Source organism: Podarcis cretensis (genome assembly GCF_951804945.1).
Source record: "Podarcis cretensis genome assembly, chromosome: 1".
Classification (NCBI taxonomy): Eukaryota; Metazoa; Chordata; class Lepidosauria; order Squamata; family Lacertidae; genus Podarcis; species Podarcis cretensis.
In genome coordinates this window covers 7,904,228-8,128,171 of record NC_137170.1, presented here as the reverse complement: position 1 = coordinate 8,128,171, position 223,944 = coordinate 7,904,228, and the positions used below count along the sequence as shown (strand labels likewise).

Sequence of the window (223,944 nt, the reverse complement as noted above, 5' to 3'; positions counted from 1 at the left end):
AACCCACCTGAGATGAAGGGCAGGATAAAAATCTTTTAAACAAGGTTTCTGCCCAATACCTTCTCACTCCAACTTAGACTTTTAACTGCAGACTTGGAGGCCTTAATATGATATCCAGTGTTTTTCCCCTCCTCTATTTTATTTAACACTGATCCTGAAGAGCAGTTTTAAATGATTTTGTAGCATACTATGGTTTTGGGCTATTCAGCTAGTTTTTCTTAAAAAGCCAGTTTCAGAAGCACAAAAATACAGCATTTTAAAAATATATCTATATAGCTACCCTGCTTTATCTAGTCCCACAACCGGAGCTTTGTTCAACGTCTAATTGTTTTGAGAAGCAAATTTTTGTAAAGTAGTACCATCCTATTAAAGCTGTTCACCCAGCTTTGGATAAACTACACACATTAGTAGCAATCCCCAGAGAGGATAAACTTTTTCAGCCTTTTTAGTTGGACTACAACTGTTCAGTTTTACCCAACTTCATGTTCATAATATTTTCACAACAGGTAAGGTCAATCTCTTGTTGCGTGTTCTAATGAAGTGCTATAATCCAGTGTTCGTCAGCACTTTAAAATATTTTGGCAATTTAAATGCATCTAGCTTGCTCAAGGTATCCGATAAAGGATAAATATTTGAGAACGTGTCTATGTTTCTTGGCCACTGAAGAACAGGGTATTAATTTTACAACAAAGTAAAATGGTTTTAGGCTCAGATTAATAGTTGCTGAAAGCAATATTAAGCATGATTACATCTGACCAAGTTTTTATCATAATGATAACTTCTTTTATTATTAAAATATATGATCCAAGTTTGCTTTGAAGAATCTTTACAGCACATTATGAAGCCATTATCTATTGTTTGGACATGATGGCAGTTTTACAAAATCAGTTAAAAATAAAATAAAGCCTATGTTTAAAAACATAACCTTTATTAATGCTCTTCATCGAGCTTCATTTGTATCATACATTGAAATAGCTCTGCTTAAGAAAAAGACAGAAAAAGTGCATTTTTACAAGAGTACTTTTTCCTTTAGATCTCTGTGAAAATGGAAGGAACTGGAATCATAAGTTGAGAAACTGATAAAATGGTACTGCAAGAGACACCAGGCTTTAGCTACATGACCATTTCACTGGAGTCTCTCACTCAAGACCTTCAGGTTTTGTGAACCTTTAATATCCTGACAGTCTAGAGAATCTGAGTTATAACTCTACAGTATATTAACATGGAAAAGGCAGAAAACCCCTTTTCAATGTACAAAGGTGAATTTAAAAAATTGATTAAAAAATCACTTTATACACAATGTATATGCAAACTGTCTTAAATACATGATTTTGGGAAAGTTATTTACAAACTGTTTTCAGTCTGTGGGACAATCCACAGCCGAAGCAGTCATTTTAACTCTTCTCAATTATGCTCATCAACTTTGGCAGATAGAAAACTGATTTCAACAGTACAGCAAATAAGAAAGTGTGACAAAAGCATTGTAAGGGTAACCAAAGATTTGTTCCTCAAAAGCAACAGAAGTACTAGGATTGCCAAAGTTTTCAAGACAGGATAGAGTTTAATCCAGATGCCAGATTATAGTTTTACACTGTGGAAGATTGAACAGACAAAACCACTTCACATACAGGTATGGTACATGAAGCCACCTGTATATGATTTTAAGTGACAGGTATATTTTATTGAAAGAGTGAACCTAACTTAGACTTTTTCTCCCCGATTTTATTAATATTTTTTTAAAAATACATAAAAATACAACATCCAATGTCTGAATAAATATATTTAACAAGTTGCAAGATACCTTATTTTACACAAAAAAATTCAGCTTTAGAAATCTTGTTAAATAACTTCATTGTTATATATTTTATTTTTTGCCTTTTTGTAACAAAATAAAAACTCTGAAATTACATAGAAAAAAAGACAAAATACTTTTGTCAAGGGATAAGATAGTCCACTGAAAACCTATTCACGATTCCACTGTAAACATTAAACATTAAAATATTTGCATAATCGTGTGCTCAAAAATCCTATAAAAAGTGGAAGACTCATTACAACGGTAGTTTCCAGTCAACTACGCTTCCTTTCACAATTTATTTTGTCCAATTTACACCATTAAAATTGGGAACATTGCTGAATACACACTTTGGCAGGTCTGTATAGCAAGTGCTTCTCCAAAAAGAAAAGAAGGGGGGGGGGGAAGGGACTCTCACTCAGGATTAAGATACAGCTTGGTGAAAAAAGTGCAGCAATAATTCCATTTTCTGATTAACCTATTTTGATGAGTGTTTGGTGCACTTGCTCCTTTAAAAAAAAAAAGAATTTCCTAATAGCACTCAAATGCTTCATTGGCTATCCAAGTTTCCAAATTTGATTAAGTGCCCTTTTCTGTTTTAACCAAAACAAAAAAACAAAAAATAAGCACAAAGACAGGTGTCCAAGTGCACCCACAAACCTTCAGTTGCCAATTAGCTTAATTAATATCCACAATAAAGTAAAAAATAAAAATAAAAATCCACAATGACAAGATGGAGGGAGGGGTATGAGGAGAAGAGACAGACACAGTCCAGCAGTGGAAGAGTATACAGAATATACTTGGCAATGTCAAACCAGTTGAGTGCTTTCTATGGTATTTCGGGATTTCTGTCCATGACAGCGACTTGCTGCACAAGGCAGAGGAGACCAGTATCACCTGCATTCAACAGCAAGCACGTTCTGTGGAGGAGAGGAGGACGAAGGGCTCATTCCAGTGTCCGAAGAGGCAGAGGACATGGAAGCTCCTGTGTGAGACACTGTTAAAAAAAATACAAAAAGCATTAATGCACCCTTTTACCAATATATGTAGGTGATCACTGTGCCTTTGGTGAACTATTAGGATCATAGAATCGTCAAGTTGGAAGAGATCCCCAGGGTCATAGAATCATAGAATCTTAGAGTTGGAAGAGACCACAAGGGCCATCGAGTCCAACCCCCTGCCAAGCAGGAAACACCATCAGAGCACTCCTGACATATGGTTGTCAAGCCTCTGCTTAAAGACCTCCAAAGAAGGAGACTCCACCACACTCCTGGGCAGCAAATTCCACTGTCGAACAGCTCTTACTGTCAGGAAGTTCTTCCTAATGTTTAGGTGGAATCTTCTTTCTTGTAGTTTGGAGCCATTGCTCCGTGTCCGCTTCTCTGGAGCAGCAGAAAACAACCTTTCTCCCTCCTCTAATAATCTTGTGTCGTACATCATTGTTCGAAATTCACCAGCTGCTGGGCGCATTTTGCACTTGGCTACCGGCCACTTGCTACCAAGTGAAAACGCCATGATGGCACCTGATTTCTACATAGCTGTCAACTTTTCCCATTTCTTGCGAGGAATCCTATTCAGAATAAGGGACTTTCCCTTTAAAAAAGAGAAAAGTAGACAGCTATGTTTCTGCAGCATCTGGAGGCGCATACCTGGGGATTCTTTGACCTTACCTGTTTTCACACACTAACAACATAGCCTTCAGAATTCTATGTGACATCCTTTTATATATTTGAACATGACTATCATATCACCCCTTAACCTCCTCTTCTCCAGGCTAAACATGCCCAGCTCCCTCAGCCGTTCCTCATAAGGCATCGTTTCCAGGCCTTTGACCATTTTGGTTGCCCTCCTGTGGACACGTTCCAGTTTGTCAGTGTCCTCCTTGAACTGTGGTGCCCAGAACTGGACATCCAGCCCAACCCTCTGCAATGCAGGAATCTCAGCTAAAGCATCCATGACAGATGGCCATCCAACCTCTGCTTAAAAACCTCCAAGGAAGGGGAGTTCAACACCTTCCAAGGGAGACCGTTCCACTGTCAAACAGCTTGGACTGTCAGAGAGTTCTTCCTGATGTTTAGTCGGAATCTCCTTTTGTGTAACCTGAAGCCATTATTTCAAGTCCTACTTTCCAGAGCAGGAGAAAACAAGCTATCCCCCCAAAGTCACTCATTTGAATACTGCCAGGTACTGCCAACTCTTGAACCAGCTTTTCCCACTGTTAATTGGAATCTAGGCCTGTTAATGCCTAACGGAGATGTGGGAACCTGCTTGGCCTTCCAGCTGTGTACTCCAAACTCCCATCAGCCCCAACCAGTATCGCCAACGGACAGCAGTGGATGCTGTTTTCCAGCAACGTCTGGAAGACTGCAGGACCCTCTGCTCTAAAGCATGCCCTCAAACTATGACAAACTATGTTGTGCCAAATGGGGCACACATGCAGAGCAGGGGCTGGAAAGAACCTTGTGGGCAAAAAAGTCAAAAAATATCCAAAACTGAAGAAGAAACATGGAAGAAAAAGTTGAGAGGGTACAAATATGCTGTGCTACAAGAGGTGGGGGGTGCCACCTGCACATTTTGGCTTTTTAGCCCCAACTTTCCCAGAGCAGCCACCAATATCACCCAAAAAGCAGCTCCTGTGAGGTGCTGCCAGTCTCTTTGTGCTCAGATCTTAAGAGCACATCCAGTTCAGCCCCTTCACACATTTCAGTTTCATCCCTCCTTGTTGCAGATGGTATGCCCTTTTTAAAAAACTGACAATGGCCTTGGTCACAATTCCACAATTAAAATGTTATATAAACACTCCAAACATGGAGAGCACGCATGACAATGTCTGGAAAGAGAAACTGCACAGGCCTTCTGACACCACCACTCACCCAAAAGCTTGTATGTCTGACAAAGACTGAACTTGCCTTCTCTGTCTTTCTTTTTTAATCGTTTTCTTCTCCTGTCTATGGTGGCTACTTCAGACTTCAGAGACATGTAGTATTTTCTGATTTCCTGCAGTTTTTCTTGTAGGAAAGAGATCCTCTCTGCACTGCTCATGTTGTCCAATTCATCTTTGGGAAAAAAATAATTGAAAAGGCTTTGACGATCCAGAAGGAACATCCATGTACTGTTGTAACCCTATTTCCCACCCAAATTATCTACTGTACAAAAGCGGGGGGGGGGGGGGGAGCACTTACTGAGTTGGACACTCCACTTATACACCCTTGGAGAAATGTTTTGATGGTTCTTGTCCCTCTGCTTGTCCTTATCCCCATCTTTGATATTTGGGGATAATACTCTAGCAGGCGACCTAGTGAGCTTCTGCGGCTTGGAGAGACCAATGTGTTTTACTGGAGTACATTTGCTTGAGCTATCCAGTGCAGGAAGATCTTCGCTATCACTGCTTTGTCCTGCAACAACATGACACAGTATATTGGGTTGTCCCATTCCTACACAGTACTCTTTTAGACAACAGTATGCATTCAATATTAAAAAAAACTATGCATTCAATAGCATCTATATACCACATTTTAATAGTTCAAAAGTGCTTCAATACATTATTTCAATAATCTTTACAACGGCTCTGCAGAAAGGGGGTGGGGAGGCGAACACAAGAGAGGTCTACCTATGACACACAAGCAACACAGCCAGATAGGCAGGGTATAAATAATAAAACTATTATTATTATTATTAATTATTATTATTAAGTAGGGCAAACATGGTTGTGCCCAAGTCTTTTACAGGCTTTTCACAGGTATCTGGGTGCCCACTGTGAGAACATGATGTTGGACTAAGTGGGCTTTTGGCTTGATCCAGCAGAGCTCTTGTGATGTTCTTAGAATGCAGCAATGTGGGACGCCCTTCTCTGCACGTCTAAGCAACCTCAGTTTTCCCCTCCCTGCCCGGCTTTTTTGCAGACACTCAACATATGCACGACTGCAAAAGGCAAGTTGTCTTTAAGGACATAAAGTTACTACACAATTCAGTTGAGTAGAGAACATTTCCATCTGATTATTAAAACTCATACGGCACACAAATACTACCATTTTAACCATATTTCCAAGTTGGAATTCTTACATTTCCTTCTCTAGAGGGAAAATAGCCCTCCACAGGATGTCTTACAAAGTGATGACATGTTTAAGATTAAATTTTTGAAGCCTATGTTAGCAAAACAACAGGCCTTCGTATTTCTAGCTCTCATTCTACTGGAAGGTAATCAAGTGGGAAAAGTATTTCATAGAATCAGAGTGTTGGCAGGGACCACGGGGGTCATCTAGCCCAACCCCCTGCGATGCAGGAATCTCAACTAAAGCATCCCTAACAGGTGGCCATCCAACCACTGCTTTAAAACCTCCACGGAAGGAGAGTCCACCACCTCTTGAGGGAGACCGTTCCACTGCAGAAAAGCTCTTTTACCACCAGAAAGTTCTTCCTAATGTTTAGTTAGAATCTCCGTTCTTGTAATTTGAATCCATTGGTTCAGGTTTGCCCTCTGGAGCAGCAGAAAACAAGCATGCTCCATCTTCCATGTGACAACCCTTCAGGTATTTAAAGTTCACCTTTACAATTAGATGAGCTGCTTTGAATTTTATTAAGTCTTTTGCCAGCATGTCTAGCCATACTGTGGAAGAGCAGCCACATCTAGACTCTCTACTTAGTACACTGGAAACCAATGCAGGGAATGCATTCTGTGCTGACAACATTTCCACTACTGCTAGGGAAAGGTTTTCACTCCACTTTCTGAGTGGAGATCTTTACCCTGGGCCTGCATATATATTAGAACCATTTTAACTAATTTGAATATGTGGGACTGTATTTAATATTTTTTACACTTCACTTGTTTTCTGGCTGTAAATTTCATTTGTTTTGTAACTATGTATTTTATCATTCTAACCCATCCTGGTAAGGGACTGTAAGAAATCTAATAAACAAAGGTTGCAACTTATCATGTTCTGGGTTCAAAAGTAGCTCCTTCTGGGAAAAATAGGCAGCCCAGCTCTCCCTAAATCATCTCCCTAACCACAGCGTAAGCAAGAAGGCTGGACTAAGCAAACAGAGCAAAATCCCTTCCAGAGAAATTATGAAATGTACCTGTCCCATTCTTCTCATTTTTGGCTACAGTGCTTGCTCGTTTTGGAGTACGCTTTTGCTTTTTGGCCAGTGAGCTGCTGCTGTTGTCACCAGGCCTTTTTTGACCTGAAAATAAAATGAAAGGTACATTTTCATTTTATAGTCTTTAATGGTACAACTGAACTGCCACCAAGCTCTTTGAAGTCACAGGACTGGAAGGATCGACCATCCCCACACCACCCATAATGACAAGCCAGACCATCAGGGATGACAAAACAGTGTGCCGCAAACAGAAACAAAACATGCCCAGTATATTCTTGGGAAGGAATGGAAGTGAGAATGGTATGGAGAGAAAACAACCAGGAAGAGACCAGAAACAATAAGCAGCCAATGAGAATATTAACGCTACTGCTAATTTATATCCTGCCCTTCCTCTCAAAGAAGCCCAGGGTGCCAAACATGTCACTGGTAAAATACAATTAAAACATACAACTGCAGTAAAAGAAGCAGAATTCTAGTTCTTTCTTTGTGGCCTTCCTGCCTGAGGAGGTTTAATGGCTCTTCACTACACTAGTAACCTCCAAGGATGCATTTCTGTAAAAAACGGTAGATTTCTATAGATCTTTTTGGGCACTCCAAGTCCAACCACCTTTAAATAAATAACAACAACAACAACAAATAGCAATAAATTATTCTGACTTGCAACTCATCAGGCTAAACGAGAGGGAGCAGCAACTGTCATTTTGGCAATCGTGGTGCTACAGAAGTCATGATTTGACTAGCTCCTCTCCCCGATACATTTCACCCCTCAAATACAGAATTCTGGCCCTCTGATGTGCATGCCTTAGCAGCCTTTTTAATAACCTCCAGCTGCATGCTTCACAGACTGTGGCTGCACTACTCCCACAAGGGAGTGAGGCTGCAGTTCTAAAGAAGCACGTCCACACAACTCTTGAAATGTACTTGCGTCATATGTGAATTCAGGGGCAAACAAGCTTGGCAACGAAGCCTCGGCTTCATCTATGTGGACCAGCTTAGCATAATCTGCTTATTTTTCACAAACATAACAGATTGAGACCCACACATTTTGGCCAGCCTTTGCGGCTGCCCAGGAAGCCGCTCCTCCCCCCACCCAGAAGGTCTTGTCCCTGACCTTGAACCCGGGGCTCCAAAATTTGGTGCAAGGACACCCCCCTGCTTCCCCCTCTCTGGCTTCTGGGGACTGGCACAGGGACAGAGATGAGTGCTGCCACAATAGCACTATGGAGATGACACAAGCCTGGTGCAACTGGGGTGATGATCCCCATGGGCTAGGGATAGATTTTTTTTATTATTATTTTTTGCAATGCACCTCTAAGGAACTGCATGAAAAGGACAGGCCCTTGCTCCCTTCTCCAGCTTGGAATTGGGGAGTCATCTCCTCAAGTTGCGTTGAACTTCCAGTTGCTCTGAGCATCACTGAAAAGCAGGCTGGGCAAAGGGGAACACTTGCCATGGCTAGCAGAATTGGGGGCTCCAGATGGTGGATATCGACGTGCTGCTAGTTTACAAGCAGCAGCCAATTTCGATACTTCTGCTCCCAAACCCCTATTTTATTGTTAGCTGCCTCGATGGGATAAAAATAAACGACTAAACAACAAAAACGGAATGGCAGGATAAATTACTAAATTATATCGAATTGGCTAGATTAACAAGAGGTAATTAGGGGACTCCCCAGACAAGAATTCCAAAAAGAATGTAAAGAATACTTGTAAATGTAAAGAATACTTTACAAAACAGTGCCCTAAAATACACACCTGCACTTGTTTCAAAAGTCATAATTTGAAAAAAAATCATAATAATAATTCATAAAGGAAACAGTTTATAAGAAGTAAATAAGGAGGCCATGTACAGGATAAAGGAAGATTTTTATTTTGTCATTTGTTTTATTTTATTTTATGTTTATCTTATGTTATGTTCATGTCTAATGTTGGTGGATTTGTGTATTTGAGTTGTGGATTTGTGTTGTAAATAAAATTAGAATAATAATGAATGAATGACTAAGCAAAATGTGACTCCTTGCTTCTAATCCTTCAGTGTTTTTGCAAGTTATGCTTTCCCTCTCTTCGTAGAGAGGGAATTTTACTTTAACAAAATTTATATTCTGCTTGATTGTAAGCAAACCTCCATGTGGATTACAAAAACCACTTTATGGAAGCATCAAAATGAAGTTTCCAATTAGAAGCTGGCACTTACCCCTCTCCCCGATCTCCCTTTCTGGGATGGCGATGCTACAATTGCTTGAAGTAGTAGTGAAAGCCTCAAACCCATTGGCAGACTCGCTCTCACAGAGACCTTCCTGAGACTCTTCAGCCACGCTGTCCACTTCAATGGTGATGTCACTTTCACTCTTGATGCTCCGTGATTCATCCTGACTTAAGGTGAGAGGAGAGGCCACAGAGAAGTTCGGCTGGACCACGGGAGGTAAGGCAGGCGGGTTTGAAGTGGGGTGGCTGGAGTCGGGTTTCTCTGCTATGAACTTTTCAGGCCCGATCTTGTCCTTTTCGTCCACGTCATCCAAGTCTACTTCGTGGCAGAGGAGTGTTTCGGGCCCAATCTGAGGCATGGAATCATCCTCGTCTTTCAGCACGGGGTTGCGGTTTTCCTCGGAACAATTGAAGTGTTCACCTCCCCGACCCTGAAGACGCTGATCGGATTCTGCCACCAGTGATGGCATTTCTTCGTTCTCGTTTCTGAGCGAGTCATCTGCACCAAAGTCCTTACATTCTTCTGTCCCAGAACATTCATTTGTCCTCCCCTCGGACACGATATTTGGCACTTCCATCTCGCCCACCAGCCGGACCCGTTTGTCGGGGGATGGCTGTTCCGTAGTCTTCCTTTTCGAAAGCTTCTTATCTTTTGCACAAGGATCTGTTTCATTCTCAGTAGGGGTGCTCAATCCTTTACTGTCCAATGACGACGTGTCTAATCTTTCAGAATCCGAGAGATGTTCGCTTGCTGCCTCTTCCTGGTTTAGTGGCGTGCTCTTTACATTCTCCAGGGAGGAGTCTCTTGTTCTGTTCCGCCGTCCTTTCGCTCTAGGTGATTTTTCCATCTCTCTCTTGATATCTTCTACTTGGTCACTTTTGTTTCCAAAAATCTGAACCACTTGTTCGTTTTCTTCAACTTCGAGTTTCAAAGGTTCCAAAGGGTGGATCTGATTCCTGTCATTCTCTTTCAGCACAAGTGAGATCTTTGGGATTTCTTCATCAGGTTTTTCAACTGTTCGTTTCTCATCTTTTTCTGGGTCAGAATTGGCTGGAGAAAACTCTTCATTCGCATTCTTTTCAGAAGCTTCATCCGCATCACTGTCAGATGAAATCGAGTCTACAAAAAAAATACATGCACAGAACAAGTAGTTAAGGCATAACTTCATATGAAAGTTGGTACCAGCACTTAAGTCATTCAAAGCCCATTGATTTCAATCATTCTGTTCTTGAGTATGACTGAGGCCAATTCCCAGAGTAGTTTAGCAATCCCTCTTTTACAGGGAACGCTGGAAAATGTAGCTCTGTGAAGGGAATATGTCTCCACTCAGAACTCTGGCTCCCAGAATGGCTGCTTAAATTGGTATCATAGTGCTTTAAACATATTGTGTGAGTGTCACCCCCCCCCCCAATACGGTAAAGAGAAATATTATTTTAATAAAGCTACAAAGAAAGTAGGCTAGAGCAAAGGTATAGTTTGAAAGTGTCTATAAATAAAGTACAGCTCCTCTCTCATTGCTAATGATGACTGGGGAGATGGGAGCATTCAGAAGGTTAAACATCTGTAAAGTGTAAGTATTTCATACCTAATGACGCAACTGCATTTCACCCTCTGCTCTCTGTCTCAAGAGTACAATAGATCTCATTAGAAGCATGAAGAATCTGTTTATGAGATTCACATTGTTTTACACCATGAAAGGCTGTAATCAAGAGCCAATGGAAGCAATAGATATTGCTCCTCTACCCAACTGCAGGTGGAGTCTTGTCTCAGTCCTCTTTCTGTACATCCCCCCTCCCCAGATTTCATAATAAATCTTCCCACAACATATGAAAAAAAAACCTACTCACCATTTGACCCTCTGTCAGAATCCAACATTCCTGAGCTACGTCTTGTTTGCCTGCGAGACATTCCTAAAAATTAAAGGAAGAGGGTGTATCAGTGATTGGAAGCAAGAACACTACAAAGAAAATGTTTTATTTATTCTCCAAGAGTGTGTGTGTGCCCATTACTTAGCACATTATGCTTTACACCTCATGCCTTTTAAATCAGCAGAAAAGATTTGCCATCCTAAAGAGCATCATTAGCTGCTTGTTCAAGAGCCTTTGTAAAAAACCATGCACCAAAAATCCCAGTCCTGAACTGGAAATACCTTCAGTCCCATTAGGCAAGGGTGAGCAATCCGGCAGGCTGCCGCGCGAGTTTCGGGCTCCTGGTTTACTTTCGCTATTAGGAGTTTTGGGCAGACCACACGACAGGTTTGAAAGAAGAGTCGATTTCAGAGGAGGGCGCCCCCGTTTCACCTTTTGCTTCTCCTCTTCTCTCTTTTCATCTTTTTCACTCTCTTCTTTACTCTGAACACAGATACATACAAATGGTCCTTTTACTACTGTGCAACATATCTTAGGATTTACAGAAAGAAAGGGGAATCAGAAAGGGGAAAATCCCATTTTTTAAAATAGAAAGGTTGTTTGAAAAAATAAGGTTTATGAATAATGCTACATACTTTTGCTTTTTTCTTTTGCTTCTTCTTTGAGCCTCCCTTCTCCAAAGGCCAAATAATCCTATCAGCTTTCACCCATTCATCGTATCTACGGAAAACATGCAGAATTATTACTCCTGTTAAAAATGGCTTTAGAGCAAAGGCTAATTGTAAAAAGAACCTCACCCAAAAAAGCATCCCCACCCCTAGATTTCAAGCCTACAAAGGAAGTCCTGCACCATATCCCCCCAAATGTTTTTAATTTTAAAAGGTTAGTAGGTGAACTATAAACAGCACATCCCAACATTTCCAGTAAGTCACTAGTCATTTCAGATATTGAATCCTTCTAGGTGTAAAATAAATTTCTTTTTTTCCAAAATGAAGGAACTGTCCAATGACTTATTTGTTTTTTGTTTTTTTTAATGTATCTCGACTTATTTCTTGCTTTACAGTTTTTCCCTCTCTCTGTGCCTCATACCTCCCCAAATCTGCTCCAGAGGGTTGGAGAACACTCCAGAACAGTGGGTGTGTGGCAGAAAGAGAGGGGGAGTTCCACTGTGCAAGCGGAAACCCTTGCACTGATAAAAGAATAATAGAATTGTACAGTATAGATAACCCCAAGGGTTTTCTAGTCCAACCCCCTGAAATGCAGGAAATTCTGCCACAGCTATTCCTAGGTGGGCTCAAACCACCAACCTTCTGGTTAACAACCAGACCCACTGACCCACTGTGTCACCTGCTCCTGGATATTGCCCTTAGTGTTCAAGTGTCCATAAAGAAAATGGAAACCATCAAAGGTTTGCCATATCTTCATTTAACATTGCTGAGTAAACAAGAGGCTGTCCATCAAATCTTACCATGTGTGGGCACTCCTGACAGTATCATTTTCCTAAGCGAACCTTTTGGTGGCACATTGACTCATCCTAAGTTGACTTAAAAATGGCTGCATGAAGCAGCTCCTAATACAGCCCAGGCAAAACACTTGACAATGCTCACGCCTGATCAAAGCACACCAGGATAAAAGAGGAGGGACAGGACTGAAGGCACCTGTCTGCAGGGCCTCAGGTAGTCCACCTGAACGTTTATTTGCCACTACAATATGACTGCAAAGCAAGATTACAAGGTTGACTTTCTTCTTTCCTCACCTTACATTCCAGCCATAATAATGCACCAAATACAAAACCTCTCCGTCATCATTCTCTGTACTTTTAATACTGGCTTCGTAAATTTTCTGAGTTTTGCCACGACCGTATTTTACTTTCACTTTGGTTCCCGTTAGGCAAGGCTCTGTGTCTTCGTCGCCCTCCTCTCCTTCCGATTCTCCTCGGTTTTCAAGTTCTTCCCTGCAGCAAGACAGGTAAGGTAAAGGTAAAGGTACCCCTGCCCGTACGGGCCAGTCTTGACAGACTCTGGGGTTGTGCGCCCATCTCACTTAAGAGGCCAGGGGCCAGCGCTGTCCGGAGACACTTCCGGGTCATGTGGCCAGCGTGACATCGCTGCTCTGGCGAGCCAGAGCCGCACACGGAAACGCCGTTTACCTTCCCGCTGGTAAGCGGTCCCTATTTATCTACTTGCACCCGGAGGTGCTTTCGAACTGCTAGGTTGGCAGGCGCTGGGACCGAGCAGCGGGAGCGCACCCCGCCGCAGGGATTCGAACCGCCGACCTTTCGATCGGCAAGCCCTAGGCGCTGAGGCTTTAACCCACAGCGCCACCTGCGTCCCCTAGCAAGACAGGTAACAGGATGCAAACTAATTAGAGGCCAGACGTGGGCAGCAGCTGTGATCCTCCTCACTTACAGTATGCTTGCATGGCGGCAATGCAGCACTGCCAACCTCTGCCTTGAGTGAAAGTGACTCAGCAACTGAATCCAGGCAAAAGTGCACTTTTCCAAGTAATGAATCTTGTGCAAGCACCTAATCAACCCCACAGAGCCACAGTGGAGCTGATGGAAAGCTCTCAAGTCAATCCCAATGCAAGTCGCCATTAGCCTTTCATGACATTCATTTTAATTTGTTACTGCCGAGTACTTTTCTCAAGTGACTGCGTACTAGTTAAAGAAAGGCCTTTCACAAACAAGTGCACAACTGCATGGTGTTCTAATGCCACCTTGAATTTGTACCCAAACAATTATCTGAGAAGCCAAAGGATGCATAGGAATTAGAGCAGCGACCCCCTTAAATCAAATCATCATGAGTTTTAGTCACTCAATTAAAACCTGAATATAGGTAAAACAGTGTTTCTGAAGCAAGAAGTATAAATGGCTCATTAGGTGGTGCTTGCTACCTTCAGTTTTTATTACGTATTTTGTAAATAAATAAATCCCAATAAAACCAGGCGTACCTTTTTATCAACTCAAAGTTTTAAAAATAAAATAAATCTAACTGGATTAAACAGGGCAATCCTAATAGCTACATCAACTTGAATATTACATCTTATAGAACCCTGCACACAAATATATTACTGTTATACAAGAAGCTCTTTGAAAGTGCCTTGTGTAAATGCCTAGTACAGCCCAGCACCACAACAGCACTTCTTATCCATATTCTTAAAAAAGTTCCCTTCTGATGGAACTCATGAATAAGCTGTGCTCAAGCACAGATTATGCTGTCGGAAGTCACCTTAGATAGGGATTTTTTTTTGCTAAAGCTGAACACCCCAGGATTTTGCTTTAAGGCAGCCTAGATTCATGCTTTTGAATCATGGTGCTGGAGGAGACTATTGAGAGTCCCATGGACTGCAAGAAGATCCAGCCTCTCCATTCTGAAGGAAATCAGCCCTGAGTGCTCACTGGAAGGACAGATCCTGAAGCTGAGGCTCCAAGACTCTGGCCAACTCATGAGAAGAGAAGACTTCCTGGAAAAGACACTGATGTTGGGAAAGATGGAGGGCCCAAGGAGAAGGGGACAACAGAGGATGAGATGGTGGGACAGTGTTCTCGAAGCTACCAACATGAATTTGACCAAGCTGCAGGAGGCAGTGGAAGACAGGAGTGCCTGGCATGCTCTAGTCCATGGGGTCATGAAGAGTCGGACATGACTAAACAACAAGGATTCATAGGCTACGGGTAATGGGAAACTATGGAAATTGGCATATATTTATTTCGCCAAAGAAAAGGCAGGAATTTTTTGTAGAGCTACTGCAGGAACTTGTGGCCCCTTCAGGTATTGCTGGAATCCAACTCCCACTGGTCCCAGTTGGCATGGCCAATATTCAGGGAGGATGGGAGTTGTAGTCCAACATCTTGAGGTGCACAGATTCCTCAACCCTGGCACTGAAGCCTCCTATAACCTTCTTCCTCTTGGAGCCATCATACTACCAAGCTCTTTGTTAGCCTCAAGCTTTTTAAAAAGGATGAAGACTTTGTCCATTTACGTTCTTATACTGAGCCTGCCCTATAGAACGACACCTTTTGAGATGCAATTTAACATGGAGTAAGGGTCATTTTCACTGGGTGTCCAATTTCAAGCATCAGACAAAAAGTAGAAGAAGTAAAGACATATTTCTTGCCTCCTGTCCTCCTCTTCATCTGACTCCTTGTCAGATTCCTCTTCCTTTTTTGTTTTCTTTTCCTTTTGCTTTGGTGTGGTCTTTCTGCTTCCAAGTGGCAGCTCATTTTCCCTTTTTTCTGCATTACTGGACATGTCTTCTACATCTTTGTTCTCCTTGTTGCTGTCTCTTAGTTTGTCCGGCATTTTATCATCTTCGCCTTCCTTTTTAGCGACAGTGACATCACGAACAAGTCTCCTTCGTCCCTATAATAGTTGGGTTTTGGGGGGTGGGGGAGAAGAAAGCATGCTGTTTAAACTGCATTGCTGCCTTCAAGGTAGGTTAGGATTACACAATACATTGCTGCAGTATTAAGTTAAAGCTTTTTTCCTTGACTAGCGGTGCATCAGGGAATTCACGGACAAGCAAAATATATAACTGAAAGCCACCATCGCAGCTTTATGAATAGGTATCTAAAAACATGGATTCTGTTACCACGTAAGCCGTGTGAACAGCAACAGATACAACCATGAGGAAAACAGGACTGAGAAAACGCAGGAGGAAATGAGCTGCCAGCTTTTTCCAGAATAAACATTAGCTTACTCTCATTGGCCTATAGCTGGTTAATTAAACCCCTGCTGGGAAAGCAAGAGTAGGAACCTTCTTTTTTACTGCACTTTTTCTTTCTTTCCATTTATTTATAACCAAGCAAGGTATAACAGATGTCAGATAAAATAAAAGTAGAAAGAGATATCTAGAACTAATCATATAGGAATACATTTCCATTCCAAAGTCGAACATAACAAATTAATATCACAAGGTTGTAAGTGATGGAGCTTACCCTAGGAGACCTCTGCTCAATTTCTTCTTTTTCACTTTCACTGCTGCAATCGTTTTCATCCTCCTCATTGCGAACCTCTATGGGGAACATCTCTGGCTCTTCTTTTACACTTTCCTCCATTGGCTCTTCTGGTTTCTGTACTGTTTCTATTATTTTTGGTTCATTGTGGTGGATGGTTCTAAACTGAATGTTCGCAGACCGGCAGTACTCTTCGAAACCATAAAGATACCTACAGGTTTCGGAAAAGGAATTTATTGGCAATGTAAAAATAAAATAAAATAAGGCTTTTTCCATCACCTAGGCAGCACAGAGGGAGAACGCGCACTCCTTTAACACCCTCAAGTTCTGCTCTAACTCAAGAGGAGGTTCTGATCTACAGAATAATTCTCCCAACAATAGCAACGCTATCGTTCCCCCATGCCACCCTCTTCTTTTAATCCTCAGTCATAGTGGGAAGGATGTTTCTCTCTGTCTTCCTGGTGTCCTGACATATGGCTGCTCAGTGCACAGAGGACTCTTGGAAATGTGATTTTTATTAGGCTGGCTCGGGTGGCCGTATCTTAGGGTAATAAGCAGAGATATGAATGAACCTTGTGGTCGCGCATGCAGCTCCTTCGCTTGAGATGACAAATAAGGACTGCCTCTCCCAGTACGAACCGACCCAGACCCTGTGCTTGTCACCTGAGGCCCTTCTGTGTCTGTCCCCCCTCTCTGAAAGGTACAGAGGGTGACAACAAGAAAAAGGGCTTTTTTCTGAGGTGGCTCCCAGACTGTGGGATGCTCTCTCCAGAGAGGTCAGCCTGGCACCATCCTTACATGACTTTAGGTGCTAGGCAAAAACATTCCTCTTTACACAATCTATGGCATTTTAAATGAGAGGAGAATTGTTGATACACTTTTTTCTACAACTGTTTTAAAGGTTTTTTAATTGTTATTAAGCTATGTATATATTTTTTTAATGTTGTACACTGCCCTGGGATCGGATAAAGGGTGGTTTATGAATAAATAAGTCAAGAGGAAGTCTTCAGTTAGCTATAATTTCCCCATGTCATTCGTACTGACTTCCTTATTTCGACAATCTATATACCACTTAATTACAATAGTTTCTAAGCAGGGTACAAGAATCTCAACACTTAAAAAAAGAAAAAAAGGTCAAACTATAAAATTTCAAACCATGGCTTAATATCCTGTTTTATCCTGAAGCCATTTAATCACCATTTCCCAGTATGGACGAAATGCAAAACTCTAAGTTAACTTGAAGTCTCTCTCCTAGTTTGCTTGCTCACTTCTGTAAAGGGAGGAGCAAAGGGATTATAGGAGGAGATGCAAGACTTGTTTGTACTTAGGGCTTAACTAAGCAGAAATATGATTGCCCAAATGAGGCCAAAAATTCTAGCTGCCGCCGACTTACCATTTTGCTTTTAAATGTAATATTACATTTGGAAGTTTAAGTTGTTAGCCACAGCAGACGGCAGTTGGGACTGCTGAGTTAGCAAGACAGAAAAATGTACAGTAGCTAAAAACCTGTACAGGACCATGAAGTTATTGTTAGTGCTATACCCCCTTGCTATTGTCTATTTTGCCTCCTCCCCCTGCGAAATCCTGCTTATGATTTCCTTCGGGTCTAAGTAAGTATCTTAAATAAAAATAAAAAGAGAGACTACTTACTTTCTATAAGCAGTTTTTACATTGTATGAAGCAGCGGAGTTCAAAATAGGAATGCCAAGGTCCATATAAATTTGCTTCCATACGGCTCCACTATCAATCTGTGCGGGAGGTAGAGAATTGCACACATATAAATTGAATAGAAAACTAAAACAATGTTAGCTTGAAATTAAAGGCTAGCTTTAAGAAATGCCATACTTACATTGTCACACCCACCCTGCTGATATACCAGTCTGAAAAGTTTGAAGAGGTTAAGATCCTTATAGCCCAGAACAGGTGGCTTATTGATAGGAGTTCCTAATTAATATAAAAGAGATACCAAAAGAAGCATTTATTACACAGGCTTTGTACTTTTACTCTAAAGCACGTATCTACACTTTACAGCTTATAAATAGCCACTTGCCTGATGTCATCTCTAGGCACCCAAGCTGGTCCCATTATTCCCTTCCAGCCTATTAGACCACAATCAATCAACCAATATTGGCAAGCGAATTATTATTTGACTGGTAAGTTATTTGCATGGCTACATTATAGGCTTCTTCTTCTAACTGTTTGGCTGCGAGCATCTCAAAGCCGAAGTTGATACCTGGTGCCTGCTTTGGTAAAACAGATTCTTCTAAATAGGATACAGACTGGCTTTAAGATAATGATGTGTCAAGTTAAATGTCACCTTTAAAGGTAATGGAAATTCCACCCTCTTCTCCCTTCCAGAGTGGGGCATAAATAGACTCAACAATCAATTAGTAATTTGACAGAGTTGAGGATACAAGCAGCAAAAAATGGAGGGTGAAATGACCATTAAGAGCTTAAAAGCACAATCTTAACAGTCTACTCAGAACCAAATCCTCCTGAACTCAATGGGGCTTACTTCTAGGAAAGTGGAATCAGGATTGCAGCCTAGTATTTTATTAGGTTCAATTAGGACCAAGGCTCAACTATAGAAAACCACTCAAATTGGTGGAAAACACTGTGGATGGTAGATTGGGACAGGCAATCCCCAGCACTGAGTCCTTCAGGACTCAGAAGGTCACACTGGTTGCCCATTTGATCCTGGGCCAGGTTCAAAGTCTTGTAATAATTTACAAGGCCCTAAATAAGGCCCTTGTATCTCTGCTTGATCACCAAAGTCTGCAGTGGAGTCACTGTTGGTGGTCAGAGAATTGTACAGTAAGGTGGGACCCAAAGGGTCATCTGGGGTCCAATCTCCTGCAATGCAGGAATCTCAGCATGGTCCCCCATGGCTCATATCCATAAGGATCTGCATGCCCAGTATTTTGTGGAACTCTCTATTAGCTGGTGTCAGACAGACCTTCTTCCTAATGAACTTCCAGAACTTCTTTTAAAAAAGAATTTTAGAAGGCATTTTCATTCAGTTCTTATTTTATGTTTTAACTCATTTTTAGTCTCATTGCATTGTGTCTCCTGTATGCTGCTTAGAGACAACTGCAATTAGCAGTATACAAACTGAAAAAATAAATACAGGTCCCGTCCCCCCCCCCCACTGCAAAAATATAATCTGCAATCCAGGATTTATTATAGAAAATGAAAATATGCAGTGGCCCTATGAAGTCGACCACCTTTAAATATGTGCATGCTGTTATTATGGATGGTTACTGGTAATTGAGATTTTAAGATTTTCAGAGCATAATGCCAGGAAATTAAATGTCAAATCCAAATGAGAAATCTCCAGAAGTCATTTTCATTTCCATCATTTACCAGCAGAGAGCATCCAAAGCAAGCATTCCTAGACATATCCTGTTCTGTAGCAGGGATCTCTCTAGGCAGTTGATCTATATGCTACCCACAGCAAGACATTAATATATGAGCATACAGGAAGTAGCCTTACACACAGAGCACAGATTCATCTAGTCCAGCACTGTGTTACCAGAAATCTTTTTAACAGAAGCTGCTACGCATTGAACCAGGAACCTCCCACAAACAAAAATGAACTGGGGCTTCTCCTCCCATGAGGTACAGTGGTGCCTCGCAAGACAAAATTAATTCGTTCTGCGAGCTTTTTGGTCTTGCGATTTTTTCGTCTTGCGAAGCACGGACTTTGGAAAAGCTTCAAAAATCACCAAAGTCTTCAAAAACCTCAAAAAGGCATGCTATGAGTTGCTACTCGAAGTCAAGTCGCAACTGCACCCCCTGAATGCACGGTTTTAAGACAAAGGAAACAAACTTGCAAGACGTTTTCGTCTTCCGAAGCAAGCCCATAGGGAAATTTGTCTTGCGAAACAACTCAAAAAACGAAAAACTCTTTCGTCTTGCGAGTTTTTCGTCTTACGAGGCATTCGTCTTGCGAGATACCACTGTATTAGATTAGTTCAGCAACAGTAATTAGTTGCCCAGTATTTTACACTGTATTGGAGAGAGATGTTACATGAGACAGCAACATCAGCCAAGCACTGTTGCCAAGGATTAAAAATGATCAATTTTATGCATTTCAGAATTTGTAGCTGTGCAAGGCAAGAGATTTTTGAAGCCTTGGTTAACGCTAATAAGCTAACTTCTACCAGCCTGGAAATACAAGCAAGCTTCTCTTCATCATCCTGGTGATGAACAGACAACAATTTGCACTGAGGAAGGCAATGTCTTGTCTGTCCTTTTCAACCAACCTTAAGATGGTTTAGCTGCAAACCAACCAACCAACCTCAGAATCCCAGGCAAACTGAAACACTAATATTGTAAACCGCCCAGTGATCCTCAGACGAAGGGCAGTAGAAATTTAAATACAAACAATTTTAATAATAATAAAAAAATGATAATAATATCCCCTTTTCAATGTGGGAACATTCATGCGAATTAAACCCCTTGACCTTGGATCAGCTCAACGCAAACATATGACAACAGGTTTAAATTGGCTAACAACATGATTGCAAACAATCATGCTCACTTGCTGCTTTCACAGCATATAGCGCTTCAGTTTGCTATCACTCTGCCGGGCACTTCAAGTTGAGTGAATATACAGTGGTGCCCTGCAAGACGAACGCCTCGCAAGACGGAAAACCCGCTAGACGAAAGGGTTTTCCGTTTTGGAGGCGCTTCGCAAAACGAATTTCCCTATGGGCTTGCTTCGCAAGACGAAAATGTCTTGCGAGTTCCTGCGGGGTTTTTTCCCCTTTCCCCCCTTTTCCTAAGCCCTAAGCCGCTTATCAGCTGATCCGCTAAAAGCCGCTAAACCGCTAATAGCGCTAATCTGCTAAGCTGTCAATGGGCTTGCTTCGCAAGACGAAAAAACCGCTATACGAAGAGCCTCACGGAACAGATTAATTTCGTCTTGCGAGGCACCACTGTAAGGAGTATTTCATTGATACTGTAATGGATTTGGACCTGACAAGCCAGCTTTTAATATTTTGTATTCTTGAACCTAGACTACCCACAGCAAACATGATGGAAGCCTGGCCCTTGAAAAGGTGCAGGCTACAACATGCACCAAGCACAGTGGATCAAGTTTTGAAAAATTGGTCACTGGGAGCACATTACAGCGTGTGTGTTTTTTTGTTTTAATCCAAATCCAAATAATTTGTATTGGTTTTCATGTAAATACAAGAACAACATATAACTACAGTATCAACACGTTTCTATACTTGGCTTTCTATAACCTTCTGGGTATACTTCAAGATGTTGGTGCACACATATAGGGGGTTTTCAGATGCTTGCTATTATCAGGTGGGACTCGTGTCAGATAACGGCAAATTCAGGTTGTGCAACTATAGTTGGTTGAGAGAACCTGCACAACAAACCCACTTCCCCCCAAAGATTGAAATTTTGCAGTAAGGAAAGACACGGGAAAATGTGGGATAAGACTTGCTTTGATGTAATGTCTTGTAACCTCCCCGCAAACAAGTCAGGATGAATGCTCAATAAATTGGTCATCTGGCAGTGCCCATATTCCACCCAAAAAAGGGTCCCACATACCTGCAGATCCCTATGCCTCGCTTCTCTCGCATGCTGCTGCAAACTCATTACTGCAGCAAGATTGCTTAAGAGGATTCGTTTTAGGTGATGGTGATGCTTAACGTTTGTAAACACCAGCCCAAATGCCTTGCACATTTACTCCGAGTTCAATGGGACTTCCCCTTGAATGCACAGGAATGTGGTCTCAACAGCATTCAGAGCACATCACAAGCATTCGGCACAATCAGCAAATATAGCACTGTTAAAATGCACTTCCACACTAGGTTCAGAGCTTCCATCATTCTAAAAGGCAGTCAAGTCTTACCTCTGTCTTCCATAAACTTGTAAAGCTGTTGGAGGAAATTGTCCCTCTCTTCAGGATCAAGCTCTTCCTCAGGCTGCCAAAAGAAAAGAAAAAAAGGAGACACTTAAAAAAAAATAAAAATAAAGTATATGTGTTTGCCTTAATGGCAGCATCATAAGCATTTGCATACGGAGAGCCGAGTTCGACAAATTTCAGATCTGCAAAAAAACAGTATTATAAAATTGGCAAGAGGGAACTATTCACCAAAATACGTTATATGGTATCCAAGCAACTTGATAGAAAGTGTCTTGCATGTTGACGTCTGATGGAGATTTGACAGGCTCTGGAGCTCCCGTTAAATGCAAGTGGTCAGTCTTCATTTTGAAGGGACCCTGATGCCTGGCCTCATCCCCAAGAGACCACTGCCCCTGAAAATATACAGGGATTGGCTTATTAACCTGAAAAGCAGCTGAAGGTAGGTGCTCTATTAGAATCACTAATCTCTGTTCAGTTTCAGCTGGAAAGTCGTGGAACCACAAGCAGCATTACTTCAAATCTGAACTCACAAAGTATACCCTTCTCTCTTAGCAGAAGTGCTCTGGGTTCAGGGTTCTTTCCAGCCAACTGCGCCCTTCTGCAGGATTCTGTGAGCTGTCAGGCAGCAGCAGGGAGCCCTTTGCACAACAAGGGCCACATTTCCTTCCAGACAATCTTCTGAGGGCCACAGGCCAGCGGATGGAGGGGCCAGAATAAAAGTAAACAGAGCAAAGAATGTGAATTTTACCTTTGCACAGCAGACTGGTTTCTTCACACACACCCATCTCTCCTCTATCCAGACAAGGAAGAGGAATGAGCAAAGTTCAAGTGAAACAGGGCCAATAAGGGATGTGGCCTGGGAAGTGTTCCAAGGGCCAGATAAAAGGCCTGGAGGGCCACTTCCTCACCCCTGCTTTAAGAGGCCCCAGCAGGACCACTGCCTCCTTCTCCCACCCCCAGGTTTCAACTGACAAGACATTCTCTGGCTACTGAACATGCTCAGTCCCCGCTGGGCTCTTCGGCCTCTGCATAGTTTAAAGGTGCTTGTACTCCTGAAAACCTTGGGGTTCCCCCAAGAATGCCAATACCTCTCTCATGTTTCCCCTCAATTTCTGGTGGATGAGTTCCCTATTAAGTGATCTATGCCAAGAATGAAGCTTTCACTCCTGCAGCACGTTTGCCGACGGATTTTTAAATCTCATCCAAGCACGGGAGACACATGACTCTGCTGCAGCTACCAATCCCAGTCTCCCTCCAAGGAACACAGGGCCAGAATACACCGTTCCCACCCCGCTGTGTCCTTATAGCTACCCTGCAGTAGCAGGCGACGTTGAAGAGGGCTGTTGGCCCAAGGTCACCAAGCAGGCTTCTAGGCTGAATGGGAACTTAGTCTGGTCTCCCTGTTCCTAGCCCGGGATTCCAAAAACTACAACTCACTCTCAAGCAGGTGGCTGCATTCAGCAGAATGCAACTACTAGTCTGAAGTGGACATTGTGATCAGCTACCACATCCTGGGACAGCTGCATCCGAGATACATAGGTAACTCCTCTCCATAAGTGACTTTTGCATCTATCTACATACCAATGGGGGGGGGGGAGAGAATGGACGGCAGAGAATCCCAGATCACATCATTAGTGACAGAAATATTCCTGGAAAGGAGATTATTTCCATGAGGGAGTTATTCTCCCTTCTAGACACCCTACAAACCATGATCTCGCAAACAAACATTTCTACTGACAATCATAATTATTCTTGAGTATTTATTGTGGTACTCTTTCACTAAAGGAACTTTTCGTTCTGAACAAAAAATTAAGTTGCTTATTTGGGGGCTGACATTATTAGAGTCAGTTAGTGTTCATATTCTTTCACTCTTTGTGGTAGGAGAGAGAAGGAAAGCTAAATATATCTATTCCACAGTGCTGCAGGGGCCATTCTGTTCAATGTTTATTTCTCAGACAGGCTCCAGTAGCATCACGTGAATCCTTAAGACTTTGTAATTTCTTGTTTTCTGACAGACTGTGTGCACCAGCCTTTATGTTAAATTTTACAGCATCACAATAAAATGCTTCAGAAGTACTTCAGGAGTTTAACGCATGTGTGTCAGGTGTAACTGAGCAAAATGTTAAATATTACACCAAGGTGATCCTGTAACAGCAAAGTGCTGAATGGAGTTCTGAATATGTACCATTTGATTTAACCTGCTTCACATAAATGGGGATTGGACTGGAAAGGGTGGATGATGTTTGGTGTCAAATCATATGCTTTATACATATAGGGACAGAAGTTCAATCCCAAAATCCCTCAGGAGCACTGGGAAAACACCTCAGCCTTAAACCTACTAATCTGTAAACAAAGCTATAAGCTTTCTCTTTGGAAGCAGGACTCTTATTTTTTCATATTTGATGATTGCCAAATTCATTCAGTGATGCTATGGGATATTGCTTTAAATAAAATGAGAGAGCTGTTTTCCCCAAACTCATGAGCTTGACTTGCACTTTTGTGCTTCTTAATGTCAGCTTGGAAAAAGAAATAAAATGAAAGTTCATCTCAGTTTTCTTAATTTATTTAGTATTGTGGGCCATGCTTTGCATAGAATAAAAGACTGAAACCTCAAATGCATAAGGCAATCTTATGCATGTCTACTCAAGGTTTGAGCCCCACTGTGTAGATTGGGTGTTACTTCCAAGTAACTTGAACTAAACTGAAGGCACTGTGTGCTACTAAGGAACTTGTGGAATATTAAGGGCTCTCTTGAGTAACTACAATCTTTTAAAATGGTTTTATCAGTGATAAAGGAAGTATAGCAAGTGACCCAAGTTTGATTTGTTGCCAGAGAAGTAAACAGGAGCCCTTGTTCAGGCTGGTGAGGAGTGATTTCTGCTCCACACATATAGCTGGCACCTGCAGAAATCAACAGACAAAACAACAGTGTTGGTTGGTGCTGACCTTTAAAGCCCTAAATGGCCTTGGTCCAGTATACCTGAAGGAGCGTCTCCACCCCCATCGTTCTACCCGGACACTGAGATCCAGCACCGAGGGCCTTCTGGTGGTTCCCTCACTGCAAGAAGTCAAGTTACAGGGAACCAGGCAGAGGGACTTCTCAGTAGTGGCTTCTGCCCTGTGGAACGCCCTCCCACCAGATGTCAAAGAGAAAAACAACTACCAGACTTTTAGAAGACATTCTGAAGGCAGCCCTCTTTAGGGATGCTTTTGATGTTTAATAGACTATTGTATTTTAATATTTTGTTGGAAGCCGCCCAGAGTGGCTAGGGAAACTCAGCCAGATGGGCGGGGTATAAATAACAAATTATTATTACTATAAATACTAAGGAAATGTTAATGGCACTGGGGAAGACCTCTCATTCCTAGTTCTGCCTTAAATATTAAAAGGGTTTTAAATTGCAAGAAAATTTAATAGAGTTTGTTATTCTTCAAAAGGAGATAAACAGAATTTGCCTCTGATGTGCAGTTTCTAGAACCTCCCAACCATCTTTTTTAGAGCCTCAGAGGAATGTCTATATATAGTGAGAATTCTAAATATGAGTATAGAGCATTTATGCAAAACGTTTATAATGGTAGCTGAAGTTACCACACTTTGTCAGTATCAAGGTGTTGAAACATGCTGCAAAGGTTTTAATTAGGTTTTTGCATTCCAAATAAACAAGAGCGCCACAAATGTCTATTTTCTTTTACTGCATTATTTTATCAAAGTACTACGAAATTGCTGGAAAGAGAGTCAAGTCCATTCTGCGCAGGAAACGTTATGCGCCTTCCAACAAGGACACAGGAGTCAAATGGCTATTGTAATTATTATGCTGCAGTAGGTATAGATGTTGTCAGTCACACGGGCGCTGAATACGTTCAGCCGAAAGGAAATTTATGTTTACAAGGTTAAGGAATTTCAGAACATGAAAGTCCTACACACTTATGAAAGTTATCATTAAACAAACGTGTATTTTTTTGCAGAAGCAGTTGTCTCCAAGCTTTGGGGAACAATTTGATCTCCCAATAAAATTCTGTAATAATATGAATAAAGAACAGCTACCAATCGTCTACAGGAACCCTGGTTTCAATCTCAATCTAGGGGTTTCATCATATTCTATGATCACCTCCACCACACTTTCCAAACTCTTTGAACCGAATGCATGTAGAGTGTGTAAGCCCAGCTTCATAACTGAATTTAGCATGGAGACCGGGGTAATCCATATGGTGTCCCCTCTGGGTGTTGGGACTCCCAACTCCCACCAGATCATGGTCAATGGTCAGGGATTCTGGGAGCTGGTCCAACAACACTTGGAGAACCAAAGGTTAGCCAACCCTGTTCTAGACTCTTGACTAAGGCAGATCTCCAATAACTATAAAAAGCAACAAAAAGAGAAATCTGAAGTCAAAATGGCTGCTTTTGGTGTTTCTGCCTCCTCTGAGATAAACCCTCTGAACCTCTGTAGAGGTCCTTCAAGATCACAAAGGCCAGAGGACATGGTCCCCATTTTTGGACACACCAGAGGATCCAAGAGGTACAATGTCTGAGGAAAGAAAGTGCCTTCTGCTATTTTACTGAGTTGCATACGGATTTGGCCTTTTTGGCCAAATCTGAAATCAGCTCCTCAACTGCTGGGGAATGGGATAGGTATGGATCTGAGCTAAGTGAAAAAGAGCAAGAGAATAATAACTGGAATAGCTTTCAACCTGATAAAATCTCAATACTAAAGCTTTCAATTGTAACTCAAGAGCAACTCATTAAAGCTCAGGATTAACAAGCAGTATTTGGGGACAACTGCAAAAAAGAAAAGAAAAAAAGAACCTAATCACCTGGATAATGGTACCTTGATGCACCATTGCACATGGCGGTAATAACAAAGCCAGAAACTAGGCTTTGGGAAGAAGAATGACAAAGCCACATCACACCCACCATTTCTACAAGTCGCTTCAGATAAATTGCCAACTTGCTACAAGGGCTAGGAAGACATTTTCTGGGTCGAAACCCAGTACTTGAATGGTTCAAGGGACTTATAGAGCATAAATTAAGAATAGCCGACCTATTGACATATCCATGTGGGAAAGGGGTAGGTACAGGGGTAGGCAACCTAAGGCCCATGGGCCACAAGCAGCCCACGGGGGTCGTTTAACCAACCCATGAGCCGTCCCCAAACAGAGCTGCCCGCTCGGCGAGTCCCCGCGTGCTGTGCTAAACCAGCGCAGCGCGGTGCAGGGACTCGCTTCCCTGATGTCGGAAATCGCGTCTGCGCATGCTCAGATGCAGAAAATCGCATCTGCGCAGGTGCAGGAAATCATGATCCGCGCGATCCGACCCACAGAGGGATCTCTGCTGGAGTTACGCAGCCCAGGCGAGGTAAACCTTGCTGACCCCTTGGGTAGTATGTTGCAATGGGGGAACTGGTTTCTTTTCACTGACCGAGTTCTGGGTTCAAATTCCTACACAGGTACAGTGAAAACTGCATGTAGAAAAGGGGAGGCACAACAATAAGCAGCACACCAAGCACTGCTGTGGTTACACAGGCACCATGCATTTCAATAGGACATGGGTTTGAGCCTCAAACAATCTCCACTGGAGCAAGTGAAGCCGTGATTGGTGGATTGGACCCAGCGTGTCCTTTATCCTGAGGTGGCTTACCAGTCCCGAGGCCCATTCCACTGCCAGAACTGCAAGAAAAACCACCAGGTGACAAAATCTCAGCACAAAAGCAGGTTTATAAAAAACCGCAGCCTGTTTCGAACAGAACTCCACCCCAGTTATAATATTACATTATTTTAAATGTAAAAGATTTTACATAGCAGGAAGAGAAGCCAGATGAAGTGCCCCTTCTTAGGACTGCATTTTACTTCTGAATCAAACCACTAAAGAAAAGAAAAAACCTGACACAATAACATAATATGCTTGAATATTTCCTTGTGGGGGGACTGGGGGGGAGGAGGAGGAGGAAAGGACTGGACTAGGTTTTAAGGAGATACGTATATAACACTTTTGACTTAATGATCCAGTAAGAATGATTTCTGCTGACAATATAAAAAGCAAATGCCAGTGTTCCACCAGCCAGATTGATCTCCATATCTTCACTTTTATATAAAGGTTCTCTCCTGCCACATGAAACAATAGATTCTGCATTTCCCCCCTATGCTAATCTCTCTTTCTGGTGTACTTTACCTTCCAGTCTCTACCAACATTTTAATTCCAAGTTAGGTCTAAAAAGAAATGCACAGGAATGCAGTTTTTATTTAAAAAAAGAAAAAACAAAGCTCCCCCCTCCCTCCTCTTTTGTTTGAAAGGCAGAAGCTCTTTAGGAGCCAAGTATCAGTTGTAAGCAACCACATATAAAAATATTACCCAGGGGTTAAAAGAAGGGGGATCGCCCTTCATTCACTTACCTGCGACAACGGGTGTATTTACAAATGCTAACACAGAGACACACACACACAAAAACCCCTAGCGCAGATTGCAACAGTTCACACCCTGCAAAATGTGGCCTATTCACTCTGTATAACAACATGAGGGAGGGGGAGGGGGGAGGAGGAGAGGGAATCCACATTCCACAAACGATCAAGCCCTTACACTTTGCTCAGTATTAAAGCATGTTTGCATGGAAAGTGACTCCATTTTGTTTAAAAAGCCATTCTTTTTTCTGGCACAGGAACAAAAAATATCTATACATGCATTTTTTAATTTATTTTATTTTGCAAGGGGGGAGAGGGGGAAAAAAGAGAGGATTACATGCATTGCCATATGCATTGCTGGAAAGATCAGAAAACTTAAAAAAAGAAAAAAGTAAACCCCACCCCTCACCAAAAAAAAAAAGAAAAGAAAAAGAAAAAGCCACCCCCACCCACAGGGGCCGAAATGGATTAATGCTACACCTACTGAACGCGCGAGGAGTCCTTACCCGGGTGCTGCGTTTTCCTCCCAAGTGCAAACTGGGTTTTTTTTTTAAATATATATATATTTCTTTGCTTTTTCTACCTAATCTGCTCGCGGTGCCTCGCTGTACTTCAGCCTAACTTGCAAATATTTGCGTCCCTTTCTCTCGCTGCACCGAAGCCGCCGCTCTGCAGCATTGCTCCTCCTCACATCCTCTCCCCCGGTCCGTTCAAATAAATAGGTAAATAAATAGATAAATAGGTAAATGCAAGGAAAGGGAGGAATCGGACATTACATGAGAGGAGGAGGAGGAGGAGAAGAAAGAAGGAGACAGCCCATTTCAAAGCATCTGGTAAGCCTCCCCGGGCAGCCTGCCAAAAGCCTCGGCTCAGTCGTCCCCTCGCCCCCGAGCATGCGCACTCGCAGCCAACAGTGCGTCGCCATGGCAACCCCGCAGGCAGCCTCGAAGCATGAACAGCCATTCTGTTTGCAGCCTCGCAAGGCCGCAGACGACGAGGGGGAAGCCAAAGGGAAACACGGCCGCGTCGCCGCGCTTTCAGCCCGGCCAAGTTTCCTCCTCGTCCAACAGGCTCAAGAGCCGGCCGACCTCCCCCCCCCCTCCGTGTTAGGGAGCAAGAGGGGGGGGGAATTCGCAAAGTCCACATTGTCTATCCTAAATAAAAAAAAACCCCTCACAAAGAACGAGCCATTAAAAAGCAAACAAACCCCCCCACCCCGTGCTTGGATTTAAAACAAACGCACACCCAAAAACATGTAACTGCAGGATTTGGGCCAGGCGAAGTAAAACAAGCTCTTCCTCAGGGGCGGTGCAATGCTTTGCCGCTGCTTCCCTCGGAAAAAAAAAGATGCACTGAGGGCTCTGGACGTTTCCTAACTTATTTTAAAGAAAAGAACTTAAATCCAGAAATTAAGAAGCACCTGCGAGTTTTCTTACGTACACCCAATGAACATCTGGGGCTCCTCTTGCGTTAAACAAAGACAAATGGGGTTAGGCCCCTAAAGGGCGCGACAATGCTTGCCTGCCATGTGCTTTTAAAAAGGCCCACGGAGAATGGGGTATGGAAGAACGCCGTGAAGAACGGGTCTCACAAACCATTGTTTCCTCTGAAATACAGTGGGACCTCGGGTTACTGACGCCGCTAACCCAGAAATAGTACCTTGGGTTAAGAACTTTGCTTCAGGGTGAGAACAGAAATCGTGCAGCGGCAGTGGGAAGCCCCATTAGCTAAAGTGGTGTTTCAGGTTAAGAACAGTTTCAGGTTACGAAACGAATTAAGTACTTAACCCGCGGTACCCCTGTAGTCCCCACTCCCCCATCGACAAAAGGCAGTCAGGCCAGGGATTCGGGCTGCTAACCTTCTGTGTTTATAAACTGGGTCCACTCCTATGCCAGATGTGCCCATTTGTAGCAGGTGACGCCACCCACGCTGCTCACTCTCCAAACTGCCTTCTCAGAAATCCTGCTTCAGGCTTGAAGCCCTAAAAGCAGGACCCACAAGCTACAGAAAAAGACTAGAGAATGAATAGGTTGCTCTCCAGATGCAGCTGGACCTCCATCTCCCATCAACCTCAATAAGCATGGCCGACGGTTAGGGTCCAAGAATGTCTGGGGTCACAGGTTCCCCATCACTGTTAGAGGAGGAGACCCAAGAGAGCAGCAGAACGGTCAAGAGAGACACTTGATTGGCAAGCTGAATGAAGCCTTCCAGTTGGTCTTCCAGTTTTTATTAAAATCACTTAATGCCCTTGAAGGGTGGACTTTGTGAAGGGAGGCCAAACATTGCTACTTATTTCTAAGGAAATAAAAAAATTCCTTCCAGTAGCACCTTAGAGACCAACCAAATTTGTTATTGGTATGAGCTTTTGTGTGTATGCACACTTCTTCAGATACCATGCACACGAAAGCTCATACCAAGAACAAACTTAGTTGGTCTCTAAGGTGCTACTGGAAGGATTTTTTTTAGTTTCGACTACAGCAGACCAACACGGCTACCTATCTGTAACTATTTCTAAGGAGTGTGCAATGAGGTTGCAAGAGGAATAAAAGTTAAGATTAACCAAGGAGCCAGGAAAGCTTAAATAAAGAAATAATCGCTCATAGGGGGAGGAAGAAGAGCAGGCCTGTTTGACTTCATCCAGGAGTGAATTTCACAGAAGGGGAAACCAGCGTGCTAAAGGCTCTCTTCATGAACTCACAGGTAACACTGAACCTGCTGAGATGCACGAAATTGGTCTTTTCAAAGTGAAAAACCAACATGGCTACATTAGTAGGCAGTCCCCTCTTTCAGTATTTACGTTCTCTGATAAAGTAGACGGTGCCCCACAAACGAAAGGCGTTAATACAGCAGAAGCATGAATGGTTCGTTTTCCCACAAGGCCTGGCCTCTGGTACCCTGCCAGGGAGATCCAATATGGCAAATGCTGCTCCTGTTTTCAGATGAACTTCAGATCCTGTTGAATCCCAACCCTCGTTGACTTGAGTCATCATGGCCAACAGTTGGAGGTGATGGGAGTTGAGGTCCAGCAACATTTGGAGGGCCACAAAATCCCCATCCGTTCTAGGACTTTGCAGCTGGTTAACATCCAGTTTAGACTATTCACAACTCGGTGTGCATGCGTGCTACCTTTAAAGACACCCCAGAAACTGCAGTTGGTTCAGAACAGAGGCATTAGGGTTCTTGGCAGATAATTTGATCATTTTATGCCAGTGCTTTAGAAGTAACTTACATAGTCTTGGAACATTAAAAAAATTATTTAAAAAATTCGCATTTTACATTCCAGGAATGAAGCTTCTATTAAGCCAGAAAGTGTTGTTTTGTAAAGAAGGGAGAAGATTGCATAGCATTACAGGAATGTGAATAAGTTATGAGGTGTTTCATCTCTTGCTTTATCCTGCAAAAAACAAATAAGGCTCACCTCTCAATAAGTTTATTTTCATGATTGTAATATATAGTGTTCCTTTTGTAAACTAATTTTATCATCAGGATGGTCTCCCAGGTTTTTCTCACACATTCTATCAGTGTTGGAAGATTTTTATTTTCCCCAGTTAAGCTATACAAAGCTTTGCTGCTATCAGAACAGTTATTTACCAATTAGAGATTGCTGTTTATAACTTCAGACCAAGGCATGCATATGAGAGCAGTTTTTGAATTCCTTGAAAGTGTATAATCAATGCTTTCATGTATTATTTTCAAAATTGTTGCCCCCAGCTTCTGTTTTTATGCAGTTCCAAAAAAATTCTGTCTTTATATTTTTACAACTCCCACAATGTGTATTTTGACTATATTTTGCTCAGGCTATAAGGAGTAAGATACTGTTGAATGAGTGTCTTGAAATAGTTTTCTTTCAGATTAACACTTAGTAGTGTTGTTGGGATATTTTAGACCATCCAGACCCATTCTGCTTGTGACTAAGTTAACAAGTTCATCGACCACTTTCTTTTATACATATAATGGGTGCAATTGTTCTCTCTTTTAAAAGTAATTTTTATTAAAGATTTTCTTTGATTACAAAAGCACATGCATTGCCTTTATTTAATTGTTTTCTTATAAACTGGGAAAGTGTTAAATATATTTTGTAATTTCCTTATTTTTACCAGATTGTAACAGAATTCCATACATTATCCGTAAATGTCCCACTGTATATCTTAGCTGAAAGTGGTCATCTTTGAATTAAGGCTGTTGGCACCTGTTCATAGGAGAAAATATGCTCTTGTTCAAGGCAACAACTAAGGTTTAACAGGTTATTCCACATAGGTCAATAGTTTGCTATACTTGGTTACTGGTCATTTTTAAAAATTGTGGTTAACCGAGACGGAGTTTGAGTAACTTTTTGCAAACAATTGCTCTAAAACAAGATTGCAAACAAGCAAGGTGATAACGGGCAAACTTAATGTACTCCTTGCTACACATAAATATTGATAAACACTTTGACAGTAGGTCTTTGGTATAATAAATCTATCCAAGTTTTGAACTTTCCTCCCATTTTAGTTTACTGTAAAACTCTTCGTAGGAAAGGGCAGTCTACCCTATCAAAAGCCTTTTTTGTGCCTAAAAAACCATGGAATATTGTTTGTTGATGTTTGTGATTGCATGGTCAATTTGCTTTTTGACATTATGCTGTAATTGCCTGTTTTATTAACCTGTTTGATCCTATTTTACATATTTGTAGAGTATGTTGTTTATTCACTTTTGCAATTAGGAAGGACCCTATTTTAACAACTTGATTTAGCAGAGAAATCAGTCTGCATGGCTGAGGTACCATAGGATCTTTGTCATGTTTTGGTATAACTTTCACTATTTTAATGTTCCATTATTTTAATGTTGTATTTTATTTTTGTTTTTAAGTTGTAATCATTCATCTTATTTTTATTTTGCTTGTAAGCCGCTCTGAGCCCAGCCTTGGCTGGGGAGGGCGGGGTATAAATAAAAAATTATTATTATTATTATTATTATTATTGCTTCAGACCATGACCTTGGTAGTAATTGTTAACTGCAAATATCACTTTTCTATAGTGCTATATGATTTAAACAAACAATTTGTATAAATATGTTTACATCTGTGTTCTTAATTTTGGCTGTGTGCTAATATTTGTTCTTGTTGTATTTATGCAGCTATTTTGTGTCTTTTATTGTATATTTACATTGTTTTTTGTTTACTGTAAACCACTGAGAGACCTTTGTTCTGGGACAGCATACAAATGACAGAAACCAGCAACTAATAAATCACCTGTTGCACTGCAGCCCTATAGCTAGGAGGAGGCAAACAGGTGTATTGTTGCCCTCCACCCTCAAAAAAGAGTGAGACAATTCAACAGATTAAACTTAATTTATACCCAAAGAACAGTGAGGGCCATAATTTCCGACAAGAATGGTTCCAGAAATATGAATGGTTATGGAGTATTATCTATCAGCTAATGTATGGTATAGCTTTCTGCTATGCTTGATGAAAACTCCAACCAAATATGTTAAAACAATATGTCTTAATTTAAGAGGTCTGAGGGACTGGAAGGAAGCACTTGGAAGTATTTTAGCAATGTCTATGCAGCACGAAAAAGAACACTTTGGTATCCTCCTGTTAACTGCATCCTTAACATTTTTTTCTTTCTGAAACAAAAATACGCCGTCAAAATAATAGATAATAATAATAATAATAAGTCCGGTAGCACCTTACAGACCAACTAAGTTTGTTCTGGTATAAGCTTTCGTGTCTGTATGCTGCTACTAGACAAATTTTTTATTATTATTTTGACTGCGTCAGGCCAACACACCTACCTACCTGAATCTAAAAATATGCCGGTCATTTAATTCCTGGTGTTCATACTAAATTTCATTTTAACCTAACCTCCGGGCACATTCCGGGCCCAGCCCTCCCATACTTTCCAACAGTGAGCACGGGGACTGTCTAGCACTATGCCCCTGCTCTCAAACTCCCCATTTAGAAATATGGCTGCCCAAGTTAACAAAGGTTGACTACAGGGCTGCTGCACAGGCCCGGCTTCAGGGCCCAATTCTGTAGCGCTGGGTTTAATCTAAACAGCATGGGGCCAGGTTACCTGAAAAATCACCTCCTCTCACATATATCTCTCCAAACCTTAAGATCCTCCTCCATATGCCTCTGCCAAGTGAAGAGAGGGAGGTGGCTGCAAAGGAGCAGACCTTCTCAGTACTGGTACCGTTATGAAATCGCTTTCCAAGGGAAGCTCACCTGCCATCTTCTTATACCCACAGAGGCCTTCCTTGGCACCTGCAGAGTGTCCTCCCTGCTTAAATTAGACTTGAAAGAAGCATTTATTGTTGCCCATAGAAAAGGTTGTTGACCCCCGTGGTAACTATCCCATTTACTCCACCAGTCAGCTCCTCCACTGCACTTTTCAAAAAATCAGAGGGGGTGTGAGGAGAGATCTCTCAATGAAAACTTTTTTTTTTGCTTGCATCTTTCTATCTCATTCATCCCGAATTGCTGTGTGCTGCTGTTTTGTTACTCTGATATTGGTTGTCTTGTAGTTTTATTTTAGGATCTAAACATTGTGCATTGTACTCCTTTTAATTGTAATATTTTTTGTAACCCACCCTGGGACCATCTGGGGAAGAGTGGGTTAAAAATATGTACAAAAAATAAGCAAATCTTATTGGAGAGAAATAAACAAAATCTGTGAAAGGAGATCAGGAACACAGTGGTAGATTTAAGTTGCATAGACACAATAAATTTAAAGTATTCCCCTTCCATCTAAGAACCATCACTCTTAAAATATAGTTCCCATAATTCTTTTTTTTTTGGGGGGGGTGTCAGAGGAGAATGTGCTTTAAATGTAGTGTGTGGATGCAGCCTTAAAGAGCTCTTCTTAGCCATGGTATAAGAGCAACATTATGATTTCCTGGGGGGCGGGGGGGACGGGGACCCAAGCATCTTTATTTGAAGATCCACTCTGCATGGATTCAGAAAGAAAGAGTTAGAGGAACTCAAGTTTACCCTGAAGTTTATACCTTCAGTATACCGGGAAAATTGATTCCTTCACTGACGGAGAGAGTACTGAGAGAAACCACAATTGCTTGGAGTGCTGAGGCTTCATCACTGAACAATAGCTATAACTGGTGAAGTGGGGGATAGCTGATTCTAGGGAGTAAGGTTGGAGAATGAACATGTGATCTGAACCTTGGGAACTTGAGTATGGAAATGCCTGCCTCCTTCTTGAAGCACAATGACTCTTGAGCATATCAGGATAGAAATTCTGCCTCAGTTGTCTGCAATATTTGTATTTTAGCTCTTCAGACTACACGTATTTTACATTAATGTGAAAATAATCTGCATCTCGTCTGCAGTAACTTCAGTGATGCGCAGCTGAGAGTTAGTTAAGTAGCCTTCAAGTGTTCTAATGCTGTCCCAAACTAAAATGAGGTTCAACTAAAAAGCCACAGACATCTCCTAGGACTCCACCCGGTTGAAAGATTCAGGAAAGACAAACAAAGCACATTGTACATTGAAAAACAAGATGTAGTGATGGCCAACTTTCATGGTTTTAAAAGATTAGACAAATTCATGGGTCAGGCTACCAAAGACTACTTGCTCTGTAGCTGGGGATCATGAGAGACTGCTGTATCACTCAGGTCCTGCTTTCAGACTTCACATGGGGATCAAGGTGGCCACTGTGAGAAAAGGATGCTAGACTAGATGAACCATTGGCCTGATCCATTATTACATGCAGAAGAAACATTTTAAAAAGTCTATCTCCACCCCACCCCCAATCCTGTTGCCATTGTCTACTACCTATAACACAGGGGTGACCAACTCCCAAGATCTACTGCGATCTACTCACAGAGTTAAAAACTGGGGATTGAGGTCAAAGTTGTTGAGCTTTTTTAGGGAGCCAAAGGGAGCCAGTGATCTACAGATGTCCAATGATCTACCTGTTGGAAGTGCCTGCTATAACACACACATGCATTTTCCACCTGGTTCTGCATCCGAGGAGCACAAAATAATGCAACTATTAAGAAAATTATGTGCAGTATAATAATATGTCACAGGAAAAACCATGCTTCAGTGTTGCTCACTCAAAATGGCCTTCAGTGTTTTTTAAAAGGATTTTTGATTTCCTGAAATAGTAGCTCTCTGAAATTAAGATTTTCAAGCCTAGTATTTATCAAAATGTGCCCTCATCTAACCTACATTAATGTTCCTGTGGAAAGTAACCTGGAAAGAAATTGCTCAAAGTAACAAATGGAATCCTCTTTCACACATGTGAAAAAAGCTAAGAACATTCCTCTTGTGTTCAGTATCTGTTAGGTCAGTTTCTACAGTCTCCAGTTGCAGTGGGGACACCATCCAAAGATGGACTGAAATCTTCCCCTGCTACTCTCTATGCATCTCTCGCACATGATCAAATAGGGTATTTTTTGCTTTTTATTCCTGCTAGCTAGGCAGCACTTACTCCCCAAAACAATTTTGGGACAGGGAGAAGTCATACACCTCACAGCTCTTAAGACAGAAACAGCAACCACCAGAAGGAGACATGCTTCTTAGAGTGGGGGCATAGGAATGTGGAGCTTTCACTGTATCCTTCCACTGTGTCACCAGCCATCCTGTAGCTCCGTCTAGGAGCAAACACAGCAGAAAATGTTGGTATTTGCTTCCATTTAAGTATCTATAGCTGGAATAGGAAACTTGTGGTCCTCCAGGTGTTGCTAGACTGTAAATCCCTTATCCCTGACAACCGACCATGCTAGCTGTCACATCTGGAGGACCACAAGATCAATCTGTAGGATCAAGCTATTTTTTTTCTTGAAATTATTTTCAAACATGACTGTTACATGTGGAGCATATTAAGTTACACGTGTACAAAGGAAAGCCAACCCACTCACCACTACTTCTTCCTCCTTATGTTCTCTTTTGTCTTCCTCTTCATCACTCCCAGGCTCACCGCCATCTTCTTCATCACTGCTGGAGGATTCCAAGATTTCCCGCATATCCATCTTCCAATTCGAAGGTATAACTTTCAGACTGAAGAAGGAGCTCGCCTCTTGTAACCCTTCGGAGGAAAACGTCCCGTGCTTACTCATTCAAGGTACTAAGAATCAAAACTGCATTATTACCAATTGGCGCTATCCTTGCTCCTTTTTCAGCCATACGTTAAGGTCACAAATTCAATATTGGGTTATCAAGAGGAAGGTGAGAAACTAATGCCAAAATAAAATAATAAAATAAAGGGGCACTTCCAAGGGGCATATACCAAATCAATCTGAAGAAATGATTACCTTTCTAACATCTACTAGTAGCATAGAATTCACAACCTTCATTTATGTGTAAATTCTTCAGTTCCTACAATGTGGAATGCTTAACCCTCAGCATTCCTTTAAGCATCTTGATGTTTACAAGGCTTAGTGAAAACACAACCAAAGCTTTCATACCATAATGCGGGTTTATGCTTATTCCAGGACTAGAAGAACATATTCCACACCATATAAAGCTGCCTCAAATGAAGATCGACTATTGGTTCAGTAATGCCGATTTTGAATGGCAGCATTCCTTCCTTTTTTGGGGTACAGATCTTTTCAAGGCCCAAAATAAAGATTCTTTCAACTGGAGATACTAGAGATTGAAATTAGGACTTTCCACATGCAACAAGTGAGCTCTGCCACTAAACTACAGTCTTCCTAATCAGATGGAATCAACTCTCCACTGACTCCCCCCCCCCCCGCCAAAGAGCAGGATTTGTCCTCCCCGCATCACACATCAACTAAAATGTAGGAATAGTTACACCAACTAAGTAGCCCTGGACCTCAAAGCTAATACTAGAATAAATATTAGTCCTTGGAGTTCCAAAAGCCTGTCATGTTCTCAAGAGCATCCTATTAATTGTGTCACTGTACAAACTTGGCTCGCATGCATATAGATACATACATCTCTGCCCTATAAGCCCCTACAGTATTTTTACACTTCTGATTTCACTCATAACTTGCCGCTTTCAATATATGACATCCAAGATGTCAATACACCCTAAACCTAGGCATTTGTTACCAGGGTATCTACTGGTAATACTAGCATAACATCTTAAATAATGCTCACCTTCTGCAAAGAGTCAAACTATTAGTATCCCACTATAACATTCATTATCCTAGAAGTATAATGCTCTGAAATTGCAAATCAAATATCCGTGATAACCAGAAAATTGTACAGTGGTACCTCGGTTCTCGAACACAATCCGTTCTGGAAGACCATTCAAGTTTTTGAAAACCGAGGTGCAAATTCAGCTGAGAAAATTGAAAAACAGACAGTGGAAGCTGTTCGACTTATGAGCTGAGTTCGAAAACGGAAGCATTTAATTCTGTGTTCGGGTTCTGAAATGTTCATCAACAGAGATGTTCAAGAACCAAGGTACCACTGTATATTGCTTGACAGGGAAGATTCCTTTAGAAAATCTACTGCAAGAATGGCCACATTCCTGCATTTTTCTTTCCAACTGTTTCAATGTGGGCTGGAAACAGAAATATATGCAGCCTAACTTTTGTGGTCTGATTTATGGGCTCTACTGCTCACACCCAGGTGTGCCACAAATCCTTGATTCTTGGGACACTTCTGCTGCACACTAACCACCAAATAGCCACATGGACATTTCCATTCTTTTAGGAATTCTACTCCTTGCAATCTATATGAACTACCTACAACACTTATGTGCTTCATTATCCTGAATAGAACCTAACTACAGATTAGATGCAAACACTTTTAATAAAACAGACATGGCCCATTATCAAGAAAAGCAGGTGTGAGTGGGGACAGATAAGCAGGGTCAGGTGGGAGGAGCTTTTTACTGGATATCATTTTTCAGCTGCAACTATCCTTTTTGTTCTCACAACACCCATGCTTCCTGACATCCGTTTCCCCCTTGCCAACACACCAGAGAAAGGCTGCTGGGCAAGGGGAATCAAAAGGGGAAAGTAGCAAATGGAGAAAGTATTAAGCACCTGCCCCTCACTGCTTCAACCCTTCAGATGTCTCCCTACCCAGGCTGCTTTTCATGTCAGAAATTGTCCGTTAGGGTACACACATTTGTATGTCATTAAACCCATAGGGACGTGGGTAGCGCTGTGGTGTAAACCACTGAGCCTTGGGCTTGCCGAGCGGAAGGTCGGCGGTTCAAATCCCCGCAATGGGGTGAGCTCCTGTTGCTCGGTCCCTGCTCCTGCCAACCTAACAGTTCGAAAGCGCAAGTAGATCAATAGGAAAGTAAGGCGTTTCCGTGCGCTGCTCTGGTTTCGCCAGAAGCGGCTTAGTCATGCTGGCCACATGACCTGGAAACTGTCTGCGGACAAACACCGGGTCCCTCGGCCTATAGAGCGAGATGAGCGCTGCAACCCCAGAGTTGTTCGTGACTGGACTTAACTGTCAGGGGTCCTTTACCTTTACCTTTAAACCCATAATCAATAACCTGTACTTTGTGGACAGGCCTGCCGACTGGTCTCTGCCTCCTTCTGCAAGTGCATTACCAGTTGATGTTCCATTTCTATGCTTGTACAAGACTACTGTCCACGTAACGTTGGATAGACCTGCCCAGGTGTTGAATGGTTTCTTTAAATGTAAAGGTTCATCATTGTTCCACTCGATGTGTATGTCTTTAAGGGGCCAGAGCAAGGGCCAGAGCAAGATAACGAGACCCAGCTTTACAGCTGTGAAACATAGCAGGTGCTGCTGAGTTGTACTGATTAAGGTGTGTCAGCATTTGGTTGTAGTATATAAGGAGCAGCACCTAGCTCTCCCATTACCCTGGGGGTTGGGTTGGTGGTTGGGTCTGGTTTGTTGATGTATTTAGTGTAAATGGAGTTTTTGTTTTTTTCGTAATTAAAACCTTAAGTTATTTTTGAGTCCCTTTCTTTTTAATGCATGATCTCCCCAGCAAGCTCTCTGCAGCGCTACCATACTGCAAATAGCCAACACCAGGACCATGTGGATTCCATCTCTATGACTAGTTGCATAACTATAATTGCATAACTAATTTGCTTTTATACAGTAACTTTTGAAATTTACCTTTTCTAGAAGACAACTCGGATTTTGTAACGTTTAGGATGTCTAATTCCTCAATGTCCTTTCTTGCTACTGAATAACTGCAAAAGAATTGTTTAATTGGATTAAATATGCCACATTCATTTTCCCGAAGCTTCTCATTTTAAAAAAGTATACCTCTGTGTATACTCTGTCTTTGATACCATGCATTTGCACTAATCTTCATTTTTAAACAGCTGAACAGGTTATCTCAATACTTAAATTTACTAAAGTTAACCTATGGGAAGGAACCATCCATCTATATGAAGTTGTTTCTGCATGAATTAATGTAGGTGATGCAGTGCTTCTGTCTGAATAATCTGAAATACATGCCATACTCCTGTATGGCTCTCTCGCACCACTAATTAATGAGTTATAGGGATACATATTATAGTTGCAAGCCTTTATCAGTAAAGGAACTAGAACTAGGTGATCAGTCCATGAGGTTGCAAGTTAAGAACACTGTATTTTCCAATGCAATCTTGTATCTGGTATGCAATAATTAAATACAGAAAGTAAAATATTATTCATTTTGTTTTCATTTGTGCCCCTTTTTCTGCCAAAAGGAAATCCAAAGCAGCAGACAGTAAGTGCAAAGCAATCATTGGAAAAACTTTGATACAGATACAAAAATGTCAATTATAATCTGGTATCTGAAGAAGTGTGCATGCACACGAAAGCTCATACCAAGAACTAACTTAGTTGGTCTTTAAGGTGCTACTGGAAGGAATTTTTTTTGTTTTGACTATGGCAGACCAACACGGCTACCTATCTGTAACTTTTATTGAACTGTAACTTATCTTCACTGATGAACTCAAAGGGCAGCTGTATTTAACTTTTGGTGACATGCATTTTTTCAAATTAAAAACAAAAAGAAATATTTTGATAAAAAGCCAAATAAGTACTGAAACAAAATTTTTACATGTGCCTCTATAAAGGACAGCATCCTCCAATGTATTTCCTTTCTTTACTTGCAGTCTCACAGTACGGAAGAGTTCAGATGTTCAGGCCAGAGAAATAACTGTTCACCTGAAGGCAGCTTCACCAAGCTAAGTACCCAAATACCAACAAGGAATTAATAAGGTGCTCTGAGCATGGAAGTCAGCATCAATGTAACTTAATCTGACATAGCTAATCATCATCATCTTCTTCATCAGCATAGTTCTTAAATTTTTTGTTGTTTTAAAAATAAGGCAAAGAGACAAATGTGAAATATCTTGTAACTGTATTGGTAAGCCTGTACCCTTAATTGGTTCTTTTCCAATGGGAAACCTTTCTGAACGAGGGGTTGGGGCAAGAAGTCTTGTGAAAATTCCATCGCATATTGTATGAAGTAGGAAAAATGTAAGTAGGAAATGGATTGTGAGTTTTAAACACACTTCCAAAATGATTTTGGTAGCTCCACAGCTAATAGCTTACAGCTGAAAATTTGCATGCCACAAAGGCAAGATAGTGTTTTATTTTAAACTTCAACACAAAATTGATCATCCTAGTGAAGAATGAAAGTCTTCCACAAGATTCATGCTTACCTTTTGGAATACCCTAATTAAGAATATCCTGTTAAATTCCACAATCACTGGTGGATCGTAGTCTGCTGCCTTAATTATGTCCTTCCTGCATTAACAATAGGATTATGTAGAAAAGGTTCTGACTTTGGAGGAGGGCTAAGTTAAACCATTGAACTTTATGTATTTATTTTGCAACACACCATACCTGAGAGATAGAGAGATGTGTAGAAAAACTACTCACAATTTGGAATCTGCAAAAGATCTCACTAAACACTGGTCCTTTTTCACTGCAATGTCATCGCTGCAGCTGGGAGATAAGACCTGAAGTTTCAAAAAGAACACATGGCATTGGGGATTTTTAAAAATTCCTCCTACTAAGGGGGTGGGGGGAAAGGTTTCATACATCATGTTTCAGCTCTGTTATGGCAACTCCTAATAGCAGCATTTTATTTTCCAGAACAAATCCATTAGGTAATGACACTGCGGGGAGGTAATTTTTTCTTCCATCTCTCATAATGCTGGAGATCTCCCAGTTAAATTAGCAGTACGCTCAGGACAGAAAAAGCATTTCACACCATGAGCCATAAAGATACAAGAGGAAATAACAGCCTCAATATTATTTCTTTAAAAATTAGCAAATTCCTGGAGGACAGATGCCACACTGGTTATAAGCTATGATGGCTAAATATAATCAGAGACCATATGCAATATATCAGATGCTGCCAACAAACTTGAGGAAAGGCCACCAGATGTACAGTTTATGTGGCATTTCGTTAGATACTGTCAGAAAGGCAGTGAGACCAAAAGGAGCTTGATCTGATCCCTAAAGGCAATTATTATGTTTTTAAAGTATTGCGAACTCCCCACAAAACAAGACAGACAATCCAGTAAGTTTCCATCATTAAAATCATGTGTATATAACAACTGCAGCCAAAATCTCTACCCTTCCACCCGCACAACAAGCTCAACTATGAGATTACATATGCGTATGTACTCCCAAGATCAAACTTGCTCAGGTTCACAGTTAAAAGAAGTTTGATTGGGGAAGGGTCATAGCTCAGTGGCAGAGGACCTGCTCTGCATGCATCAGGTCTAATCCCAGCACTTCCAGGTAGAGCTCAGAAAGACTGGCTGCATTAAACCCTGATGAGTCACTGCCAGTCAGTGTTGAAAATACAGGGCTAGATAGGACAGCAGTATAAAGCAACTTTCTATACTCTTGCTTATCCTGATCTACTTCTTCAGTGCCAAGCTCTTCATCAGAAATAATTTGTTAACCTTAATGTGCACCAGGAGATTCAAGCCTGTAAGTCTGAAAAGTGAAGCTTATCATAGAGTAAAATCTTCCTACTTTATTGAGGGTGTTGTCGTTTGCCAGTCATGCATCCTAAATGCACACCAGCACCACATGATCGGGCAGCTCATTCCCACTGTTTTGAGAGGCTGAAAGGACTGTACTAAGTAAACCCTCGTCTCAGAAGAGGGGATGCATGCATGTTAAACAACACCGGGGGCTATGGGAACTACTAAATATAGCTGCTTCCTGTGACAATGCCACAGAACCCTACTGCTTTTAAATCTTTAACTTCCTCCGATTTTGCACACATTATACATGCTCCTCCTCCTGCAACCATCTTGAGGAAGTCCATGCATTCCAGCGCATTTTCCCAATTAGGAAAGTTATACCAGTAAGAAAAATTTCACTGCCATAAAGGCAGGAGCTCCAGGGATTAGCGATGCGCTATTGACAGTGATCCCTAAATCCTCACGCTTGTCTATTCATATACATATTTATATACAAATCCAGATATTTAACTAAAAGAAGCCTGACTCCCATTTGGCTCCCCTTCTCCTCACGTATCATCAAGCTGCAGCAGTAGGAGAGATAGAGAGTGGGTCCATTCCATCAGACTGCTCTAGTTCCTGAACTATTTCTACTCAAACTGAGCACTTTAATAACAACTCTGTTGGCTTGTTTTCCCTCCCCATCCCTTTCTTGCCTATTGTTTTGTGGCTTGCAAGCCTCCTGGTAGGGCTTTTAATAAAGCATTTATATCCTGCTCTTCAGCTAAATAGGTTCTGTCCTGTTTTTAATCTGTTGCAAGTGACATAAATCAGGATGGTGATTAAAAAACCCAGTCCAAATGACTGCATAGTGAGCTCTGCAAATGCAAAAAAGGGAAATCCTAGAGCATGCACACGTATTTTACATGTACCTAAAAGAGGAATCATAGTAAATCTAAATAAAAAGGCTGCTTTCACACAAAAAAACCACCTATGAAAAGAATGACCTTGGCAAATCAAATAACACGGTAAGATTTCATCTAAAGCTACATTTTCTCCAACTTAATCATGAGTCCGAAGTCTCAACCTAAACAGGTATATCTTCCTTCTGAAACATGCTAAGAAATGAAAGCGTTTAAGTGCCCACAGTGCATGCTTGTTTTAGCTAAAAATAATTTATACAGTGGTGCCTCGCAAGACGAAAAGAATCCGTTCCGCGATTCTCTTCGTCTAGCGGTTTTTTCGTCTTGTGAAGCAAGCCCATTGACGGCTTAGCGGATTAGCGCCTTTTAGCGGCTTATCGGCTTAGAAAAAGGGGGGGGAGGGGGAAAAACCCGCAGGAACTCGCAAGACATTTTCGTCTTGCGAAGCAAGCCCATAGGAAATTCATTTTGCGAAGCATCTCCAAAACGGAAAACCCTTTCATCTAGCGGGTTTTCCGTCTTGCGAGGCATTCATCTTGCGGGGCACCACTGTATGTCTAATTGCATTTGACGCGAACAGCATTCAAACCACATGGGCATGCACACACAGAAACCACAATTGGGTTTCATCATGCTGAACTTTGTAGCAGGCAGGAGGAGCAATAGCTACAGAATTTTCCTTCAGAAGATGTATCTCCCACTGGGTTGAGTAGGGTCCCCGCCAGCCAAGTAGGATTTCAGAGACTTCTATTCAAAGTACTTAAATTATGATAATGGGCAAAGTGGGAACTAGAGGAGCCAGCCATGATGGGAACTAGAGGAAGCAGCCATGAACTTATAGCAGGATCTCAGTGAAGATGCAGATGTCATAGAAACAAGTTCCATAGGAAACAACATTTCCCCCACCAAACGTATTTACCAGGAAGGTTTATATTCTATGTAGTCAGTTAGCAGAACCTGCCTTTGTGCAGGAACTGGCTGAGCAAGAGTTGCACTACCAAGAATGTAAAAAAACATTTTCAATATGGACAATGCATTAATTTTTCTCCCACCCCCCTCAAAAAAAGAAGCATTTCCTTAAACTTGGGAGACCCAGGAGCATTATTTATTTATTGCTTTATTTATTGTCACCTTTCTCAGAACAAGATCTCAAAGCCGTTTTACACTCAAATCTAGTTTCAAAAGGCGTTTTGCCCCGTTGAAGTTCCTCCCCTTTGAAAAGCACCTGACTTTTGTGCCCTATTATAAAAGCCCCTAAAGATTTCTCACTCACCAAAGCTGGATACCACCCCGCCTCCTCAGAGCTGGGAGTCACGCTGACAACTTTACCAAGCAATTCATCGTTAAGACGCCTCTTATCATCATCATCCTCTTCACTACTTTCTTCCTCTTTTTCATCTTCATTACTAGAGGGTTAAACATACAGCGATTTTAGACAGCCCGAATGTGGAGATTATGAGGAGCACATAACCTCACCGCAGCCTTGATACCTCAACAGCTCTTTTCTTCCTTTTTGAGGGAAATGGCTTAAGACAAAGCAGAATGCAGTAGGCTAAAGATTCGTCCTGTGCTGACATATGTGCATTGTGCTGTCGAGAGGCGCTGGGGCTAGAATCAAGAACTCTTGCATGTGTGGTGCTGCCATGGCTGCAAGCCAGAGGGCTCATGGGGCTGGGCTCTGCTGTTATTCTCAAAAGTGTCACAACCAACCCACGTAGCCTAGCAGTCCCCTTACACCCGGAAGGATTCCAAGTCAGCATGGGCTTTACTTGGTCCAGCAAAGACAGCTTCTCTGTGTCCACAGTTAGTTCTGAAATTCAGCACTTCCAAGAATAAACCACCAATATTTATTGTTGCCAGGGAAGCTAGAATCAAGGCTTGAATGGAGCTCCTTAAAACACTAGTCCTTCTTTTAAAGCACTTATGTGCTTCAACCTTATCTCCTCCTTGTCCTCTCTTATGCCCTAATTCTTGTTCTTTCCACTTAAGCTTATATTCTGCCAATTTTTGTCTTTTTCTACCACTCTCATACCCATGCCTTTTCTATTCTCGAAACAGCCTCCTCCCCTCTAACAAGCAAGCTAAAACAAGGCATGCATCTATCTAATTTTAATAAGGAAGATTTAAATGCAGCTTGGCTTCCATTGTCTGTTACTTTAGGCATGTTTCTTCACATACATACTTCTATATACTTCAGAATATTTTTATGTTGTTATTTTAGGCTTTGTACTGAAATACAGTGTGTGTGTGTGTGTGTGTGTGTGTGTGTGTATACACATTTTAAAATTTAAAAACTGAAAGCCCTGTGTACCAAAAATAGTCCAAGTCCTACACCAAGACAAGCCAGTATGCATACAAATTATTAAAAAGTGTGAAATAGTTTTGTATAATTAATTCAGCTTCTGTTAGTCCCTGAATGGCAAGGAGCTTTTGCAGGGTCCTGTCCTCTGATAACTCCAGCACATTTTCAAGTCTGACTTCACAGCAACAGAAGGAAGAAAGTTAAAGAAGAAAAGGCTTCCAGGATGCAGAATTCCATGCAGCACCACACTTCTGCAGAATCCTAAAACCCAAGTTCCAGATGCTTCCTGTCACTGCGTTTCTCAGCCACTTCTGCAACTCCACCAAACAGTGAGGTCTCCAAGGATATTTCAATGGGAAGTGTGCTTTCCATTTCAGAAGAGACTTGACGCAAGAAGGGAGACAGGAAGCCCAAGACACTTCCTCCACCTCAGAAGCCATTTATGCACTTTGTCCAAAGGCTGTCACCTTCTGGACTGCATCAGAAGAAATGGGTAGCCTATCCTTCTGAGGAAACGTTGTCCTCTGAGTGGGGCATTTTTTGTGATTTGTATGGTGAAAGGCAAATCTCTTGAAAATTAGGGGATTTCAGGAAACAGTGTGGTATGATTGTGGGTGGAAAGAAGGAAAGTAAACTGTAATTGCACAATATTATGCTCCTTGCAAAGGAGGCACACTTCTTCTAAGCTCATCACTGAAGACCAAACCTGCCTTCCTCGTTCCAATGTCTGAGAAAAGCCCAGTAATACTATTAGAAGCAAGGCATTACAAAACACACTCACACAGGAAGAGAGGATCTCCTTCCTCTGTTGGATTTCTTCCCAATCACCGGCGTTCCAAAGTGCTCTGGGTTTGTTAGTGGCAGTTGGTCAAGTGTCTGGGAGAGGAAGGGGAAAATATGACAACTTGACAACTTGCTAATTTTCCAGTTAAAAGAAGAGTGTTAAGTTTACAGCTTCAGAGTGAAACAGCCTTACCTCACTTTCTGCAAAGTGCCTCTCTCCCTTCAGACACAACGATGTCCGTCTCAAAGTCCTTTCATCACCGTCATCAAAAACTAAACAAAGCCAAACCAATAAAATTACATAAAAGGAAAAACCACTTTATTTGCAAAGGCAAGTAAATGGAAACTGCAAATTATTCTTGTTATGTGAATATATTTAGTGCCCCCAATACTGTGGTGCCCCGCAAGACGAATGCCTCGCAAGACGAAAAACCCGCTAGACAAAAGGGTTTTCCATTTTTTGAGGCGCTTCGCAAGACGAAAACGTCTTGCGAGTTTTTTCCCTCCCCCCTTTTTCTAAGCCGCTAATAGCCGCTTAGCCGCTAATAGCGCTAAGCCGCTAAGAGGGATGCTTTGCAAGACGAAAAAACCGCTAGACGAAGAGACTCGCGGAACGGATTATTTTCGTCTTGTGAGGCACCACTGTAGTCTCATTTTTGAGCTGCTGTTACACCATTGTTTGCATTCCATCATACACATTTTCTGCTCATTTTTTCTTATGGAATATTCCAACTAGTGATGAAAGCTTTCTTGTAGTGGAACAGCATGTGAAGGACATATGCTTAGATGTTGTAAAGCCAGAGAGAAAGCACGCATGTACAAACTGAAGATCAATATGCAACGATCACCTCAAGCAGCCTATTGGAAACAATGCTTCACCATTCCAGCATAGCGCGACAGATCAAAGCATTATAAATTTACAGCCAGCCAGTGTGGTATAGTGGTTAGAGTGTAGACTAGGACCTGGAAGACCAGGATTCAAACCCCCACTTCCCCATGACATTCACTGTGTGGCCTTGGGTCAGTCACTGACTTTCAGCCTAACCTACCTCATAGGGTTGTTGTGGCATTAAATGAGGAGGGGGAGAACTGTGTATGAGGTTCTTGGAGGAAACAGTGAAATATAAAAACTATAAATAAATAAACATTAATTCTCCCAAGTATGCTGGGGTCAAAAATCATCTAAGCCGCAATGTATAATCATTCTTTTTTAATGTTGCCGGCATAAAAATGCTTGAAGCATTTTTTATACAACCACTCAGGGTGGGCCTACTGAAAATAACTGACATTACTAAATTAGGCCCATTAATTTCAATGGGCCTACTCTGAGGAGAACTTGTTTGGATAAACTGCGTATCTTGAGCTGAGCCAAGTGCGGCATCTCATACATAATTGTACATAGGGAATACAGGAGAGTGAATGTCAACTATCCAACTGTTGGAATCGCCTTTCCATCTTGACAGCCCCTAGAACAAGCATTTCAACTCCTAACTGAGCCCCTAACCAAAGTCTACAACCTAAATGTTGCACTTTAAAACACACAGGCACCTCCTTTCAAAGCACAGGAATGCTCTTTACCAGAAAACCAGCAACATGAACAAATCTACCACAGCCTAGGCTGCAATTTCCAGCTGCCGGAGGTGGGGGAAGAGGAGAATGGGAACTGCAAGCAGCAAAGAATGTCCACAATAAGGACAGCAGGGGAAAAAAGAATGGGGTAGGTGCTGAGGGCAACTTGGTTATGATCCAGTGGAAGAAACAGTGAAAAAACTGAGCCCTCTGGGCATTTCCTCAGTATTGCTGCACATTTGTTCAGGACTGAACAGAAACCACTTCCAGTTTCTAAGTTGTAGCAGCCAAGGCAATTGGCTTAAAGGTTAAGCAAGGATGGAAAATCTCTCTTCAGCAGCCACATGGGATTTTTTTTTTCTGCCTAGGGGCAGAGGAAATACACCACTGATCTTGGAATTGCATGATCGCTTCATTTAATCAAAGTCCCGATTTTTGACACGTGAAGAGCTGCTGGGGTGAAGTGTTATGTCACTGATGTTCCGAGCTGGTGCAGGGCTAAGTCTTCAAATCAGAAAGATTAGTTAAATGAAAGATAAGCCAAACAATGTGTTAAATCTGCTTTGATCCTGCCTTGAAGGAGCTGCAGCCTACTTTTGGATCTCAAGGCTACTTCACACACTGAAATTGGAATCCGCACTATGAGTAAGCTGTGTGTTGCCAGGTAAATAACTTTCTCCCTGTGCAGGTGCGACTCTTGGGAATGCCTCATAAGATGGAAGTGTTTTGCTAGTGACCCTCCTGCAGCAGCACCCCAAACAAACAACTCCCTGCTGCCACAAACTAACTTTCTAAGCAGAATTGGGTGTATCAAAAACCAATGATGTTTCTAAGGGCACAGGAAAGGATAATGGTGCATTATGAACAAGTCATAGAATCACAAAACTGTATAGAGTTGGAAAGGGACACTGAGGGTTATCAAGTCTAACTCGCTCTAGACTAGAATGTTTCCTTACAAACAAGAAAGTAAAAGGTAAAGGTAAAGGTACCCCTGCCCATACGGGCCAGTCTTGACAGACTCTGGGGTTGTGCGCCCATCTCACTTAAGAGGCCAGGGGCCAGCGCTGTCCGGAGACACTTCCGGGTCACGTGGCCAGCGTGACATCGCTGCTCTGGCCAGAGCCAGAGCCAGAGCCAGAGCCGCACACGGAAACGCCGTTTACCTTCCCGCTGGTAAGCGGTCCCTATTTATCTACTTGCACCCGGAGGTGCTTTCGAACTGCTAGGTTGGCAGGCGCTGGGACCGAGCAGCGGGAGCGCACCCCGCCGCAGGGATTCGAACCGCCGACCTTTCGATCGGCAAGCCCTAGGCGCTGAGGCTTTAACCCACAGCGCCACCTGCGTCCCTACAAACAAGAAAGTATGTCGCTGCAAATTCAACTTAAAAAAAAAAAAAAAAGAATTAAAGTTGTTGGACTCCCAACTCCCATCATCCTTGACCACTGGCTGTGCCGACTGCAGCCGACAGGACTTGGAGATCAACAACATCTGGAGAGCCACTGGATCCCCTCCCCTGGTGCAGGTTATGAGGGCAAGGAGCCAAAAGGTAACCAAGCACCACCACTATATTTGAGCTAACATTTATTCAAATACTGGCTCTCATTTCGCCTGAAAGCTTGGTCCCAGCCTGTTTCCCTCGTCTCAGCTGACAGCACAACACACCATACTAAACAAAAATAAAAATAAAAATACAGAATTGGAACACTTAGTTCTTCGAATATATGACTTTTAGATTTTTTAAAAAATTTAAGGTTTGGTTCTTTTTATGAATTGGAATAATAAAGGATGAATTATGAGAAATACTGCCATTTCCTGAGTCAGACGTATAAGGAAAAAGCAACAGATCTAATCCTTTATCAGAAAGGATTTGAAATGGGGAGAGACATCCCTTTGATCATGGCTCCCATTGCTGGCTGTTTCTTTATGTGGGGTCCACACTGAGCAATGAGGAAAGGAAGAGGTGCTGGACCACTGGCTATCTCAATATGTGAATCTGGAGTCACTTCACACTTGGTCCCTCTATGTGCAGTTTATGGGCGACAGTGTTCCATGCCACACACACAACACAACATGCAGGGCCTGTTCCCTTGATCTGCCCATTACTACTGGAGGCAGGTCACATGCCTGGGCTATTTTCAAATGTTACGCTTGGAGGAGAGGCAAGGACCGCACATATACAGCAGGGGTCATGTGTGTAGTAAAAACTGCTTCCGCACAGCCCTCCTGCTGCTGCAAGGAACTACAGGGTAGGAACCCATCACTCTTCTACTGCATCAGTTTTCCCTATTCCAGCCAGCACTCCAGAGACACTGCAGTAGAGAAAAGCTGTGCTTTCCAATGGTATTTAATCCACCTGTTTTAAAAAGGAAGTTCTACTTCTATCTGACATAGTGAAATCAAGCAACAGTAATTTAGTAATTTAGCATTATGTCACAGATATAGTATCTTCCATCCAATTTCTACCAGTCTCACTGGTACTACGAAGAGGGTGTTCAAGCATCTGGTTCAAGCATTTTATTTTAAAAAACCACACTTCCATTGTATCACCACCCACTCTTTCCTCCCAGCTAAGTATTCCTTGCTGTTCTAAATCTCCTTTCTTTTTAATCTACTTCACATGCAGCCTACTTCAAATTAAAGCCTCCCTGAGCATGACCTTTTCAATACACTTAACTGTTCTTAAAAGAGTACATTGACAAGGAGCCATGAAAATTAAAGATTCCTAGAAGAACAACTGACAAGAGCTCAGTGCCACTGTTTTGCTCTCTTATTAACTGCTCATGCAGATCCAGCAGAATCCGGCCATATTTTTCCCACCAAAACACACACATCAAAGATAGTAAATGCTACTCTGCTTCCAGGCTGCATCTTTAAAATTTGCAAAGCACTTCATACCTATACACCTGAAAGTTAGCTCAGTAGCATCACCACTACAACATTTCCCTTACTGAAACATACAAAATGCAAAGTGCAACAAAACACAGGAGAACAAGAAATAAGAGAACCGAATAAGCATTCTTATTAAACTTAGTTAGTCCCCTTGTTTGGAAGTTTTATGATTAGAGCAAGAGTGGACAACGTAGTCCTCAACTACAATTCCCATCATCCCTGACCACTGACCATGCTGGCTAAGGCTAATAATAATAATAATAATAATTTATACCCCAGCCACTCTGGGCGGCTTCCAACCGAATATTAAAAACAATACAGCGTCAGACATTTAAAACTTCCCTAAACAGAGCCGCCTTCAGTTGTCTTTTAAAAGTAAAATAGTTGTTTATTGCCTTGACATCTGCTGGGAGGGCGTTCCACGGGACAGGTGCCACTACCGAGAAGGCCCTCTGCCTGGTTCCCCATAACCTTACTTCTCGCAGCGAGGGAACCGCCAGAAGGCCCTTGGCGCTGGGCCTCAGTGATGGGAGCTATTGCCCAAGGACACCTGGAGGGCACCAAGTTGGCAAGCCCTGAGATCTCAAAAGGACATTTTATTCTTATCACCATTTCTATACTGTACCACCAAGGGGCTCAAGGCTGTGTAAAAGCCCCATGGCACAAAAACACACACAAAACCAAACAAACCCTCACACAATGACACACAAAATCCCCGCAGCAATGCTTTAAAGTAAGCTAGTCTAAGAGACAGCAACTGGATCATAGTTAACACATTGAGCTTTACGGTTAAGCAGGGTTTTAAACACAAACCTCCCTATTCCCAATTCAGCATTCTAACTACTACAACACTCTGATTTATGTGTGACAATTAGGGGACATGGGTACACATTTCAGAAAAATTTCAAGTACACTCCTGACTACAACTATCAGTCCCATATAACAGATGATGGGACTGAGAGACTTAGGGGACACCTTTCATGTTCATGGTTGAGGGAAGAACTGAACTCAATCTCCTAGAGTCTGAATCTGTTGCCTTCCAGAGATTGTTGGGCTCCATCCAGCTCCCCACTTTCCTGACCGTTGGCCATTCTGGCTGGTGCTGATGCAAGTTGGTAGTCACCAAATCAGGTGGGGGGGGGCAACAGCTCCCCCCCCTCCTCTCCCATAGCACTCACGTCAGATAAGCATGCAGCTGTAGCCAGTTATGCCTCCTAACAATCAGCAACGATTTCCCCCCAAAGTTGGATACGGCAAATTCATGCTGGAGAGAGAGGAGAGCTCCCAAATTGAAGCCCACTAACACAACCTACCTCCTTAACAAGGAAGAAACAATCCAATTGCCACACAGAGTCTGAGGGCCAGTCTCTGGCAAAATTAAAAGACGTTTATCAGTTTATGATAACACTGGTGCCCTGCTAACAACAGCTGGCTTAAATGCTGGCTCCAGCTACCTGCAGTTAACAAATGAAGGTTTGTTCTTAGTAAGGAACAAGCATTGCCTTCGCACCGGTCCGTGTGAGGCAGGCCCAGAGGAGTTAATAGGGAAGGCCTAAGATTTTCTTTTCCTTTAACACTGTTTGCAGACTGAGAAAAAAGCAATTGACACAAATCTACAACATTGAGTTAAAGGTGCTTAGGGTGTCAATAACTCACTCCATATTTTGTAGCTTTCCCCCATCCCTAACCGTATGTAGTTCGACTGATTTATACTATGCAGCAGTTGCATCTGGTCAATACACTAACCCATGTTTTAAGGAAGGGTAAGCAAGATGGAGCCATGTGGGTGTTGTATGACTCCTAACTCCTCTTAGCCGCAGGCAGCGTGGCTAAAGGTTAGGGATTATGGGAGCTGTACCATCACATCTGGAAGGCACTATGTTGGCTACCCGTACTTTGAGAGATAGCAGCTTAGATTTCCATTCAGTTACTGTATAGAACTGCTTTCTGTCTGTCAGCAATCAGGAGCCCTGTCAAATCTTTGACCAGTGGTCCTTATGGCTTTTATTCTCTCTTTCAATAATAAAGAACTATGAACTGCTTGCCTCCCTATCTGTCTTCCATTTCGGAGATTTTGCCACCCAAGTGCTCACAAGCAGGGCATGAAGATGATCAATCACCCCTTATTTGGTATTTAAAGGTATATTGCTGCTGTCCATCTTGTGGTCATGAATTCCATTTGAACTATGTAAACGTTACTCCAAGTCAAGTGAGAGTGACCCAAATGTCAGCATCTCTTGCAGTGTGGAGGCTGGGCTGCGGCTAAAATAGAAAATTTAAGTTCCACAGATCTTGCAGCATTCATCTTTGGGCCACGGCCAATATTTTTTAGAACTTGCTTACCAGAAGGAATGATTCTGGCTTGGATCCTAAGTTAGCCTTTTCTCAACCTTCTGGGAAGGTTTTCGGAGAGTGCAAGAAATTGCAGGCAGAAATCGAGGAAGTTCTCCTCCCACTTCTGCCTGCAGAAGCATCACCTGAGCAGAACTCCACTCGGGGGAAGATCCCACCAGCCACAACAAACTCTGAGACACTGATTTCCCCTTGCATACGTGTCACCACAAAAAGTGTGCATTCATTCCTCAATGCTTTCCTTAGCATTTTCTTACTCTCACCACAACCAAACCACCTTTGTTCAAGTGAAGACAATTATTCATTGAGGCTACAATTCTATCCACATGTATTCCAGTTTAGGACAAGAACCTAGGTATCCACCTGGAAACCAGAGACCAGCTGTTAAATAGAGAAAATGCTGGTCTATCCAAGAAGCTGCTGGCCCTGCTCAATATGACAGTAAACATGGACCAGAGTGAAATTAACCAAACCAGAACCTTCATATTCCACATAAAGCAGTGTCAGTATCTGCTTAAAGGCACACACACAAGCTATTTCCAGAGGCAGGTAATATTTTAACACATATCCCTGCAGCCAGGCAAAGTACAGATACACTTTCCTGGAGCTTTTGTAAAGGGGGACAAAAGCCAAACAATTTAACACATGAAACCCTGTGAAGTTTAGTTAATACATTAAGGCTTACCAAAACACACTTTCCAGTTTTAAGTCAATTTTCAATTCTCAGTGCAGTGCAGGAAGCCAAAATTTGACTGCCACTACATTCTTGTCCTTGACACTTGCATGAAACAGCCCTAGAACACTTTTAAGCCATTCTTCCAGAGAATAATATTTACTCAAGAATTAAGTATGCAAAGGACTTGCAGAACTTCTTGAAAGAAGCAACTTACAAATAAGCCTTTGTTCAAATGGGATAAAGTTTATTTAAAATCCATGCCGTTATCTCAACAACAATATGTTGGGCATTCTAAACTTGCAAATCCTCTTTATTAAAAATAACAGCATTACAACTTAATTTAAAGTCCAGTGACAAATATTTAAAATACTGTTATGTTTTCTTTTACAAGACACTGTTAACAATTCTCAGGTGGCAGAGGGCAATATGAATAAGCAAAGTTATCCATTACCAGATCAGACCGCGAATCCATCTAACTCAAAATGATCTACCATAACTGGCAGCAGTTCTCCAAAATCCAGGTCTCTCCTTCATCTCCCAATTATGCTGAAAATGCTAGAAGAAATGCTAGAAAAGGTATTTAGGGTCCCTGAAACAATTTCTAAGTTCCTGGGCCACAATTGTCAGTCCAAAGGCACAGAAATGCAAAACATGCCAAAACCAATTCTGCAATTTCTTTAAACTTTAGGAGTGATGCTCAGGGCAGCCAAAGGAATTATGTTCTCCAATATTTTGTTGCTATGTAAACACAATTACACTTGAAAAACAATGTCATTCAGCAAACTGTTCTCAGCTTGTTAACTTATTTTAACACAGAAGTTAAAAGAAAATCCACTGCCTTGGCCTTTATCCCTTCCAGAAGCCTTGCTAGTGCCACGCAAATTACTGGTCTCTCTGCTCATACATACGTATGTTTATTATTTGTGACCTACAAGGGGGAATCCCAAAAGCAATCCTTAGCCCCAATGACAAGAAGGCAAATGCCTGTTTCTGAGGCTAAGTACAGCCATATCAGAAAAGACAAAACTCACAACAATCCATTGCTTCTCTTGTCTCTCCTATTCAAAAGTATCTCCTACAGTATGAAGGTACAGCCATTAAGCATGACACTTATGGAGGTGCTTAGTGTAGCTGGTAAAGATGAGCCCTAGGGAAGTAGTTTACACTTAACTTTTCTAAACTTTATACACACAGAGGCTGAGCTCCTAACTCAAAGCCTGGCATCCTCAGGCCAGAGGTGGGGAACCTGTAGCCCTCCAGATGGTGTTGGACAAACTCCCAACAACCCCAGCCAGCACAGCCAATTGTCAGGAATGATGGGAATAGTACTCTAGCAACATCTGGAGGACCAGAGGTTCTCCATCCCTTACAAAACAGAGCAGCTCCACATGAAGCACCTGTTGCTTAACCACACCATTTCAGTCTGCAGGCAGGAGAAATCTAAAAGTTGATAGTCTGGTACGTTTTGGGGAGCTGTTTTCAGCATAATTGGGCATTTGTACAACGGACCCACAAGCCCTATCTGAAGTAGTACAGTCCATCTACTGATCATGGATTAACTCAACAACCCAGCAGACACATTTGATGTACTGCTTTTTAATGCTGAAGAGACCACTATGTAAGCAGCCTGGACCTTTTTTAGCCCAAGGGTCACATTCCCCTCTGGGCAACCTTATGGGAGCCACACGGCAGTGACAGGCAGAGCAGAGGCAATACTAGGTGCAGAAATAAATGTGTTTTTTTGCTACTGCAGAGTTGGTTAGTGTCTTCACACTCACACATCCCTCTCTATCCAAGAAAGCAAGTATTACTATCACCATTAGAGTTCAAGGACACATTACAGCCAGGCAAAAGGATTCATGCAGGTATTTTAGTTGGCTCCATGTCCCCCCCCCCCAAGTTCTAAGTCATTGTTAAACATTTGGCAATATTCCTTCTATACAGACTCCATATTTTATTGGGAAGTTTAAAAAGTCATAAGAGATCTGCTCAAAAACCGCTGTGCATCTGGGACAGAGAAGAAATCATGTATATCTTAGTGCCTGTGAAATCTAGTGTGGCACAGAAATCTACTTACCTACAGTATACCAGCTTGCATCTGTCAGTTTACTGACAGTGGCCTCTTGAAACGATCCATCAGACATCTTGGTTTCAACAGTTGCACCAACCTATAATGTTAGAAATCACATTCAGTTCCTCGTACAGATCAACACCCTAATTTTAAGCCCAACAGTCCCTAAGTGTTCCTCAACCTTTTGACAACTAAGGCACTAGTTTTGCTCCCCTAGATTTGAATTTGGGGCATGCTTACATGTACTTCTTTTTGATTTGCTTTCAGAACGACAAGTCAGCATCCTGCATTTAAGTGTGGGATAGCCGCCTGTATACTTGCTTCCTTTGCCCATTCAGCCACAGTTAAGGGTGTGGCTCTTGCTGTGTGGGATTATCAGCTGCTGTGCAGTTTGTGCCTCCTTATGCCCTCCATCAGGATGACACCACTGCTCATCGAGCAGCAGAGGGAATAATAGTTGTTTGGGAACTTCCCACTTCACACAGAGCAATGCATGCATCCAACACACTTTTTTCTTAGCAGACATTGACTCTCCTCTCAGCAGTAAAGAAGCTAATGCCCTTGGATGTTGCACTTAAAGGCTTTTTATTTCAATGGCACTTAAGTGTGTAATGACTGTCCTCTGAAGTGGGACCTGGATGTGTTTCATTGTCAGCTGCATAGTCTGTACTATCACGGAACCAAGACTGAAAATTATCCCTGAAAATTATCCCATGGAAGGCCAAGCCTTTGGACCCAGAAACTTTGTATCAAGTTTCTGAAGTGAGGAATGGTTACATAAACATTGCACTGAAATATTCTACTTTATGCAGTTTTCATTTCGTAGATAATTTCTTCCTCCGTTTTTTGACTGAACTATTTTTAGATCTTCACTTTAATCTTTCAGCGAAAAAATATATGTGCATGAATGTGAGAACTAAAGTCAAACAGGAATGCTGCTGTCATTTGGCTTACTCTGAATCAGGCATTTAAATGCACAGGTTTTTGAATTTACTGATAACTTTTGAAGAAAACATGCATACATACCCTTAAAGGTCCTTTCACTTGGTCATCTTGCACCAACTGTGTTGAATTATCCTGTTTTAAGATCACCTGCATATTTTGAGAGGGATTTTAAAGAAAACAATTTTACTTGCAAAGAGGTTGAAAAATGCATGTCATTTACTGTGAGATTCAACATCAGCCCACTTGAGCAATGGACTTTCATGTGTGCACACAAGACTTTTATGCGCCAGTAGGTTGCTCCCTAAAGTATGCCCCAGCAGCTATGGGGACTTTCCAGATCCGACTGGGGGTGGGGACAGAAGAGGAGGAAATCCCAACATGCACATTGTTGTGACATCAGATCTCACCCTATATGCCAGCATGCAGAGTAGAACATTATTCTAAGTAAGATTTTTCAAACATGGAAGTTTGCTTTTATTAAAAGCATTCAAATAAAACGGCAGCACAACTATGGAAGAAATTGCAAGAAATTTAATTTCACGCTATCAATTGAGTATATGGTATTTATAATAATAATAATAATAATAATAATAAGAAGAAGAAGAAGAAGAAGAATAAGAATAATTTATTATTTGTACCCTGCCCATCTGGCTGGGTTTCCCCAGCCACTCTGGGCGGCTTCCATAAAAACCAAAAATACACTAAAATATCACAGATTAAAAACTTCCCTGAACAGGGCTGCCTTAAGATGTCTTCTGAATGTCAGGTAGTTATTTATCTGGTTGCCAAGTCAGGTCAATAAATGATCTGGGGACGGGGGACTCCAGTGATGTTTCCTTAGTAAATCCATTTTTTACATACAGTGCAGTACATTGAAACTCTTGACACGAATCAAAGAAGAACACATTTTAGCTGACTGAGGTTTATGCCACAATAACAGGACAATCATACACAGGATGTCCCATTATGGTCACAGGGACTTGAAAGTGGGCACAAGACTGCAGTCTAAATCTGTGAGTCTTTTGAAAGGTGCCATGAGACTATTAATTGTGAGGCAAAATACCAACATGATCATGGCTTCACATGCAACTGATCCATTAACTCAGATCCATTAGAGATTTGCTTTCTCTTGATCAATGACTAAGCAAATCACAATTCCTGCTACACCAGCAACTTAGCCATAAGTCTGTCTCTTTGATAACACAGCAGATTACACCAATTAGAAAGCTCTCTTAACGATCCAGTGACTGTAGACCCGTGCACTCCATTGCTAGAAGATACCCTTAATGGAAACACTTCAGAAATGAATGTATTTTTAAAGCTGAATTTCTAGATACCATACAGGTGAAGCCTATGAAGGGCTCGTCTTAATCCTTACCCATTTCAGCACTTACAAAAAAAGCCCCATCAAATTTATAGTAAGCACAAATTGTTATTGATTTTTCTTTTTTCAAGCAAAAGCAAAAACCCTGCTCTTCAGCAAAGATAGAATCCTAAAATGAAGCTGCACACATCCAAGGAGAAATACAGGGTTTTCCTGATTCTCTCCCCAACCCCAATGCCGTAACACTTATTTGGACCAGAAGAGAGAAAATAAGTGGGGTTTCTTACTGCTGGAAAATAAATGATGCTACCTTACATTTTGGCTTTTTATTTCCTCAGGGTGCCCTATTGGGCTGGGCTTCCTTAGCAGCAGGATGCATGCACTTTCATGCAGAAGGTCCCCGGGTCTCTAGATAAAAGTATCTAATGAAATAGGTGATGTGAAAGACCTGTGGCTAATGCACTGGCATTAGTGCTCTCTCTTACCTTGACTTTCACCAGCCTTTTTACTGTCTTAATTTTTGCCTCGCAGAAGGCACCCCGGTATTTGGCACTGACATCAGTCCCAACTGTCAGGTAGGCAGGCTCATCTGCTGCCTGAAGAGAAAGAAAAAATGGTCAAAGGGTGGAAGCATTCAAGGACACTTCTCAAGGTTCAGATCCCTTGGCACAATTTTAAGGTTAATCGTAACGAAACCACGATGAAAAACTTTTAAGCCTACAGGAAGTAACTGACAGACTAAGACCTGCCACTGGCAATTAGTGGAGTTGCATATACACACAGGTTTACTCTGACCCAACAAGTCTTTAGAATCTATTGTGATTTATTTAGTTTATCCATTCAGAAAAAAACTCTAGTCACCAAAAAGAGAAAGGACCTGGTTCTTGTGTTTTGCTTTTACTAAGATAGCATATAGATGAATCCAAATCTTTATACCATTTGTCATCTACTATTTGGACAGCAGCTTACAGTGACCAATACTTAACAGTACACGCTGGAAAGACTAAAAATAATCCTACAAGAATGTGTATTTCTGCAAGATGGATTATACGCTCTGAAGTCTTTGGAGAAGTGCATGGTACTCAAACACTGCAGTTGTAAACAAAAAATTTGACAGCTGCTGCTTCAGCCAATGGATTTTAAGTCTTACTGGCCACAAGTGGTTTCTCAGGCAGACATACCAACAGTCAAACTTTTTGTTTTGGAATACATTTCTCATATACAGTTGAAAGAAAAAGAAACAAGCCCAATTGTTGTTTAATGAGGATAGAATGCAACACTAATTTTCCTTAGTTTCTTGTTCACTTTTTCCAAAAGCTGCACCCCCCAAAAAAACAAGCACCTGGATACAGAACAGCAGAGGTTAACAAAGTTTTAACTGCTGATACAACACTGGATCATTTGCCAGCTTAACAGCCCATTTATTAGAAAATACTTTAACAGCACATTTCAACAGGGTAATTCCCAGGTAAGTGTGCATTAGATTGCAGCATTAGTCTAACAATTAGGACTTAATTCATTAGAAAATAAGTATAAGGCAGTGTCTTATGTACTTTCACTTTGATCAACTTTGACCATACTTCTGTTCAATGAATTAGCATCATTGAATAGTGACCTTTTTAATGACAAGTAATAACTAACGAACAAGTAGCACTGAATGCCTCATTTCTTTCCAGAGCTGGAAAGTAGCTTCCCAGTGAGTACACATAAGTAAAACAAAATTCTTGCCACCATTTTGGAATTGCAAAGCTTATGTAAGTTATAAACATTTTCTTCCATGCTTTGCATGCAGAAGGTCCCAACTTCAATTTCCAGTATCAGGTAGCATGAAACAGAAATGACCTCTGCCTGAGATAGTGGAGAGCCAGTACTAGCCTAGATGAATCAATAATTTGACCTGGTGTGAGGCAGCATCCTATTTTATGCTATTGTATTTCTATACTGTAATATTAAATTGTTCACTGGGTTTGCAGACATATGTGGCTGTTTAGCAAAAGGCAAGCTTCCTTAGCAGTGGCATATGAACCATATTTGACTAAATATGTATTCAACAGGATGATGTACTTTTAACACTGAAGGAAAATAATACACAATCATTGACAGGATAGAGAACTGAAGAGAAGGGAAAACTGAGAAGTTGAGAAACAGATTTACCTTCATCTTTGAAGGTTATTTGAGGGATTCCAGCTCAAAAGTTTTCTTTTTACCACAGTTGAAGAAAAATCTAGAAAACAAGGAGAAAATGGTAATATTCATACATGTAATTATAAAAAAGTGACAGAACTGAAGAGCAAGAAATTAAACTATGAAGTCAGTGGTCAATTATGAAAACACAACCCTCTCCTTAGTGTACACAACGCAGAACTTCTGCATCTGTAGAACACTCACTCCAGGCCTCATACTGGCAAGGAGAAGGAAAGTGCTGAAAAGTAGTAAGTGGGCAATTTGGAGTTCTGGTTGAGAAGCAGCTGATGCTGCTACCTTCTCTCTATTTCAGCTCCCTCTTGCTCATCTCTGCGTCCCCCGTCAGTAACTGTCATCCAGCCTTTTCTCTTCAGCCTGTCAAGAAAAGAAACTCTAAGGCCACGGAGAAGACATTCACTTAAAGGAAGCAAGAGGATGATCAAGAAACAGGAGCAATCCCAAGAAGCCAGGATCTTCAGCCCCCCTCTTAGCTTCCTCAAATCTGAAAAGACAGACAAGAATATATCTGAAGGTAAAAATGCTGCCTGGCAAAGGGGAGGCTGACAGGCCAGTCAAATGCAGACACACCCTCCATTTACGACTTCCAGCTTGATCCTCTGTATGTTTACTCAAAAGTATGTACTCAGGTGGGACTTGCACCCAAGGGTGCACAGGGCTGCAGCAAGTTGTCGGCAACATCCCCTCGACCGCTTAGCAAAATCACTCTTTTGCCTTTCCTGGCTGAAAAGCACCTCGGACCTTCTTTCCCCACCCCTTGCACTTAGTTCCCACTCCGATTCACATCCAGGCCTCGCTCCAAACAAGCCCCATTCCTTTTCAGCGCACTTCCCCATATGCCGAAGCCCTCCTCCTTCCGCCCCCAAGGGCGAAAACAAAATTCGTGCTGTGTTTTGGGAAACCTTCTCTTTCCCCTAAAGACTCCGAAAGGCAACACATTCCCAACCCCCCCCCATTAAAAAACTCAGCCCTCTTCTAGGCCTTGGCCTCTGTGAACCCCCCTCGCCTCCCGGCCCACCCCGACTGCCCCCCAACACACAAGCCCCTCAGACCCCCAACCAAGGCGATGGCAAGGGGGGGGAGGACCCCTCCAACCCCCCCCCCCGAGGCAACTGACGAAGGGCTTTCTTTCTGAGGGGGGGGGGAGAAGGGGAAAGAGAAGTCATGGGAAGGAGGCCCGCCCCGAGCTGAAGGGGGCCTCGTCCAGATGTGGCGGGGAAAGAGAGCCTGCTCCAAGTGTGCGGCAAGAGGAAGGAGGACTTGGCCGGGGTGTTGGGGCTCCTCCGTGAGGGGAAGGAGGCAGAAGGCAGCGCTCGAGAAGCAGCGGCAGGAGGAGGAGGAGGAGGATCCCGCCCGGGCCTCCCGCAGCCTCCGGAGGGGATCCCGAGTTCCAGCGCGGAAGGTCCCCTGCCTTCCCTCCAAGCCCGGCCAGGCCCCCTCAGCCCCGCCACCAACTCACCGCCGACGAGGATCCGGCGGCGGCGGCGGCTGCCCCGTTTCCTTCCTCAGGTGTAAGACGTGGGCGCGTCTCCGCCGTCCGACCCCGAGCAGGAAAGAAGCGGCGGCGGCGGCTGAGGCGGCGAAGGACGACGACGACGACGACGACGGAGCGAGCGAGCGAGCGAGCGAGCGGCGGCAGCGGGGAGGGAGGTGGGGAAGGAGGACGGGCCTGTGGTCTGGCGCCTCAGCTCCGCCTCTTCCCCGCCCCCGGCAGCCCGGGCTGCCTCTGGCTCGCGCGCTCTGGCTCCCTGACGGGCGGCGGGCGGGCGGGCGGGACTCCCTCGCCCAGCGCTGCCGCTGCTGCTGCCTTGCGCGGCTCAACACCCAAATAACAAGCTGTTGAGCAGGATCTGCGCGGCGCGGCCTCCCATTGGCTCCTCCCCCCGCGGGGCCCCCTCCCCGCCCGTGACGCTCGAGGGGGCGCTCTGCCCCGCCCTGATCGGGCGCCGCGCACAGCTCCCGCCTTTCATTGGACTGCGGAAGGGCATTTCTCCGCGACGCGATTGGGCGGCCGCTTTCCTCCGCCCCCGACTTCTTCTTCTTCTTCTTCTTCGTTTCCCCGCCCCCCCCCACCATCATCAAAGACTTTTCATTGGTCCAAACCGAGGAAGGGCGAAGCGCCGTTGGACGGCCGGCGGCTTAAAAAAGGGAGTTAAGTCAAAGTTTCCACCCGCCCCGCCTCCCTAGGAAGCGAGCGAGAGGCCTGCAGGGACCGGATGTGAAGCGCCGCGAGGCGATTGGAGGAGGACTTGGCGGGGCAGGAATCTGAGGAGCGGGTGGGCGGGGCGGGGGAAAATGAGCAGGAGGATTGGCGAGAGGTGATTGGCTGCCCGCGCCTGTCTCATGGAAACGGAAAGGAGGAGGGCGGGGCCAACAGAAGCTTGCGGAGGCGGCGAAGGGAAAGCCGAGTCCTAAGGCGCATGCGTCCTCCGGCCGTCAGGGTTTCATTATTTTTTTCCTCCCCATCGCCTTCGCCCGGCGCCATTTTGTGCGCTCTTCAGTCACGTCTCGGTCCCATTTCGTTGAGAGGGCTGGAGGTGAAGGGGTGCTGAGGAGCGGCTCCGGCGGAGGCCTGAGGTAAACGAAGCCGAGGTAGGTGTGGGTGCGGTGAGGCCTTTTAATGTGTGTGGCGGGGGAGAATGCGACCTCCGTCCGTTGGCTTAAAAACAGCCCTATTTTGTGTGGAGAACGTCGAGGGGCGAGGAGGGCCGCGAGCCCCGCGACCGTTACCGCGGAAAACTGCCTCAACGGGCCGAGGTAAACGTTGCGTAGTGGGGCGGGGCTGCGGACCGGAAGCCGAGTGTGACGTCAGGCCTTGCGCAGCCGCCAATAAGGGGGCGGGGCTTCCTCTTCCGGGTTTCCCTCCTCGCTCTTCCTTTTGATTGAGCAGGGGAGTGAAGTTTACCCCCGCGAGGATCTGGGACGTGTTTCTTGAAAGTGCTTAATGGCTGTACCTTCCTCGTGAAAAGGGCCTTGTCGTAGCCCTTCTGTAACGTTTTCAGTTTTTTTGCTCCAGTAGCTACCCGCAAACGCCCGACCATCCTGCGGCGCCTCAGGGGCGCTTTTAATGGAGAGGGATATGCATTTGTGGATCAGGGGCGCCGTCGTGAGATCTGCCCAGAGATCTGCGCGTGGAGGCTGCCCATAAAACAGCTGGGCCCTGCTCCATTGTGCTTAAACCCCCGCTGGCTGTTGGCTTACTCTCCACAATCCATGTATGCCTGCACCTTTCAACCTAGAATAGTATTTCTGTTGTCTGATGAAGAGGGGCTCTAGCCCACAAAAAGCTTCGGCTGTTGCCTTTCTTCAACTGTGCAGAATTAAAACATATTCTATTAAAGACTAGCTTGATTTCCTCTTCAGGATTAATGTTGTGTATTAGCTTTAATAGCACACTCCTAGTCATGTTTACTCATAAGTATGTGTGGTTAGCCCTGCAGCCGAAAAATTGTCCCAAGCAAAGGACTACTCTCAAGTCTAAATTCTGTATGCTTCTCTCTCCCTGCCCTCCCATACAGATAGATATATAGGTATCCATATCTCATACCTTCAATATGCCATGTGTGAGCCACTGCTCAATGTGGATTAAGAGATGTTTGTGCTGCAAAGGGCAGCAAGCTGTGCTTTCTTGTAGTGCAGACTTTTTGTGCCTGTGTTCTATTTCTAGTAAATGCAAGTTGGTCAGACATCCTGGTTTTTTTTAAAATGTTAAGTAGTTTCTGGTAGTCCGAACAGAAAATCTGCAAAGTTCTCCCACCTTGTCAAAAGGACCATTCTTTATAAACATGAAGAAGAATTAGGAATTTTGTGCTCTCCATCAACTTGCCAAGTGATGAAAAGAAGGTAGCTTCATAAGAGAGTGCTTTTTTGTCATCAGTAGAGTGGAAACTTCTGCCATGATGTATGAGTAGAGCTTTTTACTGAGGATTATAAGAGAATAAAATAAAATTTCACAAGGGCCTTGCAAGTACTAACTCTTGTCTTAGGATTCATGCTTCTTAAATCACTTTAGCCCATCTTTTATGTGCTTGTACGCTTTGCACTCCAGATGTCCTTATGAATGCACTGGTTGTTCAGGATGGTAATTATGGAACTAGGGGCAGTGTTCGAAACTCCCATGTTCTAGGCACATTTTGCGACAGAGAATTTCATAATCGCAAGCAGGTTCTGAGCTCTGGGCACAGTATTGTGCCTAAGATTTCAGATTAAACTTTGTACTTCCAGCAGTTTGAACTCCATCTTGTACCCCCCTTTCAAGAAGCACTTGTTTGATATTTGCAGGGGGATGTATGCCAGCACCTCCTTCACAGTATTTAAATTGTTTCAGTTAAGAAGGATTTGCATATTTGCAAGCAACATAATGTTACAGCAGTTTTCAAATCAGCACAAAAAACACTTGTGACATTTACAGAGCATGAGGTAGATATTCATCATGCTTTAGGCCGCATAGTCATCTTGTCATCTGTGACACACAAGTTGGAATGGGGTGGGGAGAGGATGTCCTTCCTCCTTTGTAATTTATCTTAATTTTGCCTACTGTGGCTAACTTGCTAGGTGTTTCTTTCTGTAGGTTGGATACAGAAAATACAGGACTGTTCATGAAAATTTTAGGCAGGGCTCCACAAATTATTGCTGGCCTTAGTAGTGAGCCATTTGTATTGGCCACTGGCTCCTCTCCTACACAGAATCCTATGGCACACATGGGGAGGAGCTGGGTCAGCTTTTCACTTACCCTGGGCTTTCAACACACTAGGAAACAGCAAGAGAGATAATAATAATAATAAATTTTATTTATATCCCGCCCTCCCCAGCCGAAGCCGGGCTCAGGGCGGCTAACAACACTAAAACAGTATGACATTATAAAACATTATAAAAATGAATTAAAATCAAAATTGATGGCAACCATAAACTAAAGTTTTGTAAAGATTGCCAGAGGAGGGGGTCAGGCTGCACCCTGACCAAATGCCAGGTGGAACAGCTCTGTCTTGCAGGCCCTGCGGAAAGATGTCAAGTCCTGCAGGGCCCTTGTCTCTTGTGACAGAGCGTTCCACCAGGTTGGAGCCGCAGCCAAAAAAGCCCTGGCTCTAGTTGAGGCCAGCCTAACCTCTCTGAGGCCTGGGACCCTCAAGGTGTTTTTATTTGAAGATCGTAAGTTCCTCTGTGGGGCATACCAGGAGAGGCGGTCCCGTAGGTATGAGGGCCCTAGGCCGTATAGGGCTTTGAAGGTTAAAACCAGCACCTTAAACCTGATCCTGTACTCCACCGGGAGCCAGTGCAGCTGGTATAGCACCGGATGAATGTGATCTCTAAGCGAAGACCCCGTAAGGAGTCTCGCTGCGGCATTCTGCACCCGCTGGAGTTTCTGGGTCAGTCTCAAGGGCAGCCCCACGTAGAGTGAGTTACAATAATCCAGTCTGGAGGTGACCGTCGCGTGGATCACAGTGGCTAGGTCAGGGCGAGAGAGGTAAGGAGCCAACTGCTTAGCTTGGCGGAGATGAAAAAATGCCGCCTTTGTTATAGCTGCAATCTGCGCCTCCATGGAGAGGGAGGTATCGAAGATTACACCCAAACTCTTAATGCTTGGTATATCTTCTAAATGAGGTACTAAAAGAGGCAGGCTCCTTCTTTGTGTGTGTCAGAGAACTTGGAGAGAGAGAGTAGTCTCTCTTTCCAACCTGTTATGAAGAAAGAGCCTTCCCCTCGGGTTGCCTGCAAATCATGCAATAATTTGAGAAATGAGGTACTGTATCTTGCTTTGTCCAGGACATCTAGGAATTGCCAGACCATTAGTAACTGTTGGTCACGCCTGACTGTATTTATGGATGCTTGCACTTAACTACCCAGGACAGTGGTTTTCAAACAGTAGGGCAGTCTCCCTTTAACACGTGGAAAGAGAATTCAAAGTCAAAAAGAGATAGAACCTTAAGCCATGTAGAACCTTCCTCCCTAGCAGGCTAAGACATGATGGACTGAACACCCCAGCAGAAAATCTTCATTGATTCATACTGAGTTTAAGTGGATGAGTGAGCTCCCACCAAATTTGGCAGGAGCGTCTCCCATTTTCTAAAACTGTTACCTTGTTGGAATAGTGTCCCACATGCAAAGACCTTTGCATGCCATGAGCAGACTGTTGGTTCTGATTTGACAAGGGGGATAATAGGACAGAATTGATTGAGAAGGGGGTGATAAGCTCATACTGAGCTGGGGCCTATAATCTCTTCCACAAAATGCTGACACTTTGTATCTCTTATTCCAGCAGCAAATTCTTTCTTTGAAACTTAACCCAATGAGGCATCAGAGGGACACGTTCAGTATGGTGATGACAAATAAACTTGGAGCACCTTGCAAAGGAACCTGTGGTGCCAAAAGCCATGGGGTGGAGGATGCTTCTGCTGTTGTGAAGCTGGGCTATCTAACTCAAGAGGAAGATAATTCGCACGGAACATAGGATGAGTGGGACAGCTGAGCCACAGCTGCTGCAATTCATATGTTGATGCCGGAGACAAGATGGCTGTAAACTACGACTGAGACGGTGGGTCTTAACACTGGCTCTGAATAGTTGATCCCGACGCACATAGTACAGTGTATTTTTTGCATTGTGATTGCAGTTGGAAGAGGAAACACAGCTGAACTGTAGGTAGATCAAATACTCCAGCCATAGACAGTAGACGGCTATTATTAAAGTGATCCTGCTAGGGTGATGGGTGGGAATGGGGTGTGAACTTCAATCCTTAAAGATATGTAAATAATAAAGACCAAACTATCACAAGATCATTCTGTGTCTTTGTAAAATAAACTTACGGGTATTGTGATGATGACCATTAACTATGTATCACATAGCAAATTAGTACTTTATATCGTAGCTCACCTGCTGTCCTTTATATGGTGAATCCTGTTTGATGTCTCTGTTGGAAGACTCAGTTGTGATGCTTTTGGTTTTGTTACGCATGAGCTGTTAAGCAATTAGGGCTTGACTTAGTGAGGTTATTTGTTCTAGCATATATCTGAATAGGTCTTCATAAACCTGGGAACCAAGAAGGGGAGGAAATGAATGTAGCTGCATTTTTATTTTCCTCTTCTGTTTTGCCTTTTGTCCCAGTTCTTAAATGAAACAAGGTGTGAGTGTCTGATTTTATTTTAGGGAGGGGGAAGCTAGCTGGGTTGTACACTTCAAAGGAAGTAATTATCCTTAGAAGCTCAGATGTTCAGCTTGGGCAGTTGCCACTGTAGGTTTATTAGAAAGAAACCTTGGACAGAGTTTGTGGTACAGAAAGTGGCTACAGCTGAATACACAAATCCATGCTATTAACATATGTGTAAAGGTCTTTTTTTTTTTTTAAGAAACACAGTGAACACAATGGGAGGAATGAATGGCTTGGTTCACATGTTGGGTTGAATTTTTGTTTGATGTTATGTAAATGAGGCTTGAGCTTGTGTGCTGCCCCCTCACCTTGCAGGCTTTGAGTTCAACCTCCTTATGTCAAACCTTGATTTACTGTTACATTCAGATCAGCAAACTAGTACATGTGCTTTCCCTCGTATTCAAACCACAATGCCTGAGAGCCCAAGAATCTCTCACAATGCAAAAGCATTAACTTCTGTTGTGTTAGAGGTGAGCCAATTCAATGCGAATCAGCTCCCATGCTGCATTTCATCACAAGACTGCTTTTATTATCATAGATTGAAAGTAATATCCAAGAGTAAGCTACAGTTCTTGCTGCTTTGTGGCAACAATATATTGGGAAAGGCCGCTAAAACTTCATAGAGTAATACTTTTAATCTGCAAAACTTGAGTGTGTCCCACTGTGTGCTAAGCCCATAAGAACTACTAACAATGATGTTTCCAAAGAAAGGAAAAGCAGTTCAGCTTTATAGCAGCTGTTAAATATTTTTTGTCATGCCAGGCTCTCCATGGCTACTTGAGATGGAGATGAACAGTGATTAGAGAATCCTGGAAAAGCTATGGGTGTCCCTCCAGTTACTGATCTGGCTAAATTGGGCATTAACAGTGTAGTTTGATCAGATACCTACTTTTAAAATGCATTTTAAAATTAATACATCATAAATAATTTACATGCTGCTGTGAATTATGATAATGTCAAAGGTATAATACTTGTTCTAGGCCTAAGCATTCCCCCCCCACCCCCCAGCAAAACAATCTGTCTTGCAAACAGTGATTCAGGCACCTTCTTCCTGTTTCCCCCCAGGTTCTGGTCTCTTAATTGCTGCTGCCTCTCCAGAGCAGTATTCTAGCTCCATAAAGCCACAACTAGAAGGAAACTTTATATTACCAGTTGATTCCCTTTAATGCTGAAAGCAATAATGTGCACATTGATAATAGAATTGTAGAGAAGGGACCACGAGGATCATCTAACCGAACCCTGTAAGGCAGGGATCTAAGATTAAGAGCCTCACACTCTACTGACTGAGCTATGAGGGTCTAGACTGGTAATGACAGCAGTATAGAGAAGGAATAGGCACTGTCAGATGAAGCATTTTACTATAATTTATTGAACCAGGCAACATAGAATACAGATATTGCCATTTGTGCAGAAGTGTTGGAGCAGAGGGAATGCCTAGGGTGGAAAAAAAAGCCAGGCTTTCTAGAAATGTAACTTCTTTTTGCTATTTGCCAGGTGCCTTTCAAGTTGCTTACCACCTCGTTCCAGAGAGCATTTGGAAATCGGTACTTTGTTTAATCACCAAGCCATCTGGAAAGGTAAGACAGTTTCTCAATATTTGCTAACTACGTAGTGTGAAGGTTTTTCCCTCCTCTTAATTTTCATGTTGCCTTTTGTGCTTTGTTGTGTCAGAATTGCATAATCATATATGCTGATAGTGAACTCATTCTCCAGGTGCTAATCCTTATGGAGTTAGTCCAACTCACAAATAAAATCCAATCATAGGCATCCCAGTGTGTTTTTCCTTTGTAAAGCTCTGCCTGTGTAGAATAAAGACACTTATTCTTCCATCTTTGCCGCAAGTAGCAGCAAATGAAAATGCAGCTAGACTGATTTTCATTGCTAGTTTGTTTTTTTGTTTTTGCTTGTTGGCTGAAACTGGTCTGCTCACCTGGCTTCCTGCTTTCATTGTTGGAGTCTAAGGAAGCAGTTTTCTAGCTGTGGTAATAAGCTTTAGCAATGTGGAATGGTTTTTGTAAGGAGGTCCTGGATGCCTGTCAGTGGAATCGATAGCTAAGAGCCTGGTCAGGCAAAGTTGCTAATATTTTTCTGCTTAAATGAGAAACCAGGCATTTTGCACAGAAAAACAATGTGATCTCAGAAGTAGCTCTGCATAGGGTGATTTAAGTTTGGTTGACATCCTCCTGGAGGGATGTGGCTGCTTAATCCCATGCTGCTTGGGAAACACTTAAAAATACCGCATTTTATAGCTTTGTCTACTGCCTTGGTTCAGGTGATTCCTTCATACACTCATAGCTATACAGGACAACCACCAATGGGATGGGGGGGCATAAGAGCAGAGAAAAGTTATGACAGCTGGTTCTGTTCATACAACCCTTTGATCTGTAGATGTCTTCTTGGGTATTAGTATGTAAAATACGCAATTTGCTAGTTTTCATCTCCCTGGATATAATTACTATTTTAGGATGACAACTTATTTCACTTTGATGTTGCAAGTCAATATAGCCTTTATTCTTTTTAACTCATGTTAAGATTACAAATAGTAATGGTGTATTGCAGAAGCAAATGTTTACTTTTGGCTCCCACCCAAGCTCAGTAACTCTTTTCGGTATTCTCAGCTTATGCATTCTATTATGTGCAAATAATTCCTTTAACTGTATGGTGTTAGCTATGTACTCTTTGATTTCTCTCTCTCTCTCAAGGTGACAGGTTTTCTTATTTTATTTATCAGTTGGACACAGTACAGTGGTGCCTTGCAAGACGAAAAGAATCCTTTCCGTGAGTCTCTTCGTCTAGCAGTTTTTTCGTCTTGCGAAGCAAGCCCATTGACGGATTAGCGGATTAGCGCTAGCGGTTTATCGGCTTAGCGGATAAGCGGCTTAGAAAAAGGGGGGGAACCCGCAGGAACTCGCAAGACATTTTCGTCTTGCAAAGCAAGCCCATAGGAAATTTGTTTTGCGAAGCACCTCCAAAACGGAAAACTCTTTCGTCTAGTGAGTTTTCCGTCTTGCGAGGCATTCGTCTTGCGGGGCACCACTGTATCTTCAAAACACTTGTGTGATTTGCCTCTTCCCCTTGGATGAGAACATATAGCTTTCCCCAATATTTGTATGTTTGTGTTATTTTAATCTTTTCCTTCAACAGAATTGTGACTGTGAACGTAGAGATCCCTGCAGAAAATACTCCCCAAGGCACAGAACGGTGTGAGCTTGTGTGTATGGCCGGAACCATGATGAAACATCAGCTATCTTGCTTGTGGGATTCAGTACATTTGTGTCGACTGCTTATAATCTGTTCCGAGTCATCTTCGTTAAGCAGAGAACTTTCATTGTATCTGACAAAATGTCTCAAGAATGAACAGATACTTTAAACACTGATTTATGGAATAAAAGCCTATTTTATGATTACATTTGGCATCTTTTGTTTACCTTGCACTATCTAGGACCCTGGACAAACATGCTTTGTGGATGTTTTAAGACACTCTTCTAAGGGTTGTGCATTTGGGTCCTAGTGTAAGCACCACAGCTTCTTCTGGTCTTGGTTGCGGCTAAGGAGCTGTTTATGGATAAACAAGAGAGTACCCATTGAAAGGAGACTAATTGTCTGCTGCGCATGTAGAAGACCCCTGGCTCCAATATAAGACCTGTGCATTGCATCTTAAGTCCTAATGAGAGTTCTGTCTTGCCTGTTTTACTCGCTGAAGGGCCACTATTGGTAATACTTGCACCTCTTAATTTAGGAGAACTAGAGCTCCTTTTTTGAATGAGACCTTGGGTCTCCAGCTGTTTTTGGACTACAGTTCCCATCCCTGACCACTGGTCCTGCAAGCTAGGGATGATGGGAGTTGCAGTCTAAAAACAGTTGGAGACCCAAGTTTGGGAAACGCTGGCCTAGACCATCATTCACTGGTCCTGCTCAGCTTTTGCCCGTTTGGAAGGTATCACTGAATTGTGCTGATGCTGCTTATTGTCTGGCTGTGTGTAAATCTGAAGAATATAGTCTACTCTACAAAATTAAGAGTCCCATCTATTGCTGTGACTATTTTACTGCTGATCTCTACTACCGGCATGTGACTCCTGCACTTGAGTGAATGTGGGCTCTTGGAGTGAAGGTTCCCCATTCACAGAGATAGGAGAAGCTTGCCCTACATTTGTAAAGAGGTTTCTCATACCTGCTGGATTGCACCTACTAACTCCTCTCCTTTACAACATATTGCGTACAAATTATCTGTAGCACATATATTAAGTGCATTGTGCTGTGAATCACACAGTGCTGGTTTGCATGTGTTTGCTTCCTGCTTAGTCACACTAATTTATGACGTAAGCAGGGCTGTGGTTTGGGGATGCCATGACTGACATGAGAAAGTGGAAACATGGTCTTGAGTACAGCACTGTAAATACACTGAGAAACTTTTTTTTTTAAGGAACAGGAAGTAGTAGTAGTCAAGTGACACTGCCACTGGTCATCTGAACTATCATTAATAAATATTGTGGTTCAGCATCTTCCCATTAGGAAGCTGCAATCATTATTCTACCATAAATTCATGGGTAGAAGTATGATAACTCTTTAATTGGTGAAAATGTTTCCTTTCACCTTACTTTTTTATCAATAGATGTAGGAAAGTAGGCAAAAATATCCCACTACTGGCAGCTCTTTGAAAACTAGTGCTCATTCAAGAACTTCAGTACTAAATTATTCAACACAAAACAGGATCATTTAAGAAATGCTCCAGTTCATGTACTGATTTGTGGAAATGGTGGCAGAAAGCTGCTATGGGAGAGGAGAATGTTAAAATAATCCTGTTATTCACAGGGGCAGCTGAGTACACAAGTTGGCTTTGGCTGTAGACAAAGTAGATGGAAGAACATGAGGAGATACTTAGCATCCCATGCCCCACTTATGGCCTCAAAGACATGTGACTGGCTGCTGGACCACCTGCATCTATGGTCAGTGTAAGAAATTGGCCAAGTATCTGAAATATTCATGAATGCCAAGATTGTCACAAAATAGTGAGCAAGCTTTTGTATTTTGTGCAGATGTTAATCAAAAGTAGGTAAGTGGGTGAAATGGTGGCTTAATGTGCTGACTATGGGCTGAAAACAACTTTCTGGACAGGAAATGCTAGGCTTCTCCCAAATTTGCCCTGGAGTGTTCTCAGGTAAAAAAATTATCTTTTTCATACAAGCATCCTTGTGTAAGCATTGCCATCTAAACAAGTGCAATAAATTGGAAAGTTAAGTAGTTTTTGAACAACAGCAATCTCATTGGAGCACAAAGTTCTGGTTTCTCTCTTAATCCGGTGTGAAAAATCTCACTGTAAAATCATAGCATTTTCCAGCCACTGCAAAAATTAGTTGAAAGTGATCACCACACTAAAGCACAGCACTACACTAAATACTGCAACAATTTTCTTCTTCCAACCAGGGCTGAGATGATGTTTTCACAACCACCACTCTGTTACATGAAGCCACATATCAATATCCAACAGCATTAGTCAGATCCCTTCTATTCAAGTATGACCAAGCTCCAGGCTCACTATTTGCCCTCAAGCCACCCCACCTGCTGAATTGGAAGAGGAAAGATAAAGCTTGAGTGTGACACCTTACTATATATATTACTTTTCAGACAGATACATATTGTTCATGCTTTACACAAGCTTTTTACAAACTGCATCTCAAAGCAGCAGTAATCATATTTACTATAATCCAATCCAGACAACGGGAAGATTGGACTGCTAGGTAGGGAGGTTGAATCATAAACTTGTCCAATTGTAGGATACAGCCGATGTTCTTCATATGACCAGGTATCTGGGCTGCTACCTTATGACAGGAGGGAGCAGGTTTTTTACCATTTCTTTAATGCCTGGATTCAACAGGGCTGGGGAGTGTAGTTCTCTTAGTAATGGGCGCAATCTAGCACGCTACATCAGGGTGCCCAATGTGATTTTAAACTTTTTTCCTTCAACAACATACTTTCTCCACACCACCACCTATGCAGCAACCAATCTGCTTTTGGAAATTTCAAAAGGGTTTGCTATGTAGCACTGAGGAGGAAAAAGACAGTTGTGGCATTTCAAGACAAGCTGCAAGTCCTCATCAGTGCACAAAGTTTCTTTGGCTCCTAGCCAGGTATTCCTTCCTGTGTTCATTATGATTCTCTATCAAGCCCTTCCTCTCATTGTACAGTTACCCTGTCCTAGCCTTTGGAAGGGACGCAGGTGGCGCTGTGGGTTAAAGCCTCAGCGCCTAGGACTTGCCGATCGAAAGGTCGGCGGTTCGAATCCCTGCGGCGGGGTGCGCTCCCGCTGCTCGGTCCCAGCGCCTGCCAACCTAGCAGTTCGAAAGCACCTCCAGGTGCAAGTAGATAAATAGGGACCGCTTACCAGCGGGAAGGTAAACGGCGTTTCCGTGTGCGGCTCTGGCTCGCCAGAGCAGCGATGTCACGCTGGCCACGTGACCCGGAAGTGTCTCCGGACAGCGCTGGCCCCTGGCCTCTTAAGTGAGATGGGCGCACAACCCCAGAGTCTGTCAAGACTGGCCCGTACAGGCAGGGGTACCTTTACCTTTACCTTTTTTAGCCTTTGGAAAGATGGAGGGCACAAGGAGAAGGAGACGACAGAGGACGAGATTGTTGGACAGTGTTCTCGAAGCTGCAAACATGAGTCTGCGGGAGGCAGTGGAAGATAGGAGTGCCTGGCGTGCTCTGGTCCATGGGGTCACGAAGAGTCGGACACAACTAAACGACTAAGCAACAACAACAAAGCTTTTGGACAAATAATTGATACTCAAATATAAACAGTAATTGGAAAAATTTTTTAGTGCAAGTTGGTCACTCAAAATAGTCTTCCAGCACATACATCATGTCAAATACATACACAGGCCTGTGGTACAGATTAAAACATTTGTTTTAAAGTAACAATGTGTTACATATTTTCATCATCTGATTCATCTTCTTCTTTCAGAGATTCCTGTAGAAATAAAGAGAAAAGATCAGGTCCTACTGCTTCCGTGCTAACAGACAGCATCCCACATGTTATGCATACACCAGGAATCTAGCTGTGCGCACAATTTGTGGAATTAAATAGCTGACATTTTATACCTACTTTACATAAAAGCACACAAATTCTACAGCAGCCTGCATCATCACTTCTCCACTTAAAGGTAACTGGTATTTTAAGATTTATGGACCAGATTATCTTTTGTAAACCAAAATTACTTAAGAGGAATTGGAAGAGATGTTTTCCTCCCAGGAATGTAAGCAGAAGGTCCCCATTTCAATCCCTGGCACATCCAGGCAGGGCTGGGACCATTCCCCGCCTGAAATCTGGACAGCTACTGCCAGCTAGACTAGACTACTGAGCAAGATGTACCAATGTATGATGCCTAATGCAGCTTCCTATGTACAACAGACAGTAAAGTTCCAGCACTTACCTTAGCATATTTCTCTGCTTCTTCCTTAATGTCTTTTGGGACAATTTCATGTTTTCCCTTGGTTACTATGAATTAAAGAGGAAATTATTATTTTTTTAGAATGCAAACCTATCTTCTAAGTTTGAAGCAAAGGCAACGTCATATACAAATGTGCCACAAACTAATTTTGTCGTACTGTTTTCTGAAAAACAGTATGGGCTATAGTCATACAGTAGACTCATTAAAACCAGCAGACTTAAGTTACGGCTTCTGATTTCAATGGATCTACTCCTGAGCAGACTTGTTGTATACAGCCATGGTATTTAGATTATGTACCCCCATACAAGGGCACACGTCTTCAATTTTAAGTCAAGGGTGGGGAACCAGAGACCCGAAAGATGTTGTTGGCCTCCAACAACCCCTGCCAATAGTCAGGGATGATGTGAGTTGGAGGCTGGCAGCATCTGGAGGGACACAGGTTCTTTGTTTTAGATATGCTGTTAATTAAGGATAAATCACAGCAAGTTACAAAATTAACTATTTTCATAAAGCAGCAAACAGTAATGAAGGAAGAGAAGATTTGAACGATACATTACTTTCTCCAACCCAACTGAGTTCAAGTTCAAAAGCTTTGTCTTTTACTTCATCATGGACTATGTAGATTCTAGAAAAAATAAACACAGAAAAAGTAGTTATTCCAAGTATCTATCAAGAAGCATAGTAGGAACCCACTTACAGCTTTGGGACGGGAGGAGCTCAACAGTAAACAGTTTTTACATACATTTAGAAGAGAGCATAGGGACGCAGGTGGCGCTGTGGGTTAAAGCCTCAGCGCCTAGGGCTTGCCGATCGAAAGGTCGGCGGTTCGAATCCCTGCGGCGGGGTGCGCTCCCGCTGCTCGGTCCCAGCGCCTGCCAACCTAGCAGTTCGAAAGCACCTCCGGGTGCAAGTAGATAAATAGGGACCGCTTACCAGCGGGAAGGTAAACGGCGTTTCCGTGTGCGGCTCTGGCTCGCCAGAGCAGCGATGTCACGCTGGCCACGTGACCCGGAAGTGTCTCCGGACAGCGCTGGCCCCTGGCCTCTTAAGTGAGATGGGCGCACAACCCCAGAGTCTGTCAAGACTGGCCCGTACGGGCAGGGGTACCTTTACCTTTACCTTTTAGAAGAGAGCATATACTCAGAAACATGCACGTCACAATTTCAGGACTCCTAAAAATCACATGAAAACTCTGGCTCCTCTGTTACTTACTGGAAATAAAATGCTTCTAAAAGGGTCCTCTTTCAGAATTATTTGGCATGATTTAATTTGATGTTAGTGTTTAAAGAAAACTGCACACAATTCCATCATTTCCTGCCTCTTCATTCCTCCCTTTGTACAAGCAGTAAAATATGCCAGGATTCAGCACTTGAAACATAGCTTCCCATGGCTTGTAAACAAATCATGATTAGATGGGAGCTTTCAGCAAGGGAGGAATGAAGCTGAATGCAAAACACTCACGCAATAAGCCAGGATTTTGGGTTTAGCATTACTCGTGAAATCGATCACCTATCAAAAGTTGAATCCACCCTCCAAATAGAAAGTTCACTCAAAATTTCAACATCTAAATAATTCATCCCTTAGCTATATAGACTTTCACACAAAAATATGAAATTATGAGTATCAAATAGGGTCATAAAATGGATGTAAACAGAAAGTCCTTTTTATCTTAACTGCTAGATCCCAGCCCATCATCCAAAGACAATTCAATGTAAGAACTGCCCCAGTGAATCAACCCAAACCAACATTGTAAGAAACTTACATTTTTGCAACTTCTTTAACAACATCACGGCAAGTCATATCTTTCATCTGTGGATATACAAATACAGTGAGCATTTTAATCACATACTATTGTGTTTACTTTGTTCTCAAATAAAGCTCACAAACCCAATGCACTATAGTTAAGTGTGAAATAAATTCTATCTAGATTCTCAGGAAGCTCATTTCTGCACCAATCTAACTCCTGAAGAACCAAGATTATATCCATACACATCCTTGTTATTCACAAAGCTCTTGGAAGGTCAAGTTTGAACTGGTGACAGCAGTCCAGTATTTTACTGAGAAGGCAACACTTCTAGATACCTGGATTAATAAACCCAGAAAATTCCTGCCCTGTGGAAAAAATGTTTCAGAGACACCTGGGATGTTTGTTTAGAAGCACTGTTTAGAAGCATTTGTTTGTTTAGAAGCACAAGGCAATGCCTTACCTGGAGCTTTTCAATCTCTGTCTTTGCAGCTTGTCTTGCTTTTCCAATGGCACATCCCCAATAACCCTGTAAATGCAACAGGAACAACTTTAAACCAAACAATATCTGTAATTATTACAAACGTTTTACATAGTGTTGGAATGTCACAAACAAATGCATGCATGTGCCTTATCAAAGAGCAGTGCAGTCCTAACCTTGATTCAGATGAAGTTCATACTGTGTCAGTCCCATTCCAGACACCTGCACAAGTATACTGAACATCTGGTGATCTTCTGGACTAGGGATCAGTAAGCAGCCCAATACCAACCGCCAGCTGCTCCCCGCTGCCCCAATCACTTTAAACTAAAGGACTTCAGTGGATGAGCAAGAGTCATACAACTGCCTATCTAACTAACTGTTCCCCACCTATGAAGATTTAACTTACGTATGAAACGCCTGATGGGTCTATCATGTATAGCTGAGCACCTTCATCATCACCATCATAGGAACCCAACATGAAGCTGGAAATGTAAAAGATTTTGTTGAAGAAGAACTGCCAGACAGAGAATAAATGACAAAAGGTCTGCAATCCTACAAACACTTAATGGGAAGTACCACTTTGCTCAATGAGGCCTACTTCTAAGTAAGCAATCTGGGAAAGTTTCATTGAAATCAGCTGCACAAGCCACAGCCCATGACTAACACAGAGACGTTTCTATTGGGATGGGAAACTTCTGTACTTTACACCCTATTTTGTAATGTACCATTGGGTTCATATTTAACTACTATAACTTGCCAACCATAGGCATCACCTTGCCAAATGGTAAATATATTTCTGCCACACTTCTCTTCACTCAGATAACACTTACCGGAAAAGCTCTGTTCATGGCGGAACAGCACAAATAGATATCTTCCCAAATTATTACATGTGGACTATGTCAAGTTGAGAATGGTTGCCTAAGAACGTGGGGTGTTCTTAAGGTATGTTTTGCTGACCTATAGATACTTGTTAAGATTCCCAATTTTTTTTAGCTTCTAGCATACCCATAATTTTAATAGAAAGGTTAGGATGCCCAATATTTGTTATTCCAAATCAGAAATTGTAAGGGCAACCCTTTTTATTCAGCTGATTTAAATAAGGTATGCATATACTTCTAGGTCACATACTGAGAAGAGAATAGGATTTAACCTATTTTTACTAGTGAACTGTGGGTATATTGGGTTGGACTTGGATCCAGAATTGCGTGGAGTGGAACTCTGCTAACTGGATGCTCCCTTGGGCAGAGGAAAGACAGGCATTTTCTGAAAATTCCTCTCACCATGCAGTCCCTCAATGCCTCCAAAAGTCTGCTCTGGAAGTTTGGCAAGCCCTCAAAAATAATGTGAGAGAAGAAACTGGGCAGAAATCATTTTTAAAGCCTTGGAAAAAACCCCGCTCTTCAGTCAAGAGACTTTCAGAGATGCTTCAAAAGAGGAGCAGTTTCAGTTGGATCCAATACACACAAACAGAAAGAGTGGAATAGCAGGTCTGGATCCAGGCCATTGAATATTCTTAGTAATGCTGATAGGAAAGAATTTGGATAAAACACACCGCGGCACATTTTGAATATAATCCAACAGAACCCAGAGGACGCACCTTTTTGAAAGCAGAACTTAATTATTTCCCCTTGAGGAAGGACTCTGTCAAAACATGCCTGGCTAAACTCTCCATCTAGCACCAGGTTGTGTTTTTCCTGCCTCCCTCCTTGCCCCTCCCCTTTCGGCTGATGCCTTCCTTTTCTTTTTCACTCCTAAGCAGTCTTGGTGGATTTTTTAAGAGGTTGTGTTAAGTAAGCAATCCAGATTTCCAAGTTCAAGCAGCAAGAGTGCATTCCTTAGATCTGGAGATCTTGCCTTCTGAAACTTGCAAGAATCCAGCAGAGCATCTTCACTTGATTATTACCCTTGTTTGTGCATTTAGCGCTCAGAGATAAAAGCTTTTAAATTGTGTTTTACAAATGTATTTTTCTCATATACAAACACACATTTTAAGTTACTATCTGGTCTGAACTCTGGTTGGCAAGTGTGTTGTGAATTGCAGTATAAATGAATAAAAACTCTTACCTGCAACCAAAAGGTCTGACAGCACTGTACAGAGTATAGGCGTGTACATACATAGCCACTCTGTCTGCAAGATGCTGTTGGGGAGGAGGGAAGAAAGAAGAATGGTAAGAGCACTGGAAATAGTTTTAAATAAGTTTCCTGCAAAGCATCTGAAGCATGCTGTGCTTTTCATAAGTTGCATACGGATAGAAGCAAAAAGAAACAAAGCTCCTTACTTTCAATGGAATATTATAACCATAGTTGGATCTGAAGTTAGAAGCTTCTTCCCTTGCTATGTCAGCCAAAGAACGGGCATCAGCTAGGAGTCCTGCGACTGCCTGAAATAAACATCAGCCATCTTACAACAAAAATCAAAACAGAAATTTGAGTCAACATACCACACTCCCCGTGTATCTCTCTGGCATTATCCTTTACAACAGACACATGATTGCCAGGCACATGTTTCCAGAACTGGTCAAACTAGCATTTCCACCCTTGCAAGTTGACGCTTTCCTTCCTGGTTACAAGCTAAAAGTTACAAGCTAAAAGTTACCAGTGGCTTATCCAAGAGGCCATTTGACAGGGGGAATAAGCCTCAGCACGTGCTAAACGGCAATGAATGCTCTAAGATACTGAGGACTAACTCACCATTCCAACATGTCGATCGACATTAAAGAGGCGTTTATTGGATCCTTCTTCGTACAGTTTGGACAGAACTAATTTTTCGACTCCAAAGACTACACCATCTTTACACCGTATCCCAATTGCTGTACTGAAAAAAAAGTTACGATACAGTAATCAGTTAAAAGTACTTCTTGCTAGGATTTTTCAGTTGAATTTTCAATCAGAAGGTGCTCTAGGAAAAACAAGTTAACAGTTCTTTTAAAAACATCAATAAAAACCAACCTAATTAATTTAAAAAAACAAACAACATTACTAATCTACAATAAACTCTATCTGCAAGTGATGAAAATGAGCCCAGTTCAGGAAAGGCCTGCACATGACGCTTATAAGAGAATCACAAGGTATATTATATGGCTCTGGAACTAAAGTATTACGGTTTTAGTATTTACTCAAATTTTCATCTTTTTAGGACAGTACTGGATCAAGATAAAAAGCTACTACTATCAAATACAGTCGAGAAAACATACACATGTACTGTGGGAGGAATTCAACATCAAGCTAAGGCAATTGTTCTGTTAGGTCACACATGTTGACTTTCCAATCAGAACACCCAACCCTCTCATTACCCCCCCCCCACTGTTCTGGGGGTTCCAACAACTCCCACAAAGCTAAAAGGGTGGGGGCACAAGCAGAGGAAAGAGGGGAAGCCTGGTTAAACAAGTTGAAGTCCTGGAGCAAGGCTTCCACTCATGGGACACATTACTTGAATGCTATCCATTTTGACAGAACTTCAGCTTAGTACTGTATAGCACTAATATTTTGAACCACCAATGCAGCATGTGTTAGCTTGCCTACTATGTGCAACCTCACTGCACTGTTTTAAAAAAACTTTATGTTTTAAAAAACTCCTTATGGCATGAAAATATTGCCTAAATGAAACAATACATTTCAAAGACATAGATTTTCTAAGAAAATCATGTGTATACACTGACTTCAACAATATCCAAACTTTTTAAAGCTAAAGTTTTACACCACCATGCAACTTTTTAAAAAATCATCGAACCAAAATAATTTTATAGCTGTCAGCTGCAGTCCTAGGCACACTTCCATGTGAGTAAGTATCCCTGAGGAAACATGCACGGACTGGGCTTTAGATGAAAGTAGGTTCAACTGGAATTAGTTTGACTAGCTGCTATCACATCATGTATCTGCCAAGATGGAACAATGAAAAAGCAGCAATCCTGTTCCTACAGAGGTTCAGAGCAAAACATTGGTTGATTTTAATGAAAACAGAGGCTTCACATTGTGACTTACCTCTGAGTAAAAATGCATGATGGCAGGCTGTAAGGCTAAAACCCAACTTCACTTATTGATGTCACTTGCAAATGGGACTTACTCCCAAGCAAGGTACAAGAAGGAGTTCACAGAATTCAAGAGGTCAGAACACATACAAATAAAAGCAGGTAAACGTAGGTAAAGGACCACTGGATGGTGTAGTCCAGTTAAAGGAGACTATGGGGGACACAGGTGGCGCTGTGGTCAAAACCACTGAGCCTCTTGGGTAAATAAAAGGACCTGCAGTTCTGTGGAGAAACCCATGCTTTGCACGCAGGACCAGGTAGCAACATGTAATATCTTTGTCTGATGCTATACAACCAGGAGTGGGGAAGTGTACATGGCTAGTGGGCTGGATCCTTCAGTACTGCACGCCCTATAGATCAACTTTGACCTATCAATCACATGTCAGAATAATGTCAGATGACAACTTCAGATGCGCTCAGTGTAATTGCCAATCAGCTGCTGCAGCAAGCCCTTCTGAAGTCCATTTGTGGGTGCAGTTAAGGTTCAAAATGTGTTGCGAACAAAGCAGGGCTTGCACAAATAGCACTCATTTTCAGCCAATTATTGCCTTGGATCTGTGTTCTTACCTGCTTATACCCATCATACATGATAGCAGAGGGTCACCATTTGTGGACGATTGTCTCAGGGACCACATGCCAACCCTAATTAGGTCTGTGAACTGGAAACTTCCCAACCCACTAAAGCGAATCCACTGCCAGTCAAAGGAGGCTATACTGGGGTATATTGTCTAGTGGTATGATGCAGTATAAAGCAATTTCATTTGTAAATTCTACTGTTTAGTCTCTGCAAAAGTGTTCTTTTTAGTATTAAGTTTTATATCAGGGTTTTGGTCATTTAAAAAAAGGGTTTTTTAAATAAATAAATAAATAAATAAATAAATAAATAACATGTCTTACTCTTACCTGCTATTCTCCACAGCTTTCATAGCATATTCTACTTGAAACACTCTGCCATCTGGAGAAAATGTAGATGCCGACAAGTCATACTGCAAAAGAGAAGCATACATTTGTAGCTTTTTTTCAAAGAACAGCAAGTGGCAGTGGAACTGGAATTCCTTAGTCAATTTCACTGCATACCCGCTGTATGCTGTATAAATAAGGTGTGTTGCTCTCCTACTATAAAAACAATCTCTAAATTTGCACATTTCTCAAACTATGAATATTTGTTTTATTTAATTTAAACAACATATACCGTATTTTTTGCACCATAACACTCACTTTTTTCCTCCTAAAAAGTAAGGTATACCTCTTAACTACAATAGATAGACTACAAAATAAAAATCAGTTATAACTATGTATTTTATGATTTACACATGAAACAAATGCAATAATGGAAGAAATCATTCTGCCCAATAATTGAAAATCTGGGGGCAACGGCCTATAGAAAGCCAACTTCTAATTCCAAGCACATTTACTGAGCACTGAATCCCACACAGTTCAAAATTAGGGTTGTTAGCTCCTATGTAGCTAACAATTGCTGGGTCTGACCATCTGTTTAACATTTGTAGGCTCTCTTATATGGAAAGAGAAAGAAAAATATGTTTGAAATATATGCATACCGAACCAAATAAATATTCATGTTTGACATAAAAATAGAATGTATGTTTTGTGTAATTAATTTTTTGTTGTAACTCTCACATAAATTAAGAGCAAGCAATAATTATTAAATGCACATACCGTGCACTATTTTCTGAAACTGCAAAGCATCACACACACACACCCTTAGAAGTGGCACAATATATAATTCAAGCAATTCATTACTGTACATACTTTGTATATTTAGGAAATATCTGAAAATGCCAATTCAAAAAAATGTTTTACGTTGTGTCTTTTCATGTTGTCATTTATAAACTACGTTGATTTTATTAAAACAATCCACACTGTACTATAACCAATAGCCTTCCAGAACAGCCAGGGAAGCACAACAAGCTGTTCCACAATAACATCTAGTCACACTGGACAGTTTGCATCACCTCATGCTTCAAGAACCCCATCACCACAAAAGTGAGTTCCTGAAGCAAAGTGAAGGTAGGAAAACTTGCAGTGCAATAACACGGGTCTGCATCTGACATTACAGGGAAGAAAAACAGGCAGAATGGGGCTGCTGTTTTCTGCTGCAGCCCAAGTAACATGAAGGCCTAATTTAAGTCTTAAGAGAATCACTGAGGTAATGACCTCAGTTGTCATCTTAGACACTTCACAGTATAGTACAGAAATCAGGCATTTGTTTGGAGGGTGTTTATTCCTCCTTTGTTTGAGACCTATCAATTATTGCGTGACAAAATAAAAATACTGTCTGTTCACCCATCTTCAGCAAGCATGATAGCAGACCACCAACATTTTACCAACCAGCCTATGCTATAGTTTATGCCACAATGTATACGAACAGAGGGTTTTCAGGTGAATAAGGCTGCCTCCTGGGTTTTGGTATTTAGAAATAAATGCATTTTGTTTTAATTATATTTATAATATGCAAGTATTGTTCCCTTGTGAGCTCCATTCTCTTTTTCTTCTGCGGAGCTAATTTGGTTCTTGGTACCAGGTGTAGAAACTTCATAGTGACTTGGACGAGTCAACAGCTACCTCTCCTGGCCAACCAAGAACTGCAGTGACTTTCTTCCATTTCAACTTTTCATCTTATATGACCATTTCACACATTATACAATGGAAAATCCAGCTCATTATTTCAGGTGTTGGGTGTGAATGTTAATTCATATATTTTTTCTTAAGTTCACAGGCCTCTGGCCGGCCCAGCCTAAAAGCTAATGTACAAGCTTATCAGAAAGGATTGCAGTGCTAAATATTGACGTTTGCAGCAGTAGACAAAGTCTGTTCTAATGAAAGCTTGCTTAAAGTTTGAGAAAGTGGCAGAGTTTGCACATCACACCATGACATAGATTGGTCCTAATGACTTTATAGCTCAATGGGGTGGGGAGGCCAAACAAATCTTAGTGCCAGAGCGCATGAAAACACCATTTACCTTCCCACTGCAGCAGTACATATTTATCTACTTGCACAGGTATGCTTTCGAACTGCTAGGTTGGCATGAGCTGGGGCAGAGCAAAGGAGCTCACCAAGAAGCTCAATGGTTTAGACCACAGCGCCACCCACTCCCTCCAAACAACCCATGTGTAGACCACCCCACAGTTTGGTACGTTTCCACCCACTTCAAAAAGCCAGACCCTTAATGATCCTTTAACTTTATATAAAAAACAAAAATATACTTAACAGGTTAGCCATCTACTTTCCTATTCTTAAAACAATTCCAGGTAAGGGTTGTGTCAGCACTGATCAGCACCAAAGGCAACCCCTGCTTTTGGATAGACTGCAGTCCAGGACCCTTGATTAGGAAATCTTCTAATGTGACCAATCCCAGATGTTATAGTTGATGGTGCCATTTGCAACCTGCATTTTCTGCAGGGATCAGTTGTACTTTGAGGTGCCCAATCGGAACTTAAAAGGCACCCTGCCTGCCAGGCAACAATCAAATGAGCTCTTTAAGGCTCCTGGTTGATGTCAGACAGAGCTCTTTAAGGCTCCTGGTTTATGTCAGACAGGCCCCATCCCTGCTGAACTTCCCAAATACTTAAATTAAAAAAATTAATAAATCCAGGGAAGTTTGACCTGACTTCTGATTTTTATGTTCGAGGGTTTTTTTGGTACACCTTTTAGAGACATTTGTGATTAAGGGGTTTAAAAATTGATGATGACAATAGTAATTTTAATTACTCAACACAAGGTCTTGTGCATACAAGTTTGATTATATTTCTGCGCCTCTTTCCGAAGACATGAATCCCAAAGCGGCTTACAAACAAGCCACAACAGCACAACAAAACATCACAAGAACAGCATAAATCATAATCAATGAAACATCAATAAAACAATTACAATCTATAAAACACTTAGCAAAGCAGCAACTAAGAAATAGGCTAAACACCTCAATTATAGCGTTAAGCCCTATGATATAAACATTTATAATCCATAAAACGATATGACATCTTGTATGGAGCAGGTTGGCATTTGGTGGGGGGGATGGACTTAGCGGGCCAAAATAGACCCTTGCCAGGGGAACACTGGTCCACATACCAGAGAGTCTCCCTGCCACTAATTTAAAGCACGGGTAGGCAAACTAAGGCCTGGGGGCCAGATCCAGCCCAATCGCCTTCTCAATCTGGCCTGCGGTCCAGGAATCAGTGTTTTTACTTGAGTAGACTGTGTCCTTTTATTTAAAATGCACCTCTGGGTTATTTGTGGGGCCTGCCTGGTGTTTTTACATGAGTATGATGTGTCCTTTTATTTAAAATGCATCTCTGGGTTATTTGTGGGGCCTGCCTGGTGTTTTTACATGAGTAGAATGTGTCCTTTTATTTAAAATGCATCTCTGGGTTATTTGTGGGGCCCGCCTGGTGTTTTTACATGAGTATGATGTGTGTTTTTATTTAAAATGCATCTCTGGGTTATTTGTGGAGTATAGGAATTGATAGTCTGGCCCCCCCACAAGGTCTGAGGGACAGTGGACCGGCCCCCTGCTGGAAAAGATTGCTGACCCTTGATTTAAAGGATCAATCACATCTTTTAATCAAGTTCCATGCTTCCCCTCCTCTCCCAGCTTCTCCCCAAAAGGCCTTTTGCTTTCAGTTTCCCCAAAGTGACTCAGCAGCAGCAGCACAGTCCTCCCCGCCCCCCCGCGCGCGTGACGTCACACGCCTCTCCTCACAGACCCCCTTCCGCGACAGAGTCCTCCGCTGAGGGGAAAGAAGGCCGCCCTTTCTTCCTGCCTCGCCCGCATTCCCGAGCCCCTCAGGGGCTTCGCCCAGAGACAGCGCTCCCCCGCCGCCGCTTCCCTTTCCCCTCAGGGGTCACTCACCCCGGTGCCGATGGAACTCATGGCGGCGGAGAGCCGAAAGCCGAAACAACCGTTTCCTCCGCCTCCTCGCCAGCCGGCCTGCTTGCCTTTCCCCTTCGCCTCCCCAGAACCCCCTCAGGCAGCCACCCGCTCGCGCTTCTCACCCACCGCTCAACAACGCGCCCGCCCGTTGGACGGGCACTCCGCGCTCCTGGCCAATAGCCTTTCACGCTGGTGTTTTGCGGCCGGAGGGCGGAGCCACAGACGCGTTGCGTGCGCGCTCGCGGAGAGACCGCCGAGTCACTGCAGGAAAGGGCGGAGCAGCGCGCACGCTCGTCAGAATCGGGGGAGAAACAGATGGAGCACGCACGCGTAGCTCAAGTAGACCAACAAACCTTCTGGGAAGCAGTTTCACGTAGTGCCCGGCTAGCTCAGTCGGTAGAGCATGGGACTCTTAATCCCAGGGTCGTGGGTTCGAGCCCCACGTTGGGCGCAGTTGGTTTTTTTTCCTTTTGCGGGGGTGCCTTGTTAGTTTATCTACAAAAAAATGCATGCAAAATAAAACCCCTTGAGCAAAACGAATCGCTTCTTCTCTCAAGAGTTAAAAGAAGAGTCAAAGTGTTGGAATCACACTCTCTCTCTCTCTCTCGCACACACACACACACAGAGTACTCCCTGGGGACTGCATCTATTTTTCTACAACTGGGATTCATCCATCCAAGGGTGTGCTGTAAATGTACTCGGCTCATTATACCCCGAAACTGATTGCAGAGCACCTTAATCAGTTCACTAGTTATTTCTGCACAATTTTTCAGTTTAGCCTAAAAAATGAGGAAAAGCATGCTTCGTTTTTAAATGACAGGCATTGCAATAGGTGTCCCCGCCCAAGAAAGCTGTTCTTGCTACTGAGAATCTCTCTGATAAAACAGAACTTGACGACTACTCCTACTCCCAGGTAAGCCTACATAGGATTGCCACCTTAAAAGAGAAGCACATGGGGTGAAAGAGATTAAGTAAAATGTGTTTTGAATCAATAACGATTTGAATTCATAGGGAGAGAAGGGAAAAGCAACATATATACGTCATGCACGCCAAACTGTGCTATAAAGGATGGGTACTGTTCTTCAATATACCTTATTATTTGTATAATCAATGCAACCACACCAAATAGCATAAATGCTGTGTTTCTTCTAGCCCAGGCTTCCTCAACCTCGGCCCTCCAGATGTTTTTTGAGACTACAATTCCCATCATCCCTGACCACTGGTCCTGCTAGCTAGGGATCATGGGAGTTGTAGGCCAAAAAACACCAGGAGGGCTAAGTTTGAGGAAGCCTGTTTTAGCCTCTTGCTACTTTTATTTTTTGTGTCAGTTTCCCCAATAATGCAGTTTGCCAAATTCACAGGGTGAAAAAGGTTCCCCACCCTAGTTTAAAATATTTTTGTGGCTGTTTTCCATAGCTCAGAGCATATTATGAATATGAAATTAATGTAATACCCATCGAAACACAGACAAAAATAAAACTAACAAAAACCAAAGCTACAAAACCACAGAACTAATGGTCCATGGAGTGATCTAGTGCCCAGCCTGCCACTCTAAAAAGCCAGTCAAAGCCATAAAGCAAAATATGCCTGGCAGCCCTTTAGAAAGGCAAGTAAGCAAATGGAACTGTATTCATTCCCGCCTGTTGCAAATTCACTTGGCTGGACGAAGAGAAGCGGAGCTGGGAATATTTAAAGTGTGACCCAAGCACATGGGAGGGATGAGCTTGAGGCTTCCCATTAATCCCACACCACGGATGCTTCCTTTCTGATCCTCCCTGTGGGAACTTTGCACATTCCAGTGGAAGAAAGGTAGAGTTACATTACATCATGGGTTGTGATTTCCCAACACACAGAGACAAAATCTCATTCTTCCTGCAGATGCCAAGTTTCTCTGTACAGTGCATTGACAGAAGAGGGAGCTCTTTTCCTTTGAAAGTGGTCAAAACAAAGCAGAAATGTGTCTTCAGGGTTAAGGACGGATTGAAAGAGATGAAACAGGAGTGGACAGATAGGCACAAGCAGCACATTCTTCTCACAGGGATTGGTGAGTAAACCAAAGGAGCAGCCTTTGGATATGTGCTTTCTTATTCATCATCCAACAAAAAGTGTGACCACTGCAGTGGGAAAATGCAATAGTCATCTATTACACCCAAAACATGCTGTGATGAGCTCCGTATACCTGGAAGACTGGGGAGAACCAGGTTCAAATTTCCCTCTCAACCACAAAGCTGATTGGGTAACCTTGGGCCATTCATTTGTGACGCGGCAGCTAAAAAAGCCAATGCAATTCTGGGCTGCATCAATAGGAGTATAGCATCTAGATCAAGGGAAGTAATAGTGCCACTGTATTCTGCTCTGGTCAGACCTCACCTGGAGTACTGTGTCCAGTTCTGGGCACCACAGTTCAAGAAGGACACTGACAAACTGGAACGTGTCCAGAGGAGGGCAACCAAAATGGTCAAAGGCCTGGAAACGATGCCTTATGAAGAACGGCTAAGGGAGCTGGGCATGTTTAGCCTGGAGAAGAGGAGGTTAAGGGGTGATATGATAGTCATGTTCAAATATATAAAAGGATGTCACATAGAGGAGGGAGAAAGGTTGTTTTCTGCTGCTCCAGAGAAGCGGACACGGAGCAATGGATCCAAACTACAAGAAAGAAGATTCCACCTAAACATTAGGAAGGACTTCCTGACAGTAAGAGCTGTTCGACAGTGGAATTTGCTGCCAAGGAGTGTGGTGGAGTCTCCTTCTTTGGAGGTCTTTAAGCAGAGGCTTGACAACCATATGTCAGGAGTGCTCTGATGCGTGTTTCCTGCTTGGCAGGGGGTTGGACTCGATGGCCCTTGTGGTCTCTTCCAACTCTATGATTCTATGATTCTATGATTCTACCTCACAGGATTCTTGTGAAGATAAAATGTGGAGAAAAAGACCGTGAGCCACTGGTCCTGAGACCCTTGCAGGAAAGCCAGGATAGAAAGGTGTTAACTATACATTTTCACTCATTTCACCTACATTATTTTCATAGATTTGTGGAGTTGGAAGGGATGACAAGGGCCATCTAGTCCAACCCACTGCAGTGCAGGAATCATACATGACAGGTGCCCATCCAATCTCTGCTTAAAAATCTCTGTAGATGACAGAACTTTATAAAACCATGTGTGGTACGGAGAAAGTGGATAAGAAAGATTTCCTTCCTACTTCATGTTAGAGCTCAGGGTCATCCATCCTGGGAGTGACAAGGTGGGGGTTATTGTTTTTGTTGGATACTACATTGTGTATTTTTGTGTTTTTATATTTTAAACTTCCCTGCAAACTTTGGATAACAGGCAATATAGAAATGAAATAAATCACTATCCGATGGAGCTGAAGGGTGGGAGGTTCAGGACAGACAAAAAGGAAATAAATTATCTGACAAGGGTGCAGTTAAAACTATGGCATTTCAGCCACAGAAGATAAAGTTATCAGAATCAGCATGACTCTGAATACCAGTAGCTTGGAAACCTCCCAGAGGCAACTACAGCAGTTGCCCGCTGTGGGATCAGGGTGCTGGACCAGTTAGGCATCCATCAGTGCTCTCATGTTCTTACCATTGTACGTAATTCATTTATCCATCTTAAAGCATACTGGTGTGTGGTGTGTGTGTGTGTGTGTGTGTGTGTGTGCTTTTAAGAATTATGTTTGTTTCATTCAATTTTCATTACTGTTTGCCAGCTGCCTCAAACCTCTTTGGAGAAATAGGTTAGGATAGAATTTAATAAAAAAAAAATGTGGGGTGGGAGAGGGTAGCTGTTGTACACAGATACAGATAGTTAGCCGTGTTGGTCTGCCATAGTCAAAGCAAAATAAAAAAATTCCTTCCAGTAACACCTTAAAGACCAACTAAGTTAGTTCTTGGTATGAGCTTTCATGTGCATGCACACTTCTTCAGATACACTGAAACAGAAGTCACCAGACCCTTCTATATACCGTAGACACTACCTTATACCGTAAACCAACTGACCGACAAACAAACATATCTACATGCCTTTAGCTACCATCCCAAACATACCAAACAGTCCATTGTATATAGCCAGGCACTACGTTACAACCGCATCTGTTCCAATTCTACAGACAGAGACTCTCACCTAAGAGATCTACAGCAAACCTTTTTAGAACTAAAATACCCAGCAGATGAAGTTAGACAACAGATCAACAGAGCCAGACTGATACCCAGAGAGAACTTGCTGCAAGACAGACCCAAAAAAGAAAATAACAGAACACCTCTAGTCATCACAAACAGCTCCCAAGTTAAAACAGTACAACGCATCATCAGAGATCTACAACCTCTCCTGGACAATGACAGTTCTCTTTCTCAAGCTCTGGGAGGAAGACCTTTCATTGCCTACAGCCAGCCACCTAATCTTAAACAACTCCTAACCCACAATAATACTACAACCAGACCTAACACGGACACTGGCACCAGAGCCTGCAATAAACCCAGATGCCAACTTTGCTGCCACATACACCCGGACAACACCATTACTGGCCCCAACAACATCACACATACCATCTCGGGACTATTTAATTGCTCATCGTCTAACATTGTGTATGCCATCAAATGCCAACAGTGTCCTTCAGCTCTCTATATTGGACAAACAGGCCAAACCTTACGCCAAACAATAAACGGACATAAATCTGACATCAGGAATCACAAGACAGAGAAACCAGTAGGAGAACACTTTAATCTCCCAGGACATTCTATACAAGATCTCAAAGTAGCTGTTCTATTACAAAGGAATTTCAGAAATAGACTGGAAAGAGAAGCTGCTGAATTGCAACTTATTACCAAACTTAAAACCATGGAGAGACCTGGTCTGAACAAAGACATTGGATTCTTATCTCATTATACACGACAAAGCCATTTTTCACCTTCTCACCCCTTGCTTTTTCCTGTAAGACCTATTGCAGTCGTTAAGAGTCGTCAACAGGCTCATCATAGCTATCTGCCAATCACCCATTCCCACCACCCTTCTGAGTAATACCCCTCCCCACCTTCTCACTATATAGAAGGGTCTGGTGACTTCTGTTTCAGTGTATCTGAAGAAGTGTGCATGCACACGAAAGCTCATACCAAGAGCTAACTTAGTTGGTCTTTAAGGTGCTACTGGAAGGAATTTTTTTATTTTGTTGTACACAGAATCATAGAACTGTAGATTTGGAATGGACCCCAAGAGTCATCTAGTCCAATTCTCTGCAATGCAGGAATCTTTGGCCCTACAACTCTGAGATTAAGACTCTCATGTTCTCATGCCTGAGCCCCACTGGAACTGATTTTACTGGGAAACATGGCATTTGAGGAGGCAACACGAAAATCAACAAGACCAAGTGGAGGCGGGGAGGATCTTGTCATCTGGGTAGCCCAAGACCTCCACATGCAGCTGCTGGGTGACCTTTGGCTAGTCACACTTCTTTGAAGTCTCTCAGCCCCACTCACCTCACAGAGTGTTTGTTGTGGGGGAGGAAGGGAAAGGAGAATGTTAGCTGCTTTGAGACTCCTTCGGGTAGTGATAAAGCGGGATATCAAATCCAAACTACTCCTCCTCCTCCTCTTCTTCTTCTTCTTCTTCTTCTTCCCCCCAGGGTTGCACCCTGGGGAGGCCACTCTGCAGTTTGACTTCATCCCCAGAGACGCACTCCACTGTCTCTCAGGGACAGATGGATGCCAACAATAAAGGCATAGGAGTACATGTGCTAGTCACCTCATAGAATCATCGAATTGTACAGTTGGAAGGGATCCCAAGGGTCATCTAGTGTGGCTCCAAGGTTGCAGGTTCGATTCCCCATATGGGACAACGGCATATTTCTGCATTGCATGGGGCTGGACTAGATGGTCCTCAGGCCCCCTTCCAACTCTACAGTTCTACGGCAGGTAGTTCCAACCTCCAGTCATAAGACGCTGCCTTATCCTGAAACAGACTCAGGGCAAAGAAGGCCAGATAAGGTCACCATCTCAGGCAGCAGGCTGCACAGGGGCAGCAGATCCCCCATGCGGATCTCTATCCCCCTCACTCACCCCTTCTTCCCTGGTGGGAAGGCGGGGCAGCATTTTGTGGCTCGCCCTGGGGGCGGGGGGGGGGGAGGTTGGCCAAATCATTTAGCCCGTGTACCTCAGTGCTGCCTACACGGACGGACAGCAGCATCTCTCCCGGGCTCCAGCCACCCAGGGACGGAAGATGCACGTGGGAACCAGCCCCGGGCGGCCCGACCCCATCCACGGAGGCTGGATCCAGCAGAAAGAGGCGGGCAGCGGCGCGCTCTGCACGTCCTCAGAGGCACTCTTTCCCTCGAAACAGGCGCCCCTGAGGATGTGCAGAGCGCCGTGAGGCCAACCCGAAACCATGAGGGACTACGGGGGTCAAAGTACCGCCTCCATCCACCTCCCCGAGAAACTCGGGCGAGGTTGGATCCAGCGAAAAGAGGCGGGGAGCGAGGAAGGGGCGCGCTCTGCACGTCCTCAGAGGCACTCTTTCCCTTACGCTGCGAAACAGGCGCCCCTGAGGATGCGCAGAGCGCCGTGAGGCCAACCCGAAACCATGAGGGACTACGGGGGTCAAAGTGCCGCCGCCGCCGCCGCCCCTTTAACGGGCGGGGAGGCGGTGGGCGTCTGCCTGCCTGGATGAAAGGCCGGGCCGACGCCGCGGACGTGCCGGTGCCGCCTCTCCCTCCCTCAGGCCCGTCGCCGTGTGAGGAGGAGCCGTCGCCGCCTGCTCACGGCTGCCGCCGCTCCGCCTCCTCCTCCTCCTGCTGCCGCCGCCGCCGCTGCCCTTCCTCCTCCCCTCGCTTCCCCTTTCCTGACAAGCCGCCGGCCGGGCTCCTGCTTCCCCCTCAGGTACGTCGCGCTCCGGCTTCTTCTTCTTCCTCCTCCTCCCCGTCCTCCGCCGCCGCCGCCTCTCCTCTCCCTCGGCCCGCGAGGCCGGCGCCTTAGTCAGCAGCCGGGCCCGCCCGGGTGCCTCGGCCTCGGCCCGCTAGGCCGGCGGGCCCTGCGGGGCTCCGTGAGGGGAAAGAGCGGCGGCTTGGCGGGGTCTCCCGGCCGCGCGGATCAGGGGTCGCCTCGTGGAAGAGGAAGGGGGGGCTCGGAAGAAGCCCCACTCCTGTGCAGGCCTGGCGGGGGCTCATAAGGGCGGAGAGGGGGAGACGGGCGGCACTCTCGGGCGTCTGCTGCTTCTGCCGCTCAGGAACAAGGAATGGGGGCTTTGTGGGGGGGGGGAGAGGGGGAAACCCCCAAAATAATTAAGTGGGAAGTAGTTTCCTCCAGAGTCGGGGAATCCTGTTCTCAGACTGTCTCCCCCCCCCCTTTTTAATAGGAGGAATATTCCCCCCACCCACAAATGCACCCCCAGAAGACCCCACACTTCTGGTTAGGAAATCGTGAGGAAATGTAAGGAAGGGTTGCTTCCCTTTCTCTAACCTGCGCTGAAGGAATATAGGGAACCCCCCCCCCCCCTTAATTGTTTGACCTTTTTAGTCTGCATAAAACAAACCCCTGACAATCCAAGTTGGGGCGCACCTGGGCTTGAGCTCTCACACCTGGGAGTGTGTCCTGTGGAGCTCAGTGGGACTTGCTTCTGAGTAGGCATTGCTTTGCGCTGGGAGCGGGACAAGAAACCTCTTGCGCACTGGCAGGGAAATGCCAGCCTGTCTGTGGGTGCAGCTGAAGGTGTGTCCCTTCCAGGAAATGTCTCTCCTCCAGCCCCATGATAAGAAATCTGGGGTGCTAAACCTGTGGTCCCCAAGGGTATGCGTTAATGTGCTGGGTCTTCTCACTGTTACTCCCCTGCCCCTCCGTTCATAAAAGCTAGGGGTCCCTAACTGTGCCTTCAAATCCCTGCTGGTAAAATAGTTTGGGGTGGGGTCTTCTGTTTCATAGAAGGAAGGGTGCTAAAGTTGTAAGAAGGCCTTCTGTTGGCCAACAGTGGGAGGCTGAGGCTAATTCAAGACTAGAGGAGTCTAGTCTTACCTATGGAGTTGTGTGTTTTAAAATTTATATTTTATTTCATTGATGTCCTGCTTTTCTCCCAAGGAGCTCAAGGGAGAAAACACAGCTGTCCACACACCCCATTTTATCCTCACAACAAAACTGGTTAGACTGAGCGCTTTCACGCAGCCCCGGGTCACCCAGCAAGCCTCCCACTTTGAACCCTGATCTCCGGTCATCATCCAATACTTTAAACCATCGCTGCACACCAAAGTTCATTTTATCTAAAAGATTCTTTAGGGATAGACTTCCTAGGAATGACCGGGTGAAGAAGATGGCAGTCTTTGGAAGAAAGTCCCGTGGGAATATGGAGGGTGAATTCTGAGTGGCGTGGTGTAATTAATGAGAATCTGATTAAAGTGCAATATCTTGGGGAGATGTGTAGTATTTATGAGGAGGGATAGACTGAGGTGTGGACTCCTAATTTTTGAAGAGCTCAAGGGAATGGAATTCATGCCTCGCAAGGGGAAGATGATCCAGTGCTTGCGGCTCTATGCTCCCAGTGCTATGGTTTCTTTGTTGGTCCTGAATGCATTTCTGGTTCACTCCTGGAGTGTTGGAATTTCTCCAGGAGTTCATTGCAGGTTTGTCTAATTATCAGTGCTCCCTCGTGACATTCTCATTGTGGACTTGAAGGATCTTGATGATAGAGTGAGATGTAGACTTTGCATCCAAGACTCGAAGCAGACTTTTCTCTGCCTTGCTTTAACTTATTTACATTTGGATCGAGTTCTCAGAGTGCTGGTTTAAGTTTAAGAAATGAAATGTCAGCGTTCAAAAGAAAAATCGGCTGTGGATTTTGCCCTTCACAGGAAATAAGAAATTCTATGTTGGTGGGCCCACTTTGGAAAATAGTTCCTATTGTGCCTGTGCTGTTCAAATATGGTTCCTGGAAGATTAAGGAAATGTTCTTGTGCTATACCTAAGGTAGACTTTAGGTGGTTTCTTAGGTATGTTGGCTCAAGCCTTGGTGTGAATTCTTCTTGGAAGGCAGTTCATCTGTGCTTGGCTGAACATGGGTGGGGGAAACAAAGACTTGGTTCAGGCAGGCTAATTGCCTAGCAGTACAGGAACGAACTGGCACAAGCCTTGGGCTTGCATTCCCTTTCTCCCCTTTCTCCATGTTAAAAAAGTCCACTTCAGAGCTAATCACAGTTTCTCATGATGTCAGAGCACAAGGAACTGTGTTCAGATCCAGAACAGAAACTTTCTATTGGCTCTTGTGCGATAGGGAAAGGAAGGGAGGGGACGTGCACATAGCTTTGTCTAAACCTGGCTGTCAGTCTTCCTCTTAATTCGTAATGCTTTAGAGTTTTCTAGCGATGACTTGGCTGAAATTTACTTCCAGTTAATGCCATAGTTGAGGGACGCAGGTGGCGCTGTGGGTTAAAGCCTCAGCGCCTCGGACTTGCCGATCGAAAGGTCGGCGGTTCGAATCCCTGCGGCGGGGTGCGCTCCCGCTGCTCGGTCCCAGCGCCTGCCAACCTAGCAGCTCGAAAGCACCTCCGGGTGCAAGTAGATAAATAGGGACCGCTTACCAGCGGGAAGGTAAATGGCGTTTCCGTGTGCGGCTCTGGCTAGCCAGAGCAGCGATGTCACGCTGGCCACGTGACCCGGAAGTGTCTCCGGACAGCGCTGGCCCCTGGCCTCTTAAGTGAGATGGGCGCACAACCCCAGAGTCTGTCAAGACTGGCCCGTACGGGCAGGGGTACCTTTACCTAATGCCATAGTTGACCAAGTGAATTGTGAAAGCACATTGCCATCAATTAAAACATCTGAGGGAGGAGAGGCATTCAAGCAAGTGAACTAAATGAAATAGTTTGTATAATAAAAGAAATGTAACTGCTGAAACAGATCAATTTCGTCACTTATTCTAAGACATTTCTCTCCTCCCCCCACCCCATTTTACTTTATTGCAAGCATTTAGTACTGCACTGCAATGTGTAAGTGAAGCCAGTCCTTCAATTGCAGTGAAAAGTGAATATCGTTTTGCTCTTTATAAATTCTGGAGCAGTACAGTGGTACCTCAGGTTACATACGCTTCAGGTTACATACGCTTCAGGTTACAGAGTCCGCTAACCCAGAAATAGTGCTTCAGGTTAAGAACTTTGCTTCAGGATGAGAACAGAAATCGTGCTCCAGCAGCGTGGCAGCAGGAGGAGGCCCCATTAACTAAAGTGGTGCTTCAGGTTAAGAACAGTTTTGGGTTAAGTACGGACCTCCGGAACAAATTAAGTACTTAACCCGAGGTACCACTGTACTTGAAAAGCTTATGTTGGAGAAAGTAGAAGTGTACTACGGTAATAGGTTCTAGGCATAACTATTTCTATAAGGGTACCCCCTTCACTCTTGCATGACAGCTGCATGAGTCTGCTTTATACAGTATGCATCATGGCTTAATCATCAGGTTTAGCTTGATAAAACAGTTTCAGTAATAGATTCTCTGGGTTCCCTTTACTGCTTGCTGGGAATGTTGTAGGGACTTGGCATCTTGCATTTCTTCAAAAGATGCGGCGTACTTTGCTTCAGATGTCACTGACTTTAGGGAAGCAGTAGCTGTTAATAGAGCAGCAAATGAAGTCTTAACCCTCCAGTCCTAAATATACTTCTCTTGGACCCTGTCCCATTGATTTCAGTCAACTTCCAAATATGTATGTGCTTAGACTACAGCCTAAAACCACTGGATCATGTAGTTCTGTTTCCCTTGTATGTTAAAATTACAATAGTCATCTTCATCTTAAAGTAATGGAAAAGGTGAATATGAAGTTAAGGCATTTGTGTGGAAACTGCGGGTAGCTCTAATTACTACTCAGCCTATAGCCTCCCTTTCAGGCTATAATAAAGCCTCAGGGATATGATTCTGAAGCTGCCCCCCCCCCCCCGGTATATATGTGGGCAAATGTGTGAAGAAATGAGCAATGAGCTTTCATTGCTTTTCTTTTCTGTTCACCAACCTTGGATTGTTTTTATTTTGATTATGTATTTTGTGTTTCTATAGTGTGATTTTATCCTGTGAACTGCCCTGAGACCTGCAGGTATAGGGCTGTATACAAATTTAATAATTAATAATAATAATAATAATAACCTTGCAATTCAAACTCCAGTACAGGCTTCCTCAACCTCGGCACTCCAGATGTTTTTTGCCTACAACTCCCATGATCCCTAGCCAGCAGGACCAGCGGTCAGGGATGGAGGGAATTGTAGTCTGAAAACATCTGGAGGGCCGAAGTTGAGGAAGCCTGCTCTAGTAGTTTACTTCTTGCCTGTGTGTGCTATAATAGTAATTAAATGGTCCTTAAATTTATAGACTTTAAAAATGAGCTGTTGAGATTTCTAAGGTGATGTCCTAGTAGTAATGGAATTCTCCCCCTAACCTGTTAGATGTGGAGTCCAAACTTATGCATGTTTACTCACAGCATAAGAACATAAGAGTTCTGCTAAATCAGGCCAAGGGCCCATGTAGTCCAGCATCCTGGTTTTCACAGTGGCCAACCAGGTGCTTGTGGGAAACTTGCGAGCTCCCGACTCCTGCTATCTCCAGCAACTGGTATTCATTCAGAAGCAGCATACTGCCTGCAACGTGGAGGTAGAAATGGTCTGTCAGTGGCTACTAACTATGATGGCTGTCATCCATTGATTAGTCTAACCTGCTTTTAAAGCTATCCAGGTGAGTGGCCATCAGTGCCTTTTATGGGAGTGAATTATATAGTTCAGCTATTTGCTATGTGAAGAAGCAGATTCTTTCGAGTCCTCCAACATTCATGTCCACCAGATGTCTACAAGTATGAGTGTTTATGGGAATGTGTGTGCAATTTTTAGTTTGTATTCTGGAGCTAAATAATTGTATGAGTAGAACGTGCTCTGCTTGTGCAGCAGGCTCTTCTCCCCCTTCTGCCCTTGCACACCCCCCCCCCCCAAATCTGCTCTGGCGGATTGGGGGAATCTGCAGAACAAATTTAGAGAGTATGTGGGGGCAGGAAAAGGGGAGAGCATTCTGTTGCACAAGGAGAAATCTTTGTGCTGACAGAACATTCCCCTTAGCTCTATGTTGAATACATCCCGAAGTATTGTAAAAGCCAGATAGAATCCCCACCTACAAAAAAAAGTTGAGATTCCTGTCTCTTTTAAAATGTAATCAAGGATAAGACCTAAAATGTGAAGGTGTTCTTGAGGAATCAGATGAATATGCCAGATACTGTAAACAGGCTACAGAACTGGTGACACTGGAAACAACTTTGGCATGGTAACCTTTTAATCTAACTAGCTGATCCTTTTTCTATACGCAGGATTTTCTCAACGTAAGGTGTTTAGCAGCGGGTGGCTCGGAGGAAGACTCTTACAAGGGCCAGGAGTAGATGCTTAAAGCAGTGAAAATATTGGTAACGCTTCTTGTCCTGTGCAGATTTAGTTGGGATCAACAGGCTTGGGAATGCCTGACATTGCGAAGGAACAGGCTGCCAGCAGTACTTAACTGAAAATCAAGCTGAAGATTGGTTATTTAAAGGAATAAAGTGAAGCACTCAGAATAGCGTATACATAAATAGTGCCTACAGGACAAGTATGTTGAAGTATGGTACTAACTCCTGGTAATGGGATAATATTTGGTTTGATTGCAATATCTTGCCGTCTAAAGAATGTGTATTTTAATGGGATTATTGGTTAGTAAGAGTTGCTAAGAACAGTAAGCAGGAAGCTGGCCCTTGAGGATTGTGTGAACTGTTTAACAGTGAAATCACTTGCTAGATGGGGATTTCCACACACACACTGCTAAATATAATAATTTAAATTTCTTGGTCCTTCAGCTTCGGAACTTTAATGAAAAGAAAGCTGTTGCACCTGCAACACATTGGAAAGGGCACTGTTTAGATATAAGATAACATGCTTGCTTGTTGTAAATGCTGTCATTCAAGCTGTGCACTACGCAAGTGGCTTTTTGTTTTGTTTTTCCATTTGCTGTGTGCTCCAGTTGAACTGCAAGAGCAGCTTACTGGAGGTCAATCAGTCAGTCTGTGACTAATATGGTTCTTGTAGGCTACACTAGCTAGCTTCCTAAACCAAGTTACTGGAAAGCCAGTGCAATCAGAAAATGGCTCCTCCTCCTCCTCTATTAGGTTTGGCAGCTTGGTGATCCACTAAGCGTAACACAGGGATTGTCAAGCAGCTGTGAAGAGTGCAGAATGTAGCCAGTAGGCTGCATCTGACTTGACAGATCAGAAGTAGTGTATACCTGACCAATATATGGCAGTGACAATGAAAACTTTATAGGGTTGTCATCAAGATAAATAAGTGGGAAATGTTGCTGCTAGCTCTGAGCCTTAAGGAGAAGGTAGAACGCCAATTTAAATAACCTTAATAACTGTGAAGAAAGACAGTAGTAACTCCTATAAAAACATGAGCCACCGTGGCCCTTCCCTCTGTTAAGTGGTGCAGCAAATAGCATGCCTTTGGTCATGAATTACCAAATTTCTATTGAAGACTGCAAACAAAAGAGTTTAGCATGCAGGCTGCAATCGTGAACCCACTTACCTAAGAGTAAGCCCCACTGAATCTGTGTTGCAGCCATAATTGTTCCAAATAGTTCCAACAGAGGAAAAGAAAGCACAACTTTCCTCTTGAAAAACCTTTGCTGCTTCCTTTGGAAGGAATTATAAAAGCATAAGAAGTTTGTTTGGATCAAGGTTGGCTCTGTTTTGGGGTTCTCAACTAGAACCTCTCAATTCTCTGTGTGGCTGTTAAGCTTGCAGGCTTCCCACAGGCAGCTTAGTGGCCACTGGGAGAACAGGATCCTGGACTAGACGGGCTAAACGTGAGTTGAAGATATTCCAGCATTCTGAGTCCTTGGGCAACCAGATGGAATGATCAGGAAACAGCTGCACCTCGGAGTGCAGGGGCCCATAGAAGGCCTGTTCATTTGTTTATAGCATTTTTACCTTGCTCTTTGGTCAAAAAGGCTCCCCCCAGCAACTTACAAGAACAGCAGCCAGACGGTCCCTGCACTCAGGTTTAACAGTCTGAACAGACTGTACTGGTTGGATGCTGTGCTCTGTCTCCATGGTTAAAGGCAGTACGTATGCATCCAAACACCAGATACTGGAAATTCTAAGAGGGCAGAGTCCAGTTGTGCCCAGATCCTGCTCACAGGTTTCCCACGGGCATCTGATTGGCCACTGTTCCCTCAGGTGGCACAAGGAGTCGGTGCATCTGGCTGTTAAAACGGGAGGTGGGTGGTTTGAGGCCACCCAGGGATGGCTGTGGGCTGGATTCCTGCATTGCTGGGGCTTGGGCTAGATGATCCTCGGTATCCCTTCCAACTCTTAAGATTCCATGATTCTATGTGAACAGGGTGCTGGACCAGAGGGGCCATTGAATGGATCCAGTAGGCTCTTCTTACCCTATGCTCTTACCTTCATAATTAAAATATTTCCCCCTTTTCTGAATAAAAAGGCGGGGAAACTGGTTTTTGGAGGTGATAGCAAATCTACATTTATGTAAATGTGTGTAAACGGTATCGCTGTTCTCGCAGTAAACACTCCGGCTTCTCAATTAGTCTCTTTAAGATGTTTTAATAGCATTTGCGGAACTTCCTTAATGCTTGTCTGTTAACAATTCTACTTCATGTGTCTGAAGGCCGAAGCCTTGGAGAGTTCTTGCTTCAAAGATCACAACGCTCAGGCTTCTTTAGGAGTGCGTCTGGTATTCTCTCTTCCTCTTCAGAGAGTAATATTGGGAGCTGTGCCACGTTTCATACCATGTAAAAGGAAGAGCTAGACTTGCTCCAGCTTGCAGAGGGCGGCGTGATTATGCAGCTATAGCTGTGTAGCAGCTCTCTCCCCTGCCCCCTTTACACTCTTCCTGTGCTCCACCTTTTTCTACTTCGGAGATTAGATTATTGTAGGTCAAAGTACTTCTAGTCGCTGTTTGAACCAGATTACAGTATGGGCGCTGGGAAAACTGAGCAGTTTGTGTTGGGGAACTTTAGTAAAAGCAGTAAAGTTTTCGTTCCTCCATTCGGGCAAAATGACTTGGGGAAAAGGTGGGGAAGCTTTTCTGTGCCTGGGGTAGTAGATAAGGGGTTGCTGAAGCATCTTCCCCATGGAAGTCATAAACACATCACAGTGAAGATAATGAAATTGTGGTTTTGGTTCTGGAAAGATTTTAGAAAGCCCCCTTGCAGTGAACAGATTAAAGTCCTACTTCTCACTGCTGTTTCACGAAGTGGAACTAACTCATTTTTTTCCCCTTTGCCCTCTTTCACGTATGCTCAGATTTAGACAAAATACTTCAAATTCCTAAGAGTCAAAAGCAAATATTTAGGGCTTGGCTTGTAGAACGTTGAAAAGAGAGACCCAATTAAATATTAGAATGCCAGCTCAACATTTTTAGAAGCCTAGGGAACCAGGCACCCAGGGTTTTTGACACCGTGTTACTCTGACATGCATATTTGACAGCCCTTTGAAAGTTAAATTAATCACTTTCTTGCAAGCAACATAATTTTCTCTTAAATAACGTTCCAGGTGGGTGGTATTCCGTGTGAGTTTAACCCACTGAAATTAATGAAAGTGACTAAGTTAGGTCCATTAATTTCAGTGAGCCTGCTCTGAGGAAAACTTAGTTGAATACCACCCAGTGTTGTTAAATAATTTGATGGAATAGCACTGAAGTTTCGTAGCTGTCAGTTGATGGTACTTTAGAACCCACTGAAAGGTCACTCAGCGCCTTGAAAGCACATGGTGTTTACAGGGTAACATGAGCAAAAGCCAGGCCCCTGCCCTGAAGAGCTTACAATCTAAATATATACTGTGGTGCGCTGAGAGGTGGGGAAAGAGATGCAAGGATAAAAAGGGATGATTGTAAGCAAATGCAATTATGCATCTTTAGAGTTTGTTACTGTTGGGGATTATGACTAACGGGATGAGCCAGAGTACTCAGTGTTTAGGATCTGCTTTTTCCTGTTCAGGTTTTAATAAACCTTAGGAGTTGTTTTGATATGTGCTTTGCTCCCATATCAAGTGATGTTACAAACAGTATGTTTTCCTGTTGAAACTGCAGGCGGTTTGTGGAAGTCTTTAAACCAGATTAAACCAGGGTCTGTCTTTCCCTGCCCCAGTTTTCATGAAGTTGGAAGTAGTCTCTGCACTCCTTTTTCCTAACTCTTTTTATTTTAATGGAGGAATATAAAAAGCTGACTAGGAAACGTTTGCATTCCTTCTTTTTAAAGTATTTCTTTCTCCGTTGTGCTGGGTGATTGCTCAACATTTGAAACGTGGAACTGTGTGCCACAGTCCACGTGAAAAAAGTTTGTGTAACACTCGGTGCCCATCTCTGTCCCATTATGAGTTTGTTTTGCAAGAGCTGAAAGTAAACACTTCAGCACACAATTCATAATTGCTCTGCTGCAACTAGCTGGACTTAATGAGTACTGTAGCTTAATTAGATTATATTTGAATGAATACATAAATTCTTCAAAATGAGCTTGAAGAGATATTAGTACATCAAATAAAGATGGAGAGATTTCAAATTTGCCTCGGTGGAAGCCTTCAATGAAAACCATTGTGGGGCAGCGACTATCCTAGGCCTTCATGACTTGTGGTATTGGGCTTTATGCAACCCAACAGCCATACAGAACCATCTCCAGGTTTAAGGAGGCTCTGGTGCCCTTTTATGGACCCCTCTGGTGGAGTTGTAGACAGTTGTCTACTTGAAACCCATAAGCGGAAAATGAGAGCAGCATCACTCTCCTGCCCATGAAAACCCCCAGTAATTGGTGTTCAGAGGCACACCATCTCTGATACTGGAAGCAGACTACTTGATTAATGGCCATTGATAGTTACCCTTCAGGAATTTGTCTAATTCCCTTTTAAAAGCTGTCCAAGTTTATGACCATCACTACATCTTGTGGTAGCATACTCAGTAGTTTGCCTACGCACTGTGCGAAGAAGTCCTTTCTTTTGGCTGTCCTGATTCCTGAATCACCTACCATTTAACTTTACTGGATGTCCTAGGGTTCTAGTATTGAGAGAGAGACGGGGAGAGATAAGCTCCTCCCTATCCACTTTTTCTATACCATGTTTAATTTTATACACCTCTGTTATCTCCCCACTTTAGGGACGCAAGTGGCACTGTGGGTTAAACCACAGAGCCTAGGACTTGCCGATCAGAAGGTCGGCGGTTCGAATCCCTGCGACGGGGTGAGCTCCCATTGCTCGGTCCCTGCTCCTGCCAACCTAGCAGTTTGAAAGCACGTCAAAGTGCAAGTAGATAAATAGGTACCGCTCCATCGGGAAGGTAAACAGCTTTTCCGTGCTCTGCTCTGGTTTGCCAGAAGCCGCTTAGTCATGCTGGCCACGTGACCTGGAAGCTGTACGCTGGCTCCCTCGGCCAATAAAGCGAGATGAGCGCCACAATCCCAGAGTCGGTCACAACTGGACCTAATGGTCAGGGGTCCCTTTACCTTTATCTCCCCGCTTTACACATCTTTTTTTGCTAAGCTAAGCAGCCCCAAACCTTTAACCTTTCCTTACAGGGGAGTTGCTGTAGCCATTGATCATTTTGGCTGTACTTTTCTGCACTTTCCCCCAGCTCTACAATATACTTTTCAAGGTGTAGCAAACACCATTTTGTACACAGTATACCAAGTAATATTTTCAGTCCCTTTTCTACTAATCACTAATAGGCAATTCACCTTTTTCATAGCTGCCTTGCATTGGGTATTAGCAAGCTATCCACCGCAGCCCCAATAACTTTCTTTTTTCTAGTTAGTCACCACAGGTTCAGACCTCAGTAGTGTACAGTATATGTGAAGTTAGGGATTCTTCTCCCAAATGGAATCAGTTAACACTTCCTTACACTGAATGGCACTTGCCATTCTGGTGCCCATTCACCCAGTTTGGAGAGATGCTTTTGGAATTACTTCTTCTTTTGTCTTTCCCATCCTGAATAATTTGGTATCTTCAGCAAACTTAGCTACCTCTATACATATGCATGCAAAAGAATGTGCTATATTCAGAAGTAAGCCCTATCGAATTCAGAGGGACTTATTCCCAGATAATAACGCTTAGGATTGCAGGCTGAAGTTGCCAAATCAATGTCTAGTCAGAAGTTAGTCCTTTTGAATTCTCTGAGGCTTACTCTTAGGTAAGTGGGGATAGTATTGCAGCCTTAGTATCAGAAGGGATTGTGGGTTACTGATCCAGCCCTGGTTTTAAGGAAATACATAAAACTTGATACATAAAACTTTCCTGGAAAGTGTTGCTTGTTTCAGCTTGGCTGGCATTTGTTGTTTGTGTGTCATACTTTCCCTTCGGTGTAGTTTGGTTGTCTTTCCTGACTCTTTTTTTCTTCCATTTTTCTTTCTGTTTTATTTTGCAGTATTTCATTCAATAACATTAATCATTCTTTGCAACACATACTATACATACTTATCTATTTTTCATAGTTGTACCATTATGACTTTCCTCCACCCATGCTCAGCTTCCATTGTTAGAGCTGTTTTCTTTTGTGGACCAGTTTCTCTGACTTACCATGGTCTAGATTGCACAGGCTTGGATGAGGAGGGGTCTTTCTCTGAGCAGTGAGATGGGCTAAATTTACATCAGGTCACTTCCGTCTATCATCCCATCATTCACTTCCTCACTCCAAGCATACAGTGAGATGATGTTCTGTAGCAGTGCACATCACAGGGGTAGAGAAGGCAGAACGTGACATGATAGGCTGTTTCAATAATACATAGGCTCTAAAGTGAAATAACTGTAGTTTCATGAACAGACAGATGAGTGTAATTTAGGGTCCATTCCAGGCATGCATCCAATGAAGTGGACTGTGGTCCTCAAAAGTTATGTCATGATAAATTTGTTAGCTTTGAAGTGGTTGCTTTTTGGGTGTGTGTGATTTATTTTTGTTTGTTTGTTTGTTTGCAGCAACAGAGCCGCTGGAAATTGCCCCAGTATAATAAAATTGCATGCAGCTGTTGAAAACCAGCTGCAGCCGTTACATTAAGGAATTTGGTGTGTCCTGGCTAGAACTGAGATGGAGCAGAAGCAGGGAAGCAATGGAAAGGGGAGGCTCAAAAAAGCAGGGAAACAGCAGGGTGGAGCTAGATTTTAAGAAGGATTTGGCATTTTGCAGTGGGAAGGAAGTGATTCACAAGTCTGTCCGTTTTTGCAAACAAATCCACAAAAATTAGAAGCTGAAACATTTTTACTAGCATTTGACAGAAAGCAAATCATTTGGCTCATTGGCGTATGTCTGCTGAAAGCAGGGGAGATTAAACTCTCCTACAGAAGTTTCCTCTCTGTCTCTTCAAGCAAACAACTGAGTGGGTTTTTCATAGCTGCCTCATTTATATTGATAAAGTGTCTCCAGTGCCCTGGATTGAGATGACCCTTCAGACCTATTGCTGATTTCTTTTTCTCCCCCTAGCTATAGCCTAACCTCAGGATATAGGAAGGAAGCTTTTATAACTTGTCATGCGTCACTAGTAGAGAAATATGTCTCCCCTTAGATTTGTGGTGCTTGATTTCCACTCCCCCTTCCTTTCACAATCGTTCTACCAGATGCCTGGGAGGTTTATCTGCAGCACTGGGTTGCTTGCAGAATGATTTGAGCCTAGTCACAGCTTATTTCTGATAGTTTTGACCCTGGGAAGATGACTAAGCAGTTGTGTGCCAATATAAATCCTTCTGACATGGCTGTAGGCAGGACCTGGACTTGCTGGTGACTGATGGGGATGGCAAAATGTCCTTAAAAGCTGGGATTCATCTTTGATCCCAACCGAAGACCTTCTTCACCACCACCCCAAATGACTTTAAAGAAAAGTTTTAAAATGGAAACGGCAGGTGACAAACTCCAGAATTTCATGCAATGTGTAAAAAGTGCAAGTACTGGTGGCATTTAAATTTGATGAGGGATTTGGAGTTGAAGGATGAACAGTGAAGGAACCAAATTTGCAAGTGGAATGGAGTTATTCAGAATGGGCACTGTCTTAACTGGTTGGCCAGCCAGCAGAATGGCAAAGTAAATCTAACTGTAAATGGGCAGAACAGTACATATTGTGTGATGACTCATCCCAATTCTGTGTGTGCTTTTGTGATTACTTGTGAAAGTGATCTTGGTTATACAGTGGTACCTTGGGTTACATACGCTTCAGGTTACATACGCTTCAGGTTACAGACTCCGCTAACCCAGAAATATTACCTCAGATTAAGAACTTTGCTTCAGGATGAGAACAGAAATCATGCTCCAGCAGCGCGGCATCAGCAGGAGGCCCCATTAGCTAAAGTGGTGCTTCAGGTTAAGAACAGTTTAAGTTTAAGAATGGACCTCCGGAACGAATTAAGTACTTAACCCGAGATACCACTGTATTGGAAAGGTCTCTGCAGTCTCAAGCGCAGTGATGTAGCAGTGGGAAAAAAGGCAGAAATGAATAGGGAAAGGGTTGACGCTAATAACAATGGTGCTGTATAATTGTTTGCATGGCCATGAGTAGAATGCAGTGTATAGTTTTGGGTTCCTCACCTTGAATGCAACAGCTCAGTGAGCATAAGAAGCTGTTTTCTACTGGGCCAGACCATAGGTCTGTTTATCCCGGTATTGTTGACTCTTGCTGACAGTGACTCTCCAGAATCTCAGGCAAAGTTATTTCCTGTTGCTGCATTCTCTTTTCTGTCTAGAGACAGACAGGGATGTTTGGCTTTACAAAACATGTGCTCTGCCATGGAGCTGTGCCCCCCACCCCCGCCATTCAAATATTACCTTCATGTGGGAAGTGCTGCGGCTCAGTCTGATCCCAGTGACACTCTGTGTAAGATATCCTACCTCCCTATGGTGTTGTCACTGACTTTGCATGAGAAGTCCTTTCAAAGTAGAAAGCTGGCACATTAGGCAAAAGGCTGGGCTAGAGTCTCCTGTGACCCGCTAGCTTTCAGCATAATCGCTTTCTGCATGCAGAAGTCTTGAGAAAATACAATCCTCTGTGTGTGTTTCTAAATTGGGCAGACCTGGGAGGGTTGAACACATCCTCCATCCCACCCCTAAGCAGCAGAATTTCATGACTTTGTCATGAAAATAGAACTAGGCGTAAAATCTCCTTTTTTCATTGCACATGTGGTATGACTTAAACTGAAAGGGCAGGTTTGCCCTACTTCCTATTATATCAAAACTAAATTTAAGCAATTATTGGTGCAACACTTGATGATCCAAGAAAATGTCTCTTAAGATTTATTTTGGAGCTCTGGTACAAAATTGTGACTAAAGTTGCAATCCTGACCTCACTAATTTCAGAGTAAGTCTCATTTAATTCACTGGGATGTATTTCCGAGTAGACATGGTTAGGATTGTACTGTAAAACTGCTAGCACTCCTATTTGCTTTGGAATTGCTATGGTCTATCTAAGAAATGTCCCTTGGAGCCAAGCAGTACTTAGCAACATGTTCATGAAGGTTCTCGGCTTTCTGAAGCTTTAATTCTAAATGGAAAACTCAAAGATTGGTTTCTAGAGCCAAATTGTACTGGAGTATTGGCCATTAAAAGGTAAAGGTAAAGGTACCCCTGCCCGTACGGGCCAGTCTTGACAGACTCTGGGGTTGTGCGCCCATCTCACTTAAGAGGCCAGGGGCCAGCGCTGTCCGGAGACACTTCCGGGTCACGTGGCCAGCGTGACATCGCTGCTCTGGCCAGAGCCAGAGCCAAAGCCGCACACGGAAACGCCGTTTACCTTCCCGCTGGTAAGCGGTCCCTATTTATCTACTTGCACCCGGAGGTGCTTTCGAACTGCTAGGTTGGCAGGCAGTTTATTTATTTACCAACAATTCTGGTTGCACCATTGTAAAGATAAGGACAGCATGCAAGATGCTGAATTGGTCTTCTGAAGCCAATGCGTATACCGACTCTTGTTTGTGTCTAGAAACCAAAAACATTCCTGTAGTTCTTACTGGTAGTAGAGCATTGAACATGAAAGTTTTGCTTCTGTTTAGCCCATCCTTGCACCTCCACTATATCTGGTGCCACAAGTGGGCTTCCTTTGAAGGGTATGTAAAAGCAAAATACTTGTAAGTTTCCTCTAAGTGTTCTAATGCTAGTAAATTTGTTGGGGAAATTAAAGTAATGTGTGTAGTTCTGAATTCTCATGGGACTAGGTAATTTTCATAGATAAAACCCTTATGATACATTACTGGTATAAGGTTACATGCTAAACTTAGTACCCTGCTTTTGGCATGGCAAGTACAGAAGAGCAGTAGCAGTCCTTATCTTTTCAATGAGCCAGTCTTCACAATATGGAATCATTTGTTTCCTAAACTCAAGCTTGTATGGGTGCTGTTCTCTGACCTTGAATATTACTGTCCTAAAAACCCCCACATTTAAACAGAAACTCTTAAAACATACGGAGAATTGGTGGGATAAAGAATGATATTTGAGGGGGGGGCGTTGGTTAAATTTTATGTGATTTGGTTAGAGCAAATATATTAACTGTAGAGCAAGTGTATTAACTGAGCAGCATTTTTTTAAAAAAAGTCATACTGCCTATGAAACAAATGTGTGCAGGTGGGTGAGAGAGACTGGTTCAGTGCATTAAAACACTGTTCCCTTGATAGAACTTTCTTCATCCTTATGTGTCTCGATGAGAAGCCTTTTCTCATTTTCCATGTCCTGATCTTGTGTGATGCATGAACTGAGCCACACAGAAAGGCAAATTTAACCATACAGTACTTCCAAGTAGCTGAGGGCAAAATCCTTTCTAGAGTAATCTTCCAAGTCGCATTGAAGCAGGCAGAAGATTTGCTAGAGCAGAGCTCAGCTCCTGCTATGCTTATAGATGCTTTGTCTAAAGTCACGCAGGTCTATCCACGAGCACTGCATTGGTGGAAGAATGCCTGAGAAATCACATGGAAGCTGCTTAAAACTCCTCTGGGGAAAAGCTGGGCCAGAGAGTGGCATGTTAAGTATTGAGCTGGGCTAGTTGAAATGCCCCTGGTAGATTGTCACTGTCTCAAAGCTACCCTAACCCAATTTAGAATCTTGTGTCTGGCTCATGTGTAACCCTTTTCCTCTTTTGGAAAATTCTTCCATGCAGTCCACGTGTATTACCAGAACTGCATATACATGTGACTGATATATGTGTGTGTGTGTGTGTGTGTGTGTGTGTGTGTGTGTGTGTGTGTATACACGTGTATATATATATAGATAGATAGATAGATAGATCTATATATATATATATATAGATAGATAGATAGATAGATACACACACACACATATATATACATACCTATACATATACATATATATACCGTATTTTTTGCTCTATTGGACGCACCGGACCACAGGACGCACCTAGTTTTTAGAGGGGGAAATCAAGGGAAAAAATATTATTCCCCCCCCCAGCCCCAAAGAGCAATGGACAGGCTGCGTGCTTCCTCTTTAGCCTTGAGCAGCATCTTTAGCCTTGCACAATGGGATGGATCGTGCCCGCTGTCCACCGGGGCTGGACTAGATGACTCCTGGGGTTCCCTTCCAACCCTGCAATTCTGTGACCTCGGAAGTTGTTGGGGGTCTCCACACTGGAGGCTTTTAAGCAGTGGTTGGGGGACCATCTGCCTGGCGTTCTTTAGCTGTGATTCCTACATTGTGATGGGGCTGGGCTAGATGACCCTCGGGTGGCCCTCCCAACTCTATACAGTCCTACACTTCTGCGGCAGGAGATCCACAGCCACTTCACACAATGCCCACTCCCAATTTTCATTGGAGAGACATGTGGCTTCACTGTCTAGGTAGGTACCCCCCTACCTGCCACTCTTCCCTCGCCCCACTTAAGCCGAGGGAATTCCTGCCCAGAGAAGCTCCCAGGTGAGGCAAGGGTTAAGATCTACCTCTGGTAAATGGCTTTGTATCCCCCCTCTTTTCTCTTCTTCTTCTATGCTAGTTCCTTCTCTTGTGTTTTGTTTAATCTGTTTTTATTGTATACTAAAATAAAAGCTGCAAAGTTTCCTTTTTTATAATATTCCCCCCCTCCAAACTAAAACGTTAATCTAGATAAAAACACTGATCCAGAGGAAAATAAGGGGGTGGAGAAAGGACGAAAAAAGAAAAAGGTAGAGATAGAGAGATTTTTTAAAAGTTGGCTTCTTTAGCCTTGTGCAGCCTCCTGCGGCTGGAGAGGCGTGCTAGGCAAAAGAGGAAACCCGCGCAGCGAGCGGGATGGATCGCGCTCGCTGCCCGGGCTTCCTCTTTAGCCTTGCGCAGTCTCCCACGACTGGAAGGATTGCGCAAGGCTTTTCTAGAGGAGGGGGAAGGGACTGACTGGCCACGTCAGTCTCTTCTCCCTCCTGGGGAAAAGCCCGCAAGAGCTTGTGTGTGGCTCTTGGGGGCTTTTCCTGCTTGCCTCCCCCCCTGCATTCGCTCCATAGGACGCACAGACTTAGTTTTTAAGACGGAAAAACTGCGTCCTATGGTGCGAAAAATACGGTATATATAATGGTGTACAGACAATGAAAGCAGCAGTGACAAACAGACCACTCGAACAATAAATATTACAAAAACACAGCTGCATGTAAAATGTTGCATTAATGCAAAACTACTAGCAATCACAAAGTAGTTATCAATTCCAAGACACCTCCTCTTTCATGCTCCTGGCTTTCACCCAGGACTCCACCCATCCATCCTGGTTCTTGCTTAGGGCCTAGACAAACTCACAGCCTCAACCCATAAAAATCTCCCAAAGAGGAGAATTCCTGGAACCTGCTGACATCACCTTAGTACAGTGGACTCTCCGGATATGAACTTAATTCGTTCCTGGGGTCCGTTCGCACCCCAGAAATTACATAAATAGAGGCACGCTTCTGCGCATGTGTGCAGCGAAATCACCCAAAGATTCCATATCCAGAGGGATACGTAAGTAGAGGTACGACTGTAGTCTCTCACTCTAGGCTTGCTTTTCATGGGCAGACCCAAGGTAGATGGGGCATCCTCAGGCTGCCCCAGCTGTGGCTCATTCATTCTCTGCACCTTAACCCAGGTATAGCAAATTGGAAGCGTTTTCCATGGGGTCCCAAGGAAAGACTAGAAAGACACTCCTCCCAGTTCTTTCTCTAACCTCTGCTCAATAATTATAATAATTACACAGGTTTGGAAAAGCAGGGTAGCAAGATATAAATGTTAGTGTGCTCTGTCTCTGCTTGGTATGATTACTGATGCCTTGGTACTGATTACTGATGCCTACAGCTTTTGATGAACATACTTTGGCATGTGTGTAGAAATACCCTCTTCAGACTAATTTGCTAGGTTGGAATGGGTCGTTCCTCCTTCAGTTCCACACTATCAGTAACTCCTTTCATTCCTCCTACTTAACAATAGGGCTATTGAATCTGTGGAAGGTTAACGAAGCGTTTTTCTTCGTCAGCTGCACAGTCTCTTTGTATGTGTGAACAGAAGACTGAATAGAAATAACAGACAAAATGTTACCGGGTCGCTGTGATGTGCAGCTTTAAGTTGAAGGCCTGTTTGGGTTTCCAGATTGCTAGCTCCCTTGAGGTTTTGTTTCAGGAACCTGAAGTACTTCATAACATCTTTTTTCCATTTTGTTTTGTTATGTCAAAACATAGGAGTATGCTTCACCAGGAGGGACGCAGGTGGCGCTGTGGGTTAAAGCCTCAGCGCCTAGGGCTTGCCGATCGATAGGTCGGCGGTTCGAATCCCTGCGGCGGGGTGCGCTCCCGCTGCTCGGTCCCAGCGCCTGCCAACCTAGCAGTTCGAAAGCACCTCCGGGTGCAAGTAGATAAATAGGAACCGCTTACCAGCGGGAAGGTAAACGGCGTTTCCGTGTGCGGCTCTGGCTCTGGCTCTGGCTCTGGCTCTGGCTCTGGCTCTGGCTCTGGCTCTGGCCAGAGCAGCGATGTCACGCTGGCCACGTGACCCGGAAGTGTCTCCGGACAGCGCTGGCCCCTGGCCTCTTAAGTGAGATGGGCGCACAACCCCAGAGTCTGTCAAGACTGGCCCGTACGGGCAGGGGTAAAGGTAAAGGTACTTTAACCCACAGCGCCACCTGCGTCCCTCACGGGCAGGGGTACCTTTACCTTTACCTTTTATGCTTCACCAGGCAGACTTCAGTTTCCAGTTTAGAATTTTTCTTAATTGCTTCCTCCTCTTTCCCCCAGCCTCAGATTATGGCGGTCCTTCAGGATGGAGCGCAATATCATTCTGTGTCAGTTACAAGTCTAGGGAGGTGTGATGTCGCTCCCATCTCTGCATGCTTGGGACCAGACTACATGCATCTTTGTGTATGTGCGTGTGGTTTTTAAATAGGAGCTGCAGCTGGGGAGGGGGAAGAAACATTAGGATCAGGGCCATGCTGTGCTTGATTTTTGTTGGGAACGAAGCATGAATCAGGGAGCCCCTGCTGCTGCTATTAAAAAATATACACCAATGAACCCACACATACAACTGTATGGAAACATGTCTTTGATATAAAGTACACTTTGGGGGGGGGGGACAGGAAATGAAGACTCAAAAACGTAAGAGCAGCCCTTCTAGATCAGATTGATGTATAGTTATAGCATCTATATAGAACCTTCAGGTCCAAGAGCAATTGTTGTTTTTGTTTAGTCGTTTAGTCGTGTCCGACTCTTTGTGACCCCATGGACCAGAGCACGCCAGGCACTCCTGTCTTCCACTGCCTCCCGCAGTTTGGTCAGACTCATGCTGGTACCTTCAAGAACACTATTCAACCATCTTGTCCTCTGTCTTCCCCTTCTCCTTGTGCCCTCCATCTTTCCCAACATCAGGGTCTTTTCCAGGGAGTCTTCTCTTCTCATGAGGTGGCCAAAGTCTTGGAGCCTCAGCTTCAGGATCTGTCCTTCCAGTGAGCACTCAGGGCTGATTTCCTTAAGAATGGATAGGTTTGATCTTCTTGCAGTCCATGGGACTCTCAAGAGTCTCCTCCAGCACCAGAATTCAAAAGCATCAATTCTTCGGCGACCAGCCTTCTTTATGGTCCAGCTCTCACGCCTTGGAATAACAGGGGTTTTTTGGGGGGGGGGAGGAGGAGGCATTGAGAATAGTAGTGAGAGATCTGGAGGTGTGCTGAATAGGCATGCAGCATTTTCCTGGTCAGGCTGCTTAGGGGAGCTTTGGGACGAATACAGGAACCGGCCAGTTTAGTCTTAAAATGCCAGAAAAAAAGCACAGGAAACTCTTGTTCAGGCAGCCCATAGAGTGGATAGGATGTTTATAGGCTGCAGGTTGGGGGAAACCCTCCACCTACATGGGCATCTGTTCTCACTGAAATTTCTGTTCTCGTCTGGCACTTGGAGAAATATGTTCACTACTCATAACTTCCTCTGCCGTATTCCTGCTAACAACTCTTAGTAGCTTATGTTCTACCAAAAAAAAGCACAGAGATCTCACACATACACTGCTCTTTTCAAGCTCCCCGCCCCCTCACCCCAGTATAGAGGTGAGATTGGTTTTATAGAGCTGGAATCCTGTTCTGACCCAAGGTGGATTTTAAAATTCATGTGCTTTTTATCCGGGAGTAGTGAGGACACTGATTCCTCCATCCTTTCTCTTGTTCATCTAAAGAAATGATGTTAATAGAGGGTGAATGTTCTTTTTAGTGGTGCATAGAATTGAGCCAGCCCTCTGGCTTGTCTCTGAAGAATAGCTGAACTCACAATTGTCCAGGGTATTATTGTACTGTGGTGTTGGCTAGTAAGTGTAAGAATTGCAGCTATTCCCTCTCTTCCCTCCCTCCCCTGATCCCAAGGCCTTGGAGCTTTGCCAAACAGCATTTTTCTGTGCATGTATGTGGAAGATAGGAATGCAGTGCATCCTACTTGCTCACTGGTTAAAATTTGGTCATTGTTTCGCATGAAGGACGTTGACTCTGCTCTGTTCTCAGACGTATGTTATGGGCAGCTCAGTCTTTGCACAATCCCTTGGAACCCTTGGAACCCTCAGATTTATCCTGTTGCTGCACATCCAGTCAAGTCAAACACCTTCTGTCTATATCATTTGCTAGGGTAACCCGAGGCTTGCGTGAGCAAGGGTACTTACTGTAAGCACACAACTTCGGTGCATTTAACTTGTACAGTTACCAGCTATACACACAAGAGGGTTCTGGGAGAAGCGACTTTGGGAATCCCATTGAACCCAGTGTATTTTGACTATACAGTGGTGCCCCGCAAGACGAGCGCCTCGCAAGACGGAAAATCCGCTAGACGACAGGGTTTTCCGTTTTGGAGGCGCATCGCAAAACAAATTTCCCTATGGGCTTGCTTCGCAAGACGAAATGTCTTGCGAGTTCCTGCGGGTTTCCCCCCCTTCCCCCCCCTTTTCCTAAGCCGCTAAGCCGCTTATCAGCTGATCCACTGATAAGCCGCTTAACAGCTGATCGCTAAAAGCCGCTAAACCGCTAATAGCGCTAATCCGCTAAGCTGTCAATGGGCTTGCTTCGCAAGACGAAAAAACCGCTATACGAAGAGCCTCACGGAACGGATTAATTTCGTCTTGCGAGGCACCACTGTACATGATTTTGGTTTTAGACACGATCCCTGAAACATAACTTATGTGAAAATAGCACGCCAGGATCTGAAGAGTAGTTGGACAAGACGTTCAAGGGTTGATTACTACAATACGCTCTTCTGGGGGCTACCACTGGAGACTCTGAAACATATTATCAGTTGCTGGGGTACATTCACATTTCCCCCCCTGCTCTGGCCAGTTACACAGGTTGCTAATTTGCTTCTGGGCAAATACAAAGTGCTGGTTCTAAGCTTTTCAGCCTTGGACTCATACCTTCAAGTTCACCTTTCCCTGTTTGAGCCAACCTACCAGTTGAAGGCAAGTCAGAAGGCACAATTTACCGTCCTCTCATTACAGTGGATCGTTACTGTATAGTAATGGCTAGAAGCAAGAGCTCCACAGTTATGACCCCACAAGCGTTGGAACTTCCTTCCTGAATAAGATAGGAAATGGCAGAAGCAGTTGCCTGATTTAAGTAGATACATATGTAATGCTGGTGGTGGATTTGAGTATTTATGGAGAAAAGCCTCTGTACATGTAAAATACCTTGTTGGTTTGTTATGACTGAGGAAGTGATGTGGCTGTTTTTAGAGAGAGCTGGCAACATAATTTAAAGTTATGACTGGAACCTATCTTATCACCGCAACAAGTTATAACAAGCTGGGGGTGGGGGGGAGACACAAATTGTGAGCAAGTTACAAAAGCTGTGGATTAGTATACTGGAGAGGAGATTACTACTGCTAAGAACAAAGTTCTTATCCATTTGCTTTTAAACTGCTACAAAGCTAATTTTTGAAGTGTAGTTTTGCCATTAAAATGGATTCTGTAAAACTACGTGTCCTTTCTCCTGGGTGGATAGAAGAATATAATCTTATTTAAACCAACTGGCTTTTGAAATAAATCCAACTTCAAAATGGATCTTGAATTAAATATAAACATGTCTAAATTCATCATCACTCAAAATGGAATGCATGCTCTGCTATACTGCAAGTTACTTTTGTCGTGCTGCCTAGGTCTAGAACCTCACAAGGGGGTACTACTTATAAAATAAACCAGGATGGTGCGATTGTACCAGCTGAACTTGCCTTATAGTGAATCAGACCATTGGTCGACCTGACCCAGCCATGTCAATGTTGATTGGCTGTGGCTCTCCAGGATTTCAGGCTGGAATCTTTCCCAGCTCTACCTGGGGATGCCAGGGATTGAAAGTGGGGCATTCGTCATGCAAAGCGGATGCTGTACTACTGAGCCGTGGCCCTTCCTTTCAGGAATGGTTAGATGCCAAACAAGCCAATTGGTTTATTTAGCAGTTAACCATGGTTCATTGTTTACCAAGATCCTTGGTTATTACCTAACATGAAGCTGAGATTCTTTGAAACTGAATTCAAGGGGAATGGGGAGGCCTTAGCCTGACGCTTAGTTCATGCTCATTCCATCATGGTTTACTACTCCACATGTACTGGGTCAGTATTCGCAAAAGCCTTCAAAGTTCCTCCCTCCATAGAATCATCTCCTCTGTGTTATTGCCAAGCTGGCTTGAAGTGGAACAGTCTCCCTCGGGAGGTTGTGGACTCTCATTCCTTGGAGGTTGTAAAGCAGAGGTTGGATGGTTGTCTGTCATGGGTGCTTTAGCTGAGATTCCTGCATTGAAGGAGGTTGGAATAGATCCCTTTCAACTCTGTGATTCTATGAAGTATTGCTAAGCTTACAGTGGCTGAGGTCAGCCCTTGCTGAATAATAGTCAAGTTTAGGATGGGACGAAACACAAAAGGGAAGAATATCAGTCAAGAAATGCTTAAGAACATAAATGAGACCAGGACCCTTGTCCGTGCAGAAGTCTTTTCCTTTTTCCTTGAGCTCTTTGGAGCTCTTAGTTCAGGCATGCATTGATAATGTTTGTAGGCTTGGAAACCTAGAAGTACCATAGAATGAGCTTCCTGTTAGCTGCCTTGCAAAGCTTGCATGGTGCCTGGACCTAGTTGGCAATCCTTTCCTCCCTTTGCCAAAACATTGCAGCCAGAATAAATTGCACCTACAGTATGAGGGGACGCAGGTGGCGCTGTGGGTTAAAGCCTCAGCGCCTAGGACTTGCCGATCGAAAGGTCGGCGGTTCGAATCCCTGCGGCGGGGTGCGCTCCCGCTGCTCGGTCCCAGCGCCTGCCAACCTAGCAGTTCGAAAGCACCTCCGGGTGCAAGTAGCTAAATAGGGACCGCTTACCAGCGGGAAGGTAAACGGCGTTTCCGTGTGCGGCTCTGGCTCGCCAGAGCAGCGATGTCACGCTGGCCACGTGACCCGGAAGTGTCTCCGGACAGCGCTGGCCCCTGGCCTCTTGAGTGAGATGGGCGTACAACCCCAGAGTCTGTCAAGACTGGCCCGTACGGGCAGGGGTACCTTTACCTTTACTTTACAGTATGATGACGGTAAAGCAGCAGAATTGAGCAGAATTCCATCTTTGTAAGAAGCTGTGTAATTCCACTCCTTCCCAGGCTTGGAAAAATCCTAGACATCGAAAAGCTGGGGCTGATGCCTAAGAATGTCTCCTTTCTACTCTCCCTGCATGGAACTGGAAAAAAGAGGGGAAGGGGGGGGGGGAATTCCCAAACCCTTGATTCTGGCATCTGCAACTCTTCCATAATAACAGCCCACCAGTCTGCAAGTCTATGTTTGCCTTCTTTAAACCACTTTAACAGTGTGAGGTAGGGGGAAGAAGTGCAGTTGGAAAGCCTTTGGGAGTGACAAAAACGGAGGAAATGAGGTAGGGTTGTGACTTGGTGGTAGAACACACGGCTTGCATGCAAAAAGTCTGTTTCATTGCCTGGCATCTCTGACTTGGGCTGGGGATTCCTCCTGTTTAAAACCCTGGAGAGCCACAACAAGTTGTTGTAGGTCAGAGGTAGACAATGTGATGTTCTCAAGATGTTGTTGGCGTCCAGCTCCCACCAGCCCCAGCCTGTGTGGTCAGGGATAATGCAAATGAGAGTCCAACAACTTCTGGAGAGAGCGCACCACTCTGGCTACCGTTGGTGGAGATGGTGACCAGGCTACCCGGAGTTCCTTATGTTCTGCTTCTTAGAGAAGCTTATTCATTCTGTGCAGAGCCCTCTCACCAAATGATATAAGAGAATACTGTTGCTGCCTCCTCCTCCTCCGAGTTATCTGCCAGTGCATTTTATGCCATTGACAGTCATTGCTTCAGTCTTTTTAGACTGGGATCTCCATGTCTCACTCCCCTTGTATGGGGGCTCCGCACAATGTTGTCCATTTGTGTCTTTCCCAGTGCAACTTCCGTATTTTTTTTCTTGCTGCCCATGGTGTGATTTTCTTTATTATGTTTGCGAAGAATGGTTGTGCTGCACAATATCTCCACAGATAGAGGAGTAATGCTAAGGGCCCCTACATCTTTTTAAAGAGGTGTTGTTTTGGTGTGTGCAGTGATCTGTTGAACAGGATAGGCTCACAGCTCACTACATGTTCACTATAACCTTTGTGCAGGGTACCCTGTTTATTTTTGTTTAATTGTGCTCTTAAGTAGTGCTTTTAAACGCTTCCAATCGACGCTTCCAGCCTGAAAGAAACATTAAAGCACTTTTTTTGGGGGGGGTTGCGGGTATTATTTTTTTGCCTTTCATGGATAATAATGGGCGGCCATGCATAAATGAATATCTACTTTGCACTAAATAAATTGTTTTTATTTTTTAAGGATCTCTTGGAATGTTTCTCCCTGAAATGACTGTTCAAGTGAATTTGACTTCTCCACTTATATAGCAACTGTGTCCCTTCCACAGGTGTGGATGGAATATAGGAGGGTGAAGGCACAGAATAAGTGCCTTATCCTCCACCATGTTGAAAGCCATTTGCAGTTCTTAATGCAGGTGGCATTGGAAGAAGCATGATTATTAGTACTAGGAGCCATGCATCTGGAAACAGCCCTTAGCATAGGATTGGAAGTGAAAATGTTGGGAAAGGAATTCAGGCATGCAGAGATGAGCATAAATTGGCACAGCGGCTCCATGTGGACCAGCATTAGAAACTGAGATATGAAAGCTAGGAGCTACTGTATTTTTTGCACCATAACACTCACTTTTTTCCCTCCTAGAAAGTAAGGGGAAATGTCTGTGCGTGTTATGGAGCGAATGCATACGGATGGCGGGGGGATCTGCTGCAGTCGTGAGCAGAGGATCCATGGTTCCCCTTCCTTCCCTCCTCCGTGGCTCGCTTTGAAACAGCAAAGTGGGAGAAGAGCCACTGAGTGGGGAAAGGGGGGGGGGTCAGAGAGCCTGCTTGCTTTAAAGGAGCAAAGCGGGAGAGGAGAGGAGCCGCTTAAATGAGTGCAAGCGGCTCCTGTCCGGTTGGCTCCTTTAAAGCAAGCAGGCTCTCTGTCCCTCTCTCCTCCCCACTCAGCTGTCTAAATAGCAGCAAAGTTTTTCAGCAAGCCGGGGAGGAGGGAGAGAAGCAGAGCCTGCTTGCTTCTCCTCTTATACCCCTCTTCTGCATTATTAACAGCATCCTTCTCCACCCACCCCATGCGTGTTCATTGTCCCTTGAGTGCTTTTCCTTCCCTCCCCACTTAAAACGTGGTTACAAAGCATGGATCCACATGGATCCTCAGGATTTTTGCATTGGGCTACCTCAAACTCACCGTCAGATCACATGTCTGTGGCCACAGCATGAACCACAAAAATCATACATCCACTGTTTCGTTTAGAATATTTTTTTTCTTGTTTTCCTCCTCTAAAAACTATGTGCGTGTTATGGTCGGGTGCGTGTTATAGAGCGAAAAATACGGTAAATGGCACTTTAAACCTAGGTTGTTGGCGCAACAACAGAATGTCTAGGCGTGCTTTTCTTATAACAAGAATACAAAGCTGAAAATGAATGAACTGCAGCTAAAATATTATGTTCATTTTTTACATGGCCTAGTCCTTCCGCTGCCCACCCCCCTAATATTCTTAAGAGGATCTTTTCTCCATTCTTCAGTTAGTAGCTGGAAGTGGGAAGGCAGAAAAAGGTCCCCCTTTCTTTCCACTCTGAAGCTTTAATCTGAAATCTTAGCCACAGTAGTAGCGCCGAGAGCTCAGAAACTGCTCACGCTAAAGAAATTCTCTGTTGCAAAATGCACCTAGAACAATGGGAGTTTCGAACACTGATGTGGACTTCTAGTAGAGCTTCTCAATTTCACTGGAAAGCTGCTATATGTGTTCTTGCCCAAGATTTGCAGGTTATGCTGCAGAGCCTAGAGTGCAAGTCAGAACCAGAGCACCGAGGTCAGTATAACAGCTTGATGACATCTGAGGGTAGCTCACCAGATGGTACAGATTCCCTGGTATGGTTGGAATGGGAGGCATTTACCTAGAGGATATTTGGAGGGCTGAGATTATTGTGTTCAGCAAATGGCTTCATTGGATCAGTTTAATTGAGAGAAGAACAAGAAGATTTGAGTGAGTCTCTTGTCTGTCTGCCGTCGTCTTTTTCTATGTTTAAAAGCAAACCAAAGGAAGAACCCTTAAAAACTGTATTCCATTAAAGCTTCTCTCTGAGATGTTAAGGACCAAACAGATACTAGCAGAAATTCAGCAGGCTCTTTCTGTCAAAAGTAAAATTACCTTAGTTTATTTGGGGGATTTGCAGCGAGGGCTTTTGTGTGTGTGTCTCTTCTAATCATGGAACAATTTCAGCACCAATACAGTGGTGCCCCGCAAGACGAACGCCTCGCAAGATAGAAAACCCGCTAGACAAAAGGGTTTTCCGTTTTGGAGGCGCTTCGCAAAACGAATTTCCCTATGGGCTTGCTTCGCAAGACGAAAATGTCTTGCGAGTTCCTGCGGGTTTTCCCCCCTTCCCCCCCCCTTTTCCTAAGCCGCTAAGCCGCTTATCAGCTGATCCGCTGATAAGCCGCTTAACAGCTGATCGCTAAAAGCCGCTAAACCGCTAATAGCGCTAATCCACTAAGCTGTCAATGGGCTTGCTTCGCAAGACGAAAAAACTGCTATACGAAGAGCCTCACGGAACGGATTAATTTCGTCTTGCAAGGCACCACTGTAAATCTTAAAATTGACCATCTAGTGCATTTGATAGGCATTGGATCTCACCATACAGAGAGGCTTGCATTTGGCGCCAAATTTAATCTGTGCCTAATGCAAGCTGAGCTTGCCTGGGAACATGCCACTGTATGTTGCCTCCCCTTTGTCAATTTCCTTAAGCTTGAGATGATTGTGGGCAAAGCAGGGCATTGTCTGTGCAGACATAGTTTTGTACTTTAAAGCTGTACTTCTCAGGTTCTGGAGCCTCTGGTGTCATGGAATATAAACTGTGTGGAAGTGGGGACCTACACAGAGAACAGAAAGGATTCAACTTAGTGCCATTCTTTATTTTCATCTTCTGTTTTTAAACCCTACATCACTTATATATATAAATAAATAAATAACAAACTATCATTATAGCAACAACAATACTCATCATATTTACCTGTTCGACAGTGGAATTTGCTGCCAAGGAGTGTGGTGGAGTCTCCTTCTTTGGAGGTTTTTAAGCAGAGGCTTGACAACCATATGTCAGGAGTGCTCTGATGGTGTTTCCTGCTTGGCAGGGGGTTGGACTCGATGGCCCTTGTGGTCTCTTCCAACTCTATGATTCTATTCTATGATTCTACCTAAGCCTTGCACACTCAATTACATGTAAAAGCCTGGATGAAAATATGTCTTTTCTAGATGCCCATAATGAACATCCATTAATTTTCCCCAGAGTTGCCATAGTACATGGGTAGGCAAACTAAGGCCCGGGGGCCAGATGCGGCCCAATCGCCTTCTAAATCCAGCCCACGGAGGGTCCGGGAATCAGCGTGTTTTCACATGTGTAGAATGTGCACTTTTATTTAAAATGCATCTCTGGGTTATTTGTGGGGCATAGGAATTCGTTCATCCCCCCCTCCAAAATAATATAGTTCAGCCCCCCACAAGGTCTGAGGGACAGTGGACCGGCCCCCTGCTGTAAACGTTTGCTGACCCCTGCCATAGTATAAAACTTGATTTTTCAGGTTTGTCTAAATGTAAACAACTGTTTCAGACCTCCCAGGTTGTAATCATAGAATTGTAGAGGACCCCAAGGGTCATCTAGTCCAACCCCCTGCAATGCAGAAATCTCAACTAAAGCATCCATGACAGACGGCCATCTAACCACTGTTTAAAAACCTCCAATGAAGGAGCTCTTCCTTCTCCTTGTAATGCCGGCCTCCAAATCCCATAGCTGCAGGGTTGGAAAAGAAGCTCTGTTAGGGCCCAACCAAAGAACCAATACAGTGGTACCTCGGGTTAAGTACTTAATTCGTTCTGGAGGTCCGTTCTTAACCTGAAACTGTTCTTAACCTGAAGCACCACTTTAGCTAATGGGGCCTCCCGCTGCTGAGTACGATTTCTGTTCTCATCCTGAAGCAAAGTTCTTAACCTGAAGCACTATTTCTGGGTTAGTGGAGTCTGTAACCTGAAGCGTATGTAACCTGAAGCGTATGTAACCCGAGGTACCACTGTAATCTCTGTTCATTTAGCTTTCACATCAGCGCTTGGGAGCAGTTTTCACAAAACAAATATGTGAAGTGGATCAGCAGTGGGTATTGTTCTGCAAGAGCAGCTGATTTCCCATATCTGTTGGGCGAGGCGGGGGAGCCAACTGTCTTTAGCTTCGTAGAGAAAGTGGTAAGTGAGGTATAAAAAATATTAAAATAAATTCTCAGTGATTTGGGCATATTGTCAAGCCTAACCAGTAGGCACTGTGGCTCCGCCTTCCAGGGGAGCCTTAAAAGCACATTGACTGCAGATCCAAAGATGGTCTTTCGCTTCCCTTCTCTCTCCTTTCCTCCCCCCACTCTAAAACCCTGAGCTGGGGCTTGTTTTGGTACTTGGCAGCCAATGTGCTTGAAGCACCTCATCCGCCCTGTGCCCAGATAGTCAGCTGTAGCCTCTCTCTCCAGATGTAGTTGTTGTGCCCTCCAAATCTCAGCGCAACTAGGGGGGTGAAGCTTGCTGCCTACATTTGCCCTAAGCTGCAGCAGAAGGCCGAGCCTTCTCAGAGTAGGGCCTTCTCCAGAGGCCGTGGTGAGCAGAATTGTTGGGCCTCTGCTGATTATGTGCAACTGTTTTATGTATTGGTCCCAGGTCTTGGAGTTGTAAACCCCTGCAGTGCTTTGCAGAGCAAGGCCTGCTGAACTGCAGGCGAGGCTTTGCTGCTCAGTGGCAGATCATGGGCCGGTCTGATGCAGTAGCATTGCATAGGCTCAATAACCCCCTGGTGCTGTCTTATCACACAAGGTATTCTGCCCATATTGCCTGCTTGCTTTTTTTTATATTACAGTAAAAAGGTTGGCCTGTTCTGGAAAAACCACGGTAAAATGGCGGCGAAGTGAGCCCACATATTGCAAAGGTGGGCAGTTTTAAACCTGAGTCAGTAAGGCTAGCAAAATAAGATTCCTGATAACATTTATTACAAAAAATGTATTTTAAGAAGAACCCTTGTGGGCGGCTAACCAAATAACTGAAATTGTGCCTGGGCCTCCCTCTCCCCTCTGCTTCCTGGTGAAAAACCAGAATTTCAACAGATGGGTTTCCCAAGAGATCTGGGGTGATATATGTTGGCATGCAAAAATTCTGGGGCCACACCCTAAATTGCAAGTAGCTAGGAGTGGCTGGGAGAGAGTAGCTCTTCCATGACTTGCCACCATACTGAAGACAAAACTGCTGCTGGGCCCAATGGACTGGTGGTTGGACTGCTAATAACCATGTCTGTTCCGGCAGCTTTAAAACCTAAGAAGAGGTTTGTTGGATCTTTAGAGCAGATATTCAGCCAATCCAGCACCCTTCTTTCACAGCAGCGACCAGCTGCTCATCCAGCAGACCTCACAAGCTGAGCATGAAGGCAATAGTTTTTGTCCCCAACACTAAATATTTTTTGGGGGGGGTGTACAGTGGTGCCTCGCAAGACGAAATTAATCCGTTCCATGAGGCTCTTCGTATAGCGGTTTTCTCGTCTTGCGAAGCAAGCCCATTGACAGCTTAGCGGATTAGCGCTATTAGCGGTTTAGTGGCTTTTAGTGATCAGCTGTTAAGCGGCTTATCAGCGGATCAGCTGATTAGCGGCTTAGGAAAAGGGGAAAAAAGGGGGGGAAACCCGCAGGAACTCGCAATACATTTTCGTCTTGCGAAGCAAGCCCATAGGGAAATTCGTTTTGCGAAGCGCCTCCAAAACGGAAAACCCTTTCGTCTAGCGGGTTTTCCGTCTTGCGAGGCGTTCATCTTGCGGGGCACCACTGTACTTCCTTTCAACACCGAGGTTCCATTTAGGGATTCTGGCTGATAGAGTCATCAACTGTTGTTTCCAGTGAATCTGTCTGATCCTTTTTTGAAAAGTTAGTGAAGACGCTAGTTGCCACAGCAGCCACACCTTGAAGTGAATTCCATTGCACTTCATTAGAAGTGCTTCATTACCCATCAGTTCTGCCCTGAACATCAACTCATTACTGAGTTTTAGTATTATGGGAGAGAGAGGAGTGTTTACTCTTCCCCAATATTATATAATTATATAAACTTCTATTGTGTACTTTCTCAGTTGTATACCCCCCCCTTAAAAAAAATTAGAGTGGCTGCTCTAATTATAATTTGCTGCCTTGACCCTAAAGCCAAACATTGATTGCAGGAAGTTCAGACAACCAGGAAACATCCTCTTTTTAAATTGTACCTTTGTATTCAAAGCAGCAAGCAAATAAATAGTTGTCATGGCTTATTTATACATTATTTTACTGGAGAAAGGATCCACAAAGAGAGTGCACAACATTCAAATCCTCCAATTTGAAGTCTTAAAACCGAGCATTAAAACTGAGAACAAATAGCAGGGAGGAATTTAAAGCTGCCCCTCAAAGCATGCCAGAACATTAAAAGTTTTAACAACTCGCCTAAAGAAACCTGCATAAATGAGAGAGGTGTTGCAACCGAGAGGGCCCTGCCCCTCATTCCAGCAAAAGCCACATCTGCCAGTGCAGAGCCAGGCCTCAGATGAACACAGTAAATGGGATGCATTCACGTGGAAGAAAGCAGCCCTTCGAATATTCTGAGCTGTGTGATATGTAGGGGTGTGAATGTGTTGGTTGTAAATACATAGAAGGACCTTGGACTATCTTGAGGGTTGGGCAGATGCCTATGAGTAGAGGTGTTGTGGTTTGTAGACAAATAAAAAGAAGGGAATGACTGTAAAAAGTTTCGTTTTGCTAAACACTCTGAAGCAGAATCAAACTCTCTGATGATTAAAAAGGTAAAGGTACCCCTGCCCGTACGGGCCAGTCTTGACAGACTCTGGGGTTGTGCGCCCATCTCACTTAAGAGGCCAGGGGCCAGCGCTGTCCGGAGACACTTCCGGGTCACGTGGCCAGCGTGACATCGCTGCTCTGGCGAGCCAGAGCCGCACACGGAAACGCCGTTTACCTTCCCGCTGGTAAGCGGTTCCTATTTATCTACTTGCACCCGGAGGTGCTTTCGAACTGCTAGGTTGGCAGGCGCTGGGACCGAGCAGCGGGAGCGCACCCCGCCGCAGGGATTCGAACCGCCGACCTTTCGATCGGCAAGTCCTAGGCGCTGAGGCTTTAACCCACAGCGCCACCTGCGTCCCATGCAAATTCTGTAGACCACCCACATTTCTTGAAAGCATGAGATTACTGCGCTTCTGGAAGCCTTGTCCGGTTATAGATTCCCAGAGACACGTTTGCTGTGTGTGTGTTCAGGGACACACCTGATCTCTAAACATTGGAGAGTGTGGTTGAGCTGCCATGAAAGCTTATGGATTTAAAGCTGCCCCCATAACTTTGCTGTGGACTCTGATACTTTTCTGCACTTTGCATTTCCGACTTGTTGAGTAGTGTTGCTCTTTAATCTCTCTGGAGCTGTGCCCTGGCGGGTAGCTGGTCTTGGCACCAGATGGCCCTGAACTGTGTGAACTTGAATGGGGGACAAGGAAGCCTGTGCATTCTGAGCTTGGGTGTGTGTCAGATGTGAGCAGCGTCACAGCCTGCGGGGCCTCAACTTTTGGCCCACAGGAGGAAAAAGAAGGGCAGCGCCCATTCCAAACCAACTTTGCAAACAATGGGCTGTAAATTTCACGATAAGACTCTCATTGTCAGTTTGTTTGAAAATAGCATTCAGGTGTGTGTGAGAGAGATTTCCCTAGGTTAAAGAAACGTAATTACAAACAAATTGGTCCAGGGGTTTTTGTGCTAAGTTCTTGGGTGTAGGGGAAGAACCAAAAGGAATTTGCTTCCCTCCCTTGCATTTTGTGGGCATCGATTTTTGGAGGGGATTTAAAAAAATGAAAATGGTGTACAGCATCATAGAAGTGCTCCTAGGAAATAACCTGCAAAAATTCAGAAGGATGCCCAGCATTTTCCAACCAAGCACCTCTAGCAAGGAGCAGCTTCCAGTCAGAAAACCTGATAGTTTTCATGTCATGATTCCCTTTAATGTTTTAAAGAATCCCTCTTCTTCCTGTATTGCTTCTTTAAAAATGGACTTTAAAAAATGTTTGCTTATTAACATCTTTCTCTATTTCTTTGCAGATTTATTCTTATAGGCAGTAGTGAAGAAAAGCACAATGGAATTCTACGAGTCTACCTATTTCATTGTCCTCGTCCCCTCTGTCGTGATTGCCGTTATCTTCCTTTTCTTCTGGCTTTTTATGAAGGAAACTCTGTACGATGAAGCCCTCGCGAAACAAAAGAGGGACCAAAAGTTTCCGCCTGCTAAGGCTGATAAAAAGAAGGCAGAGAAGAAGAAGAGCAAGAAGAAAGAGGCTCAGAATGGGAACCTCCACGAGTCTGACTCGGAAAGCGCCCCTCGAGACTTCAAGCTATCTGATGCTTTGGGGGCAGAAGAGGAGCCTATCCCTACTGCCCCTTTGGGTGTGACAGAGGCCCCCAGTGGCCTCCGAGAGAGGAAGAAGAAGGAGAAGAAACGTAAAGGGAGCCCAGAGGAGCAGGCGCCCAAAGACCCGGACAGCACCAAGTCTGGAGGGAAGAAAGTGGAGCCAGTACCTGTTACGAAACAGCCCACCCCACCGTCCGATGGAGCTGGGTCAAAGAAGAAGGCGGGACAAAAGAAGCAGAAGAATGGAATAGGTATCTTCATGCTAGAATTTGGGGTTGGGGGGGGGGAGGGCTTGGTTTAGCCAACACAGGTTCCTAAGCTGTTGGGATGGATTAAAATACAAAATGGCACAATATATCTTTACTGCTTTCTCTCACCTCCACAAGCGTTGCCCTAAGTACAGCTTTGCTCCCGGTTTAAAATACAGTGTTTTACAGATAGGCCTTGATTGATGATAAATTCAGGCTGTGCAAGCAGAGTGGGTTTGGCACTCTTGTACAGCAAACCCACATCCCTCCCCCCCCCCCAAAAAAATTAGACACTTTTGCCATAAGGAAAACTAATCTGGAAATCCTCTGGAAAGTGTGTGATAACACTAATTCCCTGATGTGGTGTCATATAGTCTTCCTGCAGACTTTGGGCTCAATAAGCAGGTTGTCTGAAAGCAGCTTAAGTGTCTTGTTGCAGAATGCTTCCAAAAGAGGTTTGGGGTTATTTTCAGCCCCTGTGGAACTGCCAGCTAACTCCTGCTGCCTCCATAGAATTGGACTCATTTATTTCTGCTCCCCACCCAATAAATCCCACACTTTTTGGTGCTGTATTGTAGTAAGCCACCGTCTTATCTAAGGATAGCAAAGATGGAAATATAAAAGGAGTGGAGAATAGTTTCAGCATGAGGCACTTTCTTCACCCTGCATTTGATCACTACTGTTAAGATATAGTAAAAGACTTTCCAGTACTGTGGTGCCCCGCAAGAAGAACGCCACGCAAGACGGAAAACCCGCTAGACGAAAGGGTTTTCCGTTTTGGAGGCGCTTCGCAAAACAAATTTCCCTATGGGCTTGCTTCGCAAGACGAAAATGTCTTGCGAGTTCCTGGTTTTTTTTTTCCCCTTTCCCCCCTTTTCCTAAGCCCTAAGCCGCTTATCAGGTGATCCGCTAAAAGCCGCTAAACCGCTAATAGCGCTAATCCGCTAAGCTGTCAATGGGCTTGCTTCGCAAGACGAAAAAACCGCTATACGAAGAGCCTCACGGAACGGATTAATTTCGTCTTGCGAGGCACCACTGTATGCTTGAAGGCTAGCTGGTGTCACAGGTTCAGCATAAAAGTTCTCGTCAAAGCATGCAGTCTTTCCTCATTTCCAGATTACTTCTGCACCAGCATTCTGTGTTGCAATTGCTTGATGTTTTTGCATTATACCAGATTGTTATCTCTCTACCAGTCCCCTTCCACCCTGTTCTCTCTTCTCTTTATTTTTTACAATAAAAACGTGCTGCTTTTTATGTGCACATTTGATGATTGCTACTGAGGTGCTGCTGCAAGATGCTCTATATGCTGCAGTTTTTAGGCTTTCTTTCTTTTTTAAGAAAAAATACTGCAGTGATTCAATATTCGGAAGTGTAGTTAACTTGCTCTCACGGCTAATCTCCCTAGACCTGAGTCTTAGCAGCTCTGTGGTCTGAGCGCAATACAAGTGAGGCAATGTTTTGCAAAACTTAGTTTCAAAATCAGATGTGGAATAAGGATGCGGACCTTGCTGCTTAACAACCCCTTGACTTCCATGAAGAAGTGGCTCTTTAGTATTTCAGTAAATGCTTTGCTATGTAAAGTTTCATATTGGCATTTAAAAGTTTGCTAGTATTGGGGGGCTGAACCCCCGATAGTTTTGCACCTCCTGGTGTTCTTAGAGCAGAGTTTTGCCTCGTATCTGTGGAATGCAGCTTCAGAAACAGGCATATTCTGTTGGTCCAAGCAAGCTTTTGGGCTATTCAGAACTTGTCCCCAGACCCAGATGTTCAGAGTAAAACAAAAAACAGTTTTGATATTACTAATCCACTATTCATTCTTGGTTGCAGTTTTGTGTTAACTCTTCTGCTGGCCTATATTTAAAACCTTCTGCACAGGTGCTTCTGATAAATAAGTTATAACTACTTCTGTTTCTTTACATATTAGAAAAATGTTTGTCATTATGATAGGAGAGGGTATGTACGGAGACAGAGCTTGTATATTGTAAGGATCATGGTATTATTGATGTTTGTGTGTAAGCATGTGTGTCTCACTTTGGCACAGTGACACAGCACTGTGTTAGATGGCACCTAACACAGGACAGTCTCTAGATTATTTACAATTGAATTTTAAAACATACAATATTGTTTGTAGGCTTCCTGTTGAGTGGAGTCACCCATGTTTGGGTGCTGGGCAAATTTGCCTCTGCATTGTTCCCAAATGCAGTGTATACCTTCTGGCTTCCCTACAGGGGTGAATTCAATTTCATAATTAAGTAAAGGTGAAGACTTGGAAACCGATGGAGCTCAGCATTTATACCATTCCCCTGTATCTTGAGAGCCCAACCATTAACAGTTGAGGCTGTTCTTCCTTGCATAGCCTCAGTCTGTGTTCCGTTTCTTGGTCAAGTTAAGAGTGTGGCAGAATGTTGAGGTCTATCTTGACAGTGTCTGAATACATACATATATGCATGTACACATACCATGTTAGATCACTCTAAAGCCTGATGTGTCTTGTCTTTTATAGATGACCAGGATGCCAAGACTGATTCATTTTTGTCCCCGACTAAAAAGCAGGACCCTCTCCTGTTGCATCATGAGATAAAACAAGAAAGTGTATCAGGCAAGAAGAAAGTGTCTGCAAAGAAACAAAAGACAGATAATGGTAAGATGCAGATTTCTCTTTCTCACTCTTCTTTTAAGATCCTTTCATTGTCAGTGGGGATGGAGTAACTGCCATGAGTTTAATTTTAAGGATTTGTCCTCTGAATTCTGAGACACTGTTCAAAAATGTTTGGGAAAATAGGGTACTCACCAGGCCAATTCAGAAGTGGGAAGGAGTAGAGAGCCTGTTGTAACCTCTCACTGTGTGTGTGAACAGTACAGTTGCCCAGGGCCTTTTGCTTTTGACCTCAAGGTTGCTCTACTCAAGCAAAACGTCTTTAGGGGCAGATAAAGCTTGAGGCTGCAGAACAGGAGTTCATTGACATATTTGATATGATTTTGTCAGGGCTGATTCAGAATGTAATTTTCCAAGTTTCTATTGGATCTATCTAAATCTAATGACGTTTTGACCTATACATATAGGATCTTGTTAACTTTGATTGATAGACTTACGTATGCTATTGCTGTTCTCATTTCATTTTCTCTCTCCTTTCCCTGTGTGTGCTCATTTTTGATGTTGCATTACAAACGGTTCCTCCCTGCATTGATTGTGTGTGCATGTACATGCATGTAAGCACATTTACAGAATGACACTTCTTAAAATGTATGTGTGTGGTGTGATTGTTTTATTTATTTTTCTATTCTTCCTTTCCTCCAAGGACCTCAAGGCAGCTTGTATAATTCTCTCTCTTCTCTATCCGCTGCTTCCAATTTTATACTCCTATTACCCCTGTAGTGTAAGTTAGACTGATAGAAGGTGACAGGTCCCAGTGAGCTTCACAACTAGTGTTAGAAACTCAGATATATAAGCTAGATGCCAAACGGAATGTCTAGTTAGCATTTGGGAGCCAGAAGGCTCAAAAGTCGTATTTTTCGAGAAAACCTTTTGGTTCCTGAAATTCATTCTGGTTGTGCAGATAAAATATCACAGATAGAATTCTACAGGGTGTATTGTGAGCGTGTGAAAACAGGCAAGATCCGAGGATCCCCAGGCATGTTCCTCCAGAGGTTGGAGACATCAGGCACCACCCTGGGGCTGGGCATCTTCACTGGGTCGCAAGTGGGCAGTAGCCAGGTGCAAAATGTGCCTGGCAAATTTCGACCGCTGCTCACAACTGAGTGGGGTTTAGAACCCTGGACTCTCTACTCAACCACAATGCCACACTGACCCAGTCGATCATTTCATGCAACCTGATGAAGCAGGCACTGCCTCCTTATGAAGCCTTATTCACAATAAACTTCTTAGCAAGCAGAACATTTCATCTGCTCTATATCTGCTCTTAGTGCTTTAAAGCTCAGGACAGGCCGTGTTTTCTTCTTTTGCTGTTACTGTTTTCCCTTTCAGGAATGTGCCTAGGTCACTTTTGTAACAAAAATGAACATCAGATTCTGGTCCATCAGTATTTATCTGTCTCTGAAATCTTTATTCTGTCTTCCTGTAAACCGCCCAAGGCAGTAGGGTTTGACACATGGGTCAAGCAATGGTATGTCAAGAATCCAGGCTGTAACTCTATGTCTGATTTAATAGCAAGCACTGCACAATCTTTGCTTCTTGTTGTCCTCTTGGTCAAGGTGAGCGGCATGGAGGTGCTCAAGTGATTCTCTTGAAGGGGCTGAAACATGTCTATGTGGAACAGCTACTCTGTGAGATTACATGTTCTCATGGGTGCAGAGGAGCCTACTTCAGATGTTATTGGCCAGACCATGGTTTGTGACTGCCTCGTGGTTCCCCCCTTCTCTCACATAGTTCTTTCTCCCTTTCCTCGCCTGCCCTGACCATTGTTTGTTGTGACATCCAAATTGGGCAAACCATAGCTGCCTGCCACTAACAAGGAACTTCAAACCATGGGCTCTTAAGTCCATTTCATGGTTTCAAATTGTTGTTTCTGTGAAAGCATTTCTGATCTGCTTTCCGGGTTGTTGTTGTTTTAAAAAATGCCCAGTGTGTTCAACATTTATAATTTGAAACAGTAAGAAGTTTTGAAACAGTAAGAAGTTTTGAAACAAAACAAGCAAGAACAACTAAGTGCAATCAAACTCTGATCACGTTGAAAGTCTGTAAGAATGAAAAAACGTTTTGCAGTGGCATCAGAATTAACCTCATTGTGCAGGGCAGCTAAGTCTCCTGGGCCGGGAGTTTCTCAGCCTGGGTGCTGCACATGTTCCTCCCAACAGCATCCTGGAAGATGGCAGGATATGCACAAGGGTTTCCCCAGTTAATCTTGGTGGAGCGACAGATTCATATGGGGAGAGATGGTTTTTGTGAATGTGCTGGTTCCAAATCAATAAGGCTTTAACGGTAATGGCCAGCACTTTGCATTGAGAGTAGTCAGCAGTCCATGAGCCTGCAAATTTCTAATGACTTGCAACCTCGTGGCTTGGCTACATTCAAAAACAGGCCAGGGAGAATGCAGGCAGCATCTGTGACCTGCACTGAGCAAGAGTTTGAACCCTGCATTAGGGACACCCCGCCCCCCGAAAAACTCTAGCTCTCAGGATAAGGAACTGGTATGGTTCAATTAATGCTTTCAAATCATTTTTTAAAAATTAAAAGTAGTGTCATTGGGCGTATCTTCCACTTCCCTAAAGCTTGTACCCTATACCCTTGAAACTATACTACATCATGTGATTAGAAAAAACTCAGAAAGTTTCATCAAATGGTTGAGGGGTGGGTGAGAAAGAGACGTCTGTGCTGAATGGCAAGCCTAGGCATGGAAGGGTTATGCAATGGGGAAGGGAAATCTGATGACTAGTTCTCTTGGTGCCTAGGTGTGGATGTGGATGGCAGTTCCTGTATCAAGGCCTGTTGGTGCAGTCAGAAGAACTGTTCTGTGTGTCTGTAGGTTGTCCAAGACCCAAGGAATGGGGTTGGTGGAAGGAGTGTTCAGGCATGCTCTGTTCCCACCCTTGCAGCCCGAAGGGGTCAAAGAGGAAGCACAGCTAATGTTGGCCACATAAGCAATAATTGTTGCTTGGATTATTAGACTTGCTTATGTGGGTGAAAGATGCAAGGTGAATATTTAAGGTGGTTGCAGCACCATCTGCTGGAACTGTGGTTTTAGGCAAGGATTCAGCAACCGATGGCCTGAGCTTTTTGTGTTTGTGTGCATGTCAGGTATGCAACAATTCATTCACTGGTACATGCGCAGCTTCTCATGCCTTGGTGTACTGAACCAGGGTGTAGAGAGTTATGGGACTTGCAATGCAAGGAGCCCAGCTTGCAGCTCCACAGTCTCTGTTGATGGTGCCACATCTGACAACCATGTGGTTGCCCAGCCATACTCTACAATTAAAGCTTTTCAATTGTTCTCTTCCATGCATATTTGTGTGTGTGTGTGTGTGTTTGGTTACACTCAGGTCTATGCCACCTATGAACTCCAGCGGTGTTGCATAATAAATTGTGAGCTGTGATCTTTAGTAGTGTTGCATAATGACTTCTGATGACAAAGTGAGAGCCAAAGTTCTTACTCCATTCTTAATTAAAGTTAAAATAACCTGGAATCCTTTAGGGTTTTCTTACCCTGATACAGTGTGTCTTGGGGCTGGTCGAGATCTGGTTTTCAACATCGCAATGTATGACGAAGTCTGAAATAAGGATGGAATAAGGCATTGGCTGGCTTCATGGCTTTCCCCACATTGTGGTTTTTGCACAGAGCTTGTGTGCATAAGAGCGCGCGCGCGCGCGCACACACACACACACACACACACACACACCATGATTCGCGATACATTGCCAGGTCAAAAATTATGAAACTGATACATTTCTGAATAATTGAAGCACCTTTTGCCTGTGTGCCCTTTGTTCCCTAAAACTCCAGTCATGACATTGGTAGACGAGCCTTTGATTCATGCAACGACTTATATCCCTTTGATGGATAATGCTGACCAGAACTTGGCAGGGGAAAAGAGAGAAGCGGCTGACTTGGTGAAACAAGATGGGATTGAAGCGCTGCAGAAAAGCAACTCCAAGAAGCTGAAGAATGAAACCGACAAAGGTACTGCGGTCGAGGACATGGCAGGGCCAAGGGAGGCCTGTGGGGTTGTGCTGCAGAGCGTGGAAATGCGGTCAGTGCGGCGAGAGCTGAGGTTTCCTTTCCATCATGTTTCTCTCCTTCACGGTTGAGGAGAGATGTGGGCAGATGTGCAATTTCCTGTAAATGGGCAGGAAGTAGAGGGAATCTTTCGGAGTTTTAGTCTTGCAATATAATTAGCTTCGCTCCTTCCCCTTCCTCACCAGATGTGCCTCTCTAAATGACATTTGAATCTCGTTAGCTGTAGAGTTGCAAACCTGAGGCTTGGACGGCAGTATGGCCCTCCAAGCCTATCTGTCTGGCCCCAGGAGCTCTCACCAAGCTGTACTCACTGCTAGTCCTGCTTTGCCCTCTCATTGTGTGTGTTTGCCTTGCTGGAATATGCCCTTGAACTTGCTTGCCTGGATGGGAGGGTAGAGGGGGTGGGTGTACCTAGGAACTAGCCTACTTCAGAAAGGTGAAATTTGCATCCATTGCCCCACCCACTTTTGCCTCTGGCCACACCCACCTTCGCATGCCCCCACCCTGGAAAGTCGCCCAGAAGAGAATATGACACTCGGCATGAAAATGGTTCTCCCCGCTTCTGAGTTAGCTGAATGCTGTAGCTATGAGAGACAAAGCAGGTTTCGCTGAAGGTTTTTACTACTGGTTAAATCAGTTTTCCCCAAACTTGGGTCTCCAGCTGTTTTTGGACTACAACTCCCATCATCCCTAGCTAGCAAAACCAGTGGTCAGCGATGATGGTCCTGGAGACCCCAGTTTGGGAAACACTGGGTTAAATGGTACCAGAAGCACAATGTGACTACGTGAGCATTGGTGCGGGTGGCAGATAATATGGACTGAGTGCAGTCCTGCATGTTACAATTGCATACTGGCCAATCTTTTTGGCACAGGATCCTTTTAGCAAGCAATGCGAATGAAGCAAAGCTTGTGTACACACACACACATCTCTTGCAAAAGACCCTTGTGTGAACGGTAACAAATCGATGTGTCCTGCAGCAGTCATAACATGTGGCTGGCTCTGAAGCCTAGACCTGGCAAACGTGCACATTGCTTATCGCGCCACAGTTTTTCCGGTGTTGCCTCTGCTTTCCCTTCCACTGCCCCACTCCCCATTCCTCTAGTCTGGCTTCCTTATGCTGTTGATACCATAATTTGCAACCTTACTATTATTATTGACTCAAAGAAAACGGAGGTTAGTGGCTGCACAGAAAAGAAAGATAAATAGCGGCCGATGGTTGTAGTTTTAGACATTCCCCATACAGTGGTGCCTCGCAAGACGAAATTAATCCGTTCCGTGAGGCTCTTCGTATAGCGGTTTTTTCGTCTTGCGAAGCAAGCCCATTGACAGCTTAGCGGATTAGCGCTATTAGCGGTTTAGCGGCTTTTAGCGGATCAGCTGATAAGCGGCTTATCAGCGGATCAGCTGATAAGCGGCTTAGGGCTTAGGAAAAGGGGGGGGGAGGGGGGAAACCCCGCAGGAACTCGCAAGACATTTTCGTCTTGCGAAGCAAGCCCATAGGGAAATTCTTTTTGCGAAGCGCCTCCAAAACGGAAAACCCTTTCGTCTAGCGGGTTTTCCGTCTTGCGAGGCGTTCGTCTTGCGGGGCACCACTGTAATCTGTAGCCTTATCCAAATGCAGCTCATTCTTTTCCAGTGAGGTCTGGGATTTTCCGACCCAAATTAGAAACACTCCCCTCAGCAGATCTGTAAGCTGCTTCTTGGGGGGCATCAGAAAAGGTTTTTCCTGTCTTTACTGGGAGCTCTGAGGACACTTGCTTTGAGCCAAGCTTTCCCCTTGTCAGGGCCTGGTGATGTTTACATTGGGCCAGTGTGGTGTAGTGGTTAAGAGCGGTAGTCTTGTAATCTGGGGAACCAGGTTCGCTTCCCCGCTCCTCCATGTGCAGCTGCTGGGTGACCTTGGGCCAGTCACACTTCTCTGAAGTCTCTCAGCCCCACTCACCTCACAGAGTGTTTGTTGTGGGGGAGGAAGGGAAAGGAGAATATTAGCCGCTTTGAGACTCCTGAAGGGGAGTGAAAGGCGGGGTATCAAATCCAAACTCTTCTTCTTCTTTGCTTAAGGTTTGATACTGCCTTGCTTTAGGGCAGAGGCCCGTGGTTGTTCCAGAGAGGGCATTATTGCGTTGCTCCAGCAGTAATCTGGGACTGTCACAATCCTGCATGGATTTTTTAAAATTAGTTTTTATTAAATATTTTCCTGTGTTGCAGTTAAACAATTAAACAAGGAAAAGTATGAATAGCATCTCCACTGGCAATTCATAGTCTTTTCACAGTTCGTTTACAATTAAGTATGAGACACTATTGTAATAGACATTGTGCAGTAGAGGGAAAAGAGAGGGGAGGGAGATTTGGGGAGTTAAATGATATTTCGTTCTATTGCATGGTGTTTGTGCAGGGTTTTTTGGCTGGTTGCAGCGTGATTTGTTTGTATGTGTGAGGAGGGGAGCTGTTGGGTCACATTCTGTACCATAAAAGAACACACTTCCCTGGTCCTAAATGGCTTGTTGGGTATGGAGAGCATGTTCTCGGATAGTGTACCACAAATCAGACTCCCTCAACCTGGTGTCCCCCAGAAGCTGTGGACTACAACTCCCTTCATCCTGGCCAGCACATTGTTGAATTCCTCCCGTAGCAAACATGCCCCTGTATGTTAAATGTTGCTGGTGGGTTTTATTGCAGAAAACGCCGAGGTGAAATTTAAGGACTTTCTCTTGGCTATGAAGAATATGATCTTCACAGAAGAGGAGGCCTTGAGTGTGGTGGAGCTGCTAAAGGAGAAATCGAATGTGATTCAGGACGTTCTGCAGAAAGTAAGGGCTACTTTGGGTCACAGCACTTGACTGGAAAGGAGGGTGTTGGGTTTGCTAGAGCACTTGAGGCTAACACTTCTGGGCAAGCACTGCTTCTGCGACCTATTGGTATTTCTAGTTTTAATCATGATTTTATACTGATGCTTTTACTGTCTTCTCTTATGCCATCCTTATAGAGTTACTGAAAGGTGGCCTAGAAGCCTTGCATACAAAATAAACACTAGAACAGAGACAGTCGTTCTCACACTACGTGCTTCGTGCCTTTTCTGACACTGGTGTCATAAGTATTGATCCTCAGAACTTATTTTCTGAAGGTTCCCTCCTGTGGCACGGCTGCAAGGGAAGCTTTCTCTTCCATCTTTGACTAATGGCAGCTTGTCAGAAAACTAACAAACATAATAAAGATTAACCACAGTTTGTTGAAACAGCCGAGCTTTAAACCATGGGTTATGAAGCTGGCTTGTTAATAATAATAATAATAATAATAATAATAATAATTTATTATTTCTACCCCGCCCATCTGGCTGGGTTTTCCCAGCCACTCTGGGCGACTTTCAACAGAACATTAAAAAAACTTCCCTAAACAGGGCCAGACCATAGTTATGATTAGTCACTTTTTCGGGTTTGGATGTAATGCTAAACTGTAGTTGATTTTTTTAAAAAAAACCCTAGCTGTGGCTGTGCTAGAAGGGGAGAGGGGACATACGTGAGCCTTATCATTCTTGTCATGATAAGCTATAGTCCAGCCTGGCTCTTCCTGCCTGTCATTGTTTTGCTCTTGGTTGTTGCAGGCCAGTAAGGGTGACTCGGCGGCAGCCCTGCATCAGCTTCAAGAAAAGGACAAACTGCTTGCTGCTGTGAAAGAAGAAGCTGCCACCGCAAAGGAGCACTGCAAACAGCTCTCACAGGTACGGTGGCTCACAGGGCACATAGGTGCGTCAGTTTGGGTCTCTGATGTTTGGCTTCTTTTGCAGCAGGGGAGAAGGGAATGTAAATAAAATGCTACAATGGGGTAAGGAGAAGGCATCAGGGAAACCTGCATAACCGTCTCGACACTCTCCTAACCCCAATCCCTTTCTGCTTATAATCAACAAACTAAGTTTCAAGATTGTCATCTTTCTACTCTCAGCTTCCATATTTAGCTGTATCATGATTTTTCCTCCTCCAGCTCTCCTACTCTGAGTTGCCCAACCATTTGCAGTGGTGCCCCGCAAGACGAATGCCTCGCAAGACGGAAAACTCGCTAGACGAAAGAGTTTTCCGTTTTGGAGGTGCTTCGCAAAACAAATTTCCTATGGGCTTGCTTCACAAGACGAACATGTCTTGCGAGTTCCTGCGGGTTTCCCCCCCCCTTCCCCCTTTTTCTAAGCCTCTAAACCGCTAATAGCGCTAATCCGCTAAGCCGTTAATGGGCTTGCTTCGCAAGACGAAAAAACCGCTAGACGAAGAGACTCGCAGAACGGATTCTTTTCGTCTTGCGAGGCACCACTGTAGTGCTCTTTAAAATGACCCCATTGCTTCCCATGCATCCCCCCTCTTCCTCCAAATCTCATTCCCAAAACTTGAAGGTTTTGGCTTAAAAACCTTACTCCTGTTCCTAATGTTAAGAGAAAATGATGTACAGATACCTCCTCTTACTGTCATTCTGTCTTTGTCCATCCGTTGCATTTGTTGAAGTTTGCTTGTAGAAGTGAGGCATCATTTTTTCCCCTCCTAGGAGCTAGTTTCAGAGAAGGAAAGAAGCAGCTTAGTGGCAGCAAAGCTGAGAGAAAAAATTGGCACCCTGGAAAAGGACCATGGAGTCTTTCAAAACAAGATCCATGTAGGCTACCAAGAAAACCAGCAGATGAAGATGAAGGTAAAAACTTCCCACTTCTGCTTGGCTGAGCAGATGCTTTGGGTGGTGACAATTCCTTTCGCAGAGGACATTGCATTTTGCTTGTCGAAGTGCCAGCGAGTGAAATTCAATGTAGGATTTTTATCTCTTCTGTGGAGCCTCTCAGGGGCATTTTCACTCTTGAGGCATAAAATGGTTCCTGCTGCTTTGCAATACTGATGCAGAAATGTCGCAGGTGCGCCTTCACAAGACAAAAGCCTTTCCTTGACTTTAGTACAGAGCAGAAAGCGCACAAGGTGATTTTGAGCTGACTTTCCATCTTATATGTAAAAGCACCTCTGGAGGTGGGCTAAGAGGGCTCTGCAGGACATTTGGCCAGCCCCTGCACTGCAGAATCTTGTGGTTTGTCTTCTGGGCCAAGATAGTACATAGATTTTATTAGGTATATATTTTAAAGCAGATTTTAATAGATGGGGGTGATTTTGTATAACTGTGCCTCTAAAAGTCGTGGAAGAAGAAGGGCAGTGAGGCATGTGGGCTGCTTTTAAGTGTGAGGCATGTTTGCCCTCACGCTTAAAAGTCTGCCTATGCCAGGGGTGGGGCGAAAGTAGATTAGAGTTTGCCGGTAGATCTCTGGCTGATTTGCAGTAGATCATCAAGCACTTTTCTGATTTCCAGTTGTTTAATAGCAGCTGCAGCAGTACACCTTTTCATACCACTTAGGCTGCTGAAAGAAAGCTAACCGGGGTGGACTTTGTCAAAGGATTAGGAGTTCAGCTCAGTGCAGTTCTGGGACTGCAAACCAATAATAATAATAATAATAATAATAATAATAATAATAATAATAATTTATTATTTGTACCCCGCCCATCTGGCTGGGTTTCCCCAGCCACTCTGGGTGGCTTCCATAAAAACCAAAAATACACTAAAATATCACAGATTAAAAACTTCCCTGAACAGGGCTGCCTTAAGATGTCTTCTGAATGTCAGGTAGTTATTTATCGCTTTGACATCTGATGGGAGGGCGTTCCACAGGGCAGGCGCCACTACCGAGAAGGCCCTCTGCCTGGTTCCCTGTACCTTTGCTTCTCGCAATGAGGGAACCGCCAGAAGGCCCCCGGCGCTGGACCTCAGCGTCCGGGCTGGATGATGGGGGTGGAGACGCTCCTTCAGGTATACTGGGCCGAGGCCGTTTAGGGCTTTAAAGGTCAACAATCACTAGACTCAGAACCTGCTCAGAGGCACCTTGTTCTTTCATTCTGTCTGTTAGTCTGTTGCACATGGCTCTGGTTCATACATCTTGGGGTTCTAGGGTTTTTTGTGGTTTTTTAAAAGTAGATCTTACCAGCCTGAAGTCTACCCACAAATGATCTATGCAGCTTTAGCAACTAGAATCTGCAATTCTTGGGATGCTAAACGATATATTCCTTTTAAAAATCTGTCTTGCATGAAATGCAGTCCTGCTCTTTCTGAACTAATAGTCTGGTTTAAGGAAGTTGGCTGTTGCTTTTTCTTCTCCCTGTGTAGTTTCAGCAAGTTCGTGAGCAGATGGAGGCGGAGATTAATCGCCTGAAGCAAGAGAATGGTATCTTGAGAGACGCTGTCAGTACTTCCACCAACCAAATGGAAAGCAAGTACGCTACTGGTGATTCCACTAAAACATAAGTTTTGTAGCTTTTGCCCTAAAATTATGATTATGAAGTGCCTGGTGCAACGTGTTCTTGAAGGCTGTGGACTTTAGTTGTGCCTGATCTAGTACTAGCTAAGGATACCTCCATTAGACCTATTGCAATGTATCGAGGAACTCAGGTTATTGAGGAAAAGGTACCAGCCACATCATTTTGTGTATCGGGCCATGGCAGCTCATAGGATGATGGTGTAGTTTTTACTTCACTGTCCCTATAGATCTGGCCTCTTCTTCTTCTTTGCTTTTCCAAAATGTACAGAGGATCAGTCTGGTGTGAAGTCTGCTGGTACTCATCATTCATTAAAGGCTCAGTGTTAATTTTCTATTGTTTTAAGTCTTCTTCAGCTGTTATATCAGCACAGGGTCAGCGTTTGTTTTGTAATTTAGTGCCAAACAGGAAAGGTTTGGCATGAGAACTCGCTCTCCTAAGCAGATGGACTATGCTCACGTAGTGCTGATGACTATGGCAGTGGAAAGCTGGGATGCCAGAATGGGGCCAGGGAGTGGGTGGGTGTGGAGTTTGACCAACTTTAGCCAACTCTTTCACCCACCCACCCCCGATAGCTTTCAAGAAACAGTAGCTTGGAGGACAGGGTCTTCACAAATGTTAGGGGTATGCATCCCCCTTAATTCAAGCAGTGGCACTGTTAATGCTATCAGGAGAGCAGATGAAAACCTGGAACAGAGTGCCAGTCTTTTGTCTCTTGGTCATCTGTTGCTCATACAGTGGTACCTCGGTTTTCGAACACCTCCGTAGTTGAACGTTTTGGAACTCGAACTCCGAAAACCCGGAAGTTAAATGCCTCGGATTTCGAACACACCTCTGTAGTTGAATAGGAAATGCGGCTTCCGTTTTGAGTTTCGGTTTTCGAACGTTTCAGAACTCGGAACGAACTTCTGGAACAGATTACATCCAAAAACCGAGGTACCACTGTAGTGATAACATAATGTCTGTCCAAGACTAGAGTTATATCTTCAGGAGTTTGTATGTTTCCTTCTGCTGAGTTAATGTACACTTTTTACCATTGGCCGTGCCCTGTAAGTTGGGCATGTGTGATCCTTTCTGTTCTCCCAAAGTCACCTTTGGCGGTCGGGGGGGGGGGGGGGAGTTGTTCTTCAGGAGCAGTGGAGGAGAGTGTCTTCCTTGAAAACTTGGCATGTGTGCTCCATACATCCTGTTTCTTACCCTTTTGGTGAAATCTGTAGTTGCAACACATGTAGTAGAAATTCATGCTCATGGGTTAACTGTGTGTGTGTGTGTGTGTGTGTGTGTGTGTGTGTGAGAGAGAGAGAGAGAGAGAGAGAGAGAATGGTACAAATTTTACTCAGCAGCCTTAAATACTTGAAAGCATGAACACATAGAACAGCAAAACTCACTTCAACAAAAGATTGCTTCACTAGATTCTGTAGTTTATAACTGGGACCTCAGTCTTATCAGTGAATGTGGAATTTTCACAGCAGAATAATTGACCAGTTCCAATAATTTTATGATAGCATATTTCAGAGTAGGCTTTTTTTAAGCACTCAAAATACTACCTTATGCTCAACTGCCAATGGCAACTGTCTGGCTTTCTGCAGATGCACATTCCCACTGCCAAATACTGCCTTGTAATGTGAAAAACAACCTTCTTTCTTTGTATCTAGACAGTCGTCAGAGCTCAACAAATTGCGCCAAGATTGTGCTAGGCTTGTGAATGAGTTGACAGAAAAGAACAACAAATTGCAGCAGGAGGAACTCCTTAAGAAGAATACAGAACAAGCTGTCAATCAACTAAAGGTGAGTTCCATCTTGCCTTCTGTGGTTGAGGTAACACCATCTGTCCCCAAACGTGCCTGTCAGACATGATCAAAGCTGCAAACAGAACTGTGGTTTCGCAAACACTCTAGTTGGATAGTTAGCAACAGGGTGCTACATTCTTATTGTACAGCCCTCATTTATTGGCAGAGGCAAAATGTGGACATACGCAAATGTGTCCTAAATGCTGAGAAATCTGTGTGGACATTAGGAAAATTGAAGTTCTGGGACCCCTTCCTTCCTTGGCCAATCACTTGGCTACGTTCCAGACAGCATGAGGCTGTTGCCTTTGCTTGTGCATGCTGTCCCTGAAAGGTCCCTCCTAAAATTTGGGGGATCCCCTGCAAGAGCTTTTCAGAGGCTGCAGCTGTTCCATGGAGGATATGTTACCTTAACTGTATCTTTTACCTTACTTCTCTATTTCGGGGCTGGCAAACCTCCAGCTCATGGGCCAGGTTAGGCCTGATACAGCTCCCACTTTCTCCTATGAAGCTATTTCCTGCAAAACTGTGCCGACCTACCCTACCCCCGGACATCATTTGTGATGTTGGTTGTGAGGTGCCGCTGGATCATCAACCTGTGGGGAACTCCCCCCAAGCAGCTGATCCTTGCCGAAAGCAGCTTGAGAAGTGAGAAGTCTTGCCCTGTGCATTGTCCCATGGAGGTGGGGACAGATAAAAAGATCTGGCTCACTGGGCCAGAAAGGTTTCCCATCCTTTCCTATGGAATCTCCATGTTAAGAGGTCAACAAAGGGCAGTTTGACTCCAAAGGGACTCATGGGCAAGCAATGTGCTGTTTGTCCAGACAGACAGAATATACAAGTGCTATATACTTTTCTTTTAATAAGTTACCAGCTACAGAAGCTTTGTGACCTGTGCAATTGATGAGTTCCAGCAATAGATTTTAAAAAAGCATTTTGTAGCCAAGTAGTAGACCCAGCCACCCACTACAGGGATGTGGATGTGGAGCCAGCACACCAAGGACACTTCTAAATCTAATAATAAGATCAAACTATAAATTATGTAAGTGTCCCAAATCTATTTTTCCGATTGGTTGTATGCAGGTAAGAGACTGGTTGCTATATATAATTTTTCACCTGTGCTTTCAGTACGTAAGTGTTCCCCAACCAATTCACAACAAAAGAATAATATACTCTGGTTTCTCTTGAGGTGGCATAAATATAAAAATATGAACAATGGGGTGGGCGGAAGAACCCTCACAAATCTGCAGGACCACAGGATGAAACAGCAGATGCAGTGGATTATAAGACAATAGAAAATACTTTTACACAGGAACTTAAAAGCTTTTTTAAAATAAAAAAATGGAATAAAAAGGTATTGACTTTTGTAGCAATCAAAAGCAGGTGCCAGGTAAACTTTCCTAGGAAGAACATCCCAATGTCATAGGGAAGGCACCCGAAAAATACTATTGTAATGTTGCTGGGACTAGCCCATCCCTCAACAGTTAACAACAATAATAAACTGCCTAACTCATTATAAAATTATGTAAATGTTATGCTCAATGTCAGGACCACCTAGGGAGCAGGTGTCAAAGGGTGATTGGAAGAAACGATGAGAATCCATTAGTAATATTTAGAAGGGGTCCTTGGCTGACAATGTAAACTCGGGGTTACATTAAATGTAGAATCTGGATGCACTTGCTAAAGTAGTCTAGCAGGGGGGGTTAATTATTGTTTTCCTTCACACACCCTTGTGCTGAGTACAATAGCCACAGAGGGATGCTGGTAGACGTGCTGTGAAGTGCAAGGTTCATAGCAAGGTAGAGCAAGGTTCAGCACTGGGGGGTTGCTGGTGAATCCAAGCCAGTAGTTTACTGCTATGGAAGGTGAATGCCACTGCTATCTGCTCTTGGTTTCTGAATTCTTTGGAACTCCAAATGATGTGATCTGGGTACTTAGGGCAGATGAAGCCAGTTCATGCAAAAAGGCATCAGGTGGGATGTTTCATTCTCAGTCTCTCCCCCCCCCCCCCTTCTTGCACATTCATCTTGGGCTATCTGTTCCACTTTCATTACCCTGAATCACGTATTCAGAGGATGAAATAAAAATGTTAGGGTTGAGCGCTCTTCCCTTAGCAAATGTTGGACTTGAGAGCTGCTAAATGACAAAAGCAACAAGAGACATGTGAGACTCTCTCTTTATCGTGTGTGCGCGTGCGCGTGCGCCTTTGAGAGGTGATGCAATAACATGATCAGAGATGTATATTGTTCTCTGTTCTCTTAACATCCAGGCACAACTACAGGAAGCTGAGCGAAGATGGGAGGAAATGCAGAGCTATCTCAGGAAACGAACAGCAGAACATGAGGCAGCCCAGCAAGGTGCATTATTTAGTTTTCCCTTTTATCCTTTTCCCATCAGTGGGAAGAAATCCCTCCACAGGATCCCATAGAAGCCTCTTTAAATATGTTGGTTGCATCTGGTGGTGGCTTTGTGCTAGTGTCAGGGACTGGCTGGACTCGGAGGAGTGGTGGCTGGATACTGAGGAGTGGGGACCGGGAGAAGCGGAGTTTGGAGACTGACTTGGAAGAAGTAGTCAGTGATCTGGGAGAGCCTGCAATGTCCAGAAGACAAGAGGCAGAGGCAGGAGAAGCTGCAAGATTGGAGAATGAAAAATGGGAAGGGGGGGGGAGAGAGGTCAGGCTGGTGTAGAGGCTTCCACAACTCCTCCTCCTGCCTCATCTCTCCTGTTCTCTTGTCTCCCAGGACCAGGAGAGGATTGAAGAGCGAGGAGCAGAAGCAGGTTATACTCGGGCATAGTCTGCTTGATTGGGTGGGGGAGATACATAAGCTGGGGTTGGGGCCTCTACATTGCAGCAGCTACCGTATTGGACGCACACCTAGGAGTACCTGAGAGATGTAGGACTGGGAGGCATGCCTTTTCCTATCTTATAAACCTTCTTTCTCCTTACATATTCATCACCTTTTTGATTTATACATTTTGGCTAACTTACATTTCAAGAATTCCCAAAACACAAAGTCTTACTTAATATATAACATGTGCAACTCAATATCTCAAAGCCAAACACTCCAAATATTTCTGAAATAAGTCCATGAGAACAACTCTTTCTATGTGTACTTGTGCTGGTACGATCCCAACAGAACTCTCAACAATGAGATACCCGCATTTCAATCTCTGTTTCTTCTGGTCGGCCTGAAAAGGAACACTACAATGGCAGTTCAGTTCTCCACTAAATAAGACTGCTCCAACCTTAGAATAGCACTCTGCTCTTTTTTGAAAAGGCCTTTGTTGTTGTTCTCATGGACGTATTTCAGAAATACTTGGGACTGTTTGGCTTTGAGGTGTTGAGTTGCGCATGTTTTTATTATTAAGACTTCATGTATTAGAAATTGTTGAAGTGTCGTCCATTATTGTAAATGAATTTTTGTAAACTATAAGTGTATATACCTTATACTTGGTCCACCAGACTCACTTTTATCTGTCTGTACTGTTTAAAACAAGGGTGGACAACCTCATTTCTGAAGAGGGCCACACTTCTTTGGAGTAAAGGGCTGTGGCTGTAGCCCAGAGGGGATGAACTTGCTTTAAAATGGCAAAAGTGGTGAAGGACAGGGCAAGAGGAAGGGCCCTTGCCCCATTGATCCCCTACTTAGGGGCTTCCCAGAGAGATCTGGCTAACCACTGCAGGAAGCAGAATACTGGAAGAGTCGGACCCTTAGTCCAATCCTGCAAGGCCAACATTTTATCTTACTTACACTTGGTAGCCAGCCTGGGTTTGTCGCCATCAGATGCCCTTCAGTCCAGAGGGAGAAAAAAGTAAAAGTAACTTTTGCTAAGTCTCCAGGTGCCTATCAGTCCCCATATTTTTCTTCTCGTGGCAGATGTGCAGAACAAGATTGTGGCTAAGGACAATGAGATCCAGAGTCTGCACAGCAAGCTCACTGATACAATGGTATCAAAGCAACAGCTGGAGCAAAGGATGATGCAGTTAATGGACGCAGAACAAAAGAGGGCGACGGCGGAGGATTCAATACAGAGGCAGCTTCAGGTATCTCATCCACTCAATGCGCCTTCTAGTTTCTCAGGTTTTTCTTTACTACATCAGAGCGGTGGAACTCCTTTCTGCTTTACAGGCAGATAGCTTGTGTTTCCATGGTTAACCCATGTTGCTGTTCAGTCGTTTAGTCGTGTCCAACTCTTCGTGACCCCCTGGACCAGAGCACGCCAGGCACTCCTGTCTTCCACTGCCTCCTGCAGTTTGGTCAAACTCATGTTTGTAGCTTCGAGAACACTGTCCCACCATCTCGTCCTCTGTCATCCCCTTCTCCTTGTGCCCTCCATCTTTCCCAACACCAGGGTCTTTTCCAGGGAGTCTTCTCTTCTCATGAGGTGGCCAAAGTCTTGGAGCCTCAGCTTCACGATCTCCTTCCAATGAGCACTCAGGGCTGATTTCCTTCAGAATGGAGAGGTTTGTTCTTTTTGCAGTCCATGGGACTCTCAAGAGTCTCCTCCAGCACCATAATTCAAAAGCATCAATTCTTTGGCGACCAGCCTTCTTTATGGTCCAGCTCTCATTTCCATACATCACTACTGGGAAATCCATAGCTTTTACTATGGTTTACTATGGTTAACCCATAGCAGTGCAGAAATCCAAGTGCGCCTCCTTGCTTTGGGGATATCCATGGCCGCTTCCTTCCAAGCTCAGCAAGATGCCTCCTGCAGGATTGGAACACCAGAGGTTCTGAGCTTGTGACAGATTCTGCGCTTTAGCATGCGTTCTATTTCCACCTTCTAGAGACCATTCTAGTGACCGTTTCACTGGTCAAGCTGTGTGCCACCCCCTCCAACAAAAGCGGCTTGCAGCAAACCTTAGCTAGGTGCTCTTTCATGCCCACCCCTGTTTTATCATGACGTGCAAGATGACACAACACCATCTACTTTTAACATTCCTATATCTTGCTAATCTAGTGTGAAGACATCATTGCAGTGGCTTACAGACAACTGAATTCAACATAGGTGAACTTAAGTGGCAGTGGCAACACAGCGTAATGTTCCAGCCACCCAGCTGCTGGCTCGAAATATATATTTTCTAAATATATTTTCTATATGTTCTCTGCCTGAGTGAGGCCAGTTAAGGGGCAGGGGCAGGCTTGCCTTCCTGGGCAAGCTGTTCTCAAAAACACCAGGTGCCACCTGGTTGCTGCCTGTGGCCTCTATTGACTCTGTATGACCTGGAGGTGTGTAGGTGACACGTTTTGAAAAGGGCTTGGGTGGAAACTACTCCTAAGGCAACATTAAACAATGCAATATCGGGTACAATGCCAATTACTCAGAATCCAGTAATCATCCTTCAAACGGCTTATGACAGCGTCAGCAGCTTGGATTTTGTTTTCAATCTCTCCCTTTCTTTTTCTGTAACCACGATGCAGACTGGAGCAACTTCACGATACATCCAGGTTTAACCATTTAAGCAGAATAATCCTAGTGGGGCTGGGGGGGAAGAGTGCTGTGTTATCCTTTTCCCTGTACAAAGCCATTTCAGAACAAAATGTTCCTAAAGGTGCTACCTGCTTGACCTTTTGCATCTTTTTCCCCCAAAAGGAGCTGATGGAACAGAACGAGGCTTTAAAAGCTCAGCTTCAGAAGTTCCATTCCCAGATGGCAGTCCAGGTATGGAAGCATTGGAATGGCTCGAAGCTGTCATTGCCGCCTCTTCCTTCTCCTTTGCCTTCAGAGTTAATGCCAAGTACCTTGGAACTGAACTGGTATGGCAAGGAATGCCAAGAGCAGCTCAGTGCCATAGTCTACGTTACGATGACACACGCCATGTGCCGTTATTCATTCATAATGGGGTGGAATTCAGCATCGCAGTATGACAAATGCTCCATCTGTACAAGCATTTCCACTTGACAGAACAATCCCCCCTCTCCACCTCTCGCAGCCTCCTGACACCCTCTCTCGCTGCTGGGGGTGTCCCCTTGCAGAACTTGCTAGGTAAAGGCTATACATGGTGCCTGGCAGAGTTTCATAGGTAAAAATTGATGGTGCCCCAAGGCTGCAGTTGGGAATTTTGGGCAAGGTGATGAGACAGAGGCCACTGGGAAAAGGAGGGGGTTTGAAGGCAGGGAGATATGAAGAGCCCCTCTGTTCTTGAAACAACTGTATCACGATTGCACAGTCAAGTCCTGGTTGGGCTTGCTTGGAGTAAGACTGGTGTTGAGCAGGGTGGCTCCATTTTTACCTAAAGAGATCCATTTACAATGGATCGAAGCCTCCTTTCCATCTGGTTTCTAGCTTTGAAATATGAAGCTTTCAAAGACCCTAAGTGCCCTTAAACGTGGTGATGCCTGATCAAGTGTTCAATTCAGAATACCAATTTCATCTGCAACTTCTTGTCTTTCAGAGTTCGGCATCAGCCCTTGCAGAAGAATTGCACAAGGTGTAAGTATTATTTCATTCCTGGGTTTGTTATTTGCTTTGGTGTGTAGGCACTTCAGTTATATAGAAGAGATTTTTCTTGGAGGAAATGTTGTCATTTCCAAAAACCGTACCCGCCATTGTTACAGATTCCCCTAAGAAGCCATAACCATCTTCCTAAGGATTTCCCCTCCGTGCTTAACATTTGCAGTACATTGTATTGTGTGTTGTTTTAGCAGGAGAAATTAACTCAGCCCCCTCATTTAAAAAAATAATAAAACAAAATACCCTCTTGTTGTAAGATTCAGTTGGGTGACCATGAGATTTCTGAGTGTGGCGGTGGGTGAGGCAGGCTGTGGGTGTGGTTAGAATAGTTCTTGTGTATGAAAGTTTTTACTAGCCTGTTGCACAAAACCCTAAACCATGCATGAAACTGCCTTATATGAGATTCAGATTTTGGGTCCATCTCTGCTGGCTGCAGTGCTCTGATTAGCATCAGCTCTCCTAGTATTCTGGCAGGGGGAGGTCTTTTATGGGAGATTTTTAATTGGGTATCTGGCAGAAGCGCTTGAAGAGATTGTGGAGCAGGGCTGATGAGTCCAGTAAGAAGAGACTCCTGGGGAGAATCGTGAGGACTAAATAGAGAGTCCTGGATGCCGATACCTAGTTATCGATATGCTGATTTCTTTTTTACAAAAATACTCCAGCTCTGGTTCTCTATTTGCATTGATCTTCTTTCTTTCCTCACATCTGTATGATTAACTTCCCTGTTGCAATATGTTAACCTGACACCACTTCAGTTATGCAACATGGTAGGTGAGGTTCGGCCCTGAGCAGAGGCCAGTGGTTCAGAGGGGAAGCTCAAGCTTTTCTGGGGCTGGTTAGTCAGATCTGCCTTGCTTTTTGCCCTCTGCCATGTGAGAAGGAAGGTCAGAAGCAGAGACTAAGAGAAATGGGGTCACAATGACATCATAGGGTTCACTAAAGTCACCATGGGAGTGGCGGTGGAAGGACACTGTCCTATGAGCTGCCCTGCTTCTGCAGCGGCCTTGAGCTTCTGCTGTTGACAGTGGAAATAGGGCATGTGCTGATAGGAAACCATTGCCATGGATTGACTCTCTGCTCTCTGGCTCTGCTGGTTTTGGTGAGCTGTTTGTTTTCCTGGGAACTGTCTTAATCTCTCACTAAAGTATTCTGCATTGCGGATTGCTAATATCTCCTCCCACCCCAACATACATCAGTATTAGGTTCTGTAGCAGTCCTTAAAGGACTGGATCTTGCGGTATCATCACCCTGGTCATCAGAAGCTGAAGTGCAGAATTTTGGACAAGTCATGCTGGGTGTGCAGCTGCAAGCTGTGTGCATTTTCTTTTCGTTGACGGAGGCCCTGCTGCTTGCATTTCTAAAACCAATAACTTACTGATCGTCAACTGCAGTTGAGCAGATTCTCATTACCTCTTTGTCGGCTCTGCTCGTTGTGATGATAACATTGCTAATGGAGAGATGCCCTTTGATTTTGATTTTTTTTTTATTGCAGGATTGCAGAAAAGGATAAACAGATAAACCAGGCTGAGGACTCGTTAGCCAACGAACGCATCAAGCTAACCAGCAAGGAGGAGGATCTCATGGTATAGCAAAAGCTCAAGTGTTGCGTGTGAAAAGTGGAGGCTTTGATGATGGCGATGATTTCATTTCTATACTGCCCTTCATCCGAAGATCACAGGATAGTTTGCAGTATAAAAACACAAAACCACATACCACAATAACACCCACCCACCCCAAAAAATAGTTGTTATTGAACCTGATGTAGCATGTGTGTTTTAATCCTGGCACGGTAGATTAAAATAGTGGCTGCACAGATGTTATATATTTACAGTGGTGCCCCGCAAGACGAATGCCTCGCAAGACGGAAAACCCGCTAGACGAAAGGGTTTTCTGTTTTGAAGGCGCTTCGCAAAACGAATTTCCCTATGGGCTTGCTTTGCAAGACGAAAATGTCTTGCGAGTTCCTGCAGGGGTTTTTCCCCCTTTTTCTAAGCAGCTAAGCCGCTTATCAGCTGATCTGCTAATAGCGCTAATCCGCTAAGCTGTCAATGGGCTTGCTTCGCAAGACGAATAAACCGCTATACGAAGAGACTCACGGAACGGATTAATTTCGTCTTGCGAGGCACCACTGTATCTGAATAAGCTATTTGCCTTCCATGCAAAAAGGAGACTGCCTTGCTCCTTCCTCTTCCTTTGCCAAACACCACAGACATTGTGACTGAGTCGTGGTGGGGTATGGCTTTTCTCTTTTCCCTCCTGTGCTTGCACATCTCAGTCTTGCGGTTTTCAGCAAGGCAAGAAGCGGACAGAGGCAATTGCCTGCACCTGCTGCTGGTTCTGCTTTGGTTCTGAGACTCCCAACATTTCCTACTCCTTTGCTTCCGAGGGCAGAGATTTGCCCAAGCAAGTGCAACTGAAGTGATGAAGAGGAACGAGTTGCAGCAGATCTAAGATGGCTGGAGCAAACCTCTCCTAAACTGTCCCAGTTTGACCTGTTTCCTCTGAGGTTGTAGTACCTCCTAGTCCTCAGCCTCAAAAGTCAGATCATACCTGTGGTGTGAAGTGGGGCAGGGTGGGAAATTGCCGTTTGCAAGTGCACAGGTGGAATTGCAAGGGCACGAAAGGAAACGCATGCAGGGAGAACTAAGATCAGTGGCAGCAGCAACCCTGCAAGCTCAAACTCTGCAAAGATCTCTTGGGAACTCAGCAAGCCGTTCCAAACTCCAGAAATCCCTCTTTGCCCTCCCCTGCAAAGGGGAGTAGCAGAATGAGGTGGTTTGAAGCCTGGGGAGATGATCTGTGCCCCTGCAGAGGGATATGTTGTTTTTGAATGCTTCCTCGTGGTGTTAAGTTATTGTATTTTAAATATTTTGTTGGACGCTGCCCAGAGTGGCTGGGGAAACACAGCCAGATGGGCGGGGTATAAATAATAATTTTATCATCATCATCATCATCATCATTAACTCCCTGCATGTGTAAATGAACAAACAATCTTGCACATTGGAGCAAGCCCATCTTGTTCCCTTCTGGGCTAGTTTTCCGGAGGGTGTCCTATTTGTTTTTTGACATGCAAGGGAGCATTCAGATATATTTGGTCTATGATCTGAAGCAGTACAGAGCATTCTACTGTCTCATTTTCTTACTTGTTAGCTCGCTTGGGCAAGCTTTGAATGTTAAGACAGCAGGTGGTCTTCAAGCTAGCATGGAAAAATTGAGAAATAGGTATACAAGCAGAATTGCTTGCCCTCCATCTTTTCTAGATTTTGAAATCTAAGAACTGGGAATATATTTTGTGGTTAGGATTTATTGGTCATCTGTCTACAGAAGAAATAAATTACTAAAGTGGTCTTTCTTAAAAATATATACATATTTGAGGGATGCACTAAAAGTTGCATCGAGTTCGCTGTTTTTAAACTGTGTGAAATAAACAAGTAGCAGCACAACTGCAGAAATCTCCCCAATGTTGGGAAAGTAGGGGAGAAGATGTGATTTTTAACCTGCCTGTGGAAGGAGATGAGATGAGGCTGTTTCTTAGCAGGTACATGGAATATATGTTTTGATGCTGCAGATGAGGAGCTCAAACTGAGATTGGTGCAGTTGAAAATGTAGAATTGGTCTTCATAGCTGGGACTTTCTGGCCGCACCCTGTAATGTGAAACCTGTTTCTCCCCTCTCCAGGTTGTACAGAACATGAACATGTCCCTCAAAGCAGAAGTGCAGAAGTTGCAGGCGCTCACCAATGAGCAGGTTAACAAACCCATATTCATATCTTGACAAGTACTGTGTTCTGCCATTCCACGGACAACACTTGAGTATTATTTGTGCTGAGTAATATTTGTGCTTATCATAAATTAAGGAAAACTGGCTCCAAATGTAAAAGGTGGGATCATTCAGTGCCACTTGGGAATGATCTAAACTCAAAAGTACTTAAGGTGTGCTCAGTTAGAAGCACACCTCAAGGGGGTGAGTTTCATCTCTTATCTGCTGTTCTTTGCACAAAATCTTGAAAAGAAAAGATTTAGCTCACACCTGACCTCACACATAGAAGCCCCTTTTCCCCTGCAGTCAGAAACTTAGAGGCTGGTTAGAGTTGATCATTAGTGATAGGGGCATTTTGCACATGCTCTAGAGCCGTAGCTCAGATTTTGTGCTGCACATTCAGCCCAAATGTGTATTTAAGCATATTATATAAATGCAACAATTCTTTATCCAGCCTAGGCCTACATTCTGCTTACCTAAACTTCTTAAACAAGAGCTACTGGTTTTTGACAACCTGGAAAAATCTAGTGATTTTTGTTGCTTAGGATGATCCACCTTTGCCCTGGACCCTCCTCTCTTCCTCAATTCCAAACATCTGCACAATTTTTTGTTTTGTAATTAATCCACTGCTACTGCTAACAAGTTGTGATAAGAAATCGTGCTTGCCCTGCCTAAACAGATGGGACAATTTGAGATCTAGGACTTTCGAGGGAAACGTGAAGGAAACAGTTGACTATTTAGTCAAGAAAACAAAAAGCAGGAGTGGAGAAAATCTAGCCCTCCATATGTTGCTAGACTTCAGTTCCCATCAGTCTCAGCCAGAATGGCCAGTAGTCAGGAATGATGGGAGTTGTAGTTCGGCGACATTTGGAGGGCATCTCCTTCCCTACCCCTGAAATAAAGTGTTGCACAATGGGAGACTTGTTCTCTGTCCTTGTGGGCTTGAACAGAGGATGGTTCATGCTAAGGCCACGTATAGCAGACTAAGGAGACCCAGGTCTAGATCATCTCTCTGCCCTGGAGCATGCTGAGCGATGGCGCACCTCTCACTGTTTCTCAGCCAAAAATAACTCGCAAGGTTACACATACTTTCCATCACAGTTGTGCTTGCTGCGTCTGGCGCACAGAGTATAAAAGACAAATGTGCTCCTCATTCACCTATGGGCACGTGCCGGCGAGCTGCAGCCCAGTCGGGTTCCAAGCACATGCCTTACTGATGCTAAAGGGCATGTGTCTTATCATTCATGCTTTCACATCTTTGCAGACAGAATCTGCGTTAACTGCAGCAAATGCAAGTGCCTTACAAAGCGTTGAGCCGCCATGGGGAATTAAGCACCTGTTTGTGGATTGTTTCATTGCAGGCGGAAGTTTTACTGTGTTCGTGGCTTCAGCCTGCTTTGAAGCTCCTCCAGCTTAAGGGGGAAATCCTCCTTTTTCTAGACTGCGGCTTGAAGGCATTTTCATAATATCAGAGTAATGGAGTTGGTGCCCCCACACTGGAATGACTCTCTGCCCGTTCGTGGGCAGATATCTTCTTCTTCCCGGCCCCCCAGCTCTGTGGCATTTCCTTTAATGCAGGCATATACATCATTATCCAGAGCAACGGTGCCCTGAGCATTTTCACTTCCTAGCCTGTTACCTAATATAAAGTGCTTTCTTTCCTAGATTTGAAAGCATCGCTGCAGAGCACAGTCTGATGAGCAGATTACTGAGCATGTGGCGGTGCCTTTTTCGGAGATGTGCAAAACATGTGTCTCCCCACCCCTTTTTTCTTTTTTGCTTGTGGCAGAAAATGAGAGGCACAGCAAGAAGCTAAATTTCATGGGCTCAATCTTGGCTTTTTAATGTTGGATGTAGCCGGGTTTGCTGACTCTTGCTCGGATGCAACACACTAAATAGTGCTAATCCTCTTTCTATCTAGGCCGCTGCTGCGCATGAGCTGGAAAGGATGCAGAAAAGGTAAATAAACAAAGAGTGCCATCTGATAAGCCATTGTTCTTTGATTGTTATGTGATTGCTTTGCAGTGGGCTGGGCCTTGTAAGCGGGGGGGGGGGGGGGGGGGCTTTTTTCCTTTTTAACCTTTTGCCCTGTTTTTCAGTACTCAGGCCAGAGATGAAAAAATCAGAGCACTGGAGGAGCAGCTTCAGGGACACCATGCCAAAGCGTCAAGTGCAAAAGAGGAACTTCAGGTAGAGAGAGAGAGAGTGTGTGTGTGTGTGTGTGTGCGCGCGCGCATTGCCTAGAGAAGCCTTACTCACAACAGGACAGCTGACAACTTGGCAGCAGGACTAGGAAAGGCACAGGAAAAGGTGCTGGATGGTAGCGTAGCAGCACAGCGTCCCAAAAACAAATGGAGATGCGGCTTGAAAAAGATTGCTGTCAGTGATGCAGGAAAGAAAAGTGAGGTGTCTCATCACAAAATTGTGGCTCAGCATGAAGCGAGCAGAGGGGCACTGCAGTGTCTATGCAGACCCCAGTGCTAAGGAGCTTCTGAAACGAGTGGGGATTTCAATATGAACAAAAGTATGCACTCATACTTATCGTCTCTTCCCCCCCCCCCCAATTCTTTTACTCCAGATCAACTGTTTTTCCTTATTTTTATTTTTAATCAGGGGACTTGAGGTCAAAACACATGTTACGATATTCAGTATTTTTAAAAGTGTGCTTAAACTGAACTCTTTTATTTTGGGGGGAAAGTAGGTACAGGACATGTGATCTAGACTATGCTCTGATCCAGATCAGGCTTGCAGGGTTCCCTGCTGGAGAATGATCATACCCAGAGGTGTTGTTCACAGCAGTGCTACTAATAGAGGCAAGGTTTTCTCCCAAATGCTAGATTTGCTTCCACTTGCTAGACCTTGCTAGACCTACCCCCTTCCCTGGTTCCCTAGTTTATTCTAGTTCTTCCTTTGAGCATCCCTCCCTTCCAGCTCGATGCTGTTGAAATGTGATCTCCTGCATTCAGGAAGAAGGGCCAGAGCTCACTGGTGGATCATCTGTTTGGCATGCAGAAGGCCCTTGCTTCAATTCCTGGCATCTCCAGGTCCAGGACCTTCCTTCCCCCTCGGAAGCAGCTCTCCATGAGTTCAGAAGTGCAAGCAATACTGAGCTAGGCAGACCCAGTGGTCCGATTTGTCATAAGGCAGCTTCATATGTTCAGTGTCTCTTCCCACCCCCCAAGATCAAATTTGTACTTCCTCCCCTTATTCCTTCTGCTCCATCAAAGCTCTTTCCCCTGTGTTCAAAGCACTTCACATAGGCTATTCCAGTAAATCTGTGCCCCTTGGGATCGCCTGGAGCAAGCTGGTATCGCCATAAGTGGGTTAAAGCGAAGACCCTTCCCAGAAGTGCTATCATTATAATCATGGTGGCAATCCACCCTTTTCAGTTCACCGGATAGATAGCTAACCCGAACAGGGATCAGGGCTCTCTTAACATTTCTGCCAATTGCTGTTGGTCAGAACCACCGTTTCTCTTCCAATAACACAAAGAAGATTGTCTGGGTGCAGAATTCCGAACTGACATCGCCGTCTGGTGTTTCATTTCAGGTTCTAAAGGATCAGAACAAAGCACTGCAGTTGGAAGTTCAGAAGCTGCAGGCTCTCTTGTCTGAGCAGGTATGGCAGACAAATTGCTGCTAATAATACTACCTTTGTTCAGAAACGGCTGTTGATGTAGATGCAGCTGATTTGAGGGTTGGATGTGGGAGCCAGCAGAGGGTTAAAGGATGTTTATCCTGTGTCTTCTAGTTGCTTACAGAGCTGAGTTTGGAACTTCTTCTAGGTGGGATGCGCTGCTCTCACACACCCCCACATGAACAACATCACACCTGAGAAGGGAGGTTATATGCTCAGAAATCTAGTATCTGATTCGAATTCCGGAGCTGTCCTTGGTGGTGGACAAAACTTGCTTGGTTAAGTGAGCTCCACGCCCCAGTTAACTTTTTCAGTATTTCAGGAGGACAGGTTGCAGATCCACACCCAACTCACATTTAAAACACATGACTTCCTCCAAAGAATCCCGGGAAACAGTAGTTTGCCAAGGGTGCTGGGAATTGTAGCTCTGGGTAAAGCTGTAGCTCTCAGGATCCCTTGGGGGAAGTCATGTGCTTTAAATGCATGGTGCAGATCTGCCAAATAGTGAAGCTTCAAAAATCATTTAATTTTTTTTTGAAAAAGTGGGGCATAAACGTTTGTGCCTGCTCTTGTCCTTTGCTTTTGTATCTAGATTGGTATTATTTGATGCATGTTTATGCATGTTGTTTGGAATAGACTGGAAACAGGTGCAAGATCTTGATGATTTCACCATTTATTGACAATATTTTATGCTCCTTAATATGCACGATCCATAAGCCGTTTATGTAACGCTGTATGTTAATGTTATTTATATGATATATTCATTGGAAAATAAGATTCTGGTCCTCCATGGGAGACCATGGGTTAGAATGCATGCAGCAAAAAGCATCCCCTTATAATATGCAGTCTCTTTCTCTTAATCATACAACTTCAGGATATGAAGCAGCCAAACGGATCCCCCATTTCATTTGGACACTATTTCTTCAATTGGCCACTAATTCCTGCATTGGAAGGGGTTGGACTAGATGATTTGAGGTGTCTTCCAACTCTACGATTCTATGATTCTTATCCTCTCACAATACCGTTATGTCTTGCTGGGGGGGGGGGAGTTGGAGTAGACAATCTGAAATATGCAAAAACGACGCATGCACGTTGAGAACATGCAGGCCCAACAACTCTTTGGGACACACTTAATAGGCTTTTCCTGCTTCGCGAATGCCAGCGGTGCTCTAGGTTTTCAGTAAGGGATGCCTTTAATTGCTTATGCCTCCGGCAGTACAGTATTACAATATTCAGATGGGTGAACAGTGCTGTGATAATCAGGGTTGCTGTTCCCTTGGCCAGGGTGGAGAGCACCAGCTGCTTCTGTTAGCTACTAGATCTTGCTGAGTAGACCAGACATCAGTGGTAGGCTTTTGGTACAAACCATAGCTTTGCTCTTTGCTTGGATAACGAGAGGGTTTGGTTTGCGTTTGAGGCTCAGGGCTGGGAATGGAGATGTTGGGGGCACCGTTTGCCTTCCCTGCTCCAGATGGCAGAGCATAAGCCACTCTGATCTCAGGCTATGTGACCTAGAAATGGTTGTTTTGGTGCAGCTCCTGGAAAAAGGGAATCCACAAAGGACTAGAAGGGCTCCTGCCAGGGAGCATTTTGGGAGCAGCAGTTTGCTTAGCTCCTTCGGCTTCTTTAATGTCTTTGCCCTTTACTTCTTGCCACTAAGGAGCAGCCACATTTGGGTGCACGGATCCTGCAAATGCAGCCGACCAAGTTGGCTCTTGTCAACGTCTATTGAACAATATCTCACTGTAAGTAACTGGGAGGCGTCTCCAACATAGTCTTACTCACAATAGACCCATTCAAATTACTGGACCTCAATTGACCGTGTCCGTCAATTCCAATGGGTCTTCCTTGATCTGCCACAGAGCTCATTGTTTTATTTGCTACAATAGTTTAACTCGGGAGTCGGCAAAGTTTTTGTGGCTTGGGCCGGTTTACGGTCCCGCAGACTCCACGGTGGGCCGGAGTGCGCACACACACGCATGCGCAAATGCTATTTCCGGCGCGGAGGAGGCATGTGCAGCTTTACATTGGCTGCAGGAACTTCCTGCAGCCAATGGGAAGCCAGCCAGCTTCGCGGAATGCGGTCCCCACTCTGCTCTGTGCCAGTTTAGCACGGCACATAGGAACTAATCAAGCAGGCGGCGGGGGTCCATGGGCCAGTTAAATGACCCCCATGGGCCGCTTGTGGCCCATGGGTCTTAGGTTGCCGACCCCTGGTTTAACTAATAGAACTTGCACTGAGGAAGTTATGCCAGGAGTAGGGGTGGATGTAATTTTGGGGTTATAAGGAGCTGCTGTGCAGCGTCAGTTGCAGGCAGAGGTCATTCTCAGCCCCCCTCTCTGAGGTGTTTTGACCCAGGGGAAGCCAGCAAGGTGCCTTCAGATGTTTTCGGCTACATCTCATATCCCTATTCAGGAATTACGGGAGCTGCAGTCCAACATCCGTAGGGTACCACATTGCCTACCCTTGGTTTAACTGGACATTTGTTGTTGTTTAGTTGTGTCCGACTCTTCGTGACCCCATGGACCAGAGCACACCAGGCACTCCTGTCTTCCACTGCCTCCCGCAGTTTGGTCAGACTCATGTTGGTCTCTTCGAGAACACTGTCCTACCATCTCGTCCTCTGTTGTCCCCTTCTCCTTGCGCCCTCCTTCTTTCTCAACATCAGGGTCTTCTCCAGGGAGTCTTCTCTTCTCATGAGGTGGCCAAAGTCTTGGAGCCTCAGCTTCACGATCTGTCCTTCCAGTGAGCACTCAGGGCTGATTTCCTTAAGAATGGAGAGGTTGGATCTTCTTGCAGTCCATGGGACTCCAGCACCATAATTCAAAAGCATCAATTCTTTGGCGATCAGCCTTCTTTATGGTCCAGCTCTCACTTCCATACATCACTACTGGGAAAACCATAGCTTTAACTGGACATGGCGAGGATCAAATCTGGAACCTCCTGTGTCAACAGAAAAGTGGGAGGGGAAAGAGTCTCTTACAGATCACCAAACATGGCAGACGGACACTTAGCATTCTTTTGGCAAAAAGCTAAAAGCTCCAGAGGCTACAGAGATGATGAAGGAATACTTCAGTAGTTCTGCAAGAAAATTGAAGAATTATGTGGAAAAATGGAATCTGACCAAAAAACTTGGCACTAGGAACAAATTTCTAGGAAGCTGGGACTGCAAGGGGCTGAGATAATTCCTCTAATTGAAGCTCCTGTGGATGGGAAGAGTAGCAGAACATCGGTTGCATAAAGCTAATACCTCAACTTGGAAGAAGTAACAGACAGAAGGGAGGGTTTATATGTGTTTCCTAGGATTGTGCAGAAATTGTTGAAACAGAAACTGGTACTGCTTGAGAATGTGAAATCTTGAGAACTGGAAAAAGGGGATTGCTGAACAGGATCTCCAGCACTTAAGACATAGCCCGGGAGGGAGCTTCACTGCATTGTGAATTAGCCCTTCATATGACCAGCAGAAGCTGAATAAATCATGCAAAGCTCTGCTAATTGGTTAGATTTCAATTAATTTTCTAGTTTCTCTTAGTGCAGAGCATACAGAGTTCTGGTTGAAGGAAGGGCAGGATTCTGGGAATGGGGGAAAGAGCAGAAAGGTTGCAACATCTTGCGTTCACGCTATATTGGTTTAGCCAGGAGTGCAAGGGACCAAATCAGAATTGCTGAAACACAAAATAAATTTATTTAAGTAGTAAAGGATGTTTTAAAAATTCATTTTTCTTTGGCAAGTGGCTCTTATGTGGAGGCAATAACCTTACATTTATTACAGAAAAGGGGGGCTTTTACGTCTTAACAAAGGAAAGTAGGTGATGTTGCTTACAAGTAATCTTTTTTTAAACTGGAGACTAGCTCATTGAATGAATCAAAGCTTATTCTGTCAAAATGACAAAATAGTGTAATAATTACAAGGTGAGGAGAAATGTCGTTCAGAGGATTTTGGTGGCTAGTATCTAAGGCAGGCATAGGCAAACTCGGCCCTCCAGATGTTTTGGGACTACAACTCCCATCATCCCTGATGTCCTGTTAGCTAGGGATGATGGGAGTTGTAGTCCCAAAACATCTGGAGGGCCGAGTTTGCCTATGCCTGATCTAAGGGTACAGAGACTGGTTGAGGTATGTTAGGAAGTATGAAAGCATCTCCTTGTCTCCTTGTCTCTGTCCTCTCGTTCTAAAGTTATCTTTAGCATAATGGGTCACTTTGCTTTGAAATATTAACTGTAACGGTGAGAGCTGAAAACATGTTCTATTTGGCTTGGATAAAAGCGGCAGTTCCAGAATTCCTGCTTAATAGGAGTCGGGATATCTGGGCCATTTGTACTGCTAGGCAACGCATGGCTTTTTTGGAGCATCTTTGAAAGAAATCTAATCACCTTTTAACATGATTATTATCATGGCTGGGGAGGGGGATTTTCAGCTTCAGACTTTCTAACGTTTGACGGCTTTTCTGCATCGGCGCTTCAGATAATCAGCACAAATGCAAACAGCCGGATTCTGAGCAGCTGTCTTGCTCACTAGAGCTGCAAACCAGCATTAAGCATGACTTTTCTCTCTTTCTCTCCTGCTTTCAGACGAATAAGGATTTGTTGGAGCAAATGGAAAGAAGGTAAGAGCTGGAGCAGTAGGTAGCCTCTTGTTTATTTCACTAGCAAACTTTTTTCCCCCAAGCAAAAAGAACAGCTAATCTTTTAAAGAATAATACCATTTTTTTTTGCTCTATAAGACGCACCAGAGCATAAGACGCACCTAGTTTTTGGAGAAGGAAGACAAGAAAAAAAATATTCTGAATCCCAGAAGCCAGAACAGCAAGAGGGATCGCTGCACAGCGAAAGCAGCGATCCCTCTTGCTGTTCTGGCTTCTGGGATAGCTGCGCAGCCTGCATTTGCTCCATAGCACGCACACACATTTCCCCTTACTTTTTAGGAGGCAAAAAGTAAGTTTTATAGAGCAAAAAATACGGTAAATCTGTAAGTGTTTTGTGCTAAGTACCTGCAGCCTAGCAGGGGGTTTCAGGAGCTCAGCTTACACTCGAGTAGGATCCTGGCAGAGACACATGCCCGACTGGGATGTTCCCTCGCTCCTGGTCTTTCGTTCGGGAGCTTCAAAAGCTTTATTCTGCCCAAACATCACAGCAACTGATGCCAACAGACACGGCACACATAGGGATCTGCAGAGTCTGTGCAGTTCATGTAACAGACCTCAACAACTCAGCATTTTGGCTAATCTACTTTATTTACATATAAACACACACGGAGCACTGCAGCATGGCTCCCCCTCTCTTTAGCATCAGACAGCAAAGAGAAAAAGAACAAAGGACAACAGTCCCACTTCACGGAACACAGTAACACAAGCATCTTGTCTCCGTCACTTCCCACTCTGTGGAGTCAAAACATATGTGTTTTGTGATAGACAACAATCCCATGACTGCAGTCATGGAACAGGAATTCTAACAGGGCGAAGACCCCATACCTCTGTGCTAAGATGCATGCTTGGCATGGGGAGGGTCCCAGGTTCCATCCCTAACATTTCCAGTTAAAAGATTTTCAGTACCTGGACTGGGAACAACTGCTCTGCTGAAGACACCCTGAGAAGCATTGTCTGCTAAATGAAACAGTCCTGGCCTAACCGAACTAGTGGTCTGGCTCTCATTTTAAGGCTGCTTCGTATGTTCTTGCTTGCTCGCCACCAATGCCCACTGGCTTCAGCAGGAAATAAGCCCAAACAGATGAACATAGATTTGTCGTCCTGGTAGCACCAGTTGGTTTTGAGTTGAAGTTCATAACATTCTTTTCAACTCCTCCTCAGCATGACAGACAAGGATGACAAAATAAAGACAGTTGAGGAACTCCTTGAAGCTGGACTCATAGAGATGGCAAATAAAGAAGACGAGCTGAAGGTAAACTCTCTTCCTAAGAGTCAGGTGTGCCCAGTGCAAGAACAGTGTGGCATTGGGTGCTAATACAGTGTGTCTCACTCCACCACAGGGTAGTTACATGCCCCATCAAATACAGTGGTACCTCGAGTTACATATGCTTCAGGTTACATACGCTTCAGGTTACAGACTCCGCTAACCCAGAAATAGTACCTTGAGTTAAGAACTTTGCTTCAGGATTAGAACAGAAATCGTGCTCCGGTGGTGCGGTGGCAGCAGGAGGCCCCATTAGCTAAAGTGGTGCTTCAGGTTAAGAACAGTTTTAGGTTAAGAACGGACTTCCAGAACAAATTAAGTACTTAACCCGAGGTACCACTGTATCTTATACAGCAGTTAGTGGCAGGAGGTGAAGTCAGCAACTGAAGATCTTACTGAATGTGACAGTGGCAGACCTATGTTTTGTAGTCTATAGAGGGAGGGGACCATGATGGAGTACCCTAACTGCAACAAATTCCAGATACAGTCGTACCTTGGAAGTTGAACGGAATCCGTTCCGGAAGTCCGTTCGACTTCCAAAACTTTCGGAAACCAAAGCGCAGCTCCTGATTGGCTACAGGAAGCTCCTGCAGCCAATCGGAAGGCCCATTGGATGTTCAGGTTCCAAAGAACGTTCACAAACTGGAACACTCACTTCCAGGTTTGCAGCGTTCGGGAGCCAAAAACATCCAAGTACCAAGGAGTTCAGGATCCAAGGTACGACTGTAATCCCTGAAAAAGCACAATCTGTTTCCAGTTGCAATCCCTTTAAGAATGTAGTTATGGACTTGAATCTTACAGGGCAAGTTTTTTCCCTTTGGCTTTCTTCTTTCTACACTTGAGAAAAGTGAAAACCTTCAGTGTAAGGTAACAGCCATCCATTCAGACTCTTCCGCCTGCCCCATTGGTACTTGTCTACCGGCCAAGCTTTGTAAGCTTGAAGGAGCGTGTAATGCTTAGATCTTGGGTGTGAAGCTCTTCCTTTGACCTGCTTATTCTGTTTGGGTAAATGTTGCTGAGCTCCTTGCAGGCTAAAACCCAAGAGCATGTATCAGTGGATAGGAGGTCCAGGACAGACTTTTTCTGAGATGTTTCACAGGGTGAGAACCACCACTTTAAAGGTTTTATTCTTGAGGAGAGATGCTAGGGTACAAAACAAAGATTATGTCAGGAAAGGGACCCGGCCATGTAAACCGTGACTTCCACACGTTAAAAATGTTGTCAGATAAGTCAGCAGCGATAATAGAATGTTGTTCTTGTCAAATGTATCATCTTCCCTTTTGTGGTTGCAATTAACAGTACTGTGTTGAAAATGTTTTCCTCTTAAAAGGCACTGAGAACAGAGAACGCATCCTTGAAAAGTGAAGTTGAAAATCTGCAGAGGGTACAAACAGAGCAGGTACGTTGCCTTGGTTTTGTTTTGTTAAGAAAGGTTTTCAAATTGGTTGCTGTTAAGTCAGTCCCTGTCGGAGGATTTCGCCTGAAATTGCTGCTTCTATTTTGCAATGTGCCTCACTGCTTTTGCCTTGCGCTTTTCGTTCAGTTGGATTTCAAAGAATTGGGTCCTTGAAGAGTTAACTGCTGACATTCCTGCAGTCTGCTAACCCCTGTAAACAAACGCCTGCACAAATGTCTTACTCCACATAAGCAGAGGAATAGTGTAAAGAGACGCTCTCAGAAGATCTCCGTGGCCTACTTCCATGATTAGATAGATTGCATGTGAGCTGTTGTTTATGCATAAACGGCAGTTGCAGTTATGTCTGCATTAGCCCTCGTGTGACACGTGATGCAAATATTGCTGCTGCTTAATCCAATCTAAAAATATAATTGACCAACATTCTGATCTGTGGGTACCCTTTCCATCAGCAAAGCTAGCGAGAGATGATGCCATCTGTTCTGAGTTCAGCCCTCGATCCTTTGAAGCCCATTCAAAGCAAGGTGAAGGTTTTTCTAAACTTGAAAGTAGTTGCTGTGACTTTCTGCAAGTCCTACCCCAGCTCTGCTGGCCCTGGAGCAGCCATCGACTCTTCATGGTTTCACTGCAGTTCTGCTTGCAGGGTTTGCCCGTGTTGACAAAGGGAGATGGGGTTTAATGTTGAAAACTTGTCAACATCTTTGGAGAAGTCAAGCAAGTGAGCCAAGTCACATGCGGGAAAATAGGCAGCCCTCCCAAGTCATTTACCGAGTTGGGCTTGTGGAAAGGTTGCATTCAACCTTGAGCTGGGTTGTTGGCTGTCTTCAGAGTGTAAGCAGAACTTGTCGGTCAAGCCATGCAAAGGTAAAACCTTTGGCCAGACATGCAGAGGCCAGCTGGCAAGCCCAGCTTGGACGTCTCCTTCAGTTGGCCCGTGTTCCGACGTAAATCAGCGACCCGGACTTTAGAAGCCAGGGCACGCAATTAGCAGAGTGTACCGCGCACACAGAAGTAGGTGTGAGGCGTATGAAGTCATGCTACAGCTACAGATTTATTAAACATAAATCAGAACAAAGAAACATGTCTCTCTCTCATGTCACCTCGGAGAGAACAGCAAAAGCATTCCGTAAGGTGGAATGGAAATGTCAACAGCATTCAACCTTGAGCTGGGTTGTTGACTATATCTTCAGAGTGTAAGCAGAACTTGTCAGTCAAGCCATGCAAAGGTAAAACCTTTGGCCGTGCAGTAAAGTTCCACACTTTCCAAGTTCCCTCCCAAGGTACAGTAGTTTTTGGCATTGCAGAAGGAGGGAAATTGTGGGTCTCAGTGAGATTACATTAGAACAGGAACTTGCAAAGTACCCTTCATAAAGCTGCCCTACCTCCGTTTGGTGAGGACACCTGTATTCCTCAAGCTTACTCTTAAATTTTGCAAAGAACTAATTACAGGTGCTGCAAAATGCTACAGTTTAGTCCGATTAAAAAAGATAGGACTGATTAGTTTTCCAAAACGAATTCCATCAGCAAAGTTGGTGAGAGCTGGTACCATCTGCTAGCTTCAGTATTCTGACTTTCTCTCTAAACATCCATCCTCCTTTCTTTTGTTCCCCAAGGTTTCCTTTGCAACGTTGGTGGAAGAATTACAAAGAGTGTAAGTAGAAGCACATTTCCTTTTCTTCAGTTTGAAAGTCCTCTTTACCCTTACTTTTCTGTTATCCATGAAGCCTGTGTGGGCAGGCTTTTACTACAGAAGTGCCCAGACTTTAGAATGTAATCTGTGCAGTGGGATGTTCGAAGTTGCTGCATTTGACTCTTCAGAAGAAACCATGATTGTGAAATGAAAGGCTTCAGGGTGCAGCCTAAATTCAGGCTGCTGCCCAGCAGGGCTTAACAGAGCAGCAGGGCCATCACTGCATCTATAGTCCCACCAAGTTTGACAACGGAGGTGGAAGGGAGGAGGGACAGGTAGATCACTTCATCCATTCTGGAGCTAGTACAGTAGTCAGAACCAGAGCAGACCCAATGCTGTCATAGAATCATAGAATCATAGAGTTGGAAGAGACCACAAGGGCCATCGAGTCCAACCCCCTGCCAAGCAGGAAACACCATCAGAGCACTCCTGACATATGGTTGTCAAGCCTCTGCTTAAAGACCTCCAAAGAAGGAGACTCCACCACACTCCTTGGCAGCAAATTCCACTGTCAAACAGCTCTTGCTGTCAGGAAGTTCTTCCTAATGTTTAGGTGGAATCTTCTTTCTTGTAGTTTGGAACCATTGCTCCGTGTCCGCTTCTCTGGAGCAGCAGAAAACAACCTTTCTGTCATGTGACATGTGACCATAATGGATCCAACCTGGGATCCAGCTGATTCTGGGCCAGCTCAGCCCTCCTCCCCAACCCAAATAAAACAAAAATATCATCTACTTGTGTGTTGAAACAAAATTTTCCCCCTGTATGCTTGCTCGGGTCACACCAGTGCACACAGAATAAAGTTGGATTGCTTGCAGGAGATTTATAACTTTTGGGGTTTCCTTTTTAAAGTCCCAGGGAGCTTTCAAGTCAGGTGCCAATAGCTGCACTGGCATTGGGTGAAAACCCAACCTTGTTTTAAAACCAGAAAGAATGTCGTGCAGTAATAGTAGCAGTGCTGTATTCTTTGAAGAAGATTACTTGAAGAAATTGCTTTTCTTTAAGCAGAAGCTTCTCTACCAGCAGATGCCACCCTACTCTTTCAGTTGTGAATCAGTTTACTTTATACCTAAAAATACCAACCTCTTGATGCTTGCTCTGAATCATTTGGGCAGTATTGCATTATATTCCTCAGCAACTTCCTGAAGCATTTCTTTCCCATCCTGCGCAAATGCCTCCCCCTCCAATGCTGTACCACTGAGTGTGTCTGTACCACTGAGTTTCTTAACCTCTATACTCTTTTCTCTCTGCTAAAGAATTAGTGAGAAGGATGGGAAAATCAAGTCTGTGGAAGAACTGCTTCAGGCTGAGGTCCTTAAAGTTGCCACCAAGGAAAAAACTGTCCAGGTAGGTGCTGGATCTGTCGTTCGCTGCCTTTCATGTGTGTTTGTGTGTTTGTCATTCCATTGCCCTTTTTGTGGCCGAATTTTTCGCACCCTTCTTTTTCTCATTTTTGTGGGATGTGTTGTCTCCATTGTACAACCTTGTCTGTTTTGTCATTGAAAAGGGTTTGACACAGGAAATAGAGGCTCTGAAAGAAGAAATAGGAAAGCCCCAGCTTGGAAAGGACACACAGGTAAAGTGGTATTGAGTCGGCAGCTGGAGGGAGTCCTTTGCTTTGCAGTCTTCCTCTTCCTGTAGCATGGCTCCTCCTTTCCTATCTGTGGGGTCGGGGGGGGCTCTTGCTGGGAGAGGCCTGGCGCAATTCATTGCCATTGAACCCAGAGGAGGCTGGACCACTGAGTGAAGGGGGTGCTGTTTCACCAACATCAGCCAGCCCCTGCCTGCCTGCCTTCCAACTTACATCCAGTCCAGGAGCTGGCACTGGCTGTCATGTTAGCCTCAGCATCGCCCTTGTAGAACTGAGCATCAGGAAGAATGGGGACAAGACCAGAATTTGCTTACTCTGCCTGCCATTGGCTGTTAGCTGCCCTTACTTTTTGTGCCCCCTGCCTTGTGCCCTGTTAGTCCCTGGTGGGCGCCAGCTGCTGCTGATTGAACCGTGAGATATATGTCTAATCAATTAAACATTCAGATTAACGATTAAAAGCCTATCGCTCGGCGAAAGAGGCATTCTCAACCAGTCCGTCAGGCGACTTGTTAAAAGGAAATCAAAATTTACGATCACATAATAAAACTGCGAGTGATTTGTTTCACAGTGCGGTTTGAAAGCCTCTGCACCCACGTTTAAGCAGCCTCCTCTGCCTGGTTGCATGCCAGAGGAGGAAGGGGGGGGGACGCACAAGCCTGAGGGTCTTCCTGCAGTGGGAAACTGATTTCACATTGCGTCCGAAATAGTCCCAGGAGTTTGCTCTGCTTAGAGTAAGGACTGCAGTCTTACGCACACCCTTGGGGAGTCAGCCCTGTTTAAGTTCCTGGAAGTGACTTCAGAGCATACAAGTCATCTACCTCAGTATTGTCCACTCACTTTCTGGGATCTCCACCTGTTACCTAATAATTTATCTGGAGAGACCAGAGTTCAAACCTGTCCCCGCCCGCAACCTGCGAAGCATATGGCCTACGGCTGAATTGCCACAGCACCCGCTTCCCTTCATGCACAGCCCTGCAACCCATAGCCAAGCAGTTGCTGTATTCTTACCCTTACACTGAGCACTTGCAAAGTCATCTTGGCACCTGTCAGGAACTGAGCAAAGCACCCTGGGACATGGCCTAGAATTCCCTGCCATGTGCAGAGAGCCCCGTGGCAGGGATACACATCTATGTGGGAAGAGTTTCAGCAGGAAGAAGCCTTCAAAAATTTATTTTTATTACTATGTACAGTCGTGCCTTGGATCCCGAACACCTTGCGACTCAAAACATTTTGGCTCCCGAACACCGCAAACCCGGAAGTGAGTGTTCCGTTTTGCAAACGCTCTTTGGAACCCGAACGTCCAACGCGGCTTCTGTGGCTTCCGATTGGCTGCAGGAAGTTCCTGCAGCCAATCGGAAGCCACGCCTTGGTTGTTGGAACTTTTTTGGAATTCAAACGGACTTCCGGAACGGATTCCGTTTGACAACCAAGGTACGACTGTATTAAATTTGTACACTGCCCTGTACCCGTAGATCTCAGGGTGGTTCGAAGCCACTGGAGTTACGTGTCCAAGAGTATAGCACCCTCTTATAATCATAGCATTGGAAGGGACCCTAGGGGTCATCTAGTCCAACCCCCTGCACTGCAAGAATCGCTTGTCTACCTAAATAATCTGAGTGCCTGGCACAGGAGGTTACCAGGCAGCTGTGTGCTGCTATACATTTTGTCTGGAGCTCAACATTATTATCTATTTGGAGCGGGGACTTACTGGGCTACATGGAGCATATCTGGTCTCACAATGAAATGTTGCTCTCTTAATTTGTTATGGAAGAGGGCACCCGTGAGGTGAGCTTGGCTTCTCTGAAAGCCGGGTTGGGGGGGGCTGAGCTTCCAGATAATGCCCCGTTTTTCTTGGGGGAGGCACCCATGAAGCTTGATCTTTTCTGCCTCACTGTGTGCTGTAAGGTCTACTCCTGGAAAGTGTTCATAAGCATGCAGGTTTAGGGACATAGGAGGCATGCCATATGAGGCATTATATATATTTAGGGGTAAATAAATGTAATAATTTTAAAAATAAAATAATTGACATTTAGTTTGGGTGGTGGCACATGAGGGCATAAAGCACTGGAGAGTTCAATGGGGCAGGTGCATGAGCATTAAAACGCCCTTGCTCCTCCTTCTGAACTGTGTGGATTCCTTGTCATCCCAGGAGGTGTCTTTGCTATTGCAGTGGTACCTCTGGATGCGAATGGGATCCGTTCCGGAGCCCCATTTGTATCCTGAGCAGAACACAACTCGTGTGTGCGGGTCACAATTTGCCACTTCTGTGCATGCACATGGCATCATTTTTAGCGTCTGCGCATGCACGAGCAGCGAAACCCAGAAGTAACGTGCTCCGTTACTTCCGGGTCGCCGCGGAGCGTAACCTGAAAACGCTCAACCTGAAGCACATTTACTTACTCTTCTGTCTTAGGCAGTGTGAACTGTTGCTCTCTCTGCAGCATTTGAACAGATGCAACTAAGGGCCTAGAAGCCACATGGTGGCATTTATTGGGCGGCCAACACAAGTGTTGCACTTGCAATCTTAAGATTGCTTTGCGGGAAATCCTGACATACTGCATCTTCTCCCTTGGCCATTCTAGCTCTTCACCTTGGGATTAAAATCCAGAGAAGAGGGAAAAATAGATACTCTAGTCCTGGGTTTCCCAAACTTGGGTCCCCAGCTGTGTTTGGACTACAGTTCCCATCATCCCTGACCACTGGTCCTTCTAGCTAGGGTTGATGGGAGTTGTAGTCCAACAACCACCAGAGACCCAGGTTTGGCACTTTGCCCCCGTCCCTTTCTTCCATCAACCCCAAGCTGGACTTTGTTCTGTTACTATAAAAGCCCTTTTGAGCCAAACCTGGGTCTGCATAGTCATCTCACTAAAAGTTTTTAATTGTGTTAGCGAGATAAAACTTAACCTTGATTTCAGAGGTGTCAATGCATGCTAGTGGTTAAAGAAGCCTTTCTCAACCTTGGGTCCCCAGGTGTTATTGAGCTACAACTCACTTCATCTCTGACCACTGGTCATACTAGCTGTGGACGATGGGGGTTGTAGTCCTACAGCTTCTGCAATATCCAAGACTGGGAAGGGATGGGTTAGAGTGTGATGCTTTTAACTTTCAAACCTTAATTCCTTCATGCTGGTCTTAGCCTGTGGATGGCCTTAAAACAAGCCGTTATCTCTCTGGCCTGCAGATCCTCCAGACTGTGAGGCTGGAAGGACAGTGGCTAATCTCCTGGCATTTGGGAATAGGAATAGCAAGTTAAAGATGTGTTGATTTAATGCGTTTAAACTATTTGTGCATTCAAAATGGCTTACAGAAACGAGCTTTTCCTAATAGGAAATGATTTGAAATGTGAAAGAAAATATATAGGCAGATTATTGGACCATAGAGGTCAACCCCTTTCAGCTACTTCTAGAAATTTCCATTTCTTCTTCTTCAGGGGCTGCTTCGCTTTTTGCATCTTTATTGGTAAATGGGCCATTGGTTTGTTATCCTCAAATTTGATACATTTGAGGGGTGTAGGGGCATTACTGTTTACATATACTTAGTGCTTCTTTTCAGAATAACTCTGTGTTGTGTATTCTCTCTGTAGATATCAGCCGCCCAAGAAGTCAGAGATCTTCAGAATCTGTAAGTGGTTTTTGCTGGTTTATAAAACTGCAGGTGTCCTTGTTAACATGATAATGGTTGTTTTTTTCAACAGGTGCCTTTTTGTGACTGATCTTGATTTATGAGCAAACAGCTCTAGAATCCGAGAACTCCTTAACTTGCCTTAAGTCTCTGAATTGGATTGTGCACTTTGATGTTAATCTAAGGCTAAGACTTTAAAAGCAAGGGGAAAGCACTTAGATGATTTTGACATAAGATAAATTGCCATTTTCTGTAACAAAGAGCGCCAGTGCATGGAGATGTTGCATCCAAGTTAGGGAGTTGGATCAAGAGGTTCAGAATACCGTTAACTATTTCAGTTGGTTTCTGATAATGTGGATTGCGGTCTGTGCTGCATAAGCAGAGAGTCATCCTGTTGAGTCCTTGGCGATTCCAGTTAAAAGGATCTTGGGTTGCTGAGCTGGCGAAAGATCCTGCAGCTTTGTGCATTAGTATGAGCTTCAAGGGGTAGTGAGTAAAGGTAAAGGGACCCCTGACCATTAGGTCCAGTCGTGACCGACTCTGGGGTTGTGGCGCTCATCTTGCTTTATTGGCCGAGGGAGCCGGCGTACAGCTTCCGGGTCATGTGGCCAGCATGACTAAGCCGCTTCTGGCGAACCAGAGCAGCGCACCGAAACGCCGTTAAAACGAAGCAGTGCTTCACACAGCACTAAGTTGGAACTATGGAACTCGCTCCCACAGGAGGCAGTGAGGACCACCACCTTAAAGGTAAAGGAACCCCTGACCATTAGGTCCAGTCGTGGCTGACTCTGGAGTTGCGGCGCTCATCTCACTTTATTGGCTGATGGAGCCGGCGTACAGCTTCCGGGTCATGTGGCCAGCATGACTAAGCCGCTTCTGGCGAACTAGAGCAGCGCACGGAAACGCCGTTTACCTTCCCACCACTTTGACGTGCTTTCGAACTGCTAGGTGGGCAGGAGCAGGGACCGAGCAACGGGAGCTCACCCCGTCATTGGGATTTGAACCGCCGACCTTCTGATCGGCAAGTCCTAGGCTCTGTGGTTTAACCCACAACGCCACCCGCGTCCCTGGTAGTAGCATCACAATAAACAGAAAACAACATATGGCTATACATTTTCTTTGCACTTACTGTTCCAAAGCACAAACAGCAACAAACAGCACCCACGAGCCTCATAGATTTATTGAGTTGGTCTGCCAGCATTTTCTTCTAATAAGTTAATTTGATAATTGTCATGATATACCATTTCCACCCCCCAATCCATTCAAAAAGGGCTGTTTAAAATAAAAATAAATTGATAGCTGCTGCAAAAAAATAGCAGTGGTAAAAAACTGGGGGGTGGGGTGGTGGAGAATACAACCCCCTTCCACTTTTTTAAAAAAACAAACGAAATTCTAGCTAACAATCCACAGAGTCATAAAAATTCCATAGCATAACCTCCTAAATTCAATTCAGCATAAACCAATAAAATCAAAATGCCCAGCAGCACAAATAAAATAAGCCGTATCCCTGCATAAGGTCATAAGAAGAACCTGCTGGATCAGGGCGATGGCTCATTTAATCTGGCATCCTGTTCTCACAGTGGCTGAGCAGATGCCCCAAAGCAGGATTCGAGCACCGGTGCCTCTCCTCCTCCTCCTGCAGTTTCCGGTATCTGGCATTCAGGGGCATTTCTGCCTCCAACTGTCGAGGCAGAGCATAGCTGCCATGACTGGTAGCTCTTGATAGCCCCCTCCTCCATAAATTTCCCTCATCTTCTTTAAAGTCATCTAAGGTGGTGGTCCGGGACGCGGGTGGTGCTGTGGGTTAAACCACAGAGCCTAGGACTTGCAGATCGGAAGGTCAGCGGTTCGAATCCCCACAACGGGGTGAGCTCCCGTTGCTCGGTCCCTGCTCCTGCCAACCTAGCAGTTTGAAAGCACGTCAATGTGCAAGTAGATAAATAGGTACCACTCCGGCGGGAAGGTAAACGGCATTTCCGTGTGCTGCTCTAGTTCACCAGAAGCGGCTTAGTCATGCTGGCCACATGACCCGGAAGCTGTACGCCGGCTCCATCGGCCAATAAAGCGAGATGAGCGCCGCAACTCCAGAGTTGGCCACGACTGGACCTAATGGTCAGGGGTCCCTTTACCTTTAAGGTGGTGGTCCTCACTGCCTCCTGTGGGAGCGAGTTCCATAGTTCCAACTTAGTGCTGTGTGAAGCAGTGCTTCGTTTTATCTGCCCGTAATTGTCCAACATTCAATTTTGCCAGATGTCTGCAAGTTCTAGTGTTAGAACTTAGGAAATGCTTACCTCTCAAAATGCTTTCCAGGGACAGGAATATTTTGGCCCGTTCCTAAAGAAGAAAGCGGAGAGTGCCAGCCAGACAACAAGGCCTTTAAAACCACAAGAGTTCTGTTTTGGCACATAATTTTGTTGTTGTCGTACTTCTGCTTCTACCCATTGAACCCCTGCATGCTGTGGGCCTGATTTATGTCTGTGCTGTGCCTTCACAGTTCAGAGGCAGTAATGCATCTGGGTGTCAGTTGCTACAAACTGCAGAAGGGGGAAATGTTCTTGCAGGTTTCCTGCAGGGATCTCGGTGGCCAGTCCGAGAACAGGGTGCTGGTCTAGATGTGCCACTGGCCTGATCCTGCAGGCTCTTCTTGTGTTCTTATGGGCACACAGAACAAAAGACGTTGACCCAGGTTATAAATGCTGGCCTGCTTCAAGGCAACACCGCAGTGACACAGTGGAGGCACACCAAAAGCTTCTAATCGGCCTCGGTCCAGTATACCTGAAGGAGCGTCTCCACCCCCATCGTTCTGCCCGGACACTGAGGTCCAGCTCCGAGGGCCTTCTGGCAGATCCCTCACTGTGAGAAGCCAGGTTACAGGGAACCAGGCAGAGGGCCTTCTTGGTAGTGGCGCCCGGCCTGTGGAACACCCTCCCAGCAGATGTCAAAGAGAAAAACAACTACCAAACTTTTAGAAGTCATCTGAAGGCAGCCCTGTTTAAGGAAGCTTTGAATGTTTAACAGACCACTGTATTTTAATACTTTGTTGGAAGCCGCCCAGGGTGGCTGCGGAGACCCAGCCAGATGGGCGGGGTATAAATAATAAATTATTATTATTATTATTATTATTATTATTATTATTATTATTATTATCATTATCATCATCATTATCATTATCATTATCATTATCATTATCATTATCATTATCATCATCATCACATCTTTTGACTATTGTTTGTCAGTGTTAAATCTGCATTTTTTAAAAAATGAGACTTGACTTCTCTTGTGCTTCCTCTTGCAGATTGAAGAGGAAAGAGGAGCAGGTGACAAGTATGGAGGTGTCGTTGAGAGAAAAGGAGAGTGAGATTGCCAAGAAAGGAGAGTGGCTTCAGGTAAAGTCTTGTGAAGTGCTGAACCCTCTCTTGGAGCCTACAGGAGTGCAGAGCTTGCATACCTGATCTGGTGTCCTTTCTCCCTTTTTAAAAATGCCCATAGGGACAACAGGATACACTGCAGCACTTGAACAACAAAGTCAAGGAACTCGAGCAGCTGAACTCTCAGCAGGTGGGGGCTACTTGCTGTGCTTTCAGAGTTTGTTTAATGCATCCTAAAGCTTTTGCCAGGAAAGGCAACACCCAAGTGACAGAGTACCTGTGCTGAGTTCAAAAGGTCCCAATATCTTTACTCCCCAATATCTTCAGGTGGGAACAAGAGACACTACCTGGAACCCTGGAGGGCCTCTTGCAGTCAGTGTTCAGGATACTGAGCTGCATGAATCAAGGGTCTGACTCAGTATAAGGCAGCTTCTTGCATTCCTATCCTTGCCCTATCTAAGCAGTCATAACCAGGCAGGGGTCATGACATTGTTAGCCGAACTGCCACAATGAAAGCAAATCCTTTCTTCCCTGTTAGGTTTCTGCTTCTTCGTCGATCAAGGACCTTGAGGCTCTGTAAGTAAACAAGTGGAGCATCTACCACAGTTACTTTGCTCTTTCATGCAGCTGTGTGTGATGGCTATACTCCTGGTGTGTGTGTGTGTGTGTGTGTGTGAGAGAGAGAGAGAGAGAGAGAGAGAGCGCACTCATGAGCACATTTCAGTTAGTTGTTTGTTTGTTGGTTCCTGAGGCCTGTACCACCATTCCTAGATACTTGTAGTTTGTGACTTGTTCTAATTTATGGCCTTGGAGTTCCCAAAAAAAAGCGAGTATCTTGGTCTTTTGATAGTTGATTTTGAGACATTCAGATTCACAGTATGCTGCGAGCTTTCTTAGTGCTCTTTTGAGTCCAATGGGGGTTCTAGATAGAATTACCGCATCATTGGCATATAGCAGGACCGAAATATGCCGATTTGCAAGCTTCGGCGGGTGGAATTCTGAGTCATTGAGTGCAGATACTAAGTTATTTAGGTAGAAATTAAATAGTAGAGGGGCCAACAGGCACCCTTGCCTGGCTCCTTTGAAGTTTCAGTTAGTATTTGGCATTGTCTATTTTTTTCTTTTTTCCAATAATATTTATTCAAAATTTGAGAATTACAAAGAAAAAAGAAGAAAAGATACAAAATACAAAAAACAAAGAATATAACAACATCAAGGAAAAAAAGAGGAAAAAAGTACACTCACTTTAAAAAACAAAAAAACCCCAGATTAAACCTTTACAAAACTTTCCTCCTTAACTTATTTCCTTGACCTCCTCACACCTCCCATTTTTGTATTCTAGTTCAAATCGTTATTTCTGCAAATCCTTCCAACCTTATTTTCATTTAAACAATTTAATTTATGGTTTTTTTTAAAAAAAAACACCACTTTTACTTTATACAATCTTAATTCTCATTCAAACCTATGTACCAATACTTATTCTTAAAACATTTTTCTAAGGTCGAAAACGAGTATTTGGCATTGTCTAGAGTAGCATTCTACACCTCCCAAAGAGCTGTTTTCTCTGATCTCCTTCAAATGTGCAGTGAAAGTTTGGCACATCATTTGTTGCCAGGCAGATGAGCAAGAGCAGCAGTCATTAGTTACTTGGGGGGGAAATGTCCATGCAAAACTGTTTCCATACAACTCAGCCCAGACTTTGCTCCCTCGTCATGTAGAATAAAACTATTCTATCTTGGGCAGTGTGTCAAATAATTCAGTATCTGCTTGCCAGTTCACATGTCTGCCACAACACAGACTGGCAAGAATTATCATCTGAGCACTTATGTAGAGAAATCTGGGAGGTTATGTAAATACTGTGATCCTCCCTTAACTTACATAAAACCAGCATGTTACCTGCTCTGTGAACCACTTTTGGCTCATTTCGGTAAAGAGAATTAGGATGCACATAACAAAAGCAACCTCAATACATGGAGTAAATAAACTGCAGATCTGCGAGAAAGCAATGTGAATAACTTTTAAATTGTGTCCGCAGACTGAAAACGAAGCAAGAAGAAATGCAAAAGATGGAGATCTTACTAGATGAGAGGGGGAAAGAAGTCTCTCACCAAAGAAAAGAATTGCAGGTGACAGCATAGGGGCCTTAGGAGGAGGAGGAGAGGGACAAGAGCGATGAATGGGCAGCCATGTCTAACACATCGTCCTCTCTTGCAGGTTGTACAGGAGGAGAATCGGTTACTAAGAGCACAGATTCAGGAAATAAAGCAGGAAAATGGCGAACAGGTATTTCTCCCAATTGCTGATTTGCAGTGCACATAGAGAGAGATGGGATGCTATGTTGTATTTGTACATGCCAGAATTTTAAATAATTTTGGTTGAAAACGTTCAGGAGGCAAAATCTACAGGGAAGTAAGATCTAAATCACCCGCAGTAACTGCTTCCTGTGTTCTGTTGAGGGAGGGAGGGCACATTTTCCTGTATTGACAAAGGGGCTCAAGCACCCGCTCAGCAGCTTGTGCATATCCCTTGCCTATGGACTATGAACTGATTGTGCAAACCAGGTTGCAATGTGGCAAACCAGCTTTTGGATGCTGCAGCCAAAAGCAACATATTGCTGCATAATTAATACTGCTAAAAGCCAGTCATCTGCCAGGCACCTACCTGCTTCTGTTTAAATAAGGTGTCCTGATCTCTTTCAGGAATCTCTGGCCATCAGGAATGAACAGCTTCTACAGCTGTAAGTATTGGTAGTCAATTAGAAGCCATTTTAGCAAGTAAGCAGCAATGTACATCAATCTGTAATAATACTGTTACCCCAATTAAACTGTAATATTCCCTTTTCACGGGTGAAGGCAAATATGTTTCCTTTGGATGGAATGGATAATCCTCCGTTCTTGGTTCTCTTCCCTAGCTGGTCTTCCCCGCTTAAATAGCCTCCCCACTCCTGTTTTTTCTCCCATCAGAAGTTCTTTTTCTCTTCCTAAATATGCTGCCAGGCTGCCATTAAACACCGTCAAATGTAATGTGCAGTTGAGTCCTAGGCTCTCACATTTCTAACCTCTGCAAGCTTCTAGCCTTCATGGCACAAGGGAGAACCTTGACATTTTTCTCGGCATATTTTCCATGGAAGGGGACAAATGGGGTGGGGTGAGGTGGGAATTCCTGCAGAATCACGGAGCCATGTTCTTGCGCGGAGGGGGTATTCTCAGGGTTCAATGAAATGTGTGTTTCTGACGCTTTCTGTTTCGTATGGATTCAGCATCACAGGGAAAGAGGGGGAGATCGCCAGCCTCCAGAAGGAGCTGGGCTCCATGAAACATGCGGTGGAGCAACAGAGGCAAAAGAACAACGTAAGTAGCCTGGAATTCCCTGGGGGAGTTTGACTCTGCTTTAAGGTGCTTCTTGCCCGCCATGTGGCTACTGAGCAGGAAGTGTTCTCTCTCCTTCCTGTAACAGCCAGAGCGGCCTGGCTTTCCCAGTAGCCAGAGACGGATCCTGCTCTGCGTGGTAAGAGACTTCTGCACACAGCCTACTGGGGCAAGTTGAGCTCTGGTATGCGGGCAAAACCTCAGAAGGCCGGAACTGAGCTTTGCATGCCTAGATGTGTGAGTGTAATGAATACGAGGACGGGGAAGGATTTTGGGAGGCCATATCCAAACGTGGGCAAACCTGAGCTACAGAAGCTTGGGTGGTACTTGCTCAGTCCAAGAAAGCAAGCTCTTGTCACCTTGTTGTGTGCCTTCATTTCACCTGTTCCAGAGATCCTTTGGCTTGGCTTGGTTTCCTTCTTAAATTTGGGCAGGGGAGCCTGTGCCTCTCCACATGGTGTTGGTCTGCCACTTCCATCATCCCTGATCGTTAGTGACTGGGGCTGATGGGAGCTAAAGTCCATCGTCATTTGGCGTGGCTACGGGCTCTCCCCCACTGCTTTAAATCGTTGTGTATTCATTTAAACAAGGCTGAAATGTTCTGGGCAATCAAATACTCTTTTCTAAGGTGGGCATTGTGTGGTGCCTGTCTGTGTCCTTTTGAACTTCCCTTTCAGCCAGCTTTTTTTCCTTGGCAAGTGGAGTACAAATAACTAAATGAAATAGAAACAGACTTTCTGGGTCTCCTCCCTAAAATTCATGGGGTCCAGCAACACACTGGAACAGAAGGGTGTCTTTGATTAGTGTTTGCAGACACTTTGCACCCTTGTTGGGAATGAGTGGGAGCAGAACTGATGCATGGAACCAAACTTCTCAGGGAGCTGTGTTATCCTTTCAAGCCTTCAGTACCTGTGCAAAAAATACCCCCCACTCTAAATTCAGGATGGACATTATACCTAGGCTCTTTTTTTCCAGTGGCTAGAACTTCTTAGGAAGTTTTCTAGTGGACACCGGCTTAGCTAGAAAACGAGAAGCAGAACACAGCCCTCAAAACAAACGGATGAATATTCTCTGGGCGACTAAAGGCCACTTCAGCCCTCTAGTCCACTCATTATTTGTTTAGAGCAGTGTTGGCTTGTGCTGCTTATTCTGCATGTGTCTCCAGAAGTCTGCTCCATCTGTTGCTTCCTCTATCCCAGGAGCATTTGGAAACCCTGAAATGAATCGAACAGTTACGTTTGCAGAGGGCACTTTTCCTCCTACAACCATGATCTCAAATTTTCTTTGTTATTTCATATCAGTGAGAGTTGAGATTTCCCCGAAGAGCTGAGCTGGTGAGCCTGGGTGTCTTCAGGCCCCCCCAGCCTGTGTGTTGAAGCCCTTTGCACATGTTACAGTGCTCCATGTCTACATTGCAGGGGCTTGGACCAGGTGACCCTTCCAACTCAACAATGGGCATTTATAGAATTGTAAACTAGTGAATTAGCACAGTTGCAAAAAAGAGAATAAATAAGCTGACGTATCACACCCCTGAAATGCTTTTCATGTCCCTAAGCTTCCTTTAAGCCCAACCACTCCACAATATAAAAAATATAAAAAATAACTTTAAAAAATATTAAATATGTCCCTCTTCAAGCTAATTTAAACACGCATACACACATAGCACACATTCCTAGTTGTGAGTAGTGCAGTTAGGTTGAGGCATGGCTAAACCAGGCTCTCATTGAAGCCTGCCTTGTGCCAATAGGAAACCCCCCCCCCCAAAAAAAATCATGCAGTCCTAGGCAGGCAGCAAAAAAACCCTGAAGGAGCGTCTCCACCCCCATCGTTCAGCCCGGACACTGAGATCCAGCACTGAGGGCCTTCTGGTGGTTCCCTCATTTCGAGAAGTGAGGTTACAGGGAACCAGAGGTTACAGGGCCTTCTCGGTAGTGGCGCCCGCCCTGTGGAACGCCCTCCCTTCAGATGTGAAGGAAATAAGCAGCTATCTTCTATTTAAAAGACATCTGAAGGCAGCCCTGTTTAGGGAAGTTTGTAATATTTAAAGCTGTATTGTTTTTAACACTTGATTGGGAGCCGCCCAGACTGGCTGGGGAAACTCAGCCAGATGGGCGGGGTATAAATAATAAATCATTATTATTATTATTATTATTTGGTTTATAAAGCCCTTGGTGGGCCATCCTGTTCTGAAGTCAGCTTGGTGGAGCAGAAGTTTCATAGGCTTGGTGTACTAGATCCTTCGTTCCACCACAGTTGCTAGTGGAGATCTGCCTCCACTCTCAGAGGCGATATGCTGGGGTTCACATGGGGAGATCCCTGTTGGATCCTGGTCCTGGCTGGCCACTCTGAAAGCAGGATTCTGGACCTGATGTACCTGTGGCCTGGTTGAGCAGAACTGCTCTCGGGTTCTTATAAGAAGCCGGCGTAGAGTAGCAGGAGATGCCCTTGCCCTGGGTTCAGGGGCAGGTGGGTGAAATGCAACAGATGCCAGAGAAAAAGGGATCCTCTCCCCGCAACAGTTGCTAATTTCAGGAGTCAACATGGCGGGGGGGAGTAAAGCCCTTCTAGCAGAATGGCTGAGAAAAGCATAGAAATGATTCGATTTGACTTGCTTCATTAAGAGAGAAGCTGCTTTGTTTGCTCTCTTTAAAATGCAACGTTTTTGACGCTGACAGAAAAGTTAGTCCTCTAATCTGCCTCGGGGTCCAGCCAACGCAGCACAAATTGGAGCAGGACTTTCACCTTCTCTTGGAATCCACCTGCAATTTGGTAGGAGGGTGAACGTCGGACGCTACCTACACATTGAGTCAGATCATTGGCCTTCCTAGCCCAGCACTGTTTACCTTAACTGGCTGAGCTCTCCAGATTCTCAGTCAAGTGGGTCCTTTTGTAATTGAAGCTACTAGGGATTCAACCCGAGACTATGGCTGGATCTACACAGATATAAAAAAATGCTATAAAAACCTTATTGGAAAAATTAGCTCCCAATGCAATTTACCATTGGCTTCGGATTGCAGCTCCACACCGCCCTCTGGTGTCACATTTGTATAACGCATTTATAACGTAATAATTGACCTGTGTAGCGGACTCCCTTCTGTATGCAAAGGATCCCTTCTGTTTCTGAGCTATGCACCCTGCCTAGTCTGATGGCCTGGACTGCTGCAGGTGACGCTGAATTGCTGTTGATTTCTGGGTTATGCAGGTGAATTAAAGCTTGGTTGGTCCCAGGGTGCGTGTGTGTGTATTGCTCACTTTTGAATACTCCTCCTCCTCCTTCCTCACAAATGCAGTCAGGGGGGGGGGGTTCCTAGTAGTGATGCTGCAGGCAGAGCCAGGAAATAGAATGGCAGGACATTGGGGAAGAACTAGCCTTTTTTTTTTTTTTTTGCTTTTGAAAAAATCCCCCCAAATTCTTTTTCCCTTTTTAACATCACACTTGGTTTTTTTTTGCTAGTGTGCCTCATCTTAATTGACCACCCAAATCATTTTGCAGTAACCTGCGCTTAAATGCAAGCGCTCTCTCGCTCTCTGAAGTGAAAGCAAGACACCGTTTGATTATTGGCTGAACTGAAACCATATCTTTCTAAAAACGATTAGGACCTTCGAGAGAAAAACTGGAAAGCAATGGAAGCATTGGCCTCAACTGAAAAATTGCTGCAGGACAAAGGGAACAAGACTGCTAAGGTTGTAATACTAACTGCTAGAAACAACTGCATTGAAACTAGAAGTGATTCGGCAGCCGCCTTTTAGAATCAAATGGAAGCATTTAGCTTTTACTGCAATTTTAAATACACTCTGTTCTGAATGCTCTCTCTTTCTCTCTCTCTCTCTCATACTGCACTTTCCACCTCTGCTTGTGCATGTCATCTTAAGCCTTCTCTTTATGTTATGTCCCCCTCCCCTTTTGATTTGTGAGCATGCTGTCTACTCTGGTTTTGCTTGGAACAGTTGCTAGAGCTATAGGGCTGTGTTCTCCCTCTCTCCGCCCCCCTGGAGTTGGGAATCACACCTGCCAGCATCTTGCTGGCCACCCAAGCATCCTCTCACTTTTGTGCCCAATGAAACCTGTCCATCATGTAAGGACTGTCACACTCGGTGCCCTTAAAAGAAGGTTGAAATTAAACACGTAGGCCATGATTCAAGCCGATTTAAAAAAAACTAAAAACTAAAAACTTTCCCCATTTATTTTGACAGAAGAATGAAGCACAAACTGCACACCCTCTCACTTCATTGGTCTCACCTGTGCATTTTGGAGTGTTTCCTTACGGGCCAGCAAGGGCTGCTTTTGCTTTTCATGCACACAGTCCTTGAAATGGCTAAGATTTGGAAGCGTTCAAGCCGGGCTGGGATTGCAACGAAACTGGGATACCTGCTACCGCCACTGCATCTCCTAGTGAAGTGGCATTGGCCCACCTTAATTTTTGCAGACGAAAGGAAACAGCACAAACGAAACGTATAGATAGGTTAAACAAAATTCTAAATCTCAAAATAGCGTCAAATGTGGACTATGGTGTGAAGTTTTGACTATGGTGTGAATTTAGATGTGGCAACCCGGATCTGGCAAGTTAAGGGAAAATTCTAAATTTGAAAAGTTAAGTGTTTAATATAAATGAACAAAATACACTTACTGGGGGAAATGCTTATCAGGTCTACAAGGAGTAAATATTGACACACAGACAGCTAATGGTGTGCCAGTTTCCTCTCTTTCCCCTGTATACCCCCAAAATCTACTCTAGAGGGTCCTTAACCTCCCAGAGCTATTTTTGAGGGTTCACAGTGGTCTGGGGTGGACTAGAAAGAGAGAGTTCCTTTGCACCAGCAGAACTAGAGTGATGGGATACAACCCATTATATGGTGTTATATGAACAGATTATAAGGTCTGCTGGTATTATTACTCTGTTTCAGCTTGCATATATTCTTCATTTTAAGTGCTGATTTGTGATTTAGGACTCCCAGTTTAAATCTCGTCAGATTCAGGTTGCTGCATCTTAATTCTCACTATGGTTAAAACTTCACTCGGTCCCAATTTAAGGTGCATGTTGACTTGGGGGGGGGGTTAAAAACTAAAATCTACCCTGACAAATCTCCACAGGGTTCAGTAACTTACAAATATCTGATTTTTTAAATAATAAATCTGAGAAATGTGAAATCTTTTAAAATGCTCAAGAGAAACAGATATGTAGTTTAAACTACACAAATAAAAATAGCCACTGTCTCCTGCCCCTGTCTTCTGGCCCCTTACATTTGCAGCCCTTTATGCACATGGAATCTTTCCCCCCAGCCAAACTGACAATTCAATTCCCTGACAGAAGCGCTACTATTTAAGCTTATTTTAAAAATCATATCTTATATTTTTAAAAAACTAACTGAAAAAACGTAATATAATCGTATCACCCACTTACTGAAATTACACAGAATTTGGATAGGATATGAAAGCCATTTAGCTGAAGAATAAGCTGCTTTGGGGCATGGGGCTGTAGAATCTCCTTCCTGGAAGTGTTTCAAGAAAGGGTTTTTCACTGGTGTTTGCTGCAATGCACTACAGGGCCAGGAGTTTGAACTACGACAGCAGGCTTGAACGATCTGCCTGCTCCATTGGAGTTCCTTCAGGCTTTGACTCAGCAACTTTTGTGAAGAGCCCCAACTTCCCCTCCCCCAACAAATAAATTTAAATAAAAGAAAATTGCAGTGGAGATTTACCTCTGGCAAATCTTGGGGAAAATGAAGTTCATTACTTTATAGAACATATATATTTTGACTCCTCTACTCTGGCCTCAAAGACTGAGGATTTTTTGCCGGGGATCCCCCCCCCCCCCTTAAGTTTATCCACAGACCTAAACCTCCACAGCAGGTCAAATTCTTACTGATGAAACTAGGAGGGCAATAAAGCAAAGGGGGTTTCTGCCCTGTCTCTTGTGGCATATCGGAGTCTGCAGTCATGGGGAAGGGATTCCCTTGTTGCCTTGATCATTGGAGGCCGTGAGCGTTCACGTTTGCTGGATCGATGATGGTGAGAGGAATACGCTGCCCAGCTCTATCAATTGGTTTCTGTTTTGCTCTGTATTCTGGGGAGAGAAAAGGCATGGTGTGGGTGGAGATTGCCTCTTGAGGAATGTTCCGTAGCATTTTTGAAAGGGGCAAACCTTTCCAAAGTCTTTAAATCAGGGCTCGGAAACCTGTGGTCCTCCCAGACATTGCCAGGCTCTGAGCTCCCCTGCCCACCTGGCATGGCAAAAGGTCAAGGGTTAAGAGGAGCTAGAGTCCAGCAACATCTGAAGCGCCACAGGTTCCCAACACCTGGGTTAAAACTCCTGTATTTAAGAGGCTGTGCCATTCCTAAAGTCCCATCATTGGGGGAGACATCTCTGGTTTGCCAAAATTTCTTCCTGGTCTGATTCTTGGGGGGGGGGGAGTTTGATTGTGAGCAGCTAGATCAGCAAAGGGGAACTGAGATCATCTCCAGGCGATGATGCATTACACTTGTGATTGGGTTTTGCACTATATTAATAATAATAATAATAAATTTTATTTATATCCCGCCCTCCCCAGCCGAAGCCGGGCTCAGGGCAGCTAACAATAATCAAATAATCAAACAATCAAATAATCACACATTCTAAAAATATTTGATTATAAAAATTAATTAAAATCAAATTAATGGCAACCGATTAAGCAAAATTCTGTGCAGGTTGCCAGAGGAGGGAGTCAGGCTGCGCCCTGACCAAAGGCCTGGTGGAACAGCTCTGTCTTGCAGGCCCTGCGGAAAGATGTCAGGTCCCGCAGGGCCCTAGTCTCTATTGTGCTCCCAGACATGCAGAAAGCACCCCAGCAGCCAGATGGATCTGCTGTAGGCTTTGAGAACCCTGGACTAAATAAGTCCCAAGAGCATGTCCTGAGATGGGCTTCATATACGGCAAATGGTGAAGGGTCCGTTGCAACAAGAGATGCTTGAGTGAACTAGCTACCTGCCCCAACGCCCCTAGGCGTATGCTTAGTGCACTGTAAAAATACTTAGTTATAGAAATGTAGAATGGCTGCCTTGCATCCTCTACCAGGATGCAAGAGCCAGAGGGAATAATGGGCAGTACATACATGCATATCCATCATTTGATGACTTGGGACAGCTGAAGGTACAATCTCCCAACAGAGATCGGTACTTTTTCATAGTTCTTACCTGGGGGTCACCTCAAAGGAAGGAACTCTTTTAGTGGAGATGATTCACACACTCAGCTGAGATTCAAGTGATAGGAAATGAAGGGGAGTGCATGCATGTGTGCACTAGCCCTAACTCCTTCCGTTTGACATGTAAGTGGGAGTTGAAAAACTCCACTTACAAAGTGAGCTTTCCAGACGGCAGTTTTAGTTGCTGCACAATGTTGAACCGAGTTTCCATCCCCTGTTGACAGAAAGGGGATAAAATGGGGATATGGGAAAAGCACACCCACAAGAAATCTCACTTTGATGCCCACTTCAGTACAGAACATTGTTTTCTTGTGATGGCTTAATGGCCAGGTAAATTAGATGCTTTGCATCTGATCCCATAATTACTTGGACCTTTCAGAATTTGCAGTCCATATTACTTTCACGGCCTAATTCAAATGGAAATCAAGGATCAAGGCCAGAACTTCAGACTGTATTATTTTGAGTGTGTATTCACTTGGGTTTCGGGAAGTACCATGCATTTAGAAGTCAAGGGCAACAAAGGATGAGCAATATAAGGGGGAGGGGGGAGGTGGTGACTCTCAGAAAATTTCTAGGAAAAAACCCAGTTAGAGTGTGGGGGGCGGGCTATACCACAGAATAACTTGACAGTCATCGCCCCTTGATAAAGATTTCATCAAAATGTGTTGGGCTTTGTAGCAATGTTTCTTCTTGGTGCCTCTTTGAGGAATGCTTCAGAAGTGAAGAGCGGGAACCTGTGATGTGGGCCTCTAAGAGTGTGGGTTGACATAACTGCCAACCCCCCGTGCACGCATTCTGCCCCCCCAGACCCCTTAAGCGAGGGAAAGAAATGAACAGACTCTGCGGAGGCTTCTTTTGAGAACTTGTTGAAAGTACAAAATGACATGAAGGCCGAGCCCTGAAGCGTTTTCTGCGGTGTTAATGCAAGGGTCGATGGGTGAAACTGTTTCTGGCCCCTCGGAAACGGTAGCTCTCAATTAGGCAAGGAACGTTTAGGCCAAGGAAGGAAATGTTATCTTGCCATCTGGTGGAAATTTTGCATTGACTTGGCCCTTCCTCCTTTCACTCTGTCAATCCAGGAGCGGCAGCAGTATGTGGAGGCTGTTGAAGCGGAGACGAGAAGCACACTGCAGAAGCTGTTCCCCATAGTGTCTCTTCCTTCCACCTTGGTAAGATGTGCCACACTTCTGTGCTTCTCCAGCTGCCAGCTGGCGACAGTGGAAGCAAAGCTGTTCGCTTTGTAGATGCTGCTGAAGAGTGGAGTGACTGGGCTTCCTGGCTCAGAGCTGCTGGTGTGCACCTCCAGGGGCTCCTGCTAATCGATCCGTTTTGCACTACTCGCTTTTATGATCTCGCGGCATTGCGCATTTAAAGGCTGCTTAGTTTTGTATCCCTGTTTTATGTGTAAGACTCCAAGCAAATTGGTGGCGTTTCCTTATCTCTTCCATGCAAGTGTAAGAGCTGAATTGGACATTGGTTGATGGTCTAACTTGGGCTGTAGTTCAGAGCAACTGAAGGTCTGGGTTCAATCCTTTGGCATCTCCTGATGGAGCTGGTCTTGGAGAGCCACTGCCAATCAGTGTGGACAATACTGAGCTAGATGGACCTAGTGGTCTGACTCAGTATAAGGAAGCTTTCTGTGTTCTGCTCTCCCGGAAAGTCAAGCAGAGACTGAACATGAGATGCCTCTGAACAGTCTTCTTTGGCGATCACTTGTAGCCAAGTAAGATTGTCTTCCATGAACACAGTCTTAACAGTGAGTCTGTAAGTGACTGTGGAGGCCAGTTCTGGATCCACACGTCCGTCCACAGCGGGGACATAGGTTTCCAGGCAGATCACGGTGTGGATTTGCCAAGCGTGCCTTCCTCTTAGCACGTTTCTCCCTTGCGTCCTGAGTTCGAGTGTCTTCAAAGCCCATGACACTTTGGCAAAGGCTATTCTCCAACTGGAGCATTCGCAGGCCAGTGTTTCCCAGTTATTAGTGTTATCTGCCTCTTCCAGATACTGTGTCTGGATGGAGGATAGGGAGTGTGAGTAGAAACCAGCCTAGCTTACAGAGGTAAAATTTACACCCAGATGGAAGGGCAGCTCTAGCTAGCTGGTTTTTGTCATTCTTGGGAAACCAAAAAGATTATCCTCTCTTGCACAGAGCCACAGCGACTGGATGCGTGGGTTTGAAAAGGCAGTAAGAGAACATACAAAAGATACATCTCGACCAGAGGAAATTAAGGTTGGTATAAGTGGTGTGTGTGTGGGGGGGGGGGGTGTTTTAAAAAGCCTTAAATGAAGCTCTGCTCAGGTGAGCCAAAATTAATCTTAAATTTGCCATATACAGTCGTACCTTGGATCCCGAACGCCTTGCGAGTCGAACGTTTCAGCTCCCGAACGCCAAAAAAAGGAAGTGAGTGTTCCGGCTTGCGAACGTTCTTTGGAACCCAGACGTCCCACAGGTTCCGATTGGCTGCAGGAGCTTCCTGCAGCCAGTCGGAAGCTGTGCCTTGGTTTCCGAATGTTTTGGAAGTGGAACGGACTTCAGAACGGATTCAGTTCAACTTCCGAGGTATGACTGTAATGGGAAACTCCCTGGCTGATTTAACAATAGCTTCAGCTCTGGCTGTGCTTCAGGAATTCTGGACGATGCATCTCTACAAAAGTGACCATTTAGTTACAAATAGAGAAACTGGTTTCCTCCTCAAGGTCTCCTCAAAATTAAAAGCTACTTTGGAATGTGATACTGTTGCTGTTTAAAAGCAGCTCAGTTGGTTAGAGCGCGGTGCTGATAATGCCAAGGTTGTAGGTTCGAATCCCCATATGGGACAGCTGCATATTCAGGTTGGACCAGATGTTCCTCGAGGTCCCTTCCAAACTCTGATTGTATGATGAGGGTTTTGCACAACCAGCAGCTGCTGAATCTGGAGACCTCCTCAGACTCCTGCACCTTCAATCCTGGCTGCTGGCCTAAAGGGATCACGAGAAGCAAGTGAAGCTCTTCTACCTAGCAGAAAGGATATGGCTAATACAGGAACAAGTGCACAGACCTGTTCTTGCCTTTGCTGGAATAAGCCTGGAAACTGGAGGGAGGTTGTAGGTGGCTGAAGAGGGAAGGTGGGGAGGGGAAATGTTCCATCCATGAATTTTGTTAGGTTTAACTTAGCTTAGGATCCAAGCCATCGATCTCCCCCCACCCCAGGCCAATAAGAGCAAACTGGTTGCTCTTTCTTGCCAACCTGCAAGATATCTATATGAGATTTATTTTTTCCTTTCACAGGCCATGGAACAGAAGTTGAAGGAGGCAGAGGAGATGCATGTCATGTTGCAGCAGGAGTGCGAGAAGTATAAAGTGGTCCTTGCAGAGACGGTAGGAGTGTGTCCTGTGAAATTTACACACACACACACACACACACAATTTTCCTATGGGTGTTTGGTAACTGAAATTCTATGTTGCTAGGAGGGAATCTTGCAAAGACTACAGAGGAGTGTGGAAGAGGAGGAGAGCAAATGGAAAATAAAAATCGAAGAATTGCAGAAGGAACTTCAACAGGTACTGTGGGGGAGCTCCTGCTCCCAGAGCTTCACTCTTGAGTTTCTCCTCTCTGCCCCTCTAACCTCTGGGGGTGCTCCATTTCCAGCACCAAGGGGCAGATTTTGGGGGAACACTAAAACTCTGCTCAGGATTAGAAGATGGCTCCACTGGCTGCTCCACTTCATGTAATTTTACCTGTGTATAAAATCTAAAGCTTGCTTTTCAGTATAACGGTCCTTAAAGTGAGGAACAAAAGTAGAAATGCAGTTTGAAACCTCAGTGCAACCCCCAATATGAAGAGGATGAGATCGGTAGCGATGGCTCATTTGTCATCGACACGAAATAAGAGACTGTAGTGTCATCAGCCCAGTCCTGTGGATGCTCTGCTAATAGAGATTGAGCAGGGACCTTCTGTTTCAGCTTTTAAAAGCTTTCCGAAAATGTTTCTATGCCAAAAGGCATATGCCAGCAATTAGGAATACCTGTTTCCATAATGGTTATGGAGAGCTGAGGGTCTCTGGTTTTCCTAACAGATCAGCAGCTTGAGGCAAGTTCACTGAGGATGCTCACAGCATGTCATTATACTGGAATCAAAACAATGGCTTGTGGTTCTTTCCACCAGTGGAGGCAGGGAAGGCATTCCTTAGATCAGGTGTGGGGAAACTTTGGCCCTCCAGATGTTGCTGAACTGCAACTCCCATTTTCCCTGGCCATGGGCCAGGCTTGCCAGGGGTGAGGGAATTGAAGTTCAGCAACATCTGGCAGCCCAAAAGTTCCCCACGGCTGCCTTAGATGCAGAGAACATGCTTTGGATGTGAACAGTTCAAGGTTTAGTCTCTGTCATCTCAGTTTCAAGGATCCTATGCTAGAGCCCGGGGACGTGGGTGGCGCTGTGGGTTAAACCACAGAGCCTAGGACTTGCTGATCAGGGTAGTTCGAATCCCCGCGACGGGGTGAGCTCCCATTGCTCGGTCCCTGCTCCTGCCAACCAAGCAGTTCAAAAGCACGTCAAAGTGCAAGTAGATAAATAGGTACCACTCTGACGGGAAGGTAAACGGCGTTTCCGTGCGCTGCTCTGGTTCGCCAGAAGTGGCTTAGTCATGCTGGCCACATGACCCAGAAGCTGTACGCCGGCTCCCTCAGCCAATAAAGCAAGATGAGCGCCACAACCCCGGAGTCGGTCACGACTGGACCTAATGGTCAGGGGTCCTATGCTAGAGCCCATGTCTATCAGGACTGTGTGGTGGGGTTTCTGTTCCCAGCTAGAGGAGACAGTTCCAGGCTGGAGGGGCTGGATGTTCTGATTTGAGGAGCCTCATATATTTAGTCTATGGCCCGAGTTAGTTAGTTGCAAGCAAGGGTCAGTCATGTCCCCTGAAAACAGCATACTGAAGTAATCAGCCTCTTGTACATTAGCTGGCAAATCTGCGATCGTGTATAAAAATAGCAGCACATTCTCGAAGTAATATCAGGGGGCTTAATCCTGTTTTTGAAAAGCAAAAAGGGAAAATGCACCACCAGTGTTGTACTTCTGTGGCTTTCCTTTGCTTTCATCAAAATAAATTAATCTCTCTAAGATGATTCGGATTATGCATCCAGCAAGTGCTTACTGAAGCAGACTTGATGCAAATGGGGAGAATGTCTGCGCAGCCCCGCCCGCTGGCAGCAGGAGACCAGCGTTATTTCATTGTTAACTGGGAAAGACCATCTGCCACTGCATCTCTACCTTCCGCGGAGTTAAATGATCTGGGTTAGTAATCTCTGGTTCACGGATGGGAGCTGTCTTTGCCACCTAGATGAAGGAGGTTTGTTAGCCCTCTCTGGTGTTCAGAGTGCTACGCATAACCTTGGTAGCGACCTTTGTGGGTCACAAAGGCCAAAGAAATGAAAAACAACGGGTAGTAGCCAATGGACGCTTCCCGTCAGTGCAAGGATTTCCACTTGGGGCTTCCCTCCTCCTCCTCCCCCCGTATGCTGCAAAGGGTTGGGGGAGTCCCTGGAACCTATTTGGGAAAGTGAGGAGAGTGCTACTGCACAAGTGAAAGTCTCTGCACGGACAAATCTTTGCAACAAATCTTTCAACAAAAGATTGGGAGGCCATCTAATTATTCGCAATTTGCAGAGTGTAGATGGGAGAAATGTCTTCCTCTCCTGTAGCGTAGGAACTCTTGTGTTGCTTGGCAGAATTGATTGGAAGGAGATTCAGAACAGGCAAAAGGAAGCTTTTCTCATAACAGTAATTGTGAACAGCCACAGCAACCTAAAGCCAGTTGGAGTCTTGCGAAATCAGCAGCCCCTGATCATCCATTTCACAGTCTTGAAGAGTAAGATGTTTGTCATTTAAATAATAATAATAATAATAATAGTGTTTATATTTTGTCTGATTGCAGATGCGCTCATCGGTCGCTCCTTTGGAGCAGGCGGTAGAAAGATTAAAGGAAGAAGTCAAAGAAGTTGATTCTGTATGTTTCGTTTAATCTGTACATGAAGGGTTATTTCACCCCAAACCTTATTGGGGTGTTTGTGTAAAACTGGCCCAGTTCAGACATAATGATCCCAGTTTGAGAAACTGGACTTGGAATGAGCAGTGTGCCCACATGGCGCTCCTTGCCCTGACCCCTCCCTCACCTCATGCACCTGTCTTTGGCATCTGGACTTGGGGCAGGGGCGCTGTCACAACAGAGGACCCATAGGAGTGGTCAACGTTTTTTTATTTAAAAGCTAATTTTTAAAATGACAAGTTTTGGGGGTGGGAAGCCAAATCTTTCCATACTGGACATGGGCTAGTCACCCCCAGCTGCAGATTAAATTGCAGACGTTTTGTCCAGAACTTTTAAATGTAGCCATTACGATTTAAACGTTAGTTGCTAAACACCTAGTTTTAAGTTGCCATGGTTGGGTTTTTCAATACATGCCCACTGAACCACCAAGGACATTACTGAAAGACAGGTCAGATCAGGGTATGAAATCTGACTAGCATTTCAGGAATTGGTGAAGCTGGTGATTAATGTAGTTTATGGTTAGCGCTGGAAGAATGACTTTCAGCTTGGTGGTAACAGATGAAAATGTCTGGAAGCAGAGCGGACACCTTTGTAGCTTCTCATGACTTCTTTGCCTTTTTTGCAGCTTAAAAAGGAACGAGAACATCTGGAACATGAACTGGAGAAGGCAGAAATAGAGCGATCAACGTATGTTTCAGAAGTCCGGGAGGTAAGCTGCCTGTCCAAATGCAGCAGTTATTTTTGCTTTCTGTTGCACTCAACGCATGGCTCTTGTTGGCCCAAGGACAAAATGCTTGCTCCCCTCAGGGGCGTCTGCTGTGTTTGTGACTTCTAACCACGGAGCCAGAACAGGGGGGAAGGGGGTGGCAGAAGGAGATGCGTCTTAAAGCCTCTGAAAACTTCATTTCAGCTCAAAGATCTGTTGACTGAATTGCAGAAAAAACTTGATGACTCATATTCTGAAGCAGTAAGGCAGAATGAAGAGTTAAATTTGGTAAGAGGCCTGTCCTCCTCCCTCTGCTGAATACAGCTTACTCCAAAGTGGAGGGAACCTTTCTGAATCCTGTCTTGTCTGCTAACCCCTCCAGCTCAGACTTTGTCTGCTTCAACCACTTTTACAGCCCTTTCTTTGCCTCTTAATAACAACATTAAGTGTGTTTGCTGCTCCCTCCGGCCCTTTTCGCTTAAAGCCTTAACGTTTCCGATGGTTTGTTAATTCAGAAGCCTGCTTTCTCGGAACGCAGGGGGTCTTGGCTACAGGTGTGGAAAGTGCTGCTTTGCCTCAATTCGGTGCTAGGTGGAGTTGTGAGACAAGAACGGAAGTGTCTGCTTTTAGGCTGCACCTTTTCCCTTGAAGGAAGTCCCAGTTTCTGGAAGGTGAAACTGGACAGTTTTTGTATTTGCATACAAAGAGATTAAAGCAGGCAAGGGGCACAGAATGTGGCATAATGCAGCCTGCTGACTTGAGGAAGGCGTAGTCTTTCTGCCCTTCGAGTGCAATGTACATTCTTAAAGGCAGGAGAGGGTATGAGCCACTGCCTGTTGGGCATCGAAAAGAAACCAGACCAGCCTTGCTTTGCTGAAGCTTCTGGCATTATGGAATTGATTCATATAATTAACTCTCAAGCTGAACTGCCTCCAGCTGGGCCGCTGTGAGTTTTCCAGAACCCAGAACGAAAGTTTGAGCATCATCGAGGGTCACGTTGAATAGGAAAATGTCATCACAACCAGTGACTTCCCCCCATCCTGTCCTTCTTGGGTGAAGGTGGTTTCATCTTTATGTCTCTCCACATGCAAAAACCTGTATTAGGTCTCATATTTGAAAAACTCTAAAAATTACCAGGTCCTTAATTATTACAAACTTTTGGGGGGTACTGCTTTTTTGGTGAGAACAAGTTATTTTGGATGCACGTGAGTAAAATTATGAAGATATCAGATGTTCTGGCTAGCTCAGAGGGGTAGCCTGTGAGTTCCCTGGAAGAAAATGGGAGAGAGGCTGTGTGTCAATGGCTTTAGTCAACTTGCTGTTCCTCAGTTTTTTGGTGGCTTCCAGATGTTTTGGTTTAAGGCTTCCTTAAACAAAACACTGATGATGATTGGAACTGATCTGTGGAGCAGATACTCACTTGTGAAAAGCTTCGTGCAAATGCCCTGATAAGGCTGGGGAGGCTTGGATAACATCCATTTAGAATTTTCTCTCTGATTCTAACCTCTATAGCTACCTGTAGCTTTCTGTAGTTGTTCTTTTTCATCTGTCTTGCAGATGGACTCACTTTGCTGCCCAACTCTCCTTGTAGTACATGTTTGATGACTAATCTTCACTCTTCCTTCTCATGTGTGTGTGTTTATACTTGTAGCCACCTCTTATTCCCTTATTCCCAAGAGGGATGTGCTCAACTGGCTTTGTCTTATCTGTTGCAGCTGAAAACCCAGTTGAACGAGACTTTATCCAAACTCAAAATTGATCAGAGCGAGAGGCAGAAACTAGCAGTTGACTTGCCTAAGGTAAGGAATTGGTCTAAGTTGTCTAGGGGTGCTCAAAGATACAGTGCTTTGTTGTTTGAGGCCCAACTGTAGTCTGTGTCATACAGTGTTTTCCTCTAGCTTAAGTTACTGTGCCAGTTATGTATGGCTCCCTCTCAGACAGAGAAGTCCCGGTCCCAGTTATCTATCCTTTGCCAACCTCTAGGCTACACCTAGAGTCTAGGCTACGTTTCCTGTGGGGCTTCCTTTTTAAGGCTATTCAGAAAAGCCTTTCCAAAATGCTGCTTCGAGGTTGTGAATAAGGGACAGGCTGTTGGGAACATAGCTCACCTGTTCTCCAACAGCTTCCCTAGTCCCAGGTCTGTTTCTCCGAGAAAATTAGCTCAGTTGGTTAGAGCACGGTGCTGATAATGCCAATGTTGCAGGTTCGATCCTCGTATGGACAGCTGCATATTCCTGCATTTCAGGGGGTTGGACTAGATGATCCTCGGGGTCCCTTTATGATTCCATTCCATATGGACACTTGCATCGCCCTGTATTTGTGCAGCTCGTGAGATTGTGTCTCACAGAAAGTGCTTGCCCAGGGATGCTCAAGAGGGAGTCATAGCTACTCCTGGATTCCTGATTTAAGTGAGCCCACGTGACGCCAGTGTCTGGAAGCATAGCTGTTGCATCCATGCTTCGTATTTTCAAATATTGCATTACAAGGCCCCACCCCACAAAAACAGTCATCAGCATTCTGGTTTTTTTTATCCTGACCTGGAAATTCTCTGTTTCCCAACCTTAGTAGCTCACAGTGATATCTGGTGTTTTACTATTTCAACAGGGATGCAGGTGGTGCTGTGGTCTAAACCACAGAGCCTAGGGCTTGCCGATCAAAAGGTCGGCGGTTCGAATCCCCGCGATAGGGTGAGCTCCCGTTGCTCGGTCCCTGCTCCTGCCAACCTAGCAGTTCGAAAGTACGTCAAAGTGCTGTCGCGAATTCCTCGCAGCTCTTTTAGCAGAAACGCTCAGATTCCCAGGTTTTTCTAGTGCAGTCTTTTTAATGTGAGCTATATACAGGTATTTACAAAAACAGTCCATACAGAGTACCTGCTCCTTAAGGCAAACGAATACTCTCCACCACAGCACCACCACACCACAGCACAACCACAACATACTGTTGCACAGGCTTTCCTTTTAAAACAGGTGATAGCCAATCACATTCCCGCTGAGTCACTCTGACCCAGCACTTCACAGAGTATTGCATCAGCCTGTTGAAGCCTGCAGACTTACTCATCATCCTGTGAATCCGAACAAGTGCAAGTAGATAAATAGGTACCATTCCGGTGGGAAGGTGAACGGCGTTTCCGTGTGCTGCTCTGGTGCGCCGGAAGCTGTCTGCGGACAAACGTTGGCTCCCTCGGCCAATAAAGCGAGCTGAGCACCGCAACCCCAGAGTCGTCCACGACTGAACCTAACGGTCAGGGGTCCCTTTACCTTTTACTATTTCAACAAGCCCTCCACACGGAGGTTTTTATCGCAGTTGGTGTCCATGTTGAATTGAGTTGATTTTATGTATGTGCTGTTCTTGTCTACACACACCGTGTTTATACATGCAATTGTTTTGCCTGCTTTTATATGTGTATCTGTTTTTTAGATGCTTTCATTATATTGTTAATCACTTTGGGGCGCCTAACAACAGGAAGCAATTCCTAAACGAAACGCACAATAATACTCAAAGTATTTCCTCTGCTGTTTCTCCCTTAAGGCCCAGGAATCGCTCGTTACTCTAGAAAGGGAAATAGGAAAAGCCGCAGGGGACACCAATGTGATTGAGAACAGTGACGTCTCCTCACAGACGGTGAGTGTTACCTTGGGCACATAAAACGCCATATGATGGGCAGGCATTACCAGAATCCTTCAGCAGCAACTTCGCTGGTGTGTGTATATATGTGTGTGTGTGTGGCCAAATGGCTGTATTTGGCTACCAGCCGGAATGAATTGTTGCTTAATCCGGCTCTGCACAGTCCTGCCTGCACGGCACTTTTGCAGAGATCCTGGAAGACGTAATATTCATTAAGGGGGTAAGCAAAAGGGCAGAGCCAATTAGCCATGGGTTCAGATTGCCTCTTCGCACTCCTCTCTGCCTAGACATTGCCCACGTTTTCCTCAATCGAGACCCAGACTACTTTCTGCTATTGAATGGCTGCTAACGGGGAATCCTAGTCCCAGCTCGTTCCGCGTCACTTTACGACTGGGTGGCCCAGCACAGTACAAGAGTTTGGATTTGATATCCTGCTTTATCACTACCCAAAGGAGTCTCAAAGTGGCTAACATTCTCCTTTCCCTTCCTCCCCCACAACAAATACTCTGTGAGGTGAGTGAGGCTGAGAGACTTCAGAGACGTGTGACTAGCTCAAGGTCACCCAGCAGCTGCAATGTGGAGGAGCGGGGAAGCGAACCCGGTTCACCAGATTACGAGTCTACTGCTCTTAACTACACCATGGTGGCTCCCATTGTGTTTGTGTCAGGCTCTTTTAGAGATCTGAAGATGTCACGCAGCACTGTTGTGTCCCCTACCCCCCTTGTATTGTGTGTGTGTGTGTGGTTTGCAACTCTGAATGAATGGAACGAAGGCCCAGTGCTGCTTTGTCCCACCAGCAGGTGGCAGGGCGGCTGCATATTGGCAGGCCCAACTCATTTCCAACCAAAGGTAGAAATGACATTCTTATTAAAAAGCTGACGAATCTGAACCTTTCTTCTACCATCTGTGACTGGATTAAAGACTTTTTGAGGGATCGGACACAAACAGTGAGGATTGGGACTGTTATATCTACCTCCCTAAAGCTTAGCACTGGCACCCCACAGGGATGTGTGCTAAGTCCCTACCTGTACTCATTGCACACATATGACTGCAAATCATCTGATCCATCCACAGTAATTATTAAGTTTGCAGATGCTACTACCATAATGGGCCTAATTGTAGGCAGAGATGAAGCAGCGTACAGGGGGGAGGTTCGAAAAGTATCTACATGGTGCTTAGAGAATAATTTGCACCTAAATGTTAGTAAGACAAAGGAGATGGTGTTGGACTTCCAGAGGAAGAGAGGGGAACCTGCCCCGTTATATATTATCGGGGGGGCTGTGTGGAGAGAGTCTCCTCCTTTAAATTCCTGGGAGTTTACCTTAGTGAGGACCTCACTTGGAAAATCAACATAACTCGGGTGGTCAGAAAGGCCCAACAGTGACTCCATTTCCTCAGGGTCTTGCGAAAGAATAATGTTAAACAACAACTGATGAACTCCTTTTACCAGTCCACAATAGAAAGTGTCCTTTCATATTGTATCACAGTGTGGTATGCTGACCTGACAGCCATGGACAGAAAGTCTCAACAGAGGGTGGTGAATACAGCACATTATATGATGGGCTGTCCCTTGAGTCTGCTAGATGACATCGCAAGGGATCGTTGCCTTAGGAGAGCGAGAAAAATTCTGAGGGATGACTTGCACCCCGGCCATCACCTCTTTAATCTTCTACCCTCAGGCAGGAGATACAGTAGTATAATCAGCCGTACCAACAGGCTAAAAAATAGCTTCTGTCCGTGGGCTGTTTGGCTATTGAACAAAAAATAACATAGCGAAATTGACTTGCGAGGTGGTGTGTTGTTTGATAAGAGATTGGGTGTTGGGGGGGGGGAAGGCTCATTTAATTTCATTGTGCACAGGTTGTACAATGACAATAAAGTTATTATTATTATTATTATTATTTATTATTTTCCCCTCCCGGTTGCAAATTATACGAAGCCGGAACCTAACATGAAGGACCCTAGGGGCCTTTTGCCCTGGGTCTTCTGCATCAAGGCCTGCTTCTTGCTGTGCCTGGGCTGTTCCACTTTGGATTGCAGGGGTGGTTGTGGTGGTTTCAGGAGCGAATGACCCTCCATTAAAAATAAACCAACACACACACATAGAATAGTAGCATGCCAGGGGAGAGCAGTTCTATCCCATCCTTCTCCCCTGGCGTGCTAGTTCTCGGCGCAGAGGGATTTTTTATTTTCATTTTATTTTTTGTGCAGTAGACCCGAGAGCGTCCTTGCCCTGCTGTGTCCTGGGGATCACTTGGGGAACAGAAGGGAGACCAGCAGCCTGCCTTGCTCTTCGTTCTGTTCCAAAGGAGGGGCTTCACCCTTTCGTTCGAGATGTCTAAGTGGTGCAGCCTTGGGCATGGCCTCTGGCTGATTGCCTACCCTGCACTCTAAAATTCAGTGTTAAATCTCCCCACCTGCCCACTCTCAAGCTGTTCCTTCCGCCGCAACTCCTCTTTGCTAACTGCTTTCTCTCCCCTCCTTTCCCCTCTAGGCAGGGCCCGATAAAAGCCTCAACGTAGCCATGAGCCAGGACGTTGCCCATCTCAAGAAACTGCTTGCGTCAGTCAGCCAACTGCTTGCGAAAGGAAAAGAACACTACCAGCTACTAGGTAGGAGAGTTCCAGGGAGAGTCACCAGCTGCATTTCCTGGGGGTGGGCAAAAAGCAGGGCCGGCTCACCCATGAGGCGGAGCGAAGCAGCTGCCTCGGGCGGTGGAATACAACAGGGTGGTATTGCCACAGGTACCCCGCCTGCCACTGTTGCTGCTGAGGTTTAGTGGCGGTGGTAGCTTCCAGCGAGATTATGCGAGATTTCATGGAACTCTTGCGAGATATACCATGTTTTTCGCTCCATAAGACGACACCTGACCATAGGACGCACCTAGTTTTTAGAAGGGGAATGCAAGAAAAAAAATATTTTTAAAGGCTCTGCTCGGCACTCCCTTTCACGAGCCGCGTGGAGCGTGTATGTGGCGCTTGCAGGCTTTTCCCCAGGAGGGAGAAGGGCAGCCCATCACTGACGGGCTGCCCTTCTCCCTCCTTGGGGGAAAAGCCCCCAAGAGCCGCACACACGCTCCACGCGGCTCGTGAAAGGGAGTGCGGTTCTTGGGGGCTTTTCTGGGAGGTGGGGGAAGGGACTGAGGGGCTGCCCTCTGTCCCTTCCCCCACCTCCCGCAAAAGCCCCACGGAGCGTGTGTGCAGCTCTTGGGGGCTTCTCCCGCCTGCATTCGCTGCATAAGACGCACACAGCATTTCCCCTTACTTTTTAGGAGGGAAAAAGTGTGTCTTATGGAGCGAAAAATACGGTAACGAGATCTTGCTGGAAGTCGTCTTCGACTTCGCCTCAGGCGGCAAAACAGGACAGGCTGGCCTTGGTAAAAAGAAGAGCTTTGGGAGACCAGGCAGCAGAATAAAATAATAATAATAATAATATGCAGCCCATCTGACTGGGTTTCCCCAGCCACTCTGGGTGGCTCCCAGCAAAATATTATAAACACAGTAAAGTGTGTTTAGAAAAGTTTTAATTTTGAAATGCCACTTTTGACTTTCAATATGTGTTAGCTCTGAATATTCAGCGGGTTTTGAATTTGAGCTTATTGTGCCTTTTCCCTCCCCTATTTAAAAAATCCTGATTCCTATTTTTTAAAACTTCAAAGGCTTCTGGATATTTCTTTATTTATTTATAAATAAGAGTTTTTTGCCCTTCACCATAAGATTCCAGGCCGGGTTACAACGGTACCATATACCATGATAATAGGCAGATACAATCATTAACAATATATAAAACAAGTAAAACCATTCCAAATGGAACGGGGCAGTATATATTCAACCAAAGCGGTAGGGCCCACAAAATTAAATAGCTCTGCTGCAATAAGGAGGCATTCCTTTAGAATACGGTGTTGCCTCTGTTGACTTTTCAGTGCCCACTAAAGACCTTCCTCTTCCGTGAAGCCTTTTTAAGTAGAGACCTTTTCAAGGTCTCCATCTGTATTGCAGATTTTTTTTTTAGGTGCTTTATGGTTTGTGTGCTTGCTGCCCTGGGTTCCTTTGGGCGAAAGGGTGGGAATATAAATTTAATAAATAAATGAAATAATATGGCGAAAGCTATACAGTGAAGATGTTTGGGTGCCCCTCTTTGGGGAAGGAGTTCCACTGTTTATGAACTGGCGCAGTGAAAGCCTGGGCTGCCATTTCCCACTTTATTTTTCTTCTATCTGGAGGAATTACATGTAACCCTACTTTAGCTTAAAGTTGTAGGACTCCTTTTTCAGTGTATAAAAACAATTTTTAAAAGAAGTATTTTGCAATAGCTACTTTCTCATGCATCCCCCGGGCTTACCTTACCTTACCTTTTCTTTTGTTTCTTCTTCTTTTGCAGAATGAAATCATGGGGAGACCGTTAATTTGGGGGTAGCAGAAGGCACTGTATTTTATATTTTGCCAAATTAAAGCCTTATTTATGTGTTCACAACCCTTTCTACTTCGTCAAACACTGAACAGAGTTTTGTCTTTTCTACTCCTTGTTAGACTACTGATTTAAACAAGATGATGATGATGAAGACTCTACAGACACCTCCAGAGTTTAGTTTTATAATAAATAAATAAATAAACAAAACAGTTTGGATAAATTAGAGCTTTACATTCCTGGAGCCTACAGTGAACGTATAACCTCTTGTCTTTACTATGCTCAGTAAAACTTGTTCAGACACACCCACCTGACGTGGTAACAGCAGCAGTAAACAGTAATGTTTTAATACTGACAGTCTACACTGTTTTACTTAGATACATTTCGGGGAGTAGCTGCCTCTGACTTCCACCTTCAATTAAACACTCCTCCCCTCCCCTTCTCTCCCCTGCCCCCTTTTTTTGGTTGCTAATGTAATCAGTTTTTGTAATGGTGTCGGCGAATAAAGGGATGCTTATTACTCAGACTGTAGCGTTGCGTGTTTGATTTGTGACTCGAGTGAGCCAGCAGTAAATCACACTGCCCAAGTTGGAGTTAACCCTGTATTGGCAAAAACACGATCTGTACAGGAGTGTCAGGCCTAATGAGCACAACAACTCATTTCTGGCAGGTCTTGCCCCCATGAAGCAGTTGCTGAGACTGAAGGTCTGCACCTCCCCACAGCTGCCTAAGTCCCCTCCTCCCCCAGCAATCTGAGACTGTGCCTATGTGAAGCTAACTTCACCTCTGCCCTGTTCACTCCTCCGCTGGTTCTGGGAAACCAGGGGGAGGGGAGCTTGTCGCAGCAGGAGGGGCAGACACCTGGGCCTCTTCCCCAGTTGGATTCATCTCTGCCACTTTGTCAGCTTTGCCTTTGAGCCGGCGCCAATGACTGGGCTCAACCTCTTCAGCCCCGACTGAGCCAGGCAAGCTGGGAGAGCACTTCCGAGACCTTCCACTGCAGGGAAGCAGGTCTAAGGGCAATGGACTCACAATTTTGAGCTGTGAGCTCCAAACTCAGTGCCAAAGTCAGCAGAGCACAGCAGAGTATGAACTACACGAACGACGGCTCTGAAACATAACTTTTTTATTCTTTTACAACTACAGTGGTACCTCGGGTTAAGTACTTAATTCGTTCCGGAGGTCCGTTCTTAACCTGAAACTGTTCTTAACCTGAAGCACCACTTTAGCCAATGGGGCCCCCTGCTGCCGCCGCGCCGCCGGAGCCCGATTTCTGTTCTCATCCTGAAGCAAAGTTTTTAACCTGAAGCACTATTTCTGGGTTAGCAGAGTCTGTAACCTGAAGCATATGTAACCTGAGGTACCACTGTACTGCAAAACTAAAATGTAGAATCATAGAATCATAGAGTTGGAAGAGACCACAAGGGCCATCGAGTCCAACCCCCTGCCAAGCAGGAAACACCATCAGAGCACTCCTGACATATGGTTGTCAAGCCTCTGCTTAAAGACCTCCAAAGAAGGAGACTCCACCACACTCCTTGGCAGCAAATTCCACTGTCGAACAGCTCTTACTGTCAGGAAGTTCTTCCTAATGTTTATAAACTAGAAACTAAAGACTATCGGAGGCTACTGGACTGCATGAGTGTTACAGTTGCTTAAGCAGTCATCTCTACACAGATAACACTCAGACTCCCACAGAGTCAGGCTGGAGCGGAAAAAGCGATGAGCAGATTCCGCCCCCTTCCTTTCTTCCAGGAGATTCTTGCAATGGGAGGGGTGAAACATCCACACACTTGACCTCCTCTCCAGCTTCAGCTTCTGCCCCTGAATCTGGACTTCTCTTTTTAACCACAGATTTCCCATGCTCACTCAGCCCTGTTACCTCCTGGAACTTTCCCAAGCCACCTGAAACTATGCCAGTGTACCTGCCTTTGCTCCTATCACTTCATACCTCTCCTGGTCTTGGGAGACTAGGGGGAGGGGAGCTTAGAAGGCAAGACACCTCCGCTTCTTCACCAGTCTGACTCATCTCTGCCTCTTGGCCTCCCTCCACTCCTGCTTTAGCTTCTGCATCCAATTCTGGAGTCTCTGCCTGCCCATTAAACCTCTTCGGCTTCTGACACCTCCTCTTCTCCCTCTGACCACTCATCACTGTCCCACCACCAATCCCTTGGCTCTGAGCCTTCTTCCCTTGGTGGTTCCCCAGCTGGTTCCTCCCACCTTTCCTCTGTGTCCAACCAGTCTGGGATTTCCTGGAGGAAGTTGGCATCTGCTAAGTCGCAGTGTGCATAAGAACATCAGGAGACAGCCCTTCTGGATCAGGTCAGTGGCCCATCTAGAAGAGCAAACCACATGCCTGTGGGAATCCATCAAGCAGGATCTGAGCACAAGACAACTCCCTCCTGTGGCTCCCATCAGCGGAGATTCAGAAGCATTGCTGCCTTCCACCATGGATGAGTGCAGAGAGCGCCGCAGGTTTGCGGGGAACCCATTCGTAGACCCAATTCTGGGTCAAGGTTTTGTACGTAGCAGAGCAGCTCCCTTGCAGCGATCTTTGGAAAGTCAGCCCTCGACACAAGTGATTGTTTATTCGACACACAAATAAACTTGCAGTGAACCTTGGTTAAGCGGATGCCATGACAACGTCGGGAGCAGCTCTGCTGGATCAGCCAAAGGGCCTATTTAGTTCAGCATCTTCTTTTCCCCAGTGGCCAGCCAGATGCCGAAATCTGGAATGGCCAAACAGGACATGAATGCAACAGCATTCTCTGTGTTTCTTCAGCTGCTGCTGTTCTGAGTTGTGCTGGCTATTCGCAGCCTTCATGAGTAGAAGCCAGATGTATGTAGCTTTATCCTCCATGGGTTAATCCTCTTCTAAAGCCATCTAACCCAGGGTTGCCCAAACCTGGGTCTCCAGCTGTTTTTGCACTACAACTCCCTTCATCTCTAGCTCGCAGGACCAGTGGTCAAGGCTGATGGGAACTGTATTCTCCTTCACGAGAGGTCCAGAGGGTGGCAACACGAGAACAGGGAGGTTAACCTGGCGCCTTCATTATACACCATTAGGTGCCAGGCAGAAACGTTCCTCTTTAACCAGGCCTTGGGCTGACTGACATTCAGTGCCCTTTTAGAATGTGTGTGTGTTATTAGGTTGTTCTTGTTTCTATTCTGATTATGTATTTTGTGTTTTTATATTGTGATTTTATCCTGCGAACTGCCCTGAGACCTGTGGGTATAGGGCGGTAAACAAATTTAATTAATAATTATAATAATAATACTAATAATAGTTGAAAAACAGCCGGAGACCCAAGTTTGGAAAGCCCTGAACTAACCCAACAGCAAGCACCATGACTTGCGATTGCAAATTCCGTAGTTCAGCTGCGTGAAAAAGACTTGCTTCTGCCTCTCCTGTGGGTCTAAGTTTTTTTGAGGGAGGGGGGAGAAAAACGTATCACCACTTTCTCTTTTTTCTACACACCGCAGACCACATCCCCCCCACAAACTAACCCCACTTCAACATATTGTAACCTTTCCTCATAAGGCAGTTTCTCCATCCTGCTGATGGAGGCAGCCAGAACAGAACACATTATTAAAAATTGTCACATTTGTGCAGAGCAGTCCTTCCCAAACTTAACACACGCACACCCCACTCGCCTAGACTACTTGAAAATGGTCTTAGCAACTTAATGAGTTTTCTGCCTGTTGTATCAGCTGCAATAAATAGGCGGTGCTAGATACTGTATGATTTCTAATTGCATTTTTATTGCTTCTTTTATTTCCGATAGACGTTCTTATATAATGCATTCCAAATTCTTATAGGGTAGCATAACAACATAAGATATAAAAGAAGCAATTAAAATACAATTGAAAACTGCCATGGATATTAAATGTGATGGGTGCGTTGTCTTCTATTTTCAACCCCAAATCCATAGGCATGCCACACAGACATGATAACAGCAGCTTTGTTTTTAAAATCCGTTTCCTAATAATTTCTAGAGTGCAATTTGACAATATGACGATGCAGCACCCTCTTCTCTCATCCCAGTGTGGTGTAGTGGTTACCTCACAGAGTGTTTGTTGTGGAGGATGAAGGGAAAGGAGATTGTTAGCTGCTTTGAGACTCCTTAGTAAAGGTAAAGGTACCCCTGCCCGTACGGGCCAGTCTTGACAGACTCTGGGGTTGTGCGCCCATCTCACTTAAGAGGCCAGGGGCCAGCGCTGTCCGGAGACACTTCCGGGTCATGTGGCCAGCGTGACATCACTGCTCTGGCCAGAGCCAGAGCCAGAGCCGCACACGGAAACGCCGTTTACCTTCCCGCTGGTAAGCGGTCCCTATTTATCTACTTGCACCCGGAGGTGCTTTCGAACTGCTAGGTTGGCAGGCGCTGGGACCGAGCAGCGGGAGCGCACCCCGCCGCAGGGATTCGAACCGCCGACCTTTCAATCGGCAAGCCCTAGGCGCTGAGGCTTTAACCCACAGCGCCACCTGCGTCCCCCTTGAGACTCCTTAGGGTAGTGATAAATCGGGATATCAAATCCAAACTCCTCCTCTTCCGCCTCCTCCTCCTCCTCCTCCTCCTCTCTAAACAGTTGAGAGTTCCAATGTCCAAAAGTCCAGGATTGCAGTTATAGCAAACGACACCCCACTTCCTTTGCCCATATTGCTGCAGTAAAGTTGTGACATCAGGAATTGGGCAGAGGACTGTGATTGAAAATGGAAACATGCTAAATCTCACCTTTCTCTCCTCCCCCCCAATCAAGCCCATATACTCTCACACCACATCATGCTTGCACACGTGTAGGAATCTTAACTTACTCCTCATGTTTTGGGAACGGTTTAGGTACCTTGCACCTGTGCTCAGTGTAAGGTGCGAAAAAGCCTACAGTTTTTAATAGGAATGGGAAAGTACTGATTCCCTAGAAAGGAAGGGGGCTCTAACGCCCAGTGCGGCCAGGAAGAAAACTTGCCTCACCTACTGCCCCCCCCCCCCGACTGGGATCTCTCTGTAAAAAATAAAATAAAACTACTTACACTTTTCAGGTTTATACATTTCACCAACTTCACAATCATTTTAGCGTTTCAAAGCTTGACTTCCTTCCCCCTCCCTCTTTCTGCGGTACCTTGAATTTATTTTTAATATCTTCTGCATATCCAAATTTACTTAATTTGCTCATTTATTCATCTACTTTAAATATATACTCTTATAAAACTGCAGGTTATTACAATAATCCTGTTCTTGTCTGTTTACAATTTATCTGTAAATGTTCAACAAACCATTTCCATTCTTTTATAAGCAGTTTGTTGTCTTGATTTCTTACTCTTCCGGTAAGTTTTGGTATCCATGCTTCCTTTGCTGGGACTTCTGCTTCTTTCCATTTTGGGGCAAGTAACATTCTTGCCGCTGTAGTAGCATACGTGAATAAGTTTCTATACAGTATAGGTCGTTCTGTCCCTATAAGTATGTCCCCTATAGTACTTTGGAGAATTTGAGATCTCTCTCTCCAAGCTGTCTTTGAGCCATACCATTAGTTACTTTCAGTCATGCAGCCAGGCCAGTAAAAGATGTCCTTAACAAGTAGGTTATGGGGCTGAATTGGGGTTCATCTCTCTTGCCTGCCCTGTAGTTTAAACTTGCCCCCGATCTTTCTACTTTTGGGGGGGTAAGCTTCAAAGCCCTGGGCATCCTTTGCGCCCGTTCATTTCTTGTCCTCCATGGCGAGAGGTCAGCAGGGACCTTCCTCCTCCTCCTCCTCCAGGCCCACCAAGAGTTTCTAGTATTTTTTATAAAGTATGTGTATGCTTTGGATTAAACTGCTCTGCTGAGCCAAAGAGGCGGCTTTTGTGTGGGGCCCGGAGCATACAGAGGGGTGTTATCCCCGTTGCCACAGCAACGCGCATTTGAATTCAGAACAGTTGACTTGGCACCGTTTCCAGGCACAAGGCCTGGTTCGAAAGCCCTCGTAACCTGCCTCAATAGGCCTGGTTGTTAATGCTCCCGACACCGACGTAATCATTAACTGCGCGGTTGTGGCAGCTTGCATTTCTCTGTCCTCCTCCTGAACTGTGAAATTCACGGGGCGCAGCGCCGCACCGTGTGGGAGATGCTACCCTTCGCCTCCTCAGGGAGACATAAAGCGTATCTCGCCCGTCCTGCCCTTTTCGGAGGAAACCAAAGTTTGCATTTCAGGCACACAGGTCGCTGCACAAAACCATCCGTATCCGCAGGGTGGTGGCGCTGCAGAGAGAGATGTGTTTCGTTCCTCGCCGTCTCATTAGAAGTGCACAGATGGTTTTGCTCAGGAGGAGGTTTGCCCCCTTCTCTGCGAGGGCCTGTAAACGTGGGGTTTATTTTGCACTTTCTGCGACCTGTCTCAACAATAGTGGTTTGGTAGGGCTGGAAGAATCGTTTTGCTAAGTGTAGGGTTCTGGGCAAATTGGGAACCAACCGCTTAGGTAATGCCCTTACCTTTGGGACGGTCCTAATGGGCAGGTTTGCAACCTCAGGCTCAAAGGCATTTGGTGCGTCCTGGCTTTTGAGAAGGAAAAAACTATTTACAGTCAGAGTCTGTGTGCCACATCTAATGTGCTGACTGGAGTACCAGTGGGACACAAATGGGTCTGTGTGGTCCATTTTACCCCATGGATTCCACACTGTGTGTTTGTCTGAACCCCTGACCACTCATTTCTTAGTGGTGTTGCTAATAAAGTTATTTACAGTGGACGCTCAGGTTGCAAACGTGATTCGAGTGGGATGCACGTCCACAACCCGCAGCGTCCACTACCTGCAGCGGTGCATCTGTGCACGCACGGGTTGCAATTTGGCACATTTGCACATGTGCAAAGAGCGATTTAGCGCTTCTGCGCATGCACGGCCGCCGAAACCCGAAAGTAACCCGTTCCGGTACTTCTGGGTTTCAGTGGTCCGCAACCCAAAAAAACGCAACCTGAGGTATGACTGTAGTAGCATTATTTAGTAGCTGAGATTCCTGCGTTTCAGAGGGTTGGACTAGATGACCCCTGGACCCCTTCCAACTCCATAGTTCTATGATTATTTACAGCTCCCCAGCAGGCAGTGCCGGATTCATGTATAAGCTACACAAGCTATAGTTTAGGGCTCCAGTCCCTTAGGGGCCCCCAAAAAAATTAAAGAAAAAAACCTTGATGTTGTGATGGCCTGGGATTCCAATTCAGAGGCTGAACCGGAGGAATCCCAGCCTGCACAGGAGTCCCCGCCTCCAGGGCCGGCTGAACTGGGGCAGGGCCTTGATTCTGAAGCGCCTGCACCTGTGCCGGATCCTCAGGAGCAGGAACCAGGTGGATCCACTCTGGCTCCGGAGGTGGTTGAGGACTCAGTGCCTACAGTTGAGTCTCCCCCTGGGCCCAGTAACCCTTCAGTCTCTCCTGAACTGCAGAGGCTCAGGGCAGAGAGGCGAAGGGAACTGGTTTCTCCCAGGAGGAGTGCTCGCCTTAAGGCCAAGAGAGGCGGGTCTCCTAGGGGCCGGGGCCGCCCCTGGCCTCAGAACAGATAAAGGCCAGTTGGCCCGGTCCCAGGTTGCGGGAGCAACGTCGTTGTTGAGTACCTGTTCCTGCCCGGACCCAGACCTGACTCTCCAGTGCCCCTGTCCCCGCCCGGCTTCCTGCTTCGGACCTCGCCCCGCTCCTTGTGGACTGTCTCCAGGCTAGTGACCCAGGACCGAACGGTAACCTTCCCCCCGGGACCAGCACAGATGTACATTTCCAAAATATAGGATAAAAAACAAATAAAATAAAACCTACATACAGCAACAGTGTTTTGTGTTGTGTAGGTTCCCATGATTTAAGTCATGGGCCCCATCTGCTAGCCTGCTCCCTAAAATATCACTGGTTTGCTCATTTCTAACAGTGACAATTTTTTGTTGACAAAGGACAGCTGGACATATAAAGGGCCCCATTACCTTCAGTAGCTTAGGGCCTCATCAAACCGAAATCCAGCCCTGCCGGCAGGGAACTAAATATGAGCCTGCAGAAAACGATTTTTAGTCCAAGGTTGTCAAAGGTTCACCTGGACTACAACTAGGAATGCCAGAGAATTTCATTGGAAGTGGAAGTGAGTGGAAATTGCCAGTGTTTGCTTAATTGTCACATCTCCGCAATGCAAACTGGTCCTGCGAATATGATTGGCGCTGGCCGCTGGTATACCTTTCAGCCCATAAAACGTTAGGTAATTGATTACATTTCCCACACCCATCCAAACACATTGCATTTCCTTGAAAGAAATGAGGTAGAATAGCATAATGACCATGTCATCATGTAAGTTACATAATTTTGCCACACAGGACAGTGAGGCAAATAATGTAGTGGGCAGACTTTCTTCCCAGGGGCCACATTCAATTCTGGGCAATCTTCCGAGGGCCATCTGGCAGTAGTGGACGAGGCCAGAAGCAAAATGGGTGCAGCAACGTGTACATTTTAGCTTTGTATGGTGGGCTGCTTTCTGAACTCACCTTTCATCTGTCATGAATGTTGACTAGTTGGACTACAAAACCCTTGGGTCCCTGCCAGCTCTAAGATTCAATGATTCTGTATCCTCCATGCAGGCAAGCCAAGGGTATTATCAGAGGTCAAGGACACATTCCAGCCAGACAAGGCCAAGTGAGAGGTGTGGTCTGGGCAGACTTCCAAGGGCCAGATGGAGAGGCTTGAAGGGCCGCATTCAGCTCCAGCGTCTGAGGGTCCTCACCCCTTCATATTTCCAGGGCGGGTGCCAGGAGCAGGCCAGCAATAACTCACATGGTTACCGTGAAGTTAACTCTTTATTTGAAGAAACGCACAGCTCAGGAGGCCAGGCCATGTGAGAACAGCAACTCTTCCAAGAAGGTCTTGCCCCAATGAGACCGTTGCAAGGCCTGAAGGTCCCTGCCTCCCACAGCTAGCTAAGCCTCCTTCTCCCCCAATTTCTTCCCAAGTGATCTGAGGCTCAACTGTCTTGCCTGTCTTTGCTCCACCCACTTCATGCCTTTTCTGGTTCTGGGAGACCGAGGGGAAGAGGCAGTTGTGAGGGCAGAAGGTCCCCGCCTTCCCATTGCTCTTTTAAGGCTCCTCCTCCCCCAGCAGCCTAAGGCTCTTTCGTCTTGTTTCTCTATGCTTTGCCCTCTTCATTTGTGTCCATGTTATGGGAGATTGGGGTGGAGGGGAGCTGGTTGTAACAGGAGGGGGAGACTCCCTGGCTTCTTCAGCAGCAACAGCAACATAATAATAATAATAATAATAATAATAATAATAATAATAATAATAATAATTTATTTATTTATTTATACCCCGCCCATCTGGCTGGGTTTCCCCAGCCACTCTGGTCAGCTTCCAACAAAATATTAAAAAATACAATGAAACATCAGACATTAAAAACTTCCCTAAACAGGGCTGCCTTCAGATGTCTTCTAAAAGTCAGGTAGTTGTTTATTTCCTTGACATCTGCTGGGAGGGCGTTCCACAGGGCGGGCGCCACTACCGAGAAGGCCCTCTGACTGGTTCCCTGTAACTTCCCTTCACTTAGTGAGGGAACCGCCAGAAGGCCCTCGGAGCTGGACCTCAGTGTCCGGGCTGAACGATGGGGGTGGAGACGCTCCTCCAGTTATACCACATGCCTCGTCCCTGTCTCCTGGCCCCTCTCTTCTTCTGCTTCTGAGTCTGAACTGCTCTCTGCCATAGGCTCTTCCTGCTCACTAAGCCCTGTCACCTCCTCGGCTTCCAACACCACCTCCTTCTGGTCTGCTCCCTCTTCTCCCTTTGACCACTGGTCACCAGTGCCCTTGGGGGTTCCCCAGCTGGTGCCTCCCACCAGTTCATGACGCACAACCCCATTCTATCTCTGAGCACTTTGTGTTCAAGCTCCTTGATGTCCGTTGACTCATCACAAATATTAAAACAACCCTGTAAGATGGGTCAATATTATCCCTATACTGCGCAGGGGGTGGGGCCTCAGACTGAGAGATTCCTAAATTTCCAGCACCTCCCATTTCCAAAACCCGGAACACGAAATTTGGCTGCCTCTGAAACATGCCGTAAGCATTGCACAAAGGAACACACTGCCCTATCCCTCCCGGCCAAGTGCTTTCCAGCCTTCTCCTAAAAATAGGCCGTCTGCCTCATAAGGGGCTGTGTGTCCAATTTTCCCTCAGACAAATTACGATGCAGTTTGACGGGATGGTGGCAGCTGGCTCCATTTGAGCTGCCCCATTGTTCTGCGTTAATTTGATTTCCATTGTGTGCGTGCCGGTATCGATAAACTCGGTTACAATTCCTGTGGCCACCACATGCAGCCGCACACTCATTATTATGCCAAGCGGGATCCGGGCCAGCCAATCGGGCAAATGTGTGCGCATGGGGGGGGGAGGAGAAGGGGGTATTCAGTGCCAAAATAAATAACCCTTTTGTCCAATTGGAAAGCAGCTTGTTTATAGAAGCTCGGAGCTGTTCAAAAACACGATTGTCCGTAGACGAGACGATAATACACACATCCGTGGTATGCACAGGGCCTCTAGGTGAATATTGCAACGTAAAACGCAGAGCACCTACATCTCTCATGAGGAACGGTTAAATTTGCATCAGTCCTCAGATGTAACAGGGACAATGGGTGCCATGCAGTTACTCCTGCTATGATGTGTCCACATTCAATGGATGTCCATTAGCACTGTTAATAGAATGAGGGTCCATGATTTATTCTTTTTTCAAAAATGCTGGGGTCTCACCAGTAGCGGAAGCCATTTATAGGGCAAACGATGGCTTGCTCCCGAGTTCAGTTAAGGAGTAACTGAATGCAAATTAACATTTTCCACGGGGAGGAGGAATTCCTCACATGCGAAGCAAAATCCATGTGTGAAATTTGGAACGGTGATGTATGAAATAATTGTTTTGGTACTTGACCGCAGATCTGTTTAGGGCTGCCACTTTTTATAGGAAGAAGAAGAAGAAGAGTTTGGATTTGATATCCCACTTTATCACTTCCCTAAAGAGTCTCATTCTGAAGGAAATCAGCCCTGAGTGCTCATTGGAAGGACAGATCCTGAAGCTGAGGCTCCAAGCCTTTGGCCACCTCATGAGAAGAGAAGACTCCCTGGAAAAGACCCTGATGTTGGGAAAGGTGGAGGGCACAAGGAAAAGGGGACGACAGAGGATGAGATGGTTGGATAGTGTTCTCGAAGCTACCAGCATGAGTTTGACCAAACTGCGGGAGGCAGTGGAAGACAGGAGTGCCTGGCGTGCTCTGGTCCATGGGGTCACGAAGAGTCGGACACGACTAAACGACTAAACAACAACAAAAAGGAGTCTCAAAGCGGCTAACATTCTCCTTTCCCTTCCTCCCTCACAACAGACATTCTGTGAGGTGAGTGGGACTGAGAGACTTCAGAGAAGTGTGACTAGCCCAAGGTCACCCAGCAGCTGCATGCGGAGGAGCGGAGACGCGAACCCGGTTCCCCAGATTACGAGACTACCGCTCTTAACCACTACACCACACTGGTTCCCGACCAGGCAGTAATGGCCACCGATCTAGAGGGCTTTAAAAGAAGGTTAATGCAAATTCATTGAGGAGAGGGCTATCGATGGATGCCAGCCATCTTCACACAGCGCATAGTTAAACTGTGGAACTCCCTCGTACAAGAGGCAGTGATGGCCAAGTCAAATGGATTAGACAACTACATGGAGGAGAGGGCTATCAGTGGCTATCTTTGCCTCCACGGTCCAGCTTGCAAGCTTCCCACTGGGCATCTGGTTAGCCCTTGTGAGCATGGGATGCTGGCCTAGATGGGCCATCCGCCAGATCCATAGAATCATAGAATTGTAGAGGTGAAAGGGACCCGGGGGTCATCTAGTCCAACCCCCTGCAATACAGGGCTCGTCTTATTTTCCCATGTATAATAATACTGCTGCTGCTGCTGCTACTACTACTACTACTACTACTACTACTAATAATAATAATAAAATTTATTTATACCCCGCCCTCCCCAGCCAAGACCAGGCTCAGGGCGGCTAACATCAAATATAAAAACAATTGATTGAAATACAGCTTAAAAAACAAGATTAAAATACAACATTAAAACATTAAAATGCAGCCTCATTTCAGTGGAAACTGAATCAAAAACTTTTTGGGGGATAAAAACGGGAAGTCTTCACCAAGGCTAACTATCCAGACTGGTCCTACATGGGCCAGAAATAAGCCAGGGAAGTCCCCAAATAGGAGTTCCATCACAGAAGGAGAAAGGAAAAAAGAAAGAGGGGGAGGGGATCAAGTTGATTCCAAGCCAAAGGCCAGGCAGAACAACTCTGTCTTACAGGCCCTGTGGAAAGAAATCAGATCCCACAGGGCCCTGGTCTCATGAGGCAGAGCGTTCCACCAGGCCGGGGCCAGTGTTGAAAAGGCCCTGGCTCTGGTTGAGGCTAATCTGACTTCCTTAGGACCCGGGACCACTAGGGTGTTGCTATTTATGGACCTTGAGGCTCTCCGTGGGGCATACCGGGAGAGGCGGTCCCGTAGGTACGAGGGTCCTTAGCAGAGACACTGGGGTCTGCTGGGGGAGTCCCTAGGGGCCACATCCAGCCCATGGTCTGGTGATTGATGCCTGGCTCACCTCACAAGGCAGTTGCAAAGATAAGAAGTCTGGTGGCTGGCAGAACACTCGCTCTTCTCTGAGCTCCCTGGAGGAAGTGCAAGATGGGACTGCCATAAATTCTTACCTTCTGCCTTTCGGAACTGTGAACTAGCGTGCAGCCCCTTTAATGCAATCCAGTAAATCAGCAATTTTCCTCTCGGAAGGTGGCGGTGTCATTGCCACCTCTTTGGCTCTGCGTGAAGCAAACTGCTGAGAGCTGTAACTTATCCCTTGCTTTTCCTGTTCATACAAGCATGAATGGAAATCAAGCCCGTCGGAGTGGAGGAACAGCTATAGATTTCTCTTCCTCCAAGGGAGGGAAGACAAAGAGATGGAAAGCACCCTAAAAGCTATCTAATGTGAATAATAAAGTATTTAGGCAAGCAAGAGCCTCCCCTCCCCCCCAAAAAAAATTGTACCCAGAATATAGCATTACTGTTTGTGTTTCCCAATGGGGGAATGGGAAGCGGTCAGGATCCAGGTGTAGACAGCAGGTTGCGGGAGAGAGTTTCCCACTTAGGATAGGCACTTACGCATTGCCAAAAAAGAGGGCGCAAATTTGCATATACTAATATACCGCACTGATGCAAAGTTAGAGACAGGGACTGTAATTTAAATGGGAAAAGGCATCTATCTGGAGTGAGGAAGTCTGTGACCAGGTGTGTGTGCACCTGCTCAATCTGCTGTCAAGGTGCTCACCACTGATGGGCCTCTGAAGGTCTCTGTTCTTGGGTGTCAGGAGCCAGAGTCGTGGCAGGTCAGCAGTAAGGTAAAGGCAAAGGGACCTCTGACCGTTAGGTCCAGTCATGACCAACTCTGGGGTTGCGGCGCTCATCTCACTTTATTGGCCGAGGGAGCCAGCATACAGCTTCCGGGTCATGTGGCCAGCATGCCTAAGCTGCTTCTGGCGAACCAGAGCAGCGCACGGAAACGCCATTTACCTTCCCGCTGGAATGGTACCTATTTATCTACTTGCACTTTGACGACTGCTAGGTTGGCAGCAGCAGGGACCGAGCAACGGGAGCTCACTCCGTTGCGGGGATTTGAACCGCTGACCTTCTGATCGGCAAGTCCTAGGCTCTGTGGTTTAACCCGCAGTGCCACCCGCGTCCCAGGTCAGCAGTAAAATGGATCTAAAGCTGATGTTTCCTCCAGAAACCTACCAAGCTGTTCAGCCCAATTAGGACTAATTTAGCCAGCTAGCCCTGGTGATCATCTAATGTTTATTGGAGGGATTTCCCCCCTAAATTGATTTTTGAATTCTGAATTTATTGTTATTCACGTTTTATACTGTATTTTATGCTGCTTTTTGTTGCATCAATTAAGTGTTTGAAATTTGTTGTTAGCCACTCTGAGCCCAGTTTTCTGAACCAGGAAGGGCGGGGTATAAATAAATAAAAAAATTATTATTATTATAAAAGCCCCCAGTGTCTTTATTCAAAGGAACCCAAGCAGCTCAGTCCTAGTGATCAGAGCAACTCTTCCCAGTAGGCTTTGTCCCATGAGGCAGTTGGGAGGATGGAAGGTCCCTCCCTGCCTCTCCATCACTCTCTAAGGCTTCTCCTTCCCCCTAAGGCTCCTTCGTCTCATCTCTCTTTGTTCCAACTTCTTCATTTCTCTACCTGTTCTGGGAGATCAGGGCGGAAGGGAGCTAGTTGCAGCAGGAGGGGGAGACTCCCTGGGTTCTTCAGCAGCTGCCTCTTGGCCCCACTCCTCACCAGCCTCTGATTCTGCCTCTGATTCTGGACTGCTCTCTGCCACAGACTCTCCCAGCTCACTAAGCCCTGTTGCCTCTTCAGCTTCCAACGCCTCCTCCTCCCAGTCTCCTCCCTCTTTTCTCTGTGACCACACCCCCTGCAATGCAGGAATCTCAACTAAAGCACCCAGGACAGGTGGCCACCCAACCTCTGCTTAAAACAGGCTTCCCCAACCTCCGCCCTCCATGATCCCTAGCTAGCAGGACCAGTGGTCAGGGATGATGGGAATTGTAGTCTCAAAACATCTGGAGGGCAGAGGTTGAGGGAGCTTCCAAGGAAGGAGAGTCCATCGCTTTCTAAGGGAGACCACTCCACTGTTTTACCACCAGAAAGTTCTTCCTTTAACCTGGACTTGGATCAGGCCGCCCAGCAAACAGAGAGGACACCTTCAAACAGTGAGCAGGTATCTGACAGCCTTTCAAATACGTGTGGAATTTGTGTTATGCTTTTCGTGACCTCTCTGAACAATTCCGGCTGTTAGGGCTGGAGTAACCATTCAGCGCCATGGTAGGATTCTAAGCTAATTGTGAGCAGCTTAGACAGCGCAGGCTCCTTATCTTTAAAGCACATTTGGACCTGGCAGGCCTTCAAACACAGGATGCTTTCAGATCTTCTCTGCAAAGTAGGACACATGGACACCCGACTTGTCGTTTCACAGCTCACCTTTTCTCCAAAGAGAGCAGTAATTTGGTTTTTGTGCTGCAGCTGGATTTATGGAGGGAGACAAAAATTTCGGGCTCTTTATGCTATTTATATTGTTTTCCGCATTTCATGTTGAGCATGCCTTCATTTGATGATGGAGATGAGGGCAGAGGAGAGAATTCAGCCCAGGTTTCAATACTTTCCACAACAAGAAGCAAACACAGCTATCCTTTTGCGTGCCTCTGAATTTTGTGGCACGGTTCTCCACCCCAACGATGTTTCCACGAATGTTTTATGTTAGGGGTAAGCATGCAACCCATGCATATATCATTGAAAGTAACATTTAAAATGCATTGCACGGAGGAAAATTGCTTGCAAAAGTATATAGGCCAGGAAAACTGCGTACAAAAATGTATTTTTAAGAGAAATCCACCATTCAAATGGTGATGAATTTTCATGAGGACTCTTCCTCTCTCCCCCTCCCTCCCCCCCCCTCTCTCTCGCACACACACACACACACACACACACACCACAAACTAATGCAAAACTGAACTTGAGACCAGAGAGATGAGAAACTGGGAGAAACCAAAATTGGCAGATTCCTCCATCCCTGCTTGATGATGAACCCAGGCACTTAAAGCAATTATTCAAGAGCAGCAATTGCTTCAGGGTTTACTGAAACATTATTTATTTATTTTATATCCAATACTTATAGACTGCTTTTCACCCTAGACGGTTACAAAGCGGCTTACACAACAATCAGCCCAAACCAGTGGATTCGAGTAAAGAGAAGGGAGATTCTGACTGAACATCAGGAAGAAGAAGAAGAAGAAGAAGAGGTGAAGAGTTTGGATTTGATATCCCGCTTTATCACTACCCGAAGGAGTCTCAAAGCGGCTAACATTCTCCTTTCCCTTCCTCCCCCACAACAAACACTCTGTGAGGTGAGTGGGGCTGAGAGACTTCAGAGAAGTGTGACTGGCCCAAGGTCACCCAGGAGCGGGGAAGCGAACCTGGTTCACCAGATTACGAGTCTACCGCTTTTAACCACTACACTACACTGGCTCTGGCACACTGGAAGAACTTTCTAACAGTAAGAGCTGTTTGACAGTGAAACAGTCTCCCTCCTTCCTTGAAGGTTTTCAAGCAGAGGTTGGATGGCCATCTGTCATGGATACTTTAGTTGAGATTCCTGCATTGCAAGGGGTTGGTCTAGATGACCCTTGGATCCCTTCCAACTCTACCATTCCATGAATTTTACCCTTGCAGATTATCCCACCTTTTTTAGCATCAAGCTGTGTGCACCCCATACATTTAAAGCACATTTTATTCCCAGAATCCTGGGAACCGTAGTTTATTAAGGGTGCTGGGAATTGTAGCTCTTAGAGAGCTAAACTACAGTTCCAAAGATTATTTTTGGGTGTCTGTGGATGTGCTTCAAATGTATGACATGTATAAAATCTATAGTGTATGGATTTGGGTGTGCGTGTGTCATTTTTGTCAAGGGCAAGCTAACACTCCCTTCAGTGCAGCTCCCAGCTCAGTAGCAGTGCTGCTATTTAAAATATAGATATAGATTTTTAAAAAAGAAATGAATAATTTGTATTTTGTTCAGTGTGTTTTATTGGTTGTTCCTTAATGTTGAAGCAATGATTCTTCAACAGCAACTTCGTTGGACTGGTCATGTTGTGTGGATGCCTGATTATCGTCTTCCAAAGCAACTAAGGTAAAGGTAAAGGGACCCCTGACCATTAGGTCCAGTCGTGACCGACTCTGGGGTTGCAGCTCTCATCTCGCTTTATTGGCCGAGGCAGCCAGCGTCCAGCTTCCGGGTCATGTGGCCAGCGTGACTAAGCCGCTTCTGGCGAACCAGAGCAGCAATGGAAACGCCATTTACCTTCCCGCCGGAGCGGTACCTATTTATCTACTTGCACTTTGACGTGCTTTCGAACTGCTAGGTGGGCAGGAGCAGGGACCGAGCAACAGGAGCTCACCCCGTCGTGGGGATTCAAACTGATGACCTTCTGATCGGCAAGTCCTAGGCTCTGAGGATTAACCCACAGCGCCACCCGCGTCCAAAGCAACTACTCTATTCCAAACTTAAAAATGGAAAGTGAAATGTTGGTGGTCAACAAAAGAGGTTTAAAGACTATCTCAAGGCAAACCTAAAAAAAATGTAGTATAAAGACCGACAACTGGGAAACACTGGCCTGCGAGTGTTCCAGTTGGAGAACAGCCTTTACCAAAGGTGTCATGGGCTTTGAAGACACTTGAACTCAGAACACAAGGGAGAAACTTGCTAAGAGGAAAGCATGTTTGGCAAATCCACACTGTGATCAGCTCCCGCCCGGAAACAAATGTCCCCACTGTGGAAGGACGTGTGGATCCAGAATTGGCCTCCACAGTCACTTATGGACTCATTGTTAAAACCGTGTTTATGGAAGACAATCTTACTCGGCTACGAGTGATTGCCAAAGAAGCTTGGTTGTTCCACCAATATTGGAAACAGTCCCAGTGAGTTCCAAAAAGATCCTTAACTCATACAGCATAGCAAACATATTCCACTCTCTCCAAAGTCTCTCCAAAGCTCCCCATGCGATCGTGGTGATCCTTCCGTTTGGTTGTCCCTACGAGGTGAAAGCTTGCCAGGTTTCATAGGACCAGCAATGGCCTCCCATTCCCCTTTTGGCAGCATGTGGTTGTGCTGCTAAACGAGTGGCAGAATACTAGCCTCTGGCTGTTGGTGGCGCTGGGCCTCCGGCCAGCGAAACCGTAACAGGAATGCTCTTTCCCAGGCAAGAGGATTAATGAAACGCGACTTTCCGGAGCTAATGTGCTCTCTGTGGCTGAACTGTTCTTTTTGCCAGATGAGCCTGACTTTGCACCCAGCTGCGAAGGCTTCCTCCGGGGACGCTTCTCCCGGTGTTTGAGAGAGCGCCACACTTGCCTTGCGCATTACTTACAGCTGGCCGGAGGCGCAAGGAAGATTCCCCTTCTCTCCACCATGTGCAATTGCCATGGAAATGAAAAGAGGGTCTTGCATGGGGGGGGGGGGAGGCAGGACTTTTGGTGTTACCAGCCGACACTTTTATTTATTTTAAACCTTTGCCATTGCCTTCCCCTGGTATTGCCCCATTGGAAGAATTAAGAGCAGCAAAATGGGCAGATTTCTCCATTTGGTTATTTGCTATTTTATATTCTTTTGATTACTTGCAGTGCCAGATTTACGTATAAGCTAAACAAGCTATAGCTTAGGGCCCCACTCTCTCGGGGGGGGGGGCAAAAGGGGAAAAAACCCCACTGGATGTACATTTCCAAAATATAAGATAAAAAACAAATAAAATAAAACCTATATACAGCAACAGTGTTTTGTGTTGTGTAGGCTCCTTTAATGTAAGTAATGGGCCCCACCTGCTAGCCTGCTCCCTAAAATATCACTGGTTTGCTCATTTCTATATATGTAGGGTGCCTACATTCTGCATGGACTGGTTGTAGTACCAATTACTTTGATAAAATACATATTTTGTTATGTGCAAATGGCTTTAGATACCTATTAGGTCAATAAATGACCATATAGCATATATTCAACACAAAAAACAGTGACAATTTGTTGTTGACAAAGGACAGCTGGACATATAAAGGGCCCCATTACCTTCAGTAGCTGAGGGCCTCATCAGACTTAATTCCGACCAATATTACTTGGTGGTTGTTGGCATCCGTCCATCTCTGGAGACAATGGAGGAGTGTTCCTATGGGGGTGAAGTCAACTCACAGCAGCTGCTGTGGCTGTAGAGTCTGATACAGGAGAGACATGTTTTGTTGCAGCTGCAGCAGAGGAAGACATCCAGTTGTGCTGCTGAAGATGCACCATGGTTTTTTTTCTCTGCAATGAATGCCATAATTTAACTAGGCACTCCATGAAGAAATACTTAGTTTTGTCTGTCCAGAGTCCCACATTGGATTTCCCTGAATAATAATAATAATAATAATAATAATAATAATAATAATAATAATAAATTTTATTTATATCCCGCCCTCCCCAGCCGAAGCCGGGCTCAGGGCGGCTAACAACACTAAGACAGTGCAACATAAAAACATTATAAAAATTAATTAAAATCAAAATTGATGGCAACCATAAACTAAAGTTTTGTAAAGATTGCCAAAGGAGGGAGTCAGGCTGCGCCCTGACCAAAAGCCTGGTGGAACAGCTCTGTCTTGCAGGCCCTGCGGAAAGATGTCAAGTCCTGCAGGGCCCTTGTCTCTTGTGACAGAGTGTTCCACCAGGTTGGAGCTGCAGCCGAAAAAGCCCTGGCTCTAGTTGAGGCCAGCCCAACCTCTCTGTGGCCTGGGACCTTCAGGACGTTTTTATTTGAAGACAGTAAGTTCCTCTGTGGGACATACCAGGAGAGGTGGTCCCATAGGTACGAGGGTCCTAGGCCGTATAGGGCTTTAAAGGTTAAAACCAGCACCTTAAACCTGATCCTGTACTCCACCGGGAGCCAGTGCAGCTGGTATAGCACCGGGTGAATGTGATCTCGCAGCGAGGACCCCGTAAGGAGTCTCGCCGCGGCATTCTGCACCCGCTGGAGTTTCTGGGTCAGTCTCAAGGGCAGCCCCATGTAGAGCGAGTTACAATAATCCAGTCTGGAGGTGACCGTCACGTGGATCACAGTGGCTAGGTCAGGGTGAGAGAGGTAAGGAGCCAACTGCTTAGCTTGGCGGAGATGAAAAAATGCTGCCTTTGTTGTAGCTGCAATCTGCGCCTCCATGGAAAGGGAGGTGTCGAAGATTACACCCAAACTCTTAATGGACGGTGCTGGCACTAATTGCACCCCCACAAGAGATGGGAGTTGCCCCCCCAATCCCATATCGTCCCTTCCCAGCCAAAGGACCTCTGTCTTCGAAGGATTTAACTTCAACCGGCTCCCACGTAACCATCCAGCCACAGCTTCCAAACAATGACAGTCCCCTGCCCCACATTGGGAACTTAATGACAAATCATAGAATTGTAGAGTTGGGGAAAAAAACCCCCGGGGGTCATCTAGTCCAACCCCTGCAGTGCAGGAATCTCAGCTACAGCATTCATGGCAGATGGCCATCCAACCTCTGCTTAAAAACCTCCAAGGAAGGAGCGTGACAGCCATGTGACAGCCCTTGAGATATTTGAAGATGGCTATAGGTTCCCTCTTTAATTTAATAGCTATTTTCCCCAGTGGCACAATGGGTCAGTGCGCCTGGCTGTTAACCAGAAATTTGTTAGTTCGAGCCCACCCAAGGATGGCTGTGGGCAGGGCTTTGGGCTAAAAAACAGTGGTACCTCGGCTTAAGTACTTAATTCGTTCTGGAGGTCCGTTCTTAACCTGAAACTGTTCTTAACCTGAAGCGCCACTTTAGCTAATGGGGTCTCCTACTGCTGCCGCGCCACCAGAGCACAATTTCTGTTCTCATCCTGAAGCAAAGTTCTTAACCTGAGGTAGTATTTCTGGGTTAGCAGAGTCTGTAACCTGAAGCGTATGTAACCTGAGGTACCACTGTAGCCCTCAGGGTCCCTTCCGACTTTACTATTCTACGGTTCTATGGCTCTCATATCTTCTCTCAATCTCCTCTTTTCCAGGCTAGCTCCTTCAACCATTCCTCATAAGGCTTGGTTTCCTGATCCTTGATCATCTTGGTTTCTCTCTTTTGCATGCGTTCCAGCTGACGTACATCGTGCATAGTCAGGCCCTTGAACCAGGGATGGAGTTCATAGAAGACGAACCAGCCACCCCACAGGTCAGGGACCCTGAGGAGCAAGCAGGGGCCCCTGACTCAAATGCAGAGGTTTCCCTTGAGGGGCCGTCAGGGTTGGATCAGGCCAATGGCCCACCTAGCCCAGCATCCTGTTCTTACAGTGGCCAGCCAGAAGCCTGCAAGTAGAATTCGAACACAACCCCCAGCGGTTTCCAGCAACTGATGCTCAGAAGCATTGATGCTGCTGACTGCAGAGAGAGACTGTACACCTTGTGGCTAGTAGTGAGATCTCACATGAATATCCCTAGTTTTCCAGAGCTGGTGCACTGAATGCGACACACCAGTGGCGTAGCGTGGGGGGTGCAGGGGGGGCCGGCCGCACCAGGCGCAACATCTGAGGGTTAGGGAAATCCACGGGTTAGGGGGCGCAAATCCATGGGTTAGGGGGCGCAAATTACTTGCCTTGCCCCGGGTGCTAATAACCCACGCTACGCCACTGCGACACACCCAACATACAACAAGGAAGAGCTTTTTTGTGTGCCAAGAGGACTCAGCACAAAGAAGGCTTTGAGCTCCCTGCATTGCAAGGCCTGCTTGGTGAGTATATAGAAGATTCCCTCCCCAACTGCGAGTTGTGGGGCGGTGCCAAGGCTCTTGCGGCCTAGGACCCCACACCCACAGGACCGCCTCTCCTGGTATGCCCCGCAGAGGACCTTAAGGTCCACAAATAACAACACTTTGGATGTCCCGAGCCTCAAGGAGGTTAGATTGGTTTCAACTAGGGCCAGGGCCTTTCCAGCTCTGGCCCCGACGTGGCAGAACGCCCTATCGCAAGAGACTAGGGCTGTTCCGCCTGGCCTTTGGTTTGGACTCGGTCTGACCCTTATGTTTCCCTCCCCTTATGGTCTTGATTTATCAGCTACTTTGAAATGAGGCTGCATTTTAAATTGCATTTTAACCTGTATTTTAAATTGGTTGTTTTTCTCTCCCCCCTCTTTCCCCCCTTGTGAGAATAGAAAATAGAGTGTGTCGAATTCAGTAATTTGTACAGGGGGATGTGGGTGTGTGAATGCCACGTCGGCTAGGTAGAATAGGGAAGTAATAGGTAGAATAGGGAAGTAATGAGTAATTCCATAAAAGGGCAGAGTTAGAATAGAGAGTGTAGATGGACCCAGCGAGAGGATTAGCTTGCGGTTCCGTATTCCCGCGAGGGGAGCGGCCAGGCGATTCCGCGTAATTGTGTGAACGAGAGTTGCAAGAGACATATCTAATTTGAGGATGGGCAAAGGACAGAGTAAATGTAAAAGGGGGCCAAGGATTGAGGACAGGGATCCGATAGATCCAAATAGTCCCCTGGGACAAGTCCTATTAGAATGGGACGAAAAGGAGATTAAGCCCTATAGTCAAGGATTATTGAAGACAGTAATGATTAAATTATGTAGGGTAACCTGGCCAGAGTATCCCATAGGTCCAGAAGGGGAGTCCCGGTGGAGGCCAGATGGGGAAACAGATCCATATTGGATAAAACAGATGAAACTGTATCTAGTGAAGACCAAAAAGGAAAAAGAGAAACCTTATATAGAGGTTTGGTCCCGAGTAACATTTTTCGGACCAGATCCCCCGCCTTTTAAACAATTTCCCTTAAAAGAAAAAAAGGTGGAATCAGATGAGGAGGATCGGATTAGATGGGAGGAGATTAAGAAAACTTTAATAGCCAGCCCCGCTCTGGCTTTGCCAAATTTGCAATTACCCTTCCACTTATATGTAACAGTGGCTGCCCAGACGGCAGTAGGAGTTCTGGCTCAAAAGAGGGGAGGGCGATATCAGCCAGTGGCCTATCTAAGTTCTACCTTGGAACCAGTGGTCAGAGGGTGGCCAGCATGTATTCAAGCCGTGGCCGCTGCGGCAGAGCTCGTTTTAGAAAGTCGAAAATTGACTTTTGGAGGGGCTCTGATAGTGCACAGTCCTCACCAGATCGGCGCAGTAATGACAGGGGCCGCGCCCGCCTGGATGACAGACAGGCGTTTGGTACAATATGAAGGTATACTCAGGACAGGTTCTGATATAACTATTGGAACCGACAGAAATTTAAACCCAGCAGAGTTTCTGAGGGGCGAGCGACAGGAATGGGAACCTGGGGAACATGATTGTCTCAAAGACATAGAATTGATGGCCAAGGTCCGGGAAGATTTGAGGGAAGAGCCTCTGAATGAGGGTGAAAGATGGTTTGTAGATGGATCAAGCTATGTCAAGGAGGGGAGGAGAAGATCGGGGTATGCGATAGTGCAAGAAGATGGAGAAACCATAGAAAATGGGGCACTCCCCAGCACTTGGTCGGCCCAGAAAAGTGAGGTAATGGCATTGACTCGGGCATTGGAATTAGCCAGGGGGTTGGATGTGACGATTTGGACGGATTCAAGATATGCATGGGGAGTGGTACATACTTTTGGAAGGACATGGAAAGAGAGGGGATTTATAAAGGTAGATGGAAAGCAAATAGAACATGTAGCTTTGCTTGAACGATTATTGGAAGCTTTGATGGGGCCGCATAAGATCAGTATTGTACATATTCTGGCCCATACCAAAGGACATAGCCCAGAGCAACGAGGAAATGCATGGGCGGATCACCGAGCGCGGGAAGCAGCAGAGGGTGAAATAAAGACAGAGATAATTAGGCAATGCACCTTGCGAGTGCCTGTAGTAGAGAACCAGGACCTGGAACACCTGATATTTAGTCCAAAAGAGAAGGAATATATGGAAAAAGAGGGATGGAAGAAAAAGGGAAATAATTGGGAGACTCCTGAAGGACAGACAGTGCTCCCAAAATTGGTTATGTTAAATTTATTGGAGAAAGTACATGAAAGAAGCCATTTCGGTACAGAGGGGATGATAAATTTGATAAAACCATTATATTGGAGTAAGGATATGTGGCCAATGGCGCACGCCATCGCATGGAAATGCCTATTGTGTCAAAAAGTCAATAAGGCTCGGGCCAAGAAAGTAGAGAGAGGAGGAAGACCATTAGCGGTATGGCCATTTCAAAGAGTGCAGGTGGATTTTACCGAACTGCCGGAAAGAGGGGGGCAAAAATATTTGTTGGTTTTTAAAGATCATCTGACCGGGTGGGTTGAGGCTTTTCCTAGCAGGAGAGCAACGGCCCAAGTGGTCAGCAAAGCAATTTTAGAACACCTTCTCCCTCGCTACGGGATAATAGAAGCAATAGATTCTGATAGAGGGACACATTTTATACAAAAAGCCATGTAAGAGGTGATGAAAGCAATAGGAATTAAATGGGACCTTCATACACCGTGGCACCCTGAGAGCAGTGGGAAAGTGGAACGGGCAAATGGAGAGATAAAGAAACATCTAACTAAATTGTATTTGGAAAATGGGCTACCTTGGACGAAAAACCTCCCGCTGGCGTTGTTAAGAATGAGGGTGGCCCCACGAAAAGACACGGGTCTATCGCCTTTTGAAATGATGATGGGTCATCCCTACTTGGCGGTTGTAGGAACTCCTCAGGTGGAATTTAGGGATCAATTCATCAGAAAATATCTGCATACACTGTCCCAGTCTTTATTGTCTTTTCATAGGCAAGGCGTATTAGCACAGCGGCCCCCGCTATTGGAGCAACAGCACACTTTTCAGCCTGGAGATTTGGTCCTGATAAAAGCGTGGCGGACGGAGAAGCTCAGCCCGACTTGGGAAGGCCCATACCAGGTCCTGCTCACTACTGAATCAGCAGTACGGACCAGAGAGCATGGATGGACCCATTATCATCGGGTGAAAAGAGCTCCAACGGAGGATTGGGCGGTGACAACCAGTCCGGATAATCCGCTAAAAATAAGACTTACCAAATCAGGAACCAAGGATAAACAAGCATCACAAGAGTGATGTGTTTTTATTGTGATTGTAAATGTTTATTTGAATGCTGTTGCTGTAGTCATTGCGAGGGGTGTGTGCTATGTGTACATTGCACAGAAAAGTGTAATCTTATATGCATTGAGGAGATTATACTAGAGTTCTGTGAGGTAGAAGAGGGAGGACGGATAACGTGCCTATTAAAAGAAACCCCAACGGTGAAGCAAGCATTAGCCCGTCTAGATCCCGAATATGAAAATTAATTGGCAGATTCTGGGTATAATGATAGGATGCATAGTCATAGGGGGAGAAT

The 223,944-nt window shown here is 44.7% G+C and overlaps 3 protein-coding genes and 2 long non-coding RNA genes across 14 annotated transcripts; 3 read left to right on the top strand and 2 right to left on the bottom strand.

Annotated features, from left to right (window-relative positions):
• Nucleotides 1-907: 907 nt before the first annotated feature.
• On the bottom strand, nt 908-62,776 carry ARID4A (AT-rich interaction domain 4A). Of its 4 annotated transcripts, XM_079984250.1 has the most exons (26): nt 62,521-62,776; nt 61,341-61,418; nt 61,014-61,083; nt 59,345-59,455; nt 57,617-57,682; nt 56,597-56,687; nt 47,227-47,306; nt 47,032-47,126; nt 45,222-45,354; nt 41,983-42,062; nt 40,219-40,295; nt 37,059-37,225; nt 21,792-21,864; nt 17,769-17,863; nt 17,570-17,667; nt 15,902-16,130; nt 15,082-15,326; nt 12,719-12,916; nt 11,598-11,682; nt 11,244-11,445; nt 10,942-11,004; nt 9,083-10,213; nt 6,869-6,973; nt 4,975-5,187; nt 4,666-4,848; nt 908-2,789 (listed from the first exon to the last, which is right to left on the bottom strand). In XM_079984250.1, exons 3-26 carry the CDS (start codon nt 61,017-61,019, stop codon nt 2,686-2,688), a joined length of 3,930 nt encoding a protein of 1,309 aa, XP_079840376.1. In that variant the 5' UTR covers nt 61,020-61,083; nt 61,341-61,418; nt 62,521-62,776; the 3' UTR covers nt 908-2,685. The 4 variants fall into 4 exon arrangements, with proteins under 4 accessions (XP_079840376.1, XP_079840374.1, XP_079840377.1 ...); XM_079984248.1 differs by lacking the exon at nt 61,341-61,418; XM_079984251.1 differs by lacking the exon at nt 61,341-61,418 and having other exon boundaries at nt 4,702-4,848; nt 62,521-62,771.
• LOC307208907 lies at nt 12,796-13,350 on the top strand. Its single transcript, XR_013835264.1, has 2 exons — nt 12,796-12,930; nt 13,308-13,350. It is a non-coding gene; the product is annotated as an uncharacterized lncRNA (long non-coding RNA).
• A 209-nt stretch (nt 62,777-62,985) lies between the features above and the next one.
• LOC307208777 lies at nt 62,986-74,408 on the top strand. Of its 3 annotated transcripts, none has more exons than XR_013835231.1 (5): nt 62,986-63,653; nt 67,318-67,593; nt 69,698-69,780; nt 71,348-73,149; nt 73,240-74,408. It is a non-coding gene; the product is annotated as an uncharacterized lncRNA (long non-coding RNA). The 3 variants fall into 3 exon arrangements; XR_013835232.1 differs by lacking the exon at nt 73,240-74,408 and adding an exon at nt 64,078-64,276 and having other exon boundaries at nt 63,374-63,653; nt 71,348-71,610; XR_013835233.1 differs by lacking the exon at nt 73,240-74,408 and having other exon boundaries at nt 63,402-63,653; nt 67,321-67,593; nt 71,348-71,610.
• Nucleotides 74,409-74,994: 586 nt separating this feature from the next.
• Nucleotides 74,995-86,933, bottom strand: PSMA3 (proteasome 20S subunit alpha 3). The gene is made up of 11 exons (XM_079962981.1): nt 86,772-86,933; nt 82,808-82,890; nt 80,568-80,691; nt 80,156-80,257; nt 79,941-80,014; nt 78,283-78,358; nt 77,859-77,924; nt 77,414-77,460; nt 76,209-76,276; nt 75,634-75,698; nt 74,995-75,170 (listed from the first exon to the last, which is right to left on the bottom strand). The coding sequence occupies exons 1-11, from the start codon at nt 86,790-86,792 to the stop codon at nt 75,126-75,128; spliced, it is 771 nt and encodes a 256-aa protein (XP_079819107.1). The 5' UTR covers nt 86,793-86,933; the 3' UTR covers nt 74,995-75,125.
• A 6,562-nt stretch (nt 86,934-93,495) lies between these two features.
• KTN1 (kinectin 1) lies at nt 93,496-199,540 on the top strand. Of its 5 annotated transcripts, none has more exons than XM_079983302.1 (44): nt 93,496-93,660; nt 126,903-127,460; nt 129,961-130,098; nt 133,916-134,092; nt 136,830-136,960; nt 137,752-137,868; nt 138,678-138,818; nt 140,325-140,431; nt 142,129-142,261; nt 144,530-144,617; nt 146,140-146,306; nt 147,860-147,928; nt 148,662-148,699; nt 150,213-150,303; nt 152,399-152,467; nt 154,401-154,438; nt 154,579-154,669; nt 156,029-156,097; nt 160,688-160,722; nt 161,923-162,013; nt 163,356-163,424; nt 165,053-165,090; nt 166,383-166,473; nt 166,634-166,702; nt 170,301-170,338; nt 173,634-173,724; nt 173,828-173,896; nt 174,245-174,282; nt 175,742-175,832; nt 175,921-175,989; nt 176,406-176,443; nt 176,966-177,056; nt 180,672-180,758; nt 185,333-185,422; nt 186,403-186,483; nt 187,522-187,611; nt 187,702-187,794; nt 190,167-190,238; nt 190,903-190,986; nt 191,188-191,271; nt 192,699-192,782; nt 194,512-194,604; nt 197,102-197,219; nt 198,988-199,540. In XM_079983302.1, the coding sequence occupies exons 2-44, from the start codon at nt 126,938-126,940 to the stop codon at nt 198,990-198,992; spliced, it is 4,086 nt and encodes a 1,361-aa protein (XP_079839428.1). In that variant the 5' UTR covers nt 93,496-93,660; nt 126,903-126,937; the 3' UTR covers nt 198,993-199,540. The 5 variants fall into 5 exon arrangements, with proteins under 5 accessions (XP_079839428.1, XP_079839430.1, XP_079839432.1 ...); XM_079983303.1 differs by lacking the exon at nt 93,496-93,660 and adding an exon at nt 106,523-106,636; XM_079983304.1 differs by lacking the exon at nt 166,634-166,702.
• Nucleotides 199,541-223,944: the final 24,404 nt, after the last annotated feature.

Excerpts from the sequence above, each read along its gene's own strand:
- ARID4A (XM_079984250.1), bottom strand. Across the intron at positions 47,307-56,596 it reads TGCAAGCTGGTATACTGTAG|TTTTTGATGACGGTGATGAA; the intron begins GTAAGTAGATTT and ends GGCTTTGTTTAG. Across the intron at positions 16,131-17,569 it reads GTAAAAACTGCTTATAGAAA|GTATCTTTATGGTTTCGAAG; the intron begins GTAAGTAGTCTC and ends CGAAACCTGTAG.
- PSMA3 (XM_079962981.1), bottom strand. The coding sequence starts at position 86,792 with ATGAGTTCCATCGGCACCGGG. Across the intron at positions 82,891-86,771 it reads TGAGTTCCATCGGCACCGGG|TATGACTTGTCGGCATCTAC; the intron begins GTGAGTGACCCC and ends TCTCTTTTGCAG. Across the intron at positions 78,359-79,940 it reads GTCAGACCTTTTGGTTGCAG|CTTCATGTTGGGTTCCTATG; the intron begins GTAAGAGTTTTT and ends TTACATTTCCAG.
- KTN1 (XM_079983302.1), top strand. The coding sequence starts at position 126,938 with ATGGAATTCTACGAGTCTACCTATTTCATTGTCCTCGTCCCCTCTGTC. Across the intron at positions 162,014-163,355 it reads ATAAAGAAGACGAGCTGAAG|GCACTGAGAACAGAGAACGC; the intron begins GTAAACTCTCTT and ends TCCTCTTAAAAG. Across the intron at positions 177,057-180,671 it reads AACAGAGGCAAAAGAACAAC|GACCTTCGAGAGAAAAACTG; the intron begins GTAAGTAGCCTG and ends AAAAACGATTAG.